This window comes from Setaria viridis, chromosome 7 (genome assembly GCF_005286985.2).
Source record: "Setaria viridis chromosome 7, Setaria_viridis_v4.0, whole genome shotgun sequence".
Classification (NCBI taxonomy): Eukaryota; Viridiplantae; Streptophyta; class Magnoliopsida; order Poales; family Poaceae; genus Setaria; species Setaria viridis.
In genome coordinates this window covers 27,410,400-27,639,023 of record NC_048269.2, presented here as the reverse complement: position 1 = coordinate 27,639,023, position 228,624 = coordinate 27,410,400, and the positions used below count along the sequence as shown (strand labels likewise).

The 228,624-nt window shown below is 47.0% G+C and overlaps 26 protein-coding genes, 2 long non-coding RNA genes, 1 other non-coding gene and 5 pseudogenes across 33 annotated transcripts; 23 read left to right on the top strand and 11 right to left on the bottom strand.

Moving 5' to 3' along the window:
* Positions 1-6,662: 6,662 nt before the first annotated feature.
* Positions 6,663-8,646, top strand: LOC117862608 (uncharacterized). The gene is made up of 2 exons (XM_034746109.2): positions 6,663-7,110; positions 7,993-8,646. Exons 1-2 carry the CDS (start codon positions 6,803-6,805, stop codon positions 8,171-8,173), a joined length of 489 nt encoding a protein of 162 aa, XP_034602000.1. The 5' UTR covers positions 6,663-6,802; the 3' UTR covers positions 8,174-8,646.
* A 2,468-nt stretch (positions 8,647-11,114) lies between these two features.
* On the top strand, positions 11,115-13,147 carry LOC117862442 (uncharacterized). The gene is made up of 5 exons (XM_034745922.2): positions 11,115-11,515; positions 11,604-11,683; positions 12,224-12,299; positions 12,376-12,507; positions 12,593-13,147. The coding sequence occupies exons 1-5, from the start codon at positions 11,177-11,179 to the stop codon at positions 12,719-12,721; spliced, it is 756 nt and encodes a 251-aa protein (XP_034601813.1). The 5' UTR covers positions 11,115-11,176; the 3' UTR covers positions 12,722-13,147.
* Positions 13,148-14,057: 910 nt separating this feature from the next.
* Positions 14,058-15,418, bottom strand: LOC117862903 (syntaxin-111). The gene has a single exon (XM_034746453.2). It carries the CDS (start codon positions 15,216-15,218, stop codon positions 14,274-14,276), a length of 945 nt encoding a protein of 314 aa, XP_034602344.1. The 5' UTR covers positions 15,219-15,418; the 3' UTR covers positions 14,058-14,273.
* A 1,757-nt stretch (positions 15,419-17,175) lies between these two features.
* LOC117864386 (uncharacterized protein At4g15970-like) lies at positions 17,176-19,811 on the top strand (annotated as a pseudogene).
* A 620-nt stretch (positions 19,812-20,431) lies between these two features.
* Positions 20,432-32,780, top strand: LOC117864822 (glutamate receptor 3.1). The gene is made up of 23 exons (XM_072295339.1): positions 20,432-20,890; positions 20,985-21,077; positions 21,298-21,371; positions 21,450-21,508; positions 21,594-21,642; positions 22,185-22,282; positions 22,458-22,492; positions 22,571-22,672; positions 22,784-22,842; positions 22,935-23,109; positions 23,856-24,029; positions 24,190-24,298; positions 25,319-25,376; positions 25,456-25,561; positions 26,069-26,266; positions 26,358-26,454; positions 28,216-28,323; positions 28,962-29,270; positions 29,410-30,761; positions 30,847-31,124; positions 31,314-31,345; positions 31,446-31,852; positions 31,963-32,780. The coding sequence occupies exons 1-23, from the start codon at positions 20,504-20,506 to the stop codon at positions 32,413-32,415; spliced, it is 4,812 nt and encodes a 1,603-aa protein (XP_072151440.1). The 5' UTR covers positions 20,432-20,503; the 3' UTR covers positions 32,416-32,780.
* Positions 32,781-35,897: 3,117 nt separating this feature from the next.
* On the top strand, positions 35,898-41,926 carry LOC117864385 (protein S-acyltransferase 21). Its single transcript, XM_034748467.2, has 10 exons — positions 35,898-36,232; positions 37,923-38,036; positions 38,121-38,223; positions 38,327-38,526; positions 39,112-39,180; positions 39,287-39,358; positions 39,498-39,626; positions 40,212-40,292; positions 40,398-40,589; positions 40,862-41,926. The coding sequence occupies exons 1-10, from the start codon at positions 36,188-36,190 to the stop codon at positions 41,699-41,701; spliced, it is 1,845 nt and encodes a 614-aa protein (XP_034604358.1). The 5' UTR covers positions 35,898-36,187; the 3' UTR covers positions 41,702-41,926.
* A 4,986-nt stretch (positions 41,927-46,912) lies between these two features.
* Positions 46,913-48,101, top strand: LOC117863014 (RING-H2 finger protein ATL8). Its single transcript, XM_034746585.2, has one exon. It carries the CDS (start codon positions 47,056-47,058, stop codon positions 47,641-47,643), a length of 588 nt encoding a protein of 195 aa, XP_034602476.1. The 5' UTR covers positions 46,913-47,055; the 3' UTR covers positions 47,644-48,101.
* Positions 48,102-50,031: 1,930 nt separating this feature from the next.
* Positions 50,032-52,873, bottom strand: LOC117863029 (probable L-type lectin-domain containing receptor kinase S.5). Its single transcript, XM_034746598.2, has one exon. It carries the CDS (start codon positions 52,838-52,840, stop codon positions 50,585-50,587), a length of 2,256 nt encoding a protein of 751 aa, XP_034602489.1. The 5' UTR covers positions 52,841-52,873; the 3' UTR covers positions 50,032-50,584.
* Positions 52,874-55,890: 3,017 nt separating this feature from the next.
* On the bottom strand, positions 55,891-57,747 carry LOC117864821 (cytochrome P450 71A1-like; annotated as a pseudogene).
* Positions 57,748-59,608: 1,861 nt separating this feature from the next.
* LOC117864239 (protein MULTIPLE CHLOROPLAST DIVISION SITE 1) lies at positions 59,609-62,288 on the top strand. The gene is made up of 4 exons (XM_034748270.2): positions 59,609-59,920; positions 60,546-60,712; positions 61,274-61,661; positions 61,854-62,288. Exons 1-4 carry the CDS (start codon positions 59,705-59,707, stop codon positions 62,034-62,036), a joined length of 954 nt encoding a protein of 317 aa, XP_034604161.1. The 5' UTR covers positions 59,609-59,704; the 3' UTR covers positions 62,037-62,288.
* Positions 62,289-62,303: 15 nt separating this feature from the next.
* Positions 62,304-65,253, bottom strand: LOC117864238 (uncharacterized). Its single transcript, XM_034748269.2, has 6 exons — positions 64,960-65,253; positions 64,408-64,468; positions 64,150-64,285; positions 63,676-64,003; positions 63,309-63,437; positions 62,304-63,065 (listed from the first exon to the last, which is right to left on the bottom strand). Exons 1-6 carry the CDS (start codon positions 65,036-65,038, stop codon positions 62,551-62,553), a joined length of 1,248 nt encoding a protein of 415 aa, XP_034604160.1. The 5' UTR covers positions 65,039-65,253; the 3' UTR covers positions 62,304-62,550.
* A 17-nt stretch (positions 65,254-65,270) lies between these two features.
* LOC117864236 (putative pentatricopeptide repeat-containing protein At3g11460, mitochondrial) lies at positions 65,271-68,506 on the top strand. Of its 2 annotated transcripts, XM_034748267.2 has the most exons (2): positions 65,271-65,511; positions 65,605-68,506. In XM_034748267.2, exons 1-2 carry the CDS (start codon positions 65,359-65,361, stop codon positions 68,011-68,013), a joined length of 2,562 nt encoding a protein of 853 aa, XP_034604158.1. In that variant the 5' UTR covers positions 65,271-65,358; the 3' UTR covers positions 68,014-68,506. The 2 variants fall into 2 exon arrangements, with proteins under 2 accessions (XP_034604158.1, XP_034604157.1); XM_034748266.2 differs by having other exon boundaries at positions 65,271-68,506.
* A 983-nt stretch (positions 68,507-69,489) lies between these two features.
* LOC117864237 (calcium-dependent protein kinase 13) lies at positions 69,490-74,016 on the bottom strand. The gene is made up of 7 exons (XM_034748268.2): positions 72,738-74,016; positions 71,905-72,048; positions 71,651-71,803; positions 71,414-71,529; positions 70,946-71,113; positions 70,111-70,335; positions 69,490-69,787 (listed from the first exon to the last, which is right to left on the bottom strand). Exons 1-7 carry the CDS (start codon positions 73,477-73,479, stop codon positions 69,665-69,667), a joined length of 1,671 nt encoding a protein of 556 aa, XP_034604159.1. The 5' UTR covers positions 73,480-74,016; the 3' UTR covers positions 69,490-69,664.
* A 6,199-nt stretch (positions 74,017-80,215) lies between these two features.
* Positions 80,216-85,350, bottom strand: LOC117863144 (uncharacterized). Its single transcript, XM_034746741.2, has 7 exons — positions 83,721-85,350; positions 83,549-83,643; positions 82,840-83,463; positions 82,595-82,742; positions 81,403-81,639; positions 80,969-81,311; positions 80,216-80,609 (listed from the first exon to the last, which is right to left on the bottom strand). The coding sequence occupies exons 1-7, from the start codon at positions 85,035-85,037 to the stop codon at positions 80,494-80,496; spliced, it is 2,880 nt and encodes a 959-aa protein (XP_034602632.1). The 5' UTR covers positions 85,038-85,350; the 3' UTR covers positions 80,216-80,493.
* Positions 85,351-89,725: 4,375 nt separating this feature from the next.
* LOC117862574 (probable protein phosphatase 2C 43) lies at positions 89,726-92,822 on the top strand. Its single transcript, XM_034746067.1, has 5 exons — positions 89,726-90,025; positions 90,131-90,566; positions 91,217-91,581; positions 91,961-92,197; positions 92,321-92,822. Exons 2-5 carry the CDS (start codon positions 90,260-90,262, stop codon positions 92,570-92,572), a joined length of 1,161 nt encoding a protein of 386 aa, XP_034601958.1. The 5' UTR covers positions 89,726-90,025; positions 90,131-90,259; the 3' UTR covers positions 92,573-92,822.
* A 6,658-nt stretch (positions 92,823-99,480) lies between these two features.
* On the top strand, positions 99,481-102,391 carry LOC117865754 (uncharacterized). Its single transcript, XM_034749997.2, has 6 exons — positions 99,481-99,818; positions 99,993-100,121; positions 100,245-100,356; positions 100,464-100,525; positions 100,699-101,055; positions 101,319-102,391. The coding sequence occupies exons 1-6, from the start codon at positions 99,804-99,806 to the stop codon at positions 102,000-102,002; spliced, it is 1,359 nt and encodes a 452-aa protein (XP_034605888.1). The 5' UTR covers positions 99,481-99,803; the 3' UTR covers positions 102,003-102,391.
* On the bottom strand, positions 101,129-103,729 carry LOC117865755 (organelle RRM domain-containing protein 6, chloroplastic). Its single transcript, XM_034749998.2, has 4 exons — positions 103,334-103,729; positions 103,057-103,125; positions 102,855-102,961; positions 101,129-102,761 (listed from the first exon to the last, which is right to left on the bottom strand). Exons 1-4 carry the CDS (start codon positions 103,542-103,544, stop codon positions 102,705-102,707), a joined length of 444 nt encoding a protein of 147 aa, XP_034605889.1. The 5' UTR covers positions 103,545-103,729; the 3' UTR covers positions 101,129-102,704.
* A 234-nt stretch (positions 103,730-103,963) lies between these two features.
* LOC117865392 (PH, RCC1 and FYVE domains-containing protein 1) lies at positions 103,964-110,021 on the bottom strand. Its single transcript, XM_034749584.2, has 9 exons — positions 109,451-110,021; positions 109,008-109,094; positions 108,146-108,235; positions 107,971-108,057; positions 107,680-107,874; positions 105,190-107,205; positions 104,958-105,104; positions 104,436-104,836; positions 103,964-104,345 (listed from the first exon to the last, which is right to left on the bottom strand). Exons 1-9 carry the CDS (start codon positions 109,496-109,498, stop codon positions 104,210-104,212), a joined length of 3,207 nt encoding a protein of 1,068 aa, XP_034605475.1. The 5' UTR covers positions 109,499-110,021; the 3' UTR covers positions 103,964-104,209.
* Positions 110,022-113,473: 3,452 nt separating this feature from the next.
* Positions 113,474-113,612, bottom strand: LOC117866071 (small nucleolar RNA Z247). Its single transcript, XR_004642765.1, has one exon. It is a non-coding gene; the product is annotated as a small nucleolar RNA Z247 (small nucleolar RNA).
* Positions 113,613-117,562: 3,950 nt separating this feature from the next.
* Positions 117,563-118,177, top strand: LOC117864450 (histone H4). Its single transcript, XM_034748560.2, has one exon. The coding sequence runs from the start codon at positions 117,671-117,673 to the stop codon at positions 117,980-117,982; it is 312 nt and encodes a 103-aa protein (XP_034604451.1). The 5' UTR covers positions 117,563-117,670; the 3' UTR covers positions 117,983-118,177.
* Positions 118,178-119,005: 828 nt separating this feature from the next.
* On the bottom strand, positions 119,006-122,148 carry LOC117864449 (expansin-A10). Its single transcript, XM_034748559.2, has 3 exons — positions 121,854-122,148; positions 121,257-121,572; positions 119,006-119,600 (listed from the first exon to the last, which is right to left on the bottom strand). Exons 1-3 carry the CDS (start codon positions 121,999-122,001, stop codon positions 119,291-119,293), a joined length of 774 nt encoding a protein of 257 aa, XP_034604450.1. The 5' UTR covers positions 122,002-122,148; the 3' UTR covers positions 119,006-119,290.
* Positions 122,149-127,723: 5,575 nt separating this feature from the next.
* Positions 127,724-141,778, top strand: LOC117863816 (uncharacterized). The gene is made up of 33 exons (XM_034747674.2): positions 127,724-128,116; positions 129,196-129,257; positions 129,389-129,481; positions 130,236-130,407; positions 130,995-131,110; positions 131,216-131,302; positions 131,381-131,497; positions 131,584-131,647; positions 131,728-131,870; positions 132,720-132,767; positions 132,835-132,903; positions 133,309-133,384; positions 133,745-133,875; positions 134,098-134,157; positions 135,411-135,480; positions 135,551-135,615; positions 135,690-135,751; positions 135,840-135,963; positions 136,033-136,090; positions 136,196-136,308; positions 137,163-137,240; positions 137,330-137,392; positions 137,511-137,606; positions 137,875-137,984; positions 138,336-138,525; positions 139,686-139,800; positions 139,903-140,015; positions 140,096-140,173; positions 140,729-140,806; positions 140,895-141,026; positions 141,104-141,157; positions 141,240-141,320; positions 141,426-141,778. The coding sequence occupies exons 1-33, from the start codon at positions 127,987-127,989 to the stop codon at positions 141,474-141,476; spliced, it is 3,099 nt and encodes a 1,032-aa protein (XP_034603565.1). The 5' UTR covers positions 127,724-127,986; the 3' UTR covers positions 141,477-141,778.
* A 1,885-nt stretch (positions 141,779-143,663) lies between these two features.
* Positions 143,664-144,739, top strand: LOC117862641 (uncharacterized). Its single transcript, XM_034746141.2, has 2 exons — positions 143,664-144,140; positions 144,270-144,739. Exons 1-2 carry the CDS (start codon positions 143,938-143,940, stop codon positions 144,556-144,558), a joined length of 492 nt encoding a protein of 163 aa, XP_034602032.1. The 5' UTR covers positions 143,664-143,937; the 3' UTR covers positions 144,559-144,739.
* Positions 144,740-145,766: 1,027 nt separating this feature from the next.
* LOC117865601 (uncharacterized) lies at positions 145,767-147,989 on the top strand. Its single transcript, XR_011898759.1, has 2 exons — positions 145,767-147,118; positions 147,205-147,989. It is a non-coding gene; the product is annotated as an uncharacterized lncRNA (long non-coding RNA).
* A 5,794-nt stretch (positions 147,990-153,783) lies between these two features.
* On the top strand, positions 153,784-154,994 carry LOC140223501 (uncharacterized; annotated as a pseudogene).
* Positions 154,995-155,666: 672 nt separating this feature from the next.
* On the bottom strand, positions 155,667-158,028 carry LOC117865339 (pentatricopeptide repeat-containing protein At5g13770, chloroplastic). Its single transcript, XM_034749506.2, has one exon. The coding sequence runs from the start codon at positions 157,843-157,845 to the stop codon at positions 156,022-156,024; it is 1,824 nt and encodes a 607-aa protein (XP_034605397.1). The 5' UTR covers positions 157,846-158,028; the 3' UTR covers positions 155,667-156,021.
* A 3,001-nt stretch (positions 158,029-161,029) lies between these two features.
* On the top strand, positions 161,030-165,090 carry LOC117864820 (helicase SEN1). Its single transcript, XM_072295338.1, is given in 7 exon segments — positions 161,030-161,351; positions 161,354-161,595; positions 161,835-162,968; positions 163,074-163,401; positions 163,946-164,195; positions 164,305-164,494; positions 164,911-165,090. Coding segments are annotated over 7 exon segments (2,646 nt in total).
* A 3,763-nt stretch (positions 165,091-168,853) lies between these two features.
* Positions 168,854-170,358, top strand: LOC140223500 (uncharacterized; annotated as a pseudogene).
* A 1,061-nt stretch (positions 170,359-171,419) lies between these two features.
* LOC140223499 (uncharacterized) lies at positions 171,420-172,198 on the top strand (annotated as a pseudogene).
* Positions 172,199-174,002: 1,804 nt separating this feature from the next.
* LOC117863563 (helicase SEN1) lies at positions 174,003-179,530 on the top strand. Of its 4 annotated transcripts, none has more exons than XM_072294809.1 (9): positions 174,003-174,144; positions 174,668-174,791; positions 174,878-175,241; positions 175,478-176,029; positions 176,300-177,400; positions 177,488-177,815; positions 178,012-178,261; positions 178,386-178,602; positions 179,086-179,530. In XM_072294809.1, exons 3-9 carry the CDS (start codon positions 175,113-175,115, stop codon positions 179,398-179,400), a joined length of 2,892 nt encoding a protein of 963 aa, XP_072150910.1. In that variant the 5' UTR covers positions 174,003-174,144; positions 174,668-174,791; positions 174,878-175,112; the 3' UTR covers positions 179,401-179,530. The 4 variants fall into 4 exon arrangements, with proteins under 4 accessions (XP_072150910.1, XP_072150911.1, XP_034603237.1 ...); XM_072294810.1 differs by having other exon boundaries at positions 174,868-175,241; XM_034747346.2 differs by lacking the exon at positions 174,668-174,791.
* Positions 179,531-184,565: 5,035 nt separating this feature from the next.
* LOC140223498 (uncharacterized) lies at positions 184,566-186,962 on the top strand. The gene is made up of 2 exons (XM_072295337.1): positions 184,566-184,751; positions 186,130-186,962. The coding sequence occupies exons 1-2, from the start codon at positions 184,566-184,568 to the stop codon at positions 186,805-186,807; spliced, it is 864 nt and encodes a 287-aa protein (XP_072151438.1). The 3' UTR covers positions 186,808-186,962.
* A 736-nt stretch (positions 186,963-187,698) lies between these two features.
* LOC117864817 (probable helicase MAGATAMA 3) lies at positions 187,699-189,310 on the top strand. Its single transcript, XM_072295336.1, is given in 4 exon segments — positions 187,699-188,211; positions 188,283-188,607; positions 188,733-188,998; positions 189,107-189,310. Coding segments are annotated over 4 exon segments (1,299 nt in total). The 3' UTR covers positions 189,302-189,310.
* A 14,450-nt stretch (positions 189,311-203,760) lies between these two features.
* On the top strand, positions 203,761-204,742 carry LOC117863243 (copper transport protein ATX1). The gene is made up of 2 exons (XM_034746871.2): positions 203,761-204,204; positions 204,311-204,742. Exons 1-2 carry the CDS (start codon positions 204,081-204,083, stop codon positions 204,547-204,549), a joined length of 363 nt encoding a protein of 120 aa, XP_034602762.1. The 5' UTR covers positions 203,761-204,080; the 3' UTR covers positions 204,550-204,742.
* Positions 204,743-216,215: 11,473 nt separating this feature from the next.
* Positions 216,216-219,996, top strand: LOC140223339 (uncharacterized). The gene is made up of 4 exons (XR_011898734.1): positions 216,216-216,896; positions 218,496-218,568; positions 218,691-218,883; positions 218,993-219,996. It is a non-coding gene; the product is annotated as an uncharacterized lncRNA (long non-coding RNA).
* The last annotated feature ends 8,628 nt before the right edge of the window (positions 219,997-228,624 follow it).

Here is a 228,624-nt window from a genome sequence, read left to right as displayed (position 1 = left end):
GGAATCCAGGAGACCATGCTCTTGGCGTCAACCTCCCCTCTTTACTTTACTTCCTCCCATGGCTGCTAGGACGAGTAGTTTACTCGCAAGATCTACGCTTAGATCTCATTTTTCTAGACGCTCACTTTGATTAGGGTCTAGTACATGGATTAACTAACGAGTGCTGCTACATTCCAAAGGCGTGACCACAGTCCACAATGACACCGAAACCCACTCGATTAACAAGCGCCGCCCGTCGCCAATTATTCGCCGCACTTCCGTTGGGTGCTGCGGTTCCGTGACCGGGAGAATCGGATGCATGATGATAGCCAACTCACCAAAATACTAGTATAAACTAGTGGCAAGTAGAGCGAGACATGGGAGCCGTGCATCCTTGCTGGCTTGTTTACTCGCGTTAAGATGGCGTACGGAGTATAGCTCTAGCATTGGTGGTGGACCAGCTAGCCACCGGCTGCCGGCTGGCTCAAAAGTGGCTCAATGAGGTGGGGTACGTTGCTGACTGTACTGGGGCCTGTTGGTTGGTGAGGAGGCATACGATCAGAGGGGTGGTTAGCAGGGCAGTGAGTTCACCACGGATGCTCGCTCTTGGTGCATGGACAGATGCTTATGCCAAGCACTGGAGTTAGATGATGCACTGCCCCCGCTTTCATTATTGACCTGTGGGATGTGGCTGTGCAGTGGTGGATTACCTAATCATGCTACGGGGTGTCACTAGATTATAATAGCTACTCCACCCGTAGAGGAGATTGGGATGTGAGAGGCACTGCTTGTCCACTGGCTAAGTACGGTACCTTCGTTTTTTAAGCTCTGGACTCGAGGGTGGTCGAAGTCATACGGCATGGGCTTCCACAGAAGGTTTGGCCCGGCCCATCTAGCAGCGCGTCTTACTTTTAACCTTTCACAGAAGTCCCCCAGGCAGGCCTTCTCTACAGTCTGCTGACAGGCCAGTGAAATCGAGAGCTGTCGGCCAACTTTTTGAAAACTGAATAGGGTGCTCTGACAACGACAACAGCAGTTCTAGGATTTCTAGGCCTTAATACCTCATGATCACAACTGTCAAGGTCTAGGCTTTGATGACTCGGTGTTTCGAACCTTGGCAGCTTGGGGATGAAACAACAATCAAGGGCGACAACCAAAATCACTGCGCTAGCACTGTAACATACTGTAGCGTTTCATTTGTATTTGTGAATTATTGTCCAAATATTGACTAATTAGGCTCAAAAGATTCGTCTCGCAAAGTACAATCAAACTGTGCAATTAGTTTTTAATTTCATCTACATTCAGTACTCCATGCATGTACCGTAAGTTTGATGTGATGGGGAATCTTCTTTTTACATAGTGTTAAAGTTGAGATTTTGGGATAACTAAACAAGGCGCAAGGCGTCTTCAACTTTGACTTACCACCCCCGCTCATTCAGCTTTGGCTAGTTTTCCCTTTTGCCACCACAAAAGGTTGGAAACAAAAGCGAAACGTTAACCTTTTAGGGTTCGATGCATCACCAAGATTGCAAGATATATGAACATCTTCTCAGCCCTTTTCAGCTCAAATTTCAGACAACTGCACCGACAGGCAGGCGCTCGAGTTATTTAGCTGAGGCGCCTCTTTTTATGACAGTGATTACCAAGCGAGAACGGTTAAGTGAGGTCACTCTTGGGTCAGCCCAGCCCTGAGCCCTGGATGCGTAGCCCGGACCAGTTCTCTCTTACTGTCTCGCGCTTCTCTCCAAATCGCTGAGAGAATTAGTACACTAGAGATTACGAAATGTCAGAGGGGTCCAAGGAAACGTACGCCTTGTTCTTGTATGATGTACAGGATGGATGTGTGGCAGCACTCCCATCTGATGAAAACAGCGCATCGCTGCTGCTACTTTCCACCTAACTCAGCATGTGCGGCAGGTTTGCGAACCATAATAGCGACTGTTAGTAAGTGACAGCAAAAACAAACACACTAGTACATGTATACAATGGAGTACTCGGTGTGTTTAACCATGCGTACAGAAAAAACCCACGCAACGTAGGGACAGGAAAAGGCCATGGACCTACGCATTGCGAATTAGTCTTCTGAACATGTTATATTTCAAAAGAATTGAGCTTTAGATAAATATCAAATTTCCGTATCAAATAGTACCGATTTTAGGCATCTCGTCGCACATGCTGTCTACAAATTACAATGAAAAGAATGACATGTTAATTCATTAAATACCTCTAAAAATATGAGCGTAAACATGGAACCCTAACTGACTCAGCTACGCTAGTTTACGTTTTAGTAGTAATCAACACCCTACTAATCAGGTGGACCAAAAAAGGAACCCTACTAATCAGGTGGACAAAAAAAAAAAGGGATTGACGTTATTGAGAGCAATAATACTCGTGTTTGAATCCATAGACTAATTTTTAATTCGAGTCATATCGGATGTTTGAATAATAATTAGAAGGATTAAATGTGAATTAATTACAAAACTAATTGCATAAGCTGCGACTAATTCACGAGACGAATCTATTAAGCTTAATTAATTCATGATTAGCACATATTTATTGTAGAACCATATGTTAAATCATGGACTAATCAGGCTTAATAGATTTGTCTCACGAATCAGCCTTTATTTATGCAATTGATTTTGTAATTAATCTATATTAAATATTTCTAATTAGTATCTAAACATTCGATGTAATATAATCCTGTCTCCAAATGAGGCCTTAACATAAAATAAGTGAGATCGATGGTTGAATACCGCGGATCCGGTACCTCTCCACGCCATCGGATTTGCCTCTTCTTTCATAGTCCTACCGCAAAAGCCATTAAGTTACGCGAGAAACCATAAATTTGTACACACAGACTAAACAGAATTAAAATAAAACAAGCATCATCTCAACGTAAGGTAGCAGACGAATCACACTGCTTCCCATTTCATAACGACGCTGACCTATCCAAAATACATGCGACCAAAATGTAGACAGCAGACGCGTATAATTTTTTTAAAAAATAGACGCGTATAATTTTCGTGTCGACTCGCCCGTATTCTACAGTACTACAAGGCTAGCGCTGCTATGACGTCCCAGCAAAAATATCTCCGCGCGTCCATCTATACCGGTGGTGTGGACCACACCGAGGCGCACCCACCACCTACACGCGTCGCGGGCCCACCAACCGCGCGCACGGGCCCTGGAAACGGTGCTGCGCGGCCCGCACCGCACCGTCGCTTTCGTAGCGGAGTGAGTTTTCCACTGGCCATTCGCCATAAAAACGCCCGTGACCTTTGCTTTGGCTTCGTCCCGCAGTCCCTGACATGCGGGGCCCCCGGTGCACTTTTCCCTCGGTTTTATGTTCGCGTCACGTCCTTTTCCCGTTTTCTTTGGAAGCTGACGTCCCGGCGAGTCAAGCTCGCCATGGAAAATTGGGAATTTTTCTCCCCATTGATGCAAGTCGCCTACGGGTAACAGTTTCTGCGTTAACAGCGATGGTAAACGGCGACTGACTGCTGTACGTGCATGCACAAACTTTTTTTTTTTTGAAACGATACGATGTAGTACTAGTATTGTTTTTAGTTTGCAAGTTAAAATTTTTCAAATCATGTACTTATGGAAGCCTCTAGGTCATGAAGGAGTACTTTCAAAAATTGCTGTACACGAACACAAAAAGGCAAAAGTGAAGGTAAATGGTGCGTGACTGCGACACTGGATTCAGAGCTTCAGTCATATTTTTGAGGAACTTTTTTTTTTTGAGGAACAGCTTCAGTTATATGTCCCCAAAGTTTGTTCGTGTGCTCCGAATCCGAACAAATCCAGCGCCACCCGCTACGTGACCTTGTCTGAACTGCGACCCGAAACGTTTCACCAACCAGAAAGTCCGGCGTACTAGAGGGCTAGAGGCTAGTTGTTGTAGTTAGATTCAGATTCGGGATGTGAAATACATGCACCTAACCGAACCGCTCTGCTTGTCAGGCACACACTGGCTGAAGATCCAAGGAATCGAAAAGGGCAGAGGAAAGGTGCTCACCAAACACACATTTTTGGTTTTGCTCTAGCACAAAGTGATGAACCTGCTAGCTACAAGGAGACCTGAATGTCCTTTGTGTTGTGATGAAATGAATCGAAAAAGAATGGTCGTGTAAGGACAGCGGTTGGAGTTGATTGAAGCGAGTTCTTCAGCCATTTTCCCTCGACATTTCACATTGCGATTCCCTCTTTTTCGGACGGCCTTTAGTTTTACCTTCGCCGATGTAGCACATCGACCTGCGAGGCTGAGAAGGCAACATCTCGAGACACCGTCAGGCACGGGGAGCCAGGGACCCCGTGCGCGCGTTCTCTGAACACGACGTGTTCCCTACCGCATCCTTGCGAACAAGAAAAGTCCTCCATGAAAAAACAGGCCATGGATGGTAAAAGAAGACAAGCACCTGCTCCAGCACAGATCTATCGTCTGAAAGTACCTTCGTCAAAGATCAATCGAGCACAAAATCATGGGATTTGCAGCATATTTCCCCCCTGAAGGACGGGATTTACTGCATATTCAGGTTACGGTACGGTGTACTGAAGTCCCACAGGTTCTGCAAGGTAAGATACAAGTCTTGACATCTCTTCAGCTGTTCTGAAGTCCGAACGATACACTACAGCAAGCATAGTCAACAGAATCAGCACCTCACTGAGACAAAAGCCATGGGTGCTTGTCTGCCTGACACCAGCTGCAGGGCTAAAGTGTCCTCCTAATAACCATTTCCACCTCCACGATTTGACAGGGTAACAGGCATTCGTCGGCCGTGTACCCTCACTTTTTTCCTTCCCTGTCGTCACGATCGGGACAGCGCGTTTCACTGTCCCTCGCCGGCACACCACACCGCACCGCAGCCAGAAACTGCGGTACCGTCAATTTCGTCAAGACAAAAGTTACTGCCATGTCTAGACTTTACGTTTACTCGCCCGCATCAAATGATTTCGGCGTCAGTCAGTACTGCCCGAGGCAGGCCGGCGTAAAGGAGACAGCGAGGTTCATGTCACTCCGCCATCACTTCCAGTTAAACACGGCGGTAAGCCGGTAACTTGGCTTCCAAGGGCACCGCATCGGTCGTAATCCCCGATTAACTCCCCCCATTGGCGTGTCCGCGCCGGCCAATGGAGCCCTGGTTTAGTGGGGAAGAAAGGAAACGGAGCACACCGCGCACGAACTCGGGAGGGATTCCGCTGCGTCCCGTCGCTCTCACCGGTCGAGCTCGAGCATATGGAACATAGAACCCTAGCTAGCTAGGATGGTTGCAAGACTAGCTAGCTAGTTTGGCCCATCCTTGCGTTGCGTCCGGCGAATTCTCTCCTCTCGTCGCTCTTCGTCGAGCTCATCATCACCCGGTCTCCTAAATGTGAAACAGGAGCCCTACTCCGCCGGGAAAGATGAAGCACGAATTGTTCGAGTACGGGGCCCAGGACTAGCAGTTCGCCGGCGTCGTTGATCATGGCGTGGAAGAAGCGTCGCTTAATATAATGCAACCAACCTGTTGATTTGCATGGAATTAACATGGTCAAAGAATGGGTTCGTGCTTTGGGGGCTGGACCGTACGTGCTCGGACCAAAGCTAGAGGCAATACAGTTGGTTGGTGAGAGGCTGCCGCCGGAGAGGATCGCCGGTTGACCGGGGGAGTCAAACGGCCCAGGTAGCATGGTCTACGGAGTAGACGCCGGCTGTGGAAGGCTGCGCCCTGTGTTCGTCAGGCCGGCGTGCAAGTTGATCGGACCTGGCTGACGGGCGGCTGGCGCCTGCAGGGTAGCGTGCCGTGCATCACCAAGTCAGCAAGCCGAGCCGGGCCCGGACCCGTCCGGCCGTCTGGTGCGTTCAGCTGAACAGATCGATGGGAGCCGGGAGGCGTGACGCCGCGCTTGCGCGTTCGCCGTGAACTGGTAGCACGATGGCTCGCGATCCACCGACCGAGAGGGGACGTGACATGCGTGGATTCAATGGCATTTGCTGCTTCCAGGACCGGAGGGAGCAACCGCGCTCTGCTAGTCTGCTCCATCATAAAAACTCCCGTGAACGCAGCGCGGGGGTAACAGTGTTATTACCGATCTGGGCTGGGAGTAATCCGAGTTACTGCAAACGATCTAGGTCGGGCATTGCACGGCGAAAACTAACAGAATTTTCTTTCGAAGAGAAAAGCCTGAAGAATTTTCCCAGTCCTCGTGATTCGCCAAGACATGCCACTGTGATGCCCGGTGCCGAGGGCACCCCGTGTTGCAGCAGGTGCCGAAGCTGCTAGAGAGATCCGTACCCAGAGACGCAGGCGCAACCGCGCCAAACCTCAGAATCATAACGGTGTCGCTGTCAGGTAGGCCCGAATCGAGTCGTCCCCACCCAACAGTGTCAAATAAGGTTCACATGAGCGTGGCAACGGCACCAGGCCCACGGTCCCGTTGAAAAAGAACGCTCGAGAAAACCAGAAAAAAAAATAAAGGGAAAGCAGAGGCTTCCCCTGCTCTCGTCGAGGAAAGCAACCCGGGGAGTCGAGCCGGGCTGAGGTAGTCCCGCGAGGCAACGGATCCCACAACCCGACACCGCCAAGTGGGCCCAAATATGGGCCCACGGTGGCCCCACCACCCATGCCCCCACCCCCACCCCCGCCTCTTCTCCCCGCACACTTCATAAAACCACCTCCACCACCTGTCCCCCCTTTAAACACACACACCGAAACAACACCACGCCGTCCCCCCCTCCCTCCACCGCGTCGCGCGGACACGAACGCGCGAGCCACCGAACCGAGCCGGGCCGGATCGCGGCGTGGAGGTGGATCCAGGCGCGGGCTCCTCTTCGCCGCCGCCGATGGACCTCGGCCTCGGCGGCGCGGCGGGCAGGGCCGGCAGCGGGGGAGGAGGGGCCCGTGGCATGAGCGGCAGCGGGAGCGGGGGCCGGACCAGCACGTTCGCCCTCGGAGGTGGCGGCGCCTCGGCGGCGGCGTGGACGCGGCTGGTCAGCTCCGGGGTGGAGGACGAGTTGGTGGTGTTCGCGTCGGGAGGAGGAGGAGGATGTGCGGGCGCGGGACCGGGAGGTCTGCCGCAGGGCCACTTTTTGGAGGCCTGCTTCCTCTGCCGGAAGCCCCTCGCCAGCAACCGCGACATCTTCATGTACAGGTTCGTCCCCTTGCCGGCATGGCTACTGCTGCCTGGTGCCTGCCCGCGCGTTTAGCTTTACGCTCGTTGGGTGGAATGGTTTTGGAATTTTCTGCAGTGGGTCCCGGGGTATGGACATTTCCAGCGTCTTTGGAAGGTGAATTTTTCCTGGGAAGAACAGGAAATTTGACCGCCGAATCAGCTGCTGGAAAAGTGGGAGTCGGCGCGTATTTCTCAGAGTTTCCTTTTTTTTCCTGCGCTTTATTTTACTTTTAGGTACTCGTATGCGGCCCGGGGAAAAAACATACTAGCATGGAAAATCTTGTGGGAGCCCTTTTTCGATTTTCCGATGTGTTGTTGGTGCGAAGGTTTTGTCATCTTTGATGCTGTTCGTCCGGGTTGCTTTTGCGCGTGAATCCATTGAATTCTCGGGGCCCTAAATCGGTGCGCTTATTTAATGACCATGCCGTGAGCTCCTGCCAATTTACCACAGCACCATCTGTCGCTTGCTCTTTATGCGTGGAGTTGGTAACCTTGAAAGCTTAGCTGCTAAGCACGGGCGATTTATCAGTTCGGTTACCTATAAGTCGGAAGCAAAATTCATCTACTGCTTTGACGCGTTGGGTGTTTCATGTCCATGAATAGAATTGGTGGGCAGACTGAAGCTACTGTTGTCGTCAGTTCCATGAGTAGTTCAGCTCTATTCTCCCTTTTCATATTTCATCTTCAGACCAAGAATTGGTTGGCAGTTCAGGCATCCAAAGACATCCATCCTTTCTTTGTACATCCGTTTCCATGTGAAAATTCACGCGGTGTCAGTGTTGTCCCCGTCACATTCTACTCGGGGTTTTCATGGCTTCCAAGCTTTCTAATCTTATGCATGGCTTTGTCTCTTGTGTGCAGAGGTGACATCCCATTCTGCACCGAGGAGTGCAGGAGGGAGCAGATGGAAATGGACGAGGAGATGGAGCGGAAGGAGAACAGCAACCCCAAGAAGGTGGCGGCTAGGGCGCCATCCCACGCGGGCGTGGAGTCCCCGCCTAGGCCTCCGAAGGCCCGGGCAGGGTCAATCCTCGCCGGCTAACACCACAAAAGGAAGCTCAGAAACGAGCTCGTTGTGTTATGATTCCCCTCCCCAAAACCAAAAGATCAGATCCCCCTCTTACCACCAGGAACTACCGCTTACAGTTACCTATAAGGGTTTGTGTTTTTTGTTTAAACCCCTTGCGCCTCTGGTAGGTGGCGCTGTGACCCTTTCACTGTCAATGCCTGCCGGCCTACCTGTATCGCTGATGATGTATAGAGATGGAAGGAGAGGAGGAGAGTGCTGTGCTGGTGTTTAGGACTGCAGGCTGCAGCTCTAGCTTTGTGCTGCTGCTGCTTGCTGTGTTCGTTTGTATGGGTGTTCTGGTCTTCGTTTTGGGGGATTTTGTGAAATTCTCTATGTGGTAGTAGTTGGTGATGGTGTTAGGCTTAAGGTTTTCCTAATGCTGATGAAAACATATGGCTATAGAAGAAATAGACATATGAATGGACCCTTGGGAGTCCATGACTTTACTCCTGTGTCATCGTGCTTTTATTTCTTCAAAGATCCTGTGACTGGCAACGAGTCACAAGAGGACGGTCCAGCTAACTTGTGATCGTCTTTGTTCGTGTGAATTGTTAATTTGCTATTGCTGTGAAAATGGTTAATAAGTGGCACGTTCCACGTATTGCTTTTGTTCGGAATGCTTAAGTTCTTAGATGAACGTCTCATGGTCCGGTTTACTCCTCCAAGAACATTCCCTTTTGAGCAATATTTTCAGAATATCCCCAAGAATGGTCTCTGCAATGAGGTTGCCGCTTCATGGCGCTGGTTGTAGCAGTGCGTAGGATTTGACTAGAAACATAGAGCTTTTGTTTTACCCTGCGTACGGTACGGATGTGTCAGCGAGAAAGGGTCGGGGAGGGAGAGCTAGTAAGCCAGCTCATAGAATTTTTTAGGGGGCGTTAATCGATAAGTAGTGTATAAAGTGAGGAGCCGTAGGGTGTTTGTTTGCTCGAGCTAAAGTTTAATCCGTGTCATATCGAATATTCGGAGGTTAATTAGGAGGACTAAATATGAGTTAATTATAAAACTAATTGTATAGATGGAGGCTAAATGGCCAGATGAATCTATTAAGTTTAATTAATCCATCATTAGCAAATGGTTACTGTAGCAGCACATTGTCAAATCATGTACTAATTAGGCTTAATATATTCGTCTCGCCGTTTAGCCTCCATCTGTGTAATGAGTTTTGTAAATAGTCTATGTTTAATACTTCTAGTTAGTATCTAAACATTCGATGTGATAGGAGCTAAAGTTTAGGGGAGTAACCAAACACCCCATAGGTACTCCTGTTTTTCACCCCCTCTCTCTCTCCCGGCTTAGGGGTGTTTGGGAGGAGAGGGCTAAACTTTAGCCCTGTCACATCGGATGATCGGATACTAATTAGGAGGACTAAACATAAGCTAATTACAAAACTAATTGCAGAACCCCTAGGCTAAATCGCGAGACGAATCTATTAAGTCTAATTAATCCATCATTACTGAATGGTTACTGTAGCACCACATTGTCAAATCATGGACTAATTAGGCTTAATAGATTCGTCTCGCGATTTAGCCTAGGAGTTGTGTAATTAGTTTTGTAATTAATCTAGATTTAATACTTCTAATTAGTGTCAAATATTCGATGCACGGGTGCTAAAATTTAGCCCCCTCCTACCAAGCAGGGCCTAATGTACCGGGAAAAGTCGATTCGTACATGCAGTGCTGTCCTCGCCGAATCTACAGCAGAGGTACTCGCGCCGCAGGCTTTACGACAGGAACTTGCAACCTCGCCGAGCCATGGCGCATTGACCCTTAGGTCCGTAGCCCTTTTTGCTCGAGCTGTTCCACTTCCAGTTTGCAGGGTTTCGGGTTTCCCCTCCAGACGCGCGACGCGAGCATTGTAGAAGAACAGCACACTGGAATTGAATGCCCACTTGACGCGAGAGCGGAGTAGATGCAGAGCAGGTGAGTGGTGTGAACAGCACTGACGGGAGCTACCAGGAAGCAGGCAAGCAGCACTGCAGCAGCAGAGAGCAAAAGGGTTAATGCCCCACGAAGCTCGCCGGCTTTATGGAAAAGTAGCGTGTAGGAAGGGTCCCTGTCCGGTGGCTGGGCGGGCCCGCTCGTCAGCCTCCGCCGACCTTCCTGCTTCGCACCACCGCTTGGCGCGCCTGCATCCATCTCCTTTTTCCTGAAGGACCGCAGCGCTTGGAAGAAAAGCTTCCGGTGCGGGAAAGGAACGCCGACGGCCATGTGCGCCCGTGCCCGCTCGCTCGTCACTCCTTGGCTCGCCGGAGGAAAACGATGGCGCGGCGCTGGTTTGACGCGAGCGAGATCGGCCGAGGCCGGCTCACGGCGTGGCGAATTGATGAGGATTCGCAGGGAAGGACTGTGGTCGGTGATGGCGCCTCGCTCGCTGACTGCCCAGCGCCCTAGCCCACCGCTACTTGGCTTTGGCGTCCGCTGCCTAAAGCGACCAACGAACCGACCCCAAAAAGGCTGCCCCGTTTCGCGTCATCTGCCCCGGCTTTCTCTGTTTGGGGTAATGGGGTGGTTGGGGGAGGCAAGTTGCTTTCACTGTAACGCAGGCCGGGGTGTCACACTGTCACCGGTGGTCACCCACAGTGACTGAGTCAAACTTGTTGAACAAAAGTCAAATGCGACCATGCCATGTGGGGCCGGGGCCCATGCGAGCATGGGAACAAGGCCAGGCCAGTCTTGAAAGAACCGAGCTGATTTTTTTTTTCAATGGATCGGGCCGAGTTACTTACAAGGCTGACTCGCTCGGCCCGCATAATATAAAAAGTTGCGCAAGATTTGGGCCCAGCCGTTCGCGTTTCTTCCGCGGCCCAAGACGGCTAGTGGAGGAGCAACGTTATACGTGTCGCACTGTCGAAAGCGTAAACTTTTGCTTCGATGCCACTTGAAGGCGGAAAAGACTGTTCTCACCAACCCTGTTGGCCTGCCTGCCTGCTCGCCCCCGCCCCGCTCTACTCTATCCCTCGCAACGCCAACCCCGATGCTCGCCTCCACCGCCGCCTCCCTCCGGCCGCCCCTCCGCCGCTTACGCGGCGGCGGCGCGTACCCCTCGGGCGCCTCCCGTGGAGGCATCTGCGGGGCTAACCCTCTCTTCCCCAGGCCCAGGCGGCGGGCGCTGGCATGCCGCGCGGACCTGCAGCAGGACGCGCCGTTCGCGGCCGCCATCGGCGCCTGCGTGCTCGCCTCGCTCGTGCTGCCCCCTCCCACGCCCCGCGGGGAGGCGCGCGAAGAGGTGGAGGAGGACGGGGATTTCGGCGCCACGGACACGAGGATGGGCGTGATGGGGATCATCTCCTTCCTGCCTTACTTCAACTGGCTGGTGAGCGGGACCCAAAGGGTTTGCTACTCCTCCTCTCCGTTGTTGTTTTGATTTGATGGGATTTTTGGTGTTTTCCTCGTGCGACTAGAGTTGGATCTTTGCGTGGCTGGACAGCGGGAGGCGGAGGTATCTCGTCTATGCTGCCGTCTACTTGGCTCCTTACCTCAGGTGGTTTGTAATTCTGAATCCTGAGATACCGAATTGTGTTGCCTTTGTTATGCTTTGGATCAATTTATCTTGTGTTCTATATTGGTGTACTTTGGAGTATGGACTTTCTTTTGTAAAGCTTGTATAGCTTTTACATCTCTGTATGGCCAGCTGCCTGTGACTCTTCGCTGCTGTGAATAACTTTTGCTGTGAAAATACATATATGTGCTATTCGAGTTGTAGAATTCACAAAAAGATGATTTTTTTTTGTGTGTTTGAATTGTGCTGCGCTGGCGGCATAAGAAATCAAATTAATGGTTATATTGAACTGTTCTCAAGTTGCATTTCTTGAGGTAACGTAGGCAGCCGAGGAATATGTACTTTATTAACTTCATTAGCGTATACTGCCAGCGCCCCCCCCCCCCCCCCCCCCCCCCCCCCCCCCCTCCCCTGTCGTGCTGTATTTTCAGTAGGCTTTCTGATTCAATCGAGTATTCATTAAAAAATCCTGTTTTTTAATCTCTGTGCTGGAGATTGATAAACTCAGACATTCTTTTTCAGAGCTAACTTATCAATGTCACCTGATGAGAGCTGGTTACCTATTGCTAGCATCTTTATCTGCATTTTACATATTCAGGTCAGTGCATAAGCTTCCTTGTAACCATTCAATGCAAGATGAGTCCTTTTTCCTGAGATGCTTCCTTCCCTTGCAGTTAGAAGCAGGCATCAGGAGTGGTGACATTGAAAGTTTCAACTTAATCGAGAGAGCTTGGAAGCTGGTATTTCCTAGTTCTGTTAAAGAGAAGGATGGTCCCCATGGAAACAGGAGAGACTCAATTGGAATGGTCCGAATCAAGGAACTACACATCTTAGGCTCCTGGAATCTTTGTTCAGCTAAACTTTGATTGTCATGTTTTGTAATTTTTCCAGGGAGATGGACACAATAGGAGAATACCATCAGCGCATGAATCTAGAGAAAGGCTTCGCAATTCAGATATCTTCAAGAGGAAGCTTGACGAGCCCAATGAGGAGAAGCAAAAGAAGTCAGATTGGAACTGAGAATAACAGTGATCCTGTCCTCCTATACTTTCCTGAATCGCCTGAAAATCGTTTGGGGAGATGCATGTATTTGTAGCGAGCTGAACCTACAGCCAAACCTGAAGTGGAGTTGTAGCAGCATGTGGTTTCAAATGGTCCGACGTCGTCTTTCTTCCTTGTTTTGAAATTAGATCTTAATTAGTATAGCTATAGCTTCCAACTTCCATTCCATGGTAGTGTAGAAACAAATTGCCAATCTGGTTTATATAGGTAGGACACATGGTGGTTTTGAAAGTTCCTGATATATCTTTCGTCCACTCATCTGAATGAAAGTTGCATGTACGTTGCAGTGTTTCCGTTTGATTAGTTCCAAGCTGCTGGAAGTGGTGAATTGTAATCGGAACAAAAGCTGTACCTGAGAATGTAGCGAGCCCTACAGTTGATATATTTCACCGGGTAAATTCTGATTGGTATACAAGCATTCAAGCCACAATTCAGCATACGAAATCAAATAACACTGACACAACTGCGGAGTTTCCCGACTTCACCAAATCTCATAAATCATACATGATAGATGATACATGACACAAACTCAATAACAAATACGTGCTGCAATTAACGGTGTTTTCATCGGCTAGATCCTGATGAGTACAGAAACGTAAGGCCGCAAGTAATAAATGAACACGAAATCAAATGACGCGAAGAGACACACCATCAGTGTGTCCAGAAGCTTTAGAGGGTGTTTGGATACTAGGGACTAAACTTTAGCAGTGTTACATCGGATGTTCGGATGCTAATTAGGAGGACTAAATATGAGTTAATTATAAAACTAATTGCAGAACCCTGTGCTAATTCGCGAGACAAATCTATTAAGCCTAATCAATCCATCATCAGCAAATGGTTACTGTAGGACCATATTGTCAAATCATGGACTAACTAGGCTTAATAGATTCGTCTCGCAAATTAGACCCAATCTGTGCAATTAGATTTGTAATTAGACTATGTTTAATACTTCTAATTAGCATTCAAACATCCGATATGACAGGTGCTAAACTTAGTAGGAGTATCCAAACGGAGCCTAATTAGTTTGTGTATTGCAGTTGCAGGAGGCGTCTCAGATTCAGATGAGAGGAACCAGCCGAATAATGTTGAAGGCCTTCACTGTTCATCATCGATCTCTGTGCTGATCAATGAGATTTAGCATCAGCGAAAAATACAGTGATGGAAGCCCTTTTTCCTGACGAATGAGATTTGACATCAGTCACTATTTTGAGCATGTCACTACAGATATTAGAATTTTAAATTTTAACTTCTAGTTTCGCCCACCAAATCTCATGCCATACAGTACACGAACTCAGGAACAGATAGCAACTGCAGTTAATGGTGATCTCATCAGCTAAATCCTGATGGGTACAGAAACATTCATGCTGAAATTAACAATACGAAATCAAACAACACGAGACACAACCGCAGTGTGTCTACTCATTCCGATTCCACCCACCCAACGAATCGAATTCGAACCCCTTCATCATCATGATTACAACACCAGCGTTGTTCCTCCATCACAATTCGCTCAAGACTTCCTGAAGCTGGTGGCAATGGGCACGATGACGAGGAGGACGAGGATCAGCAGGATGATGATGCCGATGCAGAGCCACTTGCGGCTGCCCCGCTGGTACTCCCTGGCCTTGCCCAGCTCCTTGTTGCCGCCCTGCACGTAATGGGAGGCGTTGGCGACGTGGCTCTCGATGTCGTCGAGCTTCTCCCCCTGCGTCTCCACCATGACGGCCATGTCGAGGAACACCTGGTGGAGCTCCAGGAGGCTGCGCTCCACCTCGCGCGCCGCGTCGTGGCGGTCCTGGATCTCGTGCACCGCGGCGAGCACGGCGCCCTTGCCTTGCTCCGCGACGGCGGCGCCCAGGAGCTCCTCGCCGCGGCCGTCGGAGATGATGCGCTCGATCACCTCCTCCTCGGGGACCTCCCCGGTGAGCGTGTAGTAGCGGCGCTCCACGGTCTCCTTGTACTCGGACATCATCCGCTGCCGCAGCGCCTGGAAGTCGAGCATGAGGTCCTTGAGCTTCTTCCGGAGCCCCGCGGTGACGGCGGTGCGCGTGCGGTCCAGCGGCGTGCCCTCGCGGGACCCCGCCGAGAGCCTCCGCTGCGCGGCGTTGGCGCGGTCGAGGGACTCGAGCCTGGCACGGATGTCGCGGGCGCGGCGGAGCACGGCGACGATGTCGGCGTTGACGCGGCCGCGGTGCGCGCGGAGGGCGTCGGCCTGGTGCAGCGACTTGCCCTCCTCGTTGGCGGCGTGGAGGCGGTCGAGCGCGTCACGGATGGCCGCCATCTCCGCCTTCACCGCCTCCGCCTCCTGGAAGAACCCACGAAGGCGCTCGTCCGTGACGCCGCCGGCGCCCGACTCCGGGAGCTCGATCCCGTCGCCGCCCGCCTCCACGTCTTTCATCGCCGCCTTCTTCAGGTCGACGTAGTTCATGAAGGATTTGGTCATGAGGTCGTTCATGGCGCCGATCTCTGAATTGCCTCTCCTCGCTCGCTCTAAGGGGATTTCGCGGTGGGAGAAACGGATCGGCGGGGAAGTGGAAGAGCGGTTGGGGAAGGCTTTAAACTCGCATCAACGTGGAGCGGGGCCGCGGGATAGAGCCGTTGGGCGATGGCCCGGGAATCGGGAGGGAGCAGGGCAAAGCGAGCTCGCAGAGTATGTCCGAGAGCTTAGGGGTTGTTCGGATATGTCATATTGGATATTGTACGTTCGGACGTTAATTAAAACTAATTGCAGAATCATGAGTTAACTCGCGAGACGAATCTATTAAACCTAATTAATTCATCATTAGCAAATAGTTACTGTAGTACCACATTATCAAATCATGTACTAATTAAGCTTAATAGATTCATCTTCCGAATTAGACTCCATCTATGCAATTAGTTTTGTAATTAGCCTATGTTTAATACTTCTAATTAGTATCAAATATCCAATATGGCAGGTGCTAAACTTTAGCGGGTGGTATCCAAACACCCCTCCGATAGTCATCCCAATAGCATTCCTTCTATCTTTTACCGCTCCAACAACAAAATCTCCAGTTCTCGGTTCTCTGTACCAGCCCTTTAGAGAGCCATACAGCCTCTCCATTGTTGGAGAGCGAGATCAACGATTTTAGAGAGTCAAAATTTTATAAAGCGGTTTTAGATGAGAATTTTCCCTCGGATTCTCTAAAAATGGAGATGAAGAGCTAAATAGAGGTACTCTTGGAGATGCTCTCACAGAGTCACAGTCTCTTATTTATCCCAAGATTAATAACTACTCCTTAAAACAAGTCAACCAAAAATATAAATAAATAGATTGCCAGTATAATTTTATTATATATTAGGTAGATCAAATCTTCTTTTTATATTGCAGTAAGTCTAACTTAGTGTATAAATCAAGATTTTGTCTTAGTGTGTAAGTCAAGTATTTGTCTTAATGTGTAAATTAAAAATTATCTTTATGAGTCCTGTACTATATAAAAAGAGGTAGTGCATCAAACGAAGAGTGAGAGAGAGGGAAAGGCAATGTAGAGAGTGGTAGTGAGTAGAAGTGAGGAAATGAATTAGAGTCACCACAACCAACACTTCGAACTTGCAAAGTGTGAGTGACCTACTTTTTTTATTTTTTTAAATAGGACAACTTATATTACTTCAACATTAAACCATTATAATCAGTTCTAAAGTTGCCCATGTGCAACTCGGAACACCTTTAGAAATAAAATCAGAAGACAGCTCTCGCCTACCTATCTAACCCAACACATGATCATCTCATTTGCGCTATGGTGGCAAAAAGAAACTCTAAAATACTAGAACATACACAAGATTCTTTTAACTCCTTCAGTGATAAAACAACTGGAAGAAAGATTTGGAGAAGTAACTTTAAATGCATTTCCTAGACAATCTGATTCCAACCACACATGGCCTTGGAAGACAAAAAGAGCACAGCAGATTTCTATCAAAGTTCAGCAGATTTGCAGAGCCGATCACTGGACCAATCAAAGAAAATAACTTCACCCAAATGATCTCTAACAATGAAGCCAAGCTCAGTATATCTGGTGATGAGATCAAAACCAGCATCCACATTAAATTTAATCTAACTAGGGGAGGAGTCTATCCAATGAGATATTTTTTAGGACTTATTCATACTGCCTAGGTGGGTCTTATAACCTACTTTTTTTTACACGAGTTAGATGTGACTCGTAACCCCATCCAAACTATGAAACACGATGACATGTATTAGTTGGATCTAGACTCATCTGATCTACCATAGAGATCCTCCCTGCTTCACCCTCACATGGGATTGCAAGATTGCCCGAGTTTTCGTATCCGGAGGACATCGGCGTACTGGTAATTTACGCCTTCCGATCCCGGCGGTTCGGACGTTCAGTTTCGTGCACGTTGTGCCGAAGTGCCGAGGAAAGGCTTCGCAAGTCGCAATCGCCCGCGCTGGTGCGCCACGGACCAATGAGGCAGTGACGTCTCTCTCCCAGTCTCCCGGCCCGCCGGCCGGCATGGCCATGCCACCACGCAAAGCCCTGATGATGAGCGCGCCCTCCGCGGGGCGCCCAAGCGGCCTCCCGAGGCACGCACTTTGGAGATCCGCTGCCGCGCTCGTCCTCGCCACCCTCGTGGCGCTGCCCTTCGCGGTTCTGTACCGCGCCGCCGTCTCGCCTTCGCTGGGGGCCTCCTGGCGGTGGCAGACCTCGCTACCCTCGGCCGTCTCATCCGAGGAGGAGGAGGGCGACGATCTGGTGAGCCCGCCTCCTTCCTGCTTCAATTAGTGGCTTCGATTTTGCCATTTCGTTGCGAGTTTGGTAAACTTGCACTGTGGCGTTGGTTCCGGGACTCGAATTGGGCTGAGAATTGGCAATCCACTATTCTGTATGATAGAGGGTTCTAGTGCATTACGACATGCAGGGTGCAATCCGTTGATTAATTGCGCAATTAGAGTTCGTGGTTGTGTCATATGTTTGTTGCCTTTGAGGATTTACTTTGGATGAAGCAACTGATTACTGAATGAAACCCGTTGGCCGTGGTTTTAGATGTGCTGAGACAGACTTAAGAAGTTTAGATGAGAATGATTGTTTTTTTGGAATACTTATCTTCTTAAAGAAATAATGAAGACTAGAACACAACCAAAATTTATCCAACTGCAACGAATTTGTTGTCTCATCTGCTTGTTTTTCCCTGCACTGCGTAAAATTTATCCAACTGCAACAAAATTTTTGTCTCTTCTTTTCTTGGAACATTTTGTTTTTATGCTAGTCATTTTTTTGTTATTTCTCCCCATAATGATTGCGGTGTTTTCCCAACTTTGGAGTGCGAAGCGCCGATGCCAAACAATTTAGCTATGGCATTGCTGTGAAGCTTACGTGTTATAATTATGTATGGCTTTCAGTTAATCACAAATGGTTATTGGTTGTTCACATGGAATTATGGAAATGCTGATTATGATGGCAAATGAAATGGTGAACTAGGCTTAAGAACTTAATAAGTAGTGATGATGCTAAAATCTTTGCCTTGTCTCAGTATTCAATGCAATATCTGGTTCAATTTTAGCGTCTGCTCTATACTTCTATGCCCCTCCTGCTCTCAGAAAATCAGTTGTGTTTTAGTTTTTATTCATTGTCCTACAATTATATTAATATAATGATCTTTTTAGGACACTGAAGATCTCAAACTTGAGCGAGTCCTAAAGAAGGCTTCAATGGGAGATAATACAGTTATGTTGACTACACTTAATGCTGCATGGGCTTCTCCTGGTTCAGTGATAGATCTTTTCATCGACAGCTTTCATTCTGGTGTTAGAACAAGTTTGCTGTTGAAACACCTTGTTATTGTAGCATTTGATTGGAATGCATACGAGCAATGTGTCAAAATCCATTCCTATTGCTTTGCTCTGGGAACTGAGGGTGTGGATTTCTCCGAAGAGAAAAGGTTTCTTACTTCTGGATATCTGGAGATGATGTGGAGAAGGCCAGATTTCTTGCGGCTGGTTCTTGAAAAAGGTTACAACTTCATATTCTCGGTAAATTCGTAATACATTAACTTACTTTGATAAATAGTTATTCACCTTTTGCAATTGAGAAAGAATCAGGTGTCATTTGTTTGTGAAACTTGATTACATGAGGTATCAATAATGAAACGAAAGTAATTTTGTAGTCTTATTTATCTTTCTTTTTCAATGAAATCTAGGATGCAGACATAATGTGGTTTCGCAATCCGTTCCCACATTTCTATCCTGATGTAGACTTTCAGATTGCATGTGACCACTACGTCGGCAACGCAACTGACTTGAGAAACATTGCTAATGGAGGCTTCAGCTATGTGAAATCAAATGAACGAAACATAGAGTTTTACAGTTTCTGGTATTCATCACGACTGAGGTATCCTGGCTATCATGACCAGGATGTATTCAATGCTATAAAGCATGATCCTTACATTGTAGGCATTGGATTGACAATTAAGTTTCTAAGTACAAAGTACTTTGGAGGATTCTGTGAACCAAGCAGAGATCTGAATGAAGTCTGCAGTCTGCACTATGCATGCTAATTGTTGCATTGGGTTGAGAAGCAAGATTCATGATCTGAGGATTATGATGGAGGACTGGAGGAGTTATTTGCCCTTGCCTCCAAATTTAAAAAGATTGTGGACATCAGCTTGGAGGGTGTCACAAAATTGCAGGTATGGTAATCTATATCCTACATTGAGTTCAGACGGTAATGATTTTCAGCTGGTTTATGGCATGCTGTTCTTGTTGTATCTTGTGTATAATCATCTTAATTATTTACGTTGCAGTCTTTTGTCATCACACCGATAAACCATGCTGAGGATCAAGAAAAGGAAGCGATATCACTCGTTCCATGTATTTTGATTGAAGAATTAGTTCAAAGGTTGACTCCTAACCTTTTTAGCATATAGTTTTTCCTTTTGCCAACTTCGGCATGATAATTTCATTTCTACCTACAGTATGACTCATGACTACTTAATTAGTAATAGGTTACAATGTTAATTGCTGACCTGGATGATAAGTTTCAATCATTTAAGAATAAAGCTAATTTATTTACGTGAATCCTCGAACTCTGATTCTTTGAGAAGAACTGATAATTCTGCAAATGAGTTGCACCTCTTGATGCTATGCTTCTCATCGGAGAAAAGAAGACTCAGCTGTCAGTTGTCCTTTTTGCTTCTAATGTTTTACCTGGATGTTCAGTCAAGCATAGTAACCCGAGCTTTCGATTGCATCAATTTGGATGGATGGCTCGGTTGCATAGGTACAGATGCAATCATGCAATTGCTCTTACCTGGATGAGCAGGATGTCTGCTTCAATATACTTCTCTGAAAACATGGAAGGAACTTGCCATTTTCTTTTCGCATGTTCTAGCTTGAAGCGGTAGACGGAAAGATGTCTAAAAGATGGATGGACAGAAAAAAATACCATATTGTCATTTTCCAAGTGGATAAAATGCTCTGAATTTCATTCACACTAATCCACACTTAGCTTGGCAACAGTCACCACATTTGTGAATTGCTCGATTACTGCTGCTTCTCTTGTCCCAAGTTCAGTAGGCAAGGCCGCCGTGCGTTGGCAAATCACTAGACGGGCCGTTATGGGCCGCAATTAGGCCACTTCATGGGCCGGACTGATAAGACATTCTGCACACTTGGCCACACAAGGTCTGGTTCGCCCGTAAGCCTAAACCCCAGAATCCTTCTTCCCCCGAGTCTCCAACCTCGCGCCGCCGCCTCCCACGCCTCCCGCCATGGCGAAATCGTCGTCGGCCGCGGCGACCGCGTCTGCCACTAAGAAGCGGCGTTCTAGAGGTGGAGCTCTAACCCTAGATGAGGTGAAGACGCTGGGCCGCGAGCTCCTCTCCTCGCGGGCCCACCTCAACCACGCCCCCGCCCTCCTCGCGCTCCTCTCCCCCTCCGCGCCGCTCGACCTCGCCCTCGAGGCGCTCATCTCGCTCCAGTCCTTCTTCGTCCCGCTCATCCCCTCTATTCCATCCGCCTCTGCGGCAGTCACCGCGGGGCATGCGGGCAGCGACCCCGAGCTCGTGTTCGGGGCCTGGCTGCGTCAGCGGTTCGATGAACTCGTTGCCGCGCTGGTCGAGCTAAGCGTGTCGCCGCACAGCGATGACGCGATCAGGGTGAGTTTTGAAGTTGTTGTTATTAGCATATTATCTGGTGTGTGTCGAGGAATTAGATGAACTGGCAATTTGGCTTACCTTTTTTGCGCTGTAGGATGTAGCACTGGATGCTCTCATGGATTTTGTGAAGCTGGGAAAGGACGGGAAGTTCCAGTCGGCAATTTACCACAAGTTTCTCCATGCTGTGGTGAGTTTCTATTGTCTTATGGTTATGGCATTTACAGCTGTTTGGTTTTAGCCTTTGAAATGCATAGGTTTCCCGTATTATCGATGAGATTGCTGTGTGTAAGAACTGAGCTCCTTTATTGTTAACTTATATTTGTTTCTGCTCAAGTAATGCTCTGCCTGCAGCCAGGATTAGTGACTGAGTGTCAGCGTTTGATCTTATGCGTTCCCTTTTTCTGCAGGTTCATGCTGTTGATTCCGTTGATCCTTTGTTAGAGTTGCTTGGATCGAAGTACTTCAAATACACTGATGTTTGGTAAGTTGTGAGCATACTTTCAATATATTACTTGAATTTTCTCAAGATGTGCTTATTTCCACACACTTGCTCCTGCAGTTACTTTACTTACTCTAGCGCAGACAAGATTGCCAACAGTCTGGGCAGTAAAACCACTGGTACTCCCTCAGTCCTCGTTTGATCAAAGTACTTGCATAGTTCGGCATCTCTACTAGTTCGTTACCTTTTTGTTGTTCTGTTCAGACTCTGGAAAGGATGCCTTGCAGAATGGAAGCGATGGATCAGAAAACAAGTATGCTTTCTTTTACATGATACATATCCTAAACCTTATTGGTTTGATACTTGCAAAAATAACTTCAGTGATTCTCACACACTCAAACTCACCATGACGTCACATAAACCTGCATTTATGTGCCATATCTAATGTTGTATTACAAACACATGTACAACAAATTCAGCTCATGCTTCCTTTTGAAAGAACATGGGTAGGCAAGTCTTGTGTTTAGGTGTTAATGTTTCAGTTCTAATTTCCTGGTTTTAGGCAATTAACATGTCCGGACAAAGTATGTTGATTTGTTGCTTGTATTTCATTCTGGACTTCTGCATTCAAGTCATTTATAGGAAGCTGTAAGTCATAGTTTTTAGCCCTGGAATGTCAATCTGTAGCTTATGATCATTGATGTGGATCATGTACAACATAACTGCGCATTGTCCACAGACCCATACAACCCCCCATACAACCCGTAATATGTGACTGTTGCTCCATTGACGCCTTCGATCATATTCTTTGGTTTATAGTTTTTGTCTTATTGTGCTCTTCTCTTTGCTTAACAGATGTGCTATTTTTATACACAATATATACAATCTCTTGGTTCGTGTTCCTGTGATGGATTATCAAAAGGAATCAACATTTGAAATGTGGAGTACTGTTGGTGAGTATTTCTTAGTCTCAACTTCCTCTCATCTACAATAGTATTTCATGTATTTTTTTGTACCTAGAAAATTACTCTCATTTACATTATTCTATGGCTTGAAAATTATGTTTGTATGTGTTCGTGCATGTATGCACTAAGTTGTGATTAGTGTTCTTACACTTGGCTTTTGAAGGTCTTTCATCTAAAGGAGAAAAAGACTCTTCTAAGGTACTTCATATATACTTCAGAAAGTAAAGTGACATTTAAGCTCAAAATTTCTTGGTATTAAGTGTTAGAATTCTGTAGGACTCTTCTTCTTCTTACATCAAGAAAAAACTAAAATTGAAGTTCACCAAAGCATGGCTGTCCTTTCTCAAGTTACCATTACCACTTGATGTGTACAAGGAGGTAAAGCTGTTCTCTTCCAGTATATTATTGTCTACTTTTGTTCATCTAAGTTAACACCACTTCATTGTTGGCAATGATTTCCTGCCTTGAGTATGTTTTTCTTACTTGCAGGTCCTTGCTTCAATTCATCAAAATGTCATTCCTTCAATGTCAAACCCTGCCATTTTATGGTAGGTTGTGGGATTTCTGTATTGTTTACGTATCAATTCAACATTTCACTGACAGAAATCTTGTAACCTGTATAATTTTTTTTCTGCCACAGCGATTTCTTGACTAGATCATATGACATTGGTGGTGTTATCAGCGTGATGGCCTTAAGTGGCCTTTTCATTCTTATGACACAACACGGTCTGGAATATCCAAAGTTCTATGAAAAGCTTTATGCACTACTGACTCCTGCTGTTTTTATGGCAAAACACCGGTCAGTGTTCTTGCAAGTAAGTGGAAAAAGGGTGACCTTCCTCATTATGGTTCCTATTCAAGTATGGTAGATCACATTTCTTATGACAAATCAACTTCTGTGGACTGAAAAGGGTCATAAAGTTCCACTCTAATGTGAAGATGTTGTATCAAGGTCTTAAAATGACTGGAGCCACAGAGCACCGCATTCATGCTCATACCCAGTAATAAGAATGCCAGCTTAGGCTGTAACTATTTTCAGGTGGAACAATGATGAAATATACATCTTAATGTGGACTTTAGCAGCAGGCATAAATAATTATACATACCCAGCGATAAGATTGCCAGCTTAGGCTGTAACTATTTTCAGGTGGAACAATGATGAGATGTACCATCTTAATGTGGACTTTAGCAGCAGGCATATATAATTATCCATGCGCAAGTAACCTACAACTGTGGTAGACTAAACTAGTAGTTTATTAGTTAATCCTGATGCTTGACAAACCTGACAAAGACCTTGGATTTTGTGTCCGTTGCGGCATTGCTGCTCTAGTTGTGGACAAGGCTTATGATGGGCGGGGAGCAAAGAGAAAGGCACCCATGATTTTGTGCTATGAATTTACCATATGACTAGACCAATCACATAGAAACATACAAGTTATCCATAATACATGCCACTGAATCTTAAAATAGAGTTCGTTTATTCTCTTTGTAAGTATTGTTATCTTATTCTTACCTTTATAGTTTTGGCTATCATGCTTACCTTTGACTTGTTTTCTTGCAGCTTCTTGACACATGCCTGAAATCTTCTTATCTTCCTGCATATCTTGCTGCTGCATTTGCAAAAAGATTGAGCAGACTTGCTCTTTCAGTTCCACCAGCTGGAGCTCTTATTATTATTGCTTTAATTCATAATCTGCTGCGGAGACATCCCTCAATTAATTTTTTGGTCCATTGGGTATGTTAACTTCTAGACCCTTCTATAGTTGTACTGCATGTGTCTGATCCCTATTGATTCCGGTGTGCATACACCACTGTGACCTTAATATTCAAACTGCAGCCCTGCAAGTATTTTGTTGCCCCATAAGTTAATCCCAATGCTATGGATTTTCTTCCAGGAAGTGGATGAAAATGACAGCAATGCAAGAGAAGCTAGTCAGCCTAAGAAGATCGGTGCTGATCCTTTCAACAATGATGAGGCAGACCCTGCAAAGTCTGGTGCAATGCGTATGTATTTAATCATATCGAACATGTGTTGCCTCATCTTTTCTTTCTTCAGTTCTTTCCTTTGCGATCCTAAATGACAAGCAATCACCTGAAAAATCATTCTATGAGCTCCAGTTACGCTTCTATCGATCTCAAAGCGTGTCGTTTTTTAAGATAACCAGCTTGATGGCTAGATGAAGGAGCGACACTGAAACAGGAAGCGATAGAACTCTGAAATAGAAAGCAGAAGAGCTATATGCATGAATTCACATCTTTCTTTCTTTCTTTCTTTCTTTCTCTTTCTTTCTTTCTTCTTTCTTTTTTTTTTGTGGCATCCTTTTTGTAGTATACTGACACAGTGACACCTAATAAACCTACCATGAAGAGTACCTATAGAACCTATAGTTTTCTTAAAAGAAGAAATATAACTTGGCTCATATGGTGGTGATGTATTTTTTTTGTCTTTTCTTCCTTTATTTTAAAAGGAGAATGTATAGAGGAAGCATGTTGGTGCTTATAGTTTTATCTATACTATACTTCTACCTTTAGTATTTGTATTTTTAATGGTACACCTGCTATAAATTCCTTACTCTAGACCCCACCTGGCACGGGAGCTTTCAACTGGGTATGTCTTGTTTTTGCTATAAAATATCCGAGTTTTCATGAGGTGTCAAGGTTCGTTTCTTTGATGCATATCGTAAGGTGCCATCAACTAATACTGCAATCAGTGGACAGCTGAAAAACTGGTGGGAACTTAAATGAAATGATCCTTGACTGACGCTATCTTGTTGTAATGGCATTTTTGGACCCAACTAAATGACTATTGTACGTCATGGTTTAGGAGCAGTGGTGAGATAATGACAATTATCCCATTTTCTCTTCTTCTAAACTACAGTCTAAAGCTACATCCATAGCAAGTAGTCTTGTGGATGCACCTGCACCTGCAAGTTGATATGCTAGTGCGTCTACATACTTGTGTCTAAAACACACTCTTTTCTAATGATACTTTTTGTGAATTGATTCCTGTGTATCATGCTACAGGAAGTTCTTTGTGGGAAATAGACACGCTCCGGCATCATTACTCTCCTGCAGTTTCTAGGTAACAGGAAGGCAACCTGCTGTCTTGATTTCTATGCAGTTTCCTTTGTTGTTGGCTCATTTTCTTGAGGTACTCTCAGATTTGTTGCATCACTTGAGGAGGATCTCACTGTCAGGGCCAAAACTACTGAGATGAAAATAACGGACTTTAGTTCAGGCTCCTATGCTACAGTTTTTAGAGATGAGGTATGCCTTCACTACCTTCAACCACAAGCACTGGATGTTTGGGTGCATATCTACTTTCTACTAATGTATTATGGATGAGGTACATATGCACATTTCACTGTACCATGAAGTAAGTTACTCGTCCCATCTATTGGGCTCAAAGGGAATGTCTGGGTTTAGTTTGGGACATAGCAATATTTAGGCGCTTTAGCGAAAATTGCAGCAGTAATCAGTTCCTTATCAAACACGTAGAGGCGAAAGAATTATGGCCCCTGCCATTAGTATGCAACGGTAGTGGATATATGACTGCCTGGTTCATGAACTAATATGGAAATCACCTGATGATGTGCCTGATAGTTTGAACTGTATCCACCAGAACCATCTCTTGTCCTTTGTTTAACTTGTCTTTGTAGAAAACTTCAAGCCAGAGCTGAACTTCCATATTATCTGTTGCCGTTTGAGTGTCCATTGTTAATTATCACTAGAAATTTCCCAGAAAAATCACAAATCTTGAATTTTGAATTGTAGGTACGGCGACGGATAAAACAGGTTCCCCTTGCATTCTACAGAACCACACCAACTTCGTTATTTCAAGGATCAGATTTTCCTGGATGGACCTTCGGGGACCCATCCAATAGCACCGTAGCCACTATGGTTGAAGGCAATGAAACTATCGAGACTGTAGGGGCTAGCGACAGCACACCGTCCAAAAGGTTGCGGGTGGAGGCCTGAGAAGGAGATCCTGAGTGATCTCCAACTATTAGGCAGTTGGCTTGTTGGGGATAGCATTGGATTGTTGTGTGCTTCCTATTTGTAGTTTGATTTCCTTAAGTTATCTCTAGGAATCTTCGGGTGTTGTAACATACATCTTGAGCTGAAAGGGAAGTTATTTCTTATGGCAACTAATGTAAGATGTAAGCTTGATTGCCAATTATAGAGTAAATGTCATTTCCGATATGCTCACGTGGTTTTTGACCTCTGCTAACCATTTGGTCCGTATTTAAAACCGGGGGTTGCGATGAGTGCTGCTAGGACAAGGCATGCAAAACAAAAGGAGTACGTTTTGATCCTTTCGTAGAAGTTATTGGTGATCTTGACCCGATGATAAGGGGGTGTTTGGATTTTGGAGCTAAAGTTTAGTCCGTATTATATTGAATATTCGAAGGTTAATTAGGAGGATTAAATATGAGTTATTTATAAAATTAATTACACAGATGGAGGCTAAACGGCAAGACGAATCTATTAAGCCTAATTATTTCATCATTAGCAAATGGTTTATATTGTCAAATCAATGGACTAATTAGATTTGTCTCGCTGTTTAGCCTCCATCTGTGCAATGGGTTTTGTAAATAGTTTATGTTTAATACTTCTAATTAGTATCTAAACATTCGATGTGACAGGGACTAAAATTTAGCTTGGGGATCCAAACACCCCCTAAGAAACTAGGGAATTTAATCAGAGAACGCTGCTGTAGATTTCAACTTCATAGATGTGATGGCTGGCCCAGCATCGTCTTCAATGTCTATTAGAGAGTGTTTGGATATGAGGTGCTAACTTTAGCAGGGTCACATCGGATGTTCGGATACTAATTGGGACTAAATATGAGCTAATTACAAAACTAATTGCACAGATGGAGTCTAATTCGCGAGACGAATCTATTAAGGCTAATTAATCCATCATTAGCAAATGGTTACTGTAGCACCACATTATCAAATCATGGACTAATTAGGCTTAATAGATTCGTCTCGCAAATTAGATTCCATCTGTACAATTAGTTTTATAATTAGACTACATTCAATACTCTTAATTAGTATCAAAACATCTGAGTGTTCCAAACACCCCCTTACTTTTGTCACCAGCGCGCTGCCAGGCTCCACCGATGCTGGTGCTGCTTTCGGCCTTTCCAGGGATGGCATGTGGCTGGCGTTGCCAAGGTACCTGCTCCATCCAATGACCCAAACGCTCATGTTCGATACCCTCAGGTACGGAGTACTAGGCTACTACAAATAGCAGTCTAGCACATGCCCCGTTGGAAACATCTCACTTGTATCTTTGAAATTGAATAGTAACACACCTCAAATCACAGATACTTCTGTACGACGGGATTTTCGACAGGCCTGCGGGCCTGTTTAGTTGCCCGATTTTAATTGTCCAAAATTATTACGCCAGCACTGTAGCATACTGTAGCGTTTCGTTTGTATTTGTAAAATATTTTTCAAATATTGACTAATTAGGTTCAAAAGATTCGTCTCGCAAAGTACAACCAAACTGTGCAATTAGTTTTTTATTTCGTCTACATCCAGTACTCCATGCATGTACCGTAAGTTTGATGTGATGAGAATCTTTTTTTTATATAGTGACAAAGTTGGGATTTTGGGTAACTAAAGAAGGCGTGCATCTAAGTTCTCTACTCCGTGCCTACTCCCAGTCACATGTTCGACATGAGGACCTGAATATTTCTGAAATAAAAAAAATCCGTCTTGCTGACCTGTTTGTTCATGTCAGGTCGGGATTGTGATACCTAGGCAGTAGGCACTCCCAAGTATCTTGCTTTTTTCTGTGCAAACTGGACACTGATGCTGGGAAAATGTTCAGTGCATGGGCTCCAAGAATCTGCCACTGCCCACTGCCATGATAGCCTGACGAATTTAAACATGTATATCGGTGGCGTGCAGCATTCCGGGGCCTTCAGGGTGGTTCTCGTTCACACGGGCCACTGGTCCCTCACATCTATCTCGTGCCATCCGAGAGGAAGCTACTGGCTGCTCCGGAGCCAACTGGCGGTAAGAGGAACCATGCCTCAACTCACAAAAAGAAAACCAAAAGGGGGAGAGGTTCCAGGGGTGGGGCAACTATTTGCGAATCCTGCATGCTCCACGCTTTTGGATTCAACCAGTTGTTATCTCCAAAAACAAGATTTAGTCCCATGTCTGCCTCATAGCTGATCTTCTTGCCCCTCGAGCTCACATAAAGAATTCCGCGGTCAAGCCCATCTCAGCTCATCCTTAGGTTTCTGTTCTAATTTGGCTCGTTATTCTGTTTACTCATGGGCAAATCTTAAGGTGAGAGGTTGCTTCATTTCTGTAGCTCCATAGGGTCGGAATAGCATGTTTTAAATTTTGTTTTGATGGTGTTTTTCTTTGTTTATTTTTACGAAATTCCCCTTCTTATTTCCCACCGGGAGTGCCCATTTCTTTTGCTCTTGAGCCCCAAATTCATATCGCTGCGCGAGGCGATATATCCTCCCCTCATAATTGATATCCATTCCAAAGTTGTAACCTGTGGCTGCAGTTCATCATGTAAATGCCTGAATTTTTCTTGAAGATAGTTTTGAGTCATTGGGTAGTGAAAGTATCTACCTAACAGGCGTCATTCTGAAATTTTCTTTTGGTTCTTCAGCGTATCTGATGTTGAGCTGAAGGATGGACTCCTAAAGAACACCCCATTAATCCTTTGGAATCTGGACTAAACATGAAGTCCATGCTCCATATTTTGGGCATTTTCAGTTGTCTGTGCTATTGCACACTTGCGCAGAATATTTCTGTGGGACCTGATGTTGTGAACATTGGAGCTCTTTTCACATTCGATTCGATTATTGGGAGAGTTGCAAAGGTTGCCATTGCTGCTGCAGTCAATGACATCAACAATGATTCACGTGTTCTCTCGGGCACAAAGCTGGTTGTTCAGATGCAAGATACCAATTCCAGTGGCTTCATTGGCATTGTTCAAGGTACTCCTTCATGTCTCTCTGCCATTTTTATTTGAGCAAGGTCTGTCTACCACTGGACCAATAACACTCACTTTTTGTGACAAAAATACAATCCACATGGTGCCTTACGACTGACTCCTTATCCCTTTGTCTTGCCTAGCCTTGCAATTCATGGAGAAAGATACAGTTGCAATCATCGGCCCCCAATCTTCAGTCGTTGCGCATGTCATATCCCATGTTGCAAATGAACTCCAAGTACCTTTGATGTCTTTTGCTGCAACTGATCCGACTCTCACATCACTTCAGTATCCTTTCTTTGTGCGTACTATCCACAGTGATCAATTTCAAATGGCTTCAGTTGCAGACTTAGTTTATTACTATGGGTGGAAGATGGTGACAGCAGTATATATTGATGACGATTATGGAAGAAATGGCATATCCACCTTAGGCGATGAGCTTGCCAAGAGAAGATTGAAGATCTTGCATAAAGCTGCAATTAGGCCAGGAGCAAAGAAGAGTGAAATAGCTGCTGTACTGGTCAAAGCTGCAATGATGGAGTCCCGGGTTTTTGTATTGCATGCATATGATCACACTGGGCTTGACGTGTTCTCATTAGCGTACAATCTTACCATGACATCCGGTGGATATGTGTGGATTGCTACAGATTGGCTCAGTGCAGCCCTCGATTCTGCCCCGCGTCTTGATAGTGGATTACTGAGCACAATGCAGGGTGTTCTCACATTGCGTCAACACACAGGAAATACCAATAGGAAGAAGACACTAGTTTCTCAATGGAGTACACTTGTTAAGGAGGATAGTGGTGGCAGCAGGTTCTTGCTCAATTCCTATGGCCTTTATGCTTATGATACAGTCTGGATGCTTGCTTATGCGTTGGATGCATTTTTCAATGGTGGTGGAAACATTTCCTTCTCTCCAGACCCCAGACTGCATGCAGTTTCAGGAGGAGCTTTGAATTTGGATGCATTGACCGTCTTTGATGGGGGAATGCTATTACTGGAAAGAATTCGCAAAGTAAATTTCATGGGCGCAACTGGCACTGTAAAACTGGATTCAGATGGTAATCTTATCAATCCTGCGTATGACATTATAAACATAATAGGGTCTGGTCTGCGGACAATTGGTTATTGGTCCAACTACTCTGGGCTGTCCATTGTGTCCCCTGAAACTCTTTACAAGAAACCACCCAATGACACTATTGAAAATCAGAAACTACACACTGCAATCTGGCCAGGTGAGACTATAAAAAGGCCCCGAGGATGGGTATTCGCTAACAATGGAGACGAGCTGAGAATTGGAGTCCCCAATAGGGTAAGTTACCGTCAATTTGTATCAGATGACAATCAGACTGGAATGGTGGGCGGGTTATGTATTGATGTGTTTGCTGCTGCAATAAACCTACTGCAATACCCAGTTGCATATAGGTTTATACCTTTTGGCAATGGCCTTGAGAATCCAAGCTATACACAGCTTATCAATCAAATTGTGACGAATGTAAGTTCTGTTTCTAAAATGAACACTTTATGGTTAATGTGTCACTAAGTCTTGTTATAACAGTCATCCTTTTTCTTATGGCTAGGAATTTGATGCTGTTGTTGGTGATGTAGCTATTGTCACAAATCGGACAAGGCTTGTTGATTTCACCCAACCATATGTCGGGTCCGGGCTTGTCATACTTACCTCTGTTAAGCCGCAGGGCTCCAACGGATGGGCTTTCCTGCAGCCGTTTACCATCAGAATGTGGTTGGTCACAGGAGTGTTCTTTCTGATCGTGGGAACGGTGATTTGGTTGCTCGAGCACAGAATCAATGATGACTTCCGCGGTCCTCCAGTGAAACAGGTTATTACTGTATTCTGGTAAGGTCACCTACTTAAGATCTGTGTAATTTCCGTCACGCTAGGCATCGTTTAGTGTCATTTTTTTTAAAAAAAAAGACGAGTCGGAAGGATAGTCAGATCAATTTCGCTTGCTGCAAGCATTTCTCTGCTTCTTCTGGAACCATCAATTTCGTTTGCATCTTAACATGCTACATTCTCTTTTTGCAGGTTCAGTTTCTCAACTCTGTTCTTTGCCCACAGTAAGTGAAATGCAGCTCTTCACATTTCTGCATACGAATCGAGATGAAAACCTTTCCGAGCAAACTCAAAAGAGTCACTCTGCATCTACTCTTTTTACAGGAGAGGACACCAGGAGCACGCTGGGGCGTTTCGTGATCATCATCTGGCTCTTCGTCGTCCTGATCATTCAGTCCAGCTACACTGCCAACCTGACCTCCATCCTCACCGTGCAGCAGCTCACGTCCCCGATCAGGGGCATCGACAGCTTGATCGCCAGCGACGAGCCCATCGGGTTCCAGGTGGGCTCCTTCGCCGAGAGCTACCTCGTCCACGAGCTCGGCGTGTCCCCGTCGAGGCTCAGGAAGCTCGGCTCCCCGGACGAGTACGAGGCTGCGTTGGAGCTCGGCCCTCGCAAGGGCGGCGTCGTGGCCATCGTCGACGAGCGCCCGTACGTCGAGCTCTTCCTGACCAACCACGACAAGTTCGCGATCGTGGGGGCCGAGTTCACCAAGAGCGGCTGGGGCTTCGTGAGTCGGGCGATTCGCTGAACCTTTTTTTTTTTTTTCTGATGATGATGCAAACGTTTCTGATGATACCATCCATGGCTGAGCACTCGTCTTGTTGGGTCTCTGGGCAGGCGTTCCCGCGGGACTCGCCGCTGGCGGTGGACCTGTCGACGGCGATCCTGGCGCTGTCTGAGAACGGCGACCTGCAGAGGATCCACGACAAGTGGCTGTCGGTGGGGTCGTCGTCGGAGTCCGCCACCACCAACCTGCAGTCGGCCCCGCTGGAGGTGCAGAGCTTCTCGGCGCTGTTCCTCATCTGCGGCGTGGCCTGCGCCGCCGCGCTGGCCATCCACGCCTGCGTGCTCGTCCGCCAGTACTCCCGCCACGTCGCCTCGGCCGCCGACGGCACCGCCATCTCCCGCTCCGGCCACCGCAGCAGCATCCGGTCGTTCCTGTCCTTCGCCGACCACCGGGAGGCGCAGTACCAGAAGGGCCCCAAGGACCCGGCGGCGCTGGGCGCGTCCGGCTCCAGCTGCGGCGTCAGCAGCTTCACGTCGAGCAACGCCAGCATGTCGTCGAGGTAGCTAGCCACGTCACCTCACGCCCGTCGGTTGTGCGCTACTCACGATGGCGATACGGATACTACCCCAGCTAGTACATGTACGAACGCGTATGCCGTAGATGGTCGTGTAGCGGCACTGATTTTTACCGTACCCGGGTGGATTCACGAACGGGTGGGTCCGTCCGGGGAGCGTAGTGAATTTGGATCTCCGTGTGCTGCTGCGGAACTGTAGAGATGTGTGGAAGCAGCGCACATGGGGGGCAGGGCAGCGTCGCGGTCTTTAACATGTCGCACATGTTCGGGGGATTAATGTCGGATCCTAGGCACGTGATTAAGAAAGCTACCAGTGCAGAAGCGGTACAATGCTACTGTACATGAATTTTTACAGTCTTGTAGCCCATCACCTGCATCCATCAATGTAAAGACAAAGTTACTGCGGCGCGGCGCCACCGGGCAGGGGCCGTGGGCTGCCGCGCGACGCGAGTCCAGGACTCCAGCGGCGCGGGCGCCTGGATGCCTTGCTTCCCGGCCGGCCACTCTGCGTCTCTGCTCAAAGCGCACCGCGCCAGTGCCCGTACCGTGCCGTGCCCAGTGACCCCCCGCAATATCCTCGGGCGAGGCAACGGAAAATCTTGGACGGGGAGCGGGCGCGGCACCGGCACCGGCACCGGCACGGCATCTTCATCCCAGGGCGTGGCGCACGCGCCGCGCCGCGCGCGGTTGGCAGTTGAGCGAGCGCCCGGTGGCTCGACACGCGAACGGCGAGGGGGCCGTAGCCCCAGGAGGTTGCCGCGCGCGGCGAGCGTCCTCGGCGCACGGAGCGGACGTTCGGGTTCGCCTGCCGTGCCAGGTCGCCTGACGGCCGGGGGCACCGTCTCAGTTTGGGCTATACCACTTCACCACCCCAGTAAAAATTTTAGTTTCTGTTCATCTCTGGTGGCTTTGTCGGTCTGTCCTACCGCCTACCCACCACGCCGTCAAACTCGATGGGGGCATGAACGGATGAACTGGACATCTTTCTCGCGACAGTGATCATGGCCCGGCATGAGATCTGCGCGTGCGCATGCATGGATGATGAGAGAGAAACACGAACTTTCGAAGCCGTGAAGAGAAACACACATTTCTGAGCGGATGGCGAGGGGGGCAACCATGAATCCATGATCGCAACGCATGGGTGTGCATGTCTCCTCCTTCCTTTCTTTCTTGGGAAGTCAGGTTACTCATGAGCAGGCTCGTGACCGTGAGTTGTACGTCCGTGCTCCAAAGGCTATAGCTATAAATACGCACACGTACTTTCCTACTGTTCTCGATGGCTGTATGATGGACAGCGAAGAGCGAACGCATTCAATCATGCGCTGTGCATACAACAGTGGACTATACGCCAGCCCAGCCAAGCCCCAACTGCATGAGCGATACAAGATCCTAACACTCGAGGACCTGAAACGGCCTGATCGACGCCGAAATCTCCGTGCCGGATTATTTTCAGCAAGCAAGCATCACATGCCAGCTTCGCCGCTGGGGTGACGTCACCCAACGCGATTTGTTAAGAAGGAAAGCGAAACAATTCACATGCGTACCACACTGGTAGCGATAATTTAGACACGGCAGAGATTCTGAAAACAAAACAAAAGAGAGAGAGAGAGAGATAGGAGGACACGCACGCACCGGAAGACAAGGACGGAGCAGGCGACCCACCCCTGTCACGGGCACGATTCCAATTCAGCTTCATTTCCCTGCCCTAAAATACCAAAAAAAAAAAACAGAACCGAGCATGTCAACTGGTTGATCTGATCGGTGGATGGATGGATCAGGGACGTCTCGAATCAGATCGAATCACGCAAAAGCCCGAAACAGTACGCCGCCGCGCCATGTTTCGTCGCGTAGTTGTGTGAGCGCCTTGTCGTGGCCGTGGCCGATTCACGTCGCTACCAATCGCAGCCTCCCTCCCCCGTGTCGGATGCCTGGCAAGCCAAAACTAGCACTGAAACAAATGTCCACGGAGGGTGGGGGAGAAAATGGCAATATCATACTACTCCACGGAGTAGTAGTAATTTTTTGTGTCTAGGGGAAGAGCAAGAAGCCATGGTAGTTTAACGAATCTACTGCGGATTCCCAGGGCGGATCGCGCTGCATTTGACTCGGGGAGAAGAAAGGATTAAACAAGCTAGCTAGTGTGCGCGCTCCAAGATGATGATGCGTCCAGCGCAAAGGAAACGAAGCACCATGGCACGCGACGCGAGTCCGAGGAGGCATGGGGTGCAGCCAGTAGGGCTGGACGAAAAGCTCGTGGCTTCTCGCATCCGCTTACCCTCGTTTTCCTCGCGCTGCGCCGCCGCTCTCCGTTCCTCCCTCGCGCAGGCGCCGTCGCTCTTCCTTCCTCCCTCACGGCGCGCCGCCGGTCTCCACTCGCTCCCTCGCATAGCTCGACTCCTTCAAACCTGAGGTCGGAGCCCTTATTAAGGCAGGCTTCAGGGTCGACTTCGATCGATCCCGGCGGTAGCGGCGGCGCAACAGGAGGTGTTGCAGTACAAGCAGGTGGATTAGCTTCGGTTGTTTTTACTAGTTTTCTCCCGTGTGTGCTCAACACTTTTGAGATGGATGTCAGTATGTGCTTGCGACTTGCTAGCTCAACTTCCGTGATGACTTCAGTCATGTTAATCCAAAATCCAATTGCTTCTTGCATTTTTTTTTTCCTTGATCTGTAGCGGGCCAATCGACCATGAGTGAATCTAATTCCTTCTTTAAGCTGATTTTTCGCGCTTTTGCTTGATCTTGTTGCCCTTTTGATTTGTGCCGATGTTTTTTTTTGCTCTTGCTCTCGAGCTGGACCGAGCCGAGCCGAGCTGGCTTTTCTGCTCGTTACATTAACGAGCCGAGAGCTCTGCTCGTTAGATAACGAGCTGCACCGAGCCGAGCCGAGCCCAGCTCGCTCGTTATCCACCCCTAGGTGCAGGTCATGCAGAAACGCAAATGAAATGTTTCACGATCTCAACTGGAGTAACATCGTCCGATAATTCATCCTGGCCGGCTTCAGGCGTGCGCAGCACTGGAGCCTCGGGCCCACTGCTCAGTCAAAAGTCTTAGAGCAACTTCAAGAGTATCCTAAAAAATTCTTCCCCAAAACTATGTATTGGAAGTTCTAAAAAAAAATTTCCCTCAAAAACATATCAGTCCACAGCAGATCGCTAATAAATAGCCTCTAATATTTCAAACACAGGCCACGTCATCGTATTGGACCCATCGGAGGGGACGTGTGGGCGTGCGGGAATCAGGATTGGGGGAGGAATGCCAACACTAAAATATACACGGTGGTAGGCTATTTTTTAGCAGCTTCTTGGAGTTCCTCTTACTAGAACAGAGGGTCCACTGCTCAGTCAAAAGTCTTACTAGGCAAAAAAAATAAATGTTTTTTTTTAAAAAAAGATGGTTAAAAGAGGGGGGAAATTCTTCGCAGTCCACGCAGCAACTGCAAATAGACGGACGGCCCAATCCAAGCGCAGGGACTAGTACAGGAAGGAATCCAAAGCCGTCGCCGCACCTCTTCACGTCTTGACCACGTCCCCTGCTCTCTGCCCAGTCCTCCTCCTCCCTCTCCAGTGGCTCCGCCCCTCGCCTCTGACACCAGCCACGCGCCGCGGCGGCCGTACGGGGCGCGCTAGGGTTTTTTCTCCTCGTCCGCGGGCTCGGGATCTCGCGCCGCGCCGCAATGCAGCATCCGCGCCTCTGATCCCGGGGCCGCACGCACCCTTCCTTCCTCCCGCCGTCGCTGCCTTCTGCTGCAGCGGGCGGCCGCCATGGCGCGGCGCCACGGGTGGCAACTCCCCGCCCACACCCTGCAGGTGCGCCCGCGCTCTCTTCTCCCGTGCCATGAGTTGTCACCCTCTGTGTACGTGCAGCCTCGGCTTGCAATGTGCTCGTGGATCCCGTCGCGCTCTGTTCGGCTCGCGGCGGAAGTGGGGCAGTTTTCGGTCTATCTAGCGCGACGTGGGAACCAATTTCCTGGCGCCGTTTCCGTTCGATGTTCTCATATTTTGACGAGGAATGTTCTGCGCGGGCGTAGTTTGATGTGATCTGATGTGATGGGCTGCCCTTCACTGAAATCTTTTCCCGGTGCGTCTGCGCGGCTCTGTACTTGGAGAAGCGCCATGGCAGTTAGTTTTGATTGCTTCTGTTTCTTCTCCTTTTTTTTGACGCGCAGTAGTACATGGATTTAGTTTTGGTTAAGGTTTCCCCCTAAACGGCAGGTTTACCTGAATTTTATGCAGCGCTACATTCCGATCTCGTGCGGCATACCTGATTTGTTTTGATCTGGCATTTCGCTTTCTCCAATAAAAGTGTCCCTTTTTGTTGGTATTCTCTTGGGCTGTTCTGCTCTTTCGTCCCAGGTGTGATGTCGGACTTGGACCTAGCAGTTCGGCACCGCTGCCCTCCTCCGTATTTTTCTCCTTGTCTTCTTCCTTCTTGCACTTTTACTTTACTCTCAAATAACTTGATTTAGTCACATTGTGTTTAACTGCATGCTCTACTCGATTCATGGACTCTATTTTAAGGGGTTGCTGTTAAAATGCATAACTGTACTTTCCTTTGCATGTTGTCCTACTAGGATGGATGCTTCCGGTGTTCCAAAATAATAATTGACGCGTTCTGTTTGGTATGGTTAATCTGGATCTGGTCCTGACCACTATTATGCTGTTCCTTAGCTTTATGTCACTGTATCAGTCAAGTAATATTTGCCTGTTCTACAGCCAGATGCGTGAAATCAGATGTGCTGCTTTAAATTACAAAAATGAATTAGTGAATTTGAACGTCGTAGTGGGTTTGTCAATACCCAGTTACTAGCTTTGGCATCTCTGTCAAGTCTGTTGCTACCAAGCTTTTTTCTGGATTTGTTGTAGAATTTTAGTATTGTACTTCAGTTGATGCAGTATCAGAGATCAATGGTATCCTGGTGGGATGTTGTAGGTCATGGAATAGTGATTAGCGACCAGCATTTTTGAATCATGAACTATGAGCGTAATATGAGCATTTATCTTTGGCAAAATTGTAGACCACGAGATGCTATCAAGTAGGCAGTTTCACTCTTTTCCAGTGAACATTAGGTTTGCAATAGCTTGGATCCACTCGCAGACAAATTCATCCCACTTATGTTCATCTGCTCGCCTCTTTCCCTTCGTCAGTAAAGTCCAGATGAAAGGGAAGCTGTTCAGGGAACGGCTATGAACTATGAGCTATTATGACTGTCCTTTAGAAGAAGCTTGCAACGTCTGATATACTGTGATTGTCTTATCTAAAAAGTTTAATTTCTCTTGGAAGTGATTATAAAAATTAAGCCCCATTTGTAAATTTGACGGTATCATGGGATTGTTGTGTACAGTATGGGAATCTTGGCCTTCTGCCTCTGTTGAATTTGTGGCCTCCTCGTTGCATTTGTACATCCTCCTGTAATCCTGTCTTTGCAGGCAATGTGTTTCTTATCTAGGTCCTTATCAGTGGGAGAGAATGGATAATATTTTTTTATATTTCTTTCAGGTGGTGGCTATAACAGTGTACTTCTTGCTTTGTATAGCATTCTATGCTTTCTTCTCTCCATTTCTTGGGAAGGATTTATATCAATATATCGCTGTGGGTGTTTATAGTTTTCTGGTAAGATTCCTCCCTAACCTTGCTTGGATAACTGAGTAGATTTCGTCTGATTAGTGTTTTGATATTCATTTTCTGTTTTGTCAGGCCTTATCCGTGCTGATTCTATATGTTAGATGTACTGCGATTGATCCGGCTGACCCTGGCATCCTGATTTCCATGGATGGCACACTAATTTATAAATCAGAAGGTATATCTCGTTCCTTAACAATACTTCTATTCACATTTGACCAATTGATTGAGTGTTACCAGCTGTCTCTTTGTTTACTAATACATCTTCTCCTGGTTAAAAGCACATGTAGACACTCAAGATGAAGCTGGCAAGTCAGGATTGAGGAATGGCGAGGGTATTCAAAAGAATAAGTCGTGCTTAGGAAGGGCTTGTTTTTGTTGTGCTATTTTTACAATAGAGGACTGCCGCAAAGAGGATGAAACTAACCAACAAGAAGACTATTGTGAAGAGGCACTCTTTTGCACCCTTTGCAATGCGGAGGTACTTATGCTCAGCTCCAACCCTATTTGATATGGATAGTGTGCCCTGCTTGGGCCCCGACCCAATTTATTTTCTTACTGGAGTAATATTATGAAAATGCTTGAACTCTAAATTCTTGCAGTCTTTGCTTCTAGTTTGCCAATTTATCAAGTACAAATACCTAAACCAAAACTGCTGGTTATACCATAATAAATGCTAAGAACTGGGGCATAAAAATATTATTATCGATCTTTTTTATTCCTTTAGTATCAGGTGCTCTCAAAGTGTGGCACCATGTGGAATGTCCTTGCAATTTCAGAACTAGATAAAAAATTTCAATGCAACTAAGTTTTTATTTAAGCAAAGCAAATGCCTCCTCTATAAGATTTCATGACTATGCAATACTTCTGTTAGTGACTTCTCTCTTTATTTATTATTTTTTTGGTGCAAAGTCAGCAGTTGGCATCCTTGTCTGCAGTGATGGTTGATTTTCTTTGCATTTTGTATTCATCTTCACTTCTTCAGTGTACTTTATGTCTGGACAGATGCTACCAACCAAAAGTTTCAGTTGATACTCAGTGTCGTTTCCTTTATGTTCTGATACAGGTGCGCAAACATAGTAAACACTGTCGAAGTTGCGACAAGTGCGTTGATGGGTTTGATCATCACTGCCGGGTATTATATTAAATATTCTCTAATTGACTTTGTTTTGTTCGCTTTTCCTGTTTCTGTTGAATTTTCTTTCCTGAACTCTGAACCTTGTTTTCATCTTTTGGTGCAGTGGCTGAACAATTGTGTTGGAAGAAAAAACTATATCACATTTTTATGCCTTATGGCTGTGAGTCTTGCCTGGGTATGTTGAAAAATCCTAGAATGCTGATAATTCTAATTGTCAACATGCACATTCTTTTAAATGTCAATAAGCTTGTGTTGAGTTGATATTCCAAAAGCGTTATTTTTTAAAATTGTGATTGTCGTTATCTTTAATGTAGCTCGCCGTTGAGTGTGGAGTTGGTATTGCTGTTTTTGTTCGTTGCTTCACTGATAAGACAGCCATAGAAGATCAGATTGGGGAAAAGCTGGGATATGGACTTTCACGAGCACCCTTTGCAACCATTGTGGTAAGTGTTAGCCTTTTTTTAGTCTAGTTTCTCTTTAAAATGTGAGTTTTCGGTTATATAGTTCTAGTAGTTTTCATATACATTTTGTTAAACTAGAGTAATTTTGCAATTTTTATCATACCACTGTTGAGGTAAGACAAGATAATTGACTTCAACAAACTTACTATGAAAAAAAAGGGTAAATCTTATCAGGAAGTAAACAGACCAAATTGCTAACTTTTATGCAGCAGAAATTGTTAGTCAACGCAGCCAGTGCAAAATGCATTCCACAGTGCTACAAACAACAGTATTAGTCTTTGTCCAAACAAAGTATTATGCTTAATCTTTAGTTTACCAAGGTCTAGCTCTTAGCTGGAAATACAAGGTGCATGCCAATTATGTACACATTCACTAAGAAGAGAGAAAGGTTAACATAGCTGAAGAAGATAGATTTTATATTAAGCAGTACCATACACTGTCAAATTTAATTGGCAGTTATCCTTCAAACTGGGATTGCTCTGCAATAGTCAATCATCTATGAAGTATGTACTGCATGGTATGGCTGGTAAGCTATCACAATCTTGACAAAGAAACCTCTGACTCCAGGCCCTGGGTACAGCTCTTTCTATGCTTGCTTCAGTGCCACTAGGAGAGCTATTTTTCTTCCATATGATATTAATCCGGAAGGTTAGTCACTTGGTTATCACTTGTCATTATTCCTGCCCCATTTTGTTGGTTCTTGTCCAGGAATGCGACATGGATGTGTTACTTTTGCTGCGCCACTTTGTGCAGGGCATCACAACCTATGAATATGTTGTGGCCATGAGGGCTCAGAGTGAACCTCCTGGACCTTCTGTCAATGATGACCAGCAAAGCTTGGCATCGTCTCCAATGAGTTCTGCACCAACTGCTTTTAGTGGGAGCTCGTTTGCACGGCACTACAAAGGCGCATGGTGCACTCCGCCACGTATCTTCATTGACCAGGTATGATGCAATACTTCTGGCCATGTCAACTTTCCTTAGTACCATTGTCTTGTGTCTATGTTATATAATTGAAGGCACCACAATTTGCTGTGCAGTCTATTCTTTCAACTTCAACAAATCTTATCAGAAATCCACCCTGTCTTCTAAGATAATCTATCAAAATTGGTGCTGTTCTGCCTGCCACAGTTATCCGCATTTCTAAGTTGTGCCTATCTTTTCCCTCTGAGCGAGTCATCCTGCATATATTTGATCCTGTCTGCATCACATCGCAGGACGAAATCATCCCACACCTGGAACCTGGACGAGTTCCTTCAACTGTTGATCCTGATACCACAGACCCAGCTGAAAGAGCCAAAAACCTTCCTAAACGCCCAGTCCGCATCAGTGCGTGGAAGCTTGCAAAGTTGGATTCAAACGAGGCCATGAAAGCAGCAGCAAAAGCCAGAGCCTCTTCATCCGTGCTGAAATCGATCAATGCCCGCAACCAGTATGAGGCAGACAGTGATAACCTGAGCAGTAGAAGCAGTGTCATAAGTGCTGATACTGGACTGCACAGATATCCTCGGTCTGGCGGGAATTCGCAGTACATGCCCTCCTATCCACACAGCAGAGCAAGCGCAGATGACATCGAGCTGTATCCCCAGACACCAAGCAGCTTCCAGAGCAACTCGCGGACTCCAACTCCTTTAGCCGAGCACCATCCCTCCAAGCATTTCAACCCAATCTATCAGACATCAGCAAACAGGTCTCCATTCTCAGCCAAAGCCAGTGTCAACGAGGCGCCTGTCTCCGAAACCAGCAACGCCAGGAGGTCCTACCCCCAACCACAAGCAGAAAGATCTTCTCGGTCATCTGTTTTCTGGGATCAGAAAGCAGGCAGGTTCGTGTCTGCTCAGGCAAACCAGGGATCCAGCTCTCGCTCAGGCCGTCCCGACCTTCTGTACACCGGGCAGTCTATATTCTTTGGCGGTCCTCTGATTGCAGACCCTGCAGCAAGAAGTTTCAGAGATCCTGGCGGCTCGAGCCAACGGTCTACCGGGGCTCGGCCGCAGCAGCTTCCAGTGTTCGTTCCCAGTGACCCCCAGAAAGATCAGCTCTCCAGGTTACCGTGAGATGAATTACCTTTTTTTGGCGTAAACTCCTGATACGCATGTTTCTCTGCTCGGCTATTTAATGTATAGTTCGTAGCTGTTACATCTGACAAATTGTAGGTCATGATTTTTTTGTAACCGGTCGATGGAAATTGAGGTTAATTTAGGCTTTGGCAACCTTATAACACTACGAAGTCATGGAAGTGATGAGTAGCAGTGAAGTGATAAGGATGTTCTCTGTCATCATTAGCTTCTCCTGGCTTTCTCCAGAACAACTCGATAACTACAAATGCGAGAAATCTATTGGCTAATCTGGATCGATTTTTCCCTTATCTGATTTCCTGGTGGAGTATCCAGTCAAAATATATGGATAATCCTTTACTATATTGTCAACTGTCCAAGCTATCTCCTCAAATCGACATGAGGGCAAGGGCACCGCGTGCACTAACCTGCACGAGCTGATTTGGGTGGCTGCACTGCAATCATATTTTACTCCCACTTTCCTCGCGGCTTTTCGCTGCGGAACTCGTGTAGTCCGCGAGGAATAACGGAGTGGGTGGTGGTGACTCCGCGGCATTGGCTTGGCTCCCCTCAACACGAGCCACTCTTGGATAAAAAGTGCCGGCACTTGTCACCCGGCTAATGCTCTTGGCCTGCACGTGACAGAGACATTATTGATCTCCAAGTTGATATCATGATGTGTTGGAAAAGAACCTGAAACAATGTATTACTGCGCTCCCTCGTGGTGAAAGTGAAAAGTGGATGTTTCTTTCTTCCCGTATGTTTAATTGGCATAGTAATATTCCCGTATGTTTAATGGGCCTTTGCTGATTCCTGAGCACCATGCTCGGACGCTCGGTGAAGAGATCCTATCCCCGTGCGTGCGATGCAAACCTGTCGCGGCCATTTTCGAGTGCACACGCTTCCATCCATCTCCGGAGTGTGCCGCGGGATTATTCCCCCCTCGCCGCGTGCCGTGCGCCGCGTGGCGAAGGGAGTTGGTGCTCGGGGGCATTTCCTCGAGCGCGACGCAACGTGCGCCGGAGGCGGTGTGGCGATCGTCGACAAATATCGCTCGGGCCCGGCCGGCCGCGGCCGCAGACACACCGTAGGAAAAGATGCCCCCTGTTCTCGCAAACCGGCGCACCGGATCGTGCGCCCCGTGTCACGTCTCATTTCTCCAGGTGCCCAGGTTCCCGGGGGGGACAACAGTGATCCGAGAGCTCTTTGGTGACCAGGACGCGGCCCCAGTGCTGGCCCAAGCTGGGGATACGTATGTCCTTTTCTGAAAGATAAGCTGCAGATATTTCCCGGCGCGAAAATCACTTGCAGGTTACAGTAGCTTCCATGCGAGGATAATTGCTCCTGGATTTTTTGAAAACACGATTGCTCCTGGATTTATAGACAAAATTTTAGCTCAGAAATCGGATGGATAATCTGCGTCTGAATAGCTAATCGATCAAGGATGATTGAGGATAAGGCTGCCGAGTCGGCGGTTCCCTGCACCAGGACCATCATCGTTCCATGCCAACGGCGTGACCGGCGAATGCCGCCTCCGGACGACACCTCCCGCGGCTTGCCGGCTTTCACCGGCGCCGCCGCTAAAGATCCCAAGTAATACGGGCGCAAGTAACACTGACCAACGCCACTTCATAACCTTAGCGGAAAGTGTATCAGCGAGACGGAAACGCCTTGCCGGCAATTCTGCGGTTATCTACCGGGAGGTGGTTATCCGGCACCGTCCAGATTCGTACATTGAGATCCGTGCCACGACAGGCGCGTGTTTAATAACATCAGTAACACTTCCTCCGTTCCGATTCCAAATTGTAAGAGGGTGTTTGGATCCCCGGACTAAACTTTAGCTCCTATCATATCGAATATTTGGATACTAATTAGGAGTATTAAACATATGCTAATTACAAAATCAATTTCACAACCCCTAGGCTAAATCGCGAGACGAATCTATTAAACCTAATTACTCCATGTTTTGACAATATGGTGCTACAGTAAACATTCGCTAGTGATGGATTAATTAGGCTTGATAGATTCGTCTCGCGATTTAGCCTAGGATTTTACAATTAGTTTTATAATTAGCTCATATTTAGTCCTCCTAATTAGCATCCGAATATCCGATGTGACACGGACTAAACTTTAGCTCCAGGATCCAAACACCTCCTAAGTCATTCCAACTTTTTTGGAGGTCAAATCATCTCAAGTTTGACTAAATTTATACAATAAACTATGACCATTTATGATACCAAATAAGCATCATTAGATTCTTCACTAAATATATTTTCATAGTATATCTATTTGGTGCTATAAATCTTTCTTAATCCTTTCTATAATTTTGGTCAAACATAAAATGATTTGACTCTTCAAGAAAGTTGAAATGATCTACAATTTGGAACGGAGGGAGTAGAGATTAGAGAGACGTGCGGTTGTGCGAGTGAACAGCCGCGCGGAGGACCGAGGTACTTTCGCTAATTTATTTTTTTACTAGGAGAGTAGTTCTTGGAGGACCAAGGAACTATTTTATTTTTCCCAAGGGTTTTGGGATTTATTAATCTGTTTTTAATTAATTATTTGAAATACCAAATTTCAAAAAATATATATACTCATCTACAGAGTAGTATGTGTCCTTACATGTTCTCTGGTACACGTTTTAAACAAAAAAAATTCAAATTATTGATCTGCACATCACAATAGCTCTTGTTGATTTTGTAACATGTATGAAGCAACAGCCAACAGTGCATACTAACAAATTAATTAAGGCACTTAAATTATTTGCACAATAGTTCCAGCCAATGGAAAATGCAAAATTTATCATCGCACATCCTCTACTCAACGTCAAACATATTTCGCAAGAGAATTGAATACACTGATCCTTCGCTCCGTGCAAAAAATAAAGAAAGAAGAAAAAGGTATTTTTCACATGCTAATGGCATCCAGGTTCCAGGACTCAAGGTCCAAATAATTCCAGCAAACTTCCTTTTCCATGTTACAAATGCAGTAATTTCAAAAAAAAATGTTACAAATGCATCTGCACACAACAAAGAGCTTCTAGAAAGAAATTTAGGGCACGTATTCTGGAAAGCATTCAAATAATTCAAAAATGCACTAAATAGATTCCAGTGAACTAAAAATTACATAAATTCCGAATGATTTAAACTCCAAAGAAGTGAGATCTGAAAAGAAAATTAAACATACTACAAATTCAACCAAAAGATCAAACGTCTCTTTTTCTCTCAAAATCCATCATCCATGTGACATGCAATGCCATACAAGATCCGATTACAAATTGCAACCTCTGCCTAAGTTTTGACAGATTCATTTGGTTGTGTGCAGATGCATTAACGCTTCATCTTCCATTCAGAATCAAGTGAAGCCACAAAAACTCACATTGCAAGATGGATCGGAGTAAAAGACATTGCTGCTCACTTGAAAAATACAAGGTAAAGAAAGACAATGGAAGCATCGGAGAATGCATGATTGTTACTTGAACATGAACCTAAAAACAAAATCGAAACATACCATGCTAGGGAGAGGGAGATGAATGGAGGGAGGGATGGGGAGAGGAAGATGCATTTGCCTCCATCGATCCGACGAGGGAGAACTCGGGAAGGAGCAGATGTGGCACCGTCAACGATGTCAGCTTTCCTCACCGGCGAAGAACGCGGGGAAGGATGCCTCCAGCACCGGGACAAAAGTGGGGAACGCCGGAGCTTGGCCTCACCGACGCGGCAACACCATGACCAGATGTGTGAGAGAGAAGAGAGAGCGGGGAGGAAAACGAGGGAGAAGAGAGAGCGTCGGGTGAAGGGCTGATACGGGAGAAATAAAAAATCATAAAAGGTAATGCACCCGCTAATCACTCACTTTCCATCTAATCTTTAACTCCCTGTCTTCACCGCTGATCACAGATCCAGTGGCCATTGAAATGTCCACCGGGGTAGGCAACCTCCGGAAGGGATTTTCGCCTTGCCGGTCGGTGAGTGAGTGAGACGGCGGCGATCGATCGCGGCATTTACGAAGGCTGCTTTCGAGCGGGCGGCCGGGGGCAGAACAGCGGGATCACCGGGGGGCCGGCGCACCGCCCACGACGGAAGCGGAAAGCTGCCAACCGAAACCCCCATGGCGTGACGCGCACCCCCTCGGGGCCTGCCGGGGCTAGAACAGCCGGTTTGGGATCCGGGCGCACCGCGAGCACATGGCCCGGCCGGGCCCGGAAAAACCCCAATGCTGCCAGCCACGATGCTGGTTGAAAGCTAACTGCCCCAAACTCGGATCGGATACTATCGTCGGCATCTCCGAGAGTCAGTTTCTGTATGTGTTTGTTGACTTCGTTGGACTCGCTGCACGTTGGGTGGTCGCTAGGCGGCAGGAAGGGTCGCGGATGAACCGTAGGAAATATAGAATTCTTGCGTTTTCCTTTTGTCACCGGTAGGAGAATGAATCGTAGGGACTTGATTCGTGGACGTAGACTAATAAGAGAACACACCATAGGATGTTTGTTGCAAGTGAAATTCTTGTGCTATATTTCATTGCTAATGGAAGAACAGTGTAAGAACGTTAACCGCCAATAAGAGAAAACTAAGAACAGATAAGATAATTGTGTGATTCCAATCTTAAATCAATGTTTAATATGCGGTGATGGTGAGAAGAATAGGAAGCCAATCAATACAACCACTCTCACGACTACTAAATCCTCATTTAATTCAATTATCTCTGGATAAATATTATCCAGCTACCACTACTTGATTAGAAAGGATATTGTACTCTTCACCCATAGAGTTTTCTAGATGTTTCTAAATTTTATAAAGGTGGTGTGTATCATAAGGGTTTTCTAGATGTTTCTAAATTTTAGAAAGGTGGTGTGTATCATAACCAAATGACGTATTGCCTTACGTTTAGAGTCCAATAACTATTAACGCCTACATTTCCTTAGTTGGACGTACTCCACGCTATGTAGAGTTGGTTTAGCATTAAGCTTCTTGCAAAGGGCAAACAATCCGAAGATATCCGGAGCATATTCCCACACGAACCGACTGAAAGCAAAAATCACCGGGAACAGCATGGAAAAATGCCGAAAACGTAAGAAAGCCACGTCAGATCACACACTATTCCCTCTTCCACACACCCTAAACCCCGGGGTGCTTTGCTGCGGCTTTGCTCTGTTCCTCCGGTGCGCAGCAGAGGAGAAAGGCAGGGGGCTCTGCTTCTATAAAAGGCAGGGCCACCCCCCTCGCTCCGATCCCCAGTTCCCACTTCCCACACTTGTCACCTTCCTCCCCTGCCACGGCCTGCGACGGATAAGAGAGAGAGAGAGCCCGTGAGCCAACAGCGCCAGCCGCCCATCGAGCGAGAGGAAGAAGAGGATGCACCGCGCGGCGAGGAGGCTGATGTGGGGGACGAGCGCGCCCGGGTCCGACGTCCCCAGCGACCACGACGTCGTCATCGTGCTCGCCTCGCTGCTCTGCGCGATGATCACCGTCCTCGGCATCGGCCTCGTGGCGCGGTGCGCGTGCGGGCGCGGGCCCAGGCACCCCGCCGCCGCAGCCGCAAACAGGGGCGTCAAGAAGTCGGTGCTCCGCAAGATCCCCACCGTGCCGTACGTCGCGCCTGCGCCCGCCGCCTCCTCCGCCTGCGGCGGCGACGAGGAGTCCGGGGAGGCCGCCGCGGCGGCGGAGGCGGAGGAGAAGGCGCCGGAGGAGTGCGCCATCTGCCTGGCGGAGTTCGAGGAGGGCGAGGCCGTGCGCGTGCTGCCCCCGTGCGGCCACGGCTTCCACGCCGCCTGCATCGACAAGTGGCTGCGCGGGCACTCCACCTGCCCCTCCTGCCGCCGCATCCTCTCCCTCCGGCTGCCGCCCGGCGAGCGGTGCCGCCGCTGCGGTGCGCGGCCCCACGCCGGGGACGCCGGCTGGAAGCCGACCTCCTACAACGGCGTGCCGCCGTTCCTGCCGTAGGCAGCTGCAGCCGTGCAGCACTGACCGGCAGCAGAGAGGCTACTAGAGCTAGAAGAAGACAAAGACCGGAGGAATCGACCAATCCAAAAGCAAACCGCTCGGAAATTTGGGTTGGCGCAAAGCTTTCTCTGATCTGGGTGGTCCTATTTCATAGGCGAATCCGGAGAAATGTAGTTTGCATGGCGTAACTGCTCGGAATTGCATGATGCTTATCTTCTCGGTGCTGGGAGCTGGTTCCTGAGTGAGGGAATATGTGTCACTGTCACCACCTAAAAAAAGTAAAAATCAATGAACAGGGAGATACTTCGTACAGCTATTTGCCCGTACAGCTCTGCTCCATCCGTTTCTCGCAGTCTCGGGTCACATGAGGTGTCGTTCGGGATGTATGCTACCAATCCTTTTGAGCTTCGGCTGCTGGTACCGATCTACTTTATAAACATCAAAATTGGATGGATGAAGTTGAAGTGTTATGGTTCTGCTCACTTTTTAAAAAAGAAAAAAAGATCAGAGTTGCGATGCCAAGAATGTGTCGATCTGAAATTCCCACACCATGCCCCTGCAAACTGCAGTGCAGGGCGGCTCTACAGTTTGCACTTGTCAGTTGTCGCAGGCGCTACAGACGAAACAAACCCATTTACCCATCATCATTGGCGAAACCGCTCTGTTCCCCTAACCGCGGCGGCGACGCTAGTTTCGCTCGAGACCCAAAACCGGAGACGCGCCGCCGTCACGTTGATTCTCAATCACAAGAGATCATATCATCATCACGACATGACAAAACGCTCCCAGCAAACCCGATCGCGCGGCACACTACCCTGACCGGCACCGTGGCACGCTTTGTCTTCCTCCGCCTACGACGCGGAGCCACGAGCACTCCCTGTCCCTGGCTCTATTGCGCCTGGCCTGCATGATGGTCTCTGTCGCTCTCACCTCATCTTCCAATGGGGACGTCCGAAGACGAGTACCGGAGTCCAACGCGTGACGATTGCTTGGACGTCCTAACAAAAATCTCCTCTTAGGCGATTTTTCATTATTCAAGTTGGCCTTTTTCATTAAGAAGAGTGCGCCACAAGAAGGTAGAGAAGATTTGAACCTGGGTGATTACACTAACCAATTGAGCTAGGCTCACTTATTGATCGGATGTCCTATTGATCTAGGTAGCCAACAAGTCAAATTCCTTGCGATTGGTGGAAGAAGTTCAACACCTGCAATGCAAGCGCACCCTCCACCGTACCAGACCTAATAGCGCACATGCCGCTTTGTTTAAGCGCTGAAAGCGCAAAGCGTGGCGTGCCAAGTCGGCAAAAAAGGGAGAAAAAAGAGACGCAAAAGAATTCTCTGCAGGAACGCTGAGGTCAACCTCATCCTCTCAACCCCAACCAAGCTGCGTGCAAAAGCTACAATGAACACGCTAGTTTAATCGCAGGCGATAAGATAAGGGTTGGTCTCCGAGTTTTTGTATGCAAAGAGTTGGGCTTTGCTGGTGTCGAATGGTACGAACTCGTAGAGGTCACACCACCACACCAGCTAACACACAGTCAAAGCCTTTCCCTTTTCTTTTTTTTTCTTGCAAAAAGTTTGAAGTTTTGGAGTCCTCTTGCTTACTTTAACCTCTCTGGTGGTGGATCCATTAGTAAGCTGGCGAGTCCTCTTGCTCACTTTAAGCTGTTCTACTGCATTACAAAAGTTTATCCATCTGGCACTTTCTGGTATCCAAGCCTCCAATATCATTGGACGGGTACGGATTAGTAAATAAGATAGAGGCAATTAGTCACGGAAATGGGTTCCACGCTGGCGACTCAGCTTCAGTAACGACTGCCCAGTAGTATTCCACTTGGAAACATGTACTACTCGGATTAGGAAATGCTCACATGCTGAGTTAAGTCGGCAGGTCAATGGAACGCGTTCGGACATGCTTAGATCAAATGGTCAATCATCAATGGAACGCCATGGCATGTTGACTCGGACATTGAGGGTAATAGGTAGGGCTGGCAGAAAAGCTCGAGGCTGGTGAGGTGACTCAGCTCGTTCATAGGGTTGGCTCGGCTCAGTTCGGCTCGACCTTTAAACAAACCGAGGCAAGCCTCAATTTCAGCTCGTTTTCTTAACGAGCCAGCTCATGAACTGCTCATGAGATGTTCGATTAGCTCATTAGGTTTGATAAAGATGAAAATACCAGAAATATTTTTCATCATATTTATATTACTATTATTTGGTTAAATAAACTTGTTGTTTAACTTGTAAGTCAATTCTAATACTAATTAAGTCTATTTCGAGTCTCCAAATATCTATATTATCCTAATTTATTGATTTAAGTTATTTATTTTCATAAGATCATCATAAATTAAAATTTTAAATATTGTTAGTAAACTTAAATTATTATATTGGTAAATGTAATCTTTGATCATAAAATTAATGTTCAACATGCCAAGCTCGTGAGCCAAACAAGCTGGCTCGAACTTTCAAACGAACCAAGCCAAACTTGATTTATCAAACGAGCTAGCTCGTCAGCCACCCCTAGCAACAGGATACGTTTGACAATTTCGCTGTTGAGTGGTGCCCACAGCAGTTGGTGGGAACTCGAACGTGGCCTGGTGGCACCAAGTTCACGCACCTATTTATCTAGTTTCCCTGATGAACGGAAAGCTACAAGCTACAAACTTCTTCTGCACCCAACAAAGCCAATCGTACCATGATCTGAAAGGTCCCCTTGTCAAAAGGTTACCTGGCCGTTAAAACTGGAGTACAACTCAGTGGTCGACTGGCACCGCAAAAATGATCTAAGCAACCAAAGTTCCCACCGGTTCCGTTCCACAGTGGCCTCGCAAAGTCACAACCAAACTTCCGTCAACCAGGCTGGTCCGGCCGGCGGGGCAGCGGGTACCTCCGACCCTGCTGGCCGCGGTGGAAGCTGGAAACAGCGCCCGCGGCATATCGCTTCTCATCTTCCAGAGATAATGGAGCTGGAGGTCATGGTGCAGAAACTGGAGTGTGCCCCCGTGAAGAGCACCCCGACGCGCGCCATCTCCATCTCCTGCTGCCTGCCGCCGTCCGGCGGCCACACGAACGCGGGCTTCACGAGCGGGGGCTCCGGCGCCTCGACCCCGCCGGCCAGCACCTGCACCGCCGCCCGCATGGACGGCCTCTCCCTCGGGTCCGGGTGGCAGCACGCCAGGGCCAGCCTCACGGCGCGCTCCACCCCCTCCGGGTCGGACGCGCCGCCCAGCGCCGCGTCGGCGGTGCGCCACGCCCTTCCCTCGCCGTAGAGCCTCCACGCCCAGTCCACGATGTACGCGTCCTGCTGCCGCCCTCCCCTGGCGCCGCTCGGCACGGCGTCGTCAAGACCGCCGCCGCCGAGGTCGTCGTTGTCGTCGAGGTACGAGTGGTGCTGCGGTACGGGGCTGCTCGGCCGCCTCCCGCTGACCACCTCCAAGACGAAGACCCCGAACGCGTACGCGTCCGTGCCGAGGCCGGCGCGCCCCGTGAAGAAGCTCTCGGGCGCCATGTACCCGCGGGTACCCGCCACCGCCCGCGTCGAGTGGTGCGTTGCCCCTTCGCTCTGGACGACGCGGGCGAGGCCGAAGTCGCCCAGCCGCGCGCCGTACCCGCCGTCCAGCATCACATTGCTGGTCTTCACGTCCCGGTGCAGGATCCGCCTGCTGCTCCCGTGGTGCAGGTACTCCAGCGCCGCCGCCACGCCGCAGATGATCCCGTACCGCCGCTCCCACGTCAGCCCCGGCGCCGGCGAGCCACTTCCTCTCGCGTCGTCGGCGTACAGGAGCTTGTCCAGGCTGCCCATGGGGAAGTACTCGTAGACGAGCAGCAGCTCGCCCCGCTCGTGGCACCACCCGATGAGCCTCACGAGGTTGCGGTGCGAGAGCTTGCTGATCGAGTTCACCTCCGCCACGAACTCCTGCTCCCCTCTGCTGGAGCCGCCGCTCGCCATCACCCGCTTCACGGCCACCTCCATGCCCGTCCTCTCCAGGTAGCCGAGGTACACGGTTCCGAAGCCGCCTCTGCCGAGCTTGCGGTCGGAGCTGAAGTTGGCGGTCGCGTTCTTCAGCTCCCTGAACCCAAACCTGACCGGGCCGCGCGCGTCGATCATCTTCTCGAGGTTACGGTAGGCCAACCTTCCCGGCCGCGTCAGCCTTCTCCACACGCAGAACGCCAGGAAAGATCCGGCTATGGCGAGCGGGATCAGGTAGGCGAGAAGCAATATCAGCTTCTTCCTTGCCTCTCGTCGTCCACGCCGACCGCCGGCATCATCGCCTAGCGTGGTGAAATTCCACGACTTGATCTGATTCAGCTCGGTGAACTTGCCGGTGGACGCTGCGAAACCCACGGTGATGTCATCCGTCAGGTACCGCGACAGATCGCCGGCCCAAGAATACATGAAGGTGTACGCCTGCACGGCGACTATGCTCAGCACGGCGCCGTCGTACTCTATGCTGACCGACACGTCGGAACCGCTGGACAGCGCGATGGAGAGATTGGTGAGAGGGTACGTGCTGACGGATCTGACGCTGTTGACGTCGAGGCCGACGTGGTTGTGGTCGAGGTCGTCGCCGCCGCTCTTCCTCGTGTCGAACTCCACGGCGACGATCCGGTTCGCCGGCGAGCCGTCCGTCTGGCTGTTCACTATGCCGAGCCACCGCCCGCTGCTGTTGGTGGGCAACTCCGGGTTGTTCGTGAGGATGAAGGCCATACCTTCTCCGGTGCCGTTCCGGGGGAGGATGTTGAGCACGAACTCCGTCCTGAAGGACGTGAGCGCCGTACGCTCGCTGTTCCACAGCTTGAGGGTCTCCCTCGCGTAGCAGACTCTCCCCGACCGGTGGCTGATTTCTCCGGTGGTCGGCGTGATCTGCAGGGCTCCGTTCGCGATCCCTGAGCCGGGGCTGAAGCTGAAATCGGCCTCGTTGGCGGCGTCGAAGGTGGGGTAACTGAACTGCAAGCAGCTGCAGGTGCTGCATAGGATCAGGAAGGCAAGAGTTGTGGAAGCGAGGAGAGCGAAGCGCCGCCTGGTGCCGGTACGGGACGACAGGGATGCCATGGCTAATGTTTCCGGCGACATCTCTCCAATGCGGAAGTAGAAGAAGAGGTGGATTCGAGCACTGTTTTGGGTTATGCCTCGTGGAGTCAAGGTGACACAAAATTGCGGCAAACGCGTAGGAGAAGTCATACTTTCGCAGCCGATCATCAGGTAGCTGTGCGCATTGACAAATGTTGTACTTGTACCCCGTTGTGAACTGAATGAGTGCGGGTATATTGGGACGACTTCGGTGCATCAGAAACTTCACAGCAATGCGACCCAACGCGAAAGAGAGTTTGACTACGCAAAGTTCTTCTGAAATGTTTTTTTTAATGAATCAGGAGAGTTCTTCTGAAATGTTGGCGAGGTGGTACCGATAAATGGCTTAGAGAAACTCCAAAAGACCCCTCAAAACATCCCTGATTTTGGGAGAAAAAAACGAAAAATGCCGCTCCAACAGCTCCCGCTTCCTCGCTGGAAAAATACGGCGACCCGAATCCGTCGTCCTCTCCCCCCGAAGATTTGCGTGACCTCGCCCCTTCCCCAATCGCCCCCTCGGCCCACTCTTTTCCCGCGCGCTCCTTCGTTCCCGCGATTGATTTCGCCTGCGCGCGCCAATTTGTGGGAGGAGACAACCTGTGCGGCGGGTGCAGCGGCGACGACGCGAGGAGCCTTGCAATGCAGCGGGAGAGGCGAGTTGCGGCGGCAGGCGTCTCCTGCCGCGGCCACCGGTTTCCCAACGGCCCGCTGCGCTCGCCCTCGTCGCCGCCCGCGAACATGCCCTCGTGGTCGCAAAGATTCCTCCTCCTGCGGAAGCCGGGCCGCCGAGCTCGTCGACTTGCTGTAGCTGCTGCTATCCCTCCGGCGGCCGGCTGCTGATGGGCGACGGAGCCTGGAGCCGCCGCAGCCACCCCCACCGGCGTCCCGCGCGGCAGGGGAGAATGGCGGCATGCATGCCCGACTTCTGCATATCGGGCTGGTGCGTGGAGCAGAAGTAATCCTACGCCTTCCCGGCGCCTCCGGGCTTTAGAATGAGATGTAAGTGCTGTTGAAACCATGTTTATGGTTGTCTTTAGAATGAGATGTGTAATCTGTTTTCTCCAACAGGCTTGCAACAAAAATTGACGTTTTCCCTACTTGTCTATGCCTGTAGAATTTTGCATAAGTTATTCTGGTTGATTGCTACACTGCCTTTTGGTGCTAAAACCAATTTCTACCTTATTGTTAACAGGACTCAGTAGCTGGAGATACTGATCAACAAATTCTTGTAGTTCCTGCAAGGTATCCTTTGGAATTCAGTAAGATATGTTTGCTATTTTCTTTGTCAAAGATCAGTGATCTGCAAGGCATTCTGGCCGCTTGGAAGCAACTTCTATCGAACCACCTGCTTGTAAGTACCAAAAGAACAAATTCACTCACTGCTTTTCTCTTTTGCTTTACCTTTGATCCAGCATCTTTGATGCCTTTATCTGCATAATATCAAGCCTACAAATTCAGATGTTCTCTTCATTCTATTTCTGACAGTCATTGTTACATCCTCAAATTCGACGGATGAAACTATCGTGGAGGATTCTGATGTTGAAATGGAGATGACAACCTCTAATCCTACTGGTGCCATGAACAAGTATCAAAACCTCTAATCCGACCTTTTACTTCAGAGGGAAATAGTGTCCGGAAAAAGCTTCAAGGACCTTGTTCCATTTGCGCGAGAACCATACAAGCAACACCTAGAAAGACGCTGGAGCGCTAGGTGAAGCTGCCATGAGCGCGCATGAAGCACAGGCGAGTGGTGGAGGTGCGAGAGCGAAATTAAAGATGGAGCACAGCAGACAGCACAAAACTGGAAAGCTGGGAGAGAGAGTTGTGGCGGCGGGCGGCGGCGCTACGCAAGCGACGCAGAACAGATTGCGAGGGAGGGGTTTCCGGGAGGAGATGGCGCCCGGCGCACAGGTGGTGACGTGGACAGTTTTGAAGTATTGGAGAGTTTATTATTGGGAATTTACTGTGGTATGATATGATTTTGGGGAGAAAAAATTTTTAGTAGAACTCTACTGCATAGGGGGTGTTTACTTCCACTTGCTAAACTTTAGCAAAAGCTGTTTGGATACTCTTGCTAAAAGGTATTTAATGAGCGGTAAAAGGATCTATCTACCCTTATTAAAGGTGCGCAGGAGGGGGGAGACAAGCAATAAATGAGTGGTATATGTTGTTCAGCCCACCTTTTAGCAAGTTTTAGCAAGGATGTTTGACAGTTTAGCAGCTAAAAGTTAGGAAGAATTTTGTAAAGATTCTTGGAGTTGCTCTTATCTATGAACAGCCAACAGGGGAGGTTGTTTATCGAGTACCGTCAGGGCACATACTGATAGATACATGAAGTTTTTTTAAAGAAAAAAACTGTAGACGTATAAAGTTCGATAATGGTAGATTGACTTCCTTTCTTAAACCTGAAGCACTACGACAGAGAAATGTACGCATCCTTTTTGTTTGTACAAATCTTTATCAACTTAGGTGCCCTGAAATATTCTCATCAGTGGATAGCCAGGTCAAATATTGTATTTCGCTATACCATCATTCCAATTGTTTGCTGTTTTGTTTCTTTTGTGTGCCAACAAAGGACTTCACGGTGCGAACACGTTTGGAGGCTAAAATTGATGGATCATCCGCAGCCCGTCAAGTAAAACGGCGGCTAAGGCTGGCCACAATGTGCTTTTTTGATTGGAACTTATGGCTGCAGAATTCAATATTTTCCATCAAGGGTCTCGCCCGAATTCAACGGGTTTGTGAAAGACGAAGAGGTGTTGTCCATGTCTACAAAGGGAGAAGAAATTTTTGAACGATGGAGAAGTAAAAAATTTGTTTGAATTCTTGTGTGCACCAAACGACACTTGTGTGTATAGCCTTTTCGTCTGGGTGAAGCAACGGTAAAATTAACGTTGCGTGAATGTATAGGGTGAAGTAGTAATAGTTGAGGTTCTACTTGTATTGTAGAACAATATTTGTTTAATGAATTGGCACCAGCGCACGTACGTGCCTTGCTCTTCATTTTCTCAACATCACTAAAAGTTAGCATCACCTGCTGTAGTGGTAGGGTAGTAGAAGTGATGGCCAAATTTTTTCTCTCCTCTTTGAGCATCACTCTGTCAACATACTGTGGAGAGCCTAAAATTGATTGAGGGCTGCATGCTTCCTCGAGCCCATAGGAACGGCGTAGAGGCCCATGTGCTTTCTCGACGATCCATCGACGAGCAACCAGAGACGTCGATTTCACTCTGCAAGTCTGCAGCACTCAAACGTGTTCTTCTGCTCAGGTGTCGTTGAATTTTGATCTATGACAGCTCATAAAAACAAGACAAATTTTGATCCACAACGCAAACTTGTTCGTACACAAACCACGGTTTCCATGGAGCCAAGGTAAGTGCCGGATTGGAGTTCGAGGCACATCAATTCCTACTGAAGTGCTGGCTGACCCTGAGCGAGCGTCCTGCACTCGGGGACTAGCACAAGGGGAACCCGCCGCGGCGTCGTCAGCCCCGGCTCCTCGACCATATCCAGGTCCGCCGGGCTCATGCCGGCGGGGAGCTCCCAGTCGAAGTGGCGCAGGAGGCCGGCGAGCGCGATCTCCAAGATGGGCAGCGCGAAGTTGATGCCCGGGCAGATCCTCCGGCCGGCGCCGAACGGGATGAGCTGGTAGTCTGTCCCTCTGAAGTCCACCGGGGGGCCGCCGCCGCTGCCACCCACGAACCGCTCCGGTCGGAACTCCTCCGGCGCGTCCCACGCCGCGGGGTCCCGCCCGATGGCCCACACGTTGACGAAGAGCGAGGTCTTGGCTGGGATCTCGTAGCCCTGCACGACGGCTGGGATCGTTGATTCGTGCGGGACGAGCAGCGGCGCCGGCGCGTGGAGCCGGAGCACCTCCTTGAACACCGCCTTCAGGTACTCCATCTTGTTCAGAACCGCCTCCGCGATGGTCGGCTGATCGGCAGTGGCGACTACTCGCGCGATCTCGTCTTGGAGCTTGGTCATCACCCGCGGGTTGGCGACGACCTCTGCCATGGCCCATTCCAGCGTCTGTGATGATGTTTCAGTTGCGCCCACTATCATGTCCTGCACGCTCAAGAATCGATCACGGATCAAGAGAACAAGATTTGTAGACATCTCTTGAGTAATTTAAGATGCATTTCTGCGAAGATGACCTTGACGGTGGCTTTGATGCGATCGTCTGTTAGCTCAAGCCCGTCGGCGCCTTCTCTCCTCAGCCGAAGCAAGACGTACAAGAAGTCCTCCTCGTCCTCGTCCCCTACACCGTTGGCCCGCTTCTCCTCGTGCGAGGCCACTATCTTGGATAAGAACTTGTCCCACGCCTCGGCTATGTCGTCGAGCTTCTTATCGAGGCCCGTCGCCCACCTCACAATCCTCGCCGGCACGTCGGGCAGCAGGTCCTCCGGTTGGAAGCCCGCATCAGCTCCTCGGAGTACCCCAGCAGCTGCTTCAACCTCTCGGCCGTCGCCCCGGCAGCGCCGGTCGCCGCGCGGGTGACCACCGCATTGGTGTAGCCGTACAGGAGCCTCCTCAGCTCCACGGCCTCCCCAGCCTCCGCGCCGCGGCGGGTCCGCGCGACGAGCGCGCCACCTCGGCGGCCCGCACGGGCGCGAACGACTCCACGCGGCGCGGGGAGAGCAGGTGCACGACGGCAACCTTCTTGCCCCGGCGCCAGCTCTCGCCGTACGGCGCGAACGACACGTTCCTGCAGCCTTACATCAGCTTCTCCGCGCTCATGCTGCGCGGGCGGGAGGCGAAGGCGAGGTCGTGGTTCCTGAACAGGTCGGTGGCCGCCGCGGCCGTGGACACGACCAGCGTCCGCCTGCGCCCGAGCTGCAGGTAGAGGATGCCACCGCCGCCGTAGCGGAGTTGCAGCTCGTGCAAGGAGCGGTGCGCGAGGCGGCCGATGAGATGTAAGTGGCCCAGCAACGGCAGCGACGGGGCGACGGCGGCAACATGCCGCGCCGACGGTTCTTGACGACATAGAGGAAGACGATAAGCACGCCAGTGGCAGCGGCAAGCTCGTAAGGAAACATCTTCTCCTGTGATTCTGTGAAGTAAACGATAGGCAAGCAGGCTGGCTATCTACAGGTGAAGTAAAGATAGGATATTGCAATGCTAAAGAATCTTTCTGCGAAGCATATTCAACCATGTGTTCGTCGTGTCAAATCAAACTAAATCTTCAGTACTTAGGAGTACATTAGTTCCAGTTTCACATTTCGGAGACTGCCCACCATCAGTTGCAGGCTGGAAGGCACGTCCGATATAGCGTGCCAAGATGCCCTTACCGATAGGATTGCTCGATGGCGAAAACAAAATTAAGACGTTGGAGTTTCAATTCTTGCGCGGTGGTGTCAGCATAATTTGATGGCTAAAATTGACGGATCATTCACCACTAGGGATGAAAGCGGACGGACAAAATCACATTTCCGTCCGCCGGGTTTTCTATATTTATTCCGTATTTTGAGTTATATGATAACGGTACGGTAAGATCGGGTAACGGGATGGAAAATGGGTGGAGTATCTTAGGGTGTATCCCACCATCTTTTTGTTTTTTAGCCTTTATATGAAAGATTCTTACAAATACGTCCCTGATGGAACCATTTCAAAATTTGGATCCTTAGCTTGGCGCCTAGATAGCGCCAAGCTTACACGTCTCGATGCCAGCCATCCTGGCGCCAAGGTCCATGCCCAGCTACTGACGCGGATGCTGACGTGGCGGGGGCTTGGCGCCATCCATCATGGCGCCAAGCTTGAACTCAGGTCTTTGGGATAGGAAGCTCACGACCTAATCAGTTGAACCGCAGTGTAGTTTGTTGTACACTTCTCAAAAAATAATTATAATTGTTTCGTTCGAAACGCAAAGAGGTATGGGGTAAATTATTCGGCGCCAAGACCTATGGCGCCAAGCCCCCGCCACGTCAGCATCCGCATCAGCAGCTGGGCATGGACCTTGGCGTCAGGATGGCTGGCGCCGAAACGTGTAAGCTTGGCGCCAGCGTGGATGGCGCCAAGCTAAGGGTCCAGATTTTGAAATGGTTCCACCAGGAGCGTATTTGTGAGAATCTTTCAAAAAAGGACTAAAAAATAAAAAAGACGGGTGTATCCCACCCGTATTTGCGGGATCCGTTTCCAACCAGGATGATCCCGTATTCAACCCGTTTTTACCTTATACGGGATAGGCCAATAAATTAAGTCCCCGACCCCTCCTCAACCTCTCAATCGCTAGTCCATGAGCCCAACAGGTCAAGCTGGTGCATCTGTCAAAGGCAGCAACAGTACATCTATTTCAGGTACACAAGTTACTAGCACTTGTAGCTAGCTACTTAGCTGTTATTTGTTATTCCATACAAATAGCATTAGTAATTAGCAAATAGCGAATAACTTAGCTGTTATTTGTTATTCCATACAAATAGCATTAGTAATTAGCAAATAGCGAACCAATTTTGAAGTAGCGGTAGCACAGTAGCACTTGAAGACCATGCAAAATAGCTAACCAATTTGGAACGTGTCGTCCCGGTGTATGATCCCGGTTCCCGCCAGTTTCCATTATATTTTCGTTCACATTTATTCGTTTTCGTATATCCGTTTATCCCGCTTTCCGTCCCGCTCCCGCTCCTGTTTCCGATGAAAAAATATGGACTGAGATATAATTAAGGGATTTTTCCGCCCGTTCCGTCTGTTTTCATCGCTATAAATCACAGCTACGAGCAGTAGTCTGCAATTGTTGTCAAGCAGGAGTAACCTGCAGATTGCAGGAGTCACCTGCAGATTGCAGAAGCCAGAAGCTAAAGCAGGGGGAAAAAAAGCAAAAGAAACCGAGAGTATGGAGGCCCATGGGCCTTCTTCGAGCCAGCTCGCCATAGCGGCCCGACGTGTGTGACGGGTGAAATCCTCCTCCGCGAGCGGCGAGCCATGGCCACCGTTTCTCAGCTGCGAACCCTCCTGTGAGTCCTGACCTTGGTTAGCCTCTCCATCCATGCGAGGGCGACAATGGCGCCCGCCTCCATAGCCATCTCCCTCCCTTTCCGCCTCCTCCTCCCGCCCCGGCCGTTCCGCGGGAGGGCGACGTGGCCCCGAGCGATTAGGGCTACGGCTTCGGGCGACACGAGCGGCGTTGCGGGCGGGGAGCGGAAGGTGGGGGCTCTGGAGAGGAGGGTGGGAGATCTGAAGGCGCTCGTCGCCTCCGTGCCTCCTGCTGTTGCTTCGGTAAACGCCGCCCCTTTCCTTTTCTTATCTGTGGGTATTTATGTACATTTTTGCGGAATTGGTTAATGTCAGTGCGAACTGGTAATTTTTTTGATGTGGAGATGTTAGCCTAGTAGATGAACCGCGACAAGCGCAAAACATAGTTGTCTTTCCCATGGTATGGACAGCCGGGCGGCAAATTGATGCTAGCTTAAATGGATGATCTGTTGAATTTTATCACTACACATTGCTTTGCTGCAACTGCGATGATAGGGAACTGATGGCACGCTGCATAGAAAGACCTAAAATACAAAACATGAAATGCAATCATCATTCACCTGTGGTTCGACATCCCCAGTTTCTCTGTTCTTGATCCTCCTCCAGCAAACTGTAACTACCCTTGGCCACAGACCTTAAGCACATCAATGAATCGATTGAACTGTGTAGCCCTTGTTTTTTTTTTGTAACCACCTGCATGCCACATTCCACCGTTTTAAACAATCGGGGCAACTTATTAGTCCTTCACTGTTGGCCTTCTTTTTTTAAAGAGTAAGACTAATTGTATTGTCTGCTTTACCATGCTCATACTTGAGTTGTACCACAGCCATGTTTGTGCAGTTCGTTCACATACTCTCTTTTCATGCAGATCCAGAGAAACATTGGTCCGAATTTTGTTGCTGGTTTCTGTCTTGGCATTGCAGTTTTGGCTGCTGTTGCAAGACAAGTCATCATAAGAAGTCGAGAGCGTGACAATAGAGGTTCTGTTGCTGATCTAGTAAGGCGTGGACAGTTAAAATCGGGCCAACGAGGGACGTATGTTGCTGATTCCTTGAAATTGTTCTATGCATTCTCTTCGTCTTTAATACACCAAAACTGGGCAAGTACTGAATTATCGTGGCTGCTACAGAAAAGTAAATAGTCAGTGATCTACGATTGATATGTTGCCGGTTTTATGGATGCTTGATGATCCTAATCCTCAAACCCCACTGTTTTTTATTAATATTAAGATAGTATTTTAAATTTGTCCATGTGACTAAGTTGGTCACGTGTCTCATCATATACTAATATAATTTTCTGTTAAAATAGTCTCATTATGTTGCCTATGCTTGTGAGAAGTTGCTTTGGCCTTTCGTGTCCCTAGTAACTTGTTCCATGTCATGGCTTGCAAAAACCTCACCATACTCTTTACCTGTTCTCTGTTTACTGGCATGGATATGGGAATCCATTTTCAGAAAATAACTACAGGGTTCAATTACAATATAAACAATAAAAGAAAAGCTTTGGTATGCTTACTCTTAAACCTTCTGTGCAGTTGTCTAAGAACTTCTTTTGAATCGTGCAATAATCCTGACTGAAGTAACTCCTTTCCTGCAGTGCAAAGCTCCGAACATACGATGATCCTTTCAATAATCCATTAGTCAAGATTGATGAGGATGCTTCTACTGCACAAATGTTTGGCAAGGAGTACCGGTTGGCTCCTGTTAGGCTTACGAAAGAACAGCAAGAATTGCATCAGAAAAGGAGATCACGTGCATATCAGTGGAAAAGGCCAACTGTGTTTCTTAGGGAAGGTGATTCCCTGCCACCACATGTTGACCCGGATACAGTTAGATGGATTCCTGCAAACCACCCTTTCGCTGCTGCTTCAAGTGAAGTAGATGAGGAGACAGCCAAACAGAATGTTTATCAAAAAGATGGCGTCCCATCCCGTGTTAAGGCTGAGCATGAAGCTTTGCAGGCAAGGCTAGAGGCTTCAAATGATGTGAGTGCTTTGGTCACAAACAATAACAGTGTACCCATGGTTTGCTTTAAAATGATGAAATATTTATAGTATCTATTATATTAGTAAATCTCAAAGCCTAGTCTTATAATTGAACCAATCACATCTACTTTTGTTTATTACCAGCCTTCCAGTTCCAGAATAATGATTTTGAATCTCGGCATCGTTTTGCAGGTTACCAAACTCCCTTCAAATTCGAGTATGCAGCATAATGAGAGACCACTGAGGTTATCTGGCAAACCATTTGGGAATCTTCAGAGCTCAGAGTTTGGCTCAGAGCTAGAGAACCAAGATATCGAGCCTGGTAAACATAGCTGTGATGAAAGTTTACAGTCAAACAGGCTGGAAGGGCAATAAAATCTGTGTACTCCAGCTCTTTGGCTTTGTTGGATAGTGTTTTCAGCTTTTAGCTTTTAGCTGTAGATACAGATGTTTTGGAGCAGTGGGCTCACCGGCTTACATAGTAAGCAGTTAACATGGAAAGCCACTTGATGTCTTGTAAATTGAGATTTTTTTTTTGGCGGAAGAATTTGAGATGTAAGCTATGCAACCTGTTTGTCATCCTCACAAGCTTAGAAATGTAGAGTTGGAAGGTTCTCTCTTTTTCTATTTGCGATTCTAAAATATCACCACATTGATTTTTCCTCAATTTCACCATAACATAGTCATGAAGTTACCCCCGTGGACTCGAGGGAATATAGTTTATAATAATACATCTTGCCCACAGGCACAATTTTTTCCCCTAAACAAAGACATTATCATGAGAAGTGCCCTATGTGGCCAGAGGCTCATCGGCCTGTACAAAAACATTTTTTCCATCATTTGCAACCTGTCTGGTAATACGCAATAAGGTGGAATTGCATGAGTTGCCTTACAAATCCTCAAATGCCTCTTCATCATCATCACCAAACATGGCTGCCATTTTCATGGCTAGCTTTGCAGCCATCTCTCTCCTCTGGAAGTCAGGCATGAGCCTTAGGTTGGATCTCATGTTGCCAATCTCCGACATTAACTTCTCCAGGTCATCTAGACCATAATGCTCATCATCAAACAGGTTGTTAGCCTCTGGGGCATCACCTTGATGGTCGTCGGCACTATCTGCTGTGGTCCTATCCACATGATCACTATCGCCAGCCTTGTTGCTCTGAGTTACAGTATTTTCTTCAGCAGTTTCTGTGGGTGCGTGACTCGGTAGAGCGTTGGGTTTTGAAGAATCAGCGCTGGCATTCACAACTTGATGTGTGTGTTCCTGTGTACCATTAGCCTCATTTGATCTCTCAAAGCTTCTGGATGTACTTGTCTCACCGACGAATTCCCACTGGTCATCAGATCCATGGGACAGGACCTCGTACTCAAAATCATAGTTGGATTCATCATCCGAAGATTCTGTCAGAATGAAAATAAATAATCAGGGACATATAATACATCATTCTAAAATGAAAAGTCTAAAGTAGCATATCTGTGCAATGATTGCACATCTTTTCTGTAAAAGAGGGTCAGCATATTCTAACAGCTGAAATTACTTCATAGAGGAACCTGCTTAGCATGTCATGTCATCCTATAGTTTTTAAATAGTGCAGAGAAAGCTAGGCTCACATCAACAATCATCACTTATGGTATTTAACCTACCTTCTTTTTCAACCAAGGACGGAGCAGTTATTCTGTTTCCAGATTTCAGAATCATCCCAGGCCACATATGTGCAGAAAGAGCTCCAAAGAGTCGCTCTAAGCCTTGGCTATCACCATCCACTGATAGACCTGTTAGATTTAATAAATGTCAATTGATAATTGATATACAAACAGTCAAACACCCATGACTCTTATAGGATATAGGCCATAAAAATATAAGTATTCATTGACAATATAAATATTTGATGCTAGCTTATGGTAATAGATTGATCACTAAAACAATAATAACTTGATGGTAAAGAAGATGTAGAAACTTGAGATAAAAACTTGATAGTTACAGGTTTATGCAGCCCAGGAGACAACTTACATTTATCAAAGTCAGTATTGGAAGCACAGGCCTCGATATACTCTATGTTCTGATCAATACACCACTGTGAAGTAGAGTTTCTGATCTCGATGCATGGTTCTTCCACTGATAACAAGCCGCAACCCTCACTTTCATTTATCCCAAAGTCCAAATATTCAGGGTGTGGATCAGAACTTGACTCCCCAAGCCTTTGCATACGCCTCCTATATTCTACATGTGCACCATGATCAGGTACAAGATCTGCTTTATTTCCAATGCACAACAAGACCTCAAACCTCTGCATATCAACATTGGCAGCCCAACTTTGCAAAGTAAGCAAGGATGATTCCTGCACAATTATTCAAGACAGTTATCCTACCTCAGCACTGAGCATAAAAAAATGGTCACTGAAAATTATAAGGTTCAAAATATATAAACAAACTATAAATGGATAATGCAATAAAGTTTGCATGAGAACATAGGTTCAGTTCGTACATCACTCATATCGAAGACCATAACAAGAGCTGCCAACTGATCTAGATGAGGAAGGGAACCAAGAGAAAATTCTTCACCAAGATTTGCTGTCCAGATGGAAAGATCAGCTGAGTAATACTTTGTGTCAATTGTCCACCTGCATGCCAATCAGTAGCAAAATAAACCATGTAAAGAATCATAAGGCTAACCAGAAAGCATCCTTTCTACTTCTGTCATTGAGCACACAAAAACATAGTTTTTCATGATGCCATCCCATACCCCTGACACAGCACACCAGATGATAAGTCATGCGAGTCAGGTATTTCAGCTGCCAGCAGCCCTGTAGTTCATGGTGAAATGAAAATGGTCAGGAAATAAGAAGCACAACAACCAATAAAAAAGTAGAATTTGCTCTACTGGAAAAGATCGTATTTTAAATCCAGAGCCCGAGGAACCATCAATTATCAAAGTAGTGGATGAAACTAGAAGCTCTAATTTACCAGCTAGAACATTACTCCAAATCACTAGAGGACCAGAGAATCTACTCCCAATCACTCCAAATCATTTGGAGTACAATTTGAAACGGAGGGAGTGCAAGCATGCGTATTCTAATCTCTAGGTAATTTACTCCATATCAATTCCCGTTTTACTTTGTCCATTCAAAATTCAAATCACTAGAGGGCCAGAGGATCTCCTTCTTCTCCTCCCTAACGACGCGAGCACATCTGATTCGGATCCTAAACATTTCGGCTAATCGAGAGACTCCGGCCGATGTTTCGCATTCAAATCGAGAGATGGAAATATACAGAAAGGAGGACGGCGAGATCTCACGGGAGAGGATGGTTCGCTTGCCGACGCCGGGGGCGCCGACGAGGAGGACGCCGGGCCGCGCCTCCAGGGATCCCTCCATGGCCTCGCACCAAAGCCCTGTACCCTAGCACTGGATCAAAAGGTCTCCGGCTTTGGTTTCGTCGCTGCCGAGTGGGAAGTTCGGAGACGGAGACGGAGACGGCGACGGCGACGCGCGAGTAACAGAGAGGAAGAAGACAGACTAGAAGGCGCTAGCACAAACTGTACGCTTCCAGACTGGGATGGCGTATTTCCTCCTGCGCCGGTGCCCGCAAGCCGCGAGTCCGCGACCATCCGATGGGCCGAATTGGACCAGGCGGCTTCTCTCTCTGCTGCTGCTGTCTGCGGCCTGCAGGGACGAAGCCGAAGCGAAGCGTTTGAATGGTGGCGACCCCATGGCCGCCACCGCCGCCGCCTCCTCCGGCGGCTGCCTCCCACATGGCGATCACGCAGGCGTTTGCCGACGCGCTGCGCTCGTGCGGTGCGCGCGGCGCGCTGTCCGGCGCCCGCGCGCTGCACGGCCGCCTCGTCGCGGTGGGCCTCGCGTCCGCCGTCTTCCTCCAGAACACGCTCCTCCACTCCTACCTCTCCTGCGGAGCCCTTACTGACGCCCGCCGCCTGCTGCAGGCGGACATCGCCCACCCCAACGTCATCACCCACAACGTCATGCTGAATGGGTACGCCAAGCTCGGCCGTCTGAGCGATGCCGTGGAGCTGTTCGATCGAATGCCCGCCAGAGATGTGGCCTCGTGGAACACGCTCATGTACGGATACTTTCAGAGCCGACAGCACCTGGCTGCTCTGGAAACCTTTGTGTCCATGCACCAAAGTGGGGGTACGTCGCCAAATGCGTTCACATTCAGTTGTGCCATGAAGTCTTGTGGTGCCCTTGGATGGCACGGTTTGGCGCTGCAGCTTCTTGGGATGGTTCAGAAGTTCGATTCCCAGGATGACACTGAGGTAGCAGCTTCTCTTGTCGACATGTTTGTGAGATGCGGAGATGTGGATATAGCTTCAAGGTTGTTTGTTCGCGTAGAAAACCCCACTATTTTCTGTCGGAACAGCATGCTGGTGGGGTATGCCAAGACATATGGTGTTGACTGTGCTCTTGAGCTTTTTGATAGCATGCCTGAACGAGATGTTGTTTCATGGAACATGATGGTGTCAGCATTGTCTCAGAGTGGCCGAGTCAGAGAAGCCCTTGATATGGTTGTAGAGATGTACAGCAAAGGTGTACGTCTTGATTCAACAACATACACTAGTTCTCTTACTGCATGCGCCAGATTGTCTTCTTTGGGATGGGGTAAACAACTCCATGCTCAGGTGATTCGGAACCTACCCCGCGTTGATCCATATGTTGCTAGTGCTCTTGTTGAGCTATATGCAAAAAGTGGCTGTTTCAAGGAAGCTAAGGGGGTGTTCAACTCTTTACGTGACCGTAACAACGTGGCATGGACAGTTCTGATTTCTGGATTCTTGCAGTATGGGTGTTTTACTGAATCTGTTGAGTTGTTCAACCAGATGAGAGCTGAGTTGATGACACTTGATCAATTTGCACTGGCAACTCTTATAAGTGGCTGCTGCAGCAGGATGGATTTGTGCCTTGGGAGGCAACTGCATTCACTTTGTCTGAGAAGTGGGCAGATCCAAGCTGTCGTGGTCTCCAATTCTCTCATCTCTATGTATGCAAAGTGTGGCAATCTCCAAAGTGCTGAATGTATATTCAGATTTATGAACGAAAGGGACATTGTATCATGGACAAGCATGATTACTGCCTATGCTCAAGTAGGGAACATCACGAAAGCTCGTGAGTTCTTTGATGGCATGTCCACAAAAAATGTCATTACATGGAATGCTATGTTGGGTGCATATATACAACATGGAGCTGAGGAAGATGGCCTCAAGATGTATAGTGCTATGCTATGTGAGAAGGATGTCAGACCTGACTGGGTTACCTATGTCACATTGTTCAAAGGCTGTGCAGATTTAGGTGCAAACAAACTTGGAGATCAGATAATTGGTGGCACTGTAAAGGTTGGTCTCATCTTAGACACATCTGTTGCGAATGCGGTTATTACAATGTATTCCAAGTGCGGAAGGATATTGGAAGCTCGAAAAGTATTTGACTTCCTGAATGTTAAGGATATTGTATCTTGGAATGCCATGGTCACTGGTTATTCACAGCACGGCATGGGAAAGCAAGCCATAGAGATCTTTGATGACTTGCTGAAAAGTGGTGCAAAGCCAGACTACATAAGCTATGTTGCAGTTCTGTCAGGCTGTAGCCACTCCGGACTCGTGCAGGAGGGTAAATCTTATTTTGATATGATGAAGAGGGTCCACAACATATCACCAGGGCTGGAGCATTTCTCATGCATGGTAGATCTACTTGGCCGTGCAGGGCACCTGACAGAAGCCAAGGATCTCATTGATAAGATGCCCATGAAACCAACCGCTGAGGTTTGGGGAGCTCTTCTTAGCGCCTGCAAGATACACGGGAACAACGAGCTCGCTGAACTTGCTGCAAAACACTTGTTTGAGCTGGACTCACCCGATTCTGGGAGCTACATGCTTATGGCCAAGATCTATGCTGATGCCGGGAAATCAGATGATTCTGCGCAAGTGAGGAAGCTGATGAGGGACAAGGGGATCAAGAAGAACCCAGGCTACAGCTGGATGGAGGTTGGCAACAAGGTTCACACTTTTAAAGCAGATGATGTGAGCCATCCACAGGTGATTGCGATCAGGAACAAGCTGGATGAGCTCATGGGGAAGATTGCATCCCTCGGGTACGTGAGGACTGAGTCTCCACGCTCCGAGATTCACCACAGCGAGAAGTTATGTGTGGCATTCGGGCTCATGACCTTGCCTGACTGGATGCCGATCCACATTATGAAGAACCTGCGGATTTGCAGCGACTGCCACACGGTGATCAAATTGATATCATCAGTGACTGACCGGGAATTTGTGATTCGCGATGCCGTGCGATTCCACCACTTCAAAGGTGGTTCCTGCTCTTGCGGGGACTACTGGTGAGACTGTTACCGGTGACCACTGATTCGTGTGTAGTTCTTTTCTGGCCCAGCATATTGGTTGAGGAGAACAATAGTATATCTAGACATTTCATTATCATTTCTATTCTACAAAAGATTCATCCAGCCTAAACAGTACAGGTTCGTCCAGTTTAAACAGTAGATTAGATAAAGGCGGACCCCATGAAAATAATACATGTTCCTCCAAGTGGAACAACAAATGATATTGAGATATGGGCATATGACACACACGGTGGATCCAAGCATTGATGTTATGGTAGTGATTGGTAGGTTGCACTAGTTTCTATCCAGGTTAACTGTAACCTAAGTCGATTCTGAACAGGCTAAACCAATGTAAATTGCTCGTGTTTAGTTGGGTGGCTAAAGATAGCCTGATTTGCTGTGCTCGTATTTGGTTGGGTGCATAGTGTGATATGCAAATCTTGTATTGGTTGAAGGTGAACTTATCATCCCATTTCTTTCCTTCTCCATCTTTACTATCAGCTGTTACTTTCCTCCTCTCATCATTCTCACCATCGGCTGCAATTTCTTTTTCACTTTAATTTGATTCATAAAGAAGTTCAAAGAAACATTCAGTCAACAACGAAGGAAAAAACAAACAACATCAGTCCATCGTCATGGTTTAAATCAGTCACTATTGAGGCAGCAACTTGGATCTAACAAATCATAGTACCCAACTTTCGTTACCCCCCACAATTGGAAAAATAATGAGCGTGGCATCAAATACTCTCTGTTACTAATATGTAATGAGCAAGAAAGTGGTGAAAGGAAGAACGAAGCTTCATAAACGAGAATCGACCCCCGATTCGGCTTGAATCGACCGCGCGACGCACCTGCTTCATCCTCATCTTCACCTCGCCCGAGTCTCTCCACCCCTGTCCTCCATGTCTGACGCGTACAAGAAAGAAAGGTCGCCCGTCTCATCTTCAAGGGCTGTAAGGCCGCCTCCCTCCAGAAGCCGAAGAAGCATAGGAAGAAGCCAACCTCCGATGCTGCCGCCGATGGTGCGATGTCAAGGCCGCGGCCACAGAGGGCGCCGGTGAGGACCCACTTTCGATGCGACGCAGGCGTAGGCCCCGCAAACGACACCATTGGTGAGGGGAGGTGGCAGCTCGGGAGGACGACGGACGCGAGGAAGAAGGAAGGGGCAACAGATTGATTTTGGAAGGTGAGCGGATGCGCAGTCGGAGCAGGACGAAGCCTGGCTTCACGGATGCGACCTGCCCTGTCGTTTCCAGCTAGCAAGTCGTTTCCAGCTAGCCATGCTAAGAGGGGGGCGCGATGCATAAGTTGGGCCTGGCTAGTGGGCTTATGCAGCCTACCAGGTGTAAACTGCATAAGAGGAGCCTGATTAGGACTTATGCACCCAACCAATCACTGCCTATCAATCAAGGGAGTCATGCATGGTAGTTCAATGAACATTAACGTTTTGCAAAGTCAAGGGGCAGTACCATAAGAGTTGGCATGGACATCTTGTTATGCATTTCATGGAATCAATCACAAGAGTTGAATCAGAATCCCCAGTAAAACACATCCACACAGACACTTAACATTTTGAAAAATTGCAGAAGGCTTCATAGGGCAGCAAGACACAGGAAGAAGCTAAGCCACAAGCTGTACATCATGTCAAGTCTCTAGAATGCACCAGGTGCGTCCCTCATGCTGATATTCAGGCTGTTTCGCATTGTTCTTCGACCGACTCCCATATTGCCCTTGGTCATCATGGCAACAAACTCTCCATAGTCAATGCGGCCGTCCTGGCAAAACAGAACAAGGTTAGACTAAACATCAATGCCATTAACTTTGTATTATTACTAACAGAACCATAAGCATTGATTAATGAAGCATCAAATCAACTACATTGGTCGGCAATAGTGTAAAACATGTCTATCCGTATTGGTGAGTTCAGTTCCAGTTCCATTACAAGTTTCCATTGATACTACTTGCATTGGTTGTATCCTATAGGTTTAATTAATGAAGGTAAGTGAGTAAGAAATAAATAAGGTACGCCATGCTATAATATTTATGTACTCATGCAGTTTGGAGGTTACTCATGTAGCCTAATTAACATAAGACTCACATTGTCCTGATCTGCTTCATTAATGACATCATCAAGAAAAGCATCTGGCATGTTATGCTCTTTGCAAGCTTGCTGCAGTTCATCCACTGTGATGTAGCCACTACCATCTTTGTCAAAGTATGAAAAGGCTGCCACGAGATGTTCCTCACGCTCCAGCTTATTGAGATGCAATGTTGCAGCTATGAATTCTATATAGTCAATTGTCCCGCTGTTGTCGATATCAGCCTAAATGAATCAATGAAACAAAAGAAACATGTAAGATTCTTGGTGTAAGAAGGCGGCCAAGTGTGAAACTCAATTTATAAGCCTTTAAATCAAATATGCTTAGTTGCTAGTCCACTCAAGTTTTTTTAAAAAAGGAACTTTCACGCATACACGTCATGTAGCACATAACATAAGGCATTAAGTTGTTGCTGCTTTCAGATGAGGAAATATTAGTTGTAATCCTTGCTCAGTGGAATATCTGAAATTTACAGACGCTTGCTTTGCAATGTCACAGACAAAAGGAAGAAATGAAAAGGCAAGATGTCTACTGCAATGCATCCTAACCACAAATATGTAATAAAAACTGGTCATACATAAGTTGAAACTGCAACCAATAATGGATTTACATTTTAAGTAGCCAGGAATTAGATTCTTGATGAAGTCGCATATAGTATTATGAGCTGGCAGGAGGTAGCTTCATGCTGTCAAGTCAATTAACAGCTTATACATGACAAAACCAAAAGGAATTATTGGAGGATGTTTGATCTTAAGGTCAACACTAGATTCCAGGACCCAGGTCGTTGAAGCTAAAAATACAAATAAGCATACCAAAAGGTTTCAATTAACTTACTGCATCCATAAGGTCACGAATCTCAGTATCCTTTAGTGTGGAGCCATATTTTCTCAATCCTTCTTTTAGCTCATCATATGTAATTGCACCACTGTTATCCGTATCCATGGTCTGGAACATTTCCTTCAACCCAGCAATTTCCTCCTCTGAGAGGCTCTCAGCTATTACCTATTAGAATAAACATATATAGTCAATTAAAGCAGCATTGCACAAGCAAAAAATCTAGAATACGGCACAATCCGACCCATCAATACTAGGTAATATGGATCCAATCAGATAAGTAATCTGGTGGATTAGGTGACTATCAGTAAAGATGTCCTAAAAGCCATAGATTGCCAGGCAATAAAGATAATTGAAAACCATTGGAGCGGTATTGCATGAACTAAAGGAATAGTTCATGAACTATTGTGGTACTATTTCTGTATGCACGAACCAAAATGCATAAAAAAATCATGCGATTGCACTTACTCGTAAAGCCATTTTCTTCAACTTATTCATTGCAGAGAATTGTTTAATGCGAGATAAGACAGCTGGATCAAGTGGACGGTCAGGAGCTACTCCATGATCACGAATCCATGGATGACCTGTCCCCAAGTTCAAGTGTTATCCTTTTATCCAACAATTGCAAATACATCAGGTGAATGGATGCATTACGGTGTCAGAGACATAACACATCAGTAGTATAAAGTGATGAAAGAAACTAACATAGAACTTCATGTGCTGTTAAGCGTTCTGCGGGGCGGGGATTCAGCATTCTCCTAATAAGATCTTTTGCGCTATCAGAAATCACAGGCCAGGGATCAGAATCAAAATCAATAACACCTTTCAATACGGCATCAAATATTCCTTGCTGTGTTTCTGCATTGTATACATTGGAAAAAAAATGTTAGCCTGCGGTCAACACGGATAATTACAATAAACATCCTAAATAACTGAAGGCAAAAATATCAAATATGTACCTGCCCAAAACGGGGGTACACCACTAAGTAGAATGTAGAGAATGACACCGGCTGTCCATACATCAGCTGCTGGTCCATAATTTTTGCACAAAACTTCTGGAGCGACATAATATGGGCTACCAACAACATCGGTAAAAACTTGACCTGAAAGAAAAGTAAAAGAAAAGGGAAAAGTGTCAAGGATGCAGAGAGCATGACTAATGGCTACAGTAAATTGATGAAGCAAAAAAGGATCTGTGTAGAAGTAAAACACAGCATGGTACAGAAAATTTCCCAAAGATGTTCAAAATTATTGCATCACTACTAGAACAAAATGTCAACTATGACAGCTTCCATCAGATCCAATCATCCAACTGCCACTCAGCTATGAAATGCTCGTTGCTGAACTTGCATTTTCGACGCTTAACCCATTAATTTATGTTGCCACTACTTATCTTGAATGGCAAGTATAGGCAAGTAGCTAGCTGCATTTATTTCCTGCCAATCTACACCATCGAATCAAACTCAGAACTTATTTGTCCTGTGAAACTCACTATTGCAACGTTAGCTAATGTTATTACATGACAATCAATACAGATTAGTACTTGTCAATCCTTTCTGTTTCAGTTGCACGATAACTCACTCCAGGAAAGCTACTGCCGCAAAAATTTCACCTACAATCATGGATTTCATGTCCTACAAGCATGTGCGTAAAACAGAGCTAACGCAAGCACAACTGTACAAGCTTCAGTTTCACTTTTACCGTGATTAGTAACACATCCAGTGCACAAATTTCAATCGTTGACTGAAACAGCATGTCATAATAATTTAAGTAAGTTTGCGATTCAGCTCACCAGGCTTGAAGAAGACAGAGAGCCCGAAATCGATGGCCTTGAGCGAGAGGTCATCGTCCTTGTTGGCGAGCAGGAAGTTCTCGGGCTTGAGGTCCCTGTGCATGACCCCGAGCGAGTGGCAGGCCTCGACGACCCCGACGATGATCCTGGTGAGCTCGGCGGCCTTGCGCTCGCTGTAGTGTCCGCGCTGTATGATCCGGTCGAAGAGCTCGCCGCCGGCGCAGAGCTCCATGACGATGTGGACGTAGAGCTGGTCCTCGTACGCGCCCTTGATGGCGACGACGTTCCTGTGGCCGGAGAGGTGGTGCATGATCTGGATCTCGCGGCGCACGTCGTCGATGTCCTCCTTGGTGATGAGCTTGCGCTTGGAGATGGACTTGCAGGCGTAGTCGACCCCCGTGGCGAGCTCGGTGCAGAGGTAGGTGGTGCCGAACTGGCCCTGGCCGAGCTTGCGGCCCAGCGCGTAGAGGTCGCGGAGGTTGGGGGTGGGGTGGCCGAGCACGGAGCCGAGGTCCGGCGGCGCGCCCGCCCCGCCGCGCCTCATGCCGGCGGCGGGCGGGGCCGAGGCGTGGCCCCCGTGGGCGTCCGTGGTGGCAGGCGGCGTGGCCGGGCGGGAGGGCTTCTTCGGCGAGTCGTTGGCGGCGGCGCCGGCGCTGTACTCGGAGTCCTGGCGCTGCGACGCGGCGTGCTTGAAGCTGTGCAGGTACCTGGATCTAAGGGAGCCGCCGCATGCGTTGCCCATCAAACGACGGGGTGGAGCCGCCGCCCCTGGCGCATCAAGCTCCCGGCGGTCGCCCGCTCACGGAAACGCTAGCACAAGCGCCAACGCCGCAGGCGGAATCTCTGATCTGGTGTTGTGGTTGGGTCGGGGAGGCGGGAGGAGAGAGACTGGGCTGTGGGGTGCTCGTGGATTTAACGGTGAGGACCTGGACTAGTAGGAGGCAGCTGCTGCGGCAGCTGGTGCCTGCTGCTTCATGGCGGCTTCTCCCTTCTCTCTCTCTCTCTCTCTCTCTCTCTCTCTCTCTCTCTCTCTCTCTCTCTCCTGCCGCTCCCTCGGCTCACGTTTCCTTCGGGGAAAGCGAACGCGCGCACGCAGGCGCAGCTCGCACGCTCGTCTGGATTGGTCCCCTCCCCGGTTCGGATTGGACGCTGGGTGGCAGTCACTGGTCAGTGCGTGCGACGACGACAACCAGCGGCAGCGCGAGCGCGAGCGAGCGAGCAAGCAAGCGATCGGGCAATCGATGATGCGTGCGGCCGCGGGGGAAAGGGAGTCGCCGCTGGGTCTATGCGTCCGGTGCGCGCTTAATTATTCGCGGCGTGCCTTTGGATTTTTGCGGGTGCGCGGTGGGGGAAGGTGAGGCGCGGGTGAGACGAAGGTCGGCAGCGGCCTTCGTCTGTGTCCGTCCCCGCCCGCCTCGGTCTCGGCGACGAAGCGGACAGGTACACTGAACTCGACCTGAGCCCCAGCCGGGTGCGGGTGGTGTGGTGGGGCTCCGCCGCTCCGGGCTCCGGCGTCCGGCTCGGGATGGGGACCCGCGCTGCTGGTGAGAGAGAGATGGGGAAGGCAGCCGTTCGCGAGCGAGCCGCGGAAAGCGCCCAACCGCTGGCGTCGTGGCGTTTTTGTCTCCGAGGACGGGCGAACGTGCGCCGTGAGCGGCGGCGAAAAAAAGGTGAAGAAAAGGTTAGGTGAGCGCCGTCGCCTGGGGCCTGGGTGTCTAATCCTTCCGCCTCTCGCTGGCGTCTGGGACCCAGACCAAGCGTGTCCCCACCTGTCGCGACGCCTAGGTTCCTCTTCCTGTTGCTTTGTCCGGAATCAGAGATGAGCCCAGCTAGATACACCGGCAGTCTAGCACACTGCCTGCGAAGGATAAACCGATAAAGTGAAAGCAACCGCTGATCATAGTAGACGGGGAAAGGAATTCCACCACGAGGAAGGGATGTTTCGTGTGCACGAATCCGAGCGTTTGACCCCGTCCTGACGGGGCTGAGAGGAAGCTTCTGCGGGAGCTTATCATGTGAGCGAGAGGACGATCCATTCCGCTGCATCATAAGCCCTTATTTACTTGGCGAATTTGGGAGGTGCCAAATTACTGTAGCAACACTGTAGCGTTTCGTTTGTATTTGTGAATTATTGTCCAAATATTGACTAATTAGGCTCAAAAGATTCGTCTCGCAAAGTACAACAAAACTGTGCAATTAGTTTTTGATTTCGTCTACATTTAGTACTCCATACATGTACCGCAAGTTTGATGTGATGGGGAATCTTCTTTTTACATAGTGCCAAAGTTGGGAGTTTTGTGGGAAGTGAACAAGGGCTAAGATCGGTCCGTGCAACCACTTGGTCCAAAGAAAATCTGTGCCAATGTACGTACTACCTGCCACAAAGATCATTGTGCATTTGTGCTGACTTGACCTGCACCGTTGACTGTGCTAGTTTAGGCTTCTAGCCGTACCACTCGTGCTCGTGCCCGTAACCATGTAGATAATCCCTGACGCCATGTGCCAAAATAAAACTCGCCCTTTCTAATCTGCTGCCATATTTGGTCGCAAGGTTTCATTACTGAAAGCTTCAAAATCCAATTTTTTTTTAAGAAAATAGTTCCAAGTTGTTTCATTTGCATCACCCTGGATTTTTCAAGTTATATCCTTTTCTTTCCTGCGTGTCTATTAGCAGGACTATTTCCACTTCATCTCGTTAAAAAGCTGAAGTTTTATTTCTATGATACACGTGGAAGATACAATCGTATCATGACGACATTACGCAGGCTATGAAAAGGTGGGCAGAATTTGTTGCAACCATGCAGCTTCTCCGTACAGTTGATGCACAACATATAAAAATGAAGCCTCTAACATGTTTCATCTTTGTTTCCATTCCCTGCCTTGGGAGGAAAGGCATGGGGTGGGGGCATTTGTCCCCCTAGTAATATTATAACATATCATACGATAGTTTCATGAAGACTAAAAAATATATTGATATGATATTTTCATGAAGATTAATAGATATATTGGGACTAATCGGAAGCACTCGCTCTGTACCTCAGCTACCAACCAGCAAAAGTAACCTAGTAATAAGCAGCGAGCCTCTGCAGCAAAAGAGTCATCGCAATGCTAAATTGTGCTGTTGTGTAGGTGCTACTACATGCATGCGTTATAGCCAATTGACTAAGCCGTGGTGTTATACGGTTGTACGCAGCACAAAATGTGCACCCTCGTTACTAGAATAGCACATCTCTCTTTGCGGCAAAGTCTGAAAGTAATGTTAAGATGGAGCCAAACTGACTCATTATGGGCTAAATTTAATTTTTGACTCATTTTACAAGATGAAAATTCGTGTGCACTATAGATCTTGTTCCCACCCTTAGAACTCCTCTGACAAGGTGACATGCTTAATCTCCTATGCCAAAAATCAAAAGACCATTTAGAACAAAACATGCGTGCACAAGTAGCACAAACCAAGTCAAACGCCATGAAACAAGACCATTGCCAACCTTACTAATGCCAAATGCAAATGCCTTGAAATTTATAAATTGTTCCCAACTTGAGTCCCGTTTGAATCCACAAGTTAAATTTTAGTTGGCTAAATTTAGCTGCTATGGATCCAACAGGACACAGCTAAATTTTATATGGCTAAAGATTCCTTTAGCTAGTTGAGCTCAGCTAAAGTGATAAAAGATCAAACTGCCCCTCCACCTTTCTCAGGAAAAGTATTTAAAATGTGAGTGAGGGAAAGGATAGACGAGTACGTTTTCAACTATCATTTAGCTAGAGGATCCAAACATCCCTAGTTAAACTTTAACTAGCTAAACTTTAGCTAACTATAAAAGGTTGCTAAACTTTAGCTAGCTAAGTTTTAGTTGGGTGAATTTGATCGGCATCCACTATCGGCAGCATGATTTGCCAGCTAAGATGACACACTGCAGCTCTTACTAGAAGTATCTCCATGGATGGAGGCAGTAGGGGAGCCCTAGCCCCTAATGCTCCTGTAACTCCACTACTTAGAACTACAATTTTGCATTCAAATGCCATAAAACCTTATAATATATTACCTCTATAATTATAATATATTATCTCTATTCTAAATTATAGGTGATTTCAATTTTTCTAGGCACGTAGCTTCTACTATACACCCATATTTATTAGGTCGAGACACATAAATAAAAAAAATTATATATCTAAAAAATTAAAACAACTTATAATTTAAAATAGAAGGAGCGGTACTATCCCCGCTCAAGTCACCGAATCATTCAAAATTTATCTCACAAAATATGTTATTGTATCTTTGGGACAGCTAGTCTGCTAGTGGAATCATTAGCATTAATTCCATCCCAACTTGATGAGTGCATCCATGCAGGTTAATTATATATGTGTCCGGATGGGGTGAGTGCAATAATTTATCATACTTTTCTGGAAATACCTCCAATAAATAATGAGTAGTACGAATTTTTAGAGTGACTTTGGTCCTGTTTGGATATCCACTATTAAAGTTTAGCAACTGTCACATCGAATGTTTTGATGCTAATTAGGAGTATTAAATATGACTAATTACAAAACTAATTGCACAGATGGAGTCTAATTCGCGAGACGAATCTATTAAGCTTGATTAGTCCATGATTTGACAATGTGGTGCTACAGTAACCATGGCTAATGATGGATTAATTAGGCTTAATAGATTCGTCTTGCGAATTAGCACAGGGGTTCTGCAATTAGTTTTATAATTAGCTCATGTTTAGTCCTCCTAATTAGCATCCGAACATCCGATGTGACACTGCTAAAGTTTAGCACAAGTATCCAAACACCCCTTTGACCCCTTGATAGAAACAATCCTAGATCCGTCCCTGATTATCTCGATTTGCCAAACTTTAACGGCTTTTTTTCGTTTTCATTATTGGTGCATTGCAGCTGCCAGATATTCACTTTGTGCGAAGCAAGAGACCGTATCGTTGTCTCTGTTTTGCCCTTTCGTAGGAAGTACTTCTCCGTTCTAAGTTGCCTCTGTTTTTCTCTTTCGCAGGAAGTACTCCTCCGTTCTAAATTGTAGATTATTTTAATTTTTTATTTTAGATATAGTGTATGTATAGGTGCACAATAACATTCCTGAATTAAAAAATCAAAACGAGGAGCCTTTTCATTGCTTTCCTTCCCGCGGCGCTTTCGGCAACTTTTAATCTTTCCATGATTACCCAGTCACTACGACCAAGAAAAGCCAGGCCATGGCTGACGGACGCCGCATATTTTCAGCACCCCAAACTGGACGAGACTTTTCCGTCACCGCACTGGACGACAACAAAAGGTACCTGCTGGTGCATTGGCCCCTGCCAGATTCAAGCATGTCTCGCCGTCTCGGCACATCCGCGCGCGCACCCAGGAATACGCGCGTGATCCCTTTCGGATCAACCGGTATATGCGATGCCGGCGCAAAGCGAACGATAAAAGAAGTTGACCTGGAAAAAAAATCAGCAAGGACGTTGGCTGCTCGCGATCGGCTCCGGCGGCTGGACTGACGGCGATCGCTGGCACATGCGCAACCGCTCAACTGACGGCAAGTGGTGTAGACTGTAGAGCAGCAACGGGAAGCAATCATCTCTGCAGAAGTGCAGAGCCAAACGTTGGCTTGGCGCGGCATGTCGCCGCTGATCAGATAGAGGGTGCCCGGGAGGCGACCGATCTGTCCGTATCTGGGCCCCCTGATGCCGTGATCGTGGTCGGCGCCGAGCACATGGTGACACGGGTTCACGCTGCATCGTATGGCGTCAACCAACGGTTGGGAGGAGAGGAGGTCTCGGCCGAGAATGATGGGCAGCAGTTCGCGAGCGAAGCCGTGTTCAGGCTTCAGGCCGTGGAATCCGGCCGGGGAAAGATCTGCGACGTTGGTGACGTGCCGGGCTCAAGTTGCGAAAATGCTTGTCCGGTGGGTGGGTTGAACAGGCCAGGCAACATGGCCCTCTCGTGCGGTTGCACGCTCGATCGCATCGCATGTGCGCGGGGGAGGGAGGTCGCTCCAGGGCCTGTTTAGTTGGGAAGTTGGGAGTGTCAAAGTTTGCATTTTGCTATAAATGCACGACTCTAGTATTTCGTTTGTATTTGTGAATTATTATCCAAACATTGACTAATTAGGCTCAAAAGATTCGTCTCGTAAAGTACAACAAAATTGGACAATTAATTTTTGATTTCGTCTACATTTAGTACTCCATGCTTGTACCGCAAATTTGATGTGATGGGAAATCTTCTTTTTTATAGTGCTAAAGTTGAGAATTTGGGAGCACTAGCGGGCACGGCACAGGGGAGCGGCATCGGGGGATGGACGCGAACAAAAACTGCAATCACACCATCACTGGCGAGTGACGAGTCGCTGTCGTAGCCAGTGATCCACGCGTGTTCCCGCAGCTGCGGCGGCCTTTTCGTGGTTTACGTAGGAATCGGGGACTCCAACGAAGCACAACAACTGTTTTGCTTGATGGAAAAAGTGCGGACCAGTTGTAACTTGTAATGTGACGGCATGTGAATCACAATGATGAGACGATGCCGAACACGTCTCCTATCTAAACGAGGGGGAAATTGGAACCGGGTCCATGACCGTGAGACTAAGGGGGTGTTTGGATAGCAGTGCTAAATTTTAGCACCTGTCACATCGGATGTTTGGACACTAATTAGGAGTATTAAACATAGTCTAATTACAAAACTAATTGCACAACCCCTAGGCTAAATCGCGAGACGAATCTATTAAGCCTAATCAATCCATCATTAGCGAATGGTTACTGTAGCACCACATTGTCAAATCATGGACTAATTAGGCTTAATAGATTCGTCTCGCGATTTAGCCTAGGGGTTGTGCAATTAGTTTTGTAATTAGACTATGTTTAATACTCCTAATTAGTGTCCAAACATCCGATGTGACATGTGCTAAAATTTAGCACATGCCTTCCAAACATCCCCTAAGATGTGGCGTGCACGGCTGCTGCACGAAATTAAGGTTGAGCTAAAGTTTAGTCCGTATCACATCGAATCTTCGAAGCTAATTAGACGGACTAAATATGAGTTAATTATAAAACTAATTACACAGCTGGAGGCTAATTCGCGAGACGAATCTATTAAACCTAATTAATCTATCATTAGCAAATGGTTACTGTAGCAGTACATTGTCAAATCATAAACTAATTAGGTTTAATAGATTCGTCTCGCGAATTAGTCTCCGTCTGTGCAATTAATTTTGTAATTAGTTTATGTTTAATATTACTAATTAGTATCTAAACATTCGACGTGAACTAAACGGGGCATAAGGATAGTGACAGTAAAGTATCTAAAATTAAACCATGTAGCCTATCCCATCCCAGGTCAAGTGCTGCAACCGATTTGTTCCAAGCCATAGCTCCTACCAAGTTGCGAAACGTCCTAATCCACCACCCGAAATCTGCAAGTGGAGCGCTGATCATTCCGACGCTGGAAAATTCATGGTTGCAAAGCAAGAAAATGCCCCGGTCTCTGTCCAAGCATCGTGTGATATTCACAGCCGGCGCCTCTTCGATCACATATAGTCCTGCAGAAAAAGGGATAGAAAGAAGATAGGCTGTACTGTTACACAGCCTTGGTCGCTCTCGGAGGAACCGTTGGCAGTTCACTTCTAAGACCGGGTTGTATACTTGTATCTGACGAACGGGTCAACAAAAGCAGCCGGTTTCAGACACTTCCCTGCGACGATGACGAGAGGGCCCGTCGCCGGCGGCTCCCCTACGACACCCGGCGGGCGCGCGCGAGGAAGTCAAAGCCCTTCGTGGAGTTCGGCGGATAGCTGACCGGCCGTCGAAGTCAACCCCGCGAGCTCGGCGAGGTGATCACGCAGGCCGTCAGCCAGCAGCACCAGCAGCTCCCTGCAGTCTGCAGCGCAATAATCACTCCGTCAGTCACCTGGCGCTACCAATCTCGTGGCTTGCTTAGTTCGGATCTCATCGACAACAACTAAATGTGAATTAATTATAAACTAATTGCATAAGTCGTGATTAATTTGCGAGACGAACCTATTAAGCCTAATTACCTAATTAGTTCATGATTTAATTAGGTTTAATATATTCGTCTCGCGAATTAGCCTTCATTTATGCAAGTAATTTTATAATTAACCTATATTTAATACTTCTAATTAGTATATAAATATTTAATGTGATAATGATTAAACTTTAGTCCGTGAAACTATACGGGGACGACCACGTGACGGGAAGAGAGAGACTGCGACGCCTCACCTGGGATCATGCTAAAGTTGTGCAGCGACACGGCGGCGAGGACCCTGTGCCGCGCCGGCCGGGAGGGGGCCAGGCACTGCTTCAGCCGCGGAACGAGCGCCGAGAACGCGGCGAGGGACGCGTCCGTGTCCGTGCCCGTGTTCGTGGCGTCGTCGTCGAGCGACGCCGCGAGGGAGCGGCTCAGCCACGCCGCCGTCGCCAGGCAAGCGGCCACCAGGTCGGCGTCGGGGGAGCCCAGGCACCTGGACAGCGCCTCCAGGAACGGCCTCCTTACCCCGCCCCTGCCGAGGAGCGCCGCGGCCGCGTGCCTCAGCCAGGCCTCGTTCCCGGCTGCTTCCTTGTCCTGGGCGGCCACACACGCACGCACGGCAGTAGGAGCTTCAGAAACTGTTCGTCCAAGTGTCAGTGTGGCCGTGTGTGCTGGCATGGAGTACCTGTGCGACAACATCTGAACTGGTAGGGCTGGCACGAGAGCCGTCGACGAAGCCGGCTTGTTTGAGCATCCAGTCCTCAACGAGAAGGTCGCCTGAGAAGGAGAAATACCCTGCCAACAGCAGCAGAGCTTTCCGAGTGCCCGGCACGACATTATCCTCGGACATGCAGCGTCTCAGAGAATGTGTGATGATCTTGGCAGCCTCTTCTCTGTAGATGCTGTCTTCGTTTGGCTCTACCTGCAATGCATTTTCAGGACTTGTAAAAGGTAGTTGAATTTGGAAAAATACAATGCTTTGAACAGTTTTCTGCAGACAAAATTCCAGGTAGCAGGCTAAGGGCAACTGGAGAGTCGCCTTGGGTGGCATACTTATTATTTTTTAAAGACGCACACGCACATTAAAGTTTAAACTTTATAATCTTTAGCTAATAATTTAACTATCAACTTTTCTTTATAATATAAATTTTATATGGTTGAATTTGTAATCAAATACACGGTACAATGATCATAAGTTTATAAGCATAGACAATATAGTACAAGATAAATTAATGGTTAAATTGTAATTTGGAAGATCGTGCCAAGTGATATCATATTTTATAATTAATGGTTAAATTGTAATTTGGAAGATCATGCTAAGTGATATCATATTTTATAAATACAAGCGGAGGGAGTAAGTCAGAGACTCAAACCGGGGCGTATGCCCCTTTCCGTCTAGTAGTTTTTTTAATATATGAAGCTAGCAAACAAACAACACGAGCTGTCTAAGCACCCATCCGTAGGTTTTCATGGGCTGTGACACTCGAATTTTTTCCCACCATACAATCCACGCCCAAAGCTCCTCCAATCAGCTGTTCCCAACTGGCCTCCACCACCGGACAGGCCTTCCACTAGCGACCGTTCCTGGCAATCCCAAAATTCCCAACTTCAAACCCGAACCTCCCAACCTCGAACCCTAAGCAGCACAACACCTACCGGTAACCTCGCCGGAGAGCATATACCAGAGACAGAGGAGAAGCTCTTTGGGAGCTTGGATTGGCAAGCGTTGGTCGAAGTAAAAGTCAAGTGTGGAGAGCCCGAGAGGCGAGAAACACTCGCGCATGGTATAGCAATCTCATTAACGGACATTTCATAGAGGAGGAAATGCAATAGAACGAAACGTACGGCAACAAGAGATGCACATTAAAGCTGCATACCAATGCATCGAAGTGCAACAGGAGAACAGCAACTGAGGCTTGATCTTGGACCGGCAAGCTCCGGAGATGCTCCAGTAGCACATCCATTGTCCGCATGACGACCGACTCTGTTCCCAATCCACGCAGGAGCAGTTCAAACATTTCCCTTCTGTAGAAATTAGAACGTTGAGAATTGGGATCTAAGAAGGCAGGACATGCATGTACAGAAATATGCTTTTTGTCACATCTTGAACAGGAAACTGCACCTTCTTAAGCAGGTCAGCTCAGTGAGCAGACCAGCTGCAATTCTCCTCGCTGAACGCACTTCACTATGGAGAAGCCGGAGAACACTTGAGCCATCGATCTTGATAGCCACGTAGTTCCTGCAGCTGCCTTCAGCCCTGATGCAAAACAGCAGGTGCTCGGCTACCCTTTGCTGCTCATCTCCTCCTCCTTCCTGAAACTCGTGCAGGAGAAAGTCGATACCACCGATCGCCATCAGGTGCCTTGCCTTGTCAAGCTTTTCAGACATGTCGCCGGCTGAACTGAAGACCTTGTCTATAACTGTTACACTCAGCTTCTCTTCAAGCCCGGTGCTTCCAGAGACGAGATTCTTGCAGCGTTCGGACTTCCAGCCATCTATCAAGCGTTTGAGCACACGGTTCGTGTCTGGAATCGACAAGCTCAAGAGTTCTTGGCCTGTGAAAGGGCACGTCCTGAAGCCTCTCTCTAGCCACTGCACTATAGCATGCCGCTCGAACGTTTGGCCTGTCTCGATTGTCACGGGATTGTTGAAGATCTGCCGCGTCAGCGGACAAAGGAAGTCGCTGGGAACGGTGGCGAAAATGGAGAAATGGTTGCCATCTGCGTCACTCTGGAGTGGCCCTTCACTGAGAAACTTACACGAAATGGCAGGGGTTCAGTATGCTATTGCGTGGAAATTTTGAAAAATGCTGATAGTGCATTTGTCCGTACCAGAACTCGAGCGTTAGAAGGTCGATGGCTGACATGTCAGAAATCGGACGATAACTTGTTGACGCATCCGATTCCTTGATCGGTTCATCTTCAACCTGATATTCAAGTACAAAACTTGTCAGAAACTTTCGGCTATCTCATCGGGAGAAAAAATCCAGAGGAAAATGCTAACCTGTGGTTCAAAGGTTTCTTTGGCTGAGTTGTTAGTCGTAAGGACATTTCCTTCTACCTGCAGCGCGGGAGTGTGGCTCCTTGCTTCAACAGCCTCGCACTCATAGAAAACGCTCTCTGCATCTGCCGCTATGGCGTGTACCTCGTCTTCCTCCTCGATTTCCTCAGATCGCTGCATTGTGCCGTCGTACGCAAACTTGGCCGGACTCGAACCCCCGGAGCTGAACACGACGTCCGAGCTGATGTCGTACGACGTCGACGCCGAGTACCTCGGCGCGCCGGCATGAACGGTGCTGGGAGGAGCAGGAACACCCGGGAGAGCCATGGCGTCCGTGCGCCCCAGCAGCCAGTCCCTGTAGTAGCACGCGAGCGCGCGCGTGCCTTCGTCCACCGCGTCCGCGAACGTCTTCTCCACCTCCTTCGCCCTCTCGTCCGAGCTCGCCGCGGCGGACTCGCGGTCGCGCCACGCCCGCAGGTGCGAGAGGCCCGGGCGGAAGAGCCTGTCCCAGAGCGCGGGGAGCAGGAGCGTGCGCGCCTCGCGCGGCGCCAGGCAGAAAGCCTCCAGGGAGTGCACGGCGGCGGAGTGGTCCCGCCTCTGGAGCGTGGAGACGGCAGACATGTAGAGGTGCGCGCACGCCGCGAGGCGCGGGTACGGGACGCCCGCCGCCGCGGCCACCGCGTCGGCGTCCCCGGATTCGAGCGACGCCGCCTCGTGGAGCTTGAGGGACGCGCGCTTCAGGTCGCGCGGGTCGCGGCCGCCCTCCCTGGCGGCCCGCTCGACGGTCTGCGCGTGTACGCGGAGGTCGAGCACGGCGCGGTGGTTGGACTCGCCGAGGCACGACGCGCAGCCGGCGCGCAGCGTGGCGCGGAACGCCTCGTCCTTGGCGAACCGCTTCATGGGTCCCGCGGCCAGGGAGATGAGCGCGGTGAGCGCGGACTCGTCGAGCGCTGGCACCGCGGCCGCAGAGGCAGACGCCGCGGTGCCCCTCCTGCCGCCAGCGCCACCGCTGTCGCTGTCGCCCTTGTTGCTGTAGCTCCTCGCGCTCGTCTGCGACGCCGACAACCTCCGCGTGGCGGTCGCGGCCCGCCGCTCGTCACCGGCAGCGTCCCTGTCGCCACCGTTCATCTCCCTCAGGCGGCTGCGGGCGATCACGTCGGACTGGGACCGCGCGGGCTTGCCCGGGCGCCGGTTGTTGAGCGGCATGCTCGCGGCTCTCGAGGACGCCGGTGCCGAGCCGTCAGACGACCTGCGACGGTTCTTGAAGCCGTCAGCTACGAGCAGGTCGCGGAGCAAGGACGACGACGGCGGCGGCGCCATTGGTGGGAAGGAAAAGGAGGACGCGATCGAAGCGACGAGGTGGTGGTGGTGGCTCGGCTACGCCATGCGGTGGCAGTGGAGCGGAAGCATCGTTCGTTGTTGGCATGGTACGTGACAGGGGCGACGTGGTGAAATGCGCGGAGGGGGACAGCGGGGAAACGGTCTCGCGGGACAGGGTGTGCCAAATGGGGCTTTTGGCGGGCAGCGCCTCGCTCCGGCTCTCCGGCGCCGGCAGTTTTAGATTTTTCTGTTAAGTTTTTCTGACCGTATCAATGGTTGCTGCGTCAAAGTGTCTGTGCGTCAGTGCCCATCACATCACGGCTCAAATTATGATCACCGTCCCTATCCCAATGGCGTTTACACTTTACAGTGAATCAGTCAGTGATCATGCAGTTGCCGTTTACTGGCAGGAGGCAACAGTGAATCTTCTGGAAGGTATCTTGCAGAGAGTGGGAGGTGCGGATACCGGAGGAGATTTTGGATATGTCTGTGGAGTGGTCCAAAGGAGAGAATGGCAGGATGCAAAGGTCCGAGGATGATGAGGTACAGATCCAGGATAAAGGTTGCAGGCTTGGACTATCGAGTTTGGCAAACTGCGACGGTGCCAACATCGGTTAACCTTTGTTTACTGCAACAACAGTCACGCTCAGCGTCATGCTCACGTATAAAAAGAACTGCTCAAGGGAATTGGTCTGCCCCCAGCAACCCGTACAGTTTTTCCCCCTCTAGGCTCTACTACTCTGCTAGGATTTGTTATTTGTATATTGACACATTGGGTCACTGCCATACAGGGGGAAAAAAAGTTCTTTGAAAGGAACATACAGAGAAACTTGGCATTGTATTGGCAGAAGTAGCAGCCGTGACATCTGCAGAAGTAGTATAGTAACCGAGGCAGAATTCGGTCATGAGGCGGACTGTTGTGCTGCCGTACCGGATGCCGTCCCCGGCGAGGCGGCGACTTCAACAGTTTGCCATCATGAGTTCAGTACAGCGGGGGCGTGGGAATTTGCTTCCAGTTCGCCGTTCCTTTTTTTCTTTTTTTTCTTTTTGGTTCGATCGAGTACCAAAGCTGATGTATGGGCTATTTATGGGCCACATCGCAGTCGAGTGTTTTGTTGCGCCGCGGATTCTTTTGGCCCATGCTCCGACCGCGGTGCCGCGCAGCCCGTCCTGCTTCATGTGGGCCGTGCGAGGAAGGGCATAGGCCCGACCTGCCTTGTTCTTTTTGACTGGGCCTGATCTGCACTAGACATCAATACATCTACATCATCATATAATAGTCGACCCCCTAAAAAAAAAGCATATAATAGTCGAGGAATTTTAGAGGATTAAAATACTATAGGAAACTCTATAAATTTTTCTATATTTTTATTGTATTTGAAATGCCTTCGAAAATGGTTTTGTGCCTATCATTTTTCCTAACACGGTAGGCTTTGTACTAGATTCCAGCATTCGAGCCGGAAGGTAAACTACTCGGTTTCGATAGTATCGATGAATGCCTAAGTATTACAGTTCGTCAGTGGGAGGTAAATAGAACTTGATTTCTTCATGGAGTACTCCATCGGTACGCAGAGAGGCTCCCCTCAAGTGAACCAAGATCTTGTTTAGTTGTCAAAGTTTGGAGGTATCAAATTACTGTTACAGCACTGTAGCACTATAGCGTTTCGTTTGTATTTGTGAATTATTGTCCAAACATTGACTAATTAGGCTCAAAAGATTCGTCTCGCAAAGTACAACAAAACTGTGCAATTAGTTTTTAATTTCGTCTACATTTACTACTCCATACATGTACCGCAAGTTTGATGTAATGGGAAATCTTCTTTTTGCATAGTGCTAAAGTTGGGAGTTGGAAGTGAATTAAACATAGGGCCAAGTGATTACTGGTTAGCAAAAGAGCTCCTTTCATGTCATCAGCGGAGTGCCAACTGCCATCCGTTTTACCCCATTGCTCTCTGCCGGCCTAAATGACCCTCCTCGCTTATCCCCTTCCTCTCCACGACTCCACCTCGCATCCGTTGCCTATCGATCAGTACCTGTTCGAGTGTTGACGCATGCATGATTTGCGGAGTCGGCCACGTAACGTGAAAAGACTGCGAGAGGCGGCAGAGCCTTTGGTGCGGTGACCTCTGACTCCACTCGGCTCTCGATGCCTTTCCACTTTCGAACCCCACTGCCCAGCAGCAGTAACTTCCACGGACTCACACATCCCTGACCGCACTTATCTGAAGAGCCGGAGCATCGATTCCGAGCTCCACCCTTATCAGGTTTTCTCCTCCGCATGAGTGGGTGCGCGCAGCTCTCCGTCGTCCCCGTCAGTCGATGGACAGGGAAAAGGCGAGCGGCCCTCACCTAAAAGAGGTCGCGGGGCACGGCTCGCTCGCCTGCACGGCCCTCCACCAATCTGGGGACCGGAACAAGTCAAGCTGGGTGGCTGACACCTGACAGCAGGGTGTGCTGTTGACCTAACCGATCGTTCGCAGCAGCCAATGGCCAAATTGGTCCGTGCTCTGATCTGAATTCCGATGAAGTCGCCACGGCGAGCCCTCGACGCCCCGGCCTGCTGCCTTCAAGTGATCGGTATCAGAGATCACATTTCCAACATGAAATTCAGGTTAGTGGCCGAGAACCAAAGCAGCTCAGCTCATCGGTCCTCACCACATACAGTATGGTCGATGTAAACATCGGCGACAGGGCCGGCCCTGAGGGGGGGCAGGGGGGGCGGCTGCCCTGGGCCCCCAAATCCCAGGGGCCCCGGTGTCAAGTAGCTGGACGTCAGGTCAGGGCCCTCCGTCAGGTACTCAGGTGCCTTTAGGCCAGCCTAAAGCTCAAGGCCAACGCCTAGATTGCCAGGCTAAACAAGTAAACATAGACTATAACCGAGACACTACTCCAATTGGTAAAACTTTTTCTCGTGGGCCTCTATATAGTGGCTGGTACGAATTGACCTGCCGATTACCTTCGCCTGTTAGTAGATTGCTCTCGAGTACCACTCCCGTAGCGCCACCGCCACACGCGCGCACTCGAGTACCGCAGCGCCGCCCAGGGCTGCCGCCGCACGCGTGCTGCGCTTGCACTCCTGCCGCCTGCGCGCGTGATCCCTGTCGTGCCGTCAAGTTGTTCCTGTCCTGTTCGACTGCGTCGGACGAGATCAGACTGTTCCTGTTCGACTGCGTCGGCACCCAAGTACGCTACTGGATTGCAAATTTCCTAATTCTCCGTATCATTAATTATTAATTCATTATCACAAGTTATTTAATCTCAACTGATTTATAATAATTATGGGAAATATGAACCAGGCTGCGAGAAAAGAAAAAGGAAGAGATGTGTGGATGAGTTGATAGAATCACAGGGAGAAGCTATAGATAAATTTGGCAAGAGTTATCAAGGCCCTGCGAGGAATACGGGCGCTTCGACGAACCCAAATGAGTTGGCAATAGTTGTTGCGGATGAACCAATAAAATGTTAACACCAACGTCGATGATGACAATGTAAGTGACTCTAAGAACACAGTAAACGCATCAGGTGCACATTATGCATCATGAGAGGTTAAATGGTTTTGGCAACATTATGCATCGAGAAGAACTTGTTGGATGAGATTGACATCATCCTTATCATAAGTGATTTTGCATCGAGAAATGTTAAAAGAAACTTTTAAGGTAATATGTATAAATAATTTGATATAAATATTGCTTTTAGATATATTTAAGTATTAATCGGTAACATTTTATATATATTTGTTATATTGTTTATATGAAAGGGTCCCGAGTTTTACTTTCGCCCCGGGCCTCCCAAATCTCAGGACCGGCCCTGATCGGCGAGCCAGCCATTCGTTAAAGGCGACGCGACGGGTGATCTCTGGCCGGCATACGATCACCAGCGAGAAAGCCCGGGAGCGGGGCGCATCGTGTCACAGGTTCCCAGTGACGCGAACTGTTTGACTCATCTTTCAACCTTTTTTCCCCCCTGCATGCGCTTTTTCATCTGTAAAGCGAGGATATGCTATCCATCCCCTACGCGCTTATCGTGACGCACCACCCGTGTAAATTGTAATGCAACACCACGGTTCGTTCTTGGTCTGAATATATACACATATATATAAATACTCTTGTTTATCTGCTGCTGATGATGAAGTGATGCCTGCAGCTGCATTTTCCAGAACACCTTTGCTCTCTTTTGCACCTCTGGCTCCGAGAGAGTGGGACGGTTGGGTCGGCTAGCTCAGTGTTTCTGTCAACTGTCATGCCGAGCTTTTTCTTCTCCGGAGCCTTTTGGAGCTGTAATCGATTGCTTTACGCTGCCTGCAGCTGTGCAGGAGTGAATCACCTGACCCTTCCTTCGGCGATCCCAGAAAGGATTTTCCGTATAGGATAAAAAGGGTCGTGTTTTTTGTCCCCAGAGAGACTGAGACCTCAGTCTGTGAATTGTGATAAGACCTTTGGCGTTGCATTTCAGAGCTGGCGAAAGGCTCGTTTCAACCAAAATAAAAGGGGAAAAAAAGAAAAGATAAGCGAGGTCAAAGACACCTGAGCCAATCGCGATCAGGGGCCGCGCTTTTCTTGCTTTTTTCCATCGCCCTTTTTGCACTTTTTTCAAATAGATCATAAGCTTGTCTTGTTCGCAAATTACCTGCAAACCCAGGGTGGTTTCCGCTAACGCTTGTATAATAAAATCGGTACGGGCACCCACTAATGCACACTCAGCGGAGCGTACGAGCGCCGCCTCGCTTCGCTTCCCCTTCCCTTCCCTTCTGCCGCTTCGAGAGCTCCCCGTTCCCTCCCTCCCTCCGGCTCCGGCCTCGCGGGTCGCGATCCGAAATCCGACCACCACCGGTCCCGAAGGCGTCTTATCACAGACACAGATCTCCGGCGGGTTTGGTTTGGTATGCCCCCGGAATCCGGCAGTGCTCCCTGCGAGGCCGCGCCTCTTGGGGTTCTGCTCCTGTGACTTCGCCGCCGTTTCTCCCGTGCAGATTGCGCTTGTTGACTGAGGTGCGAGAAGAGGAGACAATTTGTGGCATCTAACTAGGCACCTAGCTATTTCCTCCGCATTGTTGTACTATGGAGCTAATGGTCTCATCCTTCGCTGCTTTTCAGGTGGAATTGGGCGATGGTTGGTGTGCAGTAGGCAAGGCAATCGCCTCCTTTAAGCGCAACTGTCGAGTTGTTGGGCGGGGAGCGAGGTGAGGAGGAATTTCAGGGGCGAGTCCAGGAGGGAGATGAAGGATGTGGCCGTGGCTGGAGAGGATTGCGTCCGCGTGCTGGGACCGGGTCCGGAGGTACGGGCTTACGAGGAAGGATGAGGAAGACGGCGACGCCGGCGCCGGTGCCGACGACCTGCTGTGGTCGCGGGACCTCGCGCGGCACGCGGCGGGCGAGTTCTCCTTCGCCGTCGTGCAGGCGAACGACGTGCTGGAGGACCACAGCCAGGTCGAGACGGGCGCCGCCGCCACCTTCGTCGGCGTCTACGACGGCCACGGGGGCGCCGAGGCGTCCCGCTTCATCTCCAACCACCTTTCCGCGCACATCGTCCGTACGTCGCCCCCCTCTCCACATGAATCCGACCGGTTTTACTCTCTTGGGCTCCGTGAAATGCTGCCCACTGGCTTTCAGATCGGTAGTTTGGTTCGATTTTGATAGTCTTGGAATATTAGCGTTGAATTGTTGGGGGTTGGCTAGATTGATGCCTTTGTTATTTTTTCAGAGCTGCATGTGCAATAATCTCATTGATAAACTGTATTTATTTATTTTAAAGAATCTTGTTGTAGGTGCCAATAGTGGAATGACCATTTTATCCACGGATCATGTCTTAGTGACTTGCTTTGCACATCTAGCGTTGTATCATGGATTTAATTGGGTAAAGAAATGGGCTCTAGGTCTCTAACTATTCTTTCATTCGGTGTGTCATGGTGATTGCGGACTGGGGCCTTGTACTATCCTGGTTGTTTAGAGTATTGATCAGGTCGGAATATAAATTAAAGTGTTCCCGTTTATCTGTTCAACTACATGCTTATGTCATGGCTGTGAGTTTACTAGTGTCAAACAGTAATTGTTTAGTTCAGAGATTACCACATCATACATAACCCACTTGCTGTTGCTATTACTGTCAAGTACGTTTCAGACAACCCACTTGTTCTGTTTTGAGTTGGAAGAAAATATTCTTAACATGCTATTAACTTACAGGTCTTGCACAAGAACATGGAACAATGTCTGAGGATGTTGTTCGAAACGCCTTTTCTGCTACAGAGGAAGGCTTCATGTCGCTTGTGCGCAGGACACATTTGATAAAGCCTGCTATGACTACTATTGGATCCTGCTGTCTGGTTGGTATTATATGGAGAGGGACACTCTATCTGGCTAATCTTGGTGATTCTCGGGCAGTCGTTGGCTGTTCGAACGGACCAAACAAGATTGTTGCTGAGCAGTTAACAAGAGACCACAATGCTGGCATGGAAGAGATTAGGCAGGAGCTTCAGTCTCTTCATCCTGACGATTCGCAAATTGTTGTTCTTAAGAATGGTGTTTGGCGCATCAAAGGCATTATACAGGTAGGCAGCATCTTATTGTGACAAGTGTTGTACTAATGATGCTTGCAGGTATGCTGGATAAATTAGTGAAATCAAAGTGAGTTTTAACCCTGTTATTGTAGTGACTGGAAAGAGCTAATGTTATACTTTGGGTACATTTAATTGGAGACCAGTAAACATGATTGCTAAAAGTGACAACCAAAATGTGATCAATATGTTGAGAATTGTAGCATTTGTTCAGTAGTACTCCTGTGTTATACCATCTGAGTCTCAATTATTTTTCTGAAAACTTGTTCGAACATTTTCTCTCTTTCTGATCACATTTTATTTTTTTTCTGATCCACTCTCTTAGGTTTCAAGGTTACATTTTATTTTATTTCTTTCTGATCTATTCTCATAGGTTTCAAGGTCTATAGGTGATGCATACTTGAAGAAGCGAGAATTCGCTCTTGATCCGTCCACAGCTCGTTTCCACCTCTCTGAACCTCTTCGTCGGCCTGTTCTCACATCAGAGCCATCTATCTGTTCGAGAGTTCTTAGTTCACAAGACCGGTTTTTGATCTTTGCGTCAGATGGATTATGGGAGCACATCTCAAACCAGCAAGCTGTCGAAATTGTCCACAATAGTCCACGAGAAGTATGTCTTTCTTCTCTCTCTCCTTTTGGGCTTGAACTTGCAAATCTTTTTATATTGTTCTTTTGCTGATATATATTACTCTTTTTGTGGCAATGCTTAAATGTCTTTCCCTTTTTTCTGCAGGGTATTGCAAGGAGATTAGTACAAGCAGCTCTAAAAGAAGCTGCAAGGAAGAGGGAAATGAGGTACGGTGATATTAAGAAGCTCGATAAAGGAGTCCGGCGCTACTTCCACGACGACATCACGGTGGTAGTCGTCTTCATCGATCACGAGCTGCGGCAGGAGGGCCCTGCCTCTGTTCCTGAACTATCGGTTCGTGGTTTTGTTGATGCTGGAGGTCCCTCCAGCTTTTCAGGGTTGAATGACATTACCTGACACGGTAAACCTTGTTTGTCTTAAATGCCTGTCGTTTTGATGTAATATTAGTTTCAGACCGGTATTTTGTAGTTTCATTATTCTGTTCGTGCATAGTGCTACCACTCTGCATATATTCAACATTTGGCCATATCGGAATCGCGTTTCATTCTGGCGATGCGCCGATGTCTGGCTACACTATTTCTCATTTCCCTTTCCCGTCCTCAAGAATAAGATGCAGATCAGCAGAGATATATGCTATTGCCAACTATTTTCATGAGATTTTGATCAGCTGAAGTTGGCACTTGATGAATTTTTACATGGGAGGTGAAACCTTACCAGGATGTATGTTCTTGCTACTTGCTAGTAGGTTGATTTGTCACTGAGGTGAATCCTAGCGTCCACTACTCTTCGGATTTCCTAGCACTTCTCATCAGGTGGTTGATGGTTACCGCCCTTTTGCTGGTTGCCCCGTTGGTAAGCACTTAATTTGGTGACAGGAGTTTCGTATCCTGGCTGTGCTACGCTGATGGAGATGAGTGGTACCAGCTCTTTTTGTTTGTTTGCTGCTGACGGTGTAACACCGATACGGGCATACCAAGATATGGGATCAGCTTAGAACCTTTGCGAAATGATTGTGCCTTTACGGTTTTAGACCGAGACCAGCAACAACGTCATGCAGTCGTGCTGGACCTGCTGGTTGCTCTAGGCCGTTTCGGCCAGTTCTCTCATGACACCGAATCGAGCGATCTCCAGGATATCGTACGAAAATCAAATCTGCACCAGATCAGCGGATCACGGGCGATTTGGGGTCGCGACGTACGGGTGCAGGGCGTACCCGCACGGCGACCGCATGCAGTCGACGCCGCAGGCGTGGCAGCGCCGCGGCGGGGCCGAGCCGGCAGCGGGGACGTCGGCGAGGTGGATGTCGGGGAGGTGGCTCATGTGCTGGTTTCCATGGATGGTTGAAACGTCATTTGCAAGGGTAGGCGCGCTACTCGCTCTTAGCTTTTGCAGTTACAAATAGCTGTTTGGAGGAGCAGGTAACCGTAAAACAATTTTTAGGAGCGGGTGACACCATCACCCATCACCCGTCCTTGGAAACAGTATCTTTAGAGGCGGGTGACACTCCTGCAACTGTTTTCAGCCACCCTGATAATAGATTAAAAATAAAAAAAACCAAAAAGGAAAAAAATCGTGCGCTGCATCGGCCACCGCGAGCCCTGTGACCCAGCCGCCGCGCCGTGAGCACCATGCGCTGCCCCAACCACCGCGGGCGCCCGTGTGCCGCGCCGCCCACCGTGAGCCCCATGTGTTGGCTGCCGCATGCCACACCCTACGAATACGACTGGCTCCTTCCAAGCTCCTTGCCATGGCTCTCTGCAAGCAAAGCATGCACGCATTCAAGTTAACGTTTAGAGATGAAGCAATGCAGCTACCTATGCATGCAGCTAGCACACCGCTGATGTGTAATCCTATGCTCTGCCTCATTTGCTGTCTGCACAAAACAGAGTAACAGGAGAAGTCAGTACCTACACCGTGCACTACCGCAGGCCCCGAGCGCTGTCTGACGCGTGCCCCTAAGGCTGCAGGGTACCGACTGCTGTTGCTTGAAGCCACCGAGATAGGAAACAGAGAAGAGAAGTGAGAGGAAACAGAGAACTGAGGGAGATAAGGTAGAGAGGGTATCCGAAGGAACGTTGGCCAAAGTAGTGCTTGGTTTGGATGGTGCAGATTGATGATGTGGCATATTGTTTTTCTTTAGCGAACTTATAACATATTTTTGAACTATTGAATAATTTAAATAAAAAAGTTGTCAACTACAAAATTTTAGATCTTGTCGAGTTTGATATAAAGTTTATCTTCATCTGAGGTCGTATGAAAAAGCTATGATTTTTTTTGCGTAGAACCGTTTCTAGGGGCGGGTCATGCTCACTGCACCTAGAAATGATTTCCAGGGCGGGTGACACCATTACCCGTCCCTAGAAATTATTTCTAGGTGCGGGTGGCGCCATCACCCGCCCCTACAATTATTTCTTAATTTTTATTTTTATTCTAAAATGTATTTTTAGCTATTAAATGATTTCAAATACAAAAGTTGTCAACTACAAAGTTTTATGTCTTGTCGACCTCTACAATTTTGATATAAAGTTTTATTCATCCGAGATGATATGAAAAAAATTATATTGAAAAAAATACATCCATTAAAACCCATTCACATGTAGTCACACATATACCCATACATTCACATATACTTATACATTTTGAAATATTATACAATCTCAAATTGAAAGCTCGTCAAAACTTCAAAAGTTTTTGGTGTCATTGAGCTCTACAAGTTTGATATAGAGCTTCCGTATAGCTGAAGTCATTTGAAAAAATTCAAAAGTTTTAGATTTCAAAATTAGAAAACTTATAATGATATTTTGAAGTATTAAACAATCTTAAATTGAAAACTTGTTAACTTCAAAATTTTAGATCTCCTCGAGCTCTATAAGTTTGATGTAGAGCTTATGTATAGCCAAAGTCATTTGAAATTAAAAAAGTTAGATTTCAAAACTAGATAACTTAGAATGACATTTTGGAGTAATAAAAAATCTCAAATAAAAAAAAATTAACTAAAGTTTTAGGCCTCGTCGAGCTATACAATTTTTATATAAAGTTTGGCTCCATCCGTGGTCATATGAAAAAGTTATGAATTTATTTCCACGGGACCATTCTCAGGACGGGTCATGTCATCACTCGCCCTGAAAATCATTTTCGTGAGCGGGTGATGCCATCGCCTCTGAAAATAGTGATTTCTAAGGGCGGATCACCCCATCACCCGCCCTTAAAAATATGTGCCATTTGCAGGGCTGGTCACCCCTGCAAATGCTTTTTCAGGGATGGGTCGGAAGCTACATTATCCCACTTTTTTTAGGAGTGGGCGAAATTTTTTAGGTGCAGGTGGTAATTTCGTCCGCTCCTAAAAAACGGAACTCCTCTGCAAATTGTTTTTGTAGCAGTGAACCGTCCTGGCTCATGGTCTCCGTGGTCTCTCGGTGTTTCTACTTTCTTGGTTGCGCTACGGGAGCTCTTGGCATGACGATTTGGTTTGTGACTGGAAAGGCATGGGTGCTGCTGAGGCGTCCGAGTTCGTCGTGGGCTCCTATCGACCTTGCAGCCCGGGTCAACTGCCATCCAAGTAGCCATGTGATGCTGATTCAATTGGTGCAGCATTTGGTTTGGGGCACCAGTCTGGGACGCTCGGAGAGTTGAAGTCTTCCCCGGCTTCTCTCCAGTTTCTTTCAAGTCGAGGCGGGCGGCGGTACGGGTTGGGGTGGGATGCGAGGATTTGAATCATCGATGAAAACATGTTCAATTTGTGCACTGGACCGCCATGGAAAATTTGAGATCTGTAGGACGGACCGTCGGCCCACTGAATAAGCAAAAGCAGGCCTAACCTGGGCTGGGGGATGAGTTAACATGCATGCATGTACGACGACGACGATTTTTTGCACGGCCCAGCCCACAGTGAACTTGAACTCGTCCAGCATATGTGGCGCTCTGTTCCATCCAGCCTACGATGAAGTTCGTTCCAACTCCATAATCGATGGGCTTTTATGCTACTGTTTTGCTCAAACCTCGGCCCTCGGGTAAAGCATTGTATTGACTACTGACTTCAGCAAACGTTTGGCCAGAAGCACTTTTTCTTGCCGGTCAGCAGATGCATCGAGTCCAATTTGCCAAGAACACCAAACAAAAACCTAGTGCATGCACACGCTGATGATGGCATGATGGTTGATGGGTGCTCCTCCGAGCTTTATCAGCAGCCACCAAGGTAAAGCAGTAAAGCTAGCGTTGTTTCTTCCCAACTACTAGTGTGTTTGCAGGCCCTAAGCCAACAGCATCTCAGTGCGGGTTCCATCCATGGGCTGGCGTACGTTGCAAAATAAGGTGAGATGACCTTGCCAGATTGGTTAACCTTTTCTTTCCTTAACTTCCTTTCAAAGCCAGGTTCCAGATCAGTTCGTTCTTGCTCAGAGGAAAATTATATTGCCGTGCTGACGATGACGCCATCAACGTTGTCCTAATAAGGCAAAGAAAGAGCACGGGATAACCGCCGGAGCAGCTTCATCCAACCAATGCATGATTGGTGAAGCGTCATCAGTCTCCATCCGAAACCTAAAGACGGCACAGTTTTTCTTGAATTATTGGAGCTGCCAATGCGTGCGCTGCGTCGGATGAGTGGCGTGCGCTCCAACTGTCCGGTCGTAAACTGCAATTACTAAGAATAGATGATACATAGTTTCAAAAAAAAAAGAATAGATGATACATCACAGAAGTAGTTTAGAGGCCGACTATTTCCTTGTATACTCTTCGTGACGTTGTGATGCTAAACAACTAAACAAGCATGCGTGTGTAGGCATTGTAGGGTCTGTTTGTTTCCACCCTCCTAAAGTTTTAGCTCCTAAAAATTTTAGGCAGTTTTTAGGCATCTCCTAAAGTATGTTTGGTTGCATCTCCTAAAAGTGACTAAAGGCAATGAATGAAGTGGTAAAATGATCAAGATGCACCTCTCCCCCACCAACCCGCTACCCCTGTTCCCCTCCACGGCGTTCCTCGAGCTGAGCAGAGCCCGTCCGCCGGCCAAATCCCCGGCCTCCGCTCCACCATCTTCAAATTCCCACCTCCCACGGCTTCCTGACCCCCTCCTCTTCCCCCTCGACCACTCCTTGTCCGCCGTCGTAGCTCCTGGCGCCGGGAATGTCACATCCCGCGGCCGCCATTGCCGCCGGCCCAAGCTCGGGCGCCGCCGCCGAACACCACCTCCCCGGCCTCCTCGTCCCCAACAAGCAGCCAAAACGGGGTCGTGGTGAAGCCCCAGTGCTCCTGCGCCCATCACCGACCGCTCTCCCTCGCCGTGCCGGACTCCTGGCACCGCTCCCCATCCGCCAGCCAAGGCCACGGCCGCCCATGCGTTGCCGGCTTGTGCCTGTGTGCGTGGGTGTGTTGAGGGTGCTGGGTAGCGGCGGGAGTTGGGCGGCCGCGGCGGCCCTACGTGCGGCTGCTGGCCGCCGAGGCGCGGGACGCGGTGGCCGCGGCGCCCTGCGTGCCGCTCGCCGCGGGCTTCACGGCGAGGGATGGGCGGCGGCGGCGGGCGGCGGGAGTCGGGCGGGAGAGAGAGGGTAAGGCGGGATCTGGCGTGCGGTGGGGGTGTGTGCGGGGTAGGAGCGGTCCAGAACCGATTTTAGTCGGTTTTAGGAGGAGGTGAGGGCCTAAAATATTTGGACCTCCTAAAAGATTTTAGTCACTTTTTAGGAGAAGTGTTTGGCACTTTAGGTAATTTTTAGTCACTTTTTAGGAGGTAAGGTTTTAAGAGGGTGGAAACAAACATGCGCTAAATATAAAAGTAGCCAAGACACCCAAAATATTATGGGTTAAAAGGCGCCCTAACAAAAAGGGTCAAAAGAATTGCCCTAACAAAAGGGAGCATCCATATTTTTGAATTTGGTAGAGTCGATCGGTTCAATTATGGTTAAAACGGGGGTACAGTGTCATAAGATTGTGGTTTGGCTCTCCATATTCGTGCGTGCCGGATCAAAGTGGATAGCCATGTGATTGATTATACGTCGGTTTCTAAACACGTAATGTACTGGACTGCTGCTGGTAACATAAATTCAGGTCTCAGTCAATGTTCTGGTCCAGTTTTTCCGCGAGATCTCATCTAACTCATGCGATGCCGCCAGGAGCATGTGGTACTACCAATGGCAAAAAGCCATGGAAGCCAAGGCAACGGCGACGCCGCGACACCAACGGGTAACGCCTGGATTGACCCGGACGGATGGCACACCAATGCCTTGTTGCCTCGATGCCTCTCCAAGGAACCCAAGCGCCAACTACCGAACCATGTACCTGACAGGTAGGCCCTCGCAAGTCACATCTCCAAAAAAAAAAAACCCTTTTTCCTGTGCAGCTGTGCTCAGTGGAGAGGAGTGGTGGAGACAACAACAACGGTGTTTACCCTCGGCACTCGGCAGCAAGCGAGACGAAATGGCTTCCCCGTCGTGCTTATCTAGTAACGGAGCCAGGTGTCGGGCGTCGAGGCGACAGGAACGGTGTTTGGACTTTGTTTGGTTGTGGCTTTGACGTGTCAAAAAGCGCAGCGACGGCGGGCCCGGCGACGGCGCCAGGACCCCTGCGCTTTTTTTCTCCTATCCATCCGACGACGGATGAGCAGGGACGGGACAGTCCTGGCGGGCGGGGCGACCCAGTTTTAGAAGGCAAGCAAGTCACGTTTCGTCGCAGGAAAGCACCAACAAATATCCAGGAAATCCAAAGGCCCCAAGATATTTCTCGAGATATTTCAGCAGGAGATATTTTTCAAAAAAAAATCAGCAGGAGCGCAAAGTCAAGCTCCGAGACACTGTTAGCTCATTTTCGGCAGATTAGGGATCTGATACTGTTAGCAACCTACTGTCTACTGAAGTACGAGTACTGATGATATTTGAAGAGCACGCCAGAAGCTGCAGAAAATCTGGGGAAGTTCGGCCTCGGCTTTTGCCGAGATTTTTCAGCGATCGAACAGCTTGCCACCGTCCCGACGCGACGACACATATCCGCAAAGCCAGCACAGGGCGCACCAAAGGGCGACGACGGGGCTCGAGCCGGCCCGGCCGGATGGATAGGAACACCTCCCTGTCGTGCAACCCCACGACAGCGCATGGTTTTACTCGCGCCCAGACAGACAGGAGGGGCACCGCAGCAGCAGCATAATTGAGGCGAGGCGTCGTGGCGGCTGCGGCGGTGGTCGAGCAGCTGGCGCCGAGGCAACGACCCGCGGAGCAGCGATGGCCACAAGAAATCGAGCGGCGCCCGGGCGTCCTCCGCCACGCCGCCTCCGCAGCCAGGGAGGACCGGATAGATAGATTATTCATCAGGCTCGACGGACGGGACGGAAGGAAAAAGCGCGAGCGGAAAAGTGCACCGGCGGAAAAAATCCCGTCCGACGTGGCGCCCTGGACAGTGGCCGCTGCCCTTTTTCTCCGCCCCCTCCCCCTCTCGCCTTCGGCTCCATTTCATTCCTCGCCCTCTTCTCTTCTCCTCCCCTCCCCTGACTCCGCTCCCTTCGAGACCCGGCGGCAAGATATTGGAAGGGTGTTCAGGTGCTGGTGATTTGGCCTTGGTGCACGCGCTCGCCTTCTGCTGTTCGTGAAGAGCCGGCGAGCGTTTCTGTCAGATTTGGCGGTTCTGCTGGTTCATAGATCCGGAGATGGCTCGTTTTCAGGTAACTAATCTTACTCTCTTTACTTGTGATCAACCTTCATCCTTTCAGTGGATTTGCAGTAGAGCATGGGCATGTTCTTGGAAGTGTATTCCTTTCCTGGCATGTGCTCCCCAAAAGAAAGGGCGTGTTGATCTTTTGTGCTGAGAAAACCCCAAATTCCTTCTGTTTCTGAAGGAAATCAAGGCGAGGAACGACCAGAGGCCTTCTGCTGATCGTGTTGGCCATGGAAACTTCATGGACCACCTGAAGAACACTCTGAATTCCGGTGCGATGGACTTGCCGGAAGGAGCACGAGCCCCTAAGGTACGGCGCAGCAACTCAAAACTCTCTTGCTCTTGCAATCTGCATAGTTCCAGAATTGCAAATCTAATGAAGTTAGAGATGTTTCCTCTCACCAAGGTCACACTTTTGGCACTTGCCGTTTAGGCACGCAAGCCTTACACGATATCCAAGCTGAGGGAGAAATGGACGGAGGACGAGCACAAGCTCTTCTTGGAAGCCCTTCAGCAGCATGGCCGTGCCTGGCGTCGTATCCAGGGTGAGTGCCTTTGCGCTTATCACTTTCTCTATGGCCATGTACAACAGTACAAGCTTTGTTAACACAGCTTCAGAGTTCACCTTGCTGATATCTGGCACAATTTGCAGAGCACATAGGCAGCAAGACTGCCGTGCAAATCAGGAGCCACGCTCAGAAGTTCTTCTCCAAGGTCTTATTGCCTTTTGCATAGAAAAAAACCCATCAAATCCCCTCTGCCTGAAAATTCCATGGATTGTGTTGCTTGCAAGGTGATGTAAGTTGCTCAATCATGGAGAGCAGACGCTATCCATGCTGTGTAGTCGAATCCATGTTTCTGATTGCCTTTTCTATTGTGCTCCGCAGGTCATCCGAGAATCCTCTGGGGACAGCAACAGCATAGCTGCTCCACCACAAATTCAGATTCCTCCGCCACGGCCAAAGAGGAAGCCTTCACATCCGTACCCACGCAAGCTGGGTAATTCACTCCGCAAGGATGCCTCTACAATCAAACAGCTCGAGAAGCCCCTGTTGAAGATACAGCCCCTGTTTGAGCAGGAGAATTGCTCGCCGAAATCTGTGCTAACCACGGCACAGATAGGCTCCGAGATCCTGGCACTTGAAGGTAGTGGATCACCAGCTTCCTCGGTTTACATGGAGGAGAAATGCCTCACACCAAGCACATCAGTTGGGGAATTAGGTGTGCAAGTAGCACGTTCAAAGGTACTCTACATTCTTACAGCCATAATATACCTTGCGAAGCATATGTTCTTTCATTTCTAAGAATATTATTAGGTTAGGTATCCAACTGAAGTCCAAAATTCTTCACTGCATATATCAGCACAATAGTGGTTCCTGGAACCATTTTATAGTAATTCTGGGTAACATGGAATTGAAAATTTGTATCGTGTGAAGAAAAGCATCTAATCGCATGATTGGTAACATCTGAATCCTGTGTTCTAACAAACAGCTTAAATATATCTCAGGATGCCACCACTTCCGATGGCGCGGCATGTGGAATGCCTGAAGGTCCAGTTCTTAGGCTATTTGGCAAGAGGGTCGTGGTGAATAATTTGCATCAGCAGCAAAACTCCAATACTGGGGACCTACAACATGTAGCAGACATGGAGCTGGACACTTCAGCTGAGACACCAACTAGTGGAACTGGGAAGTTCTCTTCCCATGGTGCAGAAGAAGCAAAGACATGGAGCCCGTGGCTGACCGGTACACAGCAGCTTATGTACTATCTTCCTCAAGGGGAGGTTCTCTCCGTGCATTCTGCTTGCCAATTTCTCAGCTACGGGAATGGAAGCATATCTTACAGAGTATTGAACCCACAAACAGTTACCTCAGATAAGCAACAGCACCAACCATCTGAAGCTGCAGACTGCAAGTTCACTAGGGCAGAAGGATCGTGGACGGAATCGATCACAACCTCCAATAATGTGCCTGAAACAGCTCCTCAGAATTCAGATTCTATAGAATCTACACAAGTAAACAACAATGAAGATGAAGTGATACCTGTTCCAGGTTCAAGAAAATATTCCACTGTTCCAGCCTACCTTCGAGGTTTTGTGCCATACAAGAAGTGTGCAGCTCAAAGCAAGATGCTGCAGTCATGGGTGCCAGGCGAGGAGGCAGATGGAGAGATGACAAGGCTGTGCCTGTAAATTTTGGGTCTTCATCGTCGCGGATATTTTTGCTGATATGCAATACATATGACTAGTACAGTACAGTAGTACTGATGTTTTGCAGGAAACCATTCTGGCATTCTGCTGTTGCTTATGAGAGGCAGAATGAAACTGGTGAAGCGGCCACAAATGGAGGCAACGATGGTTCCTGTTTGTCCACGTATAGTTCAAGACTGATGTTTCCATTTTCCTCTTTGAGTGCTTGCAATTTTCAGAGGTCAATGGTTGTGATGCAGTGATAAGTAATGTAGTTATAGCATTATAGGAGACTCGACCGTATTGTATGGCGTATGTATGTAAATTACGAATGCTTTTTGTGCAACAATGACATGGCAGCTAAACAAAGGAATGTTGCTCAGGTTTCTTCAGTTGCTCTATTGACATATGAAGTTTAGGAACTTTGAATCAGTGTCTCATCAGGGTCAGGGACTTACTGGAATCAACAACATTGTCCAATGTACACTGCCTTAAAAATCATACTACTTTGGAGTATAGTGCCTTATAAAAGTCATAATACTGTGGAGCAACTGCATCACCACTTCACCAGTGCGGACATGCTACAGAAATCTGCAATTGATTGAATTTGCGCGCACACGATGATGTAATTTAGACTTGCCGGCTTTGTCTTCCAAGCGTGAAGGAAACAGGATGACACTTCTCTTGGCACCGGGCCACGATTCCTCACAGCCCAGGCCTTCGTTTTGCAACCTCGACAAAGATTACTCGGCCATCCAGGAACTGAAGAGGAAACAGTGAATTTGCAGATGCCAGTAGATGGGCTGCAGGAGGACAAATCGTCGGCAGATGATACACAGAACAGATTTTTTTTACCTTCCCGTGCATTCCTTCGATGGCGGTCTTGGTTTGCTCCTCGTCGGCGTAAGACACGAACGCGAAACCTCTCGGCCGCTTCGCTGCCCTATCCATCACGAGGTTAACTGCAACGCAAACGCGCGAACCAAACCTGAAACGCTCTGAAGTAAAATTGTGCAGTTTCTCATCACATTACTCATCTCAGATGTCAGATCATTACCTTCCGTGAGATCACCAAATTTCTCGAACGCATTCCGGAGGCTCTCTTCGGTCGTACGGAACGAGAGACCTGCTCGAAGAAGTTCTCATGAGTCAGGATGAAGCCGCAAATGCTTTAAGATTTGTGCTCAAGAACACGCAAAAGTACGATTTCGTGGCCGTGGATAGTTCGAATTTTTATACTCGGGACTTGGGAGATCGAAGCACTAAATTCACGAGATCGGATTGCGAAATCCAGTAGAGTGCGCGGGGAGATTTGGGGGATTTTTTGTGCCTACCGTGGACGTACAGCCTGGTAGCGGCGCCATGGGAGGCACTTAGCGGCTGGAGGCAGGCAGTGACGGTGGACTGACGATGCTGGTTGCGGACAGCACCGGAGGCGGCGGCCGGACGAAGCGTGCGCGAGGGGGAGGGCGCGGCAGTGAAGCTGAAGGTTCTGGAAGCAGCGACGGCGGGGGCGGGGGCGAAGGCGGCGTGAGCGCTCGGCATTGTAGCTTGGATTGTTTTGGGTTGGATGCTTGCTTAGTCGGAACTGAAACCCTGACAGCATATGGTGTTTGTGGATACGAGCTGCTACACTCTAGCAGGGTCACATCGAATATTCGGATACTAATTAGAAGGACTAAACATAAGCTAATTACAAAACTAATTGCACAGATGGAGTCTAATTCGCGAGACGAATCTATTAAGGCTAATTAATCCATCATTAGCAAATGGTTACTATAGTACCACATTGTCAAATCATGGACTAATTAGGTTTAATAGATTCGTCTTGTGAATTAGACTCCATCTGTGCAATTAATTTTGTAATTAGATTATATTTAATACTTCTAATTAGTATCAAACATCCAATGTGACATGTGCTAAAGTTTAGCACGCTGTTCCCAAATTCGACTTTCTGCAAGGAATTCACAACCAACACAGATCGATATCTTCATCAGAACTGGATGACTGATCAGCAGCAACTGAATCAGGAACAGAATCCGGCCCTCATCAGTCTCGAGAACCTATCTATACATCCATATCAACATACTACAGTAAGTTAAACTGCCCACCATAAAGAAGCGAATGCTAATCAGTTATCTGGCCTTCACGTCATTTCATCAGTTGCATGTGACGTGCCTTCCTGGTAAACGATAAACGCCTACTGGTGGTTACTCCTGTATTTGTACGCTCTTGACTGCCACCGCTAACTCATGCTGCATTTGTTCAGTGCCGTAATTTGCATACACCTTGCTCTTGTTCTCCTCCCACCATTGCTGAGCTTCCTTCTCGCCAAAATGCTTGCGACTGCACAACCAAGAATAGGTTACTGCAAATGTAAAACGTACATGTCATAAGTAACAAACACCAGTAAAGCGTACTAGGATTTGGATTCACCTGAATCTCACTCGTCTTATGTCTTTCTTCCCACTAGGTGATAAATCAAATGTGACATACACCCCACGCTCGATTTGCTCAATCACACCATTGCACATGACTGGGGAAGCAGGGGCACCCGCCTCTGTGATATAACAATTTACGTCCAATGTTGTACAATTCTGATGGCTGTGTGATCTATCAACCGACACGTCAGAATTCGAAGGTGGTCCCTCATCTCCTCGGCTGCTGCTCTGGTTATTCTGGCTGTTGTTGTGTTGACTGAATTTCCCAGTGGCAAGTTTTTCGCTGCGATAATATTGCAAATCTGCTGTCGATGGTTGTCCCCTGTCAATATTAGATGTGATTTTGGGGTTCTCGGATTGCTGACCAACCAAAAGTTTCTCTGACATGGCCTTACACTGCATAATTTACAACAGGCAGACATGCCAATCAAGGCAAAATGATGTGTTACACCTTCTTTGTTACTGAAACAATTTATTGACAAATACTTCTGGAATTAGGAATGTGACACAATCATACCTGGTCAGTTAGAACCTTTATGATGTCTTTGGCAGCTTTGCATTTTGCAGCCTCATCCCTAACAATAAGCCATGTCTCATCAAGTTTTTGTTTGTACAATTGAACCTGAAGACTTTTTTGCTGGTATTGCTCCGCAAGAAGTGTCACCTGTTTAACCAGCAGCAAGAGTAGAATCTTATTTAGTTATCAAAGGAGAAGCAGATAATTTTCCTATTAGTGATTTATCAATTACCTGTGAACGAAGCTGCTTCACTTCTTCTGTGAGTAAGGTTTCTGTGTTTGTCCTTTTCCTCTGACCATCAGTAGACTGTTGCAAAGAGCTGCCACACTTAAGCGCTGCAGGAGCCTGCATTCGTTGGGAAATAGAGCTACTACACATGAGTTGATACCGAAAACTGTCTTGTGCAGCAACAAATTGCGCAGGGCACTCAACTTGCCCCCATCTCTGAGATTTTACTTGAACTGAATCGGCAGGGATTTCATTTCTCTGATTGGGATCTTGAACTAAAGCCACTTTTTCTACAGATAAGTTTGCATCCTTGAATATACGTGATAACTTAGGTGTGTATGACCTCATAATTTCAGTTCTAGACATATCACCTTTGCTGGTCTTTAATTCTGATTTTATCTTACCAGAATCCACAACTTTCAGCAGCTGACTGAAACACACATCACATACACGATAGCGTCTGCTCTTGTCTGGTGCAAGGGCGGCCTTGGCCACCTTGTTACTACTGCAGGAACTGCAGAACATGGAACCACAATGGTAACAGTTGTGCTTTTTTCTAGTGAAACCAAACGCCATCTTGCAACCACTGCATACAGAGAGGTCCTTTCTTGAGATTGCCTTATGCAGACAGATTGCGGCAGTGTAATTGTAACCACAAGATATACTTTCCACATGCCTACCTTCCAATGCCTCTACTAAAGTTGGAGAGCTCCTATTAACATAGTCACCTAAACCAAGCTGTCCTTCCTTGCCTTTACCCCACGTAAACACTTTCCCATTTGTAGTTAGCACAGCTACGTGGGAAGAACCTGATGATATGTGCCTGACAAACTCGGACTTAAGTAGTCCTTCAACAGCACAAACAGATTTACCATCTGCTTGGGGGTTTCCTAATTGGCTATGCATGGAACTGCCAATAGTAAATACCACACCAGTAATAGAAAGCGCAACAGTGAGTGCCGTCCCACAGGACACCTGAATAAAATCATAGTCTGCGAGTGCATCAACGCAAGTTGGTACGAGCTTCATCTTTTTGTCAGCATGACCCAGCTTCCCCCGATCTCCATCACCCCATGTGAACAGCTTGCTGCTTGGCATATTGTTCTTCAAATCGCTGATTACTTCCGCAACGGCAGCTGTGTGCCATGGCCCACATGCCACACATTTTACTTTTGAGCCTTTCAAAGACTCTACTTCTTTTGGACGAGAAATTCCTTGTGTATCTCCATGACCAAGAACGCCAAATGTTCCATCCCCATATGTGTATAACTGACCAGACGATGTTACAATAGCTGTGTGCCATGGACCACAAGCAATCTTCGCAACAGATATGCCATCCAGTAGACTGAACAATTTATGCGGAAACCATTGGTTCCTTGCATAGCAGTCATTCAACAAACCAATATGAGCTCCTTCACCCCATTCAAAAAGTTCACCAGAAACTGTTACCGCACAAGTGTGCTTTGATCCATATGCCACAGCCTTCACATGTAAAGAGGAAAGAGACTCAACAAGTTTGGGTCGGGAGACTTTTATATTAACTTGCTGTCCAATCTTACCACTACTTTCATTGCCCCAGGAGTAGACCTCCCCTTGCTTAGTGATTATTGCTGCATGAGTTTCCCCGCAAGCAATGCTTTGTACATCAAGCATGTTAGTTGATTCCACTAACCTTGGAAGGGATTTTGACATATCGTCACAGTCTAACGTACTTCCAAGAACATCACCCCAGAAAAAAACATCCTTCAGAGAATCTAGCCTACATGCTGCACGGGGTCCTTCAAAGGTTTTCAGTTTAGGTGTTTGGGCAATTTTCTGGTCCTTTTCTTTGTTACCAACCATAATATTTTTCAAACCATGTATTTCTGGATTTGACATCTTGCGTGTAAGCTTTTCCAGGTAGGTATCTATGTCAGATAATGTTCTCTGTCTTGGGTAAAATAACGCTTCTGAATAATCAACACTACCCCCTGAAAAAAATCCCTGTCTGTTCTTGGGGCTCCTGTGTGATGGATATACCTTAATATGAAATGCAGTACAGGAATAGTTAGACCAAAACGAAGAGTGTAATTTAACCAAGAGCACTAGGTGTTTAGAAACAGAACAGCACGTCAGTAAGGCATGTCTCCTTACACATGAACAAGGTTAAACCAACACTCATTGCTGGGACCAAAGGCAAGTCAAATCATTTCAATGTGGACCTCATTTAACACCCTTGCAGTTATAGCTAATACGTGTGTGGTTTGTTTAGATTGATATAAGTTGGTACAACCTAAGAATATTGTGTTTGTTGATTGGCTTTGTGACTGTAAAATCCAGATGACCAACCAAATACAGTCAAATACCCTATAGGCTATAGTGTGCCACATGAAGCTCCTTCCCAATTCCCAAACAAAAACAGACATTACTATACGAGGTACCAAAGAAAAATGCCAAAGCATGCTATATACAATGCTGCCATTTACATGCCATGATGTGACTTCTCAAACTAACCTGTATGTGCCTGGGTGTGCTATGCACACTTGGTAGCCTACTCTTAAGCTGAATATAGCTGCGAGGAGTATTTGTGCAACTGTCTATCTGTCTGCTGCTTCTTGAACCAATTGACGAACATGGGCTACAAGGAGCTGGTAATAAAGCCCTCAAGCCCAGATACCAGTATTCAGCTTGATCTTTGTTGCTGCAGATCTGGTCATAATTTTCAAAAGATATGGTGCCAGTAAGGAAAAATGGACAGTACAAGCTTACAAAGCAAACTGACTTAAAATATTGCAATGCAAATACCAAGTCAAGTGATCGCTCTCCATTTTTGTAAATAAGTGATAAGGACTGGGACTCCTTCTCTGGGCAACGCTGTCGCAGAAATTTTATCTGCAAAATTCTGAAATCCTTAGAATAGTTGTGGTATGCAATGAATAATGGAGAACATGTCTTTTTCATTACAAAATGAACTGCGTACAGTCTTCTGTCCAAGAACCACAGCTGACACAGAGCTTAAGCTCAAGCGTTTTTCCCTCCCTTTTGAATACCATATCAATGCTGTCTCATCCTGAAAAGAGAAGAAAAATTATTTTCCCATGACTGAAAGGTGTATTTTCGTATAATAACATAAGTATAACATGATAAGCTGCAATTATACAATTGTAATACAATATGACCGACAGGGACTGACCAAAACCTCGTAGTTCTATTGGACCAAATTGTATGACTATCCGTTCCAAAATGGTGTCATTTTGGATGTAAACATGGTCACAAATATACACATCAGGCTACTACTTTTCCCAATCATATCTTAGTGAAAACCTTGACAGGCACTTCTGATCACCAATATGCTAACATCATTTGTCGTGTGACAAATCTAAATAGTTGTATGGCTATTAGTGGATAATACAGTTAAATGTGACTGCTCTAGAATTGCAACTTGGAATGGTGGCAGTAACTTCAAATGCAGTTCTGTGACATTTCAGCAAGTGGAACTGCTAGTCTAAGGAATATGCAGAAACTAATTGGTTCGGAATAATATATTAATTGCTACCCAACCTATTCGAACCTTATGCCAGTCTCTCTGTGACAGGGCATATCAGCAGTTCCAAAGAGCACAAGGAATAAACATCTAGTTCAATAGTTCTAGCTGAATAGACTGCAGTAAAAAAAATATTGATCTGGGTAGGTAAAAATCGAATGTCATCATAATCTTTTAATTGTCATGAGGTACCTATAACTTCAGAATTATCGCCCCCAGGTATATAGATCATGTATTAAGAAAAAAAAACGAATCATGATCTGCAAGGGCGTGTCCGCGTATCACCAGAATTACTCACAGATGATAGCCTGAAGGAGCAGAATTTGGGCTTCCCTCTCTTGCCGCACTTCAGGAGATATGCGCCCTTCTTCAGAGCAACGATGGCCTGAATAAAGCAATGAATTGAGCAGTCAGATGGCCAATCCTCCCAAAACTAAAGGGAATCCGTTCAAGTACTAGAAGAGCTGTAGACGCAGGATGGAGCATTTCATTCCCCTAAAAATGCAGGGTGTAAAATTCCAACAACAGTTAAGAAAATACGAGGTATCTGTCTTCTCATTGCAGATAACTAAGGCGCCAAGGAAAAATCCAAGAAACGGTGGTCTCATGAAAATAGAAGGGAAAGAAATCCAAGAAATGGGCATCACAAGTACTCTCAAGAGGCTAGAAATGGGCATCACAGGTACTCTCCAAGAGCCTAGAAGTGGACGATAGGAAAAGAGAGAGATTTTGATGATTCACCTGCTCAACGCCTCTGGTTGGCGTCCGCCCATCGAAGCTCCCCGCCATTACAGGCGGAATGCGGAAACAACCAGATGGGCGCCGCAACCACGAACCACCTGGATCAGCTTGAACCCTACTTCGTTCGTGCCGAAAGCCAAAGCTGGAGTGAAGAGACCGAAAGAAAAGGAAGAGAGATAGTAGGAGGAAAAGTAGAGAGATGTCTCTTGCAGGGGTGGGGGGGAGAGAGCTTCAAGCCTGCAAGTTGCAACAGCAACAGTTCAGGCCTTCAGGGGCCAGGGACAGGGACCTGGAAAAGTGCACAGGTGGCCGTGTCACCTGTGCTCGGTTGAAGAGCGAGCAGACGAGCAGTGACCCAGAGCTGGAGGCGCTGGCCGTTGGGGTTGGGGGGTTCTTGGCTCGCGCCGCGCCCGCGCGCACATGAGCCAACGGAAAAGGGGAAGACGTCCGTGTTCTCCCTCCGGGCTTGGCGCCGCGCAGGCGCAGCCCCCATCTCTCCCTCTGGGTCTAGCTACCAAACAACCATACCCCTATGCCACTCCTGCGACTGCTACACTACACACCTGTGTGCTCTCGGTTAGCGTGTGGTGAACAGTGGCATCAGTACGTGGGCAGGCAGGCGAGAAGGGGATTTAAAATGTTTGCGGGCGCTTGTCGTCGCCTCTGAAAGTCTTGGATTTCACTCGTGTCGGCGTCTGGGTTTCTTTCTCTCTTGGAAATGTTGCCTTCGCCTCTAGCTCTACATAGGCTCTAGAGTTGTGGGGCAAGTAGAGGCTACGGCAATAATGGTGTCCAAGTTGAACCCAGTCGGAGACAGAGGCTTTGTTTACGAACGTGCCGCCTATCCATGAGCTGTTTGATATATGATTATTTTTAATTCGGATGTGTGATACCAATTATTATAAAACTAATTGTATAAAATATGACTAATTCGCGAGACGAATCTATTAAACCTAATTAATCCATAATTAGCATATATTTACTGCAGCAACACATGAACTAATTAGGCTAAATAGATTTGTCTTACGAGTTAGCCTTCATTTATCCTATTGATTTTGTAATTAACCTATATTTAATACTCCTCATTAGTATCTAAACATTCGATGACAGGATTAAGGGCCTGCTTGGATCCATTTGCTAAACTTTAGCAGTTAAACTTTGCTAAACTTGAGTTGCTAAACTTTAGCCATGGTCGTTTGGATCCATGGGCTAAACAGCATTTAATAAGGTGTAGAAAGACTTGTCTGCCCTCATTTGAGGCAAGGGGGGAGAGAGAGGGTCCAGACAAGCAATAATGAGGGGCAAAGGGTGTCTGCCCCATGTCTACCAAGGTTTAGCAACCAAAAAGTTGCTAAAGGGCTAAAGTTTAGCAACCATAGTTTAGCAAAGTTTGGTACTTAACCTCACATATTAGGCACATGGAGCTTGTTTTAAACCATAGATTGCTTTGTCCAATTTGCAAATAAAATGTGGAGCATTTGCCTTCTCAAACCCAGGTGGTTGTTTCATGTAAACCTCTTCTTACAGAACACCATGTAAGAACACATTCTGAACATTCAATTGTCTCAAACACCATCCTCTGCATATAGCAACTGATAGAACAAGCCTTATAGTAGCAATTTTAACAACTGGGCTAAATGTATCCTCATAATAAATGCCATAACTTTGCTTAAAACCCTTAGCTACTAACCGTGCTCTATATCTATCTATGGAGCCATCTGATTTTTTCTTTACCTTGTAAAGCCACTTATAGTCGATTATGTTGTTGCCTTATTTAGGTGGAACAAGATGCCAAGTTTGATTTCTGAGCAGCGCCATTTATTCCTCCTCCATAGCTTTCTTCCACTTGGAATCAACGAGAGCTTCTTCAAGCGTTCGAGGTTCTCCTGTAGTACAAAAATTGCCATACCTGACCGTGCCATCAGTGAACTTTTTAGGCCTCACAATCCCACTTTGTAAACGAGTCCTAGGACGAGACGACTCAATCGGTGGAGGGGAGGATTCAATTTGTTGAACTATTTCAGATTCAGCCGCAGCAGATCCTAAAGACGCCGCAGAAAATCCGCCTCCTACTGGTGGTGTCCGCTCCGGCGACAGCTCCCTACCGTTGGGGTGACGCAGTCGGAGTAGATTTGCCCCCGCCACGCGTGGAGTCTTGATACGGCCCAGTTCGACCCCGAGGCGAATCAGCGCAGGATTGTGCACCGTCAGCAGGAGGAGGATCCGCATCAGATATGGCGCTAGGATTTTCTGCAGCTCCATTTGTGGCATTTCCTTCACCATTTTCATCTGAATTTCTTCCTGTATCTTCCTGCTCAACACTAGGCAAGTCATCAATAATAATTGGGTTAGCACAAGTTACATCCCCTAGTAAATGTGGTGGCAATAGAAGGATTTCTTTGCGGAGGGCTCCCGCATTTTGATGAAGATCTGTGAACGGAAAAACATCTTCATCGAACACCACATCCCTAAAGATGTAAACATGGCCGGATGAGACATCAAGATACTTGAATCCCTTGTGAAGAGAGCTATAGCCGAGGAAGACACAACGGATGGATCGGAAGGAAAGCTTTCGAGTACTATATGGTCGTAGATTTGACCAACAAGCACAACTAAAGGTGCGAAGGGAATTATAATCAGATGTTTCTTGTAAGAGTTTTTCTTCTGGCATGTGATAGTCTAAGATTTTGCTAGGAAGTAGGTTTATAAGATAAGTAGTAGTAAGGAAAGCTCCATCCCAAAACTTAAGGGACATGGATGCATTTGTAAGGAGAGACAAACCTACTTCCACAATATGACAATGCTTGCGTTCAACTGCTCCATTCTGTTGATAGGCATGAGGATAGGAGACACGGTGGGCTCTGCCAATCTTTTGAAAGAAGGAATTGAGCTTCTCATATTCTCCTTCCCAATCCGTCTACATAGCAATGATCTTCTTGTTGAACTTCCTTTTAACTAAGTTTTGGAAGCTTTGAAAAATAGGAAAAACATCAGATTTTTTCTTGAGCAGATAGATCCAAGTGTATTTACTGAAATCATCGATAAAGCTAAAATAGTAAGCGTGTCTTCCAACCGAGATAGGTGCTGGTCCCCAAACATTAGAAAAAATTAATTCAAGAGGAGCATTAGATATACTATCTAATTTGGGATATGGAAGTTGATGACTCTTGGCCATCTGACAAGCACCACACACTGAATTAATGTTTATATCTCTAGAACAAGGCAAACTATTATCTCTAAGCACATGCTCAATAATAGAAAACACTGGATGACCTAATCTACTATGCCATCTAATTGTAGATGGTTTATTGACTCCACAGGCTTGCTTGATGTTGCTCCCTTTTGAAATTCTTGATGATAAAGGATAGAGGCGGCCCCTGCATCTACCTTGATGTATGACCTTCTTCGTTTGCTAATCCTTGATGATAAAGAAATTTGGATGAAATTTCATATAGGCATCATTATCGGATGTGAATTGATGAACAGAGATAAGGCTTTTCTTTGCGCTAGGCACATGGAGGATATTATTTAGATACAATTTTCTACTAGGGGAATGTAAAATTGTGTGCCTAATATTACTGATATACATACCTGATCCGTTTGCTGCATGCACTTGATTACGACCATTGTACTTGTCTCTTATTGTCATTTTCTCCAAGTCACCGGTTATATGGTCATATGCTCTGCTGTCCATGTATCAGTTGGTGTCCACCCCATAGCTTATTGCAGCTCTAGCAATCTTGGGGTGTTGTTGTTCTTCTTTATCCTCATCATACCTGTACCAGCAGGCAAGAGCTTCATGGCCGACCTTTTTACAGATCTGGCATTGTGGCTTGCTATTCTTGCCTCCTTGCTTGGGCATGTTGTTGCTGTTGCGATTGAAGTTGGGACCACGACTGTTTCCACGGCCACAGTTTCCTCCTCCTCCTCGACCGCGGTAGCCTCCACGCCCTCTTGATGTTGAATTGGCTGAAGATTGGTATTGGCCATGACTTTGTCCTTCATGAAGTATCTCAAGACGAGTATCATAAGCCATCAACCGAGCATAAAGATCACTTATGGAGATGGGATCATATCGACCCACAACAAAAAACACGACAGGATTGTAATCATGATCTAAATCGGTTAAGATATGCAAAATCATCTCATCATCATCAATAATTTTACCGGCAGTGGCGAGTTCATTCCTTAAACCTTTCATCTTGGTGAAGAACGCCGTCATTGTCATGCTTCCTTTCTTCAGGGTGGAGAGATGCATGCGAATATTTGTCGCACGCGCCCTAGATCGAGCTGAGAACATATCTTCTAGGGCTGCCCATACTTCGGCCACCGTTGCCATAGTCGCCACTTGTGCCAACACATCTTTGGTGAGGTTGTTGTTCAAGTAGCTGAGCAACTACTGGTCCTCGACCAGCTAGGCTTCATAGTCAGGGTTGGGGCCGATCGTCTTCTTGATGTCCTTCACGACTTATAGGGTCTGCGAAGGAACGGGCGTGGTCCCATCTAGATAGCCCATGAGTTGAGCTCCCCGGATGCTAGGAAGGATCTGGACCTTCTAAAGCACATGGTTCTCCCTGGTCAACTTCTCAGAAACTATCGGGTCAAGCACCAACGTCGTCGAGGAAGATGACGCCATGGATGGTGAGGCTATTGGATATTTGGTAGAAGTATGGCTCCATGAAAGAATAGGTAAACATGGTTACCTATCTTGACTCACCACGGTTGCATGTTTGTACATAAGCCAATAGCCTAGAGATAGATACAAGAGTTTGGTTTGATTACATCTTGAAAAACAAGTAAACTATCTTACTTATCTACCTCTAACTCTAACTCAACCGAATTCTCGGAGAGTCTCGTTACAAGCCGTGGCATATCTTCGTGGCATATCTTGTTGTTTAACACTCCAATGTCTCACGAGTTCCATGTAGCCGTGGACGGCACAGCGCATCGGCCACCGAAGCACGCATGTGTCCGCCGTTGTTTTGCGGCGAGAAACGAGCGTGGAGGAAAGAAATCTGGTTTGTTTAACGGTTATTTTAGGTGGCGCGTTGCTTGGTTCTTGCGTGTTGGCAGGCACCACGATTCTACCAGTTCCGAGATGCGACTACTGAAACGGTAGAAGAAGGTGATCGTGCGCCGCCTGCGATGTACACAGCGAACGGGGAAATTTGGCACGGAGAAGAGCTTTTCGTGAGGATCTCACGGACGATTCTGGAGCAGCCAGCTATTGAAGGCCGCCCCCGCCGTAGACGATAGGCCGGCGGTGGCTCCTCATGTGTCGAGCGTAAAAGCCGTCTGCCCGTCTGGTTGGCGGCGGTGAACACGCACACAGTCAGTCACACACACTTTGCTGACTTCGCGCGCGGCAGCTGGGAAAAGACGGGAGGGGCGGAGGTGCACCCGCCGAAGAGGGGAGCAGCATGATGCCCATGGGGAAAGGGCCCGATAGAGCACGCACTAGGCTTCGCTGTTACGGAGCTATGTGGTCTGAAGCGAAACGCATGCATGACGATCGACGCGTCGCCTTTCCCGTCCCGTGCGAACCACCCATCCGTCGCTAGCTTTACGTGCGCTGGCCGCCGCAAGCAATTAACCTAGCCATACCATACTCTCACATGCACGCGGCGGCGCCTCAGATCCTTATCCAATATCCATGGTTGTGTTCTCCTCTCTAATGAACCAGGCATTGGACGACAATGGCCGCAACGCATCCATGTGAGGCCGAATCCAGAGCCGGTGAACGAACGCGATATTCCCCACGATCCACGTCTGTTTCGGTAGGCCCGATCCGGCCGGCTTTTATCTAATCCAGTTCATCTATCCGGCGCACGAACGAAGGTGCCGGAGGCTCGGCTCTGACCATGCCGGCGTTACATGGGGCGGTTTCCCTCTCTAGCCTAACCATGTGCCACGATTTCTAGCCTGGCCTCACTGTATATACAAACCGCCGCATCCTAGCCTTCTAGGCATCCACTGCGTGACTGCGCACATGCTCGGTCAGAGACGGCTCGAGCTCGCTTCTGACTTTCCGGTCGCAACACAAGCACTCAAACCGAAGTGCACACACTGCGCAGCGTCAGCGCGCACCACGCCCGCACTGGCTGTCACCGCCCGCAAGCGGCCGGCCCGAGCCGAACACACGCCTGCCCGCCGTCCCAACTCCCAAGTCCCAACCGCCCACCAGGCCACCACCACCACACCACGGAGGCACAGACCCGTCTCCGGCTAGCTGGGGCACAAACAAGTGTGGTAGGCCTGGTTGCCCGCACCAGCCACGCGCGCCCGCACACGCAGTGCTAGGCTCCTGCGGCTACCGCGTCGTCTGCGTCCTGCGTCCTGCTGCTCGGCGCGCGCAGTATCTCTGATTTGCCCGTGGCAAGCGCGACCGTGCGTGCACTGGTTGGTGACCACATGTGGTAGGATTGAGGATTTTGGACGCTTCCTTCCCTGTACATGCGCTGCACCGCTGTTCGTGCACCGCTGGCACGCACGCACGGGCTCTCATGGAGATCCTGTTCAGCTCACAGCTCTCGCTGCTGCAGGTTGCCAGATCATGCATGTGCAGCGAGTGGTTCCCAAGTTCGAGCCGTGTTTCACCGTGTGGTGTCTCCCCCCGTGGTGGTGGCAACTGGCAAGTGTGCTACACGCGCTTAGATGGACGTACGGGTGGTGAAAGAACTCGAAAATTGAAGCATAGCAATTTGAGATAGGAGTTAATAAATATCACGCTAAAATAATATATATCACAAAGGTAAAAATTGATTAAGGCTTACTTCCTCCGTTCCCTCCGTCTCGCAAAGAGTGTCCATTTAGAAAATTTCAGACATAATAGAGAGTTAATAAATATCACCCTAAAATAATATATATCACAAAGGTAAAAATTGATTAAGGCTTACTTCCTCCGTTCCCTCCGTCTCGCAAAGAGTGTACATTTAGAAAATTTCAGACATAATAGTAGTGATGAAAAATATCAATATTACCCCTAATAACTAATGTTAATTTGTGATTGAAAATCGTGCTGCTTATTTAGTTTTCTGAATTCTAAATAAATGCAAGTATATTGGAACTAGAGAAATAACATCAATTGATCATTTGATTGGCTCTACGCACTTCTCCATATGTTTTTTCTTTATTGGTGTGAATATTGCTTTAATTAGATGATGTTTACTAGAGTTAAAAGGACAGAATAAATTTTAGAGTCTAAATGGATAATCTTTGCGGAACTGAGGGAGTAAGCTAGATTGTAAACGAGGCACAGAGATCATGATCCGTTACTGCTTAGATGGACGGTGCCAATCGCGATGAGATGATGATGCAATGGCGGGGTGCGATCGTGGATTCGTGAAAAATACATGGTTTGGTACTCATATTTCCCAGGGTGCAAGTACGTTCTGTCTTTTTTTTTTTGCAAAAAAGAACGTGTCGCTCTCTTTTAGCACACGTTTTTTTAAGAATCAACAGGGCTAAAGAAAGTCCAACTGATCAAATTTATTTCTTCAATATGAGATTACAAGATTAGGGAATCATCCTCAGCAATGAATTGGATGTCAGTAAATACTTTGAAATTAAAAATAGGAGACCACAAAGGATCACCATCACAACACCTAAACCGCACCAGGTGAACGAAACCGACACGAGAATGAACACGGCATTCTTTTGACGGAGGCCCACGGGCTTGTGAAATACTACTCTTTCTTTGTCTTCTTGGTTTTATTTTTCGTCGGCTGGCATGAGACAATTCTTCTTCTCCTATGGGCCGACTGGTACAGGTCTTCTACCTTTTCTTTCCAAAAAATTAAACAGTTCTGCCCAGTCCACGATCTCTTTGCTCGGTCCAGCCCAAGTCACAGCAGAGTTTCCTCCCCTCGGCCTTCCGCAGCAGTCCAGCTGCAACCCACTCGCCAACTCCCACGTTCTGCCCCGCTCTCCGCCACGTCAGCGATCCGCGCCACCACCCAACCACCCCATCACTCCCCTCCAATCCCCATCTAACGCTCGAGCACCACCCTCCCACGGATCCACCCAAAACCACCTCCCGCTCCGGCGGCTCCGCCCTCCCCCAAAATTTCGCGTTCCCTCCCAAACCCACCCCGATAAATACCCCCTCCACGGCTCCACCCCCAAATCCCACACACAAATCCTATTCCACTGCTTCCCTCTTCCTCCAGATTCCAATTCCTCCGAGCGGTTGCTGCGAGCGAAGCTTCCCGGTTTCCGGCGATGTCGGGGCGCGGCAAGGGCGGCAAGGGTCTGGGCAAGGGCGGCGCCAAGCGCCACCGTAAGGTGCTCCGCGACAACATCCAGGGCATCACCAAGCCGGCGATCCGGAGGCTGGCCAGGAGGGGCGGCGTCAAGCGCATCTCCGGCCTCATCTACGAGGAGACCCGCGGAGTGCTCAAGATCTTCCTCGAGAACGTCATCCGCGACGCCGTCACCTACACCGAGCACGCCCGCCGCAAGACCGTCACCGCCATGGACGTCGTCTACGCGCTCAAGCGCCAGGGCCGCACCCTCTACGGCTTTGGCGGCTAGATCGGTTCCTCTTCTGGTGGCGGACTACATGTGGTGGTGGTGGTGTGTTCTGGGCATAGTGTAGTCAGTGCTCTGTGTATGGATGCTGTGTTCTGTGGTGGTTGTGCTCTACCCTTCGGGATGTTCGAGTCTCTAGTCCGTCTGCTGTAATATCTAGTTGCTGTTATCAATGGAAAACCCTCGGTTCTATCCTCAGCTGTGCCTTCGGTTCGCGTTTTGGTTTGAGATCCTGTCTGAGATCGATGCAGTGCTGCTCATGGCTCTATGTTGTGTACAATTGCCTTCTTGTTTCTTTGAAGAACCCATCAGAACTAATCAACCTGCAATCTGAAGAACTGCAAGAATTATATGTATCCGTGGTGATTTTGAATCTATTGGTCTCCTTGGTTTAATCTGCAAAGTTGTGTTCCCATGCTAATTGATGCATGTTTCAGGCTTTAGTTTGCGCCATTTGCTTGGTTTCTTTGCATGTTTCAGAGTTTGGAAACATTATGTTCTCTGCAGTCAATTGATGGGTGCTTTTGTGTAATGCTATTGTAGACTAATTGTAAGCGTAAATTCAGAAAAGCTGCAAACTGGAGAAATGAGTATACTAGCGTTCACAAAGCAAGAACCGAACAAAGGTCAAAGGTATGGGTGCTTGTTTCAGATTTCTGCCTGTTTTAAGGCTGGGATCTTTAGTTTGGACCATTTGTTTGGAACTTTTGCATTAGCAGTTTCAGACATTTAAATTGGACCTTTTGCCTTAGCTGTTTCAAACATTTAAATTGAACATTATATCCTCTGCTCAATACAATGTGTAGTACTTGTCTTTACACAATCGCATGTGCTTTTGCTTCAATAGGAAACTCACAAAGCTGTAATCTGAAAAATGAGTGCTTGGACTTGATACCATGTTTCCTGGATTCTACATTCTGTAAACTCAAGGAGTTTAGCATCAGAGAGGAATCTGATATTCTGGACGGCAAACAAGAGTAAAAGAAGGGTAAAAAACAAGTTGCTGTTCATGTGACATGTTGCCAGTACAGAAGTGCAGAGATACTATTATCATTGCTTGCCTGGTAAAACGTTGTTATACAGTGGAGACATCCAATGACCCAAATACGGCCTTCTATTTTGATTGATACATCAAGCCTCTGTAGAGCAACTATCAGGGGGTACATGAAAATGCATTTATGAGCAAGAGCAACTATCTGAGGCCAATTTTCTCCTAATGATATTGCTTGTTCCGTGCAGGAATATACACCAGTCTGACTCGTAGGATCAGAACAAAAATGAGAAACCGTAAGCTGATCTTTTGGTACTCCTCTACAGCAGAAATTGCTTCCCGGTGTATGTTTTACCATATTCCCAATCCTTGGGCACGACATTGAAACTGGTCAGTGTCTTGCCATCACTTGAGCTGAGCTCGAAGGACAGGGGCTGGCCCCTCATGTCACAGTTGATGTGCCACACCTGACCCCAGTTGCGGCCCATCGAGAGCCATCCTGACTCCGTTCCTTTGATCTTCACCGATCTCACATCACCCGCGCCACCAACGTTGCTGATTAGGACTGTGAAGAAGAAGTGTCGACCGTTGACAGAAAACCTGACACCACCTTCACGGAGGCACTTAACACTGCAAGTAATCAAGGAAACATGTTAGTTTCACTCAGTCAACTCTTCTTTTGAACACGCTATTACGTTGATTCTAGCTTCATTTAGCTGTACATGTATATCTTTAGTTAGCTTTATACACAACATTTGACACAGAGTGAGACAGTTCACTATAGGTGTATATCTGTCATTATGGAAACACTGCTTATATTTAATGAACTCGTAAGTAAGAAGTGGTTGGAGAGCAAGTGCAAAATAGTTAAAATGTGCATAATAGTATGCATTGCTTCAACCAACAGCCCAATGTTCTTCAGAACACAGATCAATCAGGAAAGAATATTATTGCATCATGTTCTATCAATCGGCCATGTAGGAAATAATCTCAACTCGATTCTTGAACATGTACCTTACTCACCAGAATGCCAACTTAGATGCACATAATGATGATTGCACATGTATACAACATTTCGAATGCCACTGGGAATGCCAGAGTAGTACTTTGCTAGACTTATTTATAAATGCATGTGCCAAGTTTTTAAAATCTGTTTGGGTATGGAACACTACATATGAAGAAAACAGGAATATATAAGCTAAGATAATGGCCGACTATCAAGTCACCATCTAAAGTTCTGTTTAGAAATGCCTAAGTAAAGGTGCAGATAATGCTGACACATTTCGTGCTGGCTCCCATAATGGCCATGCTACTCCTTATACAGGCAACCAATGGAAAACAAAATATTCACACAAAATGCTGTCCAAAGTATCCAGAGGTCTGAAGTTGTGGCTAGAATTGACAAAACCCTGAGACTAGCTCAGATATGAGAAATTTTCTATGTTTTTGAACTTGGTCTGCACTGCCTAGCTCCACTTATTCTACTTCCTAATAACCTTAGACTAGTCAAGATACAAGGGGCAAAATAAAACTCACTACTAAGCAGATTTAGGATGAATACAAAGTAGAGAAATCAACCAAAAGTAAACTCATTCATTATTAAATATAGGGACGTTAGTAGTTTCTGTTTCAATCCAACCTGGGACCGTTATACCGCCAATAAGCAGGGTAATCAATCATATATATTTCAGGATATAGTGGTTTTTCCATCCACTTGGGGTTTATCAGAAACCTTTCAAAATAATTCTTCCACTTACTGGGTTAGAGAGTCAGATGTCCTGACCTCTTTCTTGCCTACCAAATTGGGCTACTACAATTTGCCTAATACTACCTCCATTCCAAAATGTAGGTCGTTTTGACTTTTCTAAATACATAGATTTTGTTACGTATCTAGACATAATACCATACTGAGGTGCATAGCAAAATATATGTATCTAGAAAAGCTAAAACGACCTACATTTTGAAACAGAGGGAGTAGTTCCCGGTCAGAGCAGTCAAAATGGAACTGTAATACTCATGCACACTGGCCGTTACAGCTTGTGAAACTATGTGGTCGAACCCTCACACAAGTTGACAATTCTGGAAGAGGGTCCACTTTCACCCCCTTCTTGGCTTCGCTTTCCTCACCAACGGACACTCGCAATTCAGCTTTTCTTGGGTTCCACATTGCGCACCAACTCAATTCTAGGTCAGCAAGCGCTTTCACAGTTTCACACAAAGTTGATTAGGGAAAAAATAACCTCAGATCTAGCAGAAGCAAAAGCAGCAGCCAAGAACGACACATACCGGCGGTACTGGATGGGCATGACGCCGGCCTTCCAGAGCGCAATCTTCTCGAACGCCTGGATGGGGAGGAGGAAGTGGTGGTTGGGCGGGTTGCAGTGGCCGCCGGCGTCGGCGGGGAGGCCGTAGTTGGGGGCGCAGAAGTTGGTGGCTGTGACGACGATGGAGGTGCCGGGGAGGCAATACTTGAGATTCTCGACGCACCTGACCTCGTAGCAGCCGCCGCACGCCGCTCCGCGATCGAACAGCGCCGTGCTCAGCCCCACCGTCGCCATTCCGTAACCGTGCTTCCCCAGATCCCCGAACCCGCAAGCCCCACCTGCACGCCGCATCACGAAGCCAAAAATCAGAATACATTCCTATGGGGAGAACCAGAAAACCGCAACCAATTCACGAACTGTACGGTCGCACAATTCCGGTAAGCGAACGTGCGGTTTGGGGGGAGATTTCGTTCCGGTGGCACCCCGAAAGAGAAATCTTTATGCGTGCTCGCAGCATGGACATTACGAATTAAAGGAGTGAAAGGACGGTTCGGCGGAACTGAACCGTGGATGCGGGTGAACAATGAATGAGGCAGGCGAGGCGAGCTTTGGTGCGTACCAATGGCGTCCTCGGGGTCGGCGGCGTAGTAGGAGGCCTTGGCGGGGCGCCACTCGGAGAGGGCGGAGGAGCCGAAGGAGGACGGATGCTGGTGACCGGCGGCGAGGGCCGGGAGGAGGAGGAAGACGAGCAGTAGCGGCGGAGCCATAGCTCCCAGCTGCTCACTGCCGGTGCCGGTACGCCTCGGTGAAGCTGGAGGCTTGGGGGCCTTGAGGGAGGAGGGTGGAGTAGAGTAGTAGTAGACAGTGGAGGAACTGTGCAAGTGTGATGCTTTGTGCTTTGCGGGTTCTGGGGCCTTCCTGCTTTTATAGATGCTTTGCAAGGGTATGGTATTTTAGTGGAGATTTTTTTCGAAGTGCTTAGCCTTTGCAGATTGCATGTTTGTTTTCTGTGGAGAACAGGGGAAAGGGGTTGACGTAGAAAGGAATCAAAAGGCCGGATAGGGGGAAATGTAAATGATGGTGTTTAACTAAACTATGCTTTTGGTGGGTGAAACTTCAATTCTCCGTAGACATGCACCACGTTTCAGAATTCGATGGATTAGCTCGTACTAAAATGACACTGTTAATTCAGATGGTGTGGTGATCTGCACTAGTAGTTCTAGTAATTTCAAAACAGAAGTGTAGAACCCGGGCATGCTGCATGCAGTTTTTTTTTTGTTTGATTTTTAATGATCCATTTTCCTTCGTGTGAATGCGGTTGGTCCTTCCAATTTTCATCTGTCGCTCGGCTCTCTCTGTTTTTTGACAGTCATTTGAGCATACAGGTTACTACTCTATAAACATTGCAGTACAAAAACTCTACCGAACGTACTGCAGATTACTAAAGTGCTCTACTCCTAATACGGGGTGTAATCTCAGCGACAATGGTAGGTAGAGGTAGAGAATGAAAATTCTTGAATCGTGTCTCCTCGAAGTACAAAGTTATCTAGTAACTCATGAGCCTCAAATCGACATCACTTCTCTTAGGGCCCAACTTGATGCTGTGCTTATTTTTGCATTGGTTTCCTCTGCTACCGGTACTGTTAGGAACCAGAGGAGGTTTGTATTAACCAGGTGCTCACCGGGGACGGAAGGAAACCCTCTCCAAGGATCATCCGGGACATTTTGAATCTACGGACCTGCCATCTTTCAGGTTGCTTCTGGGGATTCGACCTCCACCGTCCGGGCGCCACGGCACTCGTACACGCATGTGAGGTGGTGTGACCACCCTCTTTTTCTGTCGTCCCCTTGCTAGCAAGGGGCTGTTTGGATGGTGTCTAAACTTTAGCCCTATCACATCACACGTTCGAATGCTAATTAGGAGGATTAAATATGAGCTAATTATAAAACTAATAGCAGATTCCCTAGGCTAAATCGCGAGATGAATCTATTAAACCTAATTAATCCATCATTAGCGAATGGTTACTGTAGCACTACATTGTCAAATCATGGACTAATTAGGCTTAATAGATTCGTTTTGCGATTTTACCTAGGGGTTGTACAATTAGTTTTATAATTAGACTATATTTAATACTCCTAATTAGTGTCAAACAACCGAGTTGCGACCCAGATTCTCCACGACACGCGCATCAAGGCCCAGGCACACCGGTGCACCTGGGTGCGCTGCCGCCATGGGTGCTGTTGAATTCCATGGAGCCGCCCGAAACCAAGCCATCCCGATCTTGACGGATCCAAGCCGATCGCCTCGCTGCTGCGGTCAACGAACTGCGGCGATGGCGCGGCAGGGCGGCAGCAAGATCCGGTTCTGTAGGCGAGGCGGGCAGTGTATCTGTATCAGCGTGTGTCGTGATAAGATGCGCCAGCATTTCCTGAAGATCGGTCAACGTGCCTGCTCGCGTTGTGTATTCGCGTACAGATTTTAATCGAATGCCAGAGTGGACTCGGGTTCTGATCAGACGGAGTCAAAGCCTCGTGAAACTGCACAGAGTTAGCCCATGTTTAGTTGCTCAATTTTGGAGTGCTAAAATCATTGTGCCAGTACTGTAGCACACTGTAGCGTTTCGTTTGTATTTGTGAATTATTGTTCAAACATTGACTAATTAGACTCAAAAGATTCGTCTCGCAAAGTACAACAAAATTGTGCAATTAGTTTTTAATTTCGTCTACATTTAGTACTCCATGCATGTACCGCAAGTTTGATGTGATGGGGAATCTTCTTTTTGTATAGTGCCAAAGTTAGGATTTGGAGGTGAGGTCTTAGCCACCGCGACGACTCGGGTATAAGGCCCTCTTTGGCACGGCTTATTTCGACTTTGGCTTCATCTATTTCACGCAAATCGAGACACTGTAGCGTGAAGCCGTTTTGTAAGCCGGGACTAAAATGAACTAGAAGCCGGGTGAAGCCAGTTTTTTTGGCTTCACCGGCTTTGGCTTCACCGGTGAAGCCGTTTTGGGATGAGCCGTGCCAAAGGGGGCCTAAATGCGCATGAGTTGGCGTCGCCCGGCTCTCGCACAGGCGCCGGTGGCTACGGCGTCGTCGACGTATAGTGGAGAATCCAATCCGTGGCAGCGGGACAGGAAGGTGCGTGGGAGGGATCGTCGAAGCAAGCAAAGCAACCCTTGCTTCGGAGGCACGGGACATCTTGCGCAAGCCGAGTGGAGGAGTGAGAGGACCAGCCAGCAAGCAAATGCAAGAGGCGATGCGCCGGCCCGTGCCTCGCCGGCGACGCGTAGTCGCGTACGGCTCACTCATGCTCTGCCCGCGCGCGTTGGCAGCAGCGAAACGAACGAAACGGTGGTGGTGGAGCGGGGGGTTCCTATCCATCACACGGAAGGTAAATAGTAATACATCGCACGGCCCAATAGGCCCATTACTGTGCTTCTTCCTCAACCAGCACGCGGACGCCTTTCTTCCGACGCGCGCCGCCGCCTGAATTTTCTCCCTCTCCGGCGTTCCCGCCACCGAATCCGCCACCGCCAACCCCCACCACGCGAACCAGGCCGCGCGTGACGCCCCCGCGCGGAGCCTCCGCCACCCCGCGTACGGCGGCGCCGCCGCCGCCTTACCGCTCCGCTCCCGCGTCCACCACCGTTGCTTCAACCCAGCTGGCCAGCTCCTCGCCCCCGCCGCCTCCCCTGCCCATCCGGTTGTCCGCCGCCGACTCTCACCGCCGTCTCGCCTGCCTCCACCGGCGGGCCAGCCGGCCACCGCAGGCCTCCTTCTAAGCCGGCGGCCACCTGAGAAGCCCCAGCCCCGAAACCCGAACCCTAACGGCTCTCACGGCAGCGACATCGACGTGCGTCGGCAGCGGCGCTCGCGCGAAGGAAGGCTGGAGCGGAGGAGGAAGACAACCAGATCGAACGGTCGAGAGGGTTCGCACGAATCTCCAATATTGGAAGTTTGATGGGCTTCCCACCTTCCGGAAGATGGATAGGATTCCCGGGTGGAGCGGTGGCGGACGGAGCGCAGCAGAGCCGTGCGTCGGGGGCCCGCCCGTTTGTTTTGCCTATTGTCCGAGTGGGCCGCCTGCAACGGCTGGGCCTGGGCGCGTACACGCACGGATTTTTTAATTTTTTTTGAACTTTTGTAATTATAAGCAAAAATATATGTCAAAGCAATTTCGTAACTATGTCTCGTATATAAGATTGGATACTTTGTATAGGTCCAAGCAATTTCGTACGCAAACATAAGAGAAGAATGCAAGATATATTGTGACGGAGCAACTTGCTGGCTTGCTCAAGTCCTGCAGTTGCCGACTTGCCGCCCCGGACGCCCATGGCCCTGCCCTCTGCGCAAGTGCGCGGCAAGCCGCGCCGCCGCTCCTTGCAAACCATCCGTGCGCTCGCTCCCGGGAGTGCCGAGACAGCTGGAACGAAATGTTAAATGTTTCGTGGTCTGGATCGCTCCATGGCCCAATCACTACTTCGTTTCTTCTTCTTAAGGCCTCGTTTGGATACGCAGTGCTAAACTTTAGCACAGTACTAAAGTTTAGCACCTTCAAATGGGATGTTAAAGTTTAGCACTTGGGGCTGTTTGGTTATTGTGCTAAAGTTTAGCACTTGGGGTTGTTTGGTTATTGTGCTAAAGTTTAGCATCTTTGGTGAAAAATGACTACATCGCCTCATTTACTCCTCTTCGTGCCTACCCTCACCTCCCCTGCGGCTCCTGCGTTTCTTCTCCTCTCACCTAGTCACTTCTCCTCCCACCTCGCCTTTCTCGCCGGCCGCGGGTGTGCTCAGGTGGCTGCCGCCTCGCCGCTAGGCTCAGATCCTTACCTGATCCCCGCTGCCGCGATGAGGCCGTGTGGAGCTTGGATGGGGTTGGCAGAGCGGTGGGTGGAGATGCGGGGCGCGGCGAATCGGTGGTCATGGGTAGAGTGGAGGGTGTGTCTGGCATGGAGCCGTCCCATGGCGCAGTTGGTGGCAGGCGGCGTGGGGGGACGTGGAGGAAGGGAGGCGGCTGGAGGAGGGGGGGAGAGGTGAGCCTGAGGGAGTGGCTGGACCGCCCGGGCTGCGTGATGGAGGTGTCAGAGGCGGTGGCCGTCGCGCACGTGTAGGGGGTGGTCGTGGGCAGCGTGCGCCCCTCGTGCTTCGTCGTGTATTAGATCCGCGCGCCCCCTCCAGTCCGGGCGGAGGAGGACGGCTGGGCAGGGTGGAGGAGGTGGCGCGGCGGAGGAGGACGGCGGGGTTGGGCGGAGGAGGTCGGCGGGGTTGGCGGAGGAAGCATGGCCGGCGGAGGCATGGGGCAGGGCCGGGTGTTGGCGGCGTGGTCGGCGGGGGAGGCAGCGGGGGCAGGCAACGGGGAGGAGAGAGAGGGGGCAACTAGGAAAAATGTGGAGTTGGGATCGCTTTTAGCACTATTAGCACCCCTTGGGTGTGCTAATGAGAAGGGTTATGCTAAACTTTGGCACATCACTTTTAGCACACATGTTTAGATGCACAAGTGCTAAAAGTTCTATGCTAAAGTTAAAAGGCGACATATAGACCACCATTTGAATGTATTTATTCCTGGCTAATGTAGCATAGCCTAAAAATTCATAACCCTTTTTATACGAGCACAAATGAGGATAAAAATTATATAAGAATCATTGGAATTTTATAAGATTTTATTTTTTTATAGTACATCAATTTTCATCTGAAGCCATTTTGGCAGCCACGTGTAATTTGTGCATCATTTATAGTTAGTGTCCTTTTGCCTTCCCTTCATCCCCTCGTAGAGGTGGGGCTTAGATCGTGTTGAGTGAGCATTGTGACGTCTCATAGTGGCATGTTATGATTACTTACTACATTGCTCTCGTCAATACTGCATCGTGCTGGTCTGAAAACACGATTCGTGGAAATGGCATGTCATATCAACACAATATACACTCATTGTATTGTGTGAAATCTCAAATTCTCCACGTTGTAACTGCCATGCGACGGGAAGCACGGGTAGAAGAGAATAGAGAAGGAGGAAATAGAAGGGATCTTTTGATTATATTTTGTGCACTAGCTGCTCAAATCATCGTGACCCACATGTTCGTGCAATACTAGCATTGTCTTGGCCTAAAAATTTGTTGTTCAGTTCCTAAATGCCGTAATAGAGTAGCCTATAAAAAATGTCATGGTCTAAATCTTACCTTTAGCTCCTCCCAAGCTAAGTCATCAGAGAGCTCAATTCGAATGGGTAGTAGGCGTATCTGAAAGCGCACCTCAATCCTGCGGTAAAACAAGGTTTCAAAACAAAACACGCCGTGCAACATGTCCTTTTTCCCTTCGCAAAAAAAAAAATGCCCCCCCCCCTGGCGAAAAGCGGAGGGTACCTTCAAAATCAAAACGTAAAAGCGTTGGTCAACCAAACAGCCTGGCAGGTGGGGTCAGCGCCAAATGAGCGCACACCGGGCCCATTCCAAAATGCCGTCTTCCGGACGTTCCGGTTCCATCGGGCGTGGCCCATCTCCATTCTCCCGGCTGGCCGCCCTCTTCTCCCCCCTTCCCTAGTTCTAGTTCCCTGCCCACCTCTCTCGTCTTGCCCTCCAGCTTTGCCTTCCGCTATAAAAACCCTAGCTTAAACCCCCCGAATCCCGCCGCTCCCTCTCGCCACCACCACCTCGCCGCGCGATCCCATTTCGAAACCGAGAGGGGAGGTGTGCTCGTACTGAGCTCTGCGCGGAGCCTCAACCCTAGGCGGCGTCGGCGACTCGGCGGTTCCGATGGCGGCCGGGGGCGCCGCCGACGGCGACCAGCGGTGGCTTGTGGAGTGCCTGACGGCCACGCTCGACACCGCGCGCGATGTCCGCGCCTACGCCGAGGAGTCGCTCCGCCAGGCCTCCCTCCTTCCCGGTACGCCGCCCCTCACCTACTCTCTCCCTCTCTCGGTGGCGATTGGTGCCCGATTGAATCATGGGCGCCCTTGAGGTATTGGACAATTCAACTTCACGCGTTGGCGGGAAACCTGATTTTGCTTGAGTTTTTGGTCGCGCTCTAGTAGCGTGTTGGCTGTAGACACTGCGAGCGTGCCATTTTCCAGTAGGAGGCGATGGGATCCCCCTAGGAGCGTCAGGAATGATTATTTAGGAGTACTGGTTTGCCGCCGCAGCATTGCCCTGTTCTGCATTGCATTAGTGTAACGTTGCTCTGGATGCTAAGGTTCTGATTGGTATTGCTTTGCTCTATGTACACTCCTACTCTTCCAGAGGCGATTGGCAGGTGGCTTCTTAATAGCACAACTTTCGTATGTTTTGATATGATAGCTGTGTGAGAACATCTCTATTCTGGGGCCACAACTGCGGAATCATATTTCTTTTTTGAAATGAACCGGCAGGAGAGCTGCCAATTATATTAAAAAGGAGATGTTCCCAGACGGGAAAAAAATAATTACAGGCCGCTCGGGTGAAAAAAAAGAAAAAACGCACACACTTTTAGGGCAAACAACGCCATTCGACAACACTTAGGGCAGAATCATAAATACCTAGTATATTTCACAGCACAACATGACAACAGCGAACCTGGCCCCGATATAACGTTTAGCAGCTTCATTGATACTGCTTGACATTCTGTTAGGAGTGAGGGTCTTTTTTGTACTGAAAGTGAAAATTTGATTGATCTGAGCATAATTTGTACCCATGAGGCCATGACTCCTAGGCTCCTATTGTAGTTAACTGAGGTGATCATAGAATTAGTATGCGACTGTAGACATTAACAATACATTTTGGTTTGGTAGCATGCAAGTCCAACTATTCAATTTCAGTTGGTTGTGACATCCGTCAATTACTAGTCATTCAGGATGAAGCCTTTTGCTACCCAGCCTATGGGGAATTGATTTGGATTGGTCACCATTCTTTGACAGATGAAGTGCCAGCTTTTCCTAGTCTACTATCATGAACTGACAATAGCCTGTTTTTTCTGTAACGTTTCCTCAGGATATGGAGCTGCCCTTACAAAAGTCACAATCAACAAAGAGATCCCGTTTGGTTTACGTCAGATATCCTTGCAGCCATCTATTTACAATTGTTTTTGTATTATAACTTTCTGTTGCATGATGTGTGTTTGTCAGATTGCCTTTTTCATGAGTCACTAGCTTTTGTTGCTTGTTGGTCCTTTACAACCTGCTACCTTGCCGCTGTCTTGCTAAAGCAGTTCATCAAGCAGCATTGGCAAGAAGATGAAGAGAATTTCGTGCCCCCTGTTGTTTCTGCTTCTGAAAAGGTACCGTCATATACTGTTAATACTTTATATGTAACAAAATAGGTCTCAAGTGAGAACTGAGAACATGCCCTTGATGCCTTTTTTCCATTGCTTCCTTGGCTTGCACAAGCACAAGAATATGGAAGCATTTTCCATTTTATTCTTTAATCACAATTGCTGAGTTCACGATTTAAAAGGTTACAAGCTAGAAAGAATGCAAGAATTGGGAGTGCTTTAGAAGTATGCAACCTGGGCCCATCGTTTTCTTTCCTATTACAACTGGTGACACTTCATTTCAACCTTTTATTCTTGGAATTGATGCTAATTTCTAGGAGAACAGTTGGGATGCCTCCCACCGGTTAAGTATTGGATAATAGAAGGATGTATTTATGGTGAGAAGTGAGATGTTGAGAGCCCAACTGGGGCTCAAAGAAAAATAGAGGTGATCAGTAGACCACTTTGATGCCATCTACACATTTCAGTGTGGAGTTCTTGAGCAACGGTTTTGCTTTATATAAAAGCAATATTAAACACTTTAGGCTACGTTCTCGAGGCCAGCAGATACATCCGTTCATCTGTGCACCCAAATATAGACAAGATGCCCTTTGTGATCTCACCTGGGCATCCGTTATTGTAATTAATGCTTTTGTCCTTGTATATGTACGTTACAAGAAGTCAAGAACAGTAGACTACCGTATGATTCTTAAATTTTAAAATGTTGTTGTATACCTGTGTTGTGTCTATATTACATTGTTCTCAATGTTATTTTCTTCAGGTGGTCATACGGCAGCTCCTGCTTACGTCATTGGATGATTCTCATGGGAAGATTCGCACTGCTATCAGCATGGCTGTAGCAGCTATTGGGCAACAAGACTGGCCTGAAGACTGGCCTGAGTTACTTCCCCTTCTCTTAAACTTAATCACTGACCAAAACAATGGCAATGGAGGTAAATATTTTTTGTTGCTTCATGGTATATTGAAATGAGAGCATGCAGCTGTTTTAGGGGTGTATTTATGGGCCTGAAGCTTAAAACTTGATGCTGTCAGTCTCCTACACGCACAAGGTCCCCCAATTGTGTTGTTTCCTTAGTAACTTCTTAGACCAGATGAATACCCCGTTTGGTGGGCATAGATTCTATTATGTTCCTAAAGAGGCATTGAGGGTTTAGGTGGGCATAGATTCTTTGATATTTCCCATTAAATGTTCCTAGAAAAATATTCTAAGTATTTGTGGCATTGGCCTATGTCAAGTGTCTCAAAAAAGTACACCTACTTTTTTATACCATGCTTTGCAGACTGGTTTATTTCATACCCTGCTCTGTCATCACATGTTCTTGATAACTTTGCTTTGGAGTTTCAGTGCAGCCTAAATCTGAATAGCTTCATCTTAAGATGCTGTGTTTCTAACCACATTATGTAGTGAAATAGCGCATAAGAAAATGATTAGTTTTGGAATTCATATCAATGTCATTTCTGAAGGCAAAGACATGAGTTACGTAATTTCGGGTTATAATCTTCAAATTTTGTATTGCAGTTCGTGGAGCATTAAGATGCCTAGCCCTTTTGTCCGATGATCTGGATGATACATGTGTTCCGAAGTTGGTGCCAGAGCTATTCCCATCATTGTATAGAATAATATCATCTCCTCATGTATGTTCAGATTATAGCTCTTTAGTATTTCTAGTCCTGTGGTCCATTTCCTTGTGACAAATTGATTAGAAGACAATTTCATTTGCTTTGGTCCATGAAAAACAGCTGTATGAAAATTCTCTCCGGGCAAAGGCTCTTGCAATACTCCATTCATGTATTTCCATGCTTGGATCAATGAGTGGTGTTTATAAGGTAGGTTATTTTTTGTTTACTTATAAGTCAATTTTGCTGTTCTTCACATTATGGAAACTGATGACCTTTTTTATGCAGAGAGATACTGCCAGTTTAATGACTTCGATGCTTGATCCACTAATAGAGCAATTCTCCATCATTTTAAATTCCCCATTGCAGTCCCAAAATCCTGATGACTGGAGCATGCAGATGGAGGTATATACACCATACAGCCTGTATTGAGACTGAATGCATGCATCGCATATATTTAGTAGTGACTCTTATTTTTGTCTTATTCTCAGGTGCTGAAATGTTTACTTCAGCTTGTACAGAACTTTCCCAGGTTGCCTGAAGCTAAAATTTCTGGCAAGTATATGCGGTTCATATTTTGCGTAGTAGCTTGATTGTAAACCAAACTTTTCTGATAAAATGGAGAATTTGTACAGCCATTCTACCATCTCTGTGGCAGACATTTATTTCGTCGTTCAAGATCTATCACCTATCATCCATTCAAGGTTCAGAGGATTTAGATTCTGTTGATTATGATTCTGATGGCAGTGAAAGAAGTCTCGAGTCCTTTGAGATTCAGGTAATTCTTTTAGTTAATTCCCTGTAGGCTGTTGCAAAATCTTGAAATCCCCAATCTACCACCGAAGAAGCTGTTGTCCCTTTTGTGCCACTACATTTTCTTGTTTCCCTACATTGCATGTTTCTCTGTCTCCCATCAAATCTGACCTGGATGCCATCCACGCCCCTTCCTCCTGGAGAGCAACTAGGAAATTTTGGGGAGATTTGAGCAACCAGGAGGAAGGAAGTGAAGGACGAGGAGAGCATTTAACCTTAGACATAGATGTACAGCCCATCATACTGGACCCCATGGACGGTCACCATAGTGTTTGGCAAAGCCATGGAGGGGAGCTCGGCAAGAAGCAACGCGAAGCTGGCACAAGATGCGCTGATCATTGTCGACATTAGTGTGAGTCATCAGCTGCGCTCGGCTCGTCACCCCCCCCCCCCCCCCCCCACCGCAGTGACGCTTTGGGTTTCTACAGTCCTCGTATGCCTCGGACAGAGCACCTGGGTTTCAATATCTGCGGGCGCAGGCGGCGGTGAAGGAGCAGTCGTCCCCTTTTGGATGAGACCAATTGTAAGCAAGGGTAGAAACACCATTCTCACAGAAATCTGCCACTGAATGGAGCCCTAACGTCTGTTTGAGCTAACGGAGCTGATGGGAGTGGCGGTGAGGGAAAATAAAAATTCATGCGGTGGCACAGCAGGGTCGAGAACTTTTCTAGTGGCAGATCGAGAATATCAATTAGTTTTATGGCGTACAAGGAATTCTCTCTAATTTTTTCATTTCTGTTTTCTGCTGATACTCTTTTTCCTGCTAACTTCTGCAGTTATTTGCCGTTGTTTCTTGATGTTCTTTTTTTTACAGTTATTTGAACTATGGACAACAATTGTGGGTAATTCTAGATTAGCAAAGGTACGTCTTTCTAATTATAGTTTTGTGCATCATGTGTTTGTATTGATTTTCAATGTTGTTCCACTAGGTTATTGGGGGGAACATAAAGGAGCTAGCATACTATACTATAGCCTTTCAACAAATAACTGAAGAACAGGTATGCCTTGCTGAAACACTGCAACTATATTAACATTGCTTCCTTTGTTCTTTTCGAATCATGTTTCAGACTTTTGCACTTTTTTAATGATAACCAGAAGTGGACCACATGCACCTATAAAATCGTGCCCTTGGCTACCATTGTTTGGTCTAAACTTGACTACTTTAATCTTACTGGCCAACAAAGAAAGAGATTGAGCTTTGCACAGTGACAGTGGTACAGTGCAGCATACATTAAATACGATATAGTCAATTTAGAGAGATGTGTTTCTTCTTGGCACGTCATTTAAGGAAGGACAGATGGAGTATGCTTCTTGCAAACATTTTGTGTGCTAGTTATTCTTCATGTTCCCTTTTTCTGTTTTCCTACCTATTAGTTATACATTTGCTTGTTCTGTTTTTCTAGGTGCAAAGCTGGTCTCGTGATGCTAACCAGTATGTTGCTGATGAGGATGACGTTACTTATAGCTGTCGTGTGTCTGGTACAAACTGCAAACTGATTTTCTTAGTAACTTGATTTGTTTTATTAAAAGTGCAATGCTGGTTACCAGCGGTATGTTACCTTTTTTCTAAGAAGTAAGAACCATAAAGTTGAAAGGAGAAGCAGTTATTAAACTTAGTTTTCTTTACTACTGTCTTGCATCTATCAAATGGTACTTACTGCAAATGCAGCATTGTTCAAAGATGTCTTTCTTTGATGTTGTTTTGTAAAATGCAGCATTGTTCAAAGATGTCTTTCTTTGATGTTGTTTTGTACAATAGAGACCCTTGTAATTTTTATTTCAGTTGGTACTTGTTAATCACTCAGCTGCAGTGCTTCCTCACATCTTTTCGGTTTTCAGGGTCTCTTTTGCTGGAAGAGATAGTAACTGCTTTTGAAGATTATGGAATCAACTCAATTTTGGAAGCTTCAAAAATGCGTTTTCATGAATCTCAAGAATTGAAACAAGCGGGTTCTGCTGACTGGTGGAGGGTGAGTTTTCAATTTATATATTTGAATTCAGCACTTCAATTTCTTGCGTATCATGTCCTGCTTTAGGTCTAAGTCTCGTTAGCAATAAATTATATTTGTATTTTAAATATTCTGATTTACATAATCACGCCATACATTCTTTTTAAATTTGCTGGTATTATGCTCAATTGCTCATGATGCTTTCTGCTGTTGATATCTAATCCAGCATTTTTCTTGTGGCAGCTACATGAAGCATCACTTTTTGCTCTAGGTTCACTGTCAGAACAGTTGTGTGAAGCACAGGTTAGTTTATGCTTCTTTTGGTTCTGCTGAGCAGTTTGTTAAAGCAACTGATTTTCTCTTGGTATTGGTGCAACATTTTACACCCTCTGGGTCTTGTTTTGACATTTTAGGGTTTTCAACATGCAGATTTGACCATTAGTCTTTATTGTGGCACATTTTTTAGAGTAAAACATTAATGATGGCATGAAGTTTATTGATGAAGAATCACCTGGTACCATTTGCATGTCATTAAATATTGACAAATATAACTGCTAAAGATCTAATAAGTGGACCCCATGCACTTACCTGTGACACTTCCTCGTTTTGTTACCATAGCATTTGCATGCATGTCCTTCGATGGAGAAAGCCAAGTTTCCTGGAGGAAGCTACCCAATTTTATAGTAAAAGTGCAAAACTTTAGGACACTTAGTTTAGCTTGCCCTTGTATTGTTGTGCCTCTGGTTTAGGAGCCTCGATGTTGTGTTGCTGCAGTCTGCACAGCTTTCTATCTGAAACTCTTCATGGTTCAACTTGCCACGTCCACGTGAGATATTCCCATTCCTGTGCTTGAGCTGTTGGTGGGATGGCTATGAGTCTACAATGGATAATTGTAGGGACTACTGAAGTGGAGAATAGATGTATTTTTGAGTTGTCTTACATGGTAGTTATGGAAATGGGCCACGAGGGCTGGGAGCCTGGGACTATGGACTATGTAATATATTTTTTGTTGTTCCACTTATTTTTTTGAGTGTAGGTCAATGTATGCTACCTTGCATGGATGTTCCAACTGGCGATTTAACAGTCCATGCCATCTCTCGGACTGCAAAACTAACTGAAGCACCTGGCTGTAACATTCTTGAATAGTACAAGAGCTTATAAATGCTGCTTTTTAAAATGACTAAAACCATGACAGTTAGGGAAACGGGTCATGGGGGCTGGGAGCCTGGGACTATGGAGAATGCACTACATTTTTTTTCATTTTTTTCTTTTGGGTGTATGTCAATGCATGCTATATTACCTCGCATTGATGTTCCAACTGGCAGATTTTAGCGTCCATGCCATCTCTGTCTGCAAAACTAACAGAAGCACCTGACTGTAACATTCTTGATTCTTGAACCCTATAAGATACTATAATGCTCTTTTTTTAAATGATGAAGCGGCTTATTGCTCTAGCAGGTGATGTAGAGAGTCCTCGATTGCAATTTATGCTCCTTTTGAAATGACTAAACTAACGGCTTGCTTCTCTTATTTATTACGTGCTTTCTGCTGTTTAGGATTCTGGTTTCGCAAAATACAATGTGCGGGATTTACTTGAGCAAATGCTAACTGACATTATGGTAACAGGTATCTTTCTTTACTCTAGGGTGGAGAATTCTTGGTGTCCCTATTTCACTACTAATCTTTTGAGTTTTAGGGGTGCATGAGTATCCATTTCTTCACGCACGTGCATTCTCCATTGTGGCTAAGTTTTCTTCTGTGGTAAGTTTCCTTTTTTTCCACTGCTTTTGTTTTGTTTTAGTTTCAGCAAGCTTAATTGGGGGGAAATGTGTCAGATAAGTAAGGAAGTCAGTGAACAATATCTATGCTATGCTGCTCGTGCGATCGCCTCAGATGTGTAAGGCCTATAAATCTTTTGTCTTACAATTTGTGACTTAACACACAAGGAGAATGTTCCATCCATCTTTGTTTTATTTATGTTTCAGGCCACCCCCAGTTAAAGTTGGCGCTTGCAGGGCACTGGCCCAACTTTTACCGGAATCTAATCAGGATTTGATTCAGCCCAATGTTATGGGCATACTCTCATCTCTTGTTGATCTTCTGCGGCAGGTAGTTTTTGGTGTAAACATTACCTGTCATTACTTTTTGAAAGATATGACTTCATGGAGTTTTTTACAGGCATCTGATGAAACACTGCATCTTGTTCTAGAAACCCTCCAATCAGCCATCAAATCTGGTCTGTCAGCATGTTTGTCAATCCATTTTTTTTTAGCAAAAAGACGTCATATAATGTATTGATGCTTTGAATTTTGAGCTGGTAATTTTCCATACGACAATGTAGGTGGAGAACAATCAACTTTAATTGAGCCCATCATTTCCCCTATCATACTAGATGTTTGGGCTCAACACATTGCTGATCCATTCATCAGTATTGATGCTATAGAAGTGGTAGAGGTATGTTCTCGTCAAAACTGGATAGTCCCACACCATCCACTTTTTTTTCCCTTTTAACTGATTATTCACAAATTTCACATATGCAAATATTACCTTAAGTCTATTTCATTTTTAGTACACATGATCAGTAATGTACACCAAGAAACTTGTGATGCTATATTTGTGTGTTGTCTAAGGCTTGAGTGCCTCTTGCGTATACTCAGGGTGCGTTTGGATCTCCCGTGTACCTTGCTTAGCCAGGCTATCTCATACCTAGCTCATCCGAGCAATGCTTTGGCAAGCGAGCTTTCTAGTTTGGTTCCTAGGTGCAAACTCATGGCGAGGCCACATTCTCTGCAGCAACTGTCAGCTTGCTGCCGAGGGAGAGCAAATTCTGCTCGCCAAGCTGGGCAAGCATTTTCTTGCTGCTGCAAGCGAGCTTGCCTCCAGAAGCTAGAATTTTTTGGTGTTACCAGATGCCGGCCCTTGCTTAGCAAGGCTAGAATGCATTTTGCCGTAGAACCAAACGCACCCTCATAGTGTTTTCGAGAACCATTCTGTCCAGAATTCTTTAGATTGCATTGGGGAAGTGACCAGAATCAAGAATTGTTGAATGAATCAGTATTAATGTATATTTGGTAGTGATATACTTCTTTTTTCCCAAATACTTAATGTTATTGATGGGCATGTTACTACATCTTTTAAGCAAAGTCTTTGCTGTTCATGATGGTTTCTGGCTTGTTTCTCTACAAAGTATTTTATGTTATTCCATAAAGGGTTCCTGTGCACCTGTTGTCCTTTGTTACCAGATGGCTGTACATTTTTTTCTTTTTAACTCCTTAAAGTCACATTTAACATGATTCCTTAGTGTTTAGGCCATCAAGAATGCTCCTGGATGCTTACAGCCCCTTGTGTCCCGAATCCTCCCAACAATTGGATCCATTTTAGGGAAAGTAAGATGCAATTTCAGTTTACACATCACTGTCATTGTTCTTCTGTGTCTGTCAGCTTTATGCAATTCAATTTTCTGGTCGTTTGCCAGCCCAAGATCCAGCCGGATGGACTAGTTGCAGGTTCACTGGACCTGTTGGCGATGATACTAAAAGTATGTCTGCTACAGCTTCAAAGTTCTATGAAGTGGAAATCATTTCTTGTACAGTGCTTTTGACTTTATCTTTCACAAACTTGTGAATTTAAACTTAATGCTGCTTTGCATATCTCAGAATGCTCCAACTGTCGTGGTTAAAGCAGTCTTTGACACATGCTTTGTTTCTACTGTTCAAATTGTTCTTCAAAGTGATGACCATGGAGAAATGCAGGTACATGCTAAAACATGATTCAATTGTACATTCAGTATTCCCTCTGTATCACAGTACTTATCTGCTTCGCATAGGAGGCACATCATATTGAGTAATATTTAGTAGAATAGTATCAATATAGTAATTAAGAATGATTCAATTCCTTTTAGGTTTACTTAACTTTTGTGCCCCTCTAGGTGTAGGCACCAAGCAAATATTGCGAAATGGAGGTAGTAGCTAACCTACTTTGTTTGGAGATGTGTCCCTAATATTATCTTTTCTCAATTAGAATGCGACAGAATGCTTGGCAGCATTCATATCAGGTGGCCGGCAGGAGTTGCTTGTTTGGGGTGGTGAACAAGGACATACACTCAAGATGCTACTTGATGCAGCTTCAAGGTAATGTCAAAATCAGCCACAAAGATATCACAGTACCCCCATTAGACAACCATCTTAGTCGCCTGAGAAATATCTGAAAGAACCACATTGCAGGATCCTTCACCTGAGGGTAGAAACTCAGATTTGTTTCCTCTGCAGTTCAATTCTGATTGCAAAGCAAACAATATGTTTGAAATGGGATTTTTTTGTTGAAATAGACGCATAATTCTTTGCAGAGGATTAAAAGAACACCAAAATTTTCACATTCTCTGTGCCACTCAGCTATAATGAACCAGCCTACCTTGTCCAGATATTTTAACTATACTTTTTTTTACTGTATAATGATTCCATGGTTCTTTAATGGTTTGCCAGGCTCTTAGATCCAATGTTGGAAAGTTCAGTATCACTCTTTGTTGGAAGCTTTGTTTTGCAACTCATTCTACAAATGCCTTCGCACTTATCTGCCCATATACCGGATCTTATTGCTGCTATTGTGAGACGAATGCAAACAAGCAGCATTGCAGGATTGAAAAGCTCACTTATTGTTATAATAGCCAGACTAGTAAGTTCATCTCTCCCTCCCACCCCCTTCTCTATCTTGGTTAAATCTCTATTGCATTGAGGACAGCTCTATTAGACTATTACTTACCCTTGTTCAAGATGTGTCCTCACTTCACTTCGGCCAAGTTTATATGACATGTTTGGATATCATGCATGATAAAAATGAATAATTATAGTATGTCTGGGTGTGTGTTTGGGTCTCTGTATGACTCTTTCTTCTCCTATTAATACAACAATACGCAGCTCTCCTGCGTGTTCGAGAGAGAAAAAATAAAAATGAATAATTATAATTTCCAGTTAGGCTTGGCACAGGTAGTTAAATGTTTGTTTTCCTTCTCTACAACATGGCTTTATAAGCCTGGAATGCTTCATTGTCATGTTTATGTGACATGTTTTTTTTTTCCTTGTCAGCACTCCTTTTTTTTTCCCCTGACATACTTAGTTTTGGAGTATAGTCCAGGCACGAGTTTCACAGCATTCTCCTTTCTTCTGTTGCTTTTGGTCTTTGCTTGTCTAGTTGTTTTTCCCCACATTTTGCTACTCACTCTATCTGATTAATTGCTATACTTATGTAGAGAGCTCAACCTCTCATATTGGTCTCATGCTGGACGAGTTTTGTGATCAATCCAATGCAACTATACATCAATGTTTCCATAGGAACTGTGGTTGAACTTTTAAATCTCTAATCGTGTGAATAAACAAAAAACAGAAAATAATCTCATTAGATTTACTTTAACATCATATTATATAATTTTAGTATATAGTTTATTAAAATAAAATACATTATAGTGAAGTATACTATTGGAGATTTAAATTTAGGAAAACCTACCAGTAGTAGTAGCTAACACCCTGACTCACTTTTCTTAATACTTTACAACAATTGGTAATGAAAATAGTAACAAAACATTAAAACATAATATTAAGAGGCTGGCGCCTGACTGGTGAACTGGTGACCCAACTGGTTCAATCGCGACCCAGTTTCAATGCAATATCTCAGACAACCTTTATGTCTGTTAGTATTCTTGGATATTTTTTTTAAAAAAATTCTGTACCATCATCGTCCATTTTCTGGTAGCAGAATCTAACTGTCACATGTTCTCTTTTACTTCACTTGGAGTGTATACCGAGGGGGGAAAAGTAACATTTACTTCCTGCCTGCAGGTACATCTGAGTGTACCAAATGTTGATCAGTTTATCAATCTTTTGCTTTCTATCCCTGCCCAGGGATATGGCAATTCACTTGTTTATATTATGTCAGCATGGTCAGAGCTACAAGGCAAGTGCTCACATGGACAGTATCATATAGTGAATACTGTATTAAGTTTACCTTCTCTTTTGTTTCCCTTAATATGGTTCCATGGTATATATTTTTTTATAGGTGAAATTCAGGGAGCCTACCAAATAAAGGTAACTACAACTGCATTAGCTCTTCTCATATCAACTCGTCATCCTGAGCTATCTAAGGTTGAAGTTCAAGGTCATCTTATTAAGGTATTGTTAAGAATTGGTGTTCAACAGTTAATACTTTGCCTGATAAAAGTTCTATTGGAGTCTGACCCAAAAACATGCAGACTAGTACAGGTATAACCACACGATCAAAAGCTCGGGTGGCTCCTGATCAATGGACCAAGATTCCACTCCCAGCTAAGGTAATAGTTGATTACTCACATTTCCACTCCCATCAATGTTTCATACTCAGGAATGCAACACTGATCTTACTTGCCATTTTTTTCTTTTGAAAAGGGAAACAGTAGGGGGGACCCCCTACTGTTGTAAGCATTACTATTATTATCATCATAGAGGGCTGAAACCCCTCAGGGGAAAACCTATGGAATTTACCCAGATTTAGTTCTTTAGCCTCATCTTGCCAAAGCCAAACTTTGCCACACTTGAGTTAAGAAAGGTTGACTAACTCAGGTGGCTCTTTGGTTTGCAGCCACACTTGTTCCAAGATACCTTTTCTGCCAACCTGGTTCCATGCATCAGCTACTTAGAAAAATGTGACAAGATTCTCCTGAGCTAGCTTAGCTAAATATTCAAAATCACCCAACCTGAAGCAAGTAAATGTGGCACATGCAGGCGACAGTATATGGACCAAACAGCCCATTTATGCATTCTGTTGCTAATGTTTAATGTGATGTTAGCCATCAACTAACTTTTTCATAGTACTTGTACTGAACATTTTTTTAATATGGATTACACAGATCTTCTCGCTATTAGCAGATACATTAGCTGAAATTCAGGAACAAATCGGTGGTGGTAGTGACGATGACTGCGAAGAGGTTTCTACGCTGCATCTCATCATTTAGAAGTTAGAACTCTTAACTGAGATGCTTGTTTGATTCTAAGTTCCAACCTTTTGCATTTCAGGATAGTGACTGGGAGGAAGTGCATAATGGTGACACTAGTATACCTGATGATATCATATACTCGGCATCAGTTCCTTCAAATGCGAATCCATCAGTTGAACATCTAAATGCTATGGCTAAAGTTTTTGATGAGGTTTGTTAGCAACAAATATTGCTCCCTTGGTATTTATTTTCATATTTACACCATATTTACCTCCAGTTGTACAACAGGACGAGGATGACAGCTATGATGATGATCTGACAAAAAATGACCCTGTTAATGAGGTTTGTTTTCACTGCCGAAATCTTTCTTTTAATTTTTGAATTACATGATGCCAAAGTGAGTGAAATAATCTCTCTTATTCAGGTGAAGTTAGCAGATTTTCTGACAAACATATTTACCAACCTGTGGGAGAATGATCGACCACTGTTTGAGTATCTTTGCCAGGTAAAATGTCATTGACTAGTTCCATCACACTATAAATCAAAATGAAACCTTCCCTGGTTTAAGTATGAATGTACATTAACATTGTCTGGCAATAAATCTTTGCAGGGCCTATCTGATTCACAGAGGTCAGCTGTTGAAAAGGTTTTGAGGAAGTGATGCGTTTACATGATTTCGAGCCTACCTTTTAGGCTATATATTCGTCACACTAGTGAGCGAGTCTTGTAGGCATTGGCGTGGTTTTCATGCTTGTTGTAGGTTATCGGTGTAAAACTGATCCAGTTCTGAAGCGGGCATTGCAAGGTTTTGTTAGCGTAGGTTTCTTTATCTTCTTTGTATTTAAAATGTAAAAGATGTAGCTACCCATGTGTGCGTTTGTTGTACGGTGGGATGATGTTGGTATCCATAGCTGGCTTATCGAAGGGCCGCAAAATCTCAGAATTCACAACTTTTGTTCTGCAGACGGGCCTTGTTTCCTCGGCTTTTGTTCATGGTATGGATTTGTTGAGCTATTACGGCATGTTTGGTTGGCACGCTTAAGGTTAGGCTTTGATTTAGCTAGCTGCCTAACCTTGACAAGATTTCTTTTTTTTTTCTAGTCTCACGTGTCATTAACGATAAAGCGTGGCAAGATTTTCTATGGCTATTCGAAGTGTGGCGAAGAATTTGATTTACTAATTTTAGGGTAGGTTTGATGAAACCTTTGGCATAACCAAACAGGCCCTTGATCAGCCAGCTGCGTCTCTCATGCGGAGCTAGGAAATAGGCTTACAGCCCATGCAACTAGGCAGTTTTGGGCCTGATAACGAGCCTGCGAACACCTTGCATTTTCCAAGTTTTATCCCGAACGAAGTATTATACTATTATTATACTATTATTACTAACCTACTTGGCGTACAATAGCATTTGAGACCCGCGATCCTGCGATTGATGGCGAAAACGACGCGCGGTTTAGGTGTCCCTGAGTCACGCTAGGAGCCACATCAGCAGCCTGCTGCTCGACGTGGACAAGCGGGCGGCTGTGAGCCACGGAGAGGCCAGCATCCGCGCCTCCTCGCCACTGCGCTCAGCCGCTCATGGCTCTCCACGCGGCCATATTTTTAGCTCGCCGCTGGCGACTTGACGCCGCGCTGATCTGGCACCCGCGGCGGGGCTCCTTCCCCGACCGTCCGTCTGTTTGCCTCCATGGGGACACCGATGGTAACCGACAAGCAACCCTCGAATCGAACGTTGATGCTTGCTCTGATCCCTTTCATCATACTAAAAGAAGACGACCGACGCTATGCAAAAGACTTTACGTCTCCGCGTTTGGTACAACGTTCCGAAACAAACAATAGTGCAAACTCGTTGGAAATGAGCGGAGAATATGAGAAAAATCTGAGCATCAGCCGTGAGTGAAGCACCCACGGAGCTGGAGCCTTTTTATTGTCGGGGAGGAGCTAAAAATAGTGGCTCCTCCAGCTCCTCCTCATTGCTGCCCACCCGGAGGCACCTCCGGGCGGGCGGGCGGGCGGCAGACGGGAGAGCTCTGGTGGGCGGCGGCCGACGACGACTTCTGGGGTAGAGACGACCGGGAGGCGGGGGCGGAGACGGTGACGGCCGGGAGGAGGTGGGGGCGGAGACGGCGACGGCCAGGAGGAGGCGGGAGGCGGGGGTGGAGGTGGCCAGAGGACGGCCGACGGCGGGAGAGCTTCGGTGGGGGAGAGTGAATCGGTGGGGGAGAGCTCCAGCTGGCGTGGGAGGATAGGAAGGAGAGAAAAGAAATAGGAAAAGGAATGGGAGGAGAGAAAAGAAAAAAAATAAATAGGAAGAAAAGAAAAAAAGAAAAGGAAAATGAAAGGGTATTATGGGTGTTTCATCTTATCTAACCATTTTAATCTATACGGAAGAGCTGTTTTGCAAAATAATTTTTCAAAAGGAGAAGTTAGAGCCGAAGAAATCACTCCACCAGAAAAGCTAGAACCCAAGCTGTTTTAAGATAAGCCGGAACCTACCAAACTGATCCAGAATATTTGACCGCAAAAATTGCAAGGTCAGGTGCTGCAGGCTGCAGCAGATGCATATTGCAGAGCCGAAGCCGACCCACCTCGCGGCTCCACGCGGAGGGACGGGGCTGGTCGGCACGGCAGGGAGACCTGTGCGGGCACTGTAGCGGCCGACCCGCATCTCCTGGCGAAGCCGTGCAAGGAAATAGGTGGAGGCCTTATCCTCTCTTCGTTCCCACGTCGCCCCAACCCAAACCCACTCCCACTCCAACGGGAAAAGAAAGTAGTCGCTTGCGCGCCGTAGATCGGATGAGATCGACTTCTCTGTAGATAATACCGCACTTTTCCCCTTTTTTATTTCTCGCGCGAGCTGACCCTCTGACGGCTTCGTCTATCGCCTCCCGCGCGTATCCCCACGCTGCGACGCTCGTCATTCTTATCCGCCTGCGTGCCTCTGCCTCCGCTACCTTTATAGCTCTAGCCTCCTCCTCCTCCATTCCCTCCCCATGCCTTCGTCGTGCAGCAGCCAGCAACCGTCGTCAGCTGAGAGCATCGCGTTACACCATTCTAATTTCTAGCGTCCGTCCGTTCGAGTGATCTGCGTTGTTTGCTCGCCCCGCCTGATCTTCCTGGGAATGGAGGCCTACGTCCTGTTCGCGCGCGGCAAGCAGGCGATCAGATTCGAGGAGCAGGAGGAGGACATCGGCTGCGACTCGTCCGCGGCGGGTTCCTCAACGTCGTCGTCGGATGAGGTGGAGCTCGCCGACGACGCCAGCTCGTCGGGGTCGACCGGCGACCACTTCGAGATGGCCTCCCTCATGACGCAGCTCCCAATCAAGTGCGTACGCGCCGCGGGCATTGCCGCCGGGTTTCTTTCCGGCTCAGGCTTACAAAAGATTTGATCTTGGCGTGTGTGGTGTGGTTGTGATCTGACGCGGCGCTGCTCTGTTTGCTCTGGTGCGTGCAGGAGGGGCCTGTCCAAGTTCTTCGACGGCAAGTCGCAGTCGTTCGCGTCGCTGGCGGCGGTGGCCGGCCTGGAGGACCTGCCCAAGCCGCCGGCGAAGCGCCTCAAGGCGTCGCGGAGCTGCGGCGTCGGCCTCAAGGACGCGCACCGCGGCAGCCTCGCCGCGCCCGCGGCCGGCAAGAAGCAGGCCCCCAGGGCGCGCCTGTCGGCGCCGAGGAGACTGATGCGGATGCGGCCCCTCGTGACGGCGAGGCCGGCGGCGGCGGCTGGGCAGCCCCTGCTATTTGCCTAGGGGATTTGCCCGCCGGCCTGGCCGTAGAATCACACTGCGGCGTGATACGGTTGTTGGTTAGCGTGGATCTTGGAAATGAAATGGCGAGAGGAGGTTTGGCATCGCGTGTGTCGATGCCTCTGCATCTGTAAATATTTTTGCAAGAGAGAGCTAACACGGTACAAAGGCGGTTTCTTCTGAATTTGATTCGGCTTCAATCAGAAAATCAATTTGTCCTTTTCAGAACATTACGTGGTTCGTGTGCTAGCTAATCCTAAAGTTCCTGTTTCCTTGGGAGTCGGCAAAATTTTTGGATGGCCACGTTGTGGGGGTGTTTAGGTATTAATTAGGAGGACGTTGTGGAGTGTTTAGATACTAATTAGGAGTATTAAATATAGTTTAATTATAAAACTAATTGTACGAAGGCTAATTCGCAATACGAATCTGTTAAATCTAATTAGTTCATGACCATGTGATACCTAATTAGTTCATGACCATGTGATGCTACAGTAAATATATGCTCCGATGTGATATAGACTAAAAATTAGTTCATGGATCCAAACGCATCTAAATGACCATGTGATACCTAATTAGTTCATGACCATGTGATGCTACAGTAAATATATGCTCTGATGTGATATAGACTAAAAATTAGTTCATGGATCCAAACGCGTCTAAAGCACTTCTTTGCATTTGGTTAGGAGCCTGTAGAATTGTAGACGTTACATTCAGATCACGCATGCTGACGATAATCTTAGTGGCGGAGTATTGGTGCCTTTTTTTTCAGGTAGGAGTATTGATTATTGACTATTGACTAGGAGCATAGGCATGCCCAGCAAAATGAGGTTTTGGCCTTGTTTAGTTGAGGTCCGAATTTGGCTTTGTACAGTATTTGGGCCTCCTTTTAGGACTTTTGAACTAAACGGCCTGCCAAACTTCGATCCAAAATCGGCCTTTAGGATGGCCCGATTTCGGCCCAAACTTCGCAACCTTATCCAGCGGCAGACGACCGGCAGCACTCCCAACCCTAGCACCGCCCGCAATCACGCTCCCTCTCCCCCGCGCCGCTCGCCCTCTCCCCCTCCCCCGTGCCGCTCGCCCTCTTCCCCACCGGTGTACTCTCCCCCGCCGCTCTCCCCCTCGCCCGCGCCGCTCGCCTCTCCCCCGCCGCGCTCCCTCTCCCCCGCCTAGATCTATCCCCCTTGGCCGCTGTCCCACTCCCCCGCCAGGCTATCGCCGCATCCGCTCCAATCGACCTTTCCACCACCAGATCCAGGACGTACTCGGTCCGCTGCACCGCGTCCGGTACCGGGTGCACCGTTGTTGACCCAGATGGCGACGATGGACCACTTCAACGAGGAAGGGGACGGCACGGAGTTCAATGCCGGCGGATCCAGACTCCCCGCGGGCTTCACCGCCGGCGGATCCGGCAACCCCGCTCCCTTCAACGCCGGTGGATACGGAGATGGCTCTTCGGGTTTGGACTTCGGCAACGTCCCCGACTACGACGCCGGCCACCGCACCAGGAACTTGTTCTCCCTGACGCCGCCGGGCTCAGGAAGCGGTGCGTACAACCCCTTCTCCTCCGTGCCGCAGCAGACCCTGTCGTCCACCTTGCCCACCCCAAGCCAGCTGGGCATGTCCGGCCTCAACCTGAATGCAACCTCCGGGTGGCCGAACATGAACGACTACGAAGGCATCCTTCGCTCCGGCGACCGAGTGGGAGGAGGCGGCAGCAGCCGGGTCGGCCCTCCCGGCGGAGAGGCTTCCGGCAGCGGTGGCCAGGCCACGGCTCCCTTGCCGCGTCAGCGGCGTCCTACGGCCAGGGCCCGCGGTTCCCGACGTCGTGGCGCGGCTCAAGCAGTGGAAGCCGAGAACAATCCGGTACTTGTTCCCACTCCCACTCCCCCTCTTTACTTCCATGATCTGGATATGTGGTGGCGCGTACATTTATCCCTGGTGTGCATGAAATGTATTGCTTAGTCACGGTTACTGTCAATAGGAGTTCATGCATTGCTTGTTCAATCATGATTTATCCCTGGTGTGCGTGAAATGTATTGCTTAGTCATGGTTACTGTCAATAGGAGTTCATGCATTGCTTGTTCAATTACATTGCATGAAATGTATTGTTTAGTCATGGTTACTGTCAATAGGAGTTCATGCATTGCTTGTTCAATTACATTTATCCCTGGTGTGCATCAAATGTATTGCTTAGTCATGGTTACTGTCAATAGGAGTTCATGCATTGCTTGTTCAATTACATTGTGCACAGAATGAGCCAAGCAGGGCCAAGTGGACAAAAGAGGATACACAGGTCTTTTGTGAGCTTTACTGCCAACAAATTGAGTTGGGTAACTGCAAGAGTGGCAACATGAGCAAGTGGGGCTGGAAAGATGTTCAGGAGAAGTTCCTAGCGGCGACTGGCAAGTTCAAGAACAGTGAGCAGTTTGGTTACAAGTACAGGCAGTTGAAGTTGCTTTGGCAGTTCATCCAAGATCTGCGGACAAAGTGCACAAGCTTGGGGCACCGAGAAGATGGCTCTGTGATTGCTAGTGATAAGTGGTGGCAGACCAATTGAAGGGTTAGTGATATGTGAACACCTCATATGTACTCCTTTCCTTCCTGTCGTAGCTACTGAATGTTTGTGTGTTGTTATTTGCAATGCAGGGGCACGCGGACTGGTATGATCTGAAGGATGGATGGCCAGAATACATTGACGAGCTGGACCGCATGTTCTGTGGAGTAGCAGTGACTGGAGATACGTCCTTTGTTCTAGGGGTCAGCCGGCAGATCAACTTCATCAGCAGCGGCAAAGAAGATGTTGCTGATGCGGACTGTGCCACCCCTCGCAGCTGTGCCACCCCAGTCAACAGTGGGAGCAAGAGGAGCTCAAGCAGCATCCGCAGCACTGCTACAAGCCCCAGCAAGAAGAACAAGGGCGGTGCTGTTCGGAACATGAACAACAACATGACAAGGTTCAACTCCAGTTACGATCACATGACATCAATTATCCAAAGGGCCTTGGAGGATAAGATGAAGGAGGTTGAAGATGTGATGGACAAGAAGCAGCAGCGAGAGGATGCTAGGAAGCAAGAACAGAAACTAGTGACAGATTCAGCGACAGAGCTTGGAGTGCACCTAATGGAAGGACAACTCTGGAATGGTGTCGTCAAGATCTGCATGCATGATGACCTACGCAACATCTTCCTGTGCACACCTGTTGAAGCAAGGCTGTCAATGATCAAGCAATATGCCTCTATGGTGTAAACCAGACCCTATGTCTTTTGTGTGTGCCTGGCATGTCTTTTGTGTGGTAGTCATGTCTTGTTGTTGAATTAAGTTGTGTTGGTATTGTTTATGTTGTGATGATGAACATTTGATGAACTGTGTTGGCAAATGCTATATTAACAGCATGGTTGTTCATTAGAGCAGTTTGGTTATTACTTGTTAAAGTTATTGCCTCTGTCTTCAGATGGGTGTTGTTTGACTGAAGGTAGCAGCAATTAGTACTGTGGCTACCAATTGATTTGTACTAACTGTTGCTGTGTTATTTTGGAATGCGCAGGATGTTGCTGCTCATTTTGGTGCCCAAGTTGAAGATTCAGTGGAGGAGGAGGTCGAGGACCAGGAGGAGGAGGAGAAGTTGCTGGCTGAGTGGTGGGAACTATTCTGGACATTGGTGGTAGAAGACGATGATGAAGCACCATTTATCTATGGTACGTATGGATATGCTATTCATATGGACAAGTATTGCAATAGAGGACCGTATAGGAATCCACCATTGACTGGGGAGCAATGGGTAGTTAACAAGCTTGCCAATGAAACATCCTGCTACACCATGTTTAGGGTGACCCCACACATGTTTTATAGGCTGCATGACTTGTTGACATCTGAGTATGGGCTGACAACATCAAATAAATCTAGCACTATTGAGGCTCTAGGATTGTTCCTTTGGATATGTGGGGCACCACAATCTGTTAGGCAAGCAGAGGACAGATTTGAGAGGTCACTAGCCACTGTGCATAGCCTATTCTACAAAGTCCTCAATTGTCTGGTAGACCTATCTGCCGACATCATTAAACCTAGGGACCCAGAGTTTAGAACAATGCATCCTAGGCTGCAAAACAATCGGTTCTACCCTGAATTCAAGGGTTGCATAGGAGCAATAGATGGCACTCACATTCCTGTAGTTGTGCCAAGTGCAAAGTTTATGCAGCACATGTGTAGGAAGGGCAAGACAACCCAGAATGTCATGGCCGCTTGTGACTTGGATATGGTTTTCACATTTGTGCTTGCTGGGTGGCCAGGTTCAGTGCATGACATGAGGGTGTTTGACGATGCAATGACAACTTACAACGACAAGTTCCCAAAGCCACCTAGAGGTACACACAACTGTTTGTAGGTCACTAGTGTTTTCTAATACAACCATTGTAAACTTACGTATCTACTTGTGGCGGATCCACTTCGGATCTACTTGGTTAAATATGGTTTAGCCGCCTGATACGCGACGCTCATGCCTAAGCCGAGTAAACACGAAATGCCGTCGGATTTCCTCCGATTTAACCACTTGAACAGGACCATTTTAGCAGACTTACACGAAGGTGAGCGGTTCCAGAGAGTACAACAAGTCCACCGAGTTAACAACTTAACCACTTAGTTTGATTATGAAATAAACATCAGAGTTTTACTAGGGTTTTCAGAAAGACAACAGAAGGTAAAACCACTAGCGGAAGCAACGTCGGGGTCAGACATCCCTGGTGAGGCCAGCCGGGACATCACTGATCCCTCTCCTCGCCGTCCGAGGAGGGATCCCACTCGACCGTCCAACCCGGAGGGAGCTGGGGCGGCCAAGTGCCAGCGGAAGAAGGGTCGGGAGCAGCAACTTCACCTGAAAAACAGGAGCCACAACAAGGCTGAGCTACTAAGCTCAACAAGACTTAACCGACAGGAGTAAAGCTACTCCACACTCTAGACATGCAGGGCTTTTTGGCTGAGGAGTTTTGTTGCCAAAAGCACTAAGCAAAAATTCTATTTTCAAGTTTTAGCTCCGGTTCTAAGTTCATTAACCGCTCTAAGTGTTTGCAACCTATTCTACGCAATCATAGAACCAATATAAGGTACGTATATATATAAACAAAACCATGTCATCATCAGATTCCTCATTTACTCAGGGTGACATAGCGATCAAGCAGTCCCAAACTGTGAGAGGCAGACGAATTGATTCGAGTTCTTTAACCATGCATGGTGAACCTAACCTCACGACATCCGCGCACCCGGAGGTCGCTTCCTGTGTCGGCCTTCCCCATCAATCCCCTAACCCGTGTCGGGCCCATTTCCTTTGGTGCAAGGTTCCACAGACCCGGCCTCTGCCGTTCTGTGACCACGCCTGCCACCACGTGCGACAACCAGCAGGGGAAACTCCGTTCCAAGAGCAGTGGGGCGACCGCTCACGTCTAGGTTCAATCCGGTACTCGGCTTCCTCATCCCATACCAAGTATGAGGTTAGTACTTTCAAACACTTGATCACGAACACCACCACTGTCGGGCCTTAGCAAGTTTCCATAGATAGACGGGGCGATCAACCGACCACCAAAGAGTTATCCAAAACCCTGCCCCGTCCATCGTCCTTACAGTTGTAACAGAAAGGTAGACATCCAACTCCTACAACTCGCGAGTGACAGGGAATCACTCGGCTTTTACCGTCTCCTAGTTAAGCAAGCAGCTACTCGGTCCAACAGCTAGTGTTCAGATCATGGGAAACTAAGTCATGCATCTAGGGTTTCAAACAACTCCTATACGTAAATGCACAAGCATGTTTTAAGGAAGGCATGCACAAGTTTGGAAAACAACACAGGGTTTTCATGCAACCGGGGCTTGCCTTCGAGCAAGGAGGAAGAGAACGGCTCGACTTCGGGGGCGGCTTCGGCTTCTGGGGGTAGGAGATCAGCTACAGCTTCGTCTTCTGGCGCCGGGTGCAGCTCGTAGAAGCCGTCGGCGAGGCGCAGCTCTACACGAATGCAATACAGGAGTTAGCATAGACGGTTATTTCAACATCAACACTTGCAAGTCTGAGCCCAGAAACTCGCGACAAAGAGCAGGAGAGTGGGGAGGTTCAAGGGAGCTGGTGGAGATCAAGAGGTAAGGGTCGGGAAAGGAACTTATGATCCGATCCTTAAACTAGAGGATTTGGTATACTAGGGATCCTCAGACTCAACCGCTGAAGGGTTCCCAAGTTTTACACATACACCCTCGGGTTGAAGGAAAAGATCACAGCCGAGCCCTCGAGTGTGGCGGAACCGGGGTCGGGCGGATAAGAGGGGTCGGGCGAAGCGGACTGTGGTCGGTAGCTTACCTTCTTCCTACAAAGAAAGCTTGGGGTCGGGAAGAAGCAGACTTGGGCGGAGGGGCTAAGGTTTTGAACAACGGCTAAGTCCGTCAGTGCTCCGGCGGCGGCGGTGCTTCTTGTGGATCACAAGTGAGCTCTTACGCAGCACGGAGGAGCAAGCGGCTGGGTGGCTTGGGGAAAACGGAGTGGAGCGGAGAGGAGAGTTCCTCAGGAACTTAGGGTGTGGCGCTGGGAGCTCGAGCAGGGAGCGAGAGAAATGGCGGAAGGCAGCAATGGCGGAGGGAACTCCGGCGGGGCTCGTGCATTCCCTTTTATAGCGGTTGGGACGGGAGAAGGGAAGCGGCGCAGGAGCGAGAAGGGGAGCGGCGCGAAGGCCGGGGAAGAAGCAATGGAGTGCTCGGCCTGAGCGGCGATTGAGCGACGAGGGCGGTGGTGCAGGACTTCGGGGATGACGCCAACGGTCATTGGGCTCTGGCGTCAGGGCGGCGCAGGAGCGGGTATGCCGGTGGTTGAGATTTGGCGGAGGCGGGCGTCGTCGTGCGGTAGATTTGATGGAAGTGACCGGGTTAACGGCGCTAGAATCGAGGGCGCACAGGTGAAAAGACAAGCAGCCGCGGGCGCGCGGGCGAGCGCGGAGCAACAGATTGTCGGGCGGCTTCTGACAGGGCGGGGAAAGGAGCTGTCGCTGCCGTGGTCGGGGTTGGCGAAGGAGGAATCGTCGGGTAGCGAAGACCAGGCGGCGCGACTGTGTTCGAAGTGACGGAAAGGCGGGCGACATCGGGCTCTGCGGCCGGGATCTGGCGATGTGATGATGGGCGCGGGAGGCGAGGCGTTGCAGAAAGGTTGCAGAGGGGCTTCCGCTGCAATTGGGGAAGGGGGCGCGAGAATCCATTCGGTCGCGGGCTAGAGACGAGGCTGAGCGGCGGGCGTCGGAGAAGTTGAGCCACGCGGCGGGGAGACTCTGAAGCGGGCATGCAACTCGAGTGCGCCTGTCGCGGAAGATCTGGGGGAAAAAGATCTCGCGGGTCCACCGGTCAGATAGAACGGGTGTTTTTTGGAAGGACTTAGAAGGATCCGACGGTGGGCTGGGTTTGGCGGGGTCGGAACCGGAGCGAAGCGAGGAGGGGTCGGGTCTCAGGGGTCGGGACCGGTTTGGAGGTTGAACTGGACACTTAGGCGCGGAAAACTAGACAGGTGATCAGGGGCTCAGATTAAGATTAACTTGGAAGATTTGGGTCGGTCGTCACACCTATAGAGAAATACTACTTGGTGGACTCGGGGTATGCAAACCGCACCGGCTTCCTGGCTCCTTACCGGCAGACCAAGTATCACATCCAAGACTTTCAAAACGCGCCAGAACCACAAGGTATGAAGGAGATATTCAACTTTGCACATTCATCTCTTAGAAATGTGATTGAAAGGGCGTATGGAGTGTTGAAAATGAAGTGGCGCATATTGTTGGACATCCCGGCCTATCCACCAGAAACACAGACACGGATTATATGTGCATGCATGGCGTTGCACAACTTCATTAGGATTAATGGTGACTTTGATAGTCACTTTGGTATAGTGGACAACAACATTAACTATGTGCCGGTTGAAGGCACTCAGGATCAGCCGGAAACAGTGCCTGCGCCGGAGAGTGCGGACATGGCAAGCATGAATGCATTCTGAGACATGCTTGCTGAACATTTGTTTGCTAGATCTTGAATAATTTGTGTTTGAGGACATGTAATTGTTTATGTACTTTGTGATTAGGTGTAACAATTTTCGGTGTTGTGAATCTGTAATAATTTTCGGTGCACTTGAGAATATTTTCCTTGAAGTTTTGTTGTTGAAACAGTAATGAATTGTGTTGTCATTTGGCCTGGTTCAGTGCATTTTTTTGAGGACAACAGGTCATGCTGAATTGTTAGATGATAAAACAGTGCATTGCAAACTTTGTGAAGTCCTAAGTTGGGACCTCCAAAATTTGGCCTGAGGGTCCAATTTTGGCTGAACAGTAACTCCCAAGTTGGGAGGTCCCAACTTGGGCAACTAAACAGGACTTTTGCTTGGGACGGAAAGACTATATTGTTGTTGGTGGTGGTGCAGATTCAGGCTTGCGGTTTTGCTCAAATGACGTACTCCGCGTCAGCACATTTCTTTGCATTTCTCGGAAAGCAAAACTTCCGTGCAAACATTAGCAGTTCACAGTTTATTGTATTCAGATTTGGGATGGCTCGTACCATCAGTTGGAACTGTTTGATTCGCTGTTGATACGCCTAATCATCCCAACTCCCACTCTTGTTATCGTTGGCTTGTTTGATTGTTCCTGCACCTCATTTTAATCCTCCGTCTAGCATCTACTGTAGCACTATATCATCTTGATCATCCATCTACTGTAGTACTCCCTCTGTTCCCTTTTAGCTTTTTCATGTTTATAGATATTATTATTCATTTAGATATACACCGTGCATAGAAAATTATGCGCTAAAAAATCAAATCGACCTACAATTTAGAACGGATGGATACAATTTAGAACGGATGGAGTGCTAGCTTATTTTGATCATACATCCACTGTAGCACTCTTAGATACTGGAGGTTATATGTAAAAAAAATTCGAGAAGATGGATAGTATTCTCTACGCGTAGCCACAAATGCAGCCCAATTATCATCAGCCCAATTACGAGATCCACACAACGGCCCAACGTAAACACGCATTTGTTCCTGCAGGGGTGGAGGAGGATAGTTATGGCCAATGTTCTGCAATTGCAAGTTTCCTTTGAGTAACAATAATTAGTATAAGATAATTATGCAATTATACAGCAAATTTCTTTGGTTTCACATTCCTAGTCCCTTCATAAGCTCCGCCGCGTACGACTGGGTGTGCCATCCTTTCAAAAAGGGAAGAAAAAGAACTTTTGTGGCACGTGGAAGGCTGGAAGCAAGATGAACTCCATTTTCGCAAAAGGAATTGCGAAAAATACATGCGAAAGGAAATTAAGATACTACAGCCGTCCCTTAGTAGTCCAGGTTCGAAAAGAAGAGAGGAAATTCTGAAGCGCGATCTAGACAATGAAACTCAGAGATCATTTTAGCCTAGAACATGATCACCGCATCTAGGACGCCCGGCACCAAGGACTACGTCCGCCTCCGGGCGGTGTACAAGTCATGGCGCTCGTTCCTGCGCCCGAAGTCCACGCCGCCGTAGCTGATGCTCCCGTACGACCCGCGCGGCGAGAGATCCACCCGGGCCTTCCTCGACGTCTCTGACGGCACCGTGCACGAGCTCGACCTGCCGGAGACCAGAGGCAAGCGGTGCTGCTGCTCGTCTCACGGGTGGCTCGTCCTGGAGCGGTGGCCCGACGTGTGGCTGCTCAACCCGGCCACGCGGGAGCTTGTCCAGCTCCCGGCCCCTGACGCGCCGCGGCGAGGCGTGGCCGTGCACTGGCTTCATGCAGAGGGGCGCCAGAGAGAGGTGGGAGGCCGCGCCGACCGCGTCCTCTGCTGCCCGCCGTCCGAGCCGGAGGTGCTCAGGGCGGCGCTGTCGTCGGACCCGTCCGTCGATGGCGAATGCACGGTCATGGTCCTCCTCGCCGCCGGCGCCGAGGAGGAGGCCGTGTTCTGCAACCCGACGGACGCGTCGTGGCGGACGCTCGCGCTCACGCCGGGAGGGGCGTTCGGCGCCGTCGACGTGGCGTTCCAGGACGGCGCGTTCCGCCTCGTCAGCCGCTACGGGCGCGTCGCGGCGTTCGACCTCATCTCGCCGCTGCGCGAGGTGCCCACGCGCCGGGACGTGCTCCACGACGCCCTCGCGCACACGTGGGACGGCCAGTGCCTCGTCCAGCGCCGCGGTGGCGAGCTGCTGATGGCGGCGTGGAGCAGGGGCGGCCGCGAGCTTGCCGTCTTCAGGCTGGGCTCTGAAGGGTGGTGGATGGAGGCAGGCGACGACGGCGAAGACGTGGTGGTGTTGTTGGGCTCCAGGGACAGCGGCGGCCTGGCTTTCGGCACGGCGACGTGCGTGGGTGGCAATGGATCCATGTTTGACTCGTCAGAACTAACGAATCTGCCATGTTTTTTTGACAAGAGCGAGGAGTTCTGCGTCAATCTGCTCAGGCAGGGCAACTGAGGCACGAAGATAACAGCTGCTGCTAGAACTTTAGAGTCTATTTGTAGGAAGAAGAGTCGACAGAGTAGCAAACATCTGGACGTCTGATCGGCGCAGGCGACATGGCCTTGACGCGCAGGACAAGTGCTGGCTATGTGATCAAGATAACGAAACCTGTGATCACATCCTGGTCAACTGTATTTTCGCCAAGACAATTTGGTGGGAAGCCCTATCTGGAATGAGCTGCCAGTGCACCTTCAGTACTCGAGCAATCTCAATGCCAGACTGGTGGATCAAGTTGAAGAAACAACAACCAAGAGCAAGAAGGAAGGGGCTCGACACGCTCTTCATGCTCATCATTTGGAGCATCTGGAAGGAGCGGAACGCACGGTTGTTCAACCAGTGCTCTTCCACAACCCATGAGCTTATGCAGCGCATCAAGCAGGACATCGATCTATGGGTAGTGGCAGGAGCGAGGCACCTCGGTCGTTTAAAGCATGAGTAGCAGGAGTAGTTTCTGTCTTGCCGGTTGTCTCTCTTGCATATCTATGTAATGTGCAAGTGTCTAGCGTGAGCTACGCTCCGCGAATTCCGTAAAACTTTGTGCTTTTCTACCTAATACAATGATGCTCAACTCTTCTGCGTATTCAAGAAAAAAAAATAGACAGAATAGCAAACATGACAATCATGATGTAACACATAGTAGCAAATATAATATGAAATTTTCATTATAGATACAAAGTTACATTTGCCCAAAGTGGCTATGGTACAGCAATTTCAATAAATCTGACATGCAGAGTTACTGAACTAGGCAATCTGTCCAAGAATCCTGGAATCGATCAGACCATTACTGGTACAAAGCTGGCATCCCTTAAAAATACATTTACATTGCTATTCACTTGATCCAATTTGAGTCAAAATTGAGCAGCAATAGCATACAAGCTTCGAAACAGAGAGCACTGAGGCAAGCAAATATTTACCTTCTCCTTTTCCTGTTTCCATTTACAGAGCGCTGAATGTTCACAGCAAGAACTCGTGCCACCTGACATCAAGTTTTCTCTTCCACGAACGTGAAGTTACTTTTGAGCCACTTCACATGGACCTCAAGCCCGGCGTCCCGGAGGCTTCGCAGGACGCTCATGTATAGCCTCCTGTCCAGCTTTGTGGCATTCATGTCCTTGAGCAGCTCGATGAGCTCGTTGAACCGGCTGCACTTGGAGAACACCCCGGCCATGAGCCCGGCCATGGACTTGTCCACCTTTCCCCCGGCCTCCCTGAACTCCTGGTACAACTCCACGCACCGGTGCAGCTCCCCCGCCCGGTTGTTCGCCAGGATGATGCCCGTGTAGCTGATCTGGTCGGGCCGGACCTTGCGCCGCGCCATCTCCTTCCAGATCTTCTCGGCCTGCTTCGCGTTCCCGAGCCTGCCGTGCATATCGAGCAGGGAATTGTACACCAGCACGTTGGGCTCGCACCCCTTCTGCTTCATCATGGCCAGAAGCTTCATGGCCTCCGATGCTCTCCTGATCTTACCGTACATGGAGATCATGTTGCCGTAGGCGACCACGCACTTCTCGAAGCCCCGGCCGATCATCTCCGAGAAGACGGCCTCCGCCCTGTCGCTCCGACCGAGCCGGCAGTACACGTTGATGACCGAGGCGTAGGTGACCTGGCCAGGCTCACACCCTATGAACACCAGCTTGTCGTACGCTCTGATGGCTGGCTTCAGGCCTCTCCTCTTCACAAAGCCATTGATGATCGTCGAGAGGATGCAGTCCGTGACCCTGAGGCCGATCTGCCTCATGTCCTTTGCGACCTCTATGGTTTCCTCCACCACCCCGGCCTCGACGTGCATCACGGTCAGCTTCAGGAACATGTCGGGATCCCCGAGCATCTTGCTGTCCCAGGCCTCGTGGTACAGGTCCTCCGCCGCAGCCTTCTCCCGGGCGTCTGCCAGAGCGCCGATGACGGAGGAGTAGATCGCGGCGTCCGGCGAGAGCCCGTCGGCTTCCATCTCGCGCAGGCACCGCAGCGCGTCCAGGGCTCTGCCCGCCTTCCCCATCGCGTCGCAGACGATGGCGTACGCCTCCCCGGAGTCTTCGGAGGGGTGCCATTTCTGGGACCTGTAGAGCTTGAACAGCGACGCCACCATGTCCGGCTCGCCGAGCGCGGCGCACGCCGCCATCGCGGCGCGGTAGCCGTCGGTGCTCAGCGGCAGGCGGGCCACCCGCGCCTGCCCGTACAGCAGCACCGTGCTCCGGTACATGTGCAGCTTGTTGTATGCCTGCATCGCCGCGGCGAAGGCCATGACGGCGGGCGCCCCCTTCTTCGCCTTGAGGACCCCGAGCACGGCGTCGGCGAGGCCGAACTGCCTCGCCCTGATGCAGCAGGCGACGAGCCGCGCGCAGGTCCGCTTCTCCGGGAGCACGCCGTAGGCTCTGAAGTCCTCAACGAGGAGCTCGAGCGAGCCCCACTGCTTGGCACGGAGCAGCTGCACGGTCAGCGCGTTGGCCGTCTTCTTCTCCGGCAGGAACCCCGGTTGGAGCAGCGCCCGCCGGTAGCACTCGAAGGCGAGCTGCTCGGTCTGCGGGTCGCTGCAGAAGCCCCGGATGAACTTGTTGGATATGCCGAGCTTCAGGGCGGCGTCCGGCAGCGGCGGCGACACCGGCGCCGCCGCCGGCACGGCCGGGAACTCATCGGGCAGGTTCTTGGTGGGCTCGAGGAGAGGGGAGGCGCAGGACCTAGAGCAGTGGAGCACGAAGGACGCGACCTGCCGCCTGATCGCACACGGGGAGGCGTGGGATTGCGGCGGCGTTCTCCGCGATGGATGCAGAGGCGGAATCGGGGGCCAATCGGAGTAGCATTTGGCCATCACTGTGGAGGGAAGAACTTGAGGCTGGGAGTGGAAGAACCCACTCTGTTTACGCCGGAGGCACCTTATCCTGCAAGGAACCTGCAAAATCTTGGTTGAAATGGCTTCTATGCATGGGTGGGGTGTGGCCACGTGGGTTCCCACTGAAAGCTCAGGAGAACCCCTAGAAGTTTGTTAGAAGTTTCAGTTCAAAACCACAGAGTATTATTACGTGGAGTTGCTACCCTGCAAGTGAAAAGAAGCACGGGTTTTTGGGCAAAATGTGGTGAAAAATCACCGGCCTCATTTGCATTCTGGAGGCGCCTGGTCCACGTTGCTCGAGCACGGAGGAGAGCCACCAGTAAACTTGTGACGCCAACAAAGCAAGGCTGGGCGAAAAGATCTGAAACGTTAGCAGGCGAAATTGGACTGAAAGACATCATGAAAGCAACCAACAGTTGTCTTCATACCAAACTATCGCTCACTCGTGGCGCTGCTGGATTTCTGTTCAAGGAAAACCAACTTCTTCCGGGAGCCACAAGGTTCCAGCAATGTTGTGGCTACCTACCAACCAAAAAAATTAGGAACATAATATCCTAGACTAGATGGAATTTTAGCCCTTGTTTGACCACATGATATCCAAAGTTCAGGGTACGTAACATCTTCTGCAGTTCCTGGCCCAAGATACATGCAACATACCATGAAGAACCAGAGAGTATCAGGATTCAGAGTCCGAATGTGCCCGCACCACTTGTATCATCATGGTTTTATCATAAAAGTTTGCCTTATCTTCATTTCTTCTTTTTGTTATTACTACTACACATTTTACTTGATAGACGCAACAACATTATGGCCTACAATTTCACAAAAAAAATGGACCTACCACTTTGTCGATTTCATTTCCTTGAGCTCTGCCATTATCACTTCGATCTATCTCGTATAGAAGTCACAAGCACATATTCTCATTTCTTTTCTATTCTAATTGAGTAACTTTTATTTAAGTTGGGAGGTCATGTTTTATCAATTACGTAGTAGCTCCTTTCATTGCTACCTTCTAATGTTTTTTAAGGGTTCCTATGTAGTTTTCACAAGCTAGTTAAGTCCTACTCCCTCCATTCTCTTTTGATAGTACTATTTCCTCTTGGCACAATGACCAAGGAAAATAATTCTACTTATCATCCATTTAATCATGCCATTAACTATTTCTCGTAAACAAGCAATTTATTAAGGCTTAGACTTCTTGATGTCCATGTAGCCAATCTCATGTGGAAAAATGAAGAGTCACGTGTCAGACCCGAGGCAACCATTAAGCGGATGGATAGTTGGACTGAAATAAGCCTATCAAAAAAGTTTTTCATATTTGAAAATATGACTATCAAAAGAGAACGAAGGAGCATAATTTTAAAATTCATTAGGCTCATCTAGCCCATTAATCTCACTCCAGGAATACTATTTAACATTTTCTTATATTTAATTAAATACTATTTAATATTTTCTTATATTTAATTCAATAATATGTTAACCTATATCAACATTTTGAATAGACTATTTTTACAGAGATCAGATATTATTTTTGACTTGCTTCCCCCACCTTACCCATATTTTTCCATGCGTGATACATGCTTCAACATTTTCTTACAACTGATTCACCAATTCGCAAACCCTTGTTCAACATTTTGAATAAGCTAATTCAATATTTCACGAGGGTTAGGTATTTATTTATAGTTGACTTCGGGATGAGATATTTATTTATAGTTGGATTGCTCCCTCACCTTATCTTAGGGTCCGCTTGCTTGAGCTAACTGTCCGGTTGCAGCTGCAGTGTTACAGCACAGCCCATCGGCTGCAACCTAGCGGCACAGCAAAGCCCATCGGCTGTGCAGCCCAAAGAACCTTCTATTTTCTTCCATGTCCATCCATCCAGTCCAGTCTCGCTATCGCATATCCATCCATCGCGAGCGGAGCAGCAGAGATGTTGCCTGAGGAGGAGCGAGTACTCCGTCTAGGGTTTGGTGGCCGCCCACCGCCCGGCACCTCCGCCCTTTGGGATGCCACTGGTGGGAGAAGGGTGGCAAATCGAGTGAATGGTGCCTTCCTCACTCGTTCCCCTCCAGCATCAGGTGCTTCGAAATGACCTCGACCCTACACGGCTGCAGCTCCACGTCCGATCTTCGCTCACCTCATCTGCTGGGCTCCTCGGTTCGAACCCAGCAAGTCCGCCCGGTCGCCAATCCTCTATGCAGATTGAGTTTCTTCGCAAGGCGACGGATACATGTGCCAGGGTACCCTCAGGAAAGGGGCTAAGGCAACTAGGCACCAAAAGACCAAAGGTCCAACAGCTAGAAGTATGCTGGGGGCGGCCCAGGAGACACCGCGGCCCACCTCCCAACCTCCGCTGGCCGGGGGCTAAGGGCCACAACCACCAGTCCGGCCAGATCAGGGGCGAGGCCCGCAAGGGGCCCACAACGCCCTGCCCACTCCTTGACTCAGGAGGACTAGTGCCGTACCGGGGCATTAAATGTGGGGCATGGCCTCTCTGACCGCCCCGCGCAGGGACATGACCGGGCGGAGGGAGCCAACATTTAACCAAGGGGTCCGAGGGTGAGGCTACACCCCTTGGACCGCCCACGACGACTTGCAAGAAAAAGCCTGTTAGGGATAAGCCTAGGATCTCTAGATGCACACCTGGTCGGGATATCTAGTTAACCGTGTGTTCATGGCGTTCTTGTTAACCGAGAGAGAGAGAGAGAGAGAGAGAGAGAGAGAGAGAGAGAGAGATGGGGTACCTTCACCCCTAGGGGTGGAAGCGGCAGAGCCGCTGGCCATCTCAGGTTTTGTTGGTGAAGGTCTGCGCTAGGGCAGCGACGCGCAGTGCCGTGGTTCGGTCGGTGGAGCTCTGCGCTAGGTAGCGACGCGCAGTGCCGTGTCGTGTCGCCGGTGTAGTGGTGGCGGAGCTTCCCGTCACTGCTGCGCCCCCGTGATCGGTCGGTCTAGGGTTTTGTCGGTGGGGTGGCTGGAGGCGGTGAACCTCGTACCGTGCGCCCCGGCCCCCACCTTTGTTTATATGGCGCAGGTGACAGGAGCCCACCACCCAATGCTAGGGTGGGCGCCCCCGATCAGGGCGCGAGTCAAGAGCTCAACGGGCCGTTGGGCCCATTAGAGAGGAGATCAATCTAACATCTCCATCTTGCTGCTTTAACATTATATGGGGTTTGGAATACAGGTGAAAAGGATACCGTCCACATTCAACTACCTCAAGAGCTACCTAGGGTCATATGCCACACCATTGCTGGAGGAGCTGAGAGCTGAGATGTCGTCTGGACTGGAATCCTTATCTACCATGCCCTTTCTCAGGATATCATCAATTGAAGAAAAGAAAGGCATCAAAATTTATGAAATTTCTGTTGCGTCTGATTCCCAGATTGCTAAATCATGTAATCAGCTTGAATCTTATGCTCCAAGTGTTGGTGATATCATTATCTTGTTTGATGTGAAGCCGGGGCATATTTCTGATGTTACTGGCAAAGGGAAGCCTTTGTCACAGAAGGAGGGGATGAAGATGACGACTCACCACCATCCAAGTATGTGATCGGAGCATCGGGCAAAATTGATGCTGCCGACGGGAAGTGTCAAAATGGGAAACGGAACTCAACTTTTGCTGCTTATTTGCTCAACATTGTGACCTACATCCGTATATGGCGTTGCCTTGACTATGAAACAGCAGTCAGAATAAATCCAGGACTCGTACAGGAGATGGTACACTATCCCCTGGTACGTTTATGCTGATTGTACTTATAAGAAGAAGTCATTATGCCATCTTGTTTGAGGACAGAAATCAAAGTACAGAGAGACTAGTGTCGAACTGACCATTCATGTTTCTTTTTATTAGAATGTTGAGCAAAAGAAAATACCCAACATATTCACATCATAATCAAAGTGCTTATTGAAAGATTCTGGGTGGTTGTAAGGAAATGGTTAATTTGATTAGTTCCATTTTCTGATTTCCCCAGGTCCCAGATATTCTTCAGAAATGGGATGTCGATTCAATTGATAGCATGGAAATATGGACCAAGTTGTCTACAATGGACCTTAACAATTCTCAGAATGATGCTGTCATTAATTGTATTTCAGAAATGCATTGCAATAGCAACAGCAGCAGTTTTAGCCTTATCTGGGGTCCTCCTGGCACAGGAAAGACAAAAACAATCAGTGTGCTACTGTGGTTAATGAGAGAAATGAAACATGGTACACTCACATGTGCACCAACAAACCTTGCTGTCAAACAAGTTGCTTCACGTTTCTTGAGGTTGGTCAAAGAGCATTCTTTTGGTACAAGCAGCCTGGGAGATATTCTATTGCTTGGCAATAAAGAGCGCATGTGTGTTGATGGTGATCTCAAAGAGATATATTTACATGACCGTGTAAGGAAGCTTCTTGGCTGCTTTGCACCATTGACTGGATGGAGACATTGCTTATCTTCACTTTCTGATCTTTTTGAGAATGGCTACTCCCAGTACCTTCAATATCTACAAGACCAAGAGGAAGGTGAGAAACCTTCCTTTCTCTCTTACAGCAGGAAAAGATTTGCTATTATTTAAAAAGACCTTAGAAGATGTTTGAAAGATTTATTGTTTCATGTCCCAAAATCTAGTATTTTGGAAGTGAACTACGATAATATCCTTTCAATTCTCAAAATGCTTGAAGACTTCAACAGCATATTTCAGCGGAGGTGTACTGGGGATGAAATTAAGGAAGTTTTCTTGTACAGAAATGGAGAATCTGATTCCAGAGACTATAGTATGATGAAACATTGGAAGACAATAGTTACTCTTGGCAAAGTGAGGTTAAAATGCCTTGAGCAACTAAACACGCTGTATGCCTTGAGCAACTAAACACGCTGTTAACTTCCTATAACATCCTCAAAGCGTATCATTCGCGATTTCTGTATTGAAAGTGCTTCCATAATTTTCTGTACTGCATCTAGCTCGTCAAAAGTAACTAACAAAAAGGTAGAGTTGCTTGTCATTGATGAGTCTGCGCAATTGAAAGAATGCGAAACACTGGTACCTCTGCGTTTGCGGACCTTCAAGCATGCTGTTCTAATTGGTGATGAGTGCCAATTGCCAGCAACAATCAAAAGCAAGGTTGGTTTTGACATACTTTTGTGATTTTATCAGATCTATTAATATAGCAATTTCTATTTGTTCGGTAAATTTGTATTATGAAATTAATTTTGATGATCATTTTAGGTTTGCACAGATGCATTATTTGGAAGAAGCCTTTTTGAAAGATTGAGTTCTCTTGGGCACGAAAAGCATCTGCTCAATATGCAATATAGAATGCATCCATCCATCAGTATTTTCCCAAACCTCAGCTTTTATGACGGGAAAATCTCGGATGCTCCTAGTGTCACGGAAAGAGAACATGAAAAGAAGTATCTTCCAGGTTCTATGTTTGGTCCTTACTCTTTTGTAAATATTGAAGGAGGGAGGGAGGAATCCGATGAACTTTGTCATAGCAGAAAAAACTTGATTGAAGTGGTTGTTATTGAGGAAATACTGCGCAATCTCCGGAAAGGTGCGCGTTCTCATCCATTCATTCAAAAAGAAAAATCTTATCTAGCTTACTTTTCTAGTGTTGAGGAACTTGACGTCTCACTGTATTGAATCTGCATGTTATTAGCTGTACGGGAATATGATGCCAAACCAAATTTTCAGTGAACAAGGCATCAATAATAGAGTTTGAAGGACCAGTTAGAAATATGTGACTGGAATGAGGAATGCATACTGTATAATAGGTTCATATTTGATGGTATGATGTATTTGAGCTTGTTATATTGTTGCTGTCGAAGTTGGCATCTATGCTTGTATTCTACTTGTGTTGGAGTTTCTTAGGTTGCAGCAGCAGCACTATTCTTTTTTCTGATATACTGGAGAAATTTCCTTTGTGATGTTCACGATTTTATATTTTTAGAAGTCAGATCCTGCCAACCAATTTACCTTGCTCTCATGGGTTATCATAATGACAAATGTCCAAAATACATGCACTGAAATTGGAATTTCTATTATTTTCTTTATATATATCAGCGCACCTCTGCTTCTAAATATTTCTTCTTTGGCAGCTTGCTCTAAAGCTAAAAGGAAAGTTTCGGTTGGTGTCATATGCCCATACACTGCTCAAGTTCTGGCAATTCAAGAAAAACTAGGGAAAATGAAGTTCGACCCTGTACAAGTAAAAATTAATTCTGTTGATGGGTTTCAAGGTGGTGAGGAAGACATAATCATTTTATCTACTGTGAGGTCTAACTCAGATGGGTTGGTAGGTTTTCTTTCAAACAGACAGCGCACAAATGTGTCTTTAACACGAGCAAGGTATCTTGTTTTACAGCATTACATAGTAACTTTGAGTTCCTTTTGTGATCCATGTCCAGTCTTATTTTTCTTTTATCCACTCGGTATATGACGTTCGTTTACATTACAGATATTGCCTTTGGATTCTTGGAAATGCAACAACCTTATTAAGCAGTGGTTCTATCTGGGCTGATCTAGTTTGCAATGCGAAGGATCGGCAGTGCTTCTTTGATGCAAGTAGCAACAAGGCTCTCGCGCGCGTGATTGCTAAACAAAAGAGTGATCTCAATAGAGTTGAAGTTAAAAACAACACACCTCTCGTAAGTTCCAGAACAGCGTGGCTTTTGTACTGCATATATTATTCTTAGCATATATTTTAGTCGGAAAAAGGTACATATGGTATGTGCCCAGAAATTTTTGGTTGATTCTGCTTCATGGTTTCTGGCGAACCATGGAAATTGACACCTTTTAAAAGAAGATCAACAAAAACAATTGAAGGAGGGATAGTTCGTCCAACCATCCAACTGCTGCTGCTGTTATAACCTGCGATATGGTTGGAGTAACTTATTGTTTTTTAAAGTACTATATGCGTTATCTGTCGGCTAGAGTATAAACAGATCATTCCTATTTAGTTATGAGCGATAACAATTCTGACCAGTGAGTGCTTTACTATTTGAGCCAGAAAACGAAATCATTGGTTTAACATTTCGGTAACTCGTAAATTTGTTTTATTCAGGTTCAGGTACAATCTCAAAGTGGTCCGAATGAACAAGGCTCTTATTCGATGAGTGTTTCATTTGATGCTGGGAACCCACCGAGCAATATTGCTACCGTTGCTGACTTGCAGTGCCCGGGAGATCAAAAGGAGGATGCAGATGATATCACTGCCTGCTTACTCGACCTCAAACTCAGCTAGAGATTCCTTTCTGTCTTGGGCTAACGAGGTGACTGTGATCTGTGTGAATGTTTCTGAAATGGCAGTGGCAAAACTTGCAGCGGAGTTGAGGGTGCTGTATGAAACGGTTGACAAGATTATTCTGTTGCGGCTCACATGTCGCGCTCAGTTTTGCGTCGAGTCAGGTGGTCTGGACTCAGGAGAGACCTTATTTTTTGGGGATACCTGCATCGAAAGCGTGGCCCAGATGTTTGAATTTTGTAGTGAAATACTACTCCGTACCTGTTAACTGTTAGCTGAGTTCAGAGTATCTGACGTTCTCTTCAGCTGAATGCCTGAAACGAAACTCCAGGCTGAGTTCAGAGTATCTAATGGGGTCTCCTGATATTCACAGTCGAGACTCTTATCAACTGTGCAACTACTTGATGCTTGTAATTTTCCGGTAGGAGGCTGATCGTGCGTGCAACGATCAGCTGTGCCACACGCCCGGCCGTGAAATAGCCTTGCTGAATTTGCCATTTAGTTTCGTGGACCTCATGCATTTGATCACGTAGCAGACCTTGCTGAATTTGGCAATTCAGTTTGTAGGATCGTGAGCATTTGATCATGCTAATTTAATACAGAAAAATACTACCAAGATTGTGACATTAGATATGAACAAGTGTTTGGATGATCTAAGCTTCATGAACATGTAGACAATACTAATCAGTGCTAAAATTAGAAGATGAAGTGTAACAGTAGCATACCTAGCGCCGTTCATAGCTTCTACTGATGTAGTTGTTCCTCTTGATGTAGTGGAGGCAAATGTTGTCCAATGAGCAGTCACATCTCTTCTGGACACTCCCCGATAACCTGATGGCCGTCCTTCACCCGAAGCAGATGAACTCGTAGATGGTTCAGTTCCGGAGGCCTGCTCTCCCAACTCTTGTGCTTGCAGAAATAGGGACGGGGAAACCTGATGTGGCAGCGAACTCTGTGTTCTGAATGTTGAAGGAGTTCTCCTCTTATTCTCACAGAAGCTGAACTGAGAAGTCAGGAATTCTTATTCTCATAGGCAGAAGTTGCACTGAGGAGTCAGGAAGTAACCTCGCAGACACTAGCTTTAAACTCCGCTTCGCATGTATGCAGGCACGGTGGCGGCGGCTCCAACACGCGTGTGGCACGCCTTCATCTTTTTCTCAACTTCTTAATATAAGTAAATATATTTCACATATATAAATCAGGTCAACATTAAGTCAAATTCTCATGTGGTATTAAATCAGATAGTACACATAAATTTAATACGAACCTTAGAATTATTTAATTTAATTAGATAAAATATTAGACTTCGCCTACATTAAATCCAACAGGAGCATTTGCCGCTTCAGCCCAGGCTGGCCGCTGGCCTGTCTCTGAAATCATCTCGCCGTATGCGGTATGCCATGGACGCATTGCAGGCGGTGGCCGTAGGGCTTTTCTTTGTCATCTCAACGTCTCCCTCGGCTCCGGTCTTGCTCACCGCGTGCACACACGGGGAAACGAAACGACGCACACGGCACACGTTGACACGTATCCCCCCACCTGCGAGAAGATTCAAGCAGTCCGTCCGTCACCTCGAGTACCGCGCGATCCATCCAACGGCCCAGCTGAACCGGGACACTGGACGGTCGACGCCGATGCGCCGATGCGGGTGCGGCCCGAGAATCCGAACGGCGGCGTGTGCTCCTGTCGGCGCGGAGACAGCTCTCGTCTGTGAGTCAGGCCTTGTTTCCCAAATTCTAACTTTAACACTATGCAAAAAGAAGATTCCCTATCACATCAAACTTACGGTATATGTATGGAGTAATGAATGTAGACGAAATCAAAAACTAATTGCACAATTTTGTTATACTTTACGAGACGAATCTTTTGAGCCTAATTAGTCAATATTTGGATAATAATTCACAAATACAAACGAAACGCTACAGTGTTGCTACAGTAATTTGGGCACCTTAAAGTTGGGCAACTAAACAAGACCTCACTCAGGCTCGCTAGCTCGGCTCAACGCCCACCGGCAAAGGGAGAGGACTAGAGGAGGAAGAGAGAGGCAGGATGAGCGACGGCGACGACGACGACTTCCACAGCACAGCGGGCACGGACACGATGGAGGCCGTGGCGAGCTACTGGGCGCAGGAATTTTTTTTATTTTTTTACGATTTTGCAGAAATAAATAGTTGATCCAAAAAATTTGCACGGCGGAAGCAAGCTACCGCCGGTTCATATGAACTCAAATGGAGATACACTTTATATGAAAATTGTAAATCTCGTTGGATGGAGATAAACTTTATATGAAAATTGTACTACAAAGTTGTTCAAACTTTTTTCATTTGGTATCATCTTGATGCTCAAATAATCGACACAAGTTTCAAATCTAAAATTCAAATTTTAGATCTGAAATTGGGCAGCACAGATTCAAAAAATCATAACTAATTTATATGAACTTGGATAGAGATAAGTTTTATATAAAAATTATAGCTCTCGATGAGATTTACAACGTTGTAGTTCAAACTATTTTCATTTGATGCCATCTTTGTACTCAAATAATCAACGCAAGTTTCAGATCTAAAATTTACATCTAAAATTTGTGTCGATTATTTGAGTACCAAGATGACATCAAATGAAAAAAGTTTAAACTACAAAGTTATATATCTCGTCGAGATCTATAATTTTTATATAAAGTTTATCTCGATCTAAATTCATATGAATTAGTTATGATTTTTTAAAAGCGTACTATGGAGAGGATGGAAGTTACCGCCGGTTCAACAGGCGGTAACTTGCTTCCGCTGTTTAATCCGGTGGTAGGAGTCTGTTCCTGCAAATTTTTGAATCGCTATTTATTTCTGCAAAATCGTAAAATAAAAAATATAAAACTAAAAAAAATCGCCGGTTCGGTCTCGGCCATCTGGAGCGCAAGGTGTTCTTGTGGTCCGTCCGGGACATCTTCAACAGGGACCTCCTCAAGCATCAGGTGACGTCCATCAAACACTATCCTTGGCGGCCAGGGGGCAAAGGTTTTGCGATGGTTCGCTACTAAAAAACGTTGTTTAGGCGCGTCTGGATTTTTTTTTATCGGATGAGTAGTTCTCCCGTACCCAAAAAAAAAAAAACGGCTCTACAAAAGTTTTATTTTTAGCTGCTTTTCACATCTGCTCCTACAAATACGATTTCAACCGCATCTAAAAAATGTTTCTGCGGTAGTGGTTTGCACTTGGTGCCATGATTTTGCTGATTTGATTTGACTTCCGTGGGATCTGTTTTCTCATTCTCGGTAAGTCATACACCTTACCAATGCTGTCATGTAAACTGGTAGCATATGTTGCAGTACATCTACACCATGTAGTCATGTAGAGTACTTGCATGATCGAGCACATCATTCTTCTGAGCTGAATTGCCACGTCTCGACCTAATTAAATGTATGCTTGTGATTGTGAAACTGCAGATTTCGTAATAATCTCGCTGTTGTTTCTGGGTTTACTGTCCATGCCCCCTTTCTCCTTTTTGTTTTTTTTCCTTCTGTCTGTTTGCTTTGCTCCCGTTTTTTCTTTTCGGCTGATCTGCGAAAAAACAAATCTACCCGGGCCACAAAATAGGGCAGAAACAAAAAGGAGTTTGAACATCCCCATGCACGGTTTAGGCCCAAAGCCAACCAACTCCCGAGGCTTCCAGGCCCAGCCCATCTCAATGTCTCCTCATGCTCCTGAGTGCTGACCATACGCATCGCAATGAACTCCCGGCTCCGCCGCTGCTACCGACCGCGGCAACTGCAATGGCCGCGGCGGTGTTCGCGTGCCTGCGGAGAGACGAGCTCCAGGCCGTCGACTGCTCCGATCGCTCTTATCGTCTCAGCGGTATACATCCCTCCCCCGCGGACTAATATATGCGGCATTCCCTCTTCGTAGATGCGGGTTCAGGTTGCGAGAATGGGGGGGAAAACCTTTTCCATTTTTTGAACGAAAACCCCTTTTCCAATTGCGTGGTTGGTAGTGCTCAAGTTCTGTGCGTGGTTCGTACTCCAAACTTTTGCTTCGCTTAGTTGGATTTTGAAGGTGAGCTTTCACTGTAGAGGGAAGGAGGTGGAATGGTGGATTATGATCTGCCAGTGAAACTTTAAGTTTTGGTCTGCTGTTTTTGCAGAGAAGTTTCATATACATTTTTTTTAACATAAACTGTCTATAGAAATCAGCGATCTTGCTATTTTGAAGGATCTTATTGCCATAATCAGAGCGTTCCAGTTTCAGGTATAATAAAAATTCTAAACGTACTACTCGTTAGTGCCTAACGTGGTTTTATTTCATCTACTGATTATTGATGGAGCAACATGTAATTTTGTCTTCTTTCTGCTCAATGATGCCTTTTTCATTAATTATATCATACTTTTGAAGATTGCTGAGTTTACCTGCATTGCGATCTTCACACCAGATGCTCACTGTACTTAATTTTATTCGTATTGTAAACTGAATTCTAAGGAACTCACCCTAGATTAGTCGGTGGGGTGTGTGGGTGTGTACACCACCCACTCATGTTCGAGATACTCTCCGGCTCGAATTTGGGAGCATGTTTCTTCTTATTTACAATTTACAAGGCCACCTTGTTCCTCCTATGTTGGTTGAGCTTTTTTTAACTGAATTTGAAAGACATCTGATAATCACTGCAGGTCAAGATGATACCGGATACATTCGTGTCTTTTGCGAGTTACTTGAATCCCTTTGCTTACCCGCTGATTGAAGAAGTGCATGCTGATATCTTCTCATCTTTGGAGGGCTATGCTCAGGCAAACTTTATAGAAGTAATCCAAATGGAAAAGCTTGACAAAGAAAATCCAATGTTTGGTCTGGAGGTCGCAAAACCCGTAAAGGATGTGAAGTCAAAGGAGATGTATGAACCTGCAGAGGTGATATAATAGTCATTTCCTCACAAAAACCAAAGCATGTATCTGATTTGACGTGGAATAAAGCATCATATGTGTTAGGCTCAGTTCTTAAAAGTGGAGAAGAAGACATATTCCCACCTAACTGCTGTATTGTGCAATTGTCATCTGCCGTTCCTGTTGAAGCAGATCCTCAAACAAAAATGCCTAAAGGGCCATTGTTTGTTGTGTTTCTCATAAATATGAAGACATACAATCGTATATGGAAATGCCTTCATATGGGATCAACTGATGCTAATCTTGATGAGTTTAGTAACAAAAGGAGCTCTGATCTTTGTCAGTATGGTGTGGCAGTACAGACCAAGGGTATGTACCTGCATGCAAAAATAAACCATGCTGCCTAATCTTTCATTTTGACGGCATTTCCCTGATGTCAGCATTATTTATGTGGACTTAAAAAGTTAAGAGTACATGTATTATTTGTTTCATCTCATTAAGCTGTGGCAATGTACTGGCTTTCCAGGAAGGAGGTCAATTCATATTACTGTCTAATTTTTCTGGCACATTGCATTTGTTGATGATTATCACTATATTTCTTTGCACGTGATGTCATAACGCATGTCTTAATTGCTTTCTCCAATTAAGCTGCGGCAACCTCCTGGCTTTCCATGGAGAATTTCCATCAATGTTACATGACCTTTGCTATTTATTTTCGCATATTATTTTTGTATGGCAGTTATAACTGCTTATTTCTCTGCATCGTGAAGTGAAGATAGTACCCCTGTGTTCTTTTGCATGATATTTTTGTTATATTTTTCATGGTAGCTAACTTATATAAGCTTATTTGATCATTTTCTCAGAAGGCAGTTGAAGATGCTAGCTCATTGTGCTTCCAATTATCTCAATCCTCCTGTCATGGATCAGTCAATGGTCTTGACCTTGAGTAGTTCAATCTTAACGATTCACAGCTGAATGCAGACTGTGTTGTGGCAATGGATAACCACTCCTCTATTGCACCCCCCCTCCTCCCCCACCTCCCGCTACACCCCCCCCCCCCCCCCCCCCCCCCCCCGGGATAGGTGGAACTAAAACCATCAGCACAATATTGTGGGCAATGCTTGTTAAGGGCCGAAAGACACTTTGCATGTGCACCTACCAATACATCAGTATTGGAGGTTGCAGCTCGAATTATCAGTCTTGTTGGGAAGCTGTCAGATGGCAGTGTCTGCTTCCTGAATGACATCATTCTATGGAAACAAAAACAGGATGAAGATAGAAAATGGAAATATCCTTTCCGCGGTATTCCTTGACTCTCGTGCCAAGCGCTTATTACCATGTTTCATGCCAAACACTGGCTGGAGGCATTGCTTGTGCTCACTTATAGATCTCCTCGAGAATTCAGCAACCAAGTACCAGTTGTACATTGAGAATATTATTGAACAGGAGAGCTCTAAGAAGGATAACCATGAGCAAAATAGCAAGGAGTCTGAACACCAGGGTAATGTCTGATAATGAGGAATGGTATGACTCTGGAGATGTGGAACAAACATTAATGGTGCCACCTTTCAAGCATTATCTGAAGGATGATTACAACAAACTTTCTGAGAACTTATATGATTGCATTGATATACTATACAACGATCACCCAAGAAATTCAGAAACAGGAAGGAGCTTTCAGTGTATGCTAGAGGTGCTTGAATTGATCAAGATTATATATGCTCTGATAAATTCTAATAATGATGATGGAGATTTATGGTCAGATGAACTGCTTGAAAGCAAAATAGAAGACAATGGCAACCCTGATATCTGGCCTGAGCAACTGGCCAGTGTACGGATTAATTCATGCAACAAATTGAAGTTTAGTTTGGCAAGATCACTGTGTGTGCAAGAATTAAGATATCTTTGCATGAACTTGGAGCTTCCGAATTATTACAGTGAACGACCTGTTCAACAATACCTTCTTGCAAGAACTAAGTGCATTCTCTGTACAGTTTCTAGCTCATTCAGGTTGTATAATGTGCCTATGGGAAATTCTTCCTCGAATATATGTGGGCTGGTCAATAATCCTGAAAACATGAAACCTCGAGTTGCTGATTGTTGACGAAGCTGCACAACTCAAGGAGTGTGAAATCTTAATTCCGTTGCAGCTGCCTGGGTTAAAGCAGGCTGTTTTCATTGGAGACGAATATCAGCTACCTGCCCTTGTGAAAAGCAAAGTAAGCTCCTAGAATTAGTATCCTTCTTTGTCATTTTATTCTTGGCTCTACTGTAATGACTTGTAATATGATTATGTAGATATCTGATAATACTAACTTTGGACGAAGTGTGTTTGAGAGATTGGATGTGTTTGGTTGAGCTGTGGCTTTTGAAAAAGTAACCGTGGATTGTACAAAAGCTGTTGTGACGTGTGGACGGTGAGAAAGCCGAAACACTTTAGTTGGACAGCTATGACGTTTGAGAAAAATCCAGCCCTCCCCACTCAACTCTCTCCCTCTCCAGCTGACCCCGTTCCTCAGCCCGTTTTCTTCCTCTCACTGGCCAAGGCGCGAAGGAGCAGCGGCGGCCGGGGGCTCGCCGGCCTGAGCGCACCGGCCGGGCCTCGCCGGCCTGGGCGCGACGCCTCCTCGTCGGGGCAGATCCACGCGGGGCTCGCGGCGGAGGAGGCTCGCGCCGGAGGAGCCCGTGCGGCTCCCCCTTCTGCTTGCTCCCGGGCGGAGAGGAGGCGGCCGGAGAGGGGCGCCGCCGGTGGGGAGGGCGGGATCTCCTGCAACGGGCGCCGGGGCAGAGAAGAGTGGGGGGAGGCGGAGGGCGTGCGCGGCACCCCAAGGTCCTTCTGCTTGCTCCCGGGCGGAGAGGAGGCGGCCGGAGGGGAGCGCCGCCGCCGGCCGGACCTGGGGAGGCGTCGGGCTCCGGTTGGGGAATGGCGAGGAGTTGCGGAACAAAAAGAAACGAAGGGGTACGACTTACCGATGGCAGCGTGGATAATTTCCTTGGACTTCGCAGACGTGGAAGCAGGGTCGCTGGTGCTTTGCATAATACACTGCACGAAAGCAGGTGCGTTCGGGCAAAGCTGCTGCGAGTTTCCCCCTTTGGTTAGCGTCCAGCTTTTTTATAGCAAAAGCACCCTGCGGAAGCTGAACCAAAGGGAGTTCGTCGGGCTACAGTAAACATCTTCTGAATGTCCAGTATAGGATGCATCCAGAGATAAGCAAGTTTCCAGTGGCCACATTTTATGATGGCAAGATATCTGACGGCCCAAATGTCACTCATAAGAACTATAGCAAGAGGTTTTTAGCAGGAAAATGTTTTGGGCCATATTCATTTATAAATGTGGATAGTGGACATGAAACCACTGAAAAGCATGGCGGAGCCTTAAAAACACAATAGAAGCTGCTGCAGTTGGGCGGATTGTGCAGAGATTGTTCAAAGGTAAATGCTAAGCCACCATGAGTTTTGTTGGTTTAATTGTTGTGCGGTATTTCTTTCTATAATAAGTACAACGTGATTTGATGTAAATCTAATATAAAGGCTCAAATATTAGGTGTTTAATTATCTTCGTCGTTTTTATTGATTGCAGAGTCAGTTTCGACAGGAAGCAAGGCTTCTGTTGGTGTTGTCTCCCCATACAATGCTCAAGTTAGAGCTATCCAGGAAAAGCTTGGGAAAACCTACAGTAGGTATGATGGTTTCTCGGTGAAAGTAAAATCAGTGGATGGTTTCCAAGGTGCGGAGGTAGACATCATAATCATACCAACAGTCAGGAGCAATGGAGCTGGTTCAGTTGGCTTTGTCACAAACTTACAGAGAACAAATGTGGCTCTGACAAGGGCCAAGTAAGTTCCTTGCTCACACCACATGTGATCATTTGGTGCTCCTAATCTTTTATATAGTTTACCTTTCAACTCTAAGAGTGCATCACAATGAGGTAAAGAGGTTCAATTATTTTTTCCCTTATTTTTTGAATTTTTGGCAGGCACTGTTTATGGATAGTGGGAAATGGGACAACTTTGTCCAGCAGCAGTTCTGTTTGGCAGAAGATTATCAAGGACGCGCAGGATAGAGGGTGTTTTTTTGACGTCAACGATGACAAAGATTTGTCAAATGCAGTAGTCAAGGCCATAATTGAGCTGGGTGATGCTGAGAATTCACTGAAAATGGAATCACTGCATATAAGCAGGGCCAGGTTTCAGGTACTTTAACTGTCCCCCTAAAATTCATCGCTCGTGGAGTTACAGTTATCAGATAATAAATTTTATGACCTGCCATACAAAGTTTATTGGCCTGGAAGAACCCAAGGAGGTTTAGGCGGCTGGAGGGGCTGCAATCTCTAAGGCAATTAAGTAGAAGTTGAAGAGATTATGGAATTAATTAGCCAGCTAGCAGTTATGGCTGGCGCAAGTAACAATGGAGCAGAGCTCCTATAGGTACCCCTGTTTAGTAAGAAAAGAAGTTATTCCCAAACCTCCCCCTCTCTCTGTTGGTCTTAATCTCACCTCCTGCTGTGGTAGTCAGGCAAAAACCCTGGCACCGCCGTTACCTGGTTCGAGTTATGAACTGAGGAGTCAGGGGCCTCCGACTCTAGGCGCCCAGGTCCTTGACAGAAGCAGCCCAGCTGATGATTGAAAAAATAGGAATAAAATAATCTCTCTCTTGTGAATCTCGTCCAATATCAGCGTCACCTCGTACGTGAGCATCTCTCTTATGGTTGTGCAGTTGTGCTACTGCTCGTAATCTCCTTTTAAAATTCATATGGTCGGAAGAAAACGACAGGTGGGGAGGAAGAAGCAAAGCTAAAGAGATTCGATCTGGGTTCCACTTCCACTTGCATCTTTTTCTCGTACGTTTGCAGTTTTTTAAATGCTACTTTTATACTTTAAGTCCTTGATAGTATTATGATAAGCTTAGCCACTAAGGCACTGGCAGATTTTCTACGACGACTTGGCTTGACCCCGGAGACTTGGGTCCGTCCGGAGGCTTGCCGCCATGGCAAGCGAGGAAGATGCAAATATCTAAGCAACCCCTCCACCCCCCCTCCTTTTGACTCATCAAGAAGCGGGCAGGCGCGCTGGCTGGTCCGTAGCCGCCGGGCTCGTGTGCTCTTCGCACAAGCAAGGTACTAGGCTTCGGGGCGCCGTTGCGACGGCGCCGCGCGTTGGAGATGATCGGACGGGGCGGTGGTCGCGGCATGCAGAGGAAGGACGCGGGGGAGGAGTGGCCGAACCTCGTGGACGTGGTTCTGTCCTGGAGCCTCAAGGATGTCATGAACGAGGGTCTCTTCAAGGACAAGGTTGGTGCGAGTCTCACACACTGATTTGAGTCATCAGTTCTTTGCTGGGTGGGCACCATCAAGGCTTGCGTGGTGGTACTCATAATAAGGATAGTAAAATCTGTATAGCTCTTTAAAGATTCTCTGGTCTCGGGGGATACGATGCCGGTTTTGCATGAACCAACTAATCTTTCTGATCATTTCATAAGTATATGATCTGCATCTGGTTGCTAAACATTGTGAGGCTTGGAATGCAGGTGAAGAAGATACCGTCCACATTCAGTCACCTCAAGAGCTACTTGGAGTGGTTCACCTCTCCATTGCTGGAGGAGTTGAGAGCTGAGATGTCATCAAGCTTGGAATCCCTATCAACCATGCCTTCTGTCAGGATATCATGGATTGAAGAAAAGAAAGGCAAATACGAGATTTGTGTTGCTTCTGACTCCCAGGCTGCTAAATCATGTAATCAGCCTGAATGTTATGCTCCCAGTGTTGGTGATATCATGATCTTGTCTGATGTGAAGCCGGGGCATATTTCTGATATTACTCGCAACGGGAGGCCATACCGTGTTGCCTTTGTCACAGAAGGAGGGGATGAAGATGACGATTCACCAACATCTAAGTATGTGATCATATCATCGGGCATAATTGATGCTGCCAATGAGAAGTGTCAAGATGGAAAAATCAAGCCACTTTTTGCTGCTTATTTGCTCAACATTGTGACATACATCCGAATATGGCGTTGCCTTGACTATGAAGTATTCAGAAGAAATCGGGGCCTTATTCAGGAGATGGTACATTATCCGCCGGTATGTTTATCCTGAATCATATTTATAATTTATATGAGGAATTCAGTATGATATCTTCTTTGTCGGATGATAAACTTGCAGAGGAAAGAGATAAAAAAACAGAGAAATTAGTATTGAACTTACTATCCATGTTACTATCCAGAGAAAATAGCAACTTAATGGAAAAAATGATCCAGAAATATTCACATCATAATCAAAGTAGCTATTGAAAGATTTTGGGCTGCTTTTAAAAAATGGTTATTGATCAGTTCCATTTTCTGATTTCCCTAGGTCCCAGATATTCGTCAGGAAAGAACAGAGGATGCTGCTTCTTTTGACAGCATGGACATATGGACCAAGTTGTCTACAATGGACCTTAACAATTCTCAGAACGATGCTGTACTGAATTGTATTTCCAAAATACATCGCAACAGCAGCAGTTTTAGCCTTATCTGGGGTCCTCCTGGCACAGGAAAGACAAAAACAATCAGTGTGCTACTATGGTTAATGAGAGAAATGAAACATGGTACACTCGCCTGTGCTCCAACTAACCTTGCCATTAAACAAGTCGCTTCACGTTTCTTGAGATTGATCAAAGAGCGTTCTTTTGATACAAGCTGCTTGGGAGATGTTCTATTGATTGGCAATAAACAACGCATGTGTGTTGATGGTGACCTCAAAGAGATATATTTACACGACCGTGTAAGGAAGCTTCTTGGCTGCTTTGCACCAATGACTGGATGGAGACATCTCCTATCTTCCCTGTCTGATCTTTTTCAGAATGGTTATTCCCAATACCTCCAATATCTACAAGACCAAAAGGAAGGTGACAAGCCTTCCTTTTTCTCTTACATCAGAAAAAGATTTACCATTATTTATACATACCTTAGAAGATGTTTCAAAGAATTATTGTTTCATGTCCCGAAATCTAGTATCTTGGAAGTGAACTACAACAATATCCTTTCAATTCTCGAAATGCTTGGAGATTTCAACAGCATGTTTCAGCGGAGGTATATTGGGGATGAAGTTAAGGAAGTTTTCATGTATAATAATGGTGAACCCGATTCCAGAAACTCTAGCGTAATCACTCTTGGCAAAGCGAGGTTAAAATGCCTTGAGCAACTGAACACGCTATTAAGCTGCTTGAAACTTCCTCTAACATCCTCAAAACGTGTCATTCGTGATTTTTGTACCGAAAATGCTTCCATAATTTTCTGTACTGTATCTAGCTCGTCAAAAGTAATAACCAACAAAAAACTTGAGTTGCTTGTCATTGATGAGGCTGCCCAGCTGAAAGAATGTGAAACGCTGATCCCTCTGCGGTTGCGAACCTTAAAGCATGCTGTTCTAATTGGTGATGAGTGCCAATTGCCTGCAACAGTCAAAAGCAAGGTTTGTTCTTGAATCTATCAAGCATCAGATTTCCCATTTGTTTGGTATAACTTTTCTGACGCTATTTAATTTTCATGATCAATGTAGGTTTGCACAGATGCATTATTTGGAAGAAGTCTTTTTGAAAGGTTAAGTTCACTTGGGCACAGAAAACATCTACTTAACGTGCAATACAGAATGCATCCATCTATTAGTATTTTCCCAAACACCAGCTTTTACGACGGGAAGATCTCAGATGCTCCTATTGTCATGCAAAATGGACACCAGAAGATGTATCTTCCAGGTTCGATGTTTGGTCCTTACTCCTTTGTAAATATTGGAGATGGAACAGAGGAATTCGATGAACTTGGTCATAGCAGAAGAAACTTGGTTGAAGTTGTTGTCATTGAAGAAATATTGTGCAGTCTCCAGAGAGGCATGTTCTCCCTATTCACAAATTATTTAGTTATGTCTATAACATTTCAATTTTTTTTAAAAGGTTTTCTAGCATGTACAATGTTTTCCTACTTCAATGGATGTTGTTTCTAATGTTTCTCTTTATATCTTGGCTCTCATGTTATTTTCTTTATAAGATATCAGCATGCATGTTTCTAATGTTTCTCCTTTGGCAGCTTGCTCCAAAACTAAAAAGAAAGTTACAGTTGGTGTCATATGCCCATACACTGCTCAAGTTGTAGCAATTCAAGAAAAACTAGGGAAAATGAAGTTTGACCCAGTACAAGTAAAAATTAATTCTGTTGATGGCTTTCAAGGTGGTGAGGAAGACATAATCATTTTATCAGCTGTGAGGTCCAACTCTGATGGGTTGGTAGGTTTTCTTTCAAACAGACAGCGGACAAATGTGTCTTTGACTCGAGCAAGGTATCTTCATCTACAGTATTATTACTACCTATTAACATTGCTTTCTTTTGTTATCCATGCTCAATCTTATTTTTCTTTGATCGCCTTGGCACATAACTTATGTATGAAGTATATTTTATTACAGATATTGCCTGTGGATCATTGGAAATGCAACAACCTTATCGAGTAGTGGATCTATTTGGGCTGATCTAGTTCGCAATGCGAAAGATCGGCGGTGTTTCTTCGATGGAAGCTGCAACAAGGCTATCTCTCGTGTGATTGCTAAACAAAAGAGTGATCTCACTAGAGTTAATGTGAAAAAGAATAGACACCTCACAAGTTCCAGAAACTGTGGCGTTTGGGTATTGTCTCGCTGGATCTTTTCACTAATGTCTTTGAGTTATATTATATGGAATTAATTTTCTCTAATTCTCATGTTCATTTTTCTAATTCGATGCATCATTTTATTCTTTCTTAGAATATATTTTAGCAAGAAAGATATATCTTCTATGTATTTTCACTGGAAATTTCGTTAATTTCGTTTCACAGTATGATGGGCATCATAGAAATTTACAGGTTCCGGAAGAACAAACTCGGGTAGTGTTATTGCATCCAAATACCAACAGATAATGCTGTTAATAACAATCATTATTTGTCGTTTCAAAACAAAAAAACAATCATTATTTGTCAAGTAGATCTAGACATATTATTTACATATTTACCTGTGAGTGTGTATTCCCATCCACAAAGGTCTAACTATTTCAGTAAAAGAAACGAATGATATAGAAAATTTGAAATTAGTTAGTGAACATTTTAATAACTCGTAAATTTTATTTTTCATTCAGGTTGAGGTGCCATCTCCAAGTGAGCTGAATAAACAAGGCTCTTCTTCGACAAGTGTTTCACCTTATGCTGCGAGCTCGTCAAGTGACATTGTTGCTGTTTCTGAAGTGCAGCGTCCAAGAGATGAACCAGAGGATGTTGACTATATCGCTGCTCTACCCGTTGTTCCGGATAAAGAAGAGGATGCTAAGGATATCATCACTGCAATACCGGTTATTCCAAATAAAGAAGACAATGTTGAGGATATTGCTATGCCTATAATTCCTGCCGTGCTGTCTCGTCTCGCTAACTTGTGTACGCGTTTGCTGCGATCATAACCCTATATGGCTCCCTATCCATTTCTTCTAAGTTTGTATCATGGTAAATGTCTCTCGGTAACATGGTCTGTTGCTTGATATTGTAATCTCACTCTGAATAAATGAAAGTGTTTTGGTGAGCTTTTTTTAACCCCTGTTGACTCAAATGTTGCCGGCTTTGATAATCTTAAATCCATTAAGGCCTTGTTTAGTTGGCCAATTTGGGAGATGCAAAATTCCTGTTCCAGCACTGTAGCACACTGTAGCGTTTCGTTTGTATTTGTGAATTATTATCCAAATATTGACTAATTAGGCTCAAAAGATTCGTCTCGTAAAGTACAACAAAACTGTGCAATTAGTTTTTAATTTCGTCTACATTTAATACTCCATGCATGTACCGCAAGTTTGATGTGATGGAGAATCTTCTTTTTGCATAGTGTCAAAGTTAGGAGTTGGAGGGTAACTAAACATGGCCTAAGGAATCTTTCAGTCTTGAGCTTGAGTGGTACAGTATGTATCTGCTTGCCTGCTTCGGTTGGCTTCCTCGAAAAGCTTGCATTCCCTTGTTGCAGTTGCAGCTGCTCTTTCACCCACCACGTCATTACGGCACCACCACCTACGTTGGGCGCCCCCATGGGGAAGCGAAACGACTCCCAGGCCGACGGCCACGCCCGCAGCAGCAGGGCCCGTGCCTCGGTACCCGCGCGATCCATTCAACGGCCCAGACCATCCGGATCAAATAAATGTGGCCCCAGAATCCGAACGGCCGATGCGGGCAAGCCAGCCGGGTGCGCGCGCGCGCGGTGCTAAAAAGGCGCGTCCGCGAGCTCGCCATTTCGCCGGTTCGTCTCACATCATACTCGCTGCCTGCCTGCCTGCCTGAAGTCCTGAACAGTGGCGAGGAAGATGTACCGACTACTGAGGGAGGAGAGCAAGATGAGCGGTGACAAGGACAAGTTGTACAGGGTGATCAGGGTGGTGGACAAGATGGAGGCCATGGTGAGCTACTTGGCCTTGAACAAGGACAGGTTCGCCCCTAGCTCTCTGGAGCGGACGGTGTTCTCCTGGTCCATCGAGGATATCTTCAACAGAGACCTCCTCAGGCATCAGGTACCATGACTATACCGCTCCAAGGCCGTGAAAAAAAGTGGAGTCCTTTTGCTGCTCTGATTTCAGTTACGATGTTTGTTCTGCACGTATAGCTCATGAGAACTCAGAACTGATGCTCTTAGCATCACACCTCACATCCGCACTTTTTGACGATGGACATTCATGCATGTCGAACTGTCCTGGCATTGCATGATCGTTGATCGATTTCGTGACGCTTTAATTTTCTCGCGGCTCCACCTAGTCACCTTTTCTGCTTCTCAAGCTCCACAGATTTGCAAAGTCTAAAATCTGGAATATCATGTGCTTTTAAATCCTATTGGTTTTGGGTCGATCTGTGCTGCCTGTGGCGATAAAGTAATCAGAGATTTTTTTTGCACGCACACCAAACTATTCATCTTAAGATTTTCTACTATTTTTCACCCTTTGATAGATGCACAGATCATACTTAGAACCGCAGTCAATTTGAAGACAGGTGCACCGCGGCTCCAGCGGGAAGCCATAGCAAATATTTTTGTTTCTGGTCGGATCGAGCCCGTAGCCCAGGTCCATTTAGCGCCTGCCTGACGTGGCCCAGCCAACCGAGTCCCTCAAACGGGCCAGGCCCATCTCGACCTCTTCTTCGGCCCTTTCCTCATCGTCCTCGATCCTCGTCCTGCTGCTGCGTCTGCGTGGCCGTTAGCGGCTGCCGGAGTACCGGGTCGCCGCCTCGCCGGCCGGGGGTCGAGTCCATCGATCGGTCCGGGAGATGATGTCGTGCGTGCCTGCAACCGCAACAGGGGCGCCGCTGCCCCGGTGCCTGCCCATGGCACGGGAGGATGGCGGTTACTCTCACTGTTGCCGCCTTTTCGATCGGATTTGGTATTTCTGTCTATTCTTCGGTGACTAGCATATGCGTGTGGTATTCGCATCTGTTCAGAGATGTGGGTATGGGTTGCAGATGGGCCTTGCACGCTAGGTGCTTGTTGTTTGCCTCGCTCTATCCCGTATGGTTTGTTGTATTTGCGAGCCTAGGACTTTCCCTGAATAGCATGTAGCATCAGCTTCGGGTAGAATCTTCCTGCGATTTCCTTTTTTCCCATTGCATTGGTGATACTGGCAGCTTCACGTTTGTCATGTGCAGTTTATTGTGATGACAGTAATTCCTGTCTTTGTGTTCAGTATCTGTTAGTGTTTTCTTTCTGTTTTGATTCAGTTAGCAGTCGGCAGTCAGTATGCCAGTCGTCGGCTGAACAGGTCAAGGTTGTTAGCAGGTCCTAGTCTTTAGGGAGTAGAGTTAGGAGAGTCACTTGTTCTCCTCAGGACGTGTCCTGACTTTTAGGGGCCATCAGGGCCATTAGCATCAGCCACTAAGGCTTTGTTTTACAGTTCTGTAAGAACAAGATAAACCCAAAGCTGCTTTTGCAGCACAAAATCCTACCGAGTACATTGTGAGCTTGAGTGAGTTGAGAGCATACATATTGAATCTGTAGTTTAGTATGCTATAGTTTGAGGGGTTTTTTTCGGTTCAGTTGCTGGACAGTGCTGATCTTTAGGTGTATAGTTTATTGTTCATAAAATCTGTTGGCACGTATTGTAGAATTCAAGAGTTCTTTTGGTTTCTTGGTTCATTCGGCTGGACTGTGCTGATCTGTTAGCTACACCTCGTCTTATATCCTTATGTTGTTGTTGTTCCTGCTGCTGCTGCTGCTGAATAGGAGTACCAAACGGGTTGTCTTCCTTTCATATGGATCCGGTTGCAATATATAAGTGCCCTCGACTGCAATAATCACAGAAAATGCACAAATATTTCATTGATGGATCAAGTAATTTGTTCTTTGTTTTATGTAATTGCTCACGGCTTGACAATGAAGATTGCTGAGTTTACCGGCATTGCTCACTTCACACCTGGTATTGAACATACTTAAAATTTAATTCTAATGAGATCTTAACTAAAATGATCTGGGGTATTCGTTGCAGGTCAAGCGCATACCAAACACTTTCACGTCACTTGAAAGTTACTTGAATTCATTTGCTGGTCCACTGATTGAAGAAGTGCATGCTGATAGTTTCTCATCGCTGGATGGTTATGCTCAGGCGAGCTTTACACAAGTAATCAAGTTGCAAAAGCTTAATGATGATAATCCAATATGGTAGATCTCTAACACCCCCCTCAAACTCATGGTAGATCTACAACACTGAGTTTGGAGAGAAAGTAACTATGCAGTAAGGACGGCCTTTACCAGACGACGGAGCACGTGAAGTAGCAGCCGAAGAAGCTGTCGAGGAAACAGATGTCGTCGAAGGAGCTAGTGTAGAAGACCCCGTAGGTGAAGCCGCAAGCACTGTGGGCACTGGAGGAAGCGTCAGAAGACCAACATCACGAAGACGAGTCTCCTCATAGTGAACAGCAGTGAGCACCTCCACAAGTGAGACACGAGGGTGACATGCAAGTAGCTCAGCACGACACTGCTCGTACTCCGGTCGAAGCCGAGTGAGGAACTCGTAGATGCGCCAGAAATCGCGCTCAGCTCGGAGAGCGTGACAGCAGTCACAGGTACGATAGCCAGCAGTGCAGAGAGTGTCCAACTGGCACCATACAGTAGACATCTGAGTATAAAAGGCATCGACAGTAAAATCTCCCTGCTGAAGTGTCTGCTCCTGACGAACCACTGAAAGGTAAAATAGTTCCTTCCAAAATCAGGTCTTCTTACCGTTTGTTACCAGATTAGCTGATTTTAATGTTTTCCCTCGTTTTGTTTGCAGAGGCCTGGGTGGCGATACCGTCCATAAAAGATTTATGTGTTGCCAAACATCATCTCTTTCATCTTGATTCTGCTGAAGGAAGAAATTGGCAGGTAAGATGCAGCTAATATATTATGGTTGCATTTATTTTGTTGAACCATATGAGCTCGATGGATGCAGACATGTTGCACAAGCTCAATCTTCTTTACTCTCTTTGCCAATCTGAGCGACATTCAGCTCTTACTATTTTCAAATGAATTTAGTGGTACCCATTGCCATGCTGCTCACTTTTGTTATGAAATTTCTGAATGCAACGAGACCGTTATTGCCATGTTGTCTTTCGGAGTTACAGTTATTTTATATTATTGAAATTAGAATTGTATCATGATCACATGGAGCTGCCGTAGAAAACAATTATTAACAAGACTAGATACTAGAAATTAAGTATTTTTTTCTTTATTTGCAGGAAACCTGTCCTAAACGCCGTTCGTGAGAGATCAGGGGCTCCCAAGGTGATTACTTCGATTGAGTACTTGGCGTGGGCATTTTTACTTTCTGTTACCCTGAAAGGATCGTTGAATTTGTATCTATGATGTTGCTGGAGAAAACTATAGTACCTTGTTAAACTGCTACTTGAGCTCGATGGACACTGATTGCTCGACTCGCTTTTTATGATTTTACTGTTTCTCCATGTTACTTTTACTGCCGTTTTTACCAAGTTATCATGTGGTTGAATTGTGGTGCAAAGCTTGACAATGCAATGTATTCTAGTATTCCTATACCTCTTTTGTCCTATTCTACCATCACCAGAGTAGCTTGCTATTGACGCTGTGTGGAGTGGCCGATCGTATGTTGTAATTTCACAGAACTGTATCTGGTAGTAGCACTGCTGCATTTTCAGCTCGCTTGGTGTTCCATAAAATCCAGATATCCCATTGATTTGATCGTGCGGCAGCAGTCAGTTTCCTCAAGCAGACGGCCCGTCTCAAAATATGAATTCCTCGGTTTAAAAAAGAATTTGAAACGCATCGGATCAACCCATGGGATGGACTTACGTGGTAGGGCGTTCAGTAAAGCTACGGATGCCAATATGCCATGCTCGCTGCATTTATCATGCGCGTGCCCGGTGCTCCCATGGGGAAGTGCAACGGTTTTTCGAGCGAAATGAAGCACTTCATATCCCATGACTGCCCCGCCCCTCAATCATCGACCTTACAAAACGAAACCCAACGGCCTCCCTCTGTCCGTCATGCTACTTCCATTTGCATCTCCTCCCGTTCCTCCTCCTAGCTAGCTTGTTCATCTGGTAGAGCGGGTTGCTACTCTTCGAAAGAGTAGAAGAGAGGAGAAGCAAGATGAGTGACGGTGAGCGCTCGGGGAAGAAGCGGCGAAGGGATGAAGAGGAGGGATTCGAGGATGCGGCCAGGTACTGGGCGAGGGTGAAGAAGAACGACGCCACATTCGCTCTCAGCTACCTTGAACGTCAGGTGTTCTCTTGGTCTGTCAAGGATATCTTCAACAGGGACCTCTTGAGGCATAAGGTTGTCATTTCTCCCTTCGCGCCTTAACTTGTTTTTTCTGTGTCTGTATTTTGCTTCCATTTTCGGCTAGCCAAGGAGCAGCAGTTTTGCAAAATTGCATGATCTGTACCTCTGCTGCAAAAACTCGTCTCCAAGGAGCTCATACTCTCATGCCTTAAGATCTGTCGTTTTTTCTTGTGAAGTTTATCGGCCTCTCTCTCAGCTGTAGATTGGGCTGGAACAAACTCGTAGCCCAGCTCCATTTAGCTGGGGGCCCATAAACTGTGGCCTAACTAACCCAGAAGATGCAGGCCCGATGGGAATGAGGCCTAACTACGGAGGCGTTGAGATGGGAATGAGGCCTAACTACGTAGTGAGTGCTTTGCCCTCATCGCCGCTGCCCGCGCGCTGGTACAAGCAGCCGCTCGCCGGCCGGCCGGGGACCGAATCCTTAGATCGGTCCACGAGAAGGTCACGGCTGCAACCGCGTTGGAGTATGGAGGTACAGCCGTACAGGCCAGCGATTGCTCCCCAATGCCATTCCCATGGAAGCTCCTCTGCAGTAACTGCAGAAAGACTGTGTCCCCAACAGGTGGCCCCCTCCGATCCTAGCAGTACTCCTGTCGCCTTGGCCGACTATTACGTGTATGCGGCATTCCCTGCCCCTGTTCAGAGATGTGGATTGTGAGTGGGGCTTGAATATGCTACGAATTTTGGATTCCTGCTGTTTTGTGTTTTCTGTTAGCTTTAGACCTTCACAGCTGTTTGTTAGTGTAGCATTGGGCCATTTCCTGAACAGGGTCAGATTCGAAGCAGATCTTCTGGGGAAAATTTCTTTTGCAGTGTCATACTGTTGTATGCACTTGATACTTCAATGGTTCATAAAATCGGTAGGTTGTTCAGTAAGATTCAAACAAGATTTTTGTTTCTTATACTGGTGTTTGCGCTTGATACTTACTTCATAAAATTAGTTGGTTCTTTAGTAAGATTCCAACAAGAATTTTCTTTTGAAGTTCAGTCAGATGGTATATTGATGTCAATAGAATTTAGTTATTATTTCTCGGGGTCCTTTGATTCTATTGGACAGAAGTACAAAATACTCATCAATTCCTTTTTTTGAAAATTAGTCCTACTACTGTCTGCAAGGATCCAATTGCCACACAGGTGGATTCGAATGTTTGGTAAAAGATAAATTCTAACCTTGGTCATTCCATTGTCTATAATTTTTTTTGTTCTGACACTGCAATTAATCGTAGCCATGTGTAAATGTTTCATCTATGGGTCTAGTAACACGTTTTTTTAGTATTTTTCTCTACTTGCTCACTGATGGACTTTATTAACTATAGCACCATTGTTAAGATCAAGCTGAACTAATACGCCACCTGGATATTCACTGCAGATCAAGAGGATACCGGATACATTCACGTCGTTTTGGAGTTACTTGGATTCCTTTACTTGGCCGCTGATTGAAGAAGTACACACTTATATATCCTCATCATTAGATGGTTATGCTCAGGCAAACTTTGTAGAAGTAACCCATTTGCTAACTGTTAATTCTAGGAAGTCAATACTTGGTTTTCAAGTTGCAGAACCAGTGAAGGATGAGAATTCAAGGGAGACATATGTACCCGCAGAGCGTGATATAATAGTCGTGTCCTCACAAAAACCAAGGCACATATCTGATTTGACACGAAACAAGGCATCATTTGTGTTAGGTTCAGTTCGCAAACGTGGGAAAGGAAATGGATTCCGTCCTGACTGGTGTATAGTTCAATTGTCATCTACCATTCCTATTGAGGCAGATCCTTATACGGATATTCCTGAAGGGCCGTTGTTTTTGGTGTTTCTTATAAATATGAAGACATACAATCGCATATGGAGATGCCTTCTGTTGGGAAAAAATGATGCTAATCTTGATGAGCTTCAGAACAAAAAGAGTTGTGGCCCCGTAAATAAGGTGTGGCAATTCAAGCCAAGGTTGTGCTGGTCATATGCACGCAAAGTAAGCAACATACCCTTTCTTTTTGACACATTCATTTTCCAGACATCAGCATATGTATTGGGCCTGGAATTTTAACGTCACAGTTCATGTCTAAATTGCTGTCTCATCAAGCTTTAATCTCCTCCTGGTTTTCCATGAAGGATTTTCCTCAAGAGTTCACCGCTGTTTTGCTAAATTTCCTGCATATCTAATGCTGTGATATTGATGATCGTGTTTCTATGCATGTGGAGTTAGATAGCCCTCCCTTGTGCTCTTTTACTCTCTACTCTATGTATCACATTATTTATGATGGCTGACTTGATCATTTTCCCATGAAGGCAGTGGAAGCAGGCAGCTGGTCATTATCTCAATTTTTTTTTATCGTAGATTGGTTGATGGTCTTGGCCTTGAGAAATTCAATCTAAATGGTTCACAGCTGAATGCAGTAGCAGACTGTGTCTCGTTAATGGATAACAACTCTTCATCGATAAAGCTATTATGGGGACCCCCTGGGACAGGTAAAACGAAAACCATCAGCTCTATCTTGTGGGCCATGCTTATCAAGGGCCGAAGGACACTTGCCTGTGCGCCCACCAATACTGCTGTGTTGGAAATTGCGGTTCGAATTGCCAAGCTAGTTGCAGAATCTTCAGATGGTGGTGTCTTCCTGAATGACATTGTTCTGTTTGGAAACAAAAAGAAGATGAAGATAGATGATGACTATTATCTTTCAAAGGTGTATCTTAACTCTCGTGCTGAGCGGTTGTTGCCATGCTTTTTGCCAAGCAAAGGCTGGAGGCACTGTTTGTGCACACTTATTGATCTCCTTGTGAATTCTGTGACCAAGCACCAGTTGAATAATAAGGGTAAAACTTTCAAGCATCATTTGAAAGATGATTATATTAAACTTTCTGGGAATTTACAAAGTCGCATAGCTGTACTGTACAATGATCATCCAAGAAACTTGGAAACAGGACGTAGCTTTCAATGTATGCTGGAGGTGCTTTGTTAAGTGCTGGTGATGGTGGTGATATATGGTCCAATGAACTGCTTGAAAGCACTATAGAAGAGAATACTGACCCTGTGCTGTGGCCTTCACAGTTAGCCTGCATACGGATTAACTCATGCAATAAATCCAAGTTTGTGGCTGCAAGATCTTTGTGCGTGCAAGAATTAAGATATCTTTGTAAGAATTTGGATCTCCCTCATTGTTATAGTACACAAGATGTTCAACTGTACCTGCTGTCAAGAACTAGATGCATTATCTGTACAGTCTGTAGCTCATTCAGATTGTACGATGTACCTATGAGAAATTCTTCCACAGGTGTATGTGGGCTGCTTAAGAAATCTGAAAATATGATTCCTCTGGAGCTGCTGATCATTGACGAGGCTGCACAGCTGAAAGAGTGTGAAACGTTAATTCCTTTGCAGCTGCCTGGCATTAGGCATGCTGTTTTCATAGGCGATGAGTATCAGTTACCTGCACTTGTGAAGAGCAAAGTAAGCTCCATCAATTCAGAGTTATTTTTTTGATTTCATTCTTTGGATTGATATTAGTTATGGCTATGCAGATATCTGATGCTGCTAATTTTGGACGAAGTGTTTTTGAGAGGTTAAGTTCCCTAGGCTATAGTAAGCACCTTCTCAATATCCAGTACAGGATGCATTCAGAAATAAGCAAGTTTCCAGTTGGTACATTTTATGATGGCAAGATTTCTGATGGCCCCAATGTCAGTCATAAAGACTACAACAAGAGGTTTTTAGCAGGAAAATTGTTTAGGCCATATTCATTTATAAATGTTGATGGCCATGAAACGTGTGAAAAGCACGGCCTGAGCCTGAAAAGCTCAATAGAAGTTGCTGCTATTGTGCTGATAGTGCGGAGATTGTTCAAAGGTAAAGGCCAGCCATAATGCTGTATTTCTAATAAGTATGATATCATTTTATATATATTCAAGGTCAAGTCAGTTTAAGCTTAGCGGGGTTCCGATGTTTTGTTTTTTCCTTTTCATCTATTGCAGAGACAGTTTCTACAGGAAGCAAGCTCTCTGTTGGCGTTGTGTCCCCATACAATGCTCAAGTTAGAGCTATCCAGGAAAAAGTTGAGAAAGCTTACAGTAGGAGTGATGGTTTCTTGGTGAAAGTAAAATCCGTAGATGGTTTCCAAGGTGCGGAGGAAGATATCATTATCATATCAACAGTCAGGAGCAATGGAGCTGGTTCTGTTGGGTTCCTCTCAAACTTACAAAGGACAAATGTGGCTCTGACAAGGGCCAAGTAAGTTCCAGTACATGCATTTACATTTCAAGTACTTCCTAATCTTCTGTATGGTCTGGCTTTCTACTATTGAGTGCATTCACAATGAAAGGATATGTAATTTATTGTTTATGGATAGTGGGGAAATGGAACCACTTTGTCCAACAGCAATTCTGTTTGGCAAAAGATTGTTAAGGACTCGTGGGATCGAGGTTGTTTTTTCAATGTCAGTGATGATAAAGAGTTGCCAAATGCAATTTTTGAGCCCACTGAGGTTGATGATACTGATGGCACGAGTAATGATCATGAATATAACCTGTCTCACCTGGTCTGAAACTCTGAATCCTTTTCATTCCTTGAATGACTTGAATGATCTCTCTGATACTCATACTCCTTGTCCCACCAGAAAATTCCCTGTTCATGGACTACAGAGACTGGCAAGGGAGGTATGCTGGCTACTTCCAAAGGAGGTGATGGTGGAGCTGGTCATGGTGGAACCTGCTCCAAGCACTATGATCAACCTTTCTGCTCCCTCGGATAGTACGTTACTTTATTGATTTACAAGTAGACGATCTTTTGTAAGCGCCAACTACTTTGGCACGGCCGTTGGTACTCTTTTGTAGAATTGTAGCTGTGGTTGTATTTCCGGTGTCAGTATTTATGGGGTTGGCATTTTCAACTAGGTCGATCAGTGTTTGTAGTCGTTCCAACGCTCCCTTATTTTTAGTTTGTGCATCTGCTATATGTCCCTTTTTGTGGTTACTCATCCTGGCTATAGTAAACGGGTGCTGTTAGTTTTCTTTTCGATGGTTCGTTCCTCCATGGATCAACAGCAAGTAGAAGCAGGGAACAGTTTTGCTTGAACGTGCGTGGCATCAACTTGGAGTCGGAGAACAAATGGGATGCTGTTACAGAAAATTCAGGAAAGTTCATCCTCTGGTTTTTACATGGTCAATTCTTTTTTTTTTTAACAAAATGGCAGGAGCTCTTGGCCTCAAGAACAAAGATCACATGCAGCACAAATACATGCAGCACTTGGCCTCAAGAACACAGATCACAAGGGGGATACCTCGCTAAACGAGCACACGGTCCTATTCGGTTTGCTGGACAACCCTGTAGCCATGCGGCTCGTCTATCTTACTATTACTAAAAGAAGCCTCAAGGTGTAGCCACCTAAGATATTTATCTTAAGATGAATACTCTATAAAAAAGAGAGAAATTAAAAATCTTATCTTATTGTTACTAATTGGAGAATCCTTTTGAGGCTCAATCTTATCTTACTATTACTAATTGAAGAATCCTTTTGAAGCCTCTACGTGAAGTCACCTAGGATCTTAGGTGGACACTCTAGAAAAAGAGAGAAATTCTAGAAATTCTTAAAAAAAAAACAAAACATCTGGCCATCAATTGGTAGACTCAAATCATCATAGCCATTGGATCTATTATATTTTCTAAAAAATTACCTAATACTATTATAAAAATAGCCTTAACTATTATAAAAATAGCCTTAAGTAACCCTTAAATCTATATCTAAATTACGCACCTCTGTCATTATATAAAATAAACTAAAGTAATACCCAAATCTTCATCAAAATAACCCACTTGTGCCATTATAAACAATATGCAAAATAACCCCCTAAATTGCAACTAAACTGCCCACCACTAATACTCAAAAGTAACTTAATGTAACCCCTTAAATTTACATCATATTACCCACATATCTCATTACTAAAAATAACATGAGGTAACACTACATTTGAATCCAAAAAACCTTAATTAAAAATATACACCAATATATAATTCTAAATCGTCTACTTCTTACACTATTGGTATATGATATAATAATTAAGGTATATACGCATGATGTGTATCACCATTTATAAAAATATAAAGTCATAAGAAAATAGATTTCTATGTCAAAATTATAATTCAAACTTAGGGTCTATTAAATAAATTCAAGCATGCAAAGTGAAAAAGTTAAGAATTATAAATGTAGATGAAAACATTATAGAGTAAATTACTAACTAAAATCTATCACAATAATCGGATGAAGATGATAAGTATATATCTATAAATATGTCGTACATATATCTATGAGCCCACTAGAAGGTTTGGATAGCCTTAAATATAGGACTGGACACCGAGATATATCTGATATGGAGACTATGGCGCTGGACGGCATAGTCTACGTGGCAAGATAGGAACTAGTCGAGGATTAGGAAAAGTACTCGTAGCAATAAGAGTAGAACGTCTAGTCGAATCCGACTAGTATTCTTGTAAATCAACCGACCTGTAACCCTGCCCCGGCAATATAAGGTGAGGCAGGACCCCCTCCAAAATCCAACCAACACATAGGACGTAGAGTATTATGCTATTCAGCGGCCCGAACCTATCTAAATCGTGTGTCTGCGTTTACCTTCGAATTCTTGATCTCGACGAGCCTCACTAACCAAAACACTACCTCGAGCACCCCTCGGTAGGTTGCCGGGTCTAAACACCGACACTATATAAGTATTTAGTTTGAATATTTAACTAATGAGATGTAGCTCAAGGTAATAGTTTTGTAGTAATGTGGCCTCTTTTTCATTGGAAACTCCGCATTAGTTCTCACAAGACACTCTAGAAAAAAAAAGACAAATCCTAGAAATTCTCACAAAAATCAGAAACATCAAACATCAATCATATACACTCTAATAATCATAGTTATTGGTCTATTATATTTTCTAAAAAGTTAACCATTAAAGTATTCTAAAATAAACCCTAAACTTATATCTAGATTACCGAGCTCTGCCATTATAAAAAAATAATCTAAAGTAACCCATAATCTTCATCCAATTTACTCATACATATCATTATATAGCATAACTTAAAATACCATTCTAAATTGGTATTTAAATTACCCATGTATGTCGTTATTAAAAATAACCTAAAGTAAATGTCTGAATCTTAATCTAATTATCTTCATGTGCATCATACAGAAATGTCCAAAAGTAAACTAATATATTATTCTAAATTACCTAATTTTGTTATTGTTAATATAGAAATACTAAGTTAAGGTATATACGTATGATGAGTGTCATCATATAGACTATTTATACATGTATGCAAGGAAGTAATGAAAAATATTGATTTTTATGTTAAACATAATGTATGGAGGTGTGATATAAAATGAAAAAGTGTGAATATGGATGAAAAAGTGTATAGAGTAATTACTGATTAAAAATCAATCACGAACAAACATAATTACACACGTATATGAGTATTATATTGAAGTATTGAAAAATGAGAGTAGTTGGTAAATAATTTTTATTATTAACTAGAAGTTTGATTCTTAATAACTTTCAAATATAATAGCTTTTAAAACTAATAGCCCGTGCAGAGACGAACTACTCTTATCAAATTTCCGGATGCAAAAGGCCGTTACACTGCTTCTTTTTCCTTTTTGCGATACACATGCATGCAAAATATATATATATATATATATATATATACACACATATATTGGTGGTTCTGGCGGGCGCGCCCGTGCTCATCAGCAGTCGATGTGGATGCTGTGCCAGCCGAAGTCGCCGCAGGCCCGGGTGTCCTCGAACACCTCGTACGGCGTGCCGGCGCAGCCGGGCTTGGGGTAGAGCGTCGCCTTCTCGCCCCGGAAGTTGAACTCGTGCCCGCCATGGAACCGGACGTGGTTGCAACCGCACGAGCCCACGCTGGCCATGTGCCCCTGCTCCCCCGGCGTGCACCCCGGCCCGCCCCACGATGTCAGGTAGCTCCGCGGGCCGGACCCGTCCGAGGCCGCCACGCCCGTCATCGTCGCCGCGGCGATGACGATGGCTAGGACGGCGATGGCCACCGCAGCCGCGGCGGGCGTTGCTCCGGCGTGCCTCGAAGCCATTTCGGTGGATGGGGAGCTAGTGTTGTTTGCTTTCTCTAGCTTCGTGGGGTAGTGCTCGGCATGGAACGGAACGTCTATGGCTCGAGGATTTATAGGACAGGAAGGCGGTCGATTCCTACGTCGATTCCTACATTGTAGTTAACGGTGCCTAGGGGATTTTCCATAGTGGGTATCGAGCTGACTGTTGATGTCAGCACTCACATACGTGCTTGTGTAATGGATCAGTTTGGCTTGACCTTTACTTATCTCCTTGTTTGAATTTACGCCCGGGTGTCTTCGAGCACCCGGTACGGGTCGCCGGTGCAGCCACACCCGCTGTAGAGCGTCGCCGTCTCGCCGCGGAAGTTGAACTCATACCCGCCGGAGAAGAAGATGATGGTGCACCGCACGCCCCCACGCTATCCATATCGTCGACGGCCACGGTCCTGAGATGCACCGTACGGCCATTCCCATGACGCCAGGTAGCTCCTCCGGAACCAGCGTGATGGGTCTATAGACCCAGGTCCCCAACGGAACTGCCTTGCCGTCTTGCCGTGACACTTGACCCAACAAAGGGTACAACAACAACGTACATCTAGGCCGGTCCGGCTACGCGTAGCTAGGCCAAGGCCCCGATCTAGCCACCGGCCGATTCCTCTGGTCCTCTGACCGGGAAGCCTAGTCGACACCCTGACAGGAAGGAGCCAGTCAGAGGTGGGGCCACAGTCCGACCCCGACTGAGTTCTCCCGACTAAGTTCTCCCAATCGGGTCCTCCCGACCGAGTCCTCCCGACTGGGGATGCACCGTACCGCCCATACCACTCCCCCTGACCAACTCGGTCGGGGCCGACTGGGACAACCGACCGGGGGCGCCCGCTCGGTGTGGGTCTAGGGAGCAGGTGGGACGGATAACGAGGAAACGCCTGGGTCAACCGACCGTATGCAGAACCATACTGCGCCACGTCCTACGCATGCCTTGCACAATGCCACCGTAAACATACTCGCTACGACGGAGTGGCCTGACCAGGAGAACAAGGACCGAGGACAGAGGCCATACCGCACCAGAAGACGTGGGCTTCGACAAGACTAGGCAACGCCTGCACACTCACTCTCTTATCCTCTCCGACTTGTAAGGCTGTTCCCGTGTACTATAAAAGGGGACGGACCCTCCACTTTAGGTCTCGAACACACCCACATACGCACTCTTACGCTTTCGCACTCTCACATACTTAGCGCACGACTGAGCTCCTGCCACTCTCTTCCACTGAGACGAGAATAATGCCAGGACTCAGGCACCCCCCTCTCATACTCCTCTCGTTTGTACCCTCACTGCAAACTTTGAGCACCTAGGCTCAGGAATAAAGTCGACCGACTGACCCCGATTGGACGTAGGGCGCGTTGCTCGAACCAGTATACATCCTACGTCATTGTGTGTTAGGCCATATCCGATCTAACGCACAACAAAATTACAAATATCTACATGTCGGTCAGATTTCACACCGACACGGCGAGTACATGGCCGCAACGTTCACCACGGTGTGGCAAGTGGCAACTACTGCAACGTACTTTGTGGCCATATGTGTATACATCTGCTGCGTTCTCTTTTTTGGCATTGCAATTTGCAAGGGTCAAACGCCGGCATCGGTTGGGCGATTTACATTCCCTAGTCTTTCTGGCTTTTATTTTTGAAAATTTCGTGGCACTTGTTGAGGATTGTGATGGGATCATCCTATTTATCTAAAAAAATTTCATTCGTAGAGACTCTGGAGTTGCCGAGATGGTGATGTTAACAATCAATGATGATACCAACAAGGCAACAACAAGACATGGTTTCAGTTTATATAAACTTCTTAGTTTTTGCAAAAAGAGATTTGACCGAAAAGAGAAAAAAAAGGAACGTGCCTGAGCACGTTTTCCTCTTATACCGATACCAGAGACCATGACACCTGACAGTACAAGCTTAGCCTCTATATGTGACCAGACTGACTGCTACATTTGGTCTGTAAGGCGAACCATTACTTGATGAAAATTGTGCAATGTAGAAGTACACAAATCATAGTATCACACGTAAAGACCATCTGAATTATAATAAGGAGAATGGTTCTATGTTTGTCATGGGCTACACTGTATGGGCCTGAGGCCGTGTAATAGAGTAGCATTAGGCCTGCGTGCCAACTCTGAGCCAGTGAGCCCATGTACTGAAGGCAGCCTATTACTTGTGCCGAATTGGTGAACGGGGGAAGACAAGCAATACGAGAAAACCTAAAATACTATTCCTTCTCCTCCTAGCTCCTGCTCGAGGCGACGGCGCCGTTCTCCCTGCCGTGCGTGATGCCGGTGACCTTCTCTCTCTACCCAAGGAGCGTGACAGCAGGTATCAGAGCCATTATCCTTGCAACCTCTGTCTAACGCCTCCACAAAACAAACCTCACCAGCCGACCCAAGCCACCACCGTCACCGCACCACCAAATTCACCCGCTTCCAGTCCGAGTCCACCATCGCCGCCGCCACCGCCACCACAACATCGGCTACGAGGGAAGAAGCCCCGCGCACCTGCGCTCACCTATAGGATGACGACTGCTGAGGAGAAGGTGGATCTCTTGGTCACAGAAGTGAAGAATCTTCAAATCGATCAAGTCAAACTCCTCACCAAAGTGGATGGCATCAACACTTGGAGCATCACTGCGGAGAAGACCGCAAGCGAGCTTCAATATACCCTGAAGAGTCTCACATCGTGCATCTTAGCATTGGAGGCAGCCACATCTGCTGCTCCGCCATCGGCCCCGACGCACGAGGAAGGGTGGCGGGCCTACGACCACCGCTTTGAAAAGATACACCAAGGTGCCGATCCAGGTTCATCAACACCTGATCCCACCCTGGTCAAGGGTGAGCACCAGAAACCCAAACCCATACAATTTGATGTTGAGTTCCTTGAGCCCAGTGATAGGAAGTATGGCTTTCATGCTAGTCAAACCCCACTAGAGAATACAAACTGCCTAGAATTGATTTTCCTATATTTGAGGGAGAGCATCCTAAAGTGTGGAGAGAAAAATGTGAGAAGTATTTCAGTATGTTCAATGTCTCTGTTCATGTTTGGGTCCCTTTTGCTACAATAAATTTCAAAGGCAATGCTGAGCTGTGGCTACAAACATATGAAGCACAACATACTATTGATAGTTGACTTGAGCTTTGTGTAGCTGTGAAATAAAAATTTGGCAAGGATCTGTATCACAATTATATGAGAGACCTCATAACCATTAGGAAGACAAGTGATGTGCTAGAGTATGCTGGTAGATTGGAGCAATCTAAACATAGAGTCTTAGTCCATAACAAAGATACGAGAGAGGTGTTCTTTGTACAAAAATTCCTAGATTGCTTGAAGTATAATATCAGTAATGCTATAACACTGCATAAACCAAGAACGGTTGATGTTGCGTTATCCTTGGCCCTAATGTAGGAAGAACTCCTTGAAGCATCATCCAGAAGGTTTTCATCATGGACATAAGAATACAACAGGAGTGCTATCAAGAATTCAACCTCAGCTTCCACTACTACAACTTATGCTGGTGTGTTGGGTGCAACACCCACAGCGGAAAAGTCACAAGCGGACAAATATCACAACAAGAGCGGACGGGACAATAAGTATGAAGCATTAAGAGCAAAGAGGAGAGCCAGTGAGCTATGCATGAAATGTGGGAAGACTTATAGTCCTCAACATCGATGTTCAAAGCAAATCGGACTTCATGTGGTTGAAGAGCTAATGGAGCTGTTACAGCATGAAGGAAACACTAATGTGGTAACTGACACTAGCAGTCAAGATAGTGAAGAGGAATTGCTGTTCTTATCCTGTTTTGCCACATCTGGTACACAAGGAAAGAAGACCATAAAAATTCAAGGGTTGGTGCAGAATTAGGAGGTGTTGATCTTACTTGATTCAGGAAGTTCAGGTACATTTGTCGGTGAATCATTAGTCACTACTCTAAAGCTTCCAGCAGTTGGCAACAAACTATACCGTAACAAGATGATCAAGTCATTACATTGGTGGGCATAGGGAAACACATTCTACACTGATGCAAAAGTCCCTACCCTTGACTGCTATGACATGATTCTGGGATGGACTGGTTGGAATAACATAGTCCAATGTGGGTCCATTGAAAGAGGAAAAAAATGAGATTCAGCCATTAGGGCAGAAGAACCACATTAACTGGTGTGAAAGACAACTTAGCACATTGCAAGAAGATAACTGTGAAGAAGCTCAAAGGCCTAATCAGAAAAAGAGGTGTTGCTCAGATCATTCAGGTGGCACCAAATAATGACACTAAAGCAGAAACTATATTAGTTCCAACAACTGTACAAAAGGTGTGGATAAGCACTCCACATTGTTTCAGGACCCAAAAGGATTGCCCCCACAGTGGAATTGTGATAACTCCATTCCACTGCAGCCTGGTATACAACTAGTTAATGTCAAACCCTACAGATATTCCCTATTACAGAAAGATGAGATAAAAAGAAAAGTCAAGGAGATGCTGCAGCACGGGATAATACAACCAGTCACTAGCCCATTTGCCTCTCCTGTGCTATTGGTCAAGAAAAAAGATGGTACTTGATAATTTTGTGTGGACTACAGGCACCTCAACAATATCACCATCAAGAACAAATACTCTCTACCCATAGTAGATGAGCTACCGGATGAATTACATGGAGCACAGTGGTTCACCAAATTGGGTTTGAGGTCTGGATACCATCAAATCAAATTACTGCCAGCTGATGAACACAAGAAAACATTTAGAACACATAATGGACACTGGGAATTTAGAGTCACCCCCTTTGGGCTAACAAATGCCCCTACAACTTTCCAAGCCATTATGAACAATATATTTTCACCTATGTTGAGAAAGTGTGTGTTGGTCTTTGTAGATGATATATTAATCTATAGCAAGACAATTGAAGAACATATTCAACACTTGAAAGAGGTATTTGCTTTACTACAACAGCATCAACTCTTAGTCAAACAGTCCAAGTGCTCATTTGCTCAAAACCAGATTGAATACCTTGGTCACATAATCAGTGCTCATGGGGTAGCAACAGACCCATCCAAGGTGAAGGCAGTGCAAGAGAATGGCCAGTGCCAACTGATGTGAAACAGTTGAGAGGATTTTTGGGACTTTTAGGCTAATATAGAAAATTTATCAAGAATTATGGCTCCATAAGTAAACCATTATCAGACTTATTGAAGAAAGGAGCAGTTTTCTCATGGAATCCCCAAATGTAGAGCAGCTTTGAGACATTGAAGCACGCCCTTATCACAGCTCCTGTCCTTGCATTGCTAAATTTCTCCAAAGGGTTTCAGCTGGAAACTGACGCTTCTGACAAGGGCATCGGGGCTATCCTCATGCAGTCTGGGCACCCAATTGCCTCTCAGGGTTGCTCAGCAGTCGATGCTGATGCTGCGCCACCCAAAGTCGCCGCACGCTTGGGTGTCCTCGAACACAAGGTACGATGTGCCGGCGCAGCCGGTCTCGGTGTAGAGTCTGGCGGTCTGGCCCTGGTAGCTCTTCTCTTGCCCGTCGTAGAACTGAAGGTTGCTGCACGCACAGGATCCCGCGATCGCCGTTTGCCCGGAGCACCCTGGCCCGGCCCACGACGTGAGGTGGCTCGTGGCCTCCGTCGAGCTAATCGCCATTGCCGCTAAAGTTACGCTGCACTTTGCCGCCATAGGAGCGTAGTGTAGTGGGACTGTGGGAGTGAGGTAACTACTGAGCACACTTTGTCCGCGTGCTAGCTCTTGATTGGTGGTGCACGGCATCAGGACGCGTCGTCATCAGCCAGAGTTTATAGGGCGAGCTCACATGTAATACATGAAGGTTTTGTCAGCGTGTTCGAACAGCTGCCGCTACCGCTGCACGGTGCCTGCTGCTGCTGCAGCTGCAGCTGTGCTGCTCCCAAGATGGTGTCCTGAACATATTTGTCTCATTGAGCCACTGTATCGAAAATGGACCGAAGACAAGGGGATGTTTGGATACGAGGTGCTAAACTTTAGCAGGGTCACATTGGATATTCGGATGCTAATTAGAAGGACTAAATATGAGCTAATTACAAAACTAATTGCATAGATGGAGTCTAATTCGCGAGACGAATCTATTAAGGCTAATTAATCCATCATTAGCAAATGGTTACTGTAGCACCACATTGTCAAATCATGGACTAATTAGGCTTAATAGATTCGTCTCGCGAATTAGACTCCATCTGTGCAATTAATTTTGTAATTAGACTATATTTAATACTCCTAATTAGTATCCAAACATCCGATATGACAAGTGTTAAAGTTTAGCATGGTATTCCCAACCACCCCCAAAGTATGAGTGCATCACCATCGCGAGTGTGCTCCGGGCCGATGCTCGCCGGCAGAAATGAGAGACCGAATCCATCTCTCGCGTTGCCAAGAAACAGACGATCCACATGAAAACAAATGCAAATTCAAATCCATCCAGATGACGCACATGACGACAGGACCTTTTCTTCATGTAGTAGCTCAAGCTTAGAGAGAAAGAAAACAAGGGTCGGTGCATCACCATCGAGTCGAGTGTGCTCCAGGCCGACTCTCGCCGGCAGAAATGAGAGACCGAATCCATCTTTTGTTGCCAAGAAACTGATGATCCCCATGAAAAAAAAGATCCAAAAACAAATCCAAATCCAATCCGAACGATACACAGGACGATTGGATCCTTTTTCATATAGTAGCTCAAGCTTAGAGAAAGAAAACAAGGGTACCACTACGGGAAACAAAAAAATTGCCGAGTGCCAGGGGCACTCGGCGAAGGGCGAAATACAGTCGGTGAGCCATTTGCCGAGTGTAACACTCGGCAAACGGCACACGGCAAACTTTGAGTCGGCAAACAAGGATTTGCCGAGTGTTTTCTGTCGCGCACTCGGCAAAGTCTTTGCCGAGTGGACAGAAAACACTCAGCATCCAATTGTTAAAAAAAATAAAAAAAACCTGTTCCGCCGCCGCCGCCACCACCGCCAGCACCACCAGCCACCACCGGCCACCACCGCCAGCACCACCGGCCACCACCGCCAGCCACCACCGCCAGCACCGCCACCGGCCGCCGTCGCCAGCCACCACCGCCGGCCACCACCACCAGCCACCAGCCGCCAGCAGCACCACCACCGCCAGCCGGGAGGGGAAGGGCCGGAGGAGAGGGAGGGGAGGGGCGCCGCCCGCGTCGGAGAGGGAGGGGAGGGCGCCGCCCGCGTCGGCGGATCTGAAGGGGGGAGGCGGCGGCGCCGGAACCGGGGGAGGCGTCGGCCGCACCACCAGCACGTCACCACCATCCACGCCGTCGCCGCCGCCGCCGGCGGCGGCCATCCACGCCCGCCGGATCCGGGGGGCCCCGACGCGAGTCCCCGCCGGATCCGGGGCTCCCGACGCGAGTCCCCGCCGGATCCGGGGAGGAGGGGCGGATTCCCCGCCGGATCCGACCGGATCTGGGGAGAGGGGCGGGGCGGCCACGCGAGGGAGGGAGGAGGGGAGAGGAGGGGGAGGGGTGCCGGTAGGAGAGGAAGAGGGAGAGGGAGGGAGGGAGGGAAGGGGCGGTGGCGGTGGGAGAGGAAGGTGGGGGAGGGGGGGGCGTCGGCCGGGGGTGCGCCGGCCGGACGGGTGGGGGGTCTGGTGCGGGCCGGCGCCGGGCAGGTGGGGGACTGGGGGGGTCTTAACTGCGCGGGTGGGTTTGCTCTTTGCCGAGTGTCCTACGTGGACACTCGGTAAAGGGTTTTCTTTGCCGAGTGTCCCACATAGGACACTCGGCAAAGTTTTTTTGAATTTTTTTTAAAAAATATCCAACAATTTCAAAAAAATACCAAATTTTCACACGAACCAATATAGGTCCTCTATTGGCTATACAAAAAGTTTTGCGGTCAAACCAAACTCGACCGTCACTTCGACTCTAAATCTTATCGAATCCTCTCAAAGTTACTATTCTTCTTCTGAGATGCTTCAGTTTGTAATCATTGTACATGATGAAATGTGCAAAACCTTCTCAATTTTTTCCACAGCCTCCACGTATTATATCATCACATCATGACAAATCTCATGATTTTCAGACTTTGCTTGTTTTTTTTACAATTTAAAAATACTACTGCCACACGTTCATGGTCGTGTTTCCTGAACAAGATGTTCGAAATTTCTTTTCATTTCATGGGTCAGGTCTCAAAATGGGCCAAATAACATGAATATCATTTTTCTACTCATTTTGTTCCATAATTTGAATCACTTGCATTTCAAATTTGACTTATACCAAAAATTTTCATGAAATGCAATTAATTAAATAAATATAGCAAATAAATCCAAAAATATACCAAATTTTAACATGGAGTACCACATGCTGTATGTGGGGAGTAGAAAAAATTTCATGGTGAAAAGAGAAAAAAAATATTTTTTTTGCCGAGTGTCAAAAAAACACTCGGCAAACCCCCCTCTTTGCCGAGTGTTTTTTTTGACACTCGGCAAACTACCCTCTTTGCCGAGTGTTTTTTTTATCACTCGGCAAAGAAGGGGGTTTGCCGAGTATTTTTTATTTGACACTCGGCAAAGTCCCGATTTGCCGAGTGTATTTTTTTGCCGAGTGTTTTTGGCTTGGCACTTGGCGAAGAGCTTGTTTGCCGAGTGCTCGAAAAAAAAATACTCGGCAAAAAAAATACACTCGGCAATTTTCTTGTTTCCCGTAGTGGGTAGAAGGTAGACAGGGATTACAATTCCGTTTTGCATGTTCTTTATTCGGTTCACGGCTTGAATTACTGAATTCGGGTTTTTCGTTACTGAAATCGGATAAAGTAAATTTTGAGTTCCATCCCTAGTACTCCAGGGAGGTGGAGGGTGTTTCCCACCATGCTTGGGTGTCAACTTCTGTTATGTGAATGGCATATATAAATATTATTTAAACACAACAGAATTTAGTAAAATGATATTTTTGACCGAATTATATACTTTTTGTTCACCTCCAAAAATACTATAATTCATGGAGTCTGTTCGGAATTTCATCAGGATTTTGAACCCTAGATGTTGGATGTTGTGCCAACCATAGTCGCTGCATAGGTGTTAGCCCTCTCCACGATGCCAAGGTAGCTCCTTAAGGACCCAACGAGGCGATGGCTACGACACTCACCACGTCCACTAAGATAATGTGAGGCATTAGACACCGGCTTCAGCTGAAGGATTTATGAGTTGATTCCCTAGTACCTTGTTCTTCGAAATTTCATGTTGTGATGGGATCATCGAGTTTATCTAGGCAATTTCGGACTCTGGAGTTCCTGATATGGCGTTGTTTAAACAATTGGTGATGATGCGAACTAGAGTGTAGGTGGTTAGGTTCTTGCGTATCCCGGTTTTAGGGGACACGTCCATTGAAAATGAGGTGCCTATAGTGACTTCTCAATTTCACAAAATCTATCGATCAAATCTCTCAGAAGTTCTCAAAGGTATAGAATACGCATGCGTACACGTCCATAGAGGTATGCGCCCAACGTTTGTATTTGCCTGTTCGCTTCAGCTTATTCGGTCGGCTTATCAGCCACCAAACAGTATTTTCCTCTCACAACAAATCAGCTGTTTCAGCTTTTCAGCCGGCTTATAAGCTGAAGCGAACAGGCCCTATGATATGTTTTGGAGAAACAAAATCGGCGATATGATACCAACAACAAGATATATTGTTCATTATAAGTATCTTTGCTTTAGCAAAAAAAAAGAGATTTGGTCGGAAATTAAAAACACAGAGAACGTGCGTGTGCACGTTTTCCTCTTATACTGATACAAGCGACTATGCCACCAGTACACCGCAACTATACTAGCCTGCGTGACCAAACTGGTCAGGTATAGCCGTACAGGAACCATATGTAGAATCAGGATCGATCATCTGGATTATAAGGCGCACGATTTTCCATTGGTCAGCAGTCGATGTTGATGCTGCGCCACCCAAAGTCGCCGCAAAATTGGGTGCCTTCAAATCCCCCGATCACCTGGTACGGAGTGCCGGCGCAGCCGGTCTCGGTGTAGAACGTGGCCGTCTCGCCCTGGAAGTCTTGCCCGCCGTAGAACTGGAGGTCGCTCCGCAGGACTCGACGGTCGCCGTCTGCCCCGAGCACCCTGGCCCTGCCCACGACGTGAGGGAGCTCTCGGTCTTGGCAATCGCGGCGTCCGTCGAGCCCATCATCACCATGGCCACCGCCAGGATGGCAACGGCCACTGCCGCGAAAGTTACGCTGCACTTTGCCGCCAGTGTAGTGGAAGTGGAGGGTAACGAACTACTGAGCACTTTTTTCGCGAGCTAGCTCTCGATTGGTGTTGCACACGGCATCAGACGTCGTCGTCAGCCAGAATTTATAGGCCGATCGAGCTCACATGCATGTACTCCTACGTGAGTGTTGTGTAGTTCAGAGCTGCCGGCTGTAATCGGTCAGAGAGCGGATCGGAGTTCCCAAAATTGTGTCCTGAACATATTGTCTCGTTGAACTAGTGCACTGAAAATGGATCGGCAACAAATATCAGTTCTCAGTGGGTCACGATCGATTGTGCTCCGGCCGACGCTCGCCGGCAGAACTGGGAGACCAAATCTATCCTTTGTTGCTAAGAAATAGCCAAAAACAAATCGAAACCCAATCCGAATGTCGCACTTGCAACGCTTTATTCCCCTTTGCCCATCAGTTGGATCTTCTTTTCGACACCGATCCCAAAAGCCAAGATGCCGCCGCGCGCCACGTACTCCCAGCACGACGCCGTCGCCTCCACCCCAACCAGCTTTCCACGGCGCCTCACATGGGCGCGGATGCCTCGCCTCGTCAGCCGGGCGCTCCGCCGCGACAGTCCGCCACTGACTACATGTAAACCCTCCACTACCGGCCTAGCTCTTTTCTAATCGGCGGCCGTGCCGTCTGAGCCCTGAACCAGCTACAGGCTCTCGTGCGCTCCGGTCACCCATCGGCGAAAAGCGCGCACAGGGACGGGCCGGGAACTCAAAAGCGAGGGTGGTGACGCCATGGCTAGGCCCGTGCGCACATGCATCCATCCATGATACATGCTCAGGATATGCAAGGATTATCCCATAATCCACTCTCATAGCGTCGCCTTTTGGGTTTGGCGCCTGTACATAAACCGGCCCGCCGTTCTTGCGGGCTATCTACACACTGATCTCCGGAGCAGTCGAGCTCTGAGTTGGTGATCCAGGCGATAGCTTGCTGGAATCCAATGGCGGACATGCAGATCGTCTTGGCCGGGAGGAAGATCGAGGCGCAGTACGTGGAGATGAAGGTGCCGCTGTACTCCTACGGCTGCGAGAAGAAGATCAAGAAGTCCGTCTCGCATCTGAAAGGTACTAATTGCTTCGTTAACCTGGTCTGCATCTGCAATCTGCAGTCAGAACAGAACAGTTTTTGTTAGCAAGTTATTTGACCGTGTTGGTGGACATGTTGTTGCAGGGATACATTCCGTGCAGGTGGACTACCACCAACAGAAGGTGACCGTGTGGGGGATCTGCAACCGCGGTGACGTGCTCGCCGCCGTCCGGAAGAAGCGCAGGGCGGCGCGGTTCTGGGACGGCGACGAACTGGGTCCGGGCGAGCAACCCGGAGACGCTCCCAAGCAGTACCTGGCGGCGTTCACCGCCTACAGGTTGAGGAAGTCATGGAAGAAGCTTTTCCCGCTGATCCGGCTGTAAATCTCTGGCCGTGAGCTTAGCTTTCTGACAAGTGGAGGTGTATTCCGCGCGTGAATTCGTCTAAGGAGTGGCAAAAAGGGTTGCAACGTGTTAGCGCGTGCGTGTTGACATCAAATAAATGTGCTGCGTTACAGACCTGTGAATCACATTGCTGTAACCTTTGCACGGATCAATGCCGTTCGATTAGGCACTAGTCCATTCAGTGGTGGATCCAGAACTAGAAAGAATAAGAGCTCATTTTCCCCTTCTTTCTCCTTCCTCCTCCGTTTCTCCTTTTCTTCTTCCTCCTCTTCATTCATGACTGAAATTTTTTAGGAATGACTCCGAAGGTTCCATGAGTTGCATAGGTTAGGGAAACAAAAGCAGCAAAGGTGTTCCTCTGCGAGTCCATTGTTGTAGCATTGGGTGGAGAGGAACAAAGGCAGCAAAAGTGTTCCTCTAGGAGGCGTGTTGAGTGTTGACCTTATCCTAACTTAGCCAAATGGTACTTCAAATGTATAGGGAGATATTATTATTTGGTATTATATTTAATAAGGTCATGTTTGGTTCCATGGGATGGTCCATGGGATTAAAGTTTAGTCCCTTCCTTTTAGCCTATTTTAGCCTATTTTAGTTCCTAAACTTCCAAACAGAGGGACTAAATGGAGGACTAAAGGTATTAGTACTCTATTTCCTTGGGGAGTGACTAAAGGGAACTAAAGGTCCACGAGGACACCCCTGCCCCTTATTATTGTCCCATTCCCCATTATTATCCTCTAGTCCCACAGCATTGATTAGGGGTATTTTGGTCTAGGGACTAAAGGAACCAAACAGGCACGAAGTATATGTGAAATGACTGAGGTCCTATTTGGTTCACGGGACTAATGTTTAGTCCCTCCCTTTTGATCTCTTTTAGTCCCTAAACTTCCAAATAGAGGGACTAAATGAAGGACTAAAGAGATTAGTCCTCTAGTCCTTTGGGGAGTGACTAAATGGGACTAAAGGCCCAGGAGGCCACCCCTGCCCCTCATTATTGCAGCGTAGGATGCAGATTTTGTACATTGATTAGGGCTATTTTGATCTTTGTTCATCTACTTTAATGGCCTTTAGTCTCTAGATCCAAATAGGGTAGGGCCTAGACTAAACTTTAGTCCAAGGACTAAAGAAACCAAACTAGGCCTACATGAGAAACTTGAACCATGCTACATGCTAGTAGAGCAATATCAAGTGGAGAGTAGGGTAAAGGCCTAAGGGGGCATGAGCCTCACTAGATGGACAACAATTTTGGATCATTAATAGATGGATCCGGACCCACATATCAGTGATCCAATTGCATTCTATGTCACTCACTGAATCGGCCACTATTTTTAAAGTCACAGTACTATAAATAGAAAAATAGACGTCTCCAACATTTTCGATCAGCCACTCTCCTTTTGGACAGTGGACATATCTTCGTGCTCACTTCATTCAAGTGAGCACCGAGAGATGCATGATCTCTTCCACCGGATCATGATGTAATGCACCGCTTGTGGGCCAGTTGTTAGTTAATGGGCTGAACCAAAAATGTGCGCTACTGTAGCTTGGCGCGAGTTGTTGTAGCAACACGAGCAGCTCCGCGAATTGTCCAAACTACAAGTTTGGGTTAACTAGACCAGCTTTTTTATATATAAAACAGGATACAAGCATAAGCAAGTTAATTTGCAGATGTGTGGTCCACACAATCTGCACAGGAGGCTAGATATCCCGAATAACAACATACTATATTCTACTCCCCGTAAAAAGTGTCTTTTTAGACTCTAAAATTTATTCCACAAAGAGTGTCATTTTACCTCCTAGTAAATCTCATCTAATTAAAACAACACTCACACTAATAATAAAAAGTGCATGGAGAAGCGCGTAGAGCCAATAAATAATCAATTGATGTTATTTCTCTGATTTCCAATGCACACGCATTTATTTAGGATAAAAAACTAAACGGACCACCCGATTTTCAATCACATTTAGGTCCCGTTTGGTAGGGCTTCTCAAAGTGCTTCTCCACCGGCTTTTGTGAAGTCCTACCAAAGGGCCAATTTCAAAACGGCTTTCACCATCAAAGCTGGGAAGAAGTCGCAAAACGGCTTACACTAGAGAGGAGAAGCCGAAAAAAGTGGCTTCACCGGCTTCTCCTCTTTATCCAAGCATTAAGTGATCATAAAATTACATATATTGCCATTAAGAAGCCGTTTTACCAAATGTTTTGCAAAACGGCTTCAACTTCACTAAAAAAGCCACTCCACCGAAGAAGCCGAAGCCGAAGCCGTTTTATGAGAAGCCGAAGCTCTACCAAACGGGGCCTTAGTATTAGTTATTAGGGGCAACATAGATATTTCTCACCACTACTATTATGTCTAAATTTTTTTTTAAAAATAACACTTTTTCGGGACGGAGGGAGTATTAATCTGCAGTAGCTAATTTCCTTTCACCGTTTTTAGGACTACCACAGCGTCCAAAGTGGATGAAAACTTAGATAAGCTTGTGCAATACAAATTTATCATTTTTGTTAATTCATAGGTTATCGTAGTATTTAATTCATGCATGACATTGTTTAATTGGACATGGAGGAATGGTATGAACTGAAACTCTAGGGACTGTAGGAACTGAGTTTCGTTACATTGAAAAAACTGCAGGGACTGAGTTTCATCTAAATGAAAATTCATTTTCCCCCTCTCTTTATACCATATCACCATGTTTGTTTGCCTGTCACGGAGAACGAAACTCACACATAAATGGCATTCTTACAAAATTTCATGTGCATTGAACGCTGATGAAGCCTGGGTAATCAATACGGTGATGATGTCAATAATCGTCAGAATCCCCCTCTTCCAGATGCATCAGTGGCTACCTAAAACCTGTCCAGAGGTATCCAGATGTTTCTCAGCCAGCTAAGCAGGTGAAGCCGTGAAGGTGACGCATCGTATTGCCAGGGTACAGCAGAAGTACCGTAGTAACGTGCCTGGGAATGGCGAAAGCTCAGGAGGTTTGGTACTGTTTGCGGGCCCCGCAATTTCGATCGGAAAAAAAAACGCTCTGGAACTCTCGCCGTCTTTCCGGTTGCTCCCCCGCGCGCCCCTACGCCATGCGACACCGTCTATATGCCCGACGTATGGCACGATTGCCCCACCAGGCGCAGGCGCATCCGCTAGAACCATCTGCCGTTCAATTACCGACCTGATTCTACGTAAACGACATGCATCGAAGCTGGCTCCAAAATCAGATCGAGCTGCCCCCTCCTCAACGTTTGCAGCCGCCGTCGTGCCGTTCTTCACCGACAGCGAGGTCCAGGCGACCAGGCCTCCTCCCGTGAGAAGGGAAACAAGAGCCTCACATCGTGTCGTACCCTAACCTAGGAATCCGCTTCTATTTCAATCGAATGGAGGTGCTGTAGATAGTAAGGGTGAGGAGCGAGCGACACGGCAGGTCCTCGAGCCGTGAGTGTTGATCGCAGAAGGATAGGATCATGCTCCCATCATCTGTATTTGATTACTGGACGGTAGAATCCTCCAGTCGATGAAAGCCGTGGTACAATGAAAAAACTAGGACATCTAATTTGTGTGGCGACTAAATTCTACATTCGATGAGGATTGGAGGAGCTCGATCTTTTTTTTGAAGCGGTCTGCAATCCGCGCAACGAGAGAAGGATGGGAAGAAGGCTTGATCGCACGGCTCGCGGCTTGGCAGACCAGCGGAAGGTGCAGTCAGCTCTCCTCCTGCGGGAGTGGTCTGCAGGGTAGGTTTTCGCCGCAGCGATGAGATGTGCCGGGCATCCAGACGGTGTCGCAGAATAGGCGCGGTGCGGCACCGCCGCATAGAATTTCTTTCCGCCGTCTCGGCGCCCCGCCCATCGCACGCTGCTGCCATCCCGGAGCTCCGCCGCTGCTCGAAGTCGCCCTTCTCCTCCACCGCTCGCCAACCCACGCGCCAAGGCCCTGGTTGGGGCCAAGTCCGCCGCGCCGAGGCCGAGCCGCTTCCGTCGTCGTGGCCTCGCGTGCCTCGCTTCGCACGCCGCTAGAGCTGCCGGAATTTGCCATATACGAGGCCACCGCGCCGACCGTTGAGCTCCCGGATCCTCCGCCCTCCTATCTGCTGCCGTTAATCCGCACGAGCACCAAAGAGGAGCTCGCATCACCCAATCGCCTCCTCCCGCGCGGAGGGAGCTCCGTTCTTCACACCATGGCAGCGCGTTGGCCATGGGTGCCCGGGGCTATATTCTCCCATGGCTCCTCTCTGCAGCTGCCTCCTCCCGAGCTACAGCAGCAGGAGACGCTGCTGCCTCAGCGCGGGGAGGTCGGACAGACGAGTGGCTTTCCCTTTTCAGTTATTAGCAACCTTAATTCAATCTGATTAGTGGTCAATCTGTATCCCTACTGGGTTCTCGATTACTAATGTTTGGTGGAGAGGATAACAAGAGAAGACTACGGAATGATTTTCATATACTTGACTTGGAGACAGTGATGTGGGAAGAAGTGAAAACAGAGTAAGAACCACTTACAACTTATGCTGGAAATATCTTTATGTAATTCTGAGCTGTTCATGAGATTATTGCTTTGCTTGCTATTGTATAACAGGAAAGGTGGCCCGGCTCCTAGGTACGATCATTTCGCTGCTGTTTATGCTGACCAGTATCTTCTGATCTTTGGTGGCTCTTCTTACTCTGCTTGCTTCAATGATCTTTACCTACTTGACTTGCAAACTGTAAGTACTGAATCTCTGTGCATGCTTCAATTAAGGTAACATGGAAGTAATAATAGAAGACCACAAGGCATCAGACTGCCTTCCTAAATTTCCTGAGATCAACGAACATGTTAGAACCGAAATGTTTCACAATCTATGGGATAGCAGACATTTCTTCTCTGGATCGACCCAATTAGTATGTAGTTTTTTTATATTGACACCAAGTTTACCAAAAAAAATCCTTTGTTCAGTTCACCTAAATAGAGTTATTGATGACTTTAACATTAAATAACCATAACCGTTCCACTGAAAGGATCGAAATTTTCATCCAGATTCTAAGATAACAAAGCACCACTCTTGGGCAGCAACCTGAATATTTCATGTCACTGTGCATACCATGTTGCAGTTGCATCAATAGTATGTCATACTAATGTGCTTTCTGTTGAGTGTTGATTCATTAGGTTTATATTTGTAAGCCACTTAAATGTAAGCTACAGCGATGGCTGCCATTGATGCTGAGTTTGATGATATGAACTTATACCCAGTTATATTTAGCTTCGGTTCCGGCAGGAGTAACCTAGAGCAAATGGTTGAGCTTTAAGATTCCTATTATATTTAGTTGCTGTGATTTTGTGAAACCAGTACCATAATCATTGCTGTGAATTGGTGCATATTCAATGTCAACTAGCATTCCATCAGTAACAGGAAGTAGGTCTGAACTCTGAAGCACTAGCAAGAATCACCACGGCTCCTGGGCTGCCATGGTTCGACCAGCAACTCCATTCACCAATGCGACCGGCTTTGCTGGCCGCGTGCACCTTCAAAAGCCAGCCGCGCTATCTACGACCTTCTCCCTGATGATGCGTGGACCACCGAGCTCCACTACCACCAAACTCTCTAATTTGATGAACTCTTCTAAAACCTCTCTTCCATTTTGGCCTTTTTGTATGATGACTTCATTTATTTGGAAATTGGAGATGGACACCGTTTTTCTAAAATCATATACCTTGTCATTATTCATTGTTAATTCAGATTAAGATCTTTGGTCGGGCGCGCATAGCGCGCCAACCTGCCTAGTTATCCAAAAGAAACTGAGCTCGCAAATGTCTCGACATCATTTTTCTGTCAAAGTCTCCTTATTGTACATATCACCAGTAATATTTAAAGGAACGAAATGAATCCTCAAGTACAGCATGAACTCTTCCTTTACAGCACTAGCGAAGAGCTAGCAAAATCAAACTGCTTGAAAGTCGAAACGAATGGAACACACCGTGGCTCGACCTATCTGATCAGCCGGCTCTCGCGCGGAAGGGCATGCGGTTGGTCATGGCGCCGTTCGTGGCGGGCTGGCTGAAACCGAAGGCCTGCAGGTTCTGATCAGCCTCGGGTGGTGACGCGGAGGGCGTGCGACGGCGGCGGCGGGGGCCCGGGCGGCGGCACGAAGGGGAGGCTCCGCAGCATGAGGAAGCGCATCCGGCGCGGGAAGGGCGCGTCGTTGAGCAGCTGCTCCAGCACCCGGGCCACCAGCGCCGTGTACTCCTCCAGCAGCTCCGCCACGATCGCCACCAGAATCATTGCCGGACGGGAAACCTTTGCTTCAACTGTCGCTTGGACTGAGAACTGGAAGATTGGATCGGACGTTTTTGGACTCTGGATGTGGACTTGCATCGTCCGATCGGGCGATCCGAGGCTTTAAATGGGGTCGGGGTTTCGGCCGTTCGTGGAGTCGAGGGAGGGTAGATCAGGTCGAGCTATCCAGCCGTGGACCCATGGTGAGAGTCTGGACTGGGCTCGCTGCGTGTCGCGTCCGGTGGGCAGCGCGCGCTGGTTTGGATGTGACCCGGCGACGGCTACCGCGCGCCCGCGCGGCGCGCTGCTGGTATCCGCTAGAAGCCGAAGGAAGGAAATGTTCGCTTCGCTTTCGCGCGTCGGCCCGTGGTTTGGGGAACCCAGGAACAGGCGAACAGCGCACCGGTGTGGCGGTTGCGGCGTGGGCGCGCGCGTCAACGAGGCCGCGAACTTATCCGATCGGCCGGCACGGGTTCGATCTCGTCTGGTCGTCGTACTCGCTGCGCCACGCCCCGGTCAAGCGGGGCCCGGAACCAGAAGCCGCTCGGCAGCTAGCTGGGCATGGTAGGTCGCGGCCGCCGTCAAACAAATCTGGGATTCGGGCTGTGGCCGAGGTTGGCGGTGTCCTGCTGAGTGCTGGCGGCGAGTGTACGTGTACGGACGGCACGGGACGTGGTCTGCCAGTATTTGCAGTGGTTTTGTTTCGGATGAGACGTCGCTTTCTGTGGACGTCACCTGTGTGCACAGTTGCCATGTTGGTTGTTGGGTCCTTTGGGGGGAGGCAACGTGGTGGTGCTATTTTCTACCGGACGGAGCCGGACTTTTGCTTTTGTTCAGCTGAAATTCTTGGCGAAGGCCATCAAGTAAAAGTGAGTGTGCAGCCAATTGTCTTTCCCTGCAGATTGGCCCCTGGGGATACCGTCTTATTAAAGTTTATTTTGAAAGAGACCTTGCGTGAAGAGGGGTGAGATCTGTCTGAATGGATTATCGTTGGTCGTTTACGAATGGAATCTATTATCTTAATACCATAGTGTTAAAAAAAAGTCACCACGTTCGTCGAGAGGGTCTAGAAATTCTCACGTTAATCTAAAAAAGAGAAAAATATATACCATTAGATTTTATGAAGACCTAACGGCTCAGACTAGCTCCAAGAGTCATTGTCAATACGATGAAATGTTTATATTAAAAAAAGAATCTCCAATGAAAGATTTATATTAAAAAAAAGAGTATGTATGCTGTCCCCCCTCTCCACGTAAAAGAATACCCGGGTAGTAGGTAAAATATTTGAATAAAAAGGAAAATCCCTACCCATTGATACATACACGGCTGGCCTATCATCCCACTATGGGATCTACATAAGTATGCAATAGCACGGTTGGTTCGCTAGAACATTGCAAAGCGTACAACATCTTCAAGGTAAAGATACTGATGCTTGCCTCCAACATAGTGCAAGCAGAAAACGATTGCAATGGTGGTTCGCAAGCTAATGACGACTTTGCCAATAACATATTTCCCTTACCATATATGCATAGAAAAAAAGGATACCATGCGAAGCCGGTGCCTGCAAACCTGTTGCCGAGTATCATGATATCGTCCATCGACCTCACATTACCATATATGCACAGTGTTAAAAGAAGCTACCATGTTTATTGAGAGGGTCTAGAAATTTTCATATTAATCAAAAAAGAAAAAAAATATACACCGTTGAATTTTATGATGATCTAACAGTCTATATTAATCTAAAAGTTACATACAAAATCCAATTACTAAATAGCTGGAATTGGAATTTAAAAGAAATACCAATATGGCAGTAGGACTGTGGACCCCTATTGCCATGTCCGTAGGTTTTTTTAGTCTATTGGGATAATTATAAGGTTCACTATCACGTATCAAATATGTCAATTGGAGTAAATTCTAACATTTCTATAGGTGAAAGGAAATTTAGACCAAAAATATAAACTATTATAATAGATACGGCGACAAGGGAAGAAAATCAACGTTTGAACTAGAAAAAACCCGTTTCGGTCCCCATAATTTTTCTTCAATGAGGCCGAGATAAAATAAGAGATTGAATTTTATCTAAAGATGCCACTAAAACATAATTAGCGTGGTATTGCTCCGGTAAAGATTCGATCATCTTGGACAGGAAAATTGTTACCAAAATCAACGCCCTCGCCATGGGGATTGAGCTCCTCACCATGAGCACAATGGGAGCACCGGCGGATGATTTCATCCATGAGGTTGACGGTAATGACGGATAATTTCGTGCAAGAGCTCGATGATGGCAAGATAATCCAATTTTGCTCAACCTATATATTTATTAAGAGAGTGGATGAAAATCGATTTCATATTTATTCACTCTGATTGGCTGGCTGCTTGCTTTGCTTGCAGCATGCACGAGCAGCAGAGGCGATATATAGGAAAAACGATTTCAAAATCTGACCAACTTTGACTGAACAATTGAAATTAAGGAGCGAGAAAAGGGATGTTAAGGAAAAAAAGAATAAACATTGTTAGAATTTATTATGATCTAATGGTCTAGACTAATTCGATCAAAGAGTTCATATCAATATGATTAATAATTATGTAATTTTGGAATCTAAACAAGAAAATTTTCTAAAAAAATATCTATGGGATGAAAATAAAACATGTTGAATCTTCCATAAACAACATGTTGATAAGATATAGTATGGGATGCAAAAAAAGGTGTTTGGAATTGGTCTTTTCTCAATTAAATTATGTAACTTTTGTGATGTGACTAAAACTCATGCATTGGAGATTGGTCTTTTCTCAATTAAATTCTGTAACTTTTGTGATGTGATAAAAATTCATCCAATTTGAATTCGTATAGTTTTTTCAACAAGACCAAACTTAGCATTCCGATGGACTTCAACCGGCGTCCCAAGGCCACGAGAAAGAACAGCAGTGAGATGGAAGAGTAGACATATACAAGTCATGCACTGGAAAAGGAATAGTATGTAAATTGGACACTCGACAACGGAAGTGCAGATGCAGGCAAGAACAGCTTGCATCACACCCGACAACGGAAGTGTGGATGCAGGCAAGAACAGCTTGCATGATATGCACATGCCAGCTTTGTGCAACACCAACAGACGCAAAACCACTGCTTTGTGCAAGTTTGCAAAGCTCATGTGCAACACCAACAGACGCAAACCACTGCTTTGTGCAAGGGTGCAAAGCCATAGCGTAGGTGAGAGATTAGAAACAGAAAAATATATGAAGGATCATGATGAAAAATGATCATGAAAGAGGGCCACGCCGGCACCAGAGATAGTGAAGTGGCCACCATAGCCATTGGGATGTGGTCAAGAGGAGAACACTTGGGACAAATATGACTAGCTTCACTAAGTGGTTGCACGATGATGATGCCACCATGCTAGCCTCACGTATTTCTATCCACTACTCCAGATCGGCCTATCACCACCATCCCTAAATCCAATATCGCCGCCAGTTTGGCCTCCCATTGGATTTGGATCGACGGTGATAGTGTCTCCATCACCGCCGGACCATGAAATGGTGGTGAAGCCTATTAAAAAAATAAAAAAGGCACAGCCAGAGTCCTGCCACGTTGTCGTAGCTCACCACCCACTCAAGTAGCCTGGAGCGGGAGAGAGAAAGAGAGGAGGGCAACGTACCATGGGGGGAGATGAAGCCCCCCGTCGTTGCCGCTGCATCCCGTGCCCGCCATCGCAGCCTAGTGCTTGCGTCCATCGTCGTCGCTAAATCCCACGCCCGTGCCCACCACCGTCTCCGCCGCCACCTATGCCCACCGTCCCTTCCCACACCTTGTGCGTCGCCGCTACTCCTTGCTACCAATGAGGGGCGAGCAGAGGGGGGAGGGGAAGGGACGAGAGAGAGGTGGGGAGGGAGAGGTGTGCAGGCCAATATAGAAAGGGAGGAGGGGGATGCCGGCGAGAGAAGGGGACGGATGTGGATAAGATATAGAAAGGATACGGTTAACATATGGGTATACCAAGAACCAGCGGTGAAAATCGATTCCAATTTTCACCACGGGTTCGTGGATGGAACTGGCGGTAATGTATATTTTTACCACAGGCTTAAACCTCCACTATGCCTAGCTATTCACGAACTGGCGGTGAAAACATATCGCCACCGGATCAAACCGCCAGTGACAACCTGTTCATGATAACCATTTTGTATATTAGTGATCAACGACCATCATCATCACAGCTGGCTTCATTGACATGTGTCCACATTGAGAAATGATTACCTTGACCAGTACAACAATCATCCTGTGACGGGTTAATTTTTTTCATGTGCCACAAGAGAGCAAGAGAGGACAAACTATGTATACAATAGTATATTGTTGTCTACCGCTGACCATTACCGCCACTAGCGAGTAGGGCTAAGCTAACAGCCGTAACTAGACTAATGGGAAAAAATATACAACCAACCCGTTTGTCCCCAGCCCAATACTCACCTGTTCGCCGTAGTTGTTGCGTGCGATTGGGCAATAGGGCGCTAGTATGAGATAGAGAGGGTGTCGATTTGATGGAATAGTGGTTGGATCTAGCAGCACAGTGGACGATCTGGTGGAGTTACTTGAGGGCCACAAACACCAACCACAAGGTAGCAATTCTAAAATAATCGTATTATATAGTGAAGAAAATCAATATTTGGCATACGCACCATAGCATACTGCATGTAATGTCCGACGAGAGGGAACAACAACCACAATCAAGGATGTGTCACAATGTAGCGGACAACGCTGCTTCAAAACAGAAGCAAGAGAGAGGTGATGAGCTCATGAGCACAAAGACTAAACTTGGTAGCCACAACGACGTATTTACTGACCTAAGGGCAGAGTTTAAAATGAAAAAAAGGTGCAACAACCATAAGATAAAATAGATCATGTACGTATGGGGCTGTAGCAACCGGTGATTGGACAACAAAGAAAGATAAGGAGATTTGGATACAATAACAACTAAAAGGTCAAATTCAAATTAAATTCTAATTATTACTTTTGTAGTATACATTGAATATTCTATTAAAATATAAGAATTTATAAGGATTTTTTGCAATTATAGCAAAAACTTACAAACAAAAAATGTACATCGTAAAAATGTGAAAATGTATAAATCTTTATGTTGTTCCAATAAATACCAAATATGTTTATATATAAGGTATTACCTTTTCTTTTTAATTCATGCTAAAAGATACGCCACAAAAAATTACAATAAAATATATGATAACATATTGGTTCATTACCACGACACGATTAAATACAATTATTTATATTTATTTATTTTGAAATAAAGCATTCAAATATTGATATAAAAAAAGCTAGCTACCCACGTTATTTGCACGAGCCATCTTGATTCCATATGTAGTTATATCGCTGAAAGAATCGCTGCCCTCCGGAGCCTCGACGTCGCTCCCGTTTGTCGCCTGACGCCGTGTGTCCAGCCGCCCTTCTTACTGCGTGCGCTTCACGCGGTGGGGAACAGCTGCCGCCGGTCATGGGCTTCATCCTTGCCTCTTGAAGAAATCGAACCGCCCGTCGCTCCGTCCTCCGCCGCCTCCTCCTCCGTTCTCCGCCGCAGCCCAATCTCTCCCTCCTCCGCTTCCCCCTGTTTGATGCTGCTTGTCCCGCAAGTCGTCCCCACCCCCATGGCTGGCTGGGCCCATCCCATGCCTCAACGTTGTCGTGGCCACGCCTCGAGCCGTCGCTGCCCCCATGGCCGGATGGGCCCATTCGATGCCTCAGTGCCGCCATGGCCACTCCTCGGTCTGTCGCCGCTGCCGCCATGGCCGTCGCCATTGCCACCACTATCCGCCCAACGGCGTGTGACCTCAGGCCGATGGCCGGCCACCTACACCCTACACGCCATCGCTACCCTGCTGCAAGCCAGTACTTCAGGTGTCTTCCTCGACCACTGCCTTCCTCCTGTACTCCTCTCCGTAAGCTATCAACTCTGATTGCTCTGGCGTCTTCATCCATGGTCCCCTCCTGCTGACGAAGTGACCAACGTCCATCAGTAAAGTGGCCACGGTGAGATGGCAATTTCGTCGCCGGCGGGGAACACGATGCCGATAATCTTCAGGTAAAAGATTACCCCGTTCTATCTATACCTAGGGGGTGTTTGGATCGGGGTACTAAACTTTAGGAGGGGTCACATCGGATGTTCGGATGCTAATTAGGAGAACTAAACATGAGCTAATTATAAAACTAACTGCAGAACCCCCATACTAATTCGCGAGACGAATCTATTAAGCCTAATTAATCCATCATTAGCAAATGGTTACTGTAGCACCACATTGTCAAATCATGGACTAATTAGGCTTAATAGATTCGTCTCACGAATTAGACTCCATCTGTGTAATTAGTTTTATAATTAGACTATATTTAATACTCCTAATTAGTATCCAAACATCCGATGTGACGGGTACTAAAATTTACGGGGGTGTATCCAAACACCCCCTAATATTTCTTCCAACCATCGTGATCTTTTTGAAAAAAAAAAGTCCCTCAACTTTCGTAATAAAAAAAGTCCCTCAACTTTCGTAATCAACCCGTAGTCCTTGTAATATGTCTTGACGATTTTGCAAAAAGATCCCCAAACTTTACTGCAATTGTGGAGGTGGAGGCGCTCGCGCCGGGGTCGAGCCGCCGCGCCAGCCGACCTCGCCTGGGCTGCGCCGTCTGTCGCCGCCGTGGAGCTAGAGCCGGCCAGCCACCCGCGCCGTTGGTGACCACGTCGGTCGCCTCCGCCGTGCCTGCTGCCTCCGCCGCCGGGGTCAGGCCGAGGTGGCTGCGCCGGCCGCCAGGACTCCTCCGCGGGGGCGCGCCAGAGAGGTGGGAGAGAAGAGAGAGAGGAGATAGGGTCGGGAGAGAGATGTGGGAGAGAAGAGAGAGGGGGGAGGAGATAAGGTTGGCTGGTTGAGAGGGAAAGGTGGGAGGAGAGTTCGACCAATAGGAATGCTCGGTTTCGGAGTTGTGGATCGATGACGTGACAAATGTGTTTCTTCTCTGAAGTTATAACATATTTTTGGACTACTAAACTATCTCAAAGGAAAAAGTTGTCAACTACAAAGTTTAAAATCTCATCGAGCTCTACAATTTTGATATAAAATTTGTAATCATCCGAGATCGTATGCAAAAATTTGTATTAAAAAAATGCAGCCTTCAAACTTAATCATTCCCATCCTTAGTTTTGTTTCTATTCACGAACCCAACAACGGTTGCGCGGTCATCGTCGACATACATCTTGACGCCACTCCCATCGTAGGTCGACTTTTACCGCGGCAATGGGACTCCAAACGGCGGTACGCCACGCAGAGTTGTGCCCGCCCCCGCTTCCGTCGGAACGCACGAGTTCCATGTGTGGGTCCCACGTAATAAACAGATGGTATCATACCACCCACGAATGTCTTCTACTACTGTACTTGCAAAGAGAGGACTATTATGGACAACGCACCAACATATTATGAAGCGAAGCCAACATATTAGGAACAAACAAATAATAACGTGAGAGCAAGTAAGAACTTGTAGCAAAGCACGAGTATTTCTACTAGTTACTGCAGGTTCTTCCTTGCGATGCTTCGGCTAGCCTTTCAATTTTCTGGGTTTTCCGATATGTGCTCTTTATGTTCGATTCGATTCTCCTTTGCCTAACATTGCTTCTTATGTGGTTGTCCTGCAGGCTGCAGGTGCCCCTGTGCGTGCTCCCTTCCAAAAGGACGGCTACCGGCAGCACCACTGATTTTGCCAGTCAGGTAGAAGTTTCAGCGTGTATGGGTGTCTGGTTCAGGACAGCACCGTTCAATCTGTGTCGATTCTTCACATCGATCTGATGATTTCTTCTTAGTGCCTGACCTCACCATTCTTGATCTGACAGATGAAAATTGAACTCATTTTGCAAGTTGTGTTGCTTTACTCTGCCAAATGGAAGTACGTTTTGGATGCAGGTTAGTGTTTCTTCTTGCCAGCTACGTCAGTCAACTATTCTTGTGTCAAGCCTTTCAGTTATGAATCGAGTTCACAGTGTAGTATGTTGCTTTGCTGCAAAACGAAAGTGACTTCACAAGCAGGTTAGGGGTTAGGCTGCCTTCTCTTTCAGTTAGTTACAAGTACTATTTACACTCATGATGCATTCTGAAGAAGAGTCTCATTGTTTGGTTTCCTCCTATGCTTATGCAGGAAAATTCAGGTTACAGACATTCCGATGAGTTTGATTGCATTGCTATCCGAGGTTCTGAACATTATCGCCTCTACAAATGATGGGAGGATTTCTGAATTCAGTGGGTTATAGTTCTTGCAACTTAAATGTCTGGAGTAACACATATTAAGGCTTTGTTTCTTCCAAATTAGTTTACACTATACAGTTTGCTAATAACCAAAACATGTAATATGCAGTAATATTAGTACTTATTATGGACCAATGTTCCTTCCTGTACAAATTTTTGTTCGACTGCAAAGTACTGAACTTGAGGGAGCTTAATGCAAGTATTCAAATGAATTAGGTGCAGGCTGCCTAGCTATGCAGAGACCTACTCAAATATTTTTATGGCAACTTTATGGTCACCCAGACCCAGGTCAACACAAAAGGCTGCTGCCAATTCATGTTCCTGCTCCAAAATCAGGATTACATAGTCCATGAGCCTGCACATTCTCTATAATAGGTTCAATTTAAAGTTTAATTTTGGCCTCCATGCAGCTTCAAGTAGCCTTTCCCTGATCGAGTTTTGCTATCTCAGTTTTCCAGGATGCCCATACTGCAACTGCTATATTCTTTAATTTGTTTATTTTACCATGCCAATTCTTAGATGTCCCTTTCCACACTTATGTCACCTTCTTTTATGTATATGCACATGATATCTGTAGGGTACTTCCAATCAGAAATACACGTTTTCTATTATACTAATTCTGCAGGCACGATAAAAGGTACCTTGACCAGTGGCGAGATGGACCTGTCCAGGGAGCTGAGGCGCTTGCTGTTCTGCTGACCCTGCGATGTCACACTTGTGTGTGCTCCTGCCCATCCAATCATGCATTTATGCTTAATTCATATTCGTTTTGTAACATAAGAGTGGTCTGTTCATCGCACTTGCAATCTTCTTATGCCATTGGGCGCTCATGAACCTGTGGATCGGACTCGGATCATGAGACAAGGTTAATTTGCTAATGTAAAGATAGTTCTACAACGGCTTTGCTCCTTTGATAGGTTTATTTGTTCTCTGCTACACACCTTTCTATTTTCATAAGATATATATGCGCACAGTTTTGTGTCATACTCAGAAGACTAATCTACATGAAATGCTTCATATTTAAAGATTCCACCTCTATATTTAAAGGCATTTGTATAAATTCCCATTACATATTTACATTATTATAAGTTATTCCAACTTTCTTGGAGAATCAAACTATTTTGGTGTCATTCCAACTTTCTTGGAGAATCAAAACCAAAATTATAGAGAGGATCACAAAAATTTATGGCACCAAATAGATATACATGGTACTTATTTGGTATCATGAATTTTAGTACTTTATTGGTTAAACTTGAGATGGTTTGACTTTCCAATAAAGTCGGAATGACTTATAATTTGGAACGGAGGGAGTATTGGATAAGCAACCTACAATGGACAAGCTACAAGACTATTGTCATGCATTGGCAAACCACTTCAATGCAATGGTGTTTCATTTTCGAAATCAGAAGCTGACCTGGTGCAGCCATGACACTCTGCTACGTGTATGTGTTGTTGTTCAGCTGCGAATCCAAGATGAATTTTTCGCTCAAAAAATTCCAAGACGAATCTATCACATGTTTTGGCCCATCGACATTCCACAATGCAAGCAACATCAGACGATTGACATATTTAAGAGATTCTTGTGCCTTGCCGATGTAGTGTTCCGGTTTAGATGGATAAATTTGTTGTAATGGCAGCTATGACCATCTCCTGAATGGAGAGGATCTTTATGTTTGGCAACCACATGACTCGAATGTCCTCTATATGATGGTGGCTTTCATGTGGTTGTTCTTAGCTCCAAATTTATTTTCTGTTCTCAATTATTTTAACATTCATGTCTTTGAATTACAAATGCTACTTACCTATCCTTTTTTACGTATATTAGTGCAGTACAAATACAACAAAACATTCACGTTCATGCACGTTCACAAAAATGCCATGTGCAGCTGCCCTTCAGGCGCTGCGTGGCGCGCCTGCCTTCCCAGTTGATGCTGATATCCTGAAAGTCGGAGAAAATGAAAAGAGAATCCATCTTTCATGTCGTCCCGTTTGGCCCACGAGAGAAATTGGGCTTATGGACCATATGGAATATGGAAGGAAACTGGGCTACGTGCAGCGATATCTCTCTCTTTTCTCACATGCGTTGGGCCGGACTTATCCTCTCGGCCTTTTGACTGGGTAAGAGGAAATTCATGAGAACGAAGAAGTTCGAGTACCCATTTTTGTTTGGTCCATCTAGAAAAAGTACTATTCCATTTGGGCCAGTTCCGAGTGCTGACAGCACTGCAAACTGTTTTTCAAAAAGAAAAAGAAAAAAGACAGCGCTGCAAACTGCAAATACTATACTTGCGCAGAAAATGTCAGAGGCCTCATATATTATGCCAAAATGGGATCACCTGCTCCTTGCTCGCACACTAAACTAATCTATCTTAACAACCTCCTGAGTCCTGACCCAAAAGCTATTAAAAATCAGGCACGCGATTAGAGCGCTCCTCCAAGAGGATTGATGTCTTTGCAGGAGGCTGTTGCAAATAAAGAACCCTAAACGGAGAACGGTCTCACAAACCCCAACAGTCCCACGCGCCATAAAAAACAGCGAGCCGCACGATCCCGATCCAGCCGCAGGCCTGCGGCTCCCTTCTCAATCCTCGCCCCGGCCCCCCAAAAGGCACAGTAGTTTAATCGCCGGCCTACTTCAACCCCGGTGGCCAGGGCCCTTGGCCACTCATGTCGAGCGCAGGGCAATGGGTGGGGGCGAATGAAAAGCAGGAATTCCTTGTGGTACGTGTTGGGGCCTGATAGGCGTGGTTTGATTACGCCAATAATTGGAGTTTGGAGCCCGCTCGCGTCCGTACGGGACTGACCAGCACGCAGCGGGGTTTTTATATTTACAAATGTCCCTAACCACAAGATATTCCCGCACGCCAATGGCCGTCGACTGCAGCGGGGGCTTTCTGAATTCTGATCGCCATCGAAATCCCGAATAGTGCTTTTGTTGACTCGTCTGTTCGGCATTATTTCGCGTGCGTCTCCCTCGATCTGACGGTGACAGTCCGTACTCCGTAAGGAGCAGCCTACCATTTTCCGACGAATTCTCGCGGCGTCCAGGTCTAACGATCCCCTTGCCGATGGCCATTATTGCCATGCTACTCGATATATACTCGAACAGCAGCGGCATGCATGCCAATTGCCAACCCGATCGATCGAGCCCACGCCGCCACGCGGTCCCCATGCCATGCCATGCCATTGCCACGGAACGGGAGGATCCACTCGCGCACAGTACAGTCGCAAAGCGCTCGGCGGACGCGGGCTTCCGTCGGCCCCAGGCCGGCCTGGAACGAAGCAGCTCGATCGCGCGCGCGCACATGGGACGAGGCGTGGCGTGCGAGCGCGACAGCGACGTAACGGGGCGAGCTCAACGGTTTCATCAGGGTGTGAGCAGTGTTGCGGGCAGTGCCGCAGTGGATAGATAGGATAGAGGGGGGGACGGAGACGGAGACGGAGGCAGGGAGGTGCCGGCTGTCCGAAATGGGCAGGAATTATTTGGGTTTTCCCACCCCGGCCTGCCCGGCCGCAGCTGCAGCTGCATATCTGCATGCATGCACCTCCCAGTGGTGCCCAGCTTTGTTGTTTCTTGGGCCCGGCCGGGCCTCGCCCCAGCTCGCCGCACACGCTCCCCCCTCGTAGTCCTTCTCCACCCTGCCCGGCTGCCCCTTCTGATTCCATCTCTCTCGGATGCCATGCATGCCATGCCACACAGACGCCAGATGTGCCAGAAGCCCAGAACAAGCACATCTATCCGTCTCCCCCCACCTCCTCTCTCCTCCCTCTTCTCGCTACACATGCATACCGCACTAGCTTTTGCTTCAGCCGCTCTGATGCATGGCCTCATGTATGGAGCATATAGCAATGCGTTGCACTAGTGTCCGAGGCTCTGAGCAGAGCAGGGTCTTAATGCGGCTTTGTTGGGACGTGGTTGGATGGTTCCATCTCACATGCACCAATTAATCCGCAGGCCGGCAGCCCGGGTGGAGGGTGGCCATGGGCTGCAGTGCTACCAGGAGTACGCACTGCTGCTGGCCATTAAGCCCGCCACCCGCTCTCATGTGGCGCCTGAGATCATAGGATCGCAGCGGCAATGCATGCTTACGTCGGTGTTATCAGCTTACTCATTCGTTTTATTTGAGCTGTTTTCTTGGGAGTACTAGTATTACTGTTGGGCTATATATATCCATTGCATGTTGTGACCTGCAGGAGGCATGTCTCTCTTACTTCAACCACTCCCTCTATTCCTTCTTTTACCACATTTCGTATTTCAATATTCAAATCTTATTATTTTGACAACAGACAGTCTAATAATTTATAGATTGTGCGATATGAATTCAGTACGATTGGGTTTATATTTAAAACGCTTTCATAAATCCTATGTTTTCTCCTTTTCCTTTTTTAATTTCTCCATATAACTCATATCTGTAGCAGCTAGTGGCGAGAGGAGAGAAGAGATCGATCGAAGAGATAGAAAGAGAGCACGCCTATGCCTGTCTCGGTAGCAGCTCTCCCTACTAGTAGCAGCAATAGGCTCAGGCGTAGATGGTACTCGCGCGCCTGGGCGGGCCATGATGTCATGTGCGTGTCTTACTCGGTTTCGAGCATATACAAAGGCGCATGCGTGCGTGGTCCTCCTCCGAGCTCCGAGCGAGAGCCGAGAGCACCAGGCGAACCAGACTGCTTGGGCGCCGGCCGGCGGGCGTGGCGTACATGTGCGTGCCGTCCGCGTTGCACCGTCCTGTCGTGTCCATGGCGAACAGGCAAGCATGCTTCCAATTCCGCGGGCGCGAGACGTACGTCTCGGGCACGCGCGGGAGGCTACTGTGCTTTGCTCGATGACCGCTACCTCACCGGTAGGTGTGTCGTCTGTGAGCCGTTACGCGCGTACTGTGCGCTGGTACGTTGGTGTATAGCTCCACGCCACGCCATCCCCAATACCACTACGGGCTGCCGGAACAGCGCGCTAGAGGTAGGAGGTAGCACGTACTACGTATGTTACCGCCTTCCTGCTCTCCCTTTTACCCGTTTCTCCTGCTACAGTCTGTCTGGTTGCAGTTATTTCCTGGTATCTACCTTTTACGTACATTTACCTAGGCAGAGTTACTGTGACAAACGGATGTGTTGTGTAAGTTACGACGGATAAAAAAGCCCTCCATAAATTATGTATGGATCGATCGATCATATTGATCTCCTATTACGATTTACAAATGCCTGGAAATTAATTATAGCAGGGTATCGAATCAAATTTGAAAAATGGAACAGGTTTTGTCCATCACCAATTAGCTTATTATCGATTTCTCTTTGCATGCTCAACATAAATATGAAGAAGGATGCCATGCCATCTCACAAAAACCTCAAATGTAACATCAATTCACAGGCAAGACGAGTTGATTAATCAAACATGATGTCTCATTAGTGATAGATAGTTACACGCACCGTTTTAAGCTGATTTAGTTCTGTCCTAAGCAAAGCTATTTAATTTTGATCAACTTTATATGTAAGAGTACCAAATCTTCGAGACCAAATAATTATGGTATAAAAATATATTTAATGATGGATCTAATAATACTAGTTTCAATAGTGTTTTTACTGTTGTGCTAAAAGTTGAACTAGCTAGAAAAATAACTGCATGGGAAATAGAACATTGAATACATTGTCATGAAGAACATATGTTTGACATGAAATCACCTAATATACAATATAATGGTGACCTAAAATTAATATTTTCTTGTGTCACTACTAGAAGCAGGATCTAAGCAATCTTGTCAAGGAACATTAAGAGCACCCTTGACACGTAACTCATGCGGAACATTCGACAAAGAAAAGTTGAGACCTTACACATCTACGGGAATCAAGCCTACATATATACTTATGTGTCTAAGAAATCTTTTCCAATTTGAAAAATGAGTGTGGTTGCTAAAGAGATGCCTAATAAGTGTAGTAGTGTACTAGTGTTAGTACTTGATCTAATTAGTTATTAGTTGCACTTTATTTGTGGCTAAAAGCATAATTAATCTATCTATCTAGCAGCCGTGCATGGACTTATCAGAGTTCAGTGGTGCGCCTACTAGCTGTGTATGATATATAGGAGGGATTTTTTTTTAAAAAAAATATGTACAGGTGCTAAGCTACAGGAAATGGAAAAGTTGGTCCATGGAACACGAAGGGATATGATACATCAGGCAAGCCGGAGGGTCTTTTAAGCTTCATGGAAGTGGAATTAAAGCTCTTCCGATGCTGTAGCTGTGACAAAGAAGAGGGCCCCTTTGTTTTGCAAGTTCTACGATAACGAAAGGCTGCCTCAGCCGGCCTTCATCAGTTTTAGCTTTCCTTTTTTGCCACTCTCGTCTTGTTTCCTGTGTGCCGTGTGCGTCTTTGCAGCTCACTCTCGCGCCCAACAGTATGCAGCTATGATGCAGCAGAGATAAGGAGGTAAAAAGGAGAGGGATTAAACAATAAACATCATGATGCATGTGTCAGGTGAGGAACTAGAAACCTCTGCACATCCGTATGATAACGTCCTGCTGCTACTGCTCATGCCAATAAATGTGAACTCCACCCGCCCGTACGGATCAGTATACGTGTAAATGGCTCTGTGTAAGCGTGTAGTATATTTGTCTTTTTCTGAACTGCAAAGCGCCAAAAGGTGTGGCACAGCTTAGCTCAGACGCCCAAGTCGTTATTTGTGTAAGATAATTTTTTTTAAGACTCTGTAAGGATATGCTATGTGTCAATCATTTGGTTGTTAAAACCATTAACTGTTAACACCAAAATTAACAATCTAATCGTCTGCTATTTATACAGGAGTATAAATAGTTGGTGCCAACAAAAAAACCATGTAGTAGTGTGTTCTATGGTTGACGATTTTGTGAGATAAAATACTACCATTAAAAGCTTCCTAAACAGGACTATCTGACCGTATGTGTGGTTACAGGGACACAGTGCTGCTCCTCCTCCTGCTACCGCCCTGCTGGACGTCGGCTGATCTCGGCAGGATACCCCTGCTATCAAATGCATCGGTCGGCGTGTCTGCCAATTGTGCTCGACTTCAATGATCCGTGGCATGCATGCCACCCGACTCATCTCTGACACGCCTCGCGCCAGAGCGTTCTCTCCCTCTCCTATCCCGGCCTCTGTTCAGCTTCAGCATGCATGGTCGACAGGCCCGGCCGGAGACGACGGATCGCAGGCGGACGGCATCTCTGTATGCATCAAAGTGCCGTCGCAAAAATGCGCCGCCCCTAAAGTCATGTGTTCCCCTGCCGCCGCTGCTGCTGGAAAAGGCGTGTAAGCTACGAGGCACACCAGCTAGTATAGCTTAGCTAGCTGCACGCCCGCTCAGGTTTCTCCATGAAAGGCTGAAGAGCATGCCTGCATGGCGGCAGGACGTATGCATGTCGGGGCCGGGGGACATGGAGTGAGTGATATGCATGCGAGCGAGCCCCCATCGCCCATCCGGCGACGTTCCGGCGACTGATGCGATTGTTCCATCACCCGTCCAACCATCGTCTGCGATCTGCGAGTGAGAGTGTGTGCGTGCATGCATGCACGCGCATGCGTCGGTCGAATCGATGGCTTTCTCTGACACTCCCTGGTGTGGTGCGTGCTGTGCGACCTGCCGAGAGAAATTGGTAACCGTGCACTACCGCGCCGTCGCTTCCGATTTGATCCACGAGAGCTCGGCGGACCAGAAGCCAGGGCGACTAGGCGATGGACGGCGCATCCTGCAGCACAACAACCAGACACCCAGGCGAAAAAGCACAAAAAACCAGCGCGCGCGGTCAAGTCCATTGAGAAAGGCACCTGTTCTCTGTTTGGTGGTCAGCTCTCAGGCTCTCAGCTGTCACCCAACTGAATTGTTTTTAGCGTACACAAAGGCATTTCTCTCTAGCTAGCAAGCTCCGAGGTTTGCCGATCGGTGGACTAATTTCCTGTGGAGGAATCCAAGGTTTCTTCTTAATCTTGCGCATGGCACATGCAGGAGCATCAGGCCGGACGGGCCGGCGTTAGTTGCTCTATCCGAAATACTACTAAACTGTTGAGGCTTGTTCAGAGGATACCTGATGGCTATCAGGCTATGCAGCATGCACCTTGGTCTTCACATGGTGTAAATTAATTATTGTATGTTCTTCTTTGAAAATTTGAGAACCCTTCGACTACTTTTTTTTTTCCTATTTGAGCTAGAACATCATCTTCAACTGCACAGATGGCGCATCAAGCAAGGGTGCTTCTAATATAATCCTAGTCACATGCATTATCTGAATCTGAACCCATAATTCAGCCCATGAGGTGACCAGTCTTCATCCCATCTAGCGATAGATATTGCCGATTTGATTTCAGGACATTTCTTGTATTATTGCTTTTTTGGTTTTGCAACTAGGAAAACACGCACCAACCAGCAGTGGTCCTTAAATCTCAGCACTCTCAATCCATCGTCTCGATGGCATTTTATGGGAGCTGTGTTGCCATTTTCTTAGGCATCTAATCAGGCTTTTCATTGGCACAGGAGTACGATCTAAACTCTAAAAGAAGCCTATAGGCTGTACCATCTGTGCAGGTGACGAGCAAATTGAGAAGAATCTGTCGTCGTGCACGCATTGTGCTTGTGCGTGGCTTTGTGCTTAACGAGCCCTATAACCTCGGGTTCTGCAGCTATAAACGATAGATCTTCACTTTCATGAGCTTTGTTTTCCCCACCCTAACCACTGCTATCCTGGAAAATGTTCTGCACTGGTACCACTTGCCAGCTTTTCCTCTGCTTCGAGCTCTTCGATAGGCCGGTGCGTGTGGTATCAATTGCGAGCAATCCACTGATTGAGCTTGAAGGAACTAACATGACTAGTGTTAGTGTAAGACGTATGCATAGGGCCTGTTTGTTTACCCACTGTATTGTATAATCCAGCTTACAGGTGTGGAAGAAAAAAGCTAAAATAAGTTGAAATAAGCTTTTGGTCTAGGGCAGCTTATTGGATTATATAAGCTGGGAAGCATAGATCATATAAGCCGGCTTATAAGTTGGGGTGTTAGTTGAGCATATGAGCTTATATAAGTTAGATTATAAAGTTAAAATAAAGTAAAATGGACTATATAAGTTGAGGGGTAAAGAAACAAGCCCTTACACTTCTTGCAGCGGGCGTGCCTACCTTCTGTAAATGAGCAAGTGGTCAGTTCAAGCTATATATGTCTAATTTGTAACTTGTCTTTCCTTAACAAGTTGTGCAAAGATAATAGGTGGATTACTGCACTAAATCAAAAGTGCAGTGGCTTCAAGTAAGGCATATTTTAGAATGCTTATGTTTTTTAAAAAAAGTTATCCTAGAGCAACTTATTTTGGGAGTGAATAATAGTAACTACGCCTGACCTCAACGTAAAAAAATCTTCTTAATCTTCATTTGGCACCATGGCCTTTTGAAGAACATTTGGTTTGTTATTTATTTAACAATGCTTTTTTTAGCAGTGACAATGGGGGGGCACATATGCACCGGCCACTTGATATTGTGAGCATTTGGGTTCGAATCCGGGTAGATGGGCTCCTCA

Excerpts from the sequence above, each read along its gene's own strand:
- LOC117862608 (XM_034746109.2), top strand. The coding sequence starts at position 6,803 with ATGGACCTCGGCCTCGGCGGCGCGGCGGGCAGGGCCGGCAGCGGGGGA. Across the intron at positions 7,111-7,992 it reads CGCGACATCTTCATGTACAG|AGGTGACATCCCATTCTGCA; the intron begins GTTCGTCCCCTT and ends TCTTGTGTGCAG.
- LOC117862442 (XM_034745922.2), top strand. The coding sequence starts at position 11,177 with ATGCTCGCCTCCACCGCCGCCTCCCTCCGGCCGCCCCTCCGCCGCTTA. Across the intron at positions 11,516-11,603 it reads TGCCTTACTTCAACTGGCTG|AGTTGGATCTTTGCGTGGCT; the intron begins GTGAGCGGGACC and ends TCGTGCGACTAG. Across the intron at positions 12,300-12,375 it reads TCTGCATTTTACATATTCAG|TTAGAAGCAGGCATCAGGAG; the intron begins GTCAGTGCATAA and ends CTTCCCTTGCAG.
- LOC117862903 (XM_034746453.2), bottom strand. The coding sequence starts at position 15,218 with ATGAACGACCTCATGACCAAATCCTTCATGAACTACGTCGACCTGAAG.
- LOC117864822 (XM_072295339.1), top strand. The coding sequence starts at position 20,504 with ATGGCGAAATCGTCGTCGGCCGCGGCGACCGCGTCTGCCACTAAGAAG. Across the intron at positions 25,562-26,068 it reads CTACAGTTTTTAGAGATGAG|GTACGGCGACGGATAAAACA; the intron begins GTATGCCTTCAC and ends TTTGAATTGTAG. Across the intron at positions 31,125-31,313 it reads CAGGTTATTACTGTATTCTG|GTTCAGTTTCTCAACTCTGT; the intron begins GTAAGGTCACCT and ends CTCTTTTTGCAG.
- LOC117864385 (XM_034748467.2), top strand. The coding sequence starts at position 36,188 with ATGGCGCGGCGCCACGGGTGGCAACTCCCCGCCCACACCCTGCAG. Across the intron at positions 39,359-39,497 it reads TGGCTGTGAGTCTTGCCTGG|CTCGCCGTTGAGTGTGGAGT; the intron begins GTATGTTGAAAA and ends TCTTTAATGTAG. Across the intron at positions 40,590-40,861 it reads CACGTATCTTCATTGACCAG|GACGAAATCATCCCACACCT; the intron begins GTATGATGCAAT and ends ATCACATCGCAG.
- LOC117863014 (XM_034746585.2), top strand. The coding sequence starts at position 47,056 with ATGCACCGCGCGGCGAGGAGGCTGATGTGGGGGACGAGCGCGCCCGGG.
- LOC117863029 (XM_034746598.2), bottom strand. The coding sequence starts at position 52,840 with ATGATCGGCTGCGAAAGTATGACTTCTCCTACGCGTTTGCCGCAATTT.
- LOC117864239 (XM_034748270.2), top strand. The coding sequence starts at position 59,705 with ATGGCGCCCGCCTCCATAGCCATCTCCCTCCCTTTCCGCCTCCTCCTC. Across the intron at positions 60,713-61,273 it reads AAATCGGGCCAACGAGGGAC|TGCAAAGCTCCGAACATACG; the intron begins GTATGTTGCTGA and ends CCTTTCCTGCAG. Across the intron at positions 61,662-61,853 it reads GGCTAGAGGCTTCAAATGAT|GTTACCAAACTCCCTTCAAA; the intron begins GTGAGTGCTTTG and ends ATCGTTTTGCAG.
- LOC117864238 (XM_034748269.2), bottom strand. The coding sequence starts at position 65,038 with ATGGAGGGATCCCTGGAGGCGCGGCCCGGCGTCCTCCTCGTCGGCGCC. Across the intron at positions 64,469-64,959 it reads CAAGCGAACCATCCTCTCCC|GGCTGCTGGCAGCTGAAATA; the intron begins GTGAGATCTCGC and ends CATGAACTACAG. Across the intron at positions 63,438-63,675 it reads CAATACTGACTTTGATAAAT|GTCTATCAGTGGATGGTGAT; the intron begins GTAAGTTGTCTC and ends TAAATCTAACAG.
- LOC117864236 (XM_034748266.2), top strand. The coding sequence starts at position 65,359 with ATGGTGGCGACCCCATGGCCGCCACCGCCGCCGCCTCCTCCGGCGGCT.
- LOC117864237 (XM_034748268.2), bottom strand. The coding sequence starts at position 73,479 with ATGGGCAACGCATGCGGCGGCTCCCTTAGATCCAGGTACCTGCACAGC. Across the intron at positions 72,049-72,737 it reads CTCTGTCTTCTTCAAGCCTG|GTCAAGTTTTTACCGATGTT; the intron begins GTGAGCTGAATC and ends CTTTTCTTTCAG. Across the intron at positions 69,788-70,110 it reads ATGAAGCAGATCAGGACAAT|GACGGCCGCATTGACTATGG; the intron begins GTGAGTCTTATG and ends CTGTTTTGCCAG.
- LOC117863144 (XM_034746741.2), bottom strand. The coding sequence starts at position 85,037 with ATGGCGCCGCCGCCGTCGTCGTCCTTGCTCCGCGACCTGCTCGTAGCT. Across the intron at positions 83,644-83,720 it reads AAGAAACCTTTGAACCACAG|GTTGAAGATGAACCGATCAA; the intron begins GTTAGCATTTTC and ends CTTGAATATCAG. Across the intron at positions 82,743-82,839 it reads GAGCTGACCTGCTTAAGAAG|AAGGGAAATGTTTGAACTGC; the intron begins GTGCAGTTTCCT and ends TAATTTCTACAG.
- LOC117862574 (XM_034746067.1), top strand. The coding sequence starts at position 90,260 with ATGTGGCCGTGGCTGGAGAGGATTGCGTCCGCGTGCTGGGACCGGGTC. Across the intron at positions 90,567-91,216 it reads CCTTTCCGCGCACATCGTCC|GTCTTGCACAAGAACATGGA; the intron begins GTACGTCGCCCC and ends ATTAACTTACAG. Across the intron at positions 92,198-92,320 it reads TCCACAATAGTCCACGAGAA|GGTATTGCAAGGAGATTAGT; the intron begins GTATGTCTTTCT and ends TTTTTTCTGCAG.
- LOC117865754 (XM_034749997.2), top strand. Across the intron at positions 100,357-100,463 it reads TGCCTGGCGTCGTATCCAGG|AGCACATAGGCAGCAAGACT; the intron begins GTGAGTGCCTTT and ends CACAATTTGCAG. Across the intron at positions 101,056-101,318 it reads TGCAAGTAGCACGTTCAAAG|GATGCCACCACTTCCGATGG; the intron begins GTACTCTACATT and ends AATATATCTCAG.
- LOC117865755 (XM_034749998.2), bottom strand. The coding sequence starts at position 103,544 with ATGCCGAGCGCTCACGCCGCCTTCGCCCCCGCCCCCGCCGTCGCTGCT. Across the intron at positions 102,962-103,056 it reads ATTTGGTGATCTCACGGAAG|TTAACCTCGTGATGGATAGG; the intron begins GTAATGATCTGA and ends TTTGCGTTGCAG. Across the intron at positions 102,762-102,854 it reads TCGAAGGAATGCACGGGAAG|TTCCTGGATGGCCGAGTAAT; the intron begins GTAAAAAAAATC and ends TTTCCTCTTCAG.
- LOC117865392 (XM_034749584.2), bottom strand. The coding sequence starts at position 109,498 with ATGGCGGGGAGCTTCGATGGGCGGACGCCAACCAGAGGCGTTGAGCAG. Across the intron at positions 109,095-109,450 it reads CAACCAGAGGCGTTGAGCAG|GCCATCGTTGCTCTGAAGAA; the intron begins GTGAATCATCAA and ends TGCTTTATTCAG. Across the intron at positions 108,058-108,145 it reads TGGTTCTTGGACAGAAGACT|ATAAAATTTCTGCGACAGCG; the intron begins GTACGCAGTTCA and ends AGAATTTTGCAG.
- LOC117864450 (XM_034748560.2), top strand. The coding sequence starts at position 117,671 with ATGTCGGGGCGCGGCAAGGGCGGCAAGGGTCTGGGCAAGGGCGGCGCC.
- LOC117864449 (XM_034748559.2), bottom strand. The coding sequence starts at position 122,001 with ATGGCTCCGCCGCTACTGCTCGTCTTCCTCCTCCTCCCGGCCCTCGCC. Across the intron at positions 121,573-121,853 it reads CGACCCCGAGGACGCCATTG|GTGGGGCTTGCGGGTTCGGG; the intron begins GTACGCACCAAA and ends TGCGGCGTGCAG. Across the intron at positions 119,601-121,256 it reads ATGCCCATCCAGTACCGCCG|TGTTAAGTGCCTCCGTGAAG; the intron begins GTATGTGTCGTT and ends GATTACTTGCAG.
- LOC117863816 (XM_034747674.2), top strand. The coding sequence starts at position 127,987 with ATGGCGGCCGGGGGCGCCGCCGACGGCGACCAGCGGTGGCTTGTGGAG. Across the intron at positions 133,385-133,744 it reads TTATAGCTGTCGTGTGTCTG|GGTCTCTTTTGCTGGAAGAG; the intron begins GTACAAACTGCA and ends TTCGGTTTTCAG. Across the intron at positions 141,158-141,239 it reads AAAATGACCCTGTTAATGAG|GTGAAGTTAGCAGATTTTCT; the intron begins GTTTGTTTTCAC and ends TCTCTTATTCAG.
- LOC117862641 (XM_034746141.2), top strand. The coding sequence starts at position 143,938 with ATGGAGGCCTACGTCCTGTTCGCGCGCGGCAAGCAGGCGATCAGATTC. Across the intron at positions 144,141-144,269 it reads ATGACGCAGCTCCCAATCAA|GAGGGGCCTGTCCAAGTTCT; the intron begins GTGCGTACGCGC and ends TGGTGCGTGCAG.
- LOC117865339 (XM_034749506.2), bottom strand. The coding sequence starts at position 157,845 with ATGGCCAAATGCTACTCCGATTGGCCCCCGATTCCGCCTCTGCATCCA.
- LOC117863563 (XM_034747346.2), top strand. The coding sequence starts at position 175,113 with ATGATCGGACGGGGCGGTGGTCGCGGCATGCAGAGGAAGGACGCGGGG. Across the intron at positions 176,030-176,299 it reads AGATGGTACATTATCCGCCG|GTCCCAGATATTCGTCAGGA; the intron begins GTATGTTTATCC and ends TGATTTCCCTAG. Across the intron at positions 177,816-178,011 it reads ATTGTGCAGTCTCCAGAGAG|CTTGCTCCAAAACTAAAAAG; the intron begins GCATGTTCTCCC and ends CTCCTTTGGCAG.
- LOC140223498 (XM_072295337.1), top strand. The coding sequence starts at position 184,566 with ATGAGTGACGGTGAGCGCTCGGGGAAGAAGCGGCGAAGGGATGAAGAG. Across the intron at positions 184,752-186,129 it reads GGGACCTCTTGAGGCATAAG|ATCAAGAGGATACCGGATAC; the intron begins GTTGTCATTTCT and ends TATTCACTGCAG.
- LOC117863243 (XM_034746871.2), top strand. The coding sequence starts at position 204,081 with ATGGCGGACATGCAGATCGTCTTGGCCGGGAGGAAGATCGAGGCGCAG. Across the intron at positions 204,205-204,310 it reads GTCCGTCTCGCATCTGAAAG|GGATACATTCCGTGCAGGTG; the intron begins GTACTAATTGCT and ends ATGTTGTTGCAG.